We start from the raw sequence: 288,358 nt of genomic DNA on the forward strand, positions 1-288,358 counted from the left end.
GGCCAAAACACAATTCATGATGGCCAAGAAACGCCAGGTGGGCTGTAAGAACAGATAAATGATGTGTTGTTTGGAGAGTAGGGGACATGATTTAGAGTTTATGGGATTAAGAGACCTTGCAGGTTACATGCTACAAGATCACCGGAAGCTTTAGAAGCTAAAAAGAAAAATGTTGAACTTGAGTTTGTGCTTGACTGGAAGCCACTGAAGCAAAAGCAAAGCAGGAGATACAGAGGGAATTCTTGGAGCTATGGCCATGGAGTAGCTGTAACATTTAAATCATCAAGCTTGAAAAGCCACCATGAAGTTAGAAAATACATATATATATATATACATATATATATATACCAAAATCAAAAATAAGTAACAAAATGCCAATTTTCCTGCACAGATATATTGGAATTAACCAGGATAAACAGAAGTATGAGAAAAAAATTAACATGAAGATAGCATCTTCTTTTCAAAGAGATAAAATCATCATGTTATTTTAAATTTGCTTTATATTATTTGAAACTCATCTGTCTCTATAATTTCATATACATAAAGCTGCTGGAGAAAAAAAGAGTCCGATAGATGACTCCATTCTAATGAATGAGGAAACTAGGTAAGTTCCTCTATGAGATGTCAAGAAATCAGTGAGCAGCAGAACCAGAAGTTATATTTCTTTCTACTAATGAGACTGTCTCACTTTTCCCTCCATCTTGTTTGTTCTTTTTCTTCTCTAAATGTGATTCTTCTTTTTGGTATCAAATTTTTTTGGTAATAATAAATTAATAGTCAAAATTGCAATATTACCAAGTAAGTGGAAAATCTTAAGTATTAGCCTTGAAATGTATTGATTTAGCAGACAAAAGAGTTACATAACTATTGCATCAAAATTATTATGTGCCTGCCACACAAAAAACACTGTTTATTCATCCTATAAGCAGTGCTGGGTGAATATATGGAACTGAAGGTTCCTGGCAGTTCCTCCAAACTCTAGCTCATGTAGAGAAACTTGTACTACTATCATGAAAGTTGACTCTTTATGTAAAAAATCAAAAAGTAGGAAATATGGTGATATATTTATTCCTGAATGAAGATAAAAGCGTGTCATTAAATTCATGCCTCTAGTAGTAGGTTTTGATTCTTATCATGAACATACTGAGTATAAAAAGGCAGAATATGCAAAACTGTCCCTTTTACAAAACACATGGCTGAGGTAGATAGCAGAGTTTACTGTTTTGGGAGCAGAGTATGGGGAGAGACTGAGAATTGCCATAGCATATAATTAGCCTATTTAAATCAACATGCACAAATAAATAAATGATAGGGCAGGCAGTGTGTGTTTAAAGAATTCTAAATGAAAGAAAAGAGAGTAAATACTGAGTGTGATATTGCCCTGTCTTATGGCCATAAAGACCTTTTCCTAAAGCGAGAAGTAGCTGCAAGGACAGGAAAATACATAAAACATTTAACTTGGTGAGTTGGAAAAGAGGAGAAAAAATATATAGATGTTATGACAGTAATAGAATGATATTTTGGAACAATCGAGTTATAATTACATATCTTCTTCCCAATCAAAAAGTTTATAACCAGTTTACTAAGCATAATTTAGATATACTTGCCCTACTAGACAATGAAGATGTGACCCTGAGGGCTGATATCATTTGGTTTGTTTTCCTAAGAGATGTGTTGGTCATTGTGATATTGTGGCCTTGAGGTTTAAGAGGGACATGCATATTTCTCAGCTTCACAAAGATGAGGCATGAGTGAAAAATGACAGCCTGTGGGCATCCTGGGTGTCTTTAAAAGAGAAAGTCTTCAGGAGGGTGATTAGAAACTGGCTTTGCTTCCGGAGTCTAGTCTTTAGGCAATAAGTTAGGACCCACTGCTGGAGTATCAGAAAGTTCCTGAGTAGGAGGAGCATATGATTATCAGTTAGTACACACCTATTAGAAATGTACTAGGTAACTTGCTTCAGAACAGACATATAATTTGGTCAAAAATTTGACTCCTTATCATTGAGGCAACACAATTAACACATAAAGTAACAATGTAGACTATTGTATAATTGGGTAAGAGGAACTGAAAGAAATTGAATGAAAGAAAATACAAAATAGCATATTAATCCACATATAAAATTTTCTATTACAAATCAAAAGCAAAAACAATGTTTATTAATAAAACAATTTGTTTTGTCTTATGGTTTCCAGCGGTGTATCAAGACACTGAAGTAGATGTAGAGAAAGTTCAAAAAAAGGATGGGGGAAGCGCTGTGCCTAGTGGGTAAAGCCACTGCCTGCAGTTCCAGCATCCCAATGGGCACTGGTTCAAGTTCCAGCTGCTCCACTTTCTGATACAGCTCCCTGCTAATGCACCTGGGAAAGCAGTGGAAGATGGCCCAAGTGCTTGGGCTTGCATTCATGTGGGAAACCCAGAAGAGGCTCCTGAATTTGGACGGGCCCAGCTCCCACACTTGTGGCCATTTGGTGAGTGAATCAGCAGATGGAAGAACTCACTGTCTCTCTCTCTCTCTCTCTCTCTCTCTCTCTGTAGCTCTGTCTTTCAAACAAAAATAAACAAATTTTTTTTCAAATGTGCAAAAATTACATTGTGGAATTAATTGTAAATTAAAGAGTTGCATTTTTCCTCAAATTAAGCCTTTTTGTCCAGTAGAAAGTTTATGAATCATGTTGAATATAATTACATAGTCTTATTTTGAGGTATAGGAATAGAAGCCATCATTAGTCTTTTATTTTGTTTTGTTTTTTAACCCAGATTTTAAAAAAAAAGCTGTTATTTAATAAATATAAATTTAGAAAGCACAACTTTTGGATTTTAGCAGTTTCCCCCCTCCATAACCTCCTTCACACCCACAACCATCCCATCTCCCACTGTCTCTCCCATCCCACTCCTCATTAAGATTAATTTTTAACTATCTTTATATGAAGATAACAACAACATATCAGAACTTGTGAGATACAGCAAAAGCAGTGTTAAGAGGAAAGTTTATAGCAATACGTGCCTACATCAAGAAATTGGAAAGGCACCAAATAAATGAGCTATCAATGCATCTCAAGGATCTAGAAAAACTACAGCAAACCAAACCCAATACTAGTAGGAGAAGAGAAATAATTAAAATTAGAGAAGAAATCAAAAGAATTGAATCAAAAAAATTACAAAAGATCAGCAAAACAAAGGGCTTTTTTTTGAAAAAATAAACAAAATTGACACACCATTGGCCAACTAAATAAAAAAAAAAAAAAAAGGAGAGGGAAGACCCAAATCAATAAAATCAGAGATGAAAAAGGGAATGTAGCAACAGGCACCACAGAAATAAAAAGAGCCATCATTAGTCTTTACTTTTGTGTTGGACACTGTGTTGTTCTTAGTAGATAGTGCGAAGAGTGAGATGTATTTACTGTTCCTTTCAGAGAACCCATAATGACAAACGAATATTGAAGGACTATGTTTTCTTGAGGAGATGCAAGTAGTTCAGCCCAGGTGGAGTGTGGGTGGTAGGAGAGAGTAGTTGAACATCACAGATAAGCATGTTGTTGGCACTATGACTTTCTGATCAGTGTGGGCCATTAAAGTCTTTTGAACTGGGGAGTAGCATTACAAGATAGGTGGAAGAGAATTTATTTAGGAAGGCCCATGCAAAATGGATTCCAAGGAGAGAAAAAGCACTATAAGACAGACATTAGCTGAGATTATGCAAATCTGATATAAGACAATGTCTATGGGAATGCTAGTAGATGAAAGAGATACTAGAATACTAAATCAGCTGGATACAGTGAACAATTGCTTACAGCCAGATGAGTGATGTTTGACTCATTAGGTGCTTGGTGTTGATTAAAAATAAACTCAAGCAGGAAATCTGAGTAAAGGATAAGGATAAAGTATGGAACAGAAACAAGGAATTTATATTCTAAATCATTTGTAAATAAATTAGTTGTTCAGAACTCACAAATGTGCTAATAAGTGAATGTTAGAAAGAAAAAAGTGCAAAATTATTTCCTAAAGAAATAAGAGCTAACCTATATTTGAGCACTCAGTATTGCTATTAAGTACTTTCTGAGTATCAATTAACAATTTTAACAACCTTTGAAGTTGATACTCTTTTCACCTGTTTTACAGGTAAGTGGAATTATATGATGAAATTGCATTATTTTTTCTATGTTACAGATGTAGTAACAAGAAAGAAACCCACGTGATATGGTTTAATATCCTCTATAATCAGCTACCAGTTGAGGTTGCCTTTTCTTTTTTAAAAGATTTATTTTCTCATCTACTCATTTGTTTGAAAGGCAGAGTGATAGTATGAAAAGAGAGAGAGAGAGATCTTGCGTCCACAGTTTCAGTCCCTGAATGGCAGCAACACTTGGGGCCCAGCCAGCCCAAATTCATCCCAGGAGATCCACTTGAGTCTCCTGTTGGGGGTCACAGACTCAGGAATTTGGTCAACAACCATTGCTTCCCCTGGAGTATTGGTAGGGTGATGGATCAGAAATGCAGCAACCCAGACTCTCATCTGCACTCTGACAGAGGATGCTGGTGTCCCAAGGAGTGGCTGAAGCTGCAGTGCTACAATGCCTGCCTCTGATGCTGCCTTTTAACGGTTTTATAAATGGTATGTGTACTTACAAGCTAGCCCACAAATTCCACTTTATATTTTACTTAACTATAAAATTACTGGTATTATCTTGAGTTTGAGAACTTGAATAAGGGGATTTTTATTATAGAAGTAGAAAAATATATTTCCTACTCTATGCTTAATTTTAAAATAGTTAAAATCAATTTTTACATACTTCTGCATTTACTGTTCCTTAAAAATCATTCTCTGGGGGAACACTTGGCAGAGTGGCTAAGACTGCTTGAGATTCCCACCAGGTTTGAGTATCAGCTCTGCTTCTGATTTCATCTTCCTGCTGTTGAGCACCTTGGGGAGCAGCAAGTAGTTGGGTCTCTGCACATATATGGTAGACCTGGATGAAGTTCCAGGCTCCTGGCATTGGTCTGATTCAACAGACATTTGAGAAGTGAACCAGAAGATGGAAGGTCTCTCTGTTATCTGTCTCCCTCTCTCTTTCTCTCTCTTTGTCTCTTTCACCCACCCCATTCAAATAAAAGTAAATCATTCTTACCAATCTTTGCCTCACCAAGTGAGGTTCTGGTAAGCAACCCTTCATGGTTCCCCTCATCCAGTCCAGTTTCTTTCTATTTCAGCTTCCATAATCTTGCCCTGCTATTTACAACCAGTGCTATCTTAGATTCCTTTTCAACATCTGCAAGATACTACTTGTTGGCACATCCTCACACCCTCATCTTGTTTGGTAATCAGCTACTTCCACCTTCTGCTCCTTTATTCAGTCCCTGTGGCATTCCTGCTGCTCCAGCCTATCACAGAAGCAATTCATCTATGCTCTGAAATTAGTTTTCTCAACATATTCTTTGTTATCACCCTCACTGCACCCCATTCAGCCTTCAGAGCACCTGATCCTTGCTACCTTTTAAGAGAAAAACAATTTGAATTAATTTACACTTCAAGGATTTTAAAATATTTATAGAGTGTCTACTGTGTGCCAGAAACTGCTGATTCCCAAAGGACACAAAGCCCAGATTTCCATTTGGCTTCTGCCCTCCAAGAGCAGTTGATCTAGTGGGAGAGAGACACACACAAACAATCTGATAGAACATGGTGGGATAAGCGCAGCACCAGCAGTGTAAGCAAAGCATGAAAAGAGAATTAATTCCAGCTTCTGGGCACCAGTGAAGAAGCGAGGAATAACTTTTGAGTTGTGTCTCAGAGAAGAAAAGTGACAGGAAATGTGAGAGTGAAGAGCAAAAATATGGAAGACTAGAAATGTATTCTATTGCTCTGATCCATAAATAAAGAACAGTTCATTCCAATTTCAGAAAGCATTAGCAGACTTTTATTTAACATTTTTACCATATCCTTTTTTTGGATCAAAAATACCAATAGCTTTGCAGTGTCCCTCACTTAAACAGAATTTCTACTACCTGACTTTAAGATTTTCTGTAACTCAGGGCCGGTGCAGAACCAGCCTCCCACATGGGCACCGTTTCTAGTCCCAGCTGCTCCACTGCCACTCCAGTTCCCTGTTAATGCACCTGTGAAAGCAGCAGATGATGGACCAAGTTCTTGGACCCCTACATCCATGTGGGAGACCTGGATGAATCTCTTGGCTTCTGGCTTGGATCTGGCTCAGCCCTGGCTGTTGCAGCCATTTGGGGAGCGAACCAGGGGATGCAAGATACCTTTCTGTCTCTCCTCTCTCTCTCTGTAACTCTACCTTTCAGATAATTAAATATTTTAAAAAAATTTCCTGTAACTCACCTCTGCCTTTTATACACAATTTTATGTACAACAATTCTTGTTCCTTTTCAAGTTATTAAATATATTATCACTGGGCACTTGCTGAGTTTGTTTTGTAAGTAGATTAGAAGAGTTCTTTAAAAGGATATTGTTTATTTTATTTTTTATTAATTTTTAAATAAGGAAACAGATTTCAGGTAGTTCATAGATACAATTCTAAGGATATACCCATCTCTCTCTCTTCTCTTCTCTTCTCCTTCCTCCCTGTCTATTTTTAAAATTTTGTGGTAACATCTTTTAATTTACTTTATAATCACTTGCTTAATGCTCCACTAAATAAAGAATTCAACAAGTAGGAAGTAAAGACCACTGTTCAGCAAGACTACAGAAGAGATATAATTGCACTTTGTTCTGCTGACTCCACACTGAACCTAACCTAACAGGTACCCCTGTGCTATGAGGGAGCAATTGACATAACAGCAGTAATTCATGCATTAGCCCATGCTCATTTCTCAGGTCAAGCTAAGCACGTCTGTTCAGAGGTCAGTTCCTGTTGTTTCTCAACTGGGTTCTGGTGAATATATGTGGAGCTCTGTGTGCAACTGTGAAGGATCCAAGTGAAAACATGGAATTCCAATAGGGCATGGCCCGCAGATCTCTAGCCCAGCAGATCCCTGAAAACCTCCTGCAAATGTCAGAGCTGAAGAAAGGTGTGAGTTTCTTTCATTTGGAAGCAGTACATTTTAGCCTCAGATTCTGTTTTTTTAATGTAAACTGTAGGTATCTCTGGCAAATTGACAGAAGCATATCAGGTTTAACTTAGAATTCTCTGTTGTAATTTGCTCTGGAGGCTATGTTATCAGCACATAAGTCTCTAAGTGTCTTCAAATTCATGTCACATTTAAAAAGTGTTCTTGAGTTGTTTGCCTCATTTCAATGAATTGTGAAGTATTTTAAAAGCCTAATATTTATACAAACACTACTTCTATGTAGTTTAATTTTATCTATTTGTTTTTCTAGAGTTGGCTGTCTAGTCATTCACTTTACTTAAGTTTGGGCTATGCACTGAAATGTTGGGCATTGGACACTGTATTTGTCCTTTGAGAAACTAAAATCAGCATTACTTAAATGTGCCCATTTCTCCCTCTGGACATCTTTGAGTTAGATCTATGATTATCCACACATTGAAAAACACAATGCACGTTCATTACTTATATATAATCTATAAATATACCTAATTACAGAATTTCAATAGAGACATAAAAATAATCGACAAAGAAACCTAAGCTATTTCAAATAATGAACTGTAAGTTGTGAGTTATATCTGATGGCGCTCTATTTGCTATTTACGGAGGTTTAGAATACTAATGCCTCAATTGTTAGCACCACTAAGTTATGAAATAGGAATCCCTACTTCTGTTTAAAATTATAAAACACTAGACTAGTGCTACTTATTGCCACTTACTAAACTTTTTACAATAGTTCCAATTAGGTTGAATCAATTAATTACATTTATTTTAACCTCAAGGTCAATCAGAAGCAGTCTTTCATTATTTAATTACAGATTTAATTATATTCAATCACTCAACTTGAAAAAAAAATACCCTTTCAGTGCTTAATTCTAATGAGGCTCACAAAGCATTCCCACCGAAACATTTTGTTCTCCTGCGTATATTCTTCAAGCTATGCTGAGAAGCATTAGGTCGAAGAGTGACAGCAGTTAGTTGAGGGCTACTTCAGGGACAGTAACACAGGCTATGAGGATGTGATTCCTTTTATGGTAGTTTGAAGATTGCCAGTCACCTGCATTGTTGTTTTACCATTTAATACCTACAGTTCTGATTTTTGCATTTAGGAGTTTGATTACCTCTTTCATTTGAGAATCTCCCTTTCAGCAGCTTTCTTCAAAACTGTTACTGAATTTTCATTGCAGTTAGCAACATTAAGGTAGGAGATAAAGACTTCATGAAACAAATGTTACTGACATTTTAAAATACAATTTTATATAATGTTGGAACATGTATGTCTTTAACAATGGCTTTATAATTTGGAGAAATAATGACTTCTGATGGGATGATATATTCTTTACAAGAGTGTGAAGAAATAATTTGGTAATTTCAAGTATTTCCCTCAGTGTTACAGGCTATAATTACCACTGTATGACATTAAACAGATGTTGCATGTTACTTTTCTTGTCCTCCTTCATGTCTTCCATGTTTGGACACCACATTATTCATTAGAATCTATGTCAGCAACAGACAGTAACAAGTCAGGATTTCAAGATTTTCTTTGAATTTCAGTTCAGACAAGTCTGAGTTTCACCCCAACAAGTGCGAGATACATAGGGATCACACATCATCAGGCATTTGTCTAAGGTTTCATTTTCTTGAAACATGTTTACATATTTGTTAAGAGTTTTTAGATATTAAGATGGCGATTCTGGGGGCTGGGATTGTGGCACATTGGGTTAAGATGTGACTTAGGACACTCGCATCCCATATGGGAAGGCGAGTTCATGTCCCTGCTATTCTGCTTCTTTCTGACCCAGCTTCCTGCTGATGAACCTAGGGAGCAGCAGATTATGGCTCAAATACATGGGTCCTTGATACCCGTGTGGGACCCAGGAGGGAGTTCCTGGCTCCTGGCGTCAACCTGACTAAGCCCTGGCTTTTGGAGGCTGAATAGCAGTATAATTTCAATCTCTCTCTCTCTCTCTGCCTTTTAAATAAATAAATAAATTTTAAAATAGGGAATACTTGGTTCTCTTCCTTTCAGGTGCAGGTTGGAATGATCACTGAGCCAATATTAAACAATTCAGACCAGACTTAAAACTTTCCTCATTTGCTCTGGATTCTAAGTTCACATAGAATCTAGTATCCTAAATGCAAAAGTTCTCCATGTTGCTCTATGATATCAAATGCTTAAGATCTTTTCCCAGGCCCAATGACAAAACATTTTCTTTTTCACATCAGTATTCTTATAAGTACACTGTGGTAGCTGTTTCAGGATGGAATGATAGAACAAAAATTTTGACTAAAATGTGTGATGGTCCGGATCTCTGAACACATAGTCTTATTTTTCTGCAGTAATTCGAGTAGAATTATGTCAGTATACAGCAAGAGGATGGAAAAAGTAAAAAATATTAATTTTGCTTTGATTTCTAATTGGTCTATTGAAGCATTTCAATAAAACTTATCTTTTCATATGATACTGTGCAAGGAAATAAAGAATGCATAAGGGACATAAAGGAATTCACCAATGATTGCAGACAGGATTTTTCTTTACATTGTCTAATAGATTCGTTTATTATTTTAAGCTGGTAAAAAGAGACTTATGATTCGTGTTGAAGAAAGAGTTATTTGTGCTTGATACATTGAAGACACTGTTCAAAAGCAGTTTGTCCTTATAAAAGGATGACCCCTGTAGTAATTCTTAGGCAAGGAGGGACAAATTCAACCAACAAAATGCACATCTCGCCCCAAGTTCCCCATGATTTCTTCACATATAGCAAAAAAATACACATCAGTAATTTATTTGAACATGCACATCAGTGAGTAGCATAGATCTAAGCTACTCAGGAAACAAAAGGGAGAATATCAGCATTACCTAAATTAAAAAGAGAGGTGATTACACCGTTTTAATTTTCTTAAAAACACGGATAAGAGGAGCAATTAAAATATAGTCCTAAATAGTACTAGCTAATGTAGATTACATAAGTATACAATATGATTCAACTAATAGTGCTCTGACAAGCATAAACCACCAGTTCTAGTAAACAAGGCCCAGATCATTTGCTGAGAAAATGTTAGATTCGATGTAACAAAAGTTACTTTTATTTCAGTATTGAATGCAAAACACAAGTCAAGTGTGAAGACAGCATTCTAAAAAAGGTGGCTCTATTAAAGCAAGGAGGCCATTTCCATTTGCATTTTTATAATTTTGGAGTACTATTTTTAATGTCTGTTTTTTCTACTTCTCCTCCCCTGAGCACTAATTTATAAAAAAAAAAAAAAAAGATTTCAAGGTGCAAGTTGTACATTCTTATCATTATACCATCTCATCTCTTTCTGGAAAAGAGCATTACAATCAGCATTACAATGTCAATTCTTTTCTCTTAATTAAATTTGTTTCACATACATGTATTTGAAAATCATAAAGTTGACTGAGAAAGCAAACCTACAAACGAGTGATGTCATCATACACTTCCTATTGTGCTGTGTGTCTTTCCCATCCCTTCTCCCCTTTCCCTGTAAAGAGCTGTAAAAAATTTAAGGCAGATGAGGTATATTGCTGAAGGAAAAAGTTATTTTTGAAAAAAACTCAAAAAAACTTTTATTCTGCCCTTCTACTCAAGAAAGACTACTCAACTATAAATCTAGTGCTAGAAAAAGCAGGAAAGACACCGTTTGCGTGTACCATACTATGTCTTCTATTTCTAGAATGGCTTTTTGTTAATTTAATTTTAATACAAAAAATAAGCACCTTAAGCTATGAACAAGAAAAGAACTTCATTATTAGTGAGTCTAGAATCCAAACGGAATTAAGAACACTCACTCAAACTCTTTCATTCATTCTCACAAAGGCCAATGCTACTGATTAGAATTGTAAAGTGCTGTACTTAGTATAAACACTTGTATACACTGCAGACACTGAAAAATAACCCTCAAGCACATTGTGTTATAGTTCCAAAAATATATTTACAGTCTATTACAAAGATTACAAATGGAAGTGTCTAGGTGACTGTATTATGCTAATTAAAATTATTATACAGATTATTTTTTCCGTAGGGACAAAAACATTTTAGTGAAATTAAAATGATTTGTAGTCAATCAAAAATAAATTAAAATATCAAATAACACTGTACAGTGATTTAAAAGAAAAAAAAGGGTGGGGAGGGGTTTGGGAAGCAATCCATTTGAGTTTTTCTATAGCCATCTTTGGTCCTAAATGTGGGAAAACACATTATGTAGCACTGAAAATACCTGTTCTTTTGTGATGCTCTGTAAGTAAAATAGAAAAATATAGTGCATTTTCAATGTATTCAGAGCTCACTACAGAGAAATGTGTGTACAAAACAAGACAGTATAAATAAAATTTACAAGTTTTACAAAGGAACATTTACAGATTTTTGTTTCTGTTATTTGTTTGCTTGTTTGTGGATGTCCACATGATCAAACAAGACCAATTATGACCGATCCCTGGGATCTTTCTCTATTAAAATCATTATAAACAGCCCAATTTTCTTTGGAAGTACAACAGTTCGATTCTGGGGTAGTTCATGATTTTCTTAAAAGCATTACTCAGAATATGTATACATTCCTGAAATAGCTATAAAGACGCATTTAATTATTGCTTATGAAATTCTAACACAGTAATCAAATAATATGGTTCAATAAATAAAACTCAAAAAAAAAAAAGTCAGACCACCTTTTCCTTCTAGGGTAAAAGAGTTCTTTCGTTTAACAAGTTTCTTGCATCTGTGTTCACAAATAAAAGATATTTTTGTTGTTTTGTTTTGAACTACAATAGTAATATTCTGCAATAGTGATATTCTATGCAGGAAAAACTTTTTTTTTGGGGGGGGGGTTGTGAAAATTGTGAACTGCCCCTTGTATCATGCGTTGGAGTTCTAATATAAAAATTATTTCCTTTCATATTTGGACTGCATTCAACAGAAAAGGATATAAAATATATGTCAACTATTTTTGCTAAATTTCCTAATGTTACAACACGGAAAAATCTTGCTGTGCTCAGATTAAATTTTAGTTAACACTGGATAGTTCTTGCTTTCAGAGACTTGCCTTCACCAACACTCTACATGAAGTGCTGTATCTCTTTATATATTGTCTTAAACCTAAAATTTGAGTTTTATTTTTATTAAATTCTGTCTAATAAAATCACTCTATAAACAATCTGTTAAAAGTGCCTTATAGTATTTATGGATCATTATTGCTTTTTTCATTGAAAAGATAGTGTGTTGTCTGATCTTTACAAAAAAATTTCTTTTTAAAAAATATCAGAGCTCTTGGCAACTTGCATTTTCTTGACTACCTGCCAATTAGCAAACAATATCAAAACAGCACTGATTAAACAGAATAAAATGGCACAAAAAGGATACCCATGTTCTGACAGAGATATATCTTCAACCATGCTATTGTTTGTTTTTTTTTTAATTTGAGATTCTTTCAAAGGTACCCAGTGTAGTAATATAATATTTCATAGATTTAACACTAAAAAGGTCCAAAGCTATAAACAACTTTCTAAAACAAAGTCCTTATGAAGAATAAACACAAATGATTTTAAAAAGGAATAGTCTGAAATCACATATTTAAGGAAAATATTTCATTGATTTTAACAATAAGATCATGATTTTATTTGACAAATATATTCTTTCTTAAATTCTTTATGTACATTTTAAAAAGTCTATAAGATAAAAAGGAGGTTAGAGAGCTCAAGGTGTTTGGATGTTTTTCAGGTAGTACTTTGTTTATTGTCACTGCTGTTTTCCTGGCCACCAGTGGTGGATCCTAAATTCCCTTTTTATATATTCTGGTGGCACTTAGGAGTTCAAGTCTATAGGTGCTTCTTCAATCTTCTCTTCACTGTAGGAAGGACCCAGGACATCAACTGTCTTCTAGCAGCATTCTATGCATACACTGAAGGCCAGCACTGTTCTCTCCCAGTCTGTAATCTCCCTTCTAGGGGAGAAATGCTTATCACACTTGAATGCCAGTTCCATGTAAATGCAGCATTTGTGCCCTCATAGTCTGAATGCTGCTCATGATTTTCTTTTGATGGCCAACGAGTGTGATCCCTAAACTCATCACATCCCTGAAAGAGACAAATGCATTTTTTATTAGGTAACTTAGCAAGAATTTATATGTGTCTAAATTGTCATCAAGTATCCAATTAAATAATCTGTTTATCTTAAGCTAACAACACGAATGTTAGCCTAAGATGTGATCATGTTCTACATTAGGTCACACTGGTAATATTATCAACCTGATTTCTTTTTAAAAAGCTAACTTCATAGACTTTCAATTTGTCATAATAGTTATTTTCAAGCTGATTAGAAGAAGTTGTTAAAGTCTTAAAAGTCATACTTAGTCTAAGTTGCTAAAATGTTATTCAAAATGCTGTACTCTTGGGACTGATTGGGGTTTATTTATTTATTTATTTTTTTAAATTAGGCAGAGTTAGACAGTTAGAGAGAGAGAGACAGAGAGAAAGGTCTTCCTTCCATTGGTTCACCCCCCAAAAAGCCGCTATGGCTGGCACGCTGCGCCGATCCAAAGCCAGGAGCCAAGTGCTTCCTCCTGGTCTCCCACGTGGGTGCAGGGCCCAAGCACTTGGGCCATCCTCCAATGCCTTCCCGGGCCACAGCAGAGAGCTGGACTGGAAGAGGAGCAACCGGGACTAGAACTCGGTGCCCATATGGGATGCTGGTGCCTCAGGCGGAGGATTAACCAAGTGACACAGTGCCGGCCCACGGTTTACATTTTTTAAAGTTGAAAAACAGGACATAGTACAAATAGAAACATTTTCTGGGACCTAGTGGAAAGACTTCGAAATCATTAATAATCACATTATTAATGTGATTAATTAAACTACATTATCATGTAGTAATTTTGAGCATATTATTGGTTATACACCAGTATTTACTCTAGTTTATATTAATCATTTGGGTATATACAAAAAAAATCTGTTTTTAAAATGTGGAATACTGGGGGCCAGCTTTGTGGCATAGCACATTAAAGCCCCAGTTTGAAGTGCCAGCATCACATATGGGAACTGGTTCTAGTCCTGGATGCTCCTCTTCCAATCCAGCTCTCTGCTATGGCCTGGGAAAGCAGTAGAAGATGGCCCAAGTCCTTGGGCTTCTGCACCCATGAGGTAGATTCAGAAGAAGCTCCTGGCTCCTGACTTTGGATCTACCCAGCTCCTGCCATTGCGGCCATCTGGGGAGTGAACCAGTGGATGGAGGCCTCTCTCTTTGTGTGTCTCTACCTCTTTCTGTAACTCTTTCAAATAAATGAAATTAAATCTTAAAAATTAAATAAAATAAAATGTGGAATACTTATGTTAATAGAAGATATTCAAGATAAGTTAACTGTATCTGGTTATGTGTTTTTGCTCTTCCTAATAATCAAAAGCTACATATTTACAGATGGCTAAAAAATACAGTATTACTGCACTGCAGTACTTCATACCAGTTGCTTGAGAAAAATAGTTTTTCGAGGTAAAGATATATTTCTTTGGAGATCCAAGTGTAAATATGCCAACTCCACCCATGTGGTAACTACAAGAAAACTGATTAAGATAGCATGTACTTGCTCAAGTTCAGGTACACGCCATTTGCTGATGAAATCCAGAAAAGAATATTTGATAGCTGCTTTGTTCTCATCTGAAAAATGTAAAATCCTTATCATGACAGTACATAAATAGGATCCCATAAATAGAACCTTGACAATTGTTTCTCATTTTCACATACACTGGCTAGGAGAGACTGCATCACCCATGAGATTTTTGCTGTAACCAAATAAAATGAGGTTCAGAGATATTAAATAGATTTACTAACACCACAAAGTCAATGATGGAGCCAGAAAGGAAAATTTAGTTCTTTTAACTTCAAGTTCATAGCAAATTTAAAAGTTGTTTTATTAGATCACTTGGCAGATTAAAAAAAGTGAAGCTGTCCATCACATACCTTCCAAAAAGTAAGTCAAACTCTTAGCTACAATTAATTGATTTATGTTTCGTTAAGCTTTAACTCTAAAGGCTTCCATAGCCCTGGCAACTCATGACTAGAGCCTAGGGAGATTACTGACGCCATGAACAGGAGTGTCAAATTGTTAAGTCAGCAACAGGAGTCACTGTGTACTTAATTTCTTAGTTTCTTAAGTGTACTTACCTTTCTAAGTAAACATATTGGATGTCCTAATGGATTTTGGCATTAGGTATAAAATTTTGAGATTTAAATGCCTAATAAAAACATGGTGCAAGTAATTGTCCTTTAAAATGAAAGAAGTTTCTTCAGCAAACAGGAAGTTATATGACAGAATGGTTAGCGAAAGAGAAAAGCGTCACTGAGTAGTGTTTAGAATAGTGGTTTTGAGCCATATTGTCACTAGTTGAGTTAGCTTAGGAAGATATTTAAATTCTCTGAGCCTTAGCCTCAGAGTTTGTAAAATGGGTATACAATCATTGGCTTAATAAAATTGTTGTTATGGGGGTTTAAAAATGTGTGTGCAGGGCAACCGATCCTATTTAGCATAAAACCCAGCACATAGTAAGCATTCATTAAGGAATGCTTTCTGCCTGATTTTGTTATTCGTCTCCTCTTTAATTTAAGGAAGACACCTAATGTATAACATATATTGTATAACGAATTCTTAAAAATAACTTCAGGGGAGGCAAGAACTTCCACATTGCTTATGGCCTTGTCTAAATACTGATGGAGTTTGTGGATTCAAAAGACTTTCATGGCTTAGGCAGCTCATGTCAAGGGCCTAGGGTGATCACCAACATCATACATAAGAGTGCTAATTGTTAAATTAACAATAAGGGTCACTGTGCACTAACTTCTCATGCAGGACTTCTGTCTTCAAAGAGATGTATTGTAACTATGTTTAAGTGCTCACAAAAGATGTATCATTCTTGCCTGTGCCTCTAAAGTTAATTAACTTTTTAAAGAAAAAAAAAAAAAGAAGAAGTGAAATTAACTTCAAGATGCAAGGATAGGACTTTGAACAGTATTTGTTGCAACTGTTGAGGAACAGCTTTTTTTTGTTTTTTGGATTTTTTTTCATGCAAATTGTTGAACTCTTAGTATAGAGTTGGTCTTCTGTGTATAAAGTTAATCAAAAGTGGATCTTAGTGGAGAATTGTACTGGGAATGCGAGAGGGAAGTGGAAGAGGTGTAAGAGAGAGGGTGGGAGGGCAGGTATGGTGAGAAGAATCACTATATTCCTAAAGTTCTACTTATGAAATGCACGAGATCTGTATTCCTTAAATAAAAGGTTTCTTTGGGGGGGGGGGGCAATAACCTCAGAAGTTTAAGCTTACTCAATTGTCATCCTGGCCACTGATTCAAGGGAGTTGTAGCCAGCTGCTGTGAAGTTATCTTTATATCTTTCCATCTTAATAGCTTGTAGCCATTCTCCAACTGAACAAAAGGTAGTGAAGTCAGGAGTATTTTGATCCAGAAGAGGGCTTATTGGCCTTGATAAGAATAAAACAGAAAAGTAAATATTTTCATGAACTCTGTAAGAAAAAAATTACCTTGGCCAAGGGTATAAAATAGAATTAAATATTTGAATTGATATATACAATAGTAGGTAAACATGTTAACAAAAACTTAAAGCATTCTGGTTGCCCAGTAAATACAAACTCTTGAGTTCATGATTTATGTAGATACGTTGACTATCAGGTTGTTGTTTCCAGCAGTAGTTGGAATCTGTGAATACATATTTATTTGTTTTTCCACACACTTGTCTGTGTTCTAACTTATTTATGCCACGAGGATGCTATTGAGAATACTATGCATCTGTTGTGCGGATAGAATCCTTGTGAGCAACTTGGGGTTAATACAACTCCACAAGCGCTTAACTTACTACCAATACAGACCAAAGCATCAGGTTTACCTGGAACCTAAAGATAAATTACTATTAAAATGCATTACGGTGGAGTAAGCAAAATGCAAAGAATGAATGGACTCTTTTCAACAGGTATACCTCTTTAATAATCTATTGAACTGCTTTTTAAATTTAACTTAGAAGAATCATTTTATTAAATAACTCAAAGCTAAATAATAAAATAGATAATAAACATGTAATAATAACAGCATCAAAAACTTAAGGCAACAAGTATAAAACCCAAGAATAATACTATCAGTCTGAAAAAGGTAAAATGTCATCTTATCATAAAAATCCAGTTGAGAAATCTTTCTAAGAAATACATCTGGTGTTATCTATCATAATTTTGAAGAAAATAATGCAATGATAATGAACATATTTTCGTTAAGAATCAAGGTAAACCATCTGAAAACAAAATAATTATGTAAGCATAATACCTTTTATATGGATTTGTATTTCAACACAGAACTCAGTAAGCCATTGTAGTGAGGCTGAACAGCCAGTGTACGTGAATATTTGGATTTCTTCCAGACTCTATTCCTTTAGGTATTCCTTACCTGCTACAGGTTCCCAGAGGTGTTTTCAGACTATTTGGATTTCGAATCATTTTGTCTAGAATTCCGACTATCTGCTCAAACTTTGGCCTTTCTGCACGCTCCTTCTGCCAACAATCCAGCATTAGCTGGTGAAGGCCAGCTGGGCAGTCCATGGGTGCTGGTAAGCGATAACCTTCTTCTATTGCTTTTATAACCTAATAGCCAAAAGGACATTAAAAATTTTACTGACTGAGGTTCAATTATAATAAAATGAATTGCAGGGTTGGCAAAATGATTTATCCAGATAAGAGGGAGGCACACTGCTTCGCAAAAGACTTAACTTACTTTTTCCAAAACATCCATAAATACTAAGCATGTTATTAAAGGGTGCATGAAGTGCAGGACATGATGACATTTCCTATTTAATTTGACAATAGGGAACAGCAATTAAATTCACCCAGGGTGAAGAAGATGGAAACATTTTTAATGTCATCCCAGAGGTTCTCAAATGGGAAATGTTATGGAATTTTATTTTATTTTATTTTATTTTATTTTATATATAGTTATGAGTGTATACATTTGCCTATGAATTTAAAAATTCTGTAAGTATTTAGAAAAAAGAAATTCTGAATTACACAGAATGAACCAAAAAATTCAATTTTTCCTGAGTTAAAATGAAAGATTTGAAGTACACTATCAAAATATACCTTTGTACTATGACAAAACATATTATCAAGCACACTAATCTTACACATAATATAAAGATTAGTGTCCAGTGTTATAAGAGACAATGTTCTGCTGCAGTCAATTTAAACTGATTTATGAAAGGTGATTGGATCTTTTCCCAATTTCAAGATCAGTGACCTCAAACTGGCAAATTGAAATTAGCTTAAAGGTAGGGGGAGAGGAAAGGGTCACACCAGGAAATTGGAAAAAGTTATTAATTAGGGTTTTCTCACTCACAGCACTGGTTTTTAAATTTTATCAGCATACCACTGCCTATTTATATCTAATAACAGCCTGAGGTCCTGCTTATACCAAGTTCTGAATGTTAATGAAAATGAAAAACAGGTCTCCATAAACGTCTGTACATGGAAATCCAAAAGTCTAAAAGTTACTTATTCAGACTTGCTTTTTTAAATTTATATTGAAATAAAAAATATATCTTATAAATCAGAAATTGTTACAAATGTGAGCAGCACAGGGAAGATAACAGGAAGGCAAATAACATATATAAGGAGTAATTGAAAAATAATAAAATATTATTCAAGGAGAAATAACAAATCCTTTGACAGTGGTCCATACAATGGTAGTAGAAATGTAAGAAACTGTAAACATTTTTTTAAAAAGATGTAATTTTAAGTTTCTGAATAAAATAATGGCAAAAGTAGGTAGACAAAAAGCTAGTTTTAAGTAATGTTGATGACCTTAATATTTGTAAAGAGACATACTTAGAGATGCCATTCAATAATAGCCAAATGAAAAATAAAAGATTGTAGGATGTAATGAAAAAGTAACTGGCATCAACAATATTTGCGTAAAATATTTTGTATAAGAGTAAAAACTATAAGAATCCATTTTTCTCTTTAATCTAAGAAAAATGTATTTATGCATATTTATAAGTTTAAAAGGTAAATTTTTAAAGTTTTCTAAGTAATAAACTCTTACCCTGAATTCTCTCCTAACCACTAAGTTGTATTTCCATCAGTTTCTTAGATATCTTCACCTAATTTTCCATAGGTATCTCACATTCTATATATTTTAATTTCAATTTGTTATCCTCTCTTCATCCTTTTACTATTTCAATTATCAGCATGTCCAATCATCCCAGCCTTCTTTGCCGTATATGCACAGCCAGTAAGCTAACCACTTTCTGATGATTCTACTTTCTCAACACAATGTATGTATGCAAAATAGTAGGAAAAGTCTTTGGCGAACTGATGAGATCATTATCTTATAATGAAGTCTTTACAAAGTCTCACACCATGACAAATCTTCTTATATACTTTAGCATATTCAAAAATTATGGAAAAAAAGTCTTAATTTTGTCTAGAACTCTATCTGTTCAAACTTTGGCCTTTCTGCGTGCTCCTTCTGCCTTGATCAGTGTTGGAACTGAATGCTAATGCAAGTCATATGACTGAATTTTCCCTTTTTATAGCTACATAAGTACAAATGGTGACTATCACTGTCAACGTTCCTGTAAAATATCCCCTTTAAAAAGTTGTACGTCAAACAAGCAAATATGTATGAATTGTAGCCCTACAAAGATCATAAATATACATGCATAGAAGGTAGTCTATTTCAAAAAATCTGTTTTAAATATAATAAATTTCATGTGGTTTTGTGCAACATTCTAGGAAAATCACTGTACTTGGATTCAAAAGTGGTTTTGCTAAACAATTTAGATAAAAGTGAAAATAATGTAATTTTGGAAAGCAGGATTAAATAAACAATAATCCAAATTGTGAATAAACAATTTGAAACAAATAAACTTTTAAAACTTCATAGAATCAAAATGACCACACAATAGACAATGACGAGGAGTTTTCCACTGGTGAACGAGTAGCTTTCTTTGTATTTGAGATTGCCTGTACTTGAATATATGCAGTTTCTACCTTATTTGACAAAACTCCATTCTAATTTTCATAATGTTAGTTTAACCCCACTTCCCACCATCTTCTAATTTCATTCCCTAGGTTATTTCAGGTGTCCTGAAAGGGACAATGCAGGTAGAGTGATCTTTCCCTATTATTTACCCTGCACATAGTTATTTAATATGTAAATCTAAGTTTTATCATGGTCCTTCTAACATAATACTCTCCAATAGCACTCTAAGCTTTCATAATAGCACTTAGGATACAATAGCTCTGAAGAAAATACATTCTTAAATTTCTTAAATTTTTGTGCCAATGCAAAAAGTATAGTATCATTAAATGGCTCTAAGAATGAGTTAATGAACCTCTGTAGTGATCTTATTGCATTATAGAAGTTTGATGATCCTCACTCTTATAGCTGAGAAGCAATACTGATCTCAATACAAGATAAAAATTCTAGTTATATGGTGCATTAAAATTTTTAATGGAGTAGCAGTAAATAAATAAATAAAATGAATATCAGAAAAATATAACACATAAACTAAGAGATATTCCGCAATTAGAATGGAATTTTGGATTCCAAAGCTGCCATTAATAATCACACCCAAACCCACTGGAGCACTGATTACTTGCTGGGAACTCATTGGTCTTTATAGAGCAGTTTGGTATCATCCAAGGTATACCCTTTGATGATAAACTGGACAATAGAAGCTGATTAGGGACAAATTAAACTTCAAAATCATACAGCTTTTATTTTCTTAAACTTGCCAGAAAAAGAGAAAAAAAAACACAACATACCTGTTAAAGATAAAACTAACCATCACAGTAAATATATACTGAATACTTACTATATGATTGGTACAGATTTAAACTTAAATTATCTCATCTGACTTTCACAAAAACCTTATTAGGTATTATTACTACACTGATTCTAGAGACAATGAAATTCTATGAAAAAAGACATAAGGGAAAGGGCCAATATCACATGGTTGCCATTACAGGGGATAGATTTGACATGCAAGTAGATGCAAAATAACATAAGCCAACAATTTTTACTACTTAGATGTAAAGCCTCGAGGCTGATGCTTAAGGGCTGAACTACTGGCTTCCTGCTAACCCATGATCTAAAGCATAAACTGCTTCGTCCTTATCTCCACTTTTGCAGAGCAGGAGGAACTGGGTCAGGCTAGATCAAATATCAACACCATGTACCTCAAGGACCACCATTATGAAACAAACCTTGGCATATGAGACCAGAGAACAGAGACCTACAGCTGTTTCATTATTTCCCCATACCAGCACCCTCTTCCTTGTAGCCCCTCACCCAGCAGAGTGGAAGTCCTTGTGACCCCAATGTCTGCTAGACTCTCATTTGTTTAAAGATTAAATGTACTCTTTCCTTCACCCCTAAACCTTGTCTTCCTTATTTTGATTTGGCACCAGGGACAGAGACCTAGCTTTCAGTGACAGACAAACACTATCTTACCAGAGTCGATGCTGTTAGGAATGAATTATACTTTTGGATAGGAAAATAAGAAGCACTATTTGCAAACAATTACAATACTTGGAAACAGCAAAATGCACAGGTAAAATGACTGAATTTCGGCCGGCGCCGTGGCTTAACAGACTAATCTTCCGCCTTGCAGCGCCGGCACACCGGGTTCTAGTCCTGGTTGAGGCACCGGATTCTATTCCGGTTGCCCCTCTTCCAGGCCAGCTCTCTGCTATGGCCCGGGAAGGCAGTGGAGGATGGCCCAAGTGCTTGGGCCCTGCACCCCATGGGAGACCAGGAGAAGCACCTGGCTCCTGGCTTCGGATCAGCGAGATGCGCCGGCCACAGCGGCCATTGGAGGGTGAACCAACGGAAGGAAAGACCTTTCTCTCTGTCTCTCTCTCTCACTATCCACTCTGCCTGTCCAAAAAAAAAAAAAAAAAAAAAAAAAAAAAAAAGGGCCTGTTAGCCAGCACCGCGGCTCAATAGGCTAATCCTCCACCTGCGGTGTCGGCACCCCAGGTTCTAGTCCTGATTGGGGCGCCGGATTCTGTTCCAGTCCAGCTCTCTGCTTGTGGCCTGGGAAGGCAGTGGAGGATGGCCCAAGTCCTTGGGCCCTGCATCTCATCTGCATGGGAGACCAGGAAGAAGTACCTGGCTCCTGGCTTCGGATCGGCGCAGTGCTGGCTGTAGCGGCCATTTGGGGGTTGAACCAACAGAAGGAAGACCTTTCTCTCAGTCTCTCTCTCTAACTCTGTCAAAAAATAAATAAATAAAATGGGTCTGTACAAAGCTTTGGCAGTTGAGGCCATCTGGGGAGTGGACCAGCAGATGGAGGACCTCTCTCTTTCTCTTTGCCTCTCCTCCCTCTTTTTAACTCTGACTTTCAAATAAATAAATGAATCTTGAAAAAAGAAATAGAATTAAAAAATAAAACTTATTAAAAAAGAAAGAGAAAATGGGCCTGTAATCACTTAAAATAGTATATGCTTGTGTCTATCCTCTGCATAAAGTTCATTTTAACTTTATTAGCCTCACAATAGCATTACTCACATTTTATACAATTAAATTCATTTGACTCCACCTACATGGTTGCAACAAAATTTTATCAAATAAAATCACAATTTATTTCTATCTCAGTATGAAAAAATGTAGTTGTAAATCAGTGATGACCTCTAAAATGAGAAATAGCCCACAATTTAGCTGAGGATAAATGTAGTTATTACACTTCAACGTTTTTAAATATACTTTCAATGAATGACTTTAAAGAATCATCTTGTTGTCCTGTATTTTTATGGGAACTTAAATTTTTTATCATCTTTATTATTACCAAAAAGTAAAATCAATATTTATTGGTTCTGCTTTGAGTAAGAAGAAAACAATTTTTGTTGAATACTTTAAACAGAAAAAATCTATATGACCAAGATTTCAAAATTTCCTTACTTGAGAGTAAATCTACAATTGTACTTTACAAATTATAAATTCAGTTAAAAGATAGTTGTCATGAAAGGCAAAAGAGTAATTTCAATTTTTGCATTTTGTATTATGTCTGACTACATTTACTTGTAGCAAGATTTTTTCATTGAAAAGCAAATAATGGAAAGAGCTAAGTATTTGCTAGAGATCTGTGAGCTCCTGGTACACATGGATATTTCTGTGTGTGTATATGAATATATTGTATTTTTCAGGTAAGGTTGCCTTTATTAGATTTTTCAGAACAATGAAAGTTAGATATTTATTCGGAAAGCTTAGCCTCTCAATTTTACCAGCAAAAAAATTAAATTCAACTACTATCATTTCAGGTAAAACTCAAGAAAGTTAGAGTGCATAACAAAACACAAAAAAGTGCCCAATCAAGTGTTAATCAAATGATAATCTATTTGGATAAGGGTCTGGTCATACACATATATATTATCTTTTCCCAGGTTTTTCTTGTTCTTAGACTTGCCCAGAATAAAACTAAAGGCTTGTGACAACTATCTAACTTTTTTATTTCTTTATTATGATTACAGAAACTTCATATTACTCACCATTCAGTCTGGAATTTTGTGGACTTGCTTAGAAATGTAACCATCAATTTACATCTTGTTTTCAAGGTATCTTATGAAAAGTTCAAAAACCAAGGTATTTGAGTTTGAGGGCTTTCAAAAATCCCTAACAAATTTCTCATAACTAAATTTTAAAAAATTAAGTCAATTGGTTCACTTAATTTACTCATTTAGGCTACTTTTTTTAAAAAAAATTGAACATATCTGAAAAATCTGATAAAGGCAACCTTACCTGAAAAATATAATATATTCATATACAAACACAGGAATAGCCACATATATCAGGAACTCACAGATCTCTAAGTCTTCATAAATTTCTACTGTTGACTCAAATTTAAAAAGCTTTCATCTATAAAATTTTAACCTAGAATATTTGAATTACAGTTTTTCTCCAACGGCTTATTGAAAATTAAACATATAATTATTCAAATAGTACTTTAACAACATAGTTATAGTGTAATAAATATTACCCAATGAAAAGAATGTTACCCTTCATTTCACTACACAAATTGAGCTATGTGGATAATCTTTAACTTCATGAACTTGTGTCCAAATGTAATAAGTATTTCAGATCTTCAAAATGACAAAAAGAGACAGTGTTCAATATTCCAGGTCAGAATTTAACATCACTATACACATAATTTTATCTGATCAACAAAAACATTTGTCAATTCTTAGTATAATAATTCTACATTTATATGTCTATTTTTAAAGACAAAATCAGGAAATAATATTTAAAGAATTTTAAAAATTAAAATTAGAGATGTTTTCTCTCTCTTAACCATTTATATTATTTATTTTGGGGAGTTAACTGAACTTTGAATTTAAGTCATCTTATATTCCTGTCAGTCCTCCTTTATATTTGAGTCTACTACAGAAGGAAGGTGTCAAAAGAAATGAAACTCTATGGAGTGTCTAGGGAATGTAAATATTTCCCTTTCTCTGCCCCAAGGATTTGTTTGCCCACATTTTGACAGTCCATGAAATCTTTGACACTGAGACCTGTCAAATATTAACAACTTTGCCTCTGCCAAACAGACTCATCATTTAGACTTTCATCTTTGAAAAACAAACAAACAAAAGAAAAACAAATGAAAAAGTTGCATATTACCACTTACCACTCAACCCAAAATATCAAAAGATTTACTTGATTTAAAACCTTCCTACTTTCAGGCCAAGAACTTTTCAACGAAAGGATAAATGTAGACAAACATCCAGAAAGTAGCCTTACCAACAATATTTAAATAGTTTCATTTTAGTTGTCTAAAAATAACTATTTACCAGTTCTAAGAGCTAGAGGAACTTGACGTAGACATTTCTAAAAGTACAAAGAGAATATTTTAGTACTACAATTTTCCTGATCTCTTTTTGAAAGAATTCTAACTGCAGTCAGCTTCTGTTTATTGTACTTCAGAAGATAACTACTTCCAACCAATTGTTAGTCGCATCCTTTTTCTAGATGGTAGTGTTCATTTTTCCTTAAATACTACTTATTGTTTTACTCTACTCCTTAAAAGTTTGCATTCTCATCATTCTGAAACTATTTCAAAACAGACTTTCATCCATTTGCCCTGACCTCATCTTCATTTCTAATCACCACCACTGTACCGCATCTCTGTTGTAGAAGGCTGAGTCCTTTCAGTTGAGCTGCCTACTCATTATACCTCCTCTTGGCATTCCAAGATGCTCCCTTGGGGACCTCTTTCATTAGTTATGAACCAAAGTCTCCTCCATATTTCAAGTTCAACCCCAGCTACTTTCCTAGGTTCTATACTTGTTCTACATTATCTAAATTTCACTCACATTTTTAAGAGAATAAACTATTTAAAACTGCCAATATTTGAATGTTTTTGACCTAGGAAATTTGCAATATTATAAAGTTCAATGTAACAAAAAGAAATATTCACTTGCACTTATGTCTCATTGTTTTATAGTTGGTCCCTTGTTACACATATGAACTAACATCAGCTTCTTTTCTCAAAGGGTAACAGCATATTTTGTCCTGGTGCAATCTCATGACCTATACTTTTTATTAATTCTCAAGGATACACCCACTGTGATTATATTCTAAATATCACCATGTAACACTTACTGATCAGTGTTGATCATGAAGTTTAGACTGCCCCGTGATATTAAAATTTAATGAAAGCTGTCAACAGTAGATAATTTCAACAGATTTTTTAGAACATTAAAAAAAGAAAACTTCAGTGACAACAAAAGGAATTCCCCTCCTCTCCACAAATAAATCTTTTACTTTTGTAATTCTCCCACTATGATTGGGCAAGCATATTACTATTTTTATTAAGGAGAATATAGGCTTTATAGGCTTGATTATGTCCCAAAAAAGTAATTTTTAAAAATAAAAACCAAAATGAAATTAATAGAACCACTAATTTATTGTAATTACTATTGACACTTATGGTAATAATTGTGCTTATTAAGTAACCATATTTTTCTAACTCTATCAAAAATTCTTCTTAATGAGCCTTTATCTACATATCTCAATAATAATGAATGTGCAGTGTAGCACCTACATCTTGATTTGACATGTCCCAGTAAGGTCGTTCTCCATAAGACATAACTTCCCACATGACTATTCCATAGCTCCATACGTCACTGGCTGATGTGAACTTCCTGTACTGGATGGCTTCAGGTGCTGTCCATCTTACTGGAATTTTTCCTCCCTGTTATAAAAAGAAATTGACATTTAATATTAACTTACAAATCATTTATGGCTACACCATAAAGCTACCATGATATATTTGTCTATCTGGCCGTGATTCATCAGCACCAGGTTTACCAATCTTAAATCTCTGTAAGTATATTTTAAGTTACAAATTTACTTTTTTTTTTTACAGATAATTACGAGTTCTCATTTTAAGACAACTGAACTTAATGGGCCCTCTGTGGTCCTAGGGCTACAATCTAATGAAAAGAAAATGACAAATTCGTCATAGCTACTGAATAAAATACCAGGAATTTAAATGAAACTTCATATATTTCCCTTTTTCTAATATCTCAAATGTTCGAAGAACCAGTGCAGTTAATGTTCTTTAAAAATAGTTAAAATATGGCTATATTTTCCTGCTACAATTATGAGGTAGTAACTTGAAATTGTGTGTAACAACTTGAACCATCACCAGCTTCCTCCCAGGATGTGCCTTCGCAGGGAACTGCTGGTTATTTAAACATCCCAATATTAGCTAGGTATGTGCTCACTCTTACTAGTTCCTTCTAAAACTGCATATAGCTTGAATAAACAACAAAATTTCCATCAAGGGGAAAAAACAGCAACCACAAAAAGCTAAGAGCCATTTGCATTTTTTTCTCCTGTTTAATTTTGCATTAGTAAGACCTGTTTCCTTGGGAGGAAAATGTTAGGAATATGAAGTGTAGCAAGAGATGTTTTCTTACAGTTGTTGTATAGACAGCTTCTGGATCATCCTCTATAACCCGGGACAGGCCAAAATCTGACACTTTACAAACAAGATTGCTGTTGACAAGAATGTTACGAGCTGCAAGGTCCCTGTGAACATATCCCATATCAGCCAAATATCTCATTCCAGCAGCAATTCCTCTCAGCATTCCTACTAACTGAATTACTGTAAATTGACCATCATGTTTCTGCAGGAAGACAAAACAAAAGTCCTGTTGAGTGTACTTTTAAAGGTACAAAAGTCAAGATGAAGATGGGTTGACTATTTGTCTTTTAATAGTGCAAAACAGCATATAGTCTATTTTCTATATAATACAGACATTTGTGGACAAATAACATTTTAACTCGATAAGTAAAATAAGAACTTTAGCAATCATTTAGAAATTAATTTAGTACTTATAATGTCTTATTATATAACATACACATATGTGTGAATGTGTGTGTGTGTGTGAGAGAGAGAGAGACTGAGAGAGAGAGAGAGAAAAAGAGAGAGAGAGAGAGAGAGAGAGAAATACTCCCAGTTGCTAGTTTAGGCTTCAAATACCCACAATGCCCATGGCATGGTCAGGCTGAAGCCAGGAGCCAACAACTCAATCCAGGTCTGTCATGCAGGTGGCCGGAATTTATCTTCGTTCCACCTTATTATGCTGTCTCCCATCACTTTTGCACGGAATTGGAATTAGGAGCTGAAGGCCGGTATTTAACTCAAACACTCTGATATATAACATGGGCAGATTGACTACTGTCTTATATGCTAGGCCAAACTCCTGTCCCTAATTTGGCATTAAATACCAATAGACACAACAGTTATTTTTGAGAATTGAGATGATAAAAGTTCAAAAGTATATACTAATTTTTAAGTCAAACTTAGGGAAAAGAATACCCCAAAATCATACCCTTGACAGTCAAGTATATTTTCAACTTATTACTAAAAAATTAGATGAAAATGAATTATATATATATATACACATCCATTAAGTTTTTTCTTCAAATAGTAAAAAAAGGAAAGGGAAAATGTTTGTGTCAAAATAAAGGAAAACTAAGAAGTAGAACATAATTATAGTGACTGTTTTCATTTGATTCCTTTCTTTATTTTGCTTTTGGTAGGACTAATACTTGCAAAAAAGATTCTCTACAATAGATGTACTAAGAAATAGAAAGAGAACTGTTTGCAATGAGATGGGCCAGTACAGATTTTTAACTCATTTTCTTAACTCACTGATAACTCCTCCTGAATACAAACATGTTTTACTGGCAATGGTGATTCAAATTAGTGAGCTTCCTAAATAATATTCCAGAGAGCTAATGGCTTTTCATCATAATGACACAGCAATAAAAATTGCTTTAGATCCTCACTGCTCATAAATCTAGCTTAAAAGATCATTCTGAATCTTTTAAAGAAAAAAAAAAAATTTCATGACCTCTTATTCCAAAATGTTAACCTGTGTTAGATTAGGTACAAAACTTCTGAGGTTAAAAATATGTATTTTTATACATTTAGGATTGATCACTTACAAAAAAAAATCATAGGCTATTAATTAAAAATAACATCAGTAGTTGTACTTTTTAGGCATGGTGTTCATTTAACAATATAACAGAAATGGTCCTAAGGAGCAGAGTTGGGATCACAGTACCAACACTAAATGGCTTTCTCAGTTTTAATCTTCTCTATATAAGCTCCATATTTCACTTAGGATTGTATATGATGTTCTGCAACAAGCATTCCAATCACAGGGCTTCTGGTATCTTTTGTACTTCAGGTAACAATATTAATGGAAACTATTCTTTTAAGCCACATTGTATCACTTAAGTATCTGATAGATTCTAATGTAACACAGTCTTGAAATCTGTTTATTATTCTGATTTTCAAAGATAATCTTCTAATTTCTTATTAAAGTTTTCAATGTTTACATTTACATTGCAAAATAAAAGTTGATGCAATTGTACTGATATTATGTGTAGTATATTTAGACAGGGAGAATCATTTTAGTACTTACCCTGAGAAATGCATCTAGGGCTCCATTTTCCATGAATTCTATTACAATCATGACTGGTTTCCCTAAAATTAAAAAAAAAAGAATCCAAAACTGTAAGCTAAATGTTAGGGTTATTTCTTCTTCCATTCTTATTTCAGTGCTTTGAAGAGCTGAATGGGGAAGAGAGTGTTCTGATGTTTTTAGTGCTGCTGCTGTGTTCAAAGCGTCATTCAAAGCCTGCTTGCATCACGATCATGATCATGATTTGTAATGTAAACCGTTCACATGACAATCAACATGTTCTTCTGAGCTGTGCTTTGTGAGAGAAAACTCACAGAAAATGACATCTTATATTAAATATAAAGAGTGAGCAATATCACTTTTAACACTTTCAAAGTTAAATATAAAAATCTGTCAGTCATTCCGTCTATCTGGTTCGTTTTTCAATCCAAATCCTACATGCATTACTTCTGATGATTTTTACCCTGAGGTGGCAGCATAAAAGAAGAATTGTTTTAGTTAGTTACATACCGAGAAAAAGTACATTCATTAAGATTAGGCAATATGTCCACAATTTGATTTTCTTATTATATACACAATAATAATTTCTATTAAATGAAAGATATAGCCAATATCTACCTCTTGTAACAACCCCTTCCAAATGGACAACATTTGGGTGATCAAACTGGCCCATGATGCTTGCTTCACATAGAAAGTCTCTCCTTTGTTTTTCTGTATAACCAACTTTCAGGGTTTTTATGGCCACAGCAACATCTCTTTTCCCTGGAAGTTTCAAACGCCCACTGCAGACTTCTCCAAATTCTCCTGAATTAACGGAATAAGCAGATATATGTTAACTTCTCAACTACTTCTTTTCTAAAAGAAAGTTAAATTTTTTAAGTATTAAAAAACTAATAAATATTTTTTCATAAATACTTTGCAAAAGTTCTTTAAGTTATTTAGAACACATTCCTATGGGTAAATGATTCTATTTCTGAAACAGAATGAAATTCAATATGAAAAGAATGGTTAAATGAAATGAACACCCAAGAATATATTTTAGCTCTTTTGTAGAAGTTAAGCTTCCCTAAACTGTCTATTACACAGGCTACTATCTTCCAACTGGATTAACAAATACTCTTTCAGAGTCAACATTTAAATTTGAAATACATTCATAACCTATACTGCCTACTAAACCATAAGGGCACATTAGCAAATTCCAAATGTTGCTACAGCTTTTCAAGTTTTAGAATCAAATATTTATTAAAGATTTAAATGTCTAGAAATTATGTGCACTATGTCTGCTAGCTTTAAAGGACTTGAATCTAAAAATGTTCAATTATTATGAAAGTATATTGTACACATGGAAATAACATTCCATTTAAATAATTCATACATGTTAATTTTCTACATAGATTTAAAATGAAATAACAGATAATTCTCTACAAATACAAGAAAAAAAGATAAAAGCCAAAGTTTGGCAAGAAAATAGTACATAAAAAGGGGGAATAAATATTCCAGCAAATTCAGGATAATTTTGACTTTATGCTATACTAAGTATTTTCCTGAATAGTAGGCCAGAACTATCATGAAATGTTTAGAACAATATCTCAAAAATCCCAACAGAAAAACACATATATACAGATTCTCTGCTACATGCTTCTTTTTCACTTTTTCCCATAGGATTTCATAAACAAGTACAGCCTCATTGCTTCCAACAGTTCAGGTAAATGCAAAAGTTCTATACTTGAGGTATAATTATTTGCCTGTCATTATGATGTATGACTTTCGATCCTGGCTAAATGGAACAGCCGAACAAGGAAGCTACAACAGCCTTACCTGCACCAATCACACGCTCAATTTTAATACAGGAGGCATCTAGCTCCTTGGCGAATTGATGGACAGCTCTATTTGGGTCCTCATAGGTTTCAGGGTCAATGTAGGTTTTGGTGCCTGGAAATTTAACTGTAATGATGTAAGAAAGCATGACTGTGATGAAGCAAAGCACTTATTGTGCAGTCAGCCCAGGAATTTCATTATGCAGAGTGCTCCTTGGAACAGTGAACTTGCTTCCACATCACCTGATTCACAGCAGTTTAACAGACTACTTCAGTCTGCTGGCGAATAGGTATTATCTGCAAGCTTCTATAGGTAACATAGGATCCAGCTCATAGGTTACTAACTGAATTGCTTTTCCAGTAAATCAACAAAAGACATCCACCAAATTTTCTGACATGCCTATCGGACTGCTGGCTTAATTAAATTCACTGCTATCATGGCATAGTTCAAGCCATATTGAAGTTTGTAATGGACTTGGAAACACATTTGTAAATGTATCAGTCAGTCAATCAATCAAATTAATACACTGGGAAAATAAGACATTTCATTTACAGGTAGGCTACTACACTGACAGCAATATTAAAAACATTTAGACATCTTACTTATTCTTTTGGTTTATTTTTTTAAATACCAACCATTGTTGACATATACATAAAATTGATACAATTATGAGGGATTGCTATCACAGAATCAAAGAGAAATATTCTAAAGACATAGTTTCATTTTCACCTTGAAGGGCAATAGAAGCCAGATGTACAAAGTACAGAGTAAAGTTAGAAAATTTACAATATTCCTGGGATCTGTTCACCAAGTATGACAGCGATTTGAAAGAGGAATGATTTATATGAACTTTCAATTATAAGGCTTTGGAAGATCTTAACTGCTATGCGGAGGTAGCCAATATGCCTCACAAAAGGTAGTCAAAGTTTAAACAACATAGAATCATCTTAAAAAGTTAAAATCTTCTTAAAATGCACCCAGAAGCATGCAGGTAACAGATAATGATGTCAACTTTAAATAAAATTAAATTACAATAATGGATACCAAATTTAATCATTTGGTTAAAGACAAAGATAAGAGAGATAAGCATATATTTGGTAATATTAATGCAATGAAAAAGATTACAGGATATCCTCAAAAATTCTTTATTGTTTTAACAAAGCCACTGAACAATCTTTTCATTAAATCTTACTATTTGGAGAACAATATATTTCTTTATATATTACACTGTAGCCTAACTGTGCTTATGTCATCACATTAGAATTATAGTTTAAAAATAAACACATAACCAACAAAAAGAAGCAGAATGTATAAAGGAAAATGGGATTTAAAAATCTTGATTTATTCTGTTGTAGTTCCAAAAGTGATTGTCTTAAACAATTATTGTTGCAGTTTATAAAACTGACAGATGCTCATTTGTTACTAAAGCTGAACATGAAAAAAACAACACGAGAAGAAAAGAGAGAGGGGATAGAAAGAGAAAAGAGAGAAGAAGGAGTATAGGGAAGAGGGAGGGGGAAGAGAAAAAGAGAGAAGGGAAGAAAACAATAGGTTAACCTCCTAGATTGGCAGGCAGATGGATAATGAGCCATCTTCTCCCTTTTTATTCTCTTTCTTTCTTTCAATATTTTTTTCTTTTTTTTTTAAGGGAGCTAGATTGGAGGTAACCTTCTGCATCTCAAACGGGTCTCTGATGGTTCTTTATTCAAGCTGTCATAAAACATTTTGACAGGCTAGAGCTATTTTGGCATAAAAAACATGAAATACTGCCCAGCTTGGATTCCAAGACATTGTTAGAAGAAATGGTAGGAGGAAGCAAAATGTAAATTGGAATTGCTTCACTAAACCCCTCCATTGTGTTTACATCTTTAAATGTAGCACTTGGGGCCACAGAGTGTTGAGGGCGCCTGATACAAACGACTGGACATTTTATTAAATTCAGTGCTCTAAAAGTTACTTAAATGGTTGCTTTCAAGTTTCTGCAAAAATTCAATCTGGTGTCTTAGCACCTAGGAAAATTGTCCCAGAACTAAAGGAATAAAAGGACACTGACTTGTAAATAGCTAGTGACCACAGTGTCTTATTTATACACAGTCATAAAATCCAATAAAATGCTGGTTCGCATCAAATGACAAGAAAAGATAGCTTTGCAAAAGGGAGATACAAAAATATCAAAGATTTCCCACAATAGAATATGTTAAGTGAACTTTAACTTTTTCATTATTCATTTTTAAATTAACACTTTAAAATAAGGATAATTTATAAATATTCTGAATATTCATAATTTTTGTTGCTTATCCCAATTTACAACTGTAACTTTTTTGTGTGTTTTACTATCTCACTTCCATTTCTCATTAAGCTTAAATATCTTAAACCCACAATAGATATTTTGCTATGGCAATGAAAACCCATTTATATACAGCAAACTTATCTTGTTTATATTTGCAAGTAAGGCATGCAACTTTATCTTTTATGACTACAAATCAGATGTGAAATGTGAAAAGTGAATAGCATCAAAATACTGAAACTGAGTGATGACAATTAAGCATGAGGCTGTGCAGCAAATTCTAGCTAAGCCATGTTTCAATTTACCTTCTGTATTAACCTTCAAGTTAAAAGCAATAAACTAAAACATATTTGATAATTTGGGAATGTCTCAGATACATTTGATAAATGAAAGAAAAGTGACATATTGATGATGGTAATAGTAAATAATGTTGCCACTAAATTATTCACATATGGGTAGGATCAGGGATTCCAGGAGTCATGTTCTTACTTTACTTTTCAGTATACATTTTACACTATAAATATAAATTTAGGCATTCAAGTTTTGATTCCCAACTTCCTATCTGGGAAAGTGTTAAAATTATTTTTTCTTGTCTTGAAAGAGGAACAAAAAATGTATCCTCCACTTTTCCATACATATGTTAGTGAATAAACTGTGATGCTCTCATCACCCAAGCTTATCGCAGGAAAATCATTGCCAAATTACCCAAAAAGGAAGCTTTGATAGTGAGAGACCATCAAATAGTTCCAGGCAGGGTAGCAGGATCACATGTATTTAATTCAAATTGTGTGAGACTACAATTTCATACAATTTTGGATACCCTCTTGAAGAAAAGTGATATATATATAACCACATACACAATACTGCTAGCGTCCTGCAGGGCCTGGGAAGAGGTTCATGAATTGAAGGACCTTGAGGGTTACCCTTAATGATAAAACCCACTTTGGGAACAAGTTTTACTTTAATTTGTAGTAATTTTAGTGTTCCATGTGCCCTTCCAACCTTCAGTAGCTGGAATTCTATAGAGTTTCACACTAAGTTTGGGGCTCTCCTTTAAAAACTAATGTCAAAGTAAGTATTGATTCAAGCGAGAACATATTATAGATATTTAGGAGTAGTAATAAAGCCACCCACGAGTTGTGTATTAAACCACACATTGAAATTTGAGCTTTAAAAAGATGAACCATTATTGATTGCTACTTAGATACGACTTTAGGATGGCTAAATGACAATAACTTCTTGCTACTGACATAAGAATCTGATAAATCATACAATACAAAGACATGATTCTTATCTCAATTATGAGAAATTTATCACTCCATAAAAATTTAGAGAATGTGATAGCTATTAAGAAGATAAGTAAAATTAGTGTTTTATATTTTCAACTATTAAAAATAATAAGTAAGAACATCATCAATTACGTGAGCTGAAACAATTTGATTTCCAGCTTTTTATTTTGCCTGCATAAAGTAACAGTATTTACTTTTATTTTCACTTGCCCATATTGCAGGAAGATTAATGTAGATGGGCATCTATTTTCTTTGGGTCTCTACATACTTTTCTGAATAAGATTTCTAAGAGAAATTTTTAATGGATATCTCAGTGCATGAGAAAACATCAGAGAGTATCTGAAGCCCATGACTGTTATATTTACATCCCATGAAATATCTATCAGTGACAGACAACTTCTAGTAGCTGAAGAGAAAGAGGCTTCTTAGTTTAGCCTTTCAGGCTACTTTGAAATGATGCCCCTTTGCCATATCATGGGAACACATAACATTTAATGGATTGTTATGATATCAGAAACACTTGGGCAAAATTTGAAAAGGGAAAATTGTGATGTAAAAGGTGTGATATCCTAGTTACATCACATTTCTGATACATATTTTTCAAATTCAAATCTTATGACTTTCATTCTAAATATCTTGTTTAGAAGTGGGTTCTAAACAACATTTTGTTGCGTTCTAAAACAACATTTTGATTTCATCATATAATTTCAAGCATGATGCATTAGGTATTTATTTGTTCATGCCAATACTAATAACCAGATTTCTGTATTAGTTGGGGTATACAATAATAAAGAAAAACCAAACACTTACAATGAAAGTAAAGTTCTTCATCTCCTTCTTGGTCAGCTTTGCTGTAGCCACAGTGCCTGGAAAAAAGAAATGTGAAATACTCCAATCAATGTTCTTCATCTATTTAAAATTTATTACAGTGCATCTTAATTATTTAACAACATACTCATTAGAATTATAAACTAAATACAAAAACTTCCTTTCTGTAGTTATAAACTCATTTAGGCCCAATACAGCATTCCACATGATTAAAAAATGCACACAAAGCAAATTCTTTGTGTGAGACAATGCAACAGGAACATTTTTGTGCATTTAGATTTATCATGATTATTTGTTTATATTTTTTTCTGAAAATAATTGAAATTTTAAGTGGTTTCCATGAGCTCTTATTTTGAAAACTGAAATAATAAGTATTTCACCAATGATCTTCTCCATTCATTGTGAAATCGGAACACTGTGGTGTAGCAGGTAAAGCCACCGCCTGCAGTGCCAGCATCCACATGGGTATCAGTTTGAGTCACGGCTGCTCCACTTCGATGCAGCTCTCTGCTATGGCCTGGGAAAGCAGTAATGGATAGCCCAAGTACTTGGGCCCCTTGTACCCATGTGGGAGACCCAGAGTAAGCGCCTGGCTCCTGGCTTTGGATCTGCCCAGCTCCGGCTATTGCAGCCATTTGGGAAGTGAACTAGGGGGCGAGAAGATTTCTCCCTCTCTTTGCCTCTGCCTCTCTGTAAGTTTGCCTTTCAAATGAATAAATAAATAAATCCTTAAAAATAGAAAAATATCTAAAGAGAAATTATAACACTCATTCTCCTTAAACTAATGATAGTGATCAAGTGCAAACTGTATTATGATCTTGGGAGAATGGCAATTTATTGGCTTGTATAGTTTTGTATCAAATAATGTTACTATTTAAAATTCTAATATACTAAATCCGTTATAGATTTAAATAATTATGAAGAATAAATAAGTTTTATGTTAGAGATTAAAACAACTTGGTGTTCTACCTTCTTCCAATGATGAATCCAAACACCATGAACACTAGAATGATGGTTCCTGCCACAGCAACCACAGCAATTATAATAACAGGATTCTGTTCACTGGAGACAGCTGTAGCTGCAAACAGAATAAAAAGGCTTATAAACACTTGAAACCATGCAAGAACTGAAAAGGTTAAATAAAAGAGATATTTGTTCTTTTTAAATCCCTTCTAGTTTTAAATAAATGTATTACATTGTAATAATAAAAATTTAAATAAATTTTATTTTTGCATTTTAAGGAAGTACTAAGGACAATATGTTCATCTCTTTAACTTTTTTCAACCACAAAAGAAACCTATAAAAGCCTTATTGAATGTCCATTTTCTTGCTTTGTTGTGGAAAGCTGACTTATGAATCAAGACATAGAAATATTTTATTTGCAAGTGCTGTTAAATCCCTATATGTTTCTTGCAAAGCATTTGATCCCTGTTTGCCTAATTTTCTGGTATGCAAGATGAGAACCAAAATACATACTCTGTGCATTGTTTTTCAAAGCGTACTGAAATACACTGAATGCTTTAGCTTTCACATTATTTATATAAAACACAAAGTTTCAAGTAATCATATTGAAATTTCATGAATTTACGTTCTTTTTTTCAGAAAAGATACAAACTAAATTACTTGTATACGTTTTCATAAAGTATGCAGTAAGCATATTTGAGACTTACAGAGAAATGTGTCTACTTATAAAAGAGCAAACCTTCTAGAAGTACTCTAAAAAGCATTTTATCATTACCTAATTGTACACACTTGCTGTATAATACCAGGTGATTTCCTTTGCTCATTAAGGCACGCCCAGCTGAACTTTTCCCAGAGTCTCTTTGGGAACAAGTTTGTTTTTTATGTCCTTTAAGACAGCCTCCGATTCAGAATTCTTTAAAGGAATTTGAACTTTACCTCTTTAATTTTTCCAAATTAGTGCATTTTTTCCAATATGGTAATACCCCAAAGTATTATATTTTATACTAGTTTAAACTTTGTAAAATCATCAAATAAAACAATAAAAATGTACATTTCTATAAATGGCCCAGTTACAAATATCATGTAATACGTAGTATCAAACTAATACAGTTTGTTTACTTCTGAAACAATTAACAGCTGTAATTGTCAAGGCAGAATGGAAAATATCACTCCTTGTTGGTGGCAAGAGACTGGGTCTCAAGAGTAGTAAATCACATGCAGGCAGAGGTTATCTGTCCACAATAGGCAATCTCAAGTTTATTTCACTGGCCTTTCTCTAGTTTTTCTGTCTCCGTTTGACAACGTATCTGTTAATTTCATATATGTATCTATGCTAACAATAGACATAGCTCCTATGTTTAAAAAAATAAGTAAAAATAACTTTGGTCTAAGAGCAAAGGTATTGCACACATGCCCTAATTTATCATCTGTTGATTTGCTTCCTAGGGGATCTAAACTAACTTTATAAAAAGAAAAAGAAAATAGCTTTCAGGATTCAAGTTCTGAATTACAGTCTATTATTGTATAACACAAAAAAGATGACTTCAAGAATTTTGATTTAGTTTCTCCTTTTGGTTGACTTTTTGTTTATCTGCCTTTTTATGTACAGTAAGAAAGGAAAAAGAATGAAGTATCTCTATCCATGATGATGAGAAAGATTATAAATACACTTGTAGAAGTTCTTTCCATTCAATCAGTTTATCCCATGGGTCTAATTCTCTGTTTGTCTTAGGCTCAGTTTTTCCCTCACCTCCAGAAATAGAGCTCCAATGAGAAAACTGAACTCAGATGAATGAGGAAATCTGAACTCAGGTGAACTCAGAATTGGTGCATATTTGTTTATATATTTTATTTATCATCAGTGCCAATTTTTAATCTTTACATAGTTAATATTTGTACTTAATATTTTCATCTATTTCACTAGTAATAAAGTTTAAAAGTAAGTTTTAAAGGTTGTAATTATAACATTTTGGTTTAAAAATTATAAAACCCATAGTTTAAATTCCACATAGAAGGGGATTTGAGCATGTGCGATGAATAGTCTGTTTAACTTCTCTTTTCAAATAGTGCTCAAGTCACTCTTTGGATTCAGCATGATCTTTCCTCTTGCCTTACTTCCTGGCACAAGAGTCACTGCCCTCTGATATGCTGCAAACATTGGTCATGTACTCTGCCAGAGCTTAATTACATGGCCAGAATTTGTGTGCCTGTCTGTTTCACTAACCTAGAAACTGAGAGCACCAACTTTGTTAATCTACACATAGCCCAGTACCTTGTGCTACCAGGGTGGTTCTCCAAGAGGAGTCTAGGAAACCCTGAGTGTCCTCGAGAGTTTTCCAGGGAATCTGAAAGGCCAAAGTAATTTTCATATGATAAAGAAGTGTTATTTGTGCTTTTTTATACTTATTTGCTCACAAGAGCATAGCTGAGGTTTCCAGAAATCAAGATATTGCTGGTTAATGAAATGTGTGTGTGTTTTTAAGTTTTTAATTTTAATTTCAAGTGTAGTAAATAATGAGATGTTACATTAAAAAGAAACAAAACTGTCTGGATGTCCTTAAAATGTTTTAGTCATAATAAAAATCTTTCACTTGAGAATTCTGTGTCAGGCATTATATTTGGTATTTTGTGTATATTAACTCATTTAATCCTCAGAATCTCCTGTGACTATAGTATTGCTATCCTAACAATTAGGGTACAGAGAAGTAGCTCATCACAAGTCATTTTTATAACTGGATGTGGCAGAGCTGAGAGCTGAAACCAGGCATCTGGCTTTTATCACTGATCACTACTCAAAAGCTGTACTGTGTTGATGAGTGTCATCTACTCATTATTTACTGAGGGTCGTCTATGTGTCAGAAACTACTGTGGACACTGGGAAGACAATAACAAGAAATGCAGATATCGATCCTTATTTCATCAATTTTACATTCCAGTAGAGGAGAATATTCTGATGACAAAAATCACCAAATTCTTTATAAAGCAAAAATCCATTTTTAATATTCATTTCATGCAATCCTTCAGTATCTACCACTTCAACTTATTCCCTGGGTCTCAGCTACTTCATTCCTAAATAATGAAAATAATCTATAAATCTCAGCACTCAATAAATAATAGTTCAGTACAATATCCTCACTTTATAATGTCAGAAAAAGGCATAAACTCATCCTGAAAGTTTTAAAACCTATAGGTGTCTTACTGATAAGAAAAAATTAGGCAAATGAGAGATAACTAATCAATGCTTCTATTTTAAATTGCAACTATCTGTTAGAATATGGAAAATAATTTGAATTGTCTTATATTATAAATCACAAAGTTATATCTTGAGATCAGTCTGAACTGAAAACTGCTAAAGCACACTTTAATACTAATACTAATCTAATTTTTTAAATTGTTGCTAAATCAGGCAAACAGCTAAAATCAACAATTTCTTAGATAACATTTTCCTGTCCACACAGGACAGCTGAGTCTGACATCATTTGGAGTTTTAATGGAAATGGAGTTTTGCTGACCACAATTACAGTAAGTTTATTTTGACGTCTACAAAAACATCTTGGGTTCAACACACCAATTGAATGAATCCTGCTTCCTTTTCTAGCTTCCTTATTTAAATTATTTAAATTTAAATCCAGTATATGTTAAAAAGACTAACTTGCCTATGTAGTTATAGCATCGATAAACAAAATCACAAATTTTAAATTGTGTTTTTGAATAACCTTGATAAAATGTATATATAGATACACATAAATTTATCTTTGTAAGTCAAATTTATCTGGATTATCATATCCAACACTGAAAACAAAACATATGCCAGAATTATTGACAATAAGAATTCAAGCCAAAAGTGGTAATTACCTTCAAACATTTTACCTGTAGCTTCCTCTAGTGTAGCAACATCAAGTCTGGGGCTGTAGTTTCCATAACCAGCAGCAGTAAAAGCCCGAATTTGGAAAACATATACTGTCCCTGGTTTCAGATTATTGATGGATGCTGAAGTGGACTTGGTTTTTACTGTTGAATAGGTCCTTTCCCTTTGATCCTAGAAATGATATTTATAGGGAATAGTTCATTATGACAGGAACAAGATAATATGACAGCAAATGCTTACAATTCATACCCATATTCAGCATTGTTTTTATAGAGGCTAATCATTATATTGTTATAATGCAGGACACTGAGTTGTTTCTAATACAAAATATAAATGTGAAATGCAAGACTTTGTACTATAAATATCAAGTATAAATAATTAGGTTAAAATATTAATGTTGTTTTGAACTTTTGCTTTATTGGGATACAGCACAGTGATAAGAACTATTAGCCATAATAGAATCAAGTGCTAAAATGATTAACATGGGAATACACCTATGAATTGATTTCCTGGAAGTCTTTATATCATAACATAGTTCTCTCAATTTTTTTTTGTGCTAATAATTAAGTTATGTAATAACTAATTCAGCAAATACCACCATCACACTACCATAACATTAATATTCAATAAAAACTGCACTTATTACAGAATAAAATCACTTATGCAAAATAGCATTGAATGAAAACTTATTAACTAAAATTATCAATATAAAAGTTTAAAATATTATGTGATTTATGGTTTGATAACATTTTAAAGGTAATTCAATTTAATTTATTTATTTTCCAGATGTGAAAACTACAGTTTACATGAGTTTATTAAAATAATAAAATTATATTTTTCATAATATTTTATCCTCCAAGGATAAAGCATAGTTTTATATACATATATAAATGAATATAAAAATTAAAACACTCAGAAAATTCCATCAGAATACTTAAGTGAATAAAAATGTAAAGATTAATTGAATTTAAGTCTCATTGATGATTTATGATTAAAATATAAAAATTTAACTTCAAAATATATCACTTTGGACAATTTCTTATTTGTCCTATAATAAACATCTTTATGAAACTATTCAGCAATGAAACTATTTATTGAAATCTAGAAATGTCAACCTGGTTGTTTGATTTGAGTTCTCAATAATATTTACAAAAGTGTAAATAAATATATAATTATACTGATTTAGAAAAACTAGAAATGTGATCATCTCTACTGTAATCATTTATGAAATTGATAATTGGTAATATATATATTTATTGCAAAAGAATTATGCAGTCATAACAGATGGCACAATGATACACAGATCACATGCCTGGAAACATAATACTATAATGTTTTCTAATAACTGGCTGATTTATATATTTAGTGATATAGGCACTTTTTCTGTCTTATAAAATGAAAATTAGGTATTTGAATGGATTTATTCCAGAGCAAAATATTTCCAGTTTGTACTATGAGAAAATTTACTAGCACCACTTAATTTATATTTTTTAAATGTGTGTGTTTTTACAACGTGATATAATTTCAGGAAAGGTTGACACTGCTGGTGTTCACTGGAATACAGAACAACAAAAACAGCATCAGAAGCAGTGGTTTCCCTATTAATAACTTGATGGGACAATAAATGTATCCCCATTCATAAAAATGAGGCAAATAAAATGAAACTTTGGCTATGAATTCATGAATCTGTAAATAATAAACAAAAATATTTAAAATTAATGCAAATAATAAATCTAATTTTAGACTGTTTTCAAACAGAAAAAAAAAATACACCTATTACCAATGCAGTATATACATTTCAATTTATTCCATCAAGTCAACTCAACCAATCTTTCCAAAATGTTAGGACTAAGACTCTTTTGTAATTTTGTCTAAACAGCTAAAATAGCTATATGTTCTAGCACTTCACCCAACTCAGGTAAGTTAGTACTATTAACACTTATAATTACTTTTACCATAGCAATACTAATAGTTTCCAAGTTCAATTCTTGAGTCAGGTCTTTCTGTGAGGTATAGCCTTGGTAGTGATTTGTGAGGAAATTTTAAGTTTCTCTCTCTGAGACAGAAATGAATACATTCATACACTCAGATATATCAATATTTACTAAAATTTAGCCATATTAAGGAGACTAAGAGGCAGCGTATGGCTTTCAGCCACCTGTTTTCACTCATTCTACATCTAATTAGTTTGATATAAAAATTGAATAAATATACTGCAAATGTAACATTTTCACTTATATATCACAGAAACTTAGTAAATAGAAATCATAACTATAATGAACAACAGAGATTCAGGGAGTTGGTTATCAAAAATAGCTCAAATTAAATATGAATTTTTGAAGTAGCTATAAAGAGTTGGCATAATGATCAAGTTCAGTCTACAGCATAGTAGGATGACACAAGATCCACCATACATTGTACATTTCATCTGCTCTCAGCACTTACTTTCTCGTAATATTTGATTTCATATTCGGTGATGACTCCATTGGGATGCTCTGGTTCCTGCCAGGAAAGCTCGACACTCCGCTGCAGCACTCTCTCCTTCATTACTCCGCTCACTTGCGAGGGAGCTGTTTGGACAAGATGTGTCAATAAACAATGAGAAAATTCACTGGATGCCTCAAATCAAATGTCACAACTGATCAGTCCCATGCTGTGCCAGTTTCATTAAGGTAAAAGAAAGCACCTTTTCATAGCTCACAATTCAGAAGCTAATGAATATTCAAACAGGACCTTATTACTGTTCATAAACCTTAATAGAAATTTAAATTAAAGTGCAAACAGCAGAAGATAGCATTGTTCAAGTTAGTGAAAAATGGAAATGATGGGGCTGAGAATGACAATTAAGCAAATGAATGCTAATTAAGGCTAGAAAATACGATTTCAGATTAATCTCCAGTGATAAACTAAGTACAAATATTTATTTCATATGCAACAGAAATATACTTTTTAAAAGGAAAAATAATAATAATATACAAGAAAAAACATATTAAATGGCCTCTTTAATCTCCACTTAAGCGATCAAACTTTGTATGTTTCGTGTGTGTGTATATGTGTGTGTGTGTGTGTGTGAGAGAGAGAGAGTATAGTTCCAAAGAATTCCAATTAACCTTGGGAAAAATTTTTATCCTTCATTAGGTCAAGATGCAAGAAAATGTTAAAACTGCTGCAACTTAAAAGTGCAGATGAACACATATACATGCATTTATAGCCTTTTGCACACGTAAGTTATAGGTACATAACATAGGCTTCAAGCTTTGGTAGAGACAACTTAAAGCTACAATCTCGCTTTTCATTCTATATACATAATAATATGCTTAGAGTTCTTTCATTCTAATTAGTGGCATATCCTCTTTTTGGTAGCTAAGACTGTGGAATGTAGCAAACTAATTTGCTCTGTCTAATTTGCTTGGTGATGATTAACTAGTTGTCTTCTCTGTCTAAATGAGTAGCTGCACTGGCTTGGCTGAGTTTCAGTGGGGTCATTATGTTTCATGTATCATGCTCTATCTCATTCTGTAAAATATTTTCAGGCTGTTAATTTAATTTTCAGACGTCCGAAATTGTTAATAATCCTGCTGACAGAAAAGCAATTATATGGGACCAAAGCCGTTTAAGCAAGCTTCTGATGTTTATCCCTTTGGCTTTATTTTGTTTCTTCTACTCCTTAATATTTTCTTGTACCAATGTCCAGAATACACATTTTTCACTTCTTTCTGGCTTGGTGATTTTGAAGGAAAGTCAGGGAAAATGCATGACTCCCATTTTCTGCTAGATTAGTAACAAAAGCATAACTAGGGCAGATTAAGTGGGACAACTTTCCCTGGAAAGGAATGTAGCTGAAAAGCATTCAACAGACTATTTAAAGACTAAATCCATTTCTGATATGTTTTCAGTGAAGCAAATTTCTATGAAGACCTCTTATTTTTAGTCACAACTCTGGACACCCGAGTACATGCAGTGAAGAACCGGTCTTGAAAGTGACACAGTTCCATCTCTCCACCCAGAACAGGCTTAGTCTTTCACAGCAGACCACTCTGTTCAGTTGGCTGCTGCCTTGGGCCATAGCCATGGGAAATGCAAACTCCAGCTAATTATGCGATGACATTCTACTTCACAAATAATTGCCAATAGTCCTATTTACTTTACACATCCTTCAGAAAAATATGTATTTCAACTTTATTAGAAAAACAGAATGAAAGGCAGGTGAGAATTCTGCAATGGTTAAAACACTGAGTTATCCAATAGAGTTTCTGGTCTCTGACCAGTGTTTACAACATATGTGTTCACTTCAAAATAAGTTTGGGGAAAACAGATTAGAGTGGTGGTATGTGTATTTTCTCTAGGTCTCTCTCAAATAACACACATAGATTAGTGTCTTAGATGTCAAGCCATCAGACACTTTGCTGGGTTTCTATCCCTCAGGGATATAGGAAGGAGTCAGGAGATAGTCAATTTTCTTATGGAGGAGATGTGGGGTAGAAATCTGATACAGTCAGTTTATGATACATTGAAGCAAGATCTGAATATAAAATAAGACTTGAATTCTGTAAGTTACATTCTAAAATTACGTTCATGATTTCATACTCAAAAGAGCTTTTACCAACAAAATTATAGTAATTGGGAGTTGGGGAAAAGAAAGATACCTAAAAATAAATTTGAAATAGATAATATTTTGAAATTCATATCACAGCATTAGCAGTGCAGTATGCTACAATGTGTTTTGCATGTTTTACTCAAGGATCTGTATCTATAAATAACTGGCTATACTTCTGATTTGTTATCTAATTGTTTTTCTTTAATACTTTACTATAACAAGACAAATATTTTAAGAAGATCAGAAACTGAGGTGTAGTACATGGACCTTAAGAGTGAGTAAACTGCATGTTGGGGGAAAAAAAACAAAACTTCTTTTCTCTTATGCTCTTCAAATACAGTGTTTCAGTATAGAAAAGTTGATTATATTTTCCCTTGAGTTTCTGTATCTTAGGCAGAAAGCACCTACAACTCATAGGGTATCAGCCTGTAACCGAAAAATACCTCTCACTACATAAAATGCTAGTAAAGTCATTATTTACATTATTTACAGATAAAGTAAAATGGAAATGGCATAAGATTTGCTACTCTTGAAACACAATAATTTCTGTGATTAATGTATTTGGCCTACTAAATTAGTCATAACAATTTCACTAAAAATCTGTGTGTTCTTACACTGAAATATTTAATTAATTATACAGCCTGAAATTCATTTCTGAGAAAAGAAATGGATACAACTAAATGATGGGCATTTTTAAGAAGCAATTAGGTGTTATGGTATTTAAATTATAATTTTTATAATTAACAAAATGAAATAAAATATATTGTAACTAGAGTTGAAATAAAGCTAATAAATAGTAACTAACAAAAATAAAGTTTCTAATTGGAAAATGTAGTAAACAAATATTGCATTTAAAAGAGCCATTCAACATAAATTTTAAGTAGAGTTTCTAACACATGATTAACATTTACTACCTCCTAAGTTTTAGAAATATTCAAATATAAAAATTAATTTCAATATGTAAGTTTATAGAAGATTTTGTCCTTAAAGGTTTTTAAGACTTAGTGGGAACATAAAACATAACAAGTAAATAAAATATATAACAGAAAAAACTATGAGGCACATCATTAATCATATTTGGAATCCATACAAATGACATTGAAAGATGATTTTAAAAAAAATCAGGAATGATTTCCATTGTTCCAAGTGGTAAATTTTAATAGCATAAAAGCAAAATTGATGAAGTTGGTGAAATAGGAAATCAAAAGTCTGAAGACAGAAAATTAAATTTGTGGACTGCATTTGTTATTAGGAGGCTTTAAACTGGAATGTATTCAATGATAAGAATGCTGCAGTTATGTATAGATTTGAACCAATGAGTATTTAATAGAATTTGAGCATCAAATACTCATAAAAGGGTACTTTAAAAAATTATGGAAAAATGGAATTAAAAGAGAAGCTTATTTTTGTGCAAAACATTTTTCTAATCCATACATAGCTGATTCTTTTTAAGATTTGAAAGGTAGAGTTACAGAGAGGCAGAGAGAGAGAGAGGTCTTCCATCCACTGGTTCACTCCCCAAATGGCCAGAGCTGGGCAGCTCTGAAGCCAGGAGTCAGGAGCTTCTTCTGAGTCTCCAATGTGGGTGCAGGGCCCCAAGCACTTGGGCCATCTTCTACTGCCTTTCCAGGCCGTGGCAAAGAGCTGGATCGGAAGTGAAGCAGCCTGGACACAAACCAGCACCCATCTGGGATGCCGGCACTGCAGGTGGAGGCTTTACCCCTATGGCATTTTGCCAGCCCCGGAATAGTGTTTTTTTTTGTTGTTGTTTTTTAATACACATTTCTCACCAATTGTTTGAAGTATATTATATTTTTATTACACATTTCCCACAAACTGTTTGCAGTACTTTACATTTAATTTTTATCCAAATTTCCAAAAATATGCAATTTAGAATGATGAATTTAAATTGCAGAACGACATGCATTCCCTCATAAAACATTAAGCTAACCTATATGTATGGGAGAATTTCACAGTACAAAGTGGAAAAGAAGACAATTTGAAAACAGCACTGTAAGCAGAATGGCTCCCAAAGATGTTCATGTTACATGGTAAATAGGATATAGTTATGATCTATACTTTAAATAGATTCTCCTGGATTTTTCCCCATAGATCCAATTTAATCACATGAGCCATAAAAGGCAGAGAAATTTCTCCAGTCAGGTTCAGAGAGAAGATATAGGAGAAGTCAAAGGGATTTGAATCTCAAAATGTTAGCTCTATCATTGCGAAGGGGCCATGTGTGAAATTCTAGAAAATATAGGGGTAGCAACGATGACAATGGAACCTCAAGCAGAAAAATGGAGGCCTCAGTCCTATAAATGTAAAGGAATAACATTTTGCTAATAACATGAATGATGTTGGAAGTGGATCTTCCACAGAACACCCAAGAAACAGCATACATCAGTTCCCAGAACTAGCTGGCCTAATCACGCCAGTCCTTCTCTCTAGGGAATGATCAAATGATGAACTGATAAAACTGTTCAGAAAGACTAAAAACCCTTGACATGAACTCATCTATATTACTGAATATTAACTAACAGTGAATATTTTTCTTTTTTACACTTTAGCTCTAGCAAGAAATATTGTTTTGAATATACTCTATGCAGGTCATTGAAGATTTTTATATATCCTTAGAGTTTTCAAAATCTATCTAGGTACCTGCCGATTATCTATGTTTATTTATTAGCTCTTTTATTTCCTACTACAACCTTATGAGATATTGCTGTTCTTTGTATTACACTGGTGGATAAGCTGAACCTTACAGAAATTAAGTACCATCATCTCAGATAAGGTCAGACTTCGAGATCAATTCACGTTTTTAAGTCCTTGTTTCCAGCTTTTTTCAACTAAAATGCAATAATTTTATCTTAAAAACAGACATTAGAAAGAAGAAAGCTGAACAATTAATCCTTAATTTAATATTTATTGAGAATCCCTGATGCACCAGGGTGTTATGTTTGGGAATATAATGATTAAAAGACACTTAGTGTTCCACTCAACCGGTAGAACCTCCAGATATCAGAAAAGACTAGTCATTTTCCCAACTGCATGTATATGCTACAAAATTGAAAAAAACAGCAATGACTTAAAAATGAGACTCCTTCCCAACCTGGACTTCACGTCATAAATGTGCCTTTCCCCAAAGCAACAACTCTTTCCAGTTTCCTCCCAGAGACAGTCTAGGTAGATATAAACACAAGCATTTTCTCACTAATGTTATTATTACAATAGCGTAGTTCAGAACGTTGATTGTACTTACTCTATATTTTATAATTTCTATTAGCTTACACATACAGAGCTGTATTACTCTTTTATTAGCTGCATTATAATACATTATAAAGATATATCATGTATATTTGACTATGCTGTTATCAGTAAGCATAGTCATTTCCCATTATACAAAAATTGAAATTTATAGTATACTGCATCTAATATTAATGCTTCAGAGACTCTGCAGGTACTTGGAAAAGTTTATGAATAATGGAATTAAAAGGGAATTTTATTTCACTCCAAAAGTGTTTTGAAATACAAGCATAATCTTTTTGTAATATGCATTTTCATGGACTTTTTAAAGGCTTCTCATATACATAGATTTCAAAAGTTTTTATACCAAAATAAACTTATCTTTAAAAAATGTATTTGTTTATTTTCATTTGAAAAGCAGAGACAGAGATAAGGAGAAAGTGAAAGATAGTGATCTGCCATGCAATGGTTGGTTCACTGCTCAAATGCGGCAACAGCCTGGGCTGGGCCAGGCTAAAGCCAGGAAATAATTCAATGTCGATCTCTCTTGTAGAGGTCAGGGACCCAAGTACTTGAGTTGTCATCTGCTATTTCAGGGTTCTCATTAGCATGAAGCTGGAATGGGAAGCAGATTCCAGACTCAAACCCAGGAACCTGGATATGGGCCGAAGGTGTCCCAAGTGACAACTTAACCTCTGTACCAAACATGTCCCCAAACACAAACTCCCCCGCATAAAAGAAATATCTTCTAGTTTTATTACCCCACTAATGTTATGAAGAGTGCTTGTGTTTCAGAACAGTCTAGTACCTTCAGGTAAAAAGAGGTAGGTAAGGTGATATGGACTGAATAGGTAAAATGAAGCCACTTAAAAACTCATTTAAAGTTATAAAAGGAAATGAGAGTAAACATAGTTATTATTTAAAGTATTCTAGAGCAGTGCCACTCAAAGCACATCCTGGCTACTCAAAATGCAGCTGCAAGTTGTTGATGTATGAGAATATGAGAAACTCATGTCAGATGTACATCAACTACGTCAGTAAGCAGTTTTTGTTATTGCTCAGCTGACATTTTTTTCTTAGCAAGACTTTTTTGATGAAAGAAGCATTTCTTTTTCTTTGCAGCCTCTTTGATGACTTTCTGTGTGGTCCAAGCTACTTATCTGTCATACTATAGCATTTTGAGTAGCCGTGTATTTTAAAAGTACTCTCACATTATTCTTGAGTACCCTTCCTTGTTACACTTAAAATGTCCAGAAGGTAAGACGACTATAACAACATTTTTCTTTGATTTCTTATGAGAACTGCATTCATTCATGACTTCAACATTTAATTTTGCATAACTGATTATAGAATAAAAAAAGAGTTGTATGGACTGCAAACATGCTAGGGCCTCAATCCTTAACTTCTCAGGACATTTTAATTCACAAAACAAATTATAATGTGAATGTGCACAAACAATTTAAATCTAAAACTAAGTATTATAGCAGAGATGAAATAAAAACCGAGTGTGAGCAATTTCTTGGGAGGCAGGAAAGCACAAAACTCAAAATATTTTCTCTATTGTCAAAAAATAATTTGTAATTCTATGTTTGACTTGTGAAACTATATATTTAAATCCATTATCAAGGATGTTGGTAACATTTCTATAATCTACAAGAGATAAATTCATATCAGTTACATAGAGATAGACCCAAGTCAAGACAGGGCTTACAATTATCTCTATAGTGACTCCTTGAATCCTGTTTTCTCTGCTTCAGCTAATTTAGCATTCTCTTTTGTTGCTGTTGACCGTACTACACAATGTGTCTTTAATTATTTTGTACTTGTCTATCTCCTTGCCTATTCTGATGCTCCTTGAATGTAGGCTAAAGAGTTGAATCCAAGAGTATTCCTCTGGGTTTGCATCTGCAATTCACTGTTTATTTGCTGTGGTGACTCTGAGTAAGGAAATCAACTTCCCTGTGCCTTGTTTTCTCAGATTTATAATAGGGATAATCAAAGTGCACATTTCATAAATAGGATTGTTATGGAAACTAAATGCATACATTCATGCTTAATACTTATAAGCATTCTTGGAACATGGTAATTATTTCAAAAATATTATGTATTATGTTGTGTATTTACCTTGTCAGTATTAAAATTACTGATGCCTTGGATAGATTCAACATACTCTGATTCTAAGATCATAAGAAGGCATCTCTAGTTTTCAAATGATACATAGATGAGGCTGATGTACAATAAATACCACTCTCCACAATAAATACCAGATATGTTAGATATTTAACACATTATTGAGAATTTTATTCAGTAAGCATTTTAGGAAATGACCAACTTATTTAATCTATACTCTATTTTTTTTTTTTTGACAGGCAGAGTGGACAGTGAGAGAGAGATACAGAGAGAAAGGTCTTCCTTTTGCAGTTGATTTGCCCCACAATGGCCGCTGGGGCCGGCGCACCCCGCTGATCTGAAGCCAGGAGCCAGGTGCTTCTCCTGGTCTCCCATGTGGGTGCAGGGCCCAAGCACTTGGGCCATCCTCCACTGCACTCCCGGGCCATAGCAGAGAGTTGGACTGGAAGAGGAGCAACCAGGACAGAATCCGACGCCCTGACCAGGACTAGAACCTGTTGTGACAGTGCCACAGGCGGAGGATTAGCCTATTGAGCCGCGGTGCCGGTCCATACTCTATTTTATACATACCAACTTGACAGAAAGGTTATTACATCAATGTTAAGTCATTTATAAGGGAATATCATTTCAGAAAAATGAAATAACTACAATAGGGAAAAAGGATTAACAAAACAAATCTTTTTCAAAATGTTTTATTTTCACTAAGTAGAAAAACACAGATGAAACAACTTCTCATTTAAGTGTCACGAAAACTAATACTTTGGGGGCCATCGCTGTGGCACAGTGGGTAACACCCTGATGTGAAGCGCTAGCATAGCATATGGGGGCTGGTTTGAGTCTCAGCTGCTCCACTTCCGATCCAGCTCTCTGCTATGGCCTGGGAAGGCAGTAAGAAGATGGCCCAAGTCCTTGGGCCCCTGCACCTGTGTGGGAGACCCGGAAGAAGCTCCTAGCTCCTCGCTTTGGATCAGCGCAGCTCTGGCCTTTGTGGCCAATTGGGGAGTGAACCAGAAGATGGAAGACCTCTCTCTCTCTGCCTCTCCTCTCTGTGTAACTCTGACTTTCAAATAAATAAATCTTAAAAAAAAAAAAAAAAGAAAACTAATACTTTGAATCAATTTTCAAAAGTATTTTTACACTCTTTCTTTTAATTGCTTAGGCTGAAAGACAGAGACATATAGACATTTGTGATCTGCTGTGTCACTCTTCAAATGACTACAATCATGCAGATTGGGCCCAGTAGAACTCAGGAGGCCAGAACCTGAGTCATTCACATGGGTGGCAGGGACCCAACTACTTGAGCCATACTTGCTGGCTTCCCAGCTAAGAATTAGTAGGAAACTGGAATCAGATGCAAAGCCATAACTCAACCCCAGCCACTGCCATATGGGATGTGGACATCTCAGGTAGTGCCTAAATCACTGTGCTAAACATCATACCTTTAATGACTTTCTTTAAACCACTTTGATACTTGATTTATCAGGTAATCTGGCCTCTTCATTAATTCTCCATGAATCCATAGCTGAAGGTTATCTTATTTATACAGTTAACTGCATAACCTTGGCCTTGCTTTCAAAATAGAGTATTTATAGAAATATTTATCAAGAAGCATGGAGATGTTATGGCCCAAATCCAAATCCTTTTTAAATAATTTAAAATGAACACTTGAGTAGAATAGGATATATGTTTAAACGCACACACACACATGCACACATGCATACACAATAATGAATTCCCTTTTAGGCAGACCATCAGAATAGCATTTTTAGTTGTGCAAATATTTTAACCTTGAAATACTGTTTTTTAATCAAAGGAGAATTGTGTTGCATTCCAATCACAAAATACTGTAGCAATAGTCAATAGCTTTTAGATGTTCATTTAGCCCAAATGCTTATGTATATCTTTAATTATAATCTTCACAACTACTTATTTAATTTTTACTTTGATTTATTTATTTATTTAGAGGCAGAGAGACAGGAACAGAGAGACCAGTTGTCCACTAATCCATTCCCCAAATGCCTGCAACAGTCAGGGCTGGGCCAGGCCTATGCCAGGATGTAGTCCTAGTGAGTCTGCTAAGTGGGTGGTAGGTACTCAAGTACTTGGACCTGGACCATCACTTGCTGCCTGCTAGTGTGTGTATTAGATAGAAGCCAGAATTTGGAACAGAGGAGGACTCTAACCCTGGCACTCCAATATGGGATGCAGATATTCCAGGTAGTGACTTAGCCATGTACCAAATGCCTTCCCCTATTTAATTTCTTTACAACATGAATTTCTATATTATACATGGAATGCCTAAGTTATTTTGTGTTTTACACACTGTAACTAAATTTTCTTACCAAATGAATATAAATATAATATTTCATTTAGATAGGTTTAATTTATATTCTATTAATAAATTATAAAATCATATGAATAAGGGGCCTTGGGGCATAGTGGATTTAAGCTGTCATTTGTGATGCTGACAGAACAAGACTGCTAAGTTGAGTCCTACTCTAATTCTGATCCAGCTTCCTGCTAATGAGGCAAAAAAGGCGGTGGAACACGCATCAAGTACTAGGGCCCCTGCCATCTATATGGAAAACACAGATGGAGGTCTCGGCTCCTGGCATAGGTCTGGCCCAGACTTGGCAATTATTGTAATTTGGGGAATAAACAGGTAGAAGAAAGATTTATCTTTTTCTCTCCCTTTCTCTTCCTCTGTTTCTCTGCCTTTAAAATAAATAAATCTTTTAAAAATATGAATTCCTACGTAATAATGTATACAGTGATATTTATCCACAAGTTTACATACATCATTATGTAATTAAGTAAACTGATTACTTTTTCTAAATATATAGCAATGTTTAAAATATTGTTTTAAGATGCACAACAGACATCTATAAATTATTAGTAGTAACTGCATTATATGGATTGGAGATTCATTTATTTATTTATTTATTTTAAAAAATGAATTCTTTTATTGCAAACAAACGTCTAAATTAATTTCTCCACCCACTTTCTTTAGAAAGAAAAAGAAATCAGCAGGCTAAGGAGATACCCATTCAAGAACTAACATGATTAAAAATTAAGATATAAATGGGTGACTCACAATTTCATTAGCTTACAAAGATGGTGGAGTTAACTACTACAAGCACACTAGTTATACAGTATTTTGTGGGAGAAGGGCATACAGACATAGCTAACTTCATATAGATCCCATTAGACAACTGGATTTACAACAAGTTTTTTTTAATAAGAAATGGGCAAAGCCAGCTTTCTTTTCAGAATCAAAATGCAGAACAAATGGAAAAATTATGGTATTTAACCTTCACAAGTTTGAGCCTCCACAAATAATGCAACCAAGTTTTACATTTTTAACAGCCCTTCTACATACACTCCATCTTCTCTATCTTGGTTCCAAGTTTTATCTTCATTCCCAATTATGCCAATTGCGTTGTTATTTAATAAGAATAGGCTTTCCCAGTTCTTGTCAGAAATTTTTAGCATCATTTATAGAGTGATGCATACTTATTTAAGTTGACATAGTATAAAATATGACAAAATGTTTAATACCATTTATTTATTCCAAACCAAAGTTATTGATGATGGTTGAAGAGAGTGACCAATTCTATTTTGGCTTTTATTAACCTCACACACTTTCTATGTTATTTAAAACTTCTGAAATTTCAGAAATGGGAGAGGGGGGAGAGAGTGAGAGAGAGAGAGAGAGAGAGAGAGAGAGAAAGAGTTATCCCATCCACTGGTTCAGCCACCAGATGTCCCTGAGCTGGGCCAAAACCAGGAGCTAGGAACCCGATCAAGGTTTCTCATGTGACTGGCAGGAATCCAGCTAGCTAGCCATCACTGCCACATCCCAGGGTCTGTAATGCCAGGATACTGGACTAAGAGGATGGAACCAGAAATTGAACTCTGGCACTCTGCTATCGGAGGCAGGTATCTTAACTACTAGGCTAAATACCTGCTCCCAACTGGTATAAATGATTATTGACTGTATTTGTTCTAGGCCTAAAACCCATATGTATCCAAACAAAACTACTTTCCTAAATATTATACAGCAATATTGTCATTTGGATTGTTTTCCAGCCATTGTTCATTTTATTTATTTTCTGAAATCATCATTCTGGTGCTCCTCAGAATTAATATGATGTTAATTTCCCATTCAGAAACTTAGTTATTAAATAAGGAGCAAAAGAGAAGAAAGAAAGAAGGGAGCATGAAAGGAATAAGGCAGAACAGAAGAAAAAGAAAGAAACCTGAAGTAGATCAAGACTCACTAATATTACCTCATTTAAAATGGACAATTAAAAATGTTATCATCTCAATTATTCCAGGTACTCAAAATACATCACATCTCTAAGTGCATAAACTCAACAATTCATATTACATAATAAGATGTTATCAATCCCTGTCAAGATTTATTACTTTATTGAAAGAACCTACTACAAAATAAGGATTCATTTTAATACAGTCTGCTAGATACATTTCACCTAGCTTAGAAGCTTCTAGGAGTATTTTAAAGTTGTTGCCTCACAAAGTAAAAGTTACTACCTAGGAAACTAGATAAATGAAAGCTGCATTAAATTTCCTAAAATTGTACGATATAATATTATAATATGGTGTTAACTTACTGTATGATATTTTAGTACCAAGAGAAAATTAATACAGCTTCCTAAATTTGCCAATCAATACCAAGGAGTCATTTTCATGCAGTGGGAAAATCTGGCTTATAATGAATAGTTATATATAGAAAGAGTTACTGACATATGAATAGGTTTGTTTCCAAAAATTGCTTTGTAATTTAAATTGTCATTTGGACTTCATTTACCACAGAAACAATATTATAAATAACGGATTGCCAGCACACACACATGTATTTGACCCAGAATATTGTTAAAAATATTATACATTTGCAAAGAAAATGTATTGAAATCAATTCTGTTTTGAAAGTAGTAACTATGCAAAACAGAAAAAACCAATGCAATGAATTAAATAACTTGTTATTAATATCAAATACAGTTGCTTCAACATGGGAATTAAGAGAGCCCTGAGTCTACCCAACATCCAGGTTTCTCGTAGCCAGAGACAGAAATCAGTGTTTCATTGGTATCTTTAGAAACCTTCCTTTCTCTTAACACATAGGAAATGTTAACTTTATTTCCAAATAGTCCCCACCCACCAAGAAACAACCATCTCATCAACCAGCTAAAACATAAATACCAGGAAGTTAACATCCAGAGTCTCAAATTTTATCTGTCAGAGCAGGACTCTCTGATTCAGGGACTACTAAAGCTGGCCAGCTACCTGGTTTTGTAAAGAAAGCTTCATTGGAACCCAGTAATATGTTTAAGGCTGCTGTCATGCTAAAATAAGAGATGAGGACTTGTGAACCTGGATAACATGGCCGGTAGGGGGTGAAACATTTATTATGGTGGCCCTTTTTTTTTTAGAACATTTTACCCTTCTTAGAGTTGTTTGACTGCAAGTAGAAAAATCCAAATACATAGCACTTTGTTATTTTTACTTTTTCACATGCAAACAGAAAATTGTATTGCAAATCGGTTGTTACCATATGTTATGGTTCTGATAGTAGTTTTAATGTCTTTTAAAGGCCCATATACTGGTTTTTGTTCCCCAAAGTCTTAATTTTTTTTTTTATTTATTTTTTTTTCAAGGTTTTTTTTTTTATTTTATTTTTAACTTTTATTTAATGAATATAAATTTCCAAAGTATAGCCCATGGGTTACAATGGCTTCCCCCCTCCCATAACTTCCCTCCCGCCCGCAATCCTCCCCCTTCCCGCTCCCTTTCCCCTTCCATTCATGTAAAGATTCAATTTCAATTCTCTTTGTATACAGAAGATCAGTTTAGTATATATTAGGTAAAGATTTCAACATTTTGCCCCTATAGCAACACAAAGTGAAAAAACTACCATTGGATTACTAATTATAGCATTAAATAGCAATGTACAGCACATTAAAGACAGAGATCCTACATAATTTTTTTTTCAAATTAATTAATTTTCTATGCCATTTCCATTTTAACACCAGGTTGTTTTTTTTTTTTCATTTCCAATTCTCTTTATATACAGAAGATCAATTCAGTATATAATTAGTAAAGACCTCATCAGTTTGTGCCCACACAGAAACGCAAAGTATAAAAATACTGTTTCAGTACTAGTTATAGCATCACTTCGCTTTAGACGACACATTAGGGACAGATCCCACATGGGGTGTAAGTACACAGTGACTCCTGTTGCTGATTTAACAATTTGACACTCCTGTTCATGGCGTCAGTAATCTCCCTAGGCTCTAGTCATGAGTTGCCAGGGCTATGGAAGCCTTTAGAGTTCGCTGACTTCGATCTTATTCCGATAGGGTCATAGTCAAAGTGGAAGTTCTCTCCTCCCTTCGGAGAAGGGTACCTCCTTCTTTGATGGCCCCGTTCTTTCCAAAGTCTTAATTTTATGGTAAATGGATTAATGATCATGCTCAAAGGATTAAAGGTGGAGACTTCATCTAATTATATTGTCTAGGAAGTGGGCCCAGTGGGAGGTCTTAAGGTCATTGGGGCAGTCCTTCTCCCAAGAGGATTACTTTTTTTTTGTTTGACAGGCAGAGTGGATAGTGAGAGAGAGAGACAGAGAGAAAGGTCTTCCTTTTTGCCATTGGTTCACCCTCCAATGGCCGCTGCGGCCAGCGCATCGTGCTGATCCGAAGCCAGGAGCCAGGTGCTTCTCCTGGTCTCCCATGCGGGTGCAGGGCCCAAGCACTTGGGCCATCCTCCACTGCCTTCCTGGGCCATAGCAGAGAGCTGGCCTGGAAGAGGGGCAACTGGGACAGAATCCAGCGCCCCAACTGGGACTAAAACCTGGTTTGCCGGCGCCGCAAGGCAGAGGATTAGCCTGTTGAGCCATGGCGCCAGCCGAGGATTACTTCTAAAAGCTGAGTATGCTTCTTGTCTCCCTCTGTACTTCTTGACTCATCATGTGATTGCCAATTTGTCACCCTCTGGGCATACCTGAAGCCCTGGGGCTACCTGATCTTGGCCTGTGAACCTCAAAAACTGTAAGTCAAAACAAAATTTTTCTTTATAAATTAGCTCCCCCCATGTATTTTAACAACAGTAATGAAAAACTGGCTAATCTGCTACATTTTTTTTCAATAGTTCAAGGATGTAAACTTAATTCTCATGACCTTTTCCTCATGGTTGCAAAATAGCTGCTCCTCCAGTCACTGTAGCAATCACATGCATGTTGCAGGCATGGAGAAGGAAAAGGTAATGTAGAATGCTAAATACCTAATTCAACCTTTCCAGCAAGCTCTGGCAATCTTCTGCATGCATCTCACTCATCTCATTTCCTAGGCTGGGAAATGAAGTTTTAAAATTTCAGCTGCTATATTGTTGCCCTATAAAACATTGGAAGAAAGACTTGATAATAAGAAAGAAACTATCAGGTTCCACCACCCTCATCTTCCCAACAGCTTTGGAGAAAGCGGTCATAAATTTAACTTGATTCTCCCCGCTCTGCACCATGTTCTCCTCTGAACATGGTACTGAACGGAAGAATGGAATTCATCCAGATTCTCTAATTGAAGGTATCAGATAATGAGTAACAAGTATGATTCTTAAAGTAGGACTTAGAGGGCTATTTATGATACACTAAGCTGTTTAAAAGTTAGATGGGGAAAAAAGTTCATTATTTGGCCACATCTAGGGGTTATTGTATAAGGTTTCCCCCCTGTAGTTCAGGATAGTTGTGGAAAACCTGAAGAGGCCAACGGTATGGTCTGAAGGATCCCATAAAATCATTTAAAGAGATTTCCAGTGAGAAAACCAACTTATTAGATGGCACGATTATACGTTAACTGACTTGAATACATTATTTCTTAGAGAAAAACTTCCAGTAACATTGTTTAATTTCATCATTTCATACTTGAGAAATAAAATTTTAAAAAGCCTCAAATTGATCCAATATGTTAGTAAGGAACACCCACCACGCGAATTTCAGGCATTTAGTATTTGCTATATAAATGGATAAAGTGCTTGTTTGTTAACAACCACTTTTTTCTTTTATATAACTGAATTTGTTGCTTAAGCTATCACATGACACACACTAGTATAATAGAAAAGACAAATAACAGCAAATGTTGACAAGAATGTGTAGAAATTGGCATTATTATACTTTGTAGATGGAAATGGTACAGCAACTTTGACAAAGCATTTTTTAAGGTTAAATATAAAGTTACCATATGATCCACCAATTCTATTCTTAGTTGTCTACTTACAAGAAATAAAAAATATGGGTCCACATGAAGACTTCAATGTAAATATTCATAGCAACATTATTCAGATAACCCAGAAATAGAAATAATTAAAAGGTTCAGCAATTAGTGAATATATAAAATGGAATACCCACAGCAGGACGGAATTTGTCTAACAAGATGAATGGACATACTATATGTTACCACAGAAGTGTACCTCAAATACATTGTGGTAAGTGAAAGAAGGTAGATATATTAGTGTCACATGATATGATTCTGCTTATTTGAAATGTCTAGAAAAGGCACTACAGGGTGATAATGCAGGTGAGTGGTTGCTTAGGTATAGGGATTGAAAAGGAAAATACTGTAAATGGGCATGAAGGATGAATGTGTGGGATTGATAAAGTTTCAGCTGTCTTTTAAAAAACTAGCCAATACAGGAGAAATAGCATTGAATGTTTCCTCAATGGTGTGGCTTAGTTTGTCAGGTCTAATTCTGAGGGCCAGAATTAAAGCAATTTCTGCTCAGATGTCTGCTAATTTTCAATTACCTAAAAGTGTCCTCTGGAATAAATAGAATATCTTCCTTCTTTCCTGCTGTTCTCTGACTCCCTCTTGATTTTAGTTTTAGCCTTTGGTTAATTACTCAGTTTCATTTCTCTCTTCCCTTACATCAGTAAACTAGCCATGAACTACCATCAAGGCTTGGCAGTAATGTATGTTTTCTGAGATGTGAAGCCATGCAGGGTATGAGTGCTTCCATTACATGTTCTCGTAACAATCTTATCTCACTAGATGCCATAGCAAGTCTCTCCGAGATGCCCATTCCTAGCATTTTAAGATTAGCAGCCTGGCACAAAGCCACAGGAACGATTCCTTAAAAGGCAACTCCACATTATAATTAATACAAATTTGATTCTTCATTTCTTCATCATAAAAAAACAAAAATAACAACCAAAAAACAACTATATACAATGGATATAACATTGAAATAGATTCCAAGTTTATGTTTCAAATGTTATTCTGCAGACGTTCATCGAATATTTGCAGTTCTCTGACCAACAAATGCTCAATTGCTCCTTAAAATGAGTACATTTTCTATTTTGTCCAGTGATAAAATTTGTCTAATAGTACCCTTCTTTGGAAAACCCCATCATACTTATAAACAAAGTCCTCATTTCTGTTACAAATTGTCTCAAATGGCAAACAAAAGCCATTGTGTAACATATTTTGTTTAGAAAGTGCTACATATCAATGAAAAAATGAAAGGCATATTCTCTAGGATTTGTACTTATTAAGAATGCATTTGAATGAAAGTTTCCTTACACAGTACTTTAAAAAATAATAACTTCTGAATTTATCAAAGTGCTACTGTTTCTATTTTTAAAGATAAAAGCAAATTGTTATTAAATAATATCTAATCACACTAAAATAAAATATTTGCCAAGATATGCCAAACAGATTAATATTCCACCACTATAAAATACACAAAGAATTGTTTTTTTGGTGGAGATTACCAGGTTAAGTGTTAAAGAAACCTAGGCTATTTAGTAACTGCTTTCCATTGACCCATTTGGAAAAACCACATTATTCCTCAGATAAGTTGCAAAAGAAAATTAGCTGCTGAAAACACACACACACACACACACATGATATGTGCAATCCATATAATGGGTATGCAATGCGATTTCATTATATCTCAGAGTTATAAAAGAAAAATATGTTTGGACCAGTTTAGGTTAAATTTTATTTTTCATACATGGAATTAAATAAAGACAAAGAATTGGATGTTGTCTCATATGCACAGGCCGTTGACAGAAAGAAAATGTATATTATACCCTTTCACAAACTTTGAGGTCACACAGAATAGGTTCAATCGAACTGTCATTTATCAGTGATGCTTTCTTGCTCAAGTTGTTAAACTACTCTGATACACATACATTTCATTTGCAAAATGGGAATAACCAGGTGTTGTAAGAATTTAAAAGACTAGCAAACTGAATAACAGCCCAGTGCTTAGCAATTGGCATTCTTTCAATAAATATATTAAGAAAGTAAAAGAAAAATGTGTAAGATAGAATTTACATAAAGAGTATGTCAAGAAACACTTATGTGAAATTTATTCACATTATTTTATACCAATACAAACTGGCATTTTCAAACTTAACATAAATATCTGAAATGCAATACTTTGAAACACTGAGTAGTGTAATTACATCTATCAAGGTGTTTCTAGGGAGCTGTGAAGGTGTACAACTGTATTCTTATTCTTTATTACCTCATATTTACTTTAGTTTGTTTTTTTTAAAGAAAGTAACTTTGTAAATGATGCACAAAATTTTAAATTCTAAAGGAAGTATTATTATTACTATGTAACATATTACATGGAAAACTCTGAATATTGTTTTTAAGCCATAACACTTCCTGAGTGTAGTGAATTTTCTTTGCTAATAAATAAAAATAATTTTTAATAAAATCATTATTTAAATTGATTTGTAGTGTATGTATTGTTAAGTATGACTTAATATTTATTAATAAGAGCTAGCATGCCCTTTCCAAAACAAACCTTTGTAAGATAGGTTATTATGATTCTTTTAAGTGTTTTTAATCATTCTCAATTAAGAACCATAATATTGAGAATTCTAAATTGTATGATCAGGGGCATGTGGCTTCATTTCATAGGGCCTCAGTTTTGTCATCTCTTAAATGGAGATAATACCAAGCATTAAAGTGTTGCCAAAAAGCATTCAATAAGATAAGATAGGAAGTCCTCAGCATAAAAGGTATACAATTAATGGTCTCTGTCATGATATCAGCACAGTTTTTCAGATCTGTATGAGCTGGCCTCTGTTTACTTCTCCAGCATTAACAACTTATTTCCTTTTCACACACTCATACATATATGCAAAGATTACAAAATACCTTTGACAGGGAAATGTCTCCTGTGTTCTTTAGTGTTCATGACATTTTGTGACTCCAATGTTAGGGTTGCCCAACTTCTGTATGGAAATCCTTATACACTAGTCTGCTGGCAAACCGCTGGCTTCATTGTATTTGGTAAATACTCTGTACATGGTAAATACCTGCTTATACACCTCCTCCTTTATCAGAGTATGAGCTCCACTGGGACTTTGCTGTATTTGGTTTATGTTTGCAACCCCAGATGGCATCAAACACGAAGCAGACAGTTTACATACATTCATGGAATAAATAAAAACATTCTTTGACATTTGTATGGGCAGTATATCTACTTATAGGGATGTAAAAACAGTTTTCACATGTAACTGCTACCATATTTTCTTTTTCTTAAAAAAAGATTTATCCATTCATTCAAAAGGCTGAGTGACAGAGAAGTAGAGGCAAAAAAGACAGAGATCTCACATCAGCTGGTTCACTTCCCTAATGCTCACAAGAACCAAGACTGGGCAAGGCCAAAGCCTGGAGCCAGGAACTCTATCCAGGTATCCTATACGGGTGTCAAGGACCCAAGTACTTGAGTCATCATCTGCTGCTTTCCCAGGCTCATTATCACTAGCTTCATTTGGAAGCAGCGCAACAGGGAGTCGCAGTCAACATGCGATGTTGGCATCACAAAAATTAGCTTAACCTGCTGCTCCTGCTGCACCACAATGCTGACCCCTATGATAATATTTTCAAGGATACCTAATACCTAATATTTATTATTGCTTTAAAATTGATTTATTTATTTACTATGAGTTACACAGAAAGAAGAGTGACAGAGAGAGCAAGTAAAGGGGGGAGAGAGAGAGAGAGTAACAGAGAGAGAGAGAGATATTTTGCATCCTCTGGTTCACTCCCCAGATGGCCACAATGGCTAGGGCTGGTCAAGGCTGAAGCCAGGAGCTTCATTCAGGTCTCCCACATACCCAGATAGTTTCTTTCTTTTTTTTTTTTTTTTTTTTGAGATTTACTTATTTGAAAGGCAGAGTCACAGAGAGGCAGAGGCAGAGAGAGCAAGAAAGAAAGGAAGAGAGAGAGAGAGAGAGAGAGAGAGAGAGAGAGAGAGATGTTCTATCCATTTATTTAGTCCCCAAATGGCCACAACGTCTGGAGCTAGGCCAATCCACAGCCATCCCACACAAGTGCAGCTGCCCAAGGACTTGGCCCATTCTCTACTGCTTTCCCAGGCCATAGTAGAGAGTTAGATCAGAAGTAGAGCAGCTGGGAATTGAACCGATGCCCATATGGGATGCCAACACTGCAGGAGGTGGCTTTACCCACTATGCCACAGTGCCTGCCCCTCCCACGTAGTTTCAGAGGCCCAAACAGTTACACCATCTTATGATTTCCCTAGGCCATTAACAGGGAAATGGATTGGAAGTGCAGCAGCTAGGACTTGAATCCGTACTCATATGGGATGCTGGTGTTGCATGCAGTGGCTCTCTACACATTATACCATAGGGCTGGCTTCTAATATTTATTATTTTACCTTAGTATTCTAAATCTATATCATGGCTGTTAACTCAAGTTAAGAAAACAATAACAGATAACACTGTGATTGGAAAATTGCTGATTTAAGAAAGGTGGGCCAAAATGTAGCTGTTTTAGGTATACTGAAGAACTTTGTCTTTGTTCTTCAGTTAAGCTGACATGTGACAAAGCTAACCCTTATATGGGTTTTAGAATACCACAGTATTATGCTATTAATACCTATTGCTTTAGATCAATAACCAAGAAATTCCCTGCTGTGCTTACAAGTTCAGCATACTAACAGAAGTATGAATGAATCAGTTATTTCACACTAACAATAACCTTCAGAGAAGCAAGTTAACATCCTCAAACTTTCATTTTGTAGTAGAAATACAACAGAGTAGTTACAACTTTTATAAATGCTAGATAAATAGGCAAACTATCCATCCACCATAGTTAACAAGAGCAGAAATTAGAGATGGAAAAATATTGACGAGAGAGCTACCATCCTGCCAATGCTCCATTTCAAATGTTTTGTTCTCATTTTGGAGGAAGCATAAACATTTTATAATTATGCTAATGCTCATCTGTGGGAGCAAAAACTGAGAAATGTTTTTTTTTTTTTTTAACTCTTGATTTATGTGACAGGGAGAGAGGGAGAAACAGTGAACTCTCTTCTACTGGTTCACTCTCCAAATGTCTGCAACAGCGAGAACTGGGCCAGGCTGAATGAAGTTGGAAGCCAGGAACTCAACCCTGGTTTCCCATGAGAGCTGTAGGGATGCAACTACTTGAGCCATCATCTACTGTCTTCCAGGGTGAGCATTAGCAAGAAGGGAGAATCTTAAGTGGAACTGAGACTTGACTCCAGGCAACCAGAAATCTTTCTTAAGGATTTTTATTTTTATTTGTTTGAAAGGAAAAGTTACAGAGAGGTAGAGACAGAGATCTTCCATCCACAGGTTCACTCCCCGAAAGTCCATAAAGACCAGGGTTTGGCCAGGCTGAAGCCAGGAGCCAAGAGTTTCTTCCTGGTCTCCCACATGGGTGCAGGAGCCCAAACACTATGGCCATCCTCTGCTGCTTTTCCAGGCACATGATCAGGGAGCTGGATTGGAGGTGAAGCAGCCAGGACTTGAACCAGTGCCCATATGAGATTTCGGTTGCAGGCTGGGGCTTTAACCCACTGTGCCACTGCACTACAGTGCCAGCACTCCCCAACAATGCTGCATCTTAATAGGTAGGTCAAATAACCCGGAATGACATTACTTTCAGTTATAACTCTTAAGTTATACTTATAAACCATGCAAATGAAAAATAATTTTGGATCTCATAAAATTAAAAAGAAGTTGGAAATTCATTTTCCCTAGTAACTTGAAGATTCTTAAAAATGTTGACAACATTATGCATATTTGAGAATTAAACTATTAAAATGTTAAGTAATTTTTAGAAAGGAATATTTAAAGCCATCCATGTAAGTAAATTTATTTTTCTTATTTAATTTATGAAACATTCTATTTGTTATTTATCTTTATGCTGTTACTTTTACTTAAAACAATAAATATTTTGTTGATAATTTAAGAATGATTTTTAGAGTTCTCAGGTAATTTATTAATACATTCTTAAACATTTTTTATTATACAATATGGATGTTTCCAAAATTATGAGATAAGCTTCAGAAAATGATGTAGAGCTAAATAAACCAATTAGGAAAATCAGATCTGAAAGTTTACCTGTCATGTTTTGAATGTTAGTGCTTCTCCCAAGATTATTTTTATGAAATCCCCTGTTCCTTTCTTTGACATTTGAAAGAAAATATTGCTATTCTTATGTCCTTTTAAAACCAATCTGTTGACACGGGTATCAAACAACTTTGAACTGATGTTGAGTTGTGTAACAAGTGACAATATCAGCTCCCAAGACAACCAAAATGCTTGCTTCATGAATGCATTTTGACAGGTCAGAAACCAACCTGATACTTACAGATGTGCAGCAGCAATAACCAGGCATCACAAATAGGAAAGAAAAGCTTCAATTTTTCTTGGAAGACATGTTTGTGTTCTCTGGAAAAATGTTATATGTTAATTATCATTTCTTTGTCTTGTCTTAGTTATGATTCAGTTCTGGCATTGTATTTTTCAGTAGCAAAATGTTCCCCACTTCCTTGTGGAAGAAAACTCTGACCCGTGGGGACTGTTGTTTGTAAATGACTCCCAAAGGCAACAAGACATCATTTTCCCAGGTGGGCTACTCATTTACTTTCTGTTTTCTCTCTCCCACTATTCATCTATGCTGACAAGTGTCAATTATGGACAGGAGATTTATGGGACAGGAAAGATAAAGCCCAATTTACAAATCATTTCCCGTGCAAGCAGACAGGTGCAATGACAGAGCCGGCTTGCTGTAATTGAATTTCTTGCTGCTATCTACTCAGTCACAAGAAGATGTCAACCTCAAGGATGTTAGCTGTGGAAAAAGTCTTAATATACTATGATTTGGAATGTGAAGATGGCAATAAAGCCTTGGTTTTAACAATGAACTCTGAATGGAATAAACTAAATTTCTTCCATCTGATAAGGATTACCTAGCCCCTTAAATGGCCAGTGTATTGGGTAGTGTAAATTTACGTCCACTGACAATTCTGGCTAAGAATAGCCATTCTCATATATCAAAATTTTGACTTATATAAAGCTACTGATATCCTAAAACTGAAGAACATATATTTACTGATAGGGACTTTGATTCTTACTAAGGAGAATGTTTTCCAACATATACATATTTGTAAAAACTATTATAATGTCATAAATCTATAACTAAATGTTGCTTTGTTTCAAAGAATATATAAATATATTATGTATTATCATGGGAAAATAACTATAGTCACACTATTTAGTATATAAGCTCAAAAATTATCTTATATCTGTTAACTGTTCATTTCAAAAGCTTAGTCTAAATCCAACTTTTTCAATACACATGTTAATAGGTAAATAGTCACATACAGCATCGATAGTAAATGTTGGAAGGCTACGGAGAGTAGACTTTAATCAATATATTTGCTTTGCATGCATACTACTTAATAAATTCACCTGAAGTATGTAACAATTCATTTATCCAGATTGATTTTTTAAAGATTTATTTATTTGAAAGTCAGAGAGAGAGAGAGAGAGAGAGAGAGAGTGAGAGAGAGAGAGATGGGAGACAGAGAAATAGAGACAGAGAACAAGAATCTTTCATTACATAGTTCACTCCCTACATGGTCACAACAGCCATAGCTGGCCCAGGCTGAAGACAGGAACTCGAAGATTCATCTAGATCTCCCTTTTTGGTGCAGGGACCCAAGCACTTGATCCATTTTCAAATGCTTTTCCCAGGTGATTAGCAGGGAGCTGGGTCGAAAGTGAAGCAGCATATGGGAGACCAGGATCACATGTGTCAGCTTTACACGCTGCGCAACGTCAGACCAGTTCATTTTTTAATGGCCATGTATTCAAACTTCGAGATTTAGAAGGTTTGAATTGACTTTTTCTGTGAAAAAACCTTCAAATTGTACAGTATGATGACCTTTTGAAACTGAGGGGAAAGGGAGGGAAGAATTGAGGGAGAGTGAGAGAAAAAAAAAAAAAAGGAGAGAGGGGAGGGCAGAATTGAATAGCATAAACCTTGGACAGATTTTGGTTAAGAAATGACTTAAAATCTCAGATAATTTAAAAACAAGGAAAACTATTATCCAAGCCATTGTTTTCCAACAGATATTTAGGTTAATTTCAACTTTTAACAAATTATACACAATGGTGCGGTGCACACAATGGTGCGATGCACACTTTGTATGTGTGTGTATATCAGAATTTCATTGGCAAGATAATCTTATATTTGTTAGTTATTGCTACAACATACTACACCATTTTATAAATTTATAACTCAATCAGAAATCTTTAAAACTGTCTTCCTATTTTCATGTCTTCTAGACAACATTTGATATTTTGCTATACTCTTATTTAATAAGCTGACTTCTTGATTAGGCCAACAGGTCTTTCTTTGCTGCCCATTCACAGTGGCCAAACTCTAATAATATGAGTCATTCCTGGTCGTTTAATTTCACACATCTTATTGGATTATCTTTCTTTGTCTTAGAGTTTTATAATTTTTTGTTTAAGAAATACAGTAGATACTCTTCTTTTGCCAAACATAAAAGACATTTTCTTCCACTGTATAACCTATAATTTTATATTTATAGTCAGTTTTAACAGATTTTCCCTCATAGACTGTATTTGTGGAATTTGTTCTCAAATCAAAGTTCACAGAAATAGCATTTATATTTGATCCATAACTATTTTTAAAAGATTTTATTAATTTTATTTGAGAGTTAGAGTTACAGACAGTGAGAGAGAGAGAGACAGAGAGCAAGGTCTTCCATCTGTCGGTTCACTCCCCAAATGTCCGCAATGGCCGGAGCTGTGCCGCTCCAAAGTCAAGAGCCAGGAGCTTCTTCCCAGTCTCCCACGCAGGTGCAGGGGCTCAAGGACTTTGGCCATCTTCTACTGCTTTCCCAGGCCATAGCAGAGAGCTGGACTGGAAGTGCAGCAGCCCGGACTAGAACTGGCGCCTATATGGGATGCTGGCACCACAGGCAGATGATTAACCTACTGTGCCATGGCGCCAGCCCCTATCCATAAATATTAAAATTATATTTTGCCTCATTGTCACCCTGACACTATTGAATTTATCATATTTAGTACAGTAAGTGTTATATTATAATTGCTTGATTGGTTTACTTTGGTCGTACATATTTCTTTATAAGTTTGAGATTTCTGTTCTATTTTGCCACTGATTTTTGTTTTGCAGATAGCATGTTTTCTTAATACAATAACATTAAAGTTAACTGTTTTAGTTATTCCTAGTCATTTTCCTTTCTCCTTTCAAGTCAGGAAACTGATAAGCTTAGTCAGTTGTGCCCATAGACAGACAAATGCAGAGTCACAAACATCACACACACACACACACACACCCAAGCACACACACAAACACTATAGTTGTCCCTTGATATCCAGGGCCTCCGATGAATATCAAAACCCAAGATATACAAATACCTTATATCAAGCAATGTAGTCTTTATATATGAGATGCACTATGTTCCTATATAATGTAAAACAACTCTAGATTACTTGCAATGCCAAAAGCAATATATACACTATGTAAATAGCTGTTATACTATACAGTTAGTCTCTGTATCTATGGGTTCTACATCCGAGATTTAACATTTGTCTGAAAATATTTTAAAAAATGCATCTGTTCTGTACATGTGCTGACTTTTTTCTTGTCACCATTCCCTAAACAATTCAGTACAACAACAATTTACATTTCCATATTGTACATACATGCACATGCAAACATGTACAATGGAATATTGTTCAACCTTAAAAAATGGAGATCCTACCATTTGCCACAATACATAAGAACCTGGAGAACATTGTTAAGTGAAATAAGCCAGGCACAAAAAAAAATTGCATGATCTGACTTATATGTGGAATCTAAGAGAACAATGTCAAATATACAGAGATAGAGGTTAAAACAAAGATTAACAGGAGTGGGGATTGCAGAGGAAATGGAGAGAAGAAATGGGGAAAATGACTACATCCTACAAAGTAACACATATGGAGAATAAACAAACCTAGAGACATAATATACAATAGGATGACAGCAGTTAATACAACTATGCTATGTTTGGGATGCCTGCTAAAGAAGCAGATTTTTACCTGCTCTGGCCACTAAAACAGTAACAAGAATGGTAACTGTGAGATGATGTATCGATATACTAAACTGCTTCACTACAGTAACCATTTCATTATAAGCACACTATAACATCACTATTGAATACCTTAAAGACACAAAGGAAAATTTATTTAAAGTATAATTATGTCATCTCCCTGGTCACCATTCATTTCCCAATTGCCATCTGCTGCACACTGAGGAAGGTGTTCTAAATACCTGTCCAAGGTAATCCTCAGAACAGTTTTTTTATAAGAAATATTAATTAATATAAAGGGAACAAATTTTGTGTATTTCATATATACCATTTTAAGATCATAATTATACTTCCCACCCTATTCTTCTCTCTCTCCCTCCCCCATCCCTCCCCCCTTCTTTTCTTATTTTTCTTTAAATTTTTATTATGACATGCTTTCAATTTACAATCATAAGCCTCATCATTTTTTAGATAGGACCCCAATTAAACCAGTGCTGTGGTTCACTTGGTTAATCCTTCGCCTGCGGTGCCGGCATCCCATATGGGCGCTGGGTTCTAGTTCCGGTTGCTCCTCTTCCAGTCCAGCTTTCTGCTGTGGCCTGGAGGGCAATGGAGGATGGCCCAAGTGCTTGGGCCCCTGCACCCGCATGGGAGACCGGGAGGAAGCACCTGGTTCCTGGCTATGGATCAGCACAGTGCCGGCCGTGGCGGCCATTTGGGGAGTGAACCAACGGAAGACCTTTCTCTCTCTCTCTCTCTTTCTCTCTCCCACTGTTTATAACTCTATCTACCTGTCAAATAATAAAAAAAAAAGAATTTAAATATCTTTCCCAAGATCACTAAACCTGTAAGTAAAATAGCTGACCACTACAATGTAGAGTCTGCTGGGCAAGACATAGTTTATTTCTCTTTCTGGGGAAAATTACCTTATAAATTTGCAAGTTATTGCTTACAGATCTTAAATAAACCATATTGTAAAACCAGATTCCTTCTTGTTCAATATACCCATAAAGACCCTAAACAACATTTCATAAGAATAAGCTTTGGATCTCTGTCTCTACTCAATACCTCCTTTTCTTTCATGTCTCATTTAGTTCTTTGTTAATAACTGGTTTAGGTCTACTATTGCAGAGGTGACTGCTATTCTGTACCACGGTTCTGAACCAAAGAAGGATTTTGAGAAATGGAAGGATCTTTATAAGTGCAAGTTGCCAGTGGTTATTAGAATAAAAGCCTTCTCATATACAACCTTGTCAGCAATAGCACTTAGTGACCTACAGGGCAGCTATTTACTAAAAACAGGAACTCGGTAATTGAAGCCCTTACATACTGTATCACCAAGCCTGCACCAAGACATACTGCAAAGGCTTGAGCTAATTGCTTTTTAAGCCACTCAAGTTTCTGCTTCAGTCTGTCTCTGCCAACAATACCCAAGTTAGGCTGTGTCTATTTTATCGTAATTCCCCATTGATTAGAGATGGAATTATACTTATATTGAGTGTGAACAAAATTAGCCCTCAATGAAACATGCTTTAGCTTTAGATGTGTGTCATTTCAGAGACTCACTGTCCAGGAGGTGATTGGTAGGCCAGTATCCAGTTAAACAGAGACAATGCTTCTGGGGTTTATGTTTCCTGTTTTCAATTCACTGCAAATTTTATATTGAACTCAGCCTAATACAATACACAGGTGAAGAAAAGTTCCAATTTGAATTTAAAAAAAAAAGAGAGGCATGTCTAACAGAGATAAAATTGTTTATTGAGCATAGGTTTTCTTAGGCTGTACATTAGAATCTTCACACGTATAAGAGCACTTCAAAAAGTTTATGGAACAATGGAATTAAAGGATGTTTGTTTTAATGAAAAATATTCCTTTAAGGTTTATTAATTTATTTACTTATTTGAAATGCAAAGTGACAGAGATAGAGGAGAGACGGAAGTGGAAGTGAGACAAAGGAGAAAAAGGAGAAAGAGAGGGAGATACACATGCACACACAGGTATCCTCCACCTGCTGGCTCACTCCTCAGATGGCCACGGGGCCAGGGCTGGTCCAGGCTGAAGCCAGGAGCCTGGAACTCCAGCTGGGTCTGCCAAACGCATGGCAGGGACCCAGTACTTAGGCCATCTTCTGTTGCTTTTTTAGGTGTGTTAGCAGGGAGATGCAATGGAAGAGGAGCAGCCAGGATTTGACCTGGAGCACATATAGGATGCCAGCATCACAGGAGGCAGCTTAAGCAAAAGAGTTTTGAAATCTGGGCACTGTTTTTTCATAAAACATACCCTCCATGAGCTTTTTGAAAACATATTCTACACAGTGATTTCTAAAAACATTGAATCAATTTATAAAATTTTCTTTTTAATTCCATTTTCCACAAACTTTTGGAAATACTTTTGTGTTAAAACATTTATTCCCTCCAAATAAACCAGTGGTATAGCTATTATTAAAATCATTTTACTCATGAAAATTGTGAGGTCCAGCAAAATAAGAAAGTTAGTCCCTGCACTATACAGAAGGACAGTGAACTCAATTTAAATGAATGTGTGCAAGTCACAAAGCCTAGCATATTACAGGATACTATTACCTCAACCTCTCAGTTTAGGCACTGGTCACCAGAGAAGTTACTGTACTTGAGGTCCAGTGACTGTAATAATTTTCTTGATTATAACTTAAGGCTTGGCAATCTCCCAGACTCCCTCGTAAGTTTTAAAACAGATACAGAGGATTTTAGAATCAGAATGGGTCTTTGTAGACTAGAATCTAGTTCACATGAGGCCAGAGACTTTCTTTTGTTCACTGCTGCATACCCAGCAGGGAGAACTGTATTGGGCATATGGTGGGAGCAGTGTCAGTAAATTAAAATATCTTCTCCAATCTTTTGAATTTTATAGCTTAACGTTAAATGACTTGCCAAAAGTACATGGTAACTAAGTAAGAGAGTGAAACAGAATTCAGTTTTCCTTGTACTACTGTCAATGGGTTTTCCATTATGGCAAACTGCTCCTAACCAGGCAACCATAAAACAACATTTTTTTTTTTTTAATTTTTGACAGGCAGAGTGGACAGTGAGAGAGAGAGACAGAGAGAAAGGTCTTCCTTTTTGCCGTTGGTTCACCCTCCAATGGCCGCCGCGGTTGGCGCGCTGCGGCCGGCGCACCGCGCTGATCCGATGGCAGGAGCCAGGTGCTTCTCCTGGTCTCCCATGGGGTGCAGGGCCCAAGCACTTGGGCCATCCTCCACTGCACTCCCTGGCCACAGCAGAGAGCTGGCCTGGAAGAGGGGCAACCAGGACAGGATCGGTGCCCCGACCGGGACTAGAACCCGGTGTGCCGGCGCCGCAAGGCGGAGGATTAGCCTAGTGTAATCCAAGGACTAGAATTACAAAGAACATATACAAAGAACATTCCTACTTATAGGTGGTTTCTTGTTGCGGTTTAAAGAGATGGTCCCTGAGCATGTCATGAAGCACTTCACATGTTATGAAGACACTTAGTTGAATGACTTGGTTGAAAAGGGATGCAGGATCAATTATTCATCATATGTTATTTTATGGTCTTTAAAATAAAACACTATCTGTAAAGTTTATCATTTGAAAATATGCTTTCTTATTGTAGACTGAGTCTTAAAGTTCTGGAAGTCATCAGCTAATTTATTTTCCTTCAGACATACACATTCTTTAAGAATAATAATCCAGGAATAAACATAAAAATCAATAGTGCACTTATATAGAAAATAATCATCCTTAACTGAAATACAGCAAGACACTCATAGTAAAAAAGAGGAACACATGATGTCCTGAGATAGGAAGATTCAGTGTGGGACAAATACCCATTTTATCCTAATCAATCCATAGTTTCCGAAAAAAACAATTAAGTTTAAGCTACAAGATTTAAAAAAAAAAGATAGAGAGACCAAAAGTAAGTGGTTCAGGAAAATGAGTAAAATTAAGCAAGAATTGCAACTAAATGGCACAAATTATAAAATATAAACATCAAAAATCAATGATAAGCAATTCCATATCATACAAGCAAACAAAATAAAAAATGAAGAATTTAACAAGATTGGAATATCTAGAAACAGGTTTCAATCTCTATGTAGATTTGTTAAAAAGAATATCACTTGAGGAGCCAGCTCTGTAGCACAGCTGGTTAACACCCTGGCTTGAAGCAACGGCATCCCATATGGGCACCGGTTTGAGACTCAGCTGCTCTACTTCCGATCCAGCTCTCTGTTGTGGCCTGGGAAAGTAGTAGAAGATGGCCCAAGTCCTTGGGGCCCTGCACCCGCAGGGGAGACCCAGAGGAGGCTCCTGGCTTCTGGCTTCGGATTGGCACGGTTCCGGCCATTGTGGTCAACTGGGGAGTGAACCATCGGATGGAAGACCTCTCTCTCTCTCTCTCTCTCTCTCTCTCTCTCTGCCTCTCTTCTCTCTGTGTAACTCTGACTTTCAAATAAATAAATAAATCTTTAAGAATATAGAAAAATCACTTGAAAATTCTGTGAGAAGATTCAATTTTACAATAAATAATAGTATCAGCATGACTGAAAAGATAAGAGGAAGCATAGTCAGAAACCCCTTGATACTGCACACAAAATATGTTCTTAAAAGTTTAGCATGAAGCTTAAGGCAAGAAATAAATAAATTAGTAAATGAATAAGTATTTTCCTAGCTTTGCTATAAATAAGGTTTTCAAAATATATCAAAGCCAAAAATCACTAAAGAGTCATAAAAATTTAAACTTCCCTGTGACAGAGTAGTATATATGACAAAAAAATAATAAACTACAAACGTATATATTTATGTTACCATATTATGTGATGGGAAGACTCAATATTGGATAGATAATCCATAATTTCAACACAATGAAAACTCCATATAATTTCCAAGAGGATTAAAATAACTCAGCAAAAAAGATACAGATCAAGACCTGAAATGAATTTTTGGACACAACTCTTTTTATAACACAATATAAACATTATAAGCCAATGCAGTAATGTAATCCTGACTATTCAGTCATATTTTGCTAAGAATACTGCAATAATCTGCCATTTTAACTATAAATCAAATTCATACAAAACTTCTTTGATTGTCTCTTAAAGTATTGCACAAACATTAAAAATGTACTATAAATTTTTCAGAAAACAGAGGAAGAATGTATTGTATTTGTTTTTTTAAAATTCCTTAGCTTCTTTTGTTGCACAAAATGAATATATTCCTTCAGATCCGGCTGAAAATCCCATGAGAGTATTTCAGGCATAGAAAGCCAAGACATTCTGGCAAAAACAAAAAAACAAACAAACAAAAAAAAACAAAAACAAAAAAAAACAAAACCTAAATGAAAGATCTCCACGAGTGAGATCCCAGTGGAAAGAACAGGTCATCAAAGAAGGAGGTACCTTTCTCTGAAGGGAGGAGAGAACTTCCACTTTGACTATGAACTTGTCTAAATATGAACAGAGTCAGCGAACTCATAAGGCTTCCATAGCCTTGGCAACTCATGACTAGACCTAGGGTGATTATTGACACCATAAACAAGAGTGTCAAATTGTTAAGTCAACAACAGGAGTCACTGTGCACTTTCTCCTCATGTAGGATCTCTGTCCTAAATGTGCTGTACATTGTGATTTAATGCTATAACTAGTACTCAAACAGTATTTTTCACTTTGTGTTTCTGTGTGGGTGCAAACTGTTGAAATCTTAATATATACTAAACTGATCTTCTGTATATAAAGAGAATTGAAAATGAATCTTGGTGTGAATGGAAGGGGAGAGAGAGCGGGGGTGGGAGGGAAGTTATGGGGGGGGGTGAAGCCATTGTAATCCATAAGCTGTACTTTGGAAATTATATTCATTAAATAAAAGTTAAAAAAAAGAAAAAAAGAATATATTCCTGAATTGATGAAGTAACCCTCAGAATTTAGATATTTAGCAGCACATCTTCATAGCCAAAAATATATTTGAAAAAACTATATATAATTTTGGAAATATATACTGAATATTCAAAGGGTAAAATCTGTAAAAATCAATTCCAAAGTTATTAAATATAAATATTCATAAAATAAATTTAAAATAGATCGTTAGGGTTATCACTCTTGCTGATATAGAAGTGAGGTGGAGTTGCTATTATTGGAAGACAGAAAAGAAATTTTAATTTTTGGTAGAGGTGATAATTAGAAGTAGTTTTTAACTATTCGTACTAACAATCCACTTTGAAAAAGACCTTTCTAGAATAAAGGTATACGCTAGGACCCAGGGCTTGTTCATAGTAATGTATTTGATAAGATGAACATTCCAGTACTCCTGAAATCAAATGAACTCAGGAGTGCTCATTATATTTTACATTGCGACAAAAGTGGCAACAAGTACCTATTACCCCTATGTCACCTATCATCATCTAGATTCTCAGCTCCGCCCCAGTCTACATATACCCCAATATAACTATGTGCCTCAGTCTTTTCCCTGGCATCAGCAAAAAAAAAATCTTCACCCTCTTGGTGCACATCCTACCCTCTTTTGTTCTAAAATCCACCACAAAGAATCTTGCTTATTTCTCAGCACACATTTCTTCTTCTTCAGAAACCCTCCTAAACAAGGTTGTTTATTCTCTTATCCTTAGGCCTGAAAGTAGAGCGATTCTGCTCCTTGCCCCTCCTTTTCCAAAGCCTTGTAAATCATTCCTCCTCTTCTCATCCACATAAAAAGCCACAACTATGATGCTCCGGACGACAGAGTACATGACTTCTCTCCTTGAAGATTTTTGGATCCTGATCATTGATATTTTTGTTGATACTGTTCCTGCCATAGTATTTATGGATGTCAATGTTTGGGCAGATAATTCTTACTAAACTATGACTCCCAGGTTCCTTGACTTCTGATTCTGCAGTGTCCATGTTTTCAAATATCCCCATGATTTTCTCCTCTTAATGGCATAGCCTATAAATCATCATCACGGTTTTCAAAATCACAGTTCCCAGGTCTCACTCTCCATTACTCCCTGTCAACCCAAAATAACCCCTGGCATCCTGATTGTCATAATTCTTAAACTGAATTGGAACATACTCTTAGAATTCTCTAGCTTATAGACTCTACCTGATCGTTCTACTTAGAAACTTAATAAACCTGGATTCCGTACAGAAAAAATGTGTATTTGAAACAAGAGCAATTTAATTCACAGGACTGCTAATACAGGTTTTAGAAAAGCTGACAAGCCTCAGGCCATTCTTAGACTGAAGGGGTTTTTGCTATTCTTAGACTGAAGGGGAGAGGGTAAGACAGTTAACTTGGAAGGGATTAATGAGGAGAAATTGGAAGTGTACATTAAGATTTGGAGGTCACAGATGTAATTGCTGTAAACCACACCTATAGCAGAGAAAAAAGGGGAGACACCCAGCCTGTATTCATTATCCTAACAAAATCCAACCATTTCTGATTGTGCTCTGTGTGTAGCCATAAACCAGCTGACAGAGTGGTTTGGGAGGGAAATATTTTCAGTAGGGATGGAGTGACACCAGAAACACAGCAAAGAGGATGAAGTGACACCAGGAACACATGAAGAATAGATCAGAGCCCGTGAACTATCAAAATAGTCTCAGACTTAACACATGCAAAATGTAACTTACATTTTGTTACATTTTGATGCTTACCACAAAACTGCTTAACTCACAATTGCTGCTCTCTGAACTGAAATTTTATCTTTGCAGTTTCTCAGATCAGAAAATTTGGAGTTATATTGCACATTTCTTTATCTACTACACCTCACTGAATTCATCAACAAATCTTTCTGGCTTAATCTTCAAAATACAGCCAGTATCAAATTCTTTTCATTATCTTATTGGACAGAGCCATATCCTACCATAGCTTATTGTATCCCTGCCTTTTCACTTGCCCACCTCAGTGTTTTCCCAGCAGAGACAAAAGTGCTTGTATCCCAAATAGCAGTCAGAGGGAGATGGACAGGAAATAAGATGAACAAGTAAAATACATAATATGTTAATAGGGAGAAATAGTAAAGATAAAAATAAAACTGGGTAGAGAGATGGGAAATGTTGGTGACGGCTACATTTTTAAATGTGGCATTGAGATCACCTTACATGGTAAAATCCTAATGTGTAAAAAAATATATATTGCCATATATTCCATTTTAAGTAACAAAATGGAAATAAATGAAGATGAAAGCATAAACATGATCAGTTGCATCAGCACAACACCTTCTCTGCATTTTAAAATTAAATTAAATAGGCTTTCACTGCAGATTTTTAATGCTATAATCTAATCAGTAGACAGGTGATTTATGATTCTGTAAAAATGAGATGTGAAGTTATATTTTTGAAATATGACAAAGGAAGGGAAGGGACCACCTTTTTTATTCTGTGAATGTCCATGGGATCTCCACCTATCTTCTATAAGCCACCTTTCCCATGAATTGTTCCCCCCTGATTTTCTTTGATTGAATTGTCATGCATTATCTGTGGAAACCTTTCTTCTGTTACCTGGCTACCACTTAATATGCTTCTAACATACAGCAAGACATAAATGTCTGAGAAATGAACAGGATAAAGATGGTTTTGCATCTGTTGTTTAGGACAAACTTCACTACACTCAAATGAAGATAACATTTGAAAATTCTGATGAAATCACAGGATCTAATGACAAAGTGTACCAAAGAGGTCAATATGCAAGAGTCCAAAATTGTGTGTACTTGCTCAAATTATGAGTTTTGAAAGGTATATAGAGGTACTGGAGTGTTTGTGATTTATTTTTGGTTCTAGATTGAAGACAAACTGACAGTTTCAATGAGATTCTTTGTATTTACAAGGTAAACAAATGGATCCATGCAGAAAAGGTTTTGCAAGCTGCCAATGTTGGTAGCAATACTTATTTTATCCATTATGCTTCAGCTTCCCAAACCAAATCAATGATTCTTTACTGAATGCCACTACACTACCTACTTTATTCTAGATGCTCTAGGGTATATAAAAGGATTGATTGTATCTTATATCCTTGACTAAAAGGAGCATATAATCAGGTTAGAAAAGTAAGAAGTGCAGAAAATAAGATAGAAATGATTGCTTTAATGAATGCCATATTTTTAGAGGAGGATACTTGCAAACCCAAAGTTAGATTATGTCACTCCTCTGCTCAAACTCTCTAATGGCTTCCCAGCTACCTCACTTAAAGGAAAAAAAAAAAAAGTCCATAGATCAGTTATATGCCTTCACTATCTATAACTCTCCCTCTTGCTTTTGCAGTGATGGTCTACTTGCTAGACCAGAACGCAACAGGCAAGCTCCAGGATCCTGGCTTAATGATAATGTCTTAACAGACATTATCCTATAACAGACATTATTCCTATAGATATGCATATAGTTTGCTCTGTTTGCTTCTCCATGTTATTAAATATCACCCTCTCCTTGTTAGTCAAAATTATCAATCAACATCTCACCACCCTATCTCCTCCTTCCCCATTCCTGTTTGCTATTTTCTGAAACATGATTTAGTTTTTAAGTAATTTTGGTTGTGTCTCCACCTGTGACACCAGAACGTAAACTCCACGAAGGCAGCAATTTTTATCTGTTTTTTTCTCACAATTGCTTCTATAACTTCACTATTACTCCTTGGTACAAAATATGTGTAGAATCAATCCACAGCTGGAATAGTTAATGGTGGCAAAGTATGAACTACACCTTAAAGACTGGAGAAGTATTCTATTAGGCAGGTGAACAGGATAGGGAAAAAATTAAATGAAATATAAGATGATAAAAGGATGAATTATGCAAGTAAAACTTCAAAGAATAATATGTGAAGCTGAAGCATTTCTGCTACATAGAATTTAATGGATAAAAATTTCCAAATAATATCATGATGCCCTATAATTAGTTAAAAATCACACTTTATATGGGGGGTGGTATATATATATATATATATATATATATATATAGAGAGAGAGAGAGAGAGAGAGAGAGAGAGAGAGAGATACCATCTTCTAGTTCACTGTCCAAGTGCCCATAACAGTAGCCAGGGCTGAGTCAGACCAAAATCAATAGCCCGGAACTCAACTTGGGTCTACCTTATGGGTGACAGGGACCAAAGTACTTGAATCATCATCCACTGCCTCCCATGGTGCACATTAGTAGAAACTGGATTTGACAGTGGAGCCAAGACTCCAATCCAGACACTCTAATATGCAATGTCAGAGTCTCAGATGGTATCTTAATTTCTATGCCAAAAACCTACCCCACAAATCACTCCAAAGGAATCATTCCTCTTGTATTTCTTCTATAAACATTAAAAATTACACAAGCAATTTCAATCTAAAGTACCCATGTAAGACAGGAAAAAGTCTCTGGTAACCAGAAAAGCACAACACATAAAAGTAAGTGACTAATAATGAGTAGTTCTGAAAGAGGGTTTTCTTATTATTCAAAAAATGTTAATCCTAATTTACACTCTTTAGACATTTTTAGGTATCTGTGAAAAATAATATAGACTAAAGTCCTAAGCAGATGAGAGCTCTAAGAATTAATTTATTCTATTATTCCTGGAATAGTCTTTGAGTTGCTGTTGTCAATACTTCCATTATTGCCATCTTGGCAAACTTACATTTCAGCAGAAAATAGATTTTTTTAAAAAGTTCTTATATATCTTGAATATTCACACAAAGATTGCAACATTTAAGACAGATACTATTATTTTACTTAGTCAATATTCAGTTATTTCACAGAGATTTCTTGTTTTAAAATAAATCAACTTGTATAATGAGTATTAAAATAAAATATCAAGATAGAATCAACTTTCATCTAAAAAGTAAAAGTACTCGTACCATTTACACAAATAAGAAAAACTAGTGTGGAAATCATGATTTATATGAGAACCATACTCATTTGAACTGAATTATTCCAAACATGTCTCTAAAATAAATTACTAAAAATAAAATTAGATTATAGAATTTTGGAAGCACTCTATCATTTTTTTTCCTCTCACAAATTTTCCCAGGAATCTCAGATGAATGACTTTTTATTTTGCTGATTTGCCAAAGATTATCTGGAGAAGTTTACATTTTATCTTATTAAATGAGTAAGGGATATAAGTCGCTTTCCGAGATGGTGAAAAATTAAAGTATGCTCTTACATACTTTGTCAAGTATATTTGTATAAAATACTAAAAAGTTTTGGTGATGTATTTCTCAAATATCCAAATGGATATAATTAAATTAATTTCTGTTGAAATAGCCAACCCCACAGATGTGTCTCTGGCACAGTACTAAGGACTTAAAATTATAAAACCAAAAAAATTATAAAACCAAAAGACTTAGTAATAAAACAACGGCATAAATATTGGTAGTAATCCATGCAACCCATGTTACACTGAACTAAATATACTCTTTTTATGTGAAACAAATTTCAATGTCTAACAAAAATCTCAGTGTAAACAAATTGCTTTTTCTTTCCTTGATTTCTAAGCTACATTCCATGTGCAGTTCGAATCAATTTATCATGGAATATGCAAATAATATATAGTCTATAAATAGTAGAACTACATTTTCAAAAGCATAAGACCATCAGCTCTAAGTATCATTTATACCAGGCTAAAATTTGAACTGAATTCTATGATCCACAGTGGAAATGCTAAGTTTTGGTTCGACAAGTAGAAGAAATTACTTTCTTCTTAATAGAGAAAAAATAAATATGTCTATGTAGAAAAAATAGATTGTTAGTAGTAATTATGATTTATTTTAGCAGAATATATCACAGTGTGTGGACACATTTAGAATTATTCTTATCTTATAAAATATTAGTAGAATGCCACTTTGTAAGAGAAGTACAATTATAAGTATTATGTAACTGCTACTAAATGAAATCAGTCAATTATCAAGCCTATGTAAGTTGCAAGTATTTAAAAATCATTTTCTTGGCCGGCGCCATGGCTTAACAGGCTAATCCTCTGCCTTGCGGTGCCGGCACACCGGGTTCTAGTCCCGGTTGGGGCACCGGATTCTATTCCGGTTGCCCCTCTTCCAGGCCAGCTCTCTGCTATGGCCCGGGAAGGCAGTGGAGGATGGCCCAAGCCCTTGGGCCCTGCACCCGCATGGGAGACCAGGAGAAGCACCTGGCTCCTGGCTTCGGATCAGCGCAATGCGCCGGCCGCAGCAGCCATTGGAGGGTGAACCAATGGCAAAAAGGAAGACCTTTCTCTCTGTATCTCTCTCTCTCACTATCCACTCTGCCTGTCAAAAAAAAAAAAAAAAGCATTTTCTTAAATTGTATTTATTTATTGCGAGACAAAAATGGTGGTAGATAAAGAAGGATGGGAGTAGAAAAAGAGATAACTCATATCTACAGGTTCACTCCCCAAATGCCTTTGATGGCTGAGGTTGGACAGGGATAAGCTGGAATCCAGAGCAAGAACTCAGTCCATGTTTCCCTTGTGAATGGCAGGAAACCAATTACTTGAGCTATCACCATGCCTCCCCAGGAAGCTGGAGTAAGGAGTTGGTAATGGGAATAGAACAGAGGTATGCCAATGTGGGGCACAGAAACTTATCTTTTATGCTAAATATCTGCCCATAAACTGCATCTCTTTTTAAGAAAATAATGACTGCAACACTGCATCAACCAAGTGTTATATTTTCTGTATCTTCTCCATTAGAAAATCAACAAGTTTTTCACTATGTTACCAAAAAAAAAAAAAAATCACTATGATGGTAAATACAGTCATGTCTAGTTTAGAAGATGTATACACTTTTTAGCAGAAATGAATGAAACCATTAAATCTATTTAAGTAACGAACTGAGTTGCTCTGATTATGAAAACAGATATGAAATTTTTGTGAAATAGCTTTTTTTTTTTGACAGTCAGAGTTAGTGAGAGAGAGAGAGAGGGAGGTCTTCCTTTTCCGTTGGTTTACCCCCCAAATGGCCGCAACGGCTGCACCATTCCGAAGCCAGGAGCCAGGTGCAGGGCCCAAGCCCTTGGGCCATCCTCCACTGCCTTGCCGGGCCACAGCAGAGAGCCGGACTGGAAGAGGAGCAACCGGGTCAGAATCCAGCGCCCCAACTGAGACTAGAACCCAGGGTACCGGCGCCGCAGGCAGAGAATCAGTCAGGTGAGCTGTGGCGCCGGCCGTGAAATAACTTTCAAACTTGCTCTAGATTAAGATACTGCCCACAATATTTTAGCAATAAGAATTATAGAAAAACATGCAGTCTATATAACATCACTCCTTGTTTTTCTTCTCAAAATAGAAAATTTCTAAGGAACTGAATTTATTCAATAAAAACTAGAAGAGATTTCTAAATTTTGTCCCGTAAAGTATATAATTTTGAGTCAAGTGTGTTTTTACTCCCCTTAGACTGATTAATACAAATTAAATTTCATGGTATTCAGATCAAGTGGTTAGAGAACAGTGGGAGAAACAATTATGGTAAAATATGTATGCACATATGCTGCATATTAATATAGACCAGTCGTAATGACTGTGTTACTTTTCCCCTGACAACTATTTGAATGAATCATCCTTCTCCTCTTCATTTTGGAGAAAGCACTAGTCAACTTTTAGCCTGGATGACTCCAGGAACATTCTTTTTTTTTTTTTTTTTTTGACAGGCAGAGTGGACAGTGAGAGAGAGAGAGACAGAGAGAAAGGTCTTCCTTTGCCGTTGGTTCACCCTCTAATGGCCGCCGCGGTAGCGTGCTGCGGCCGGCGCACCGCGCTGTTCCGATGGCAGGAGCCAGGTGCTTCTCCTGGTCTCCCATGCGGGTGCAGGGCCCAAGGGCTTGGGCCATCCTCCACTGCCTTCCCGGGCCATAGCAGAGAGCTGGCCTTGAAGAGAGGCAACCGGAATAGAATCTGGCGCCCCAATCAGGACTAGAACCCGGTGTACCGGCGCCGCAAGGTGGAGGATTAGCTTGTTAAGCCACGGTGCCGGCCAACTCCAGGAACATTCTAATAACAAAAGTATCTTCTATGGTTACTTGCAAACAATGAACGCAGTAAACAATTTTTGCTTAATTCTAATACCAATACTTCTTTCCTATGAATATGGAGTTACTCATTTTGTTCAGATGTCATCACTAGCATGGTAAAGAGATATGATCCTCTATTCTCTCCATTACTCAGTTCTTGGCAAAACGTATGTAGTGGGAGGGATGAGGGTGAACAGAATAACTTAACAGTAACAGAGACACCTGACACTGTTCAAACACAAAGTATATTCTTTGATTCTCATGCAATGCTAACCATTTTTAATCCTTTGAGGTTTAATCTCTGTTGAGTGATGTGCTACATGATAATTCAGATTCTGGCTCAGGCTCTAACCATTACCTTTCCATCTTAAATGGAATATTAGAACTTTTTTTTCTATGACTTGATGATCAGAGCACACAGGAGCTTCAACACTTGCTCTGATTACTGTGACATGGATTTCAACATAAGAAAGAAAAAACAACTTTTATTATTTGCAGGCTATAATCAGGTCATATTCGCTACTAATTTTGATGATAGATCAAAGTTCATAATCGGTGGGTATTTATATGTAGATAAAAGTCAATTTGGTAATTATTTATAAATAATACAAAAGTATTATTAATAAATTTCAGTGATCTCTTTTCCTTGATTGACATTATATATATATAGGACTTAATTTCTGAAATTTATCATCATATAATAGCTACATTAAATGTTGTATAGGTGGGTATTTGGCTTAGAGGTTAAGATGTCCATATTCCATATATGGTTGTGCAGGTTTGATATCCACCTCATACTCTTTACTCTAGCTTCCTGCTAATACAGGCCATGAGAGGCAGCAGGTGATATCTCAGATAGGTGGGTCCCTGCTCCCCATGTAGGATACGTGGACTGAATTCCTGGCTCCTGGGTTTGTTTTTCAGTCCAGCCCTGGGTTGCACGTTGCAGGTACTTGTGGAGTGAATCAGAGATGAGTGCTTTCTCTCTCTCTCTCTCTATCTCTCTTTCTTTCTCTCTCTGAGTGTTAACGTTTTGCTTATTCTCAAATAACACAAAATTTGAAAAGTTATATATATATATTATACATACTTTTCTACATGAATTATTGATATTAGGAAATTATTGCACTCTTCAAATTTCTAAATTTTTCTGGGCAAAAGCTTTCATCAACATGATCACAATGATTTTAATTGAAAACAGAATCTAAAGTAATGATTTATAACACAATTTCCACTTTTATTTAAACACTGAAGAAAAATCCTGGTGCTCCTAATCAAAGTATCTTTATTATATAGTGGGTCTTCAAAAAGTTCATGGAGAACACACCTTATGAAAAAACTGCATGATTTCAAGTTTTTTTAATACTAAAATAAACTTCACTTTCATTCCATTTTTCAGAAATTTTCTGAAGTGCCCTTTTATGTGCCATTCAAATAAATCTATATTTTAAATTTCATAAGTTATTATACTTTAAATGTGCATGATTAAACATGAAAATAAATATTAACCTACCCAAATGATACTATCCAAATATTTTATTATTGATATCAAAGTAAGTCTGGAACAAAATATTCATATAGAAACTAGATTTAAAAGCATTAACATAACATTTGATATTAAAGGCCATGAACACTAAAGATAACTATTGAAGCTTCACTAACATTCGAAAACAATGTTTTCAATTTTTTCTTTTTAAAAATGTAGACCAAGAAAGGGAGTCAAGGGCATGAATAACGTTTTTTAGTAGGGAGATTCTAATCACTTTAGTCATTTCAGATTTGGTTCACAGTCCTTAATTTTTTGACAGCTTCATTGCTTTACTTGGCACCTAAAAATTACATTTAAAAAGATTAAGAATAAGAGGGTTATGTTTTTTGGAATAAAAGAACATAGTCTATATTAGAAATCAAATTCATACAGAGTTTGGTGATAGTTTCAATGGAGAAAGTTGTATCACCTCTCACACCAAAGTAAGTTTTTAGCTTCACTGTGAAAATGAAAATGAAATAAGATCTAGGAAATGTACTACAGACATCAATTCTTTTACACAGTGTCCACTTCATAGTCTCATAAAAGTTAAAAAAATGAAAAAACTTACAAGAAGTTATCTCCTTTAAACAATATCAAATTGCTTAGATACATGGAAAGAAGCCTGTTACAAAGCAATTTGACAATAAGCACTAAGTTTCTAGATGGATAGTCCAACTTTTATAAATATATCCTATTAAGCTAACCAATATTGTAAAAGATATATATTTAAGAAATAGAGGGATTATCAACAGGGATAGACAGTTGAAACAATTTAAATATCCTTCACACGTTAACAATATTTAAAATACATTGGAGGTAGGTAACATTTTCAAACAATATTTTGTTCACTTCATGGGAAAACAACAGTATGTGGTACTCAGTGAAAAGTAGCATACTGAATCCAATGTATAATACTGATGAAAATTTGACAAGGTTGCAATGGTTGTTGATTATTTTCTTTCCTGTTTTCACATTTTACATATCTAAATTCCATATTTTCTTCTTTATTTATGTTTTATTTTCTGTAGCAAACATATTGCTAAAGTAGCCAGAAACAATAAACATTATTTTAGAAAAACTTCATATAATAAAGTATTATTATTTGGTATAATAGATTTAAGCAGCATTTATTATGAGGTAACTAGTCAGAATAAAATGTATTTTATAAACAATTACCAAATATAATTTTTGAGCTGTATTTGTTTATTTGAGAGGCAGAGTTACAGACAGAGAGATAGAAAGAGAGAGAGGTCACTCTGCAGGTTCACTCCCCAAATGGCCACAATAGCCAGAATTGGTCCTATTCAAAGCGAGGAGCCAGTAGCTTCTTCTAGGTCTCCCACACGGGTGCAGGGATCTAAGCACTTGGGCCATCTTCCACTGTAGGGACCATTAGTAGGGAGCTGGATTGGAAATGGAGCTTTGGGGACTCAAAGAGGCACAACCGATGCCCATACAGGATATTGGCGCCACAGGGGGAGGCTTATCATTCTGCTTCACAGCATTGGCACCCACATATAAAATTTTTAAGATTATTAAATTAGACCCAAAGTACTTTTCATATAGTTTTTTTTTTATTGTAAAGAAGTGTTTTAAAAATTTAGTTTATTAAGGTTAAGTATCCCTTAAAGACATGACAACAATATAAGGACTCAAGCCAATGTTTGTTTACCCTGTAATGAGGTGATGCTTAAGAAACAACAACACATTAAGGAAGGTGATCTTATTCTGGGAAGAAGAAGAGTGTGGGGCAATAATACCAGGGCAGGGCCTAGAACTAATTCGCAGCTAAACATAAGATAGCAGCAGATATAACAGTGAATACGACTAGTTTAGGGATGATCTTTCTCTTCTTCATCTTGCTTTATCTTATATCCTGTGGTCATTCCTGTGGTTTCACTCATTTCATCATTCTTCTTCTTATATCCTAAAGTTCATACTCTTTTTTCTATTATTTTTCTATTCTATCAACCTCCTTTTCCACCTCCTCACCATTTGCTTCCATTGTCTTGTTCCCATATAAGTAAAATCTATTTAGTGATAGTCATCTCAGCATACATGGTACAGGCTATTTAGAGTGATTTGAAAAACCATCATATTGAAAGAACATTCTTGGGTCCACAGTTGTTTACCTGAGGCCAAACTAGCATATCTCATAAGAAGGGCTCCTTTTCATTCAGGAAAAAAACACCAAGTAATCTGAGTTTTTAAATACAATATGCCAGAATAAATTAAATAAGAAAAGAAACATTGAGAATTTTCTTTGGCTAAACTTTTTTTTTTCTCTTAAAAGGTGTTAAAGGGGAAAATCCTACATAATGCATCTACTAGCACTGCTCCTATTATGTTGCCTAATAGTGTTTATAATTATTTAATTGGCACATTAATCATCCAAATAATCATTGTGATTCCTACTCAGAGATGAACAGCCTTGGCTCTCAATAAATATTTAACAAAGTAGCATAAAGAGTTCCTGATTGCAAAGGGGCTCACAGTTTTTCATATTTGCCTAGCCCCCACATTTCTCCCAACTTGCCTTTTAGTTATTAAAGTATTCATCTTCTGTTGGTGCTGCGACTCACTTGGCTAATCCTCCCCCTGCGGCGCCGGCACCCCAGGTTCTAGTCCTGGTTGGGGCGCTGGATTCTGTCCCGGTTTCTCCTCTTCCAGTCTAGCTTTTTGCTGTGGCCTGGGAAGGCAGTGGAGGATGGCCCAAGTGCTTGGGTCCTGCACCTGCATGGGAGATCAGGAGGAAGCTCCTAGCTTTGGGGGTGTGATCCAATTTGGGGGGTGATCCAATGGAAAAGGAAGACCTTTCTCTCTGTCTCTCTCTCTCTCACTGTCTAACTCTGCTTGTCAAAATAAATAAATAAATAAAGTATTCATCTTGTGAGCATTGTTCGACCAACAGAGTCCAAAGTGCACCTGGCATCTATGAGTTACAGTCATGACCAAAAATTAAAACAATAACAAAAACAGATGCAAAGTATATTAGTAGGCATTACTCTGAAAAATACAAGATATTTTCTGGGGACAAAAAAGAAAAATTGTTTACTCATAAAAAATGTTTAGACATATGTTAACTAATGTAAGGATTTTTATTAAATATTATAGTCATTTAATAAATACTGGAATAGTGCTTGCAAATTTCCCTCTAGAATTTTGTGAGATGCTATTATATTCATATATGAGAAACTTGAAAAATTAACACTAGGATTGGATGACGAGGATTTTCTTAAGTAAAAGGTATTAAGTGATTAATCATTAAATGGATACACATATTTTCAAAATCTAATAAACCAAAATATTAATTTTTTTCATTGGGCTGAAGTATCTGATTACAATATGTATCACTTTAGGCATTTTTCCTTAATAAAATTAGATTATTTTTTTGAGCTGTGTGTGAAGTGTCTCAAAGATAAATAATCAGACTGAAGAATAAAGAACATAATCCTGTGAATAGTTAACATTTGTGTGGTCTGACTTTGTATTTTAAGAGTCTAAATCATGCAAAGGTAAGGAAAATTTAAAGATAAAACGATTAATGGTTATCAATCTTAATAATAATAATAATAATAGAGAGAACGGCAAGATGGCGGAATAGGAAGGAAGCACATTGATAGTTCGTCAAGACACACGTTAATATAAGTGGAGATACTGCAGGGTCAAGGAAGAGTAGGGGAAGAAACAGCAGAGGAAACTCTTCCGGAACTAGTGATTCACAGTGGACCTGCGTGGAGAGCGTGGGAGCCCAAGTTCGGGACAGCAGCGGCAGACTCAACGCACCAGCGCTGGAACGCGAGGTGAGCCGAACCTCCATAGCCCGAGACACCAGCGGGCAAGCGGAAAGAGGAGGCTAGAGGGAACGAGGCTTGAAACTCCGTGGGGAAAAGTTCACCAGGCTAACTAGAAGAGAGAGAGGAAAAAAAAAAGTGACCGATACGGACACGAGTCTCTCTCTCTCCGCTCACCTCTCAAAGGCGAGCAAGACAAAGAGCAGGCGCCATTTTGGACATACGTCATAAGCAGGGCGACCTCAGGTCTGCACCGGCCCTGAGCCTAGCAGAAAAACCTGACTCTGGGTGGAGGGGTGAAATAACTGGAGATTAGCATCTAACTTGGCAACCCAGTGGGAGACTGCAGGAGAATTGGAGCCCACACTGAGGGCAGCAGAGATTCCCTGTGTGGTCCTTGGGAAAGAGCTTCCGATCTCTGGCTCCTGTGGGTATATCATTTGCCTGCTAATTACTACCTCCAATTACGTTCAGCTGTGCGGAATTACTTCCCTTTTGAATCAAAAAAAGAGAGATTTACCACGCCTAACCTGGGAGTGTCATCTTTGACACACCCTCAGCCCTGAGGAACCAAACACAGCTCTCAGTCCACACTCATCTCAAGCCTCTAAGGCTCCACCAAAAGCAGACAGTCCACTTAATATAGAGCCATAGTGTAACAAGAAAAAACACCACAGTGAAGAAACCAAATATCTCCAACATGCCAAACAACAAACGCAAAAACCAAGCTAACAAGAACAAGGAAGACACTATGACGCCCCCAAATGAAAAAGACACCCCAATTCAAGATTATGAAGATGATGAGATCGAAGAAATGCAAGAAGCGGATCTCAAAAAATTGCTAAGAACATTAAGAAGTTCTCAAAAACAAATTCTTGAACTACAGAAATCCTTCATGGACAAGATAGAAAATCTCTCTCGTGAAAATGAAATATTAAGGAGGAATCAAAATGAAATGAAACAACTAGTGGAACAAGAAACTCTGATAGTGACGAGAAATCATAATGAAATGAAGAATTCAATAGATCAAATGACAAACACATTAGAGAGCCTTAAAAACAGAATGGGCGAAGCAGAAGAGAGAATATCGGACTTAGAAGACAGAGAACAGGAAAGGAAACAGGCAAACCAAAGAAAAGAAGAAGAAATCAAAAATCTAAAAAATATTGTCGGGAATCTACAGGATACTATTAAAAAACCCAACATTCGAGTTCTAGGAGTTCCTGAAGGCATGGAGAGGGAGAAAGGATTAGAAGGCATTTTCAGTGAGATACTAGCAGAAAATTTCCCAGGTTTGGAGAAGGACAGAGGCATCTTAGTACAGGAAGCTTATAGAACCCCTAATAAACATGACCAAAAGAGATCCTCACCACGACATGTTGTAATCAAACTCACCACAGTGAAACACAAAGAAAAGATCCTAAAAGATGCAAGAGAGAAACGTCAGATTACTCTTAGAGGATCTCCAATTAGACTCACAGCAGACTTCTCATCAGAAACCCTACAAGCTAGAAGGGAATGGCGAGACATAGCCCAGGTACTAAGAGAGAACAACTGCCAGCCCAGAATACTATATCCTGCAAAGCTCTCATTTGTGAATGAAGGTGAAATTAAGACTTTTCATAGCAAACAGAAACTGAAAGAATTTGTTGCCACTCATCCTGCCCTGCAAAAGATGCTTAAAGATGTGTTACACACAGAAACACAGAAACATGGTCACCAATATGAAAGAAGGTAAAGGAAGGAAACCTCACAGCAAAAGATCACAGGAAGCTCAATTTCTCTTTGACATAGAATTAAACTCTGATGCTCTGTTAAAGCAATGTGTTAAAGTAATCTATTGTGTTCTCTTGATGTCTGTTAAATTCTAATTGTTCAAAAACAGCTGAATTTTTATTAAGATCTATGGGTTATGTAAATATGTGCTTATTTTCAAAGATTTGAATAATCACCTTGTAACAAGATCAAATTTGGTCTATGAGTTTATAATTTTAAACATGGCGACTTAAAGTCTTTTGTCATCCACAGTTATATATGATTTGCTGCTCATAAAACTAAAGCGTTGTTGGTTCTGTGTTTAGCTGTCCTCCTATGGGTTCCTATGGACTTTTTCCAGCCACTTCCATTGTATTCAGTACTTTGGGATGGCTCTGTAAACAGATGAAGCCAATAATGTATTAACAGTACCAACTGAGAGAAAGTATGGTTAACAGAGGTTACTAAAAAAGCAATTCAAATCAATTGGCAATCTACAAAAAGAGTTAAAGATTTTAAAAGCTATTATTAAAAACGCTATATTGGTCTATTATGCTATGTTAAATGTGTGTACATATTGTATGTCCACATGGGGAAATTTTATTAAGAGTCTTATTTTAAATGGCTTATAGATAAGATTGTCCATAAATTTAAGCTGCTAAAATCAAAGATACATTTTAATTTGAGTGACCTGAATCTATGTATCATATGTTTTAAACTTGTAGGTAGAAAGAAACTAAAAACATTTTATATGGTTGTGCTTAAGTTTGCTGGTTAAACAAACTACACCATGTTAGATATTTAAGAGGTGTTTTCAAATACATGATTCTTAAAATTTATAGAAGGCATTGGACCTTCATGTAAATGTTTTCTTAAGTTGTTATCTAATGGTTGAAACTGTTTGCTAAGTATTCATGTGATATTGCTATTGTCAGCAAGCGATCTAGGACTTGCTCCCTCATTTCTCTATTCTAAGCCCAACTTGTTCTTTCATTTCTCTATTCTCTTCAAGATAGGAAACTAAATCTATTATGAAGGAATCTGTAGGACGCACAATTTAATCTTTAGACCTTATAAAAGAGATGGCTAACATTTTTCTGTAATAGCATAGCCAAAATAAGAACTTAAATAATAATCTCATAGCTAGATTCACTTCGCCATCAGCAAAGTATACAGTAAGTAGAAAAAACCTCCCTTCAGACCAAAGGGAAAGAAAGTTTTAAAGTGAGAATATAATTTTCCTCATGGGCATTGTCTACCTTAGAAAAACTACTACAGAACATGCCTGTGACTATAGACTTGTAGTTCAGGCCACCGAAGATTAGAGATGGGACACGGGCACTCCCTTGACTTGAATCCTCTGGTCTGCTTTAACACAAACCAGGAGGAAAAGAAAGCTCGGCATCAGAAGCAATGGGTGGCAGGCCTATTAATGGCTGATCTATACAGTGATCTGCCCTCAAGGAGACCCAACAGGCCAGTCCACTGCAGTGGCTTTCAATGTGGTAAGCCTGGGCTTCAGCAGAAGTCAGCTTGTGAAGAGCCCTGGCAGCTCTGCCAAGAGTTGGATCACTGGAAAAGGACCTGCCCTGGAGTCGAAGGATGCCCAGGTCAGAGCCACAGATCTTATTGGCTCTAAGCTGAAAAACCCTTCACTCAGCCCAACTTCCAAAGTGACCACTGCAGCTGAGGGTGTGGTCAAGTAGGGTCAGCAACATTGCAGGCAGAACTGTAAATTTCTTGTTAGAGTTGCCACCTGCCTTTACCTGGCCAGCTCTCCTCCCAGGCCAGCCAGGTAATGAAAGTCAACAGAGTGCCTTCCCCTAGGAGGTTCACACCTCCCTTAGGATATACCCCATGTGAAGAGATAGATAGGTCTGGGCCTCTGAATTTACAAGGCCTAAAGCCCAACAGATTATTATCAAGCCCCTTCTATCAGATTCTATTTGCCTCTCAATCAGAAAAATTACTTGTAGCTTAGACAGCACCTTTCTTAGCTCCTCTAATAAAGACTCTGTCCTTTGTTCTAGACCCTGTCTAGCGTACTTGGGCCTCATTCCTTTGTAATCATAACCTCTACTCTACCTCCAATGGCTCTACTCCCAACCTGTGTGTACTGATGGTCCTCTTCCCCACTTAATGCTGTATAATTGTTCAAACCTGGTTAATGCCACTCTTAGGATCATTGGTTACTATTCTCACTCTGTCTTTTATGACCTTGTCTAAATATGATCAGAGTCGGCAAACTTGGAAGGCTTCCATAGCCTTGGCAACTCATGACGACAGCCTAGGGTGGTTACTGGTGCCATAAACTAGAGTGTCAATTTGTTGGGTCAACAACAGGAGCCACTGTGCACTTGCTCCTCATGTGGGATCTCTGTCCTTAATGTGCTGTACATTTTGATTTGATGCTATAACTAGTACTCAAACAGTATGTTTCACTTTGTGTGTCTATGTGGGTGCAAACTGTTGAAACCTTTATACTAAATTGATCTTCTGTATATAAAGAGAATTGAAAATGAATCTTGATGCAAATGGAAGGGGAGAGGGAGCGGGAAAGGGGAGGGTTGCGGGTGGGAGGGAAGTTATGGGAGGGGAAAGCCACTGTAATCCATAAGCTGTACACTGGAAATTTATATTCATTAAATAAAAGTTTAAAAAAAAAATAATAATAATAATAAAGAAATCCTCACTCCTTTTAAATAAAGACATGTTCTGATCACGGTTAATTGTTCTGGTTGTAAAAACCAATGTGGTCAACTCTTTTTTGCCACTGAGAAATCTGTAGAGCTTTATTTTTACTCTTTAGGTAAGTGATGTGACTGACTTATTCTGCATTCGTTTCAAAGTGCCGATCTTTGAACTCCAAAATCAACACTCCAACTCCCTGCTGATCCTTCCTTGTTCAACGCCTACCTATCCAGTACCATGTTTTGTCTTACCAGTTTTATGCCTGTGAAGCCATTTAAGCTTCTCACGATGTGTTCTTTTACTTACAATAAAAGCCTAAAGATTCACTTTCAATGTTTGATCCTGTCTTTAGAAAACCACTGTTTATGTTTTATTATAAGATTCTTACTGTATGACTTGACTCCGTGGATGTGTGCCCTACCATGTTCCTCTAAGTACCAGTAGTCCTGTTGGAGAAGTTAAAGTTCCTTTGAGTCAGATAAACGGCAAGGTGAAGCCAGTCTTTGAAAATGATGAAGATAAAAATGAGAACACAATTTAAAAGAAAGTAAATGGTTTAGCTTTGCTAACATAGGAAGTTTCTGCACTGCCATGGTTATGATAATAATAGAGTAAAGCCAGCAGATCATTAGAATAAGCCTACTTTACTCTCAAACCCAAACTGCTATGGCAAGCAAGAGTCACTTTCAAAAAATCTTTTGTATTTAATAATGCATATGTAGCAGATTATCATCTATGTTTGAGAATAATTGCAGAATGTCCCCTTTCCAATTTCCTAATAAGTTAATGTTGAATATTAAATCCTTATAAGTTTTTCATTTTGCTGAACTGAAATGTCAAATAGCTTATCATATCAGGATTTACTCTTTTAGAATTAACCTGGAAATAGGGTTTTTTTTCCCCCCTGTGGAGCCACAGATATTTTCAGAGACCTTCAAAGCTATTTTTCTAATATTGTTTGTGTTTGATTACATACTGCAATTATAAAATATGTAGATTTTGTGTAACACAATTTCAGTACAAACATTTACACTTTTAAAGCAATTATAGAAGTCTACATATCATGCCCATTTAACTAACTTCATATGCAACTAATCATTTCTACATAAAAAGCAATTGTGTGAAGTAATTCCTTACTATGTTAGTTCAAAAAACTGACTAAGCAAAACTAAGGCACAAATTCTAACTACGACTGATTACGTTTCTCAAGTTCTTTTTTTTTTTTAAAGGTTTATTTATTTATTTGAAAGAGTTACAGAGGGGGAGAGAGAAAGAGAAAGAGAGAGAGAGAGAGCCTTCCAAGTCTTCTATCCATTGGTTCACTCCCCAAATGGCCGCAATAGCCAAAACTGAGCCTATCTGAAGCCAGGAGCCAGGAGCTTCTTCCAGGGCTCCCATGTGGGTGCAGGGACCCAAGGACTTGAGCCATCTTATACTGCTTTCCCAGGACAAAGCAGAGAGCTAGATTGGAAGTGGGACAGCTGGGACTGGAACCAGCGCCCATACGGGATGCTGGCACTGCAGGCGGCACCTTTACTCACAAGCCGCAGTACCAGCTCTGTCTAAATATGCTTCATAAGGGTTGTGTATTTTCAGGAAATGTCCTGTTGATATTGTTTCTACATTAGGTAAATTAATGTTTATCATTTCAAGAGTCTCTGGATATATTTCCTATATGTATGCCTTCTAAGTGTGCAAGTGATACAGCTAAACAAATATTGAAAACATTTAGAAGCTGGATGGAAAATAACAATTAGCCTTGACAAGAGGAAAACTAAACCTCAGCTTTAAGATGGAATGTGGTAATTTCACTTTGCATATTTTATAAAAACAACCTGCTGTGTTTACAAGGGTCATTTCTCCCTGGCTGTTCTTTTCCAAACATACAATAGCATGCTGGACATCCTAGATTTTCTTTCTTCACCCCTCTTTGTGTTTTTCTACTAGGATGAGGGTAAGTTTATCAGTAGGTGCTTTTTCAAGGGCTTTATTCTCTACGGTGTAAACTAAATGTTTTCCTGGGTAGATACAGAAGATTTTCAAGAAATCCTAAAATGTATGGCTTTGGGATTTATTATAGGCACTTTAAAGAAGATTCACTACTTTAATTATATTTTAAATAAGCTAATGTGAAAATGGACTCACAGTGCTCCACACAGGACAGGTGGAAGCATGTCCCAGAAATACACAGTATAAACCAGCAATAGAAGCTAGCCTAGAACAAACTGTTGTTCAAAAAGTAAATGTACTAATTTCAGGGACACACTTATATAGGATCCATTTTTGATCATCTTGGTACTTCTTGCTTTTGCTTTAATAAAAGAGAATTAATATAAGAGGCAGAGAGACAGCCATGAGCCAGGCAAAGTCTGCAAATGGCAGTTGGGCCAGGCTTAAGCAGGTATCCAGGAACTAAGCCCAGGACTCCCACATGGGTGGTGGGGATCAAACCACTGAACCATCACCTGCTGCCTCTCAGGGTCTGCACTGACAGGAAACTGTAATCAGGAGCTGAGACCAGGACTCAAACCGAGGTACCCCAACATGGGAAGTGGACATGCTAACCAGAGTGAACCCATAGGCCGAGTGCCCACTCTGGCACTTTTATAAGTGAATTGTAAGCCACAGCTGTTCCTCAGTAACCATTTCAGGTCATTTCAGCCTTTTCTAAAAGATTTTATTTATTTATTTGAAAGGTAGAGTTACAGACAGAGAGAGAGGTCTTCCATTGGCTGGTTCACCCCTCAAATGGCTGAAATGGCTGGAGATGGGCCGATCCAAAGCCAGGAGCCAGGAACTTATTCTAGGTCTCCCATATGTGGGTTCAGGGTCCCATGCACTTGGGCCATCTTCTACTGCTTTCCCAAGCCATAGCGTAAAGCTGGATTGGAAGTGGAGTACCCAGGACTCCCAAATGGAACAGGCTCCATTTGGGATGTTGACACTGCGGGCGGCGGCTTTACCTACTATGCCACAGCGCTGACTACCCCTCCCCCTTTTTAACATTAATTAATTTACTTGACAGGCAGAGTTACAGAGCAAGAGGGAAACACACACACACACACACACGGAGAGATGGCGAGATCTTCCATCAACTAGTTCATTCCCCAAATGGCTACAAAAGACAAGGCTGGGCCAAGCTAAAGCCAGGAGCTAAGAGCTTCATCTGGTTCTCCCACATGGGTGGCACGGGTCCAAGTACTTCAGCTATCTTCCACTGCTTTCCCAGGACATTAGCAGGGAGCTGGATCAGAAGTGGAGCTGCTGGGACACAAACTGGCGCCATATGAGATGCTGGCAACACAGGCAGCCGCTTAACCAGCTATGCCACAATGCTGGCCCCAGGTCATTTCATTCTAACATTAGCAAAGCATTCAATTCAAGTACAAACTTTCTTTTGATATGCTTTGACATATGAAGATTTTGTCTTAATCCCTGTTTAAACTTGGTCACAGAATTATGGATAGTAACATGCTTAAATATTAACTACCTGAGACCTTTTACCAGAATTGAAACATAGCTAATTTGTATCCTCCACCCTATATCAACCTAACCTGTTCTTGATTGTCTCTAGCACCCACAATATGTGAACATGGCTCCAGCTGCCATCACAGCTGGTTTAGTATCAGTTGGCAAATCATTAGCTACGGAAGCAATGGTAGCTTATCTAATGAGGTTAGGCATGAGTTGAAACTATTCATCCTCCTCCTAGTCAGCAGTTCTTTAGTCCTAGTTCTCATTTTCACCTCCAAACTTTCTTCATAATAATTTTTTGTATCTATAATGTTATATGATTTCTTGCTGATGGAAATATTATACTGCACATAACTCAACCAACCAAATTACGGCATTACCCTTCTCAAAAGGAAGATGTAATTATAAGACATACTGTGCTCCCATGTGCTGTATTTCCCTCACCAATTCAAGGATTCATTGAATGAAATAATGTATACGAAAACACTAACACAGTGCTTAGTATATAATATGGCTCTCAAAAAAGTGTTAGTTTTTTTCTCTTGCATTTATTTTGCCCACAAATTCTAGCACAGTTTTCAGTGTATGGCAGAATAAATTGGCCTACATGTCTCCATAGCTTGCCACTATGCTGCCATCTGCTTGGTGAGAAAGTGACAGATATGCACAGAAAGAAGCAAATTGGAACCAGCCTTTTTGAAGCCAATGAGTTCACTAATTCATGGTAACTAAGAGCAGGTTTGTAGACAAGCACAATTTTCTGATGTAGTCTTCACCAGTGGAGAGATAATAAGGCTAAAAGTTATTGCATTTTTAATAAGGTAAATGTATTTAATTTAAAAGACATTCTTATTCTTACAATTATATTTTCTGCTTATATAATTTTTAACATACTGCTTGTAAGAAATAGTGGAGGGGTCCGCATGGTGGAGCAGCAGGTTAACGCCCTGGTCTGAGGTGCTGGCATCCCATATGAGTGCCAGTTCAAAACCCGGCTGCTCCACTTCCGATCCAGCTCTCTGCTGTGCCTGGGAAACAGTAGAAGATGGCCCAAGTCCTTGGTGGGAGACCCGGAAGAAGCTCCTGGCTCCTGGTCGGATCAGCGCAGTTTGAGCCGTTGCGACTAATTGGGGAGTGAACCATCGGATGGAAGACCTCTCTCTCTCTCTCTCTATCTCGCCTCTCTCTGTGTAACTCTGGCTTTCAAATAAATAAATAAATCTTTAAAAAAAAAAGAAATAATGGAAATAAACATATACTCTCATTTTGTTTGTTTTTGGTTTTATATTTGTTGCATTAAACTTATGACAATAATGCCATAATATTAGTTATTAAACTTCATGGAGGCAAGAATCACTTGTCAGTCCTTCCTTTTAAAGTTTTTTGTTTGTTTGTTTGTTTTTTTAGTCTCAATCAGGAAAATTTTGCCAAGGCTCAGAGTGTTATCTAATAACCAGAACTACTTTTTCTAGTGTTTCAACTTCTCAACCTTTGCTTCCATTTAAACTCAGATTTAAATACTTATTTATAAATATTCATTTAATAATGTATGTTCTTACAAATGTCACAAGCTAGCATTCAATTCATTTCAATACATATTAAGCACCCCATGTTCATATCACTCTTGTTGGTGCTGGGAAATAGAATCAAGAAAAAGAAAATATTCTAATGAATATTTCTTCTCAAGAAGAAAGATATTCAATAAAGTTAACAACTAAGAATAATGTAGAATGTGAAAAGTAGAAAGCACTCTGCGGAGGTTAAAAAAAAAGAGTAGGGTAGAAAGATCAAGAAGGTTATGTTACAAGTTGTTATATTAAGAATATTGTCAGGAAGGTCTCACTGAGAACGCAGGGCTTAAAAAATGATTTTATGAAGATGAGTCATTTAGCCAAACAGATAATCAGGTGAAAATAATTTTAAAGTAGTAGGAATAGCGGGAACAAAGACCCATCTGGGTTCCTTTCTGGTGTGTGGGCCAGCAAAGAGACTGGTGTTGTTGGAACATGTGAGTGAAGGGGCAGCGGTAGAAGAGGCCAGCTATGTTAAGGAGGTGGTGTAGAAAGCAGATGACATAAATAAGTCCAGGCCAACTTTTGTTCTGAAATGAGGAGTCACAGCAGCTTTCTAGCAGAGGTCTGAAATGGTTTATGCTTTAAAAAGGATATAGTGGCACTGTTTGAGAACTGACCATAAGGGGCCAAGTTTACATGTATATGAATGCATTTTTAAAATATTTTGAGGGTAGATTCAAAAAGATTAATGGAAAAAGATTCACGTATTAACTATCAGGTATAATAATCTTTATTTAGTAACCAATACTAATCATTATAAGCTCAAAAGAAAAATAGTATCTATAGGTACTATAAGCCATGAAATAATTTATTTCATAATTTTTTCACTTTTACTAAGGTGAAAAATTTTTCAAATGCTGAAGCTCCCTCTTGCTGGTACATATTCACTAGGTATGTAGCATGAAATTGTATAAAATGTTGCAATAAGAAAGTGTGCCAGATAATTAAACGCGTGACTCAGTGGTGACGTCTCCTGCTTGCTATGTGCTAGTATTAATGGGTTTCTCTTGAAGGAAGAGAAATCAGTGATCCACATTATTGATTAATTAACCTCCTTGTGAAACTGTAGAATTATATCTGATATTATATTTTCATGAGTGGTTTTATTTTACTCAGAAGTGCTTTAATAAATGTTACATTTTAATACTCAGATGCTTTGGAATGTTGGAATATTCTGCAGAATTAACAAAAGTTTAACAAAGCATTTTGAAATATAAGTAAATTTGAGAAAACATTCAGTATATTAGTTCTCTCATTATGAAAGAGGATTCGTAAAAATTAAAATCATATTATAATGATAGGCAAAGTGATTAGAGAGCAAACATGCTCAGTTATTTTAAAAGAATATAATCATTAGCACAAAATGATTTGTGGTGCAATTTTACTTGACTGGGGAGAAAAACAATTCCCTTTCATATTTAGTAAATATATTTAAGAATGCAGCTAGAAAAAAAAAAGTTCTGTAGGAGTATAACATTTAATATTCTCTTTTACGGCTTTAAAAAGATACTATTAGGCACAGGTCAGATGTGAAAATATAGCTGAGAGAAATTGATGCATTTTATATAGAGAAATTTATTACATTTTTGATAAGATATTGTATAGGATTTAATTGAAAAAAAATGTAATTTGGAAAAACATATTTAAAGCTTACATAGCTTTGTTAGTATTGAATGCTTTAGAGACAAGATGGCCCAACACAATTATCCAAGTCCTGAGGCAGCATTAACATGCTGAAATATGAGATTGTAGAAACTTACCAAGTAAGAAATTTTCAAAAATAATTTTGATTATTTAAAGTAAAATTTCACTTATAAAATGTCCATGGTTTAGAATAGAATTCATGTATTTTTGCTCCCTGTGACAACTGTTGAATATAATCGTGGTAAGTTTTACTTATCACAAGTTTTACAATATAGCATCCATGCCCCAGAAAAGACACTTGGATCTCTTTTAAATCAGTATATTTGAAACTGATGCCTAAGCTTCTACTATACACATTAGAATCACCTGAATTAATATTAGTATGTACATAATTGGATTCTTTCACCATTTACATGCAGCATCAAGCCTTCCTGAGTGTGGGTCTCAGAATTTACATTTGTAACAAAGAAACTAACATGAAGTTTAGGATCATAAAGTATTAAGCAGCAAATAACCAAATAATGGACAACTGTAATATACTATTTTCGATGATATAAGTAACAATTAAAATGGTTGATTTTAATGATTCCAAGAGTAGTTCCCAGTAAAATTCCTGAATACGTATCTCTGTCTCAAAGTGTGATGCCTGCCTAAGGCTGAACTCACAAATTAATGCACTTCTTATTTCCTTTCTACACATCTGTTTTGTTTGATACATTGCTTTCTAAGTTTAATCACTGGACAAAATATGTAAAATCTGGTCATTTCACTGAGAAGTCTAGGTTTCTGTCTGCCATTGACAAAACTGGCCACATTGAACAAATACAGATATTCAGTGATAACTGGGAGGAAATTGTAAGGGGTTTGAAGGGATCATTCCCTCTCTGGGTCCTTGTGCTGCATACAATACTACCTTGGCCTACTATTAACCAGTCATTCGAGAATTTGTTAAATTAATCAGTTGGTTATTCAGGTAAATATATGAACTATATACCTTTTAAAATTTAATGTTCGGCTTTTAGAAATAAATGGACTATACGTAGAGATTGTAAGTCATTGGAGTTAAGAGCATGATTTGGAGTCTGATTGCTGTACAACCTAGGGTTACTCAGTCTCTAAATCTTCATTTCTTCATCTCTAAAATGGGGAAATTTAGCATTGTCTATATTGTAGGGTATTGTGAGGATTCACTGAAATAATGAATGCAAAAAGCCTAATAAAGAGCTCTGTAAATTAAGTACACAGGTTTTCACACCACACAGATGCATACATTCACACATTATATATATAGACAAATATATTTAGACATACATCTACATTACATGTCTGTAATACACACTGTATATAATTTATTCTGGAGAAATATGATATAGAATAAGTTAAGTTTTAGATGATATTTGAAAAAAACTACAATATTAGCATTCTTTTTAAAATTAATGGCTATAAAAGCAAGTATCATTTATAGCCTCTTACTAGAAATTTTTTGGTCATTTTTATAAAATATGAAGCTCCATGGAGAGGCCACATATTTTTTAAGAGGGATTTTTTTCTGACAAACTCAATTTTTACATATGCATAATTCATTATTAATTTTTAAGTCTAACCTCAGTAAATCATGTAAAAAGCATACTTATCCAGTCCACATTTTTGGCAAGAGGATATTTTAAACAGTGCTTAGCTCTGGTTGAATCTACGGTTAAAACGGAGAGGCATATCAGTGATCTTATTTTGATTATAACTTTAAACTTTAGAACCGATACTCGTTAAGTCATCGGAACATATTGGGATAGAAAAATTCTCTTTGGGTTCAGCTCAAATAAATCTGTAAGGCAAGCTTTCCATAAGTCACCCACAGGTAATTTTACTCAACCTCGTTAGCAGTTCCAATGATTCAGGGGACATTTTATCCCTCACTGTCGATGTATTCTACCCGTTCTCTGAGTAAGTGCATTAAAGCTAATTAAGGCTCCAATAGAAAAGCAGTTCAAAAACTTCAGAGAACTTAAGAGGCAGTTTTGAATTCAGATTTTACTAAAAGGATATCCAAAGGGCACACCAAAGTCATAATGTGAAAATATTTCATTAACTACAGATATAGCTTTTGCCCAATTTCTCTCAATCCAGATAATTTCAAGTATACAAGGGACTTCAAAAAGTACATAGACGACAGAATTAGGAAAAAGTTTCTTTTGGTTTAAAAATAAAGTTGAAATGCACACAGTGAGTTCGTAGGAAATGTGTGTTATGAAAATACTAAGGATTCCAAAAAGTTTTTGCACGTAAGTAAATTGATCTTTTAAATTTATCTTTCCATGAAATATTTGAAGCATGCTCATGTTGAAGAACTTTTTGATTGATCTATCTATAGATAGATAGATAGATAGATAGATAGATACTTCAACATTTAACCAAATATATATATATATATATATATATATATATATATTTCAACATTTAACTAAAAGTTTACTTCTAACCATCTCTCTAGGAAACAAATGGTTAAGTAGATTTTATTAACCAACAAAATGCATATGCTCTAAAATTTGGAGTAAGCCTATTTTTATTCCTCACTAAGGTGGCCTCTTATCAACCTCAGAGGGGGCTTCAATACTGGCACCCAATGGGATAAGATGTTGTAAAATATATTTAGGGCTCTTGTCATTCTTTTCAAAATGCTTCCTTTTTTTCCTGCCATTACCCTGTCATTATCATCCAGCACTTCTGACAGTTTAGCTCTAGAAACCCAAATAATGATTTTTAAATTTATAGAATATAAAGTTCTGGGAAATGTGCATGTTTATTGTACACTTACAGATAAATACTATTCATTAGGTACCAAATTTCAACACACAAGTAGCATGTTTTTCCTCACCTACTATTATCAAAATTTTTTGGAAAGGCAGCTGTTTGACAATTTTATTTACACTTTCTCAGATTTTATTTTTAAAATCGAAAATTCCATCTGGATTAAAATGTATTCCTACAAGGTTAGGGAATCAGAAACGAAAGAACTCTACCCCTAACTGATCATACTGGCTCCCATACAGTGCTGCTCTTTAGCATCTTTCAGTTTGATATCATTTTTGGATGTAGCTAAATGCCAGATACCCTGACAAACATATATTCTACCAGCTGGATCTCCATCTGCTCAACTAAACATTTTCACACCAAATCTGTATAAAAAGCTATGTTTTCAAAGAGAGTTATCTACAACTGAAATATTAAAATCTTAACTCCAGGAGTCCTTCCACTTATATATTTCACATGTATTTTAATCATGAATACAAAACTACCTCACCGTAATATTGGTGGTCTATTTTATGTTGCCAAAATTTATCTGAAACTATTCACAAAGGGGCAGATGGACTCTTCTGAGTACAAGTATTTCTGAGATTTTTCACCTAAGGCAGAAGTTTACCTTATTATATCCTTTGATGTATTTGCTGGGGAAAATGATTTTTTTCAAATCTTTATTTAGTTTGTTCTGGGATAACTTCCTTGACCTACATATGAATATATGAGCTATTATGAAATACACTTACAATTAAGTTTTTGAAGCATATATCAAAATCATTTGAATTTGGCCCCAAATACACAGAATGAACAAGAAATCTCAAGTAACTTTAAAAAGTTTCTATCTGAAAACAAAATTATCTAAGGTGGTGCCATATGATATTCCATAAACCTCAGTGGCTATTAGATTTTGTAGGTTGGGATACAATCATCTACAAACTACTATTAGATTTCGGGAAACCAAAGAGCAGACAAAAGCCACGAAGTAAAACAATAGAGCAGGATTGTCATTGAGGCGAATGGGATCACAGAACTCATAGAACACATTAGTGACTGGCAGGGAAACTCAGGAAGAAAGAAACCTAATCTTCTCGACACGGAATATAGTACCTCTAAGCGACATCAGTGCCCACACTTCAAAAATATGTGTGCAGATCCTTTAGGACAAATACATGGGTGCCCATTCTTTCAGAATCGAGAAACATGATCAAAAAAGTAATCAAAGCTGGCTACAATATCCAAGGGGATTTCAAAAGTTCAGGAAGTTTACTTAGGGGTGGGCACCGTGGGTCAATAGGGTAAGTTACTACTTGTGATACTGCATTCCATGTCAGAGTACAGGTCTAAACCTTGGCAACTGTGCTTCTGATCCAGTTTCTTGCTAATGCATCCTGTGAGGCAGCAGATAATAACTCATGTACTTGGTCTTCTGTCACGCATGTGGAGGACCAAGGCTGAGTTCCATGTTCCTGCCTTTGACCTGGCCCAGCTCTGGCTGTGGCAGTGGGCATTTGAGGATTGAATCAGTGGACGAGAGATATTCAGATTCTCTCTCTCTATCTCTCTCTCTGTTTCTGTCACTTTGCATTTCAAATAGAAGAAAAATAAATAATTCAAATTTTTAAAAACAATAAGTTTTAGTGCAAAAATTTGAAATCTATGCAGTTTTTCTATGAAACACTTCCATGAATCTTTTGAAAATCATTGGTACACAGGGATTTCATTTTTTTTGCAGAAAAATAATCTCTCGTCTTTAAGTTTTTATTTATTCATTTGAGAGGCTGAGACAAGGATAGAGAGAGAGATGAGAAAGAGAAGGAGGGAGAGCTCCCATTTACTGGTCTGCTTCCTTAATGCGTGTTACTGCCCTGGACTAGGGGGCTCGAGCTAGGAGCTAGGAATTCAATACAGGTCTGTCAGGAACCCAAACACTTGAGCAATTATCGCTGTCTCTCAGAGCACACATTAGCAGGTGGCTCCAGTTAGGAATCAGAGTCAGGGATAGAACTCAGGCACCCCAATCAGCATTGTAAGTGCTAGGCCAAACGAATACTCCTAAACTAATCTTTTTTAATTAATTTTCTATGAATCCTTCAAGTCCCCTTGTATATGCAGAGAAATACAAACCTTTACTTCTTATCACCTGGGCAAGCAAATATAATGCATTTTGAACTTCACCATTTGTTACAAATGAAGATCGTAGCCAAGAAACAGGAAAATGTTTCCGCATGCTCATTCAAAACAAAGGAAGAAGTAAAAGTGGATCGTGTCGTAGGAGGGAAAATGGTTATTTGCAAGCCCTTTACCCACAGATTTTTCACTTACTATTCTACTCTCTCCTTATTAATAACAAGCCCCCCCCCAAAAAAAAGGAAGTATTTTCCATTGAACATATCTGTCCTCAGGTGTTATGTAGGACAAAAACAAGGTGCATGGAAGGAGAGAGAGAGAGAGAGAGAGAGAGAGAGAGAGAGAGAAGACAGAGAGGTTTATTTTTCCAAATATCTAATGATAAAAATGCCTATGAAGCTCCATATGCACTATTCCTGGACAAAAACAAACATTCCAAAAAAATGTCCAAAATCACAATAGAAACAAATAACCATGAAATATACCAAAATTTCTTTTAAGATTCTCTGGCAGTGCCAGCGCTATGGTATAGTGAGTAAAGCCACCATCTGCAGTGCCAGCATCCCATATAGGTGTTGTTTCAAGTTCCGGCTGCTCCACTTCTAATCCAGCTCTCTGCTATGGCCTGGGAAAGCAGTAGAAGATGGCCCAAGAGCTTGGGTCCCTGCACTCATGTGGAAGACCTGGAAGAAGCTCCTGTCTCCCAGCTCTGGGTCAGTCCAGCTTCAGCTGTTGTGGCCATCTGGGGAGTGAACCAGTAAATGGAAGATCTTTCTCTCTCTCTCTCTCTGCTTCTGCCTCTCTCTAATTCTGTCTTTCAAATAAATAAATTGCCACGTGCAGAAGCTTGAAGCAAGACCCATACCTATCACCTTACACAAAAATTCACTCAACATGGATTAAAGACTTAAATCTACGACCCGAAACCATCAAATTATTAGAGAGCATTGGAGAAACCCTGCAAGATATAGGCACAGGCAAAGACTTCCTGGAAAATACTCCAACAGCACAGGCAGTCAAAACCAAAATTAACATTTGGGATTGCATCAAATTGAGAAGTTTCTGTACTTCAAAAGAAACAGTCAGGAAAGTGAAGAGGCAACCAACAGAATGGGAAAAAATATTCGCAAACTATACTACAGATAAAGGATTGATAACCAGAATCTACAAAGAAATCAAGAAAATCCACAACAACAAAACAAACAACCCACTTAAGAGATGGGCCAAGGACCTCAATAGACATTTTTCGAAAGAGGAAATCCAAATGGCCAACAGACACATGAAAAAATGTTCAAGATCACTAGCAATCAGAGAAATGCAAATCAAAACCACAATGAGGTTCCATCTCACCCCGGTGAGAATGGCTCACATTCAGAAATCTACCAACAACAGATGCTGGAGAGGATGTGGGGAAAAAGGGACACTAATCCACTGTTGGTGGGAATGCAAACTGGTTAAGCCACTATGGAAGTCTGTCTGGAGATTCCTCAGAAACCTGAACATAACCCTACCATACAACCCAGCCATCCCACTCCTTGGGATTTACCCAAAGGAAATTAATTTGGCAAATAAAAAAGCCATCTGCACATTAATGTTTATTGCAGCTCAATTCACAATAGCTAAGACCTGGAACCAACCCAAATGCCCATCAACAGTAGACTGGATAAAGAAATTATGGGACATGTACTCCATAGAATACTATACAGCAGTAAGAAACAACGAAACCCAGTCATTTGCAACAAGATGGAGCAGTCTGGAAAACATCATGCTGAGTGAATTAAGCCAGTCCCAAAGAGAAAAATATCATTTGTTTTCCCTGATCGGTGACAACTGAGCGCCAAAGGGGAAACCTGTTGAAGTGAAATGGACACTATAAGCAACAATGAACTGATCAGCTCCTGTCCTGACTTTAGATGTACAATGTAATACTTTATCCTTTTTAGTATTTGTTGTTGTTGTTGTTGTTCTAGTGCTATTGGTTGAACTCAATAATTAACACACAATTATTCTTAGGTGTTTAAATTTTAACTGAAAAGTGATCCCTGTTAAATCTAAGAGTGGAAAAAGAGAGGGAGGAGATGAACAATTTGGAACATGCTCAATCGGACTGGCCGCAAATGGTGGAGTTAGAAATGTGCCAGGGGATTCCAATACAATCCCATCAAGATGGCATGTACCAATGCCATCTTACTAGTCCAAGTGATGAATTTCAGCTCACAATTGATAGCTCTGATAGGTCTAAGAGTCAAAGAGATCACACAAACAAGACAAGTATCTGCTAATACTAACTGATAGAATCAAAAAGGGAGAGAAAGATCCAACATGGGAAGTGGGATACACAGCAGACTCATAGAATGGCAGATGTCCTAAACAACACTCTGGCCTCAGAATCAGCCCTCAAGGCATTCGGATCTGGCGGAAGAGCCCATGAGAGTATAGCAGGCATGGAAAGCCAAGATATCATGGGAAAAAAAAAAAAAAAAGACCTAAATGAATGATCTCTGTGAGTGAGATCCCAGTGGAAAGAATGGGGCCATCAAAGGAGGAGGTACCCTTCTCCGAAGGGAGGAGAGAACTTCCACTTTGACTATAACCCTATCGGAATAAGATCAAAGTCAGCGAACTCTAAAGGCTTCCATAGCCCTTGCAACTCATGACTGGAGCCTAGGGAGATTACTGACGCCATGAACAGGAGTGTCAAATTGTTAAATCAGCAACAGGAGTCACTGTGTACTTACATCCCATGTGGGATCTGTCCCTAATGTGTCGTCTAAAGCGAAGTGATGCTATAACTAGTACTGAAACAGTATTTTTATACTTTGCCTTTCTGTGTGGGCACAAACTGATGAGGTCTTTACTAATTACATACTGAAGTGATCTTCTGTATATAAAGATAATTGGAAATGAAAAAAAAAAAACAACCTGGTGTTAAAATGGAAATGGCATAGAAAATTAATTAATTTGAAAAAAAATTATGTAGGATCTCTGTCTTTAATGTGCTGTACATTGCTATTTAATGCTATAATTAGTAATCCAATGTAGTTTTTTCACTTTATGTTGCTATATGGGCAAAATGTTGAAATCTTTACCTAATATATACTAAACTGATCTTCTGTATACAAAGAGAATTGAAAATGAATCTTTACATGAATGGAAGGGGAAAGGGAGCGGGAAAGGGGAGGGTTGCGGGCGGGAGGGAAGTTATGGGAGTTGGGAAGCCATTGTAACCCATAAGCTATACTTTGGAAATTTATATTCATTAAATAAAAGTTTAATAAAAAAAATAAATATTAAAAAAAAAAAAGATCCTGACTGGCGCCGTGGTTCACTTGATTAATCCTCCACCTGCGGCACCGGCATCCTATATGGGTGCTGGTTCTAGTCCCGGCTGCTCCTTTTCCAGTCCAGCTCTCTGCTGTGGCCCGGGAATGCAGTGGAGGATGGCCCAAGTGCTTGGGTGCCTGCACCCGCGTGGGAGACCAGGAAGAAGCACCTGGCTCCTGGCTTTAGATCGGCGTAGCTCCAGCCGTAGCGGCCATTTGGGGGGTGAACCAATGGAAGGAAGACCTTTCTCTCTGTCCCTCTCTCTCACTGTCTAACTCTATCTGTCAAATAAATAAAAGAAAAAGATGAATTAAAAAAAAAAAGATCCTACTGGCTGAAAATTGTAGAGTTGCCTGGGATAGTATAACCTCATGGAGAAATACTTGTTATAAACTATAGCTTAATTTGAAATCTAAATTCAAAGCAGAAGCTCAAAGGAATTTAGAAAAATTAGTAACAAATGACTTTTGAATCATTCAACAATACCTCACTTATTCTTTTTTAAAAGACAAAACTTTTCAAAGGTTTATCTACTTGTTTAAACAGCAGAATAAAGGGGGCAGGAGACAGAGAGAGAGAGAGGGAGAGAGAGAGAGAGAGAGCTCCTTCATCTGTTGGTTCACTCCCCAAACAACTGTAACAGTTGAGATAGGCCAGGATGAAACCAGGAGACTGGAACTCCATTTGGGTATCTCACGGAGGTGGCAGGGGCCCAAATTCTTGAGCCATCTTTCTTTGCTTTCCCAGGTATATTAGTAGGGAGCTGGATCAGAAATGAAGCAGCCAGGACGTGAACCAACACACACATGGGATGGGGTGCCACAATGCTGGCTCCCTAGCCAAAACTCTTTTAGTAAAAAACTCACCATCTTATTTTCTAAAAAGATGGTGTGCCCATTTATCACAGCAGTTAGGCCCATCCCATTCAGCTACATAACAACAGGGGGTGAGCCTGTAATGGAAAACTTACTCAAAATAAGCACCTGCTAAGATGAGTTGTCTAAAATTTTCTATAATTGAAAACTTTATTTAAAGTTGTAAAAGTTAGGATATATAATCCAACTATATTCCACTGCTTCCCACCCTCCACATCTACCCCTTGCCTTGTCAAAATATGTATTTATCTAGAATATTGAAGAGATAAGATAAATGAATAGAATCTTTAAATCATCCCCAAAAATGTACCACTGCTTTTCTTAATATTGGAAACAGGTGTATATTTAAGCAATTTTGATTGTAGTAAAAACTGTTTGGAACATACTTATATATGTATAGTTAATATTTTTTATTTAGCAGGCACACTTTGAAGAATCTGAATATGTCTAACTGTCTCAAAAAAGGGATCCTGAATCATGAAAATGCCAATGAAGAAAACTTGCTTAATTCAATGATTTGCCAAGAAAAATAATTATCATCAAACACATGAGATTAAATAATTATCTGTTTTCTTTGCTGGCTCAAGATAGATGTAGTTCTGATGCCTACGCTTAGTAGAAAAAAAATGACAAAACATCCTCTCTTTGCCATCAGTGAGATCTATCAAAGACTCAAGAATAATAATTCGAGATTTATAAACTGCCTAATGTTTTTACCAAACATTAGTTATAGCAGATAATTATATTCATGGGCTAAGATTCGTGTAATGAAAATCTCATAAAAACACTCAAGAATCCTGTCATGGTAACAGTGAAAGTAAAAAGAAAAGAGATTGATATTTTTCTCTCCTATACTCAAGGATCCATAAGAGGATGTATCCATTTCACCATTGAATTCCAGCCCTTGAAAAATTACCTGGCATATAGTAAGTCCTCAGTAATTATTTGTTAACCAAATATGTGAAGTTATAATCCATATCTAAATATAATACTGCACAGCATTCAGTGTCATTTTTTTTAAAGATTTATTTATTTACTCGAAAGTCAGGGTTACAGAGAAAGAGGGAGAGACAGAAGAAGGAGAGAAAAAGAAAAAGAGATCTTCCATCTACTATTTCACTCCCTAGGTGGTTACAAAAGCCAGGAATGGACCAGGCCGAAACCAGGAGCCAGGAACTTCATCTATGTTTCCCATGTGGCAGGGACCCAAGCACTTGGACCATCATCTGCTGCCTTTCTAGGCACATTATCAGGGAGCTGGATCAGAAGCAGAGCAGCCAGGGCTTGAACCAGTGCTCATACGGGTTGCTGGCACCACAAATGATGGCTTAACAATCTACATCACGATGCTGGCCCCATTCAGCATCATCTTAAACATGTGAGAGTGATTTTAAATGAATTCATACATTGATACAGAACATAGGAAGGTAGCTTTAAATGAGAATTAAATGTTTAATGTACAACACAACTAGAACTCAATTAGAAGAATGGCTGGCTAGATTGTACTATAAAATAATCATTCATAGGTGATGATTTCCAATCATTCATTGAAATTTTCAAGTAGAAGTAAATATAGAAAGCAGTTTTTAAAACTAAGAAATAATTTGTTCATTGTATCACTAAGATTGGGCTACACTAATTTGTCTTCATCAACATTTGCCAGCATATTTTCTGCTAAGACTCTTGTCTTTCTTGCATGCTACCTCATCTCCAGTGGCTACCAGGGAGTTTGACCCATTAAAGGCATTTTAATATTCATTAAACAAGCCCATGAATGGGCAGAAACAACAGAAAAGCAAATTGTAACTAGATGTAAGAACTTTGTAACATATAAACCTGCAGATTTTTTTTTTGGAGGATTACTATTGTATCTTTCTTCCTTTTCTCCTACTTAGCCAAGCCCATTCGTTCAACTCATATTCACATTTTATGATTGCAAATCACCTTGAATGGTCATCACTGCAAAATATAGTTGTCTGTATCACTGTTGACCTATGGTGTCTAGAACTGGGCACAAAACTAATCCCATTTAATGTCACCCACACCATTGGACTATAGATTCATGTAGTCAAAGACACAAGAGATGTTCTGATGAATAGCAGATTCATAGTGAGCTGGTTATACCCAAAGCCCACTTCATTCTCCTTGAGAGCCTCTCTTTGCTTTCAGAGCACTCAGAATTTTTCCCCTTCTCACAGACTGATCATTCTCTGTGACTCTTTCCAATTGTTCTTCCTCACTCAGTGCCTTAGCACTCAGATCTCAACACACTTTTTGATTATATTTATGATCTCCTTTTTGTCTCATTTAGTTTTATGGCTATAAATTCCACATCGATGCCAAAAACTCCAGATTTATATCATTAACCTAGATCTCACACAAGAATGTTAGACTTCTGTATCCAACTGCAGCCGACTGTAAGCATCTTAAATTTAACATGGGCAAAACTGAATTCCCAAGCTTCTCCAAACTTTCCTTTCCCACACACTTCTGTGTCTGAGTTACCAGAAATTTTCTCTTAGTTTTTCAGACTAAAGTACTCAAAGACACTCTTGGTCTCTTTTATTAAAGCCATCACCCATTGTCAAACATCAGCTAGTCTTGTTAATTCTATATTCAAAAATGCATGCAGAATTGACGACTCCATACCATTCCATTGCCACCACTCCAGTGGAAGTCATCTCCACCCCTCTTCTCGACTAGTGAAGTCGCCTACCAAACATCCTGCTTCTACCCTTGAACGTCTCTTTTATTCTTACACAGCAGTGTAAGTGACATTGTTAAAATGGAAGTAGCGTGAATCATAATAGTCCTCTGTGACAGCCTCTAATGGCTTTCTTGGTCTATTTAAAGCCAGTGGTGACAAGAAACTGTGCGGCCTTATACAATTAATCTGACACCCTTATTTCCTCCTCCACACTCACCGCGCCCATCTCCCCACTGAACATGCTAAGCACACACTTTCTGTGCAAACTTCTTGCACACATAGTTCTCTCTGCCTTGAGCATTCTACCTTCTTTTGGTTTTGCTTTCGTATTTTATTCAGGCCTTTATTGCCCTGTTGCCTTCTCAGTGAAGACTTTCCCAACACCTTGAAACTGCAACATCTCTAACTGTCCCTTCATATCTTTCCTACACGATTTCTTTGGAGAAAATCATTTAAAAAGAAGAGTTATAGACAGTGAGAGAGAGACAGAGAGAAAGGTCTTCAATCCGCTGGTTCACTCCCCAAAATGACCATGGCCGTAACAGCTGAAGCTGGGTTGATCCAAAGCCAGCTGCCAGGAGCTTCTTCCAGGTCTCCCACATGGGTGCAGGGGCCAAAGGACCTGGGCTAACCTCCACTGCTTATCCAGGCCGTAGCAGAGAGCTGAATTGGAAGAGGAGCAGCTGGGACTAGAATCAGTGCCCATATGGAATGCCGGTGCCACAGGCTGAGGATTAACCTACTGTGCCACAGAGCCGGCCCCACATTTATTTTTGACATTCCACCCCTACCTTACACACGTCCTCTGAAGGACAATACTTTCATCCTGACATTTTTGTCTCCATCACCTATAACAGTGTATAAAACTTATAAAATGAATGACGCAAGAATGAATCAGAGCTTTAAGAGAATCCATTTCACTGGAGAATATTCATGCATCAGCCATCTAGGATGTTTTGCTATGACAGAATCCACACTTTCTTAGAAGCACGCAATATGTCACATGTTAATGATCTTTGCCCCACAAAATAAAGGTAAGCTGATCTAATCAACTTTATTATCTTTGGATACCAAGACTTCTAGGACACTGATTCTTAAATTATAGCAATTTTGAGGCTTGGAGGACAATATTTAATCTGGGCAATAACATATTATCATTAGAGAATTCCCATGTAAGACTGACATAATAGACGTGCTCCAAGTGGACAACTTTAATATCATAGAAAAATTTATGAAGGAAAGAGGAGTGGATAATAATATCGTTTTCTTAAGGAAACCATATGGGCAAGATAACACTTTGACCATACAATAAAACAAACAAAATAGTCAAAATTCTCAGTTTTCTAATTTAAAAGCCACAAATTAAGAATGAAAGTGGAGGCCAGCATTGTGGCACAGCTGGTTAATCCTCTGCATGCAACACTGGCATCCAGCATGGGCACCGTTCTAGTCTTGGCTGCTCCTCTTCCAATCCAGCTCTCTGGCCTGGGAGAGCAGTAGAAGGTGGTCCAACATCTTGGCCCCTACACCGACCTGCACCCAGAAGAAGGTCCTGGCTCCCGGCTTCGGATCAACTCAGCTTTGGCCATTGGGGCCATCTGGGAAGTTAACCAGCACATGGAAGTCCTTTCTTTCTGTCTCTCCCTCTCACTGTCTATAACTACCTCTCAAATAAATAAATAAAATCTTTTAAAAAATTAAGTACAAAAAAAAAGAATGAAAGTGAAGAATGGTCAGATCAAGATCATACTGCAAAGAATAACTGAGTCAAAACTGCAATACAAAAGCCACTCTCATATTTAATTATTAGAAATTTTCAATGAAGACACCATAAATGGTGAAAGTTTTATCATAATAATACACACAAATAATTACCTCTATGAAATTGTTTTAATTATGATAACTTTTCACTTTTGTTTCATCAGGAATTTTACATTTTAGTATCAGGTAGAGTGAATGAAAACCTTCTGTTTTTCAGATTTGTACTACAAAGACATAAATTGTATAAATAACTGCAGAGTGTGCCCCACAAGTTCTGAATGTAACACAGGCCAATAGAAATTCACCACTTCTTGGCCTCCTGGCTTCGGATCAGTGAGATGCGCTGGCCGCAGCGGCCATTGGAGGGTGAACCAACGGCAAAAAGGAAGACCTTTCTCTCTGTCTCTCTCTCTCTCACTATCCACTCTGCCTGTCAAAATAAATAAATAAATAAATAAATAAATAAATAAATAAATTTACCACTTCTTTAAGGAAGAAATAGCTGAAGTTTTAAATTTCTCAGTTTTTACTTCAAACATAAAAGTTTAGAAACTTTTGTCAATTAATATCTAAGTCAGACTATCATTAATATTAATAAAAATATGGAAATAAAGTTGTCATTTTTAGACTTACTGCCACAACAGTATATGGTCCAAGAGCTCTTCTAAGAATTTTATCTCATACCTAATAAAGAATGTGAGTTCTATAGCATGAACTATCAACGCTAACACATTTTTAAAATGCTTTCTCAGCATATTCATTGTACACTTTGGAAAATAGGCATACATCTTGTAAAGCGCACATTTCCTTCAATTAAAAAATATGACTTAGTTTAGATAAACTTAGTGACTTTGTGAATTTTCTCATATATTCTTCTCATCTCAAATTGTTTGATGTTAATATGGATAAATTAATTTTGTTCTATGCATGCTTTACTTCCTACAATGAGAATGAGGCAGAACTAGAAAGTGAAACTGGGTCTTTTACCCCAAGGACCATCTTCTTTCCACCACACTCAAAAATTGAAGTTAAATTGAAAACAAAATGAAAAAAGGAAATTGCAGACTCATGCTGAAAGCAAAAGCTACTAGGCAAAGGCACTAATGTGTGAAATTATTTGCAATGTAAATCTCACTTAAAGTACAAGCAGATCAATCCTTTCACTCTAGGTAGAAGAAAACCAACATTATTGGAGCAATGGATAAAAAAATGTCACAGTCTGGCTGGCGCCATGGCTCACTTGCTAATCCGCCGCCTGCGGCGCCGGCACACCAGGTTCTAGTCCCAGCTGGGGCACCGGTTCTGTCCCGATTGCTCCTCTTCCAGTTCAGCTCTCTGCTGTGGCCCAGGAAGGCAGTGGAGGATGGCCCAAGTGTTTGGGCCCTGCACCCGCATGGGAGACCAGGAGGAAGTACCTGGCTCCTGGCTTTGGATCAGTGCAACACACTGGCTGTAGCAGCCATTTTGGGGGTGAACCAACGGAAGGAAGACCTTTCTCTCTGTCTCTGTCTCTCTCTCACTGTCTAACTCTGCCTGTCAAAAAAAAAAAAAAAAAGTCACAGTCACTAGAATGAGCAAAGGCATAACTAAGGGGAATTGGAATACTTATGATATATTATTATACTTAATATTTCAATTATTTTTCAAACAATGCTTTTACCTTTTTTCAAAAGAGTAAATATAAAATGAAAATGGATCTTTATCCAAGGCAATCTACAGCATTTTCTACAAGAGCAATATAACCATTACTCCCACTTCTATGTCAACTTGAGTATTAGCTAAGAAGGCATTGCAAAATGTGTCAAGTATTTTTGACTCTTTACTTTGAAACTGAACCTTGTACTTATTTATATGGAGAACATGCACAGAAAACCACAATGTTGAGTATTTCTTAAGTGAATTTTCATTAGAAGCTCTGTCTTTTTTTCAAATTTTATTTAATAAATAATACAACTTTTGAATTGTAGCGGCTTTTCCCGCATAACCTCCCTCCCACCCGCAACCATACCATCTTCCACTCCCTCTCCCGTCTCATTCTTCATCCAGATTCATTTACAATTATCTTTATATACAGAATATCAACTTAGTATATACTAAGCAAAGATTTCAACAGTTAGCACCCACACAGACATACAAAGTATAGAGTACTGTTTGAGTAGTAGTTTTACCGTTAATTCGCAAAGTACAACACATTAAGGACAGAGATCCTACATGGGAGCAGGTGCACAGTGAATCCCGTTGTTGATTTAACAATTGACACTCTTATTAATGACGTCAGTAATCATCCAATGCTCTTGTCATGAGTTGCCAAGGCTATGGAAGCCTCTTGAATTCACCAACTCCAATCTTATTTAGACAAGGCCATAGTCAAAGTGGAAGTTCTCTCCTCCCTTCAGAGAAAGGTACCTCCTTCTTTGATGGCCTGTTTGTTCAGGTTCACCATCAAACATTTTGAAAGAGCAATGGGTACTTGGCGAAATACATTGCATTGACACTATTAGAATTTAGCAAAGCAGTAAGAGTTTAGGTCAAACTTTGGCAAAGAATTTATAACTCACAATAATGTAAATAAGATATCACTGTATTTTAGGAAAAGAAGTAAACAGAGATGGCACAACAGATTGCTTTAGTTTTATTTTACACATCTATAGTTGCACCATTCTACTAAAGCTATGTTTTTCAAGGTCTCCACGGATATCCTAGCTAAATTCAAAGGTCTCTTCTCAGTTTTCTTTACCCTTAAACATTTTCCACATTCTGTGACTCTTGAACACGTGCCTTTCCAAAATATGCAGACTACATCTTTATCAGAAAACAAATGTAAAATGCATTTCTGGTGCTTCCTTAAATCAAAAGTAAACATTTTTTTTTCTTTTCTCATTTATACTGTACTAGATTCCTTCTAGAACACTTACAACACTTCATGTACACATATAAACATTTTGCAAAAAATACAGATCATGGAAAGTTAATGATACCTGAATAACTGAGGAAAAATTACTATTTCAACAATTGCTGAAATATACTATCGAGGTACTGTTGCTTTCTCATCCAGCACCTTTCTAGATGTGATTGTCTGCCTGTAACAAGCAGCAATTCAATCACATTATGCCTTGTTTAGTTTATCAATTATTTCTTTAGAGGTACGTATTTTTCAATTTTTCAGCTGCCAAGTGTAAGCTGCTATGTCATTTTATCTGTGCCACAGCATCCACAAGCCAGTATTGACTGAACAGGCTTTCATTATGTAGCTCTGCCTTAAGCCAGATATAGACTGTACTAAGTCACATTACCTCCCATTGTTCAATTCAGTAGAAATTATGTATTAATCTCAAGAAATACATAATTTACAGGTACAATAATCTGAAATTGTCACATGCTTGACTTTGAAAAGACTTTTCATAAGGCTACTTATTTAAGAATACTCTCATATAAATAGATTCAAATTATATTTACAGTGGAACTTGATCGCTTTTTAGCTTTTTGATTAAAATCAAATGTAATAAGCAGGATTTGGTGGATCCAGTGGGAGCCAAGGGATAGAAGTGAATCAAGCAAGCAAAAGATAATAAATAATAATCTTAGAAAATTAATAAATGAATAATGCTCAAAAAATAAAATAAGCACTGTAATAGAGAGGATAACTCCTCATACACATTTTCTGGCAAGTTATACTGCTGCTAATTCTGCTTATGGCTATAAAGATAATACATTATAAAAAATAAATAGCTATCTACAGAACATGAGCTTATGTTTATGTTTTATGTTTTTGATATTTAATCTGATATGAACTAATATAAAAATTGAAATTCCATTTTTCTCTTTGCTAAGTGGCTTATGTTCTTATTGATGCAATTTCTATATAGGAACTACATAAGAGCTTCAATAAAATTTAATTTTTGTGCTTTGTTGTAATGCTTGTACACGGCAACAATAAGTTTGTAAAAGCATCTGCATTGGTTTTTTGCACATCCTATTACTATACTGAATTCTGAATTCAAAAGAAAAATGTATTTAAGAAAATCCATTAATTTGTAAATAAAGTAAAAATGATTTAGAATATTTATGAATTTCAATTTTACAAATAAACTGATATCTACAAATGTAATATGACAAAAATTAAATTGTGTGAGGTGTTAACTTGAAAAATAAAAAGCCGGCTCAGATTCATCAAAAGAAATTAATTTTATATATTATTTATGTAATCTTATACTATTAGATATGTCCCTAGCCTCCATAAACACTGACAAATTGAAACACTTCCGAGTCAGTATGGAGCAATCTTAATGTGTAATATTTACAAAACTATCCAGAGAATTATATTAAGATGTTATTATATCTGCTGCTTTGCTTGGGAATCTGTATCCTTGTGGCTATTCTACACATTATAATAGGGTATTTTGAATGAGCTCAATAATATCAAGATCAAACAAATCAATTTAATTCCCTGATAATCATGAATACACTCTTTACACTTAATCCAAAACTAGTACAGCCTGTGGTGTGTACACTGTATTTTAAAATTTTCTAGTATGTGTAGTCATCACATGTTTAGTAGAATTTATTTTTTCCTGGAAAGAGGGCAGCATGACTATAGGAGCAAGGACAAGAAGATGTAAATAACCTAGGAAAGGATGGGCAACGGGCTTATTGAACTTTAGGTTTAGTCTCACCTAGCAACTTTTTAGGCTTTATCACTGTGGGCAATTTGCTAACTTCTCCTTGTATTTTGAATAATATATTTTGCACAAAACTGTTGCACATTTGATTGCTAAGGAGTGATTGAAGTGTTAACAACAGGGCAGATCATTCATATCTTTTATGTAACCCCAGTTTTGTTTCTTTTGTTTCCAAAGACATATTCAAGAAATTCTATAAAAATTCTCTCCACTCTGTTTTTAGTATTAGAATGAAATGAGACTTTTCATCTAATGTAAAGCATAATCATCAACATATGTGATTTATTATCTGTCTAGGGTTGTAATATAAACCGTTTTACCCTCATCAAACCCAGGGCATGAATTCTACTTAAAATTTTATAATTTCATTGGTATTTACATTATAATTCCAAAGGATTTGTTAAAGTTCTGGGTGTCATTAAAAACATAAGGAATTACTTTTAGAAAAAGCACTGAAATAATTATATTTTTAAACAGCACCTGTGTTTTGTAAAGGAGACCACCAGAAAAGATATATAGAATGGTAAGAAAAGAAGGTTAAAAAAAGAAAAAAAAAAAAAAGAGGAAAAAGCAATTGGTCCCATAAGTTAACTAGTAATTTGGTGTCTTTATAATAGTCATCCACAGTTTTTTGTTTTTTGGTTTTTTTTTTTGTTGTTGTTGTTGTTGTTGTTGTTTTTTTTTTTTTTGTAATTTCATGCCTTTCTAAACACAGCAATTGAAATGGAGACTTGGAAATTACTTATACATTCTGAATTATCATCAATTCTTTATTTTTGTTTGATGAAAACTTAAATGAATCTATAAACAATTTTGCTATTTAACAATGATACAGAGTTTACTAGTATTCAAATCTTACATAGTAAAAGTCCCTTAGAAGTGTTGATAATCTACAAAGATGGTTGGTGGGAGATCTGAATGTGTACACAATATACAAGAGATATAGGTATAAGGTATCTTTCTTGCTCTATCTAGAAAAGAAAAAGATACCATCATTTGTAGCCAGTGCAGATTGGATAGTGTTTAATCATAGTTTAGATATATTTAAAAGCTTATTTAAGGGAGTTTCTCTAACGGAAAACATAGTTCATGTATTATATTGAAAACCAAAACTTTCAAGCCTTTCAGCTACTATAAAGCCTTGCAATACAAGAGAAAAATAATTTACAACCCTCACATAACTTAAGTGCCACATTGCAGTTGATTTTAAAGTTGCCTACAGAAATATTTCTTACACTCTCCTCAACAAGTTTAGGATCACTAAAGCCAGCAAATGCAAGGCGTACATGAAAGCTCCAGATTCTATTCATGTGCCATATGCTACAAATTGCTTGGCTATGGTGTGTACATCATTTTGAAAGCCTAGAGGGCTCTCAGATACACAGCTGTTCAAATCCTTTTACACCTTATAAGAACAGAAGTGAACAGTTTATTCCCAACACCAACTCCAATAGAAGCTACTGCCTGAGTAGCTAAGAGTCAGCCACTTCTTGCCAAATTTGAATGGCATCCTTCTTCCAATCTCACAATTTTACCCTAAATTTGAAGGACGATTAGAGTGGTAAAAATTGGACTCTTTAGAAAGCACCATAAAAAAAGAGAAAACGAAGATGCCTAAGTCAGCCAACCTGTTCTTTGTGTTTGCCATCTATGTGGTGAGGATTGAGAGTGGTTATGAAACAGCCAAAAATGTAAAGTACAAAGGAGTAATTAAAAGTGACTGATGATGTTGTTTTACTGTATTTCATTGAAGTTACATTCACTGCAGTGAATTTCTTCACATAAAGGGCCTTAAACAACTGAGGAGTGTATTGCTGCTTTGTTTGCAAATCCACAATTCCAAGCCACACTTTTCTCCCATGGGAGACTGACCCAGAACACTAGGGAAAGATCCTGAAGGATAAGGTTGCTCAATGATGTCAAAGATTACCGGTGATCAAAAGCAAGGTTCCAGTGACCGCACACCATTTCCAAAAGGTCAGAATCACAAGATCCCTTAGTAAGTGAATGTATTTACACACCGGTTGAGCAAGGCTTTAACAAAAAGACTCTTTTTATTCTTTGGAACATAGATTAGAAATGAGACTTACTTTATTGTGGGCAGTTCTCTGACCAATTCTACCCTTAGAAAAAACTTTTTTAGAAATATATAATCAATTTGAGAACTGAGCTTCATTTTACTTAAAAAACTGAAAAAAAGAATTTATTTTCAGAGTCTCAAACAACTATTTTTTAAAAAATAAAACTTATTAATATTTGTATCAATGTACTCAGTAGATAATTGAGACATTTCTCTAATAGAGAGCTCATAGCAAAAAAAAAAAAAAGATTCAAATATCTTTCCATATCAAACGGCAAAGTATCACAGAGAAGCCTGTTGTTATTCTCAGCACTGATCTCAAACCTGCAGCTCTCCAGTTAGATATGCCTCAGTCAGAGAAGTAAATATCACAGGACAGAGAAAGCAACGGCTTCCTGGAGGCAAAGAAAGGAATTCTCAGGGAACAGCTTGCTCTTTGTTCCCCATTTATATGACTCTTGTGACATTGGAATAATAGTTTCATATTTTAGCATGCTTTCCCTCTGTACTTAGCTGCTTATAAGCACACAAACAAGAATCAAAGGAAAAGTGAGGGAAGGAAAAAGGGAGGAAAGAAAGAAAGGAAGCAGGGAAGAAGTGAAAGAGAAAGAATTCATTAAATAGCATAAAAACCTAGGACATGAAGACCAAGGATTTTGTCACATTGCCAAGAATCCCTGTCAACCGCCCTTGGGAGTAAAAACATAAAAGACAGAGAACATTCCCTAGGCAAGAGAAGGTTTGGACATGATTTTGTCTGTTATTTCATCCAAACTTAGAACGTATGTGGAAATCATGTCCTTCCCTTTCCTCTTTTGTTCTTGGTTTTTATACCCCTTGGCTTCCTACTTTTTGATTTTTAAAATTTAATAATTTGAAATAATCTAAGCAGAGTACATAATTAGGAGTATTCAAGGGCTCCTTTCTGGCCAAAGGAGAAGGAGTCAATGGAAAAGGAAAAAACAATCAAATACACTAAAGAAGAGAACAGTTTTCAGGTATCTAGCTAGATTTATAGAGTTACCAATGCGAATATCCTATCTATAATCCTATGCCACAAGTGAACAACTGAAATTCAACTTTCTCTGAAATCAATATTCTACCAAATCATGTTTCTTATATGCCTGTGTGGTTATAAGCGGGTTTAAGTTCCAAATACAGATGTTTCCCAATACTAAAAACTTTTTCAAAATTGTCAACTATATCTCAATACTTAATAAAAAAAAGTCAAAATTGTATCCTCCTATTATTTAATGGAGAATATTCCAGAATATCTCTTAAAAACTACCGGCTATTGCTCTTTAGCATTGGAACATTCTTTCCAGAAAATTATTTTCTTCCAAGTTTATGTTATATAACCCTCACAATAAGATACAAATTGACTGCAATAGTGGGAGAGATCCTGAATTCTGATAGAGAACTAAAGAATATTAGACATAGTGCATTATATTATTTATGTCTACATATACAGAGATAGTAAAATTTTAGTTAAATTAATGCTAAATTACATATATATAAAAACTTTACAAATATTTACATTTTACATATATATACCCACATACACACATATAGTAACAGAAAGTGCCAACATTTTTCACCTAAAGTAATTTTTCAAAATGCAGAAACAAAATATAGCATGAACCTTTAGCATCATTTAAAAATATGAAATAAAATAAAAACTGATTATACCTACTACCCATTTATTAATTCATAGAATTCCGTAAATTGTGATAGTTTTGCATGTAAATTCATTTTTAATGTCACTATTATCTGGTTAAAGAACACTCAATAATTTGTTATGATTTTACAATAATGGCTATTAAAAGGACTACAAATTGAGAGTGAGGTCAACATTAATCACTGATAATCATGAGTATTATTTTGACAATTTTTCCAAGATAATTTTGACACAGTTTCACTTAAGGCATAACTGGCCCAAATCCATTCCAGTAGATTATATTACCAACTCACAATGCAAGCATTTTTACTCTATGTAAATTTCTCTTGTATTGCATTGTGTAGACAGACATATTGCTTTACTTGCCGAGGTCAAAAAGCAACTTGTTCAACCTGGGATCCAATCATTCTGTTTCTAAATCCAGTGTCCAACTTTTCTGATTATCTTTCTGTCTGTGTTTCTCTAGATGGAGCATTGATTCAGCAATATAATTGACTTGATTCAGTATATCTATTAGCAATGTCAACAATATATATTTTTGGCATTAAAAAGAGCCCATGCAGTACATAATTTTTGCATGAAACTGAATCCATGTCTAAAGAATATACAGAAGAAAAGCAAAACTACTCAAATAGAATATTTCTGGTTAACAAATCATTCAAAATTCTAAGGTAGACTTTATTGATTCACTCTGTGATAGCATACAAATTATCTTATTTGAGCCTCAATTCTTTTATCTATACACAATAGATTAATATATGTTATATTCCAATTCAAAATTGTGTTACAGAGAACGCTAAAAATTACTACAAATATAAAATATCATGACTTGGAGGTCCTAAAAAATAAAACATGGAGACAAATGTTAAAGAGTCATAATCACCTTGTAACAATGATCAAATTTGGTCTATGTTATGTCATGATTTTAAGAAATCTTATTTCAACCAGATATTTTGGATTTTGAGCCTTCTTGGCATTCTTGACAGGCATTCAAAAAATCAAAGTTTCAAACAATCTGGTCTCTAAAATTTCCAGTAAATCCTGGACTTTGGTTTTTCCAGTTTGGGCCCAACTGAAAAACTCGAAGGACCTATGTCTCTCATCTTATAGAGACACCAACTAATCAGGCTATTTGGATTATATTAGAAGGACTGTCAAGATGTGATGTGGTACCAGACTTTAAGTTCCTATAGTGGAAAATGCTATTAATACAAATGTTTGAGAATTAAAAAGTCTAATGATCTTGTGTTACTAGACATGATAGTTATCTTAATGAGAAAGCCCCAGAGGCTTAAAGGGTTAAATACTTGTAAAATCCTACAGGTGCTTTCAAAAATACTGTGAAGTAAGCAAGTGCCTCTTGTTGGTTGATGAGTTTATAATTTTAAACATGGCGACTTAAAGTCTTTTGTCATCCACAGTTATATATGATGTGCTGCTCATAAAACTAAAGCGTTGTTGGTTCTGTGTTTAGCTGTCCTCCTATAGGTTCCTATGGACTTTTTCCAGCCACTTTTATTGTATTCAGTACTTTGGGATGGCTCTGTAAACAGATGAAGCCAATAATGTATTAACAGTACCAACTGAGAGAAAGTATGGTTAACTGAGGTTACTAAAAAGAAAAAGCAATTCAAATCAATTGGCAATCTACAAAAAGAGTTAAAGATTTTAAAAGCTATTATTAAAATTGCTATATTGGTCTATTATGCTATATTATATGTGTGTACATATTGTATGTCCACATGGGGAAATTTTATTAAGAGTTTTATTTTAAATGGCTTATAGATAAGATTGTCCATAAATTTAAGCTGCTAAAATCAATCAAAGATATATTTTAATTTGTGGGACCTGAATCTGTGTATCATATGTTTTAGACTTGTTGGTAGAAAGAAACTAAAAACATTTTAGATGGTTGTGCTTAAGTTTACTGGCTAAACAAACTACACCATGTTAGATATTTAAGAGGTGTTTTCAAATACATGATTCTTAAAATTTATAGAAGGCATTGGACCTTCTGGTAAATGTTTTCTTAAGTTGTTATCTAATGGTTGAAACGGTTTGCTAAGTATTCATGTGATATTGCTATTGTCAGCAAGCGATCTAGGACTTGCTCCCTCATTTCTCTATTCTAAGCCCAACTTGTTCTTTCATTTCTCTATTCTCTTCAAGGTAGGAAACTAATTCTATTATGAAGGAATCTGTAGGATGCACAATTTAATCTTTAGACCTTATAAAAGAGATGGATAACATTTTTCTGCAATAGCATAGCCAAAATAAGAACTCAAATAATAATCTCATAGCTAGATTCACTTCGCCATCAGCGAAGTATACAGCAAGTAGAAAAAACCTCCCTTTCAGACCAAAGGGAAAGAAAGTTTTAAAGTGAGAATATAATTTTCCTCATGGGCATTGTCTACCTTAGAAAAACTACTACAGAACATGCCTGTGACTATAGACTTGTAGTTCAGGCCACCGAAGATTAGAGATGGGACATGGGCACTCCCTTGACTTGCATCCTCTGGTCTGCTTTAACACAAACCAGGAGGAAAAGAAAGCTCGGCATCAGAAGCAATGGGTGGCAGGCCTATTAATGGCTGATCTGTACAGTGATCTGCCCTCAAGGAGACCCAACAGGCCAGTCCACTGCAGTGGCTTTCAATGTGGTAAGCCTGGGCTTCAGCAGAAGTCAGCTTGTGAAGAGCCCTGGCAGCTCTGCCAAGAGTTGGATCACTGGAAATGGACCTGCCCTGGAGTCGAAGGATGCCCAGGTCAGAGCCACAGATCTTATTGGCTCTAAGCTGAAAAGCCCTTCACTCAGCCCAACTTCCAAAGTGACCACTGCAGCTGAGGGTATGGTCAAGCAGGGTCAGCAACATTGCAGGCAGAACTGTAAATTTCTTGTTAGAGATGCCCCCTGCCTTTACCTGGCCAGCTCTCCTCCCAGGCCAGCCAAGTAATGAAAGTCAACAGAGTGCCTTCCCCTAGGAGGTTCACACCTCCCTTAGGATATACCTCATGTGAAGAGATAGATAGGTCTGGGCCTCTGAATTTACAAGGCCTAAAGCCCACCAGATTATTATCAAGCCCCTTCTATCAGGTTCTATTTGCCTCTCAATCAGAAAAATTACTTGTAGCTTAGACAGCACCTTTCTTAGCTCCTCTAATAATGACTCTGTCCTTTGTTCTAGGCCCTGTCTAGTGCACTTGGGCCTCATTCCTTTATAATCATAACCTCTACTCTACCACCAATGGCTCTACTCCCAACATGTGTGTACTGATGGTCCTCTTCCCCACTTAATGCTGTATAATTGTTCAAACCTGGTAAATGCCACTCTTAGGATCATTGGTTACTATCCTCACTCTGTCTTTTATGACCTTGTCTAAATATGATCAGAGTCGGCAAACTTGGAAGGCTTCCACAGCCTTGGCAACTCATGACAAGAGCCTAGGATGGTTACTGGCGCCATAAACTAGAGTGTCAATTTGTTGGGTCAACAACAGGAGCCACTGTGCACTTGCTCCTCATGTGGGATCTCTGTCCTTAATGTGCTGTACATTGTGATTTAATGCTATAACTAGTACTCCAACAGTATGTTTCACTTTGTGTTTCTATGTGGGTGCAAACTGTTGAAATCTTTATACTAAATTGATCTTCTGTATATAAAGAGAATTGAAAATGAATCTTGATGCAAATGGAAGGGGAGAGGGAGCGGGAGAGGGGAGGGTTGCGGGTGGGAGGGAAGTTATGCGGGGGGGAAGCCATTGTAATCCATAAGCTGTACACTGGAAATTTATATTCATTAAATAAAAGTTAAAAAAAAAAAGAGTCATAAACTTGAGGCCAACATTTGCGGCACAGTGGGTTAAGTTTCTGCTTGTGAATCTGGCATCCCAAATGGGAATGCTAGTTCCAATCCTAGCTACTCAGTTTCCAATCCACCTTCTTTCCTAATGCACCTGGGACAGCAATGGAAGATAGCTTAAGTATTTGGACAATACTTTCCAAGCATGGGGTAGACCCAGATAGAGCCCCTGGCTCTTGGCTTTAGCCTGATCCAAATCTGGCTATCACTGCCTTCTGTGGAGTGCACCAGCAGAGAGAAGATCTCTCTGTCTCACTCTCTCTCTCTCTCTCTCTTGTGCATGCGCGCCTTCCCTCCCTCTCTCTGTCACTCTGCATTTCAAATAAATAAATAATAAATAAATCTTTAAGAACCATCATGAATGCATTGTTTGACTAAATGCCTAATTATTAAAAGAAGAGCATTTTAATTTATAAAGTAATATTTTCAAAAATGTATAATATTAATCCATACATTCACACAACATGATATATACATATTTAGATCTGTGTGTATTTGTGTATAAATGTATGTGCACATGTAACTTTAATGATGAGTTCACGGGCCGGCGCCGTGGCTTAACAGGCTAATCCTCTGCCTTGCGGTGCCGGCACACCGGGTTCTAGTCCCGGTTAGGTAGCCGAATTCTATCCCGGTTGCCCCTCTTCCAGGCCAGCTCTCTGCTATGGCCCGGGAAGGCAGTGGAGCATGGCCCAAATCCTTGGGCCCTGCACCCGCATGGGAGACCAGGAGAAGCACCTGGCTCCTGGCTTCGGATCAGCGAGATGCGCTGGCCGCAGGGGCCATTGGAGGGTGAACCAATGGCAAAAAGGAAGACCTTTCTCCCTGTCTCTCTCTCTCACTATCCACTCTGCCTGTCCAAAAAAAAAAAAAAAAAATTAAAAAAAATGATGATTTCACAATAGTGAACCTTTAATAATTTCAATTATGGTTTAACCTATTGTGTAGCTTGTAAGCACTTAAAAATTATCTAATCAAATGATATTAAATTATCACCTTTTCATTCTAGGAATATTATGAGTAGTAAAATGTTCCTGTTAATTCTTTTTCCCCCAGAAACCTTACATTTAAGGTGTACAAATTTCATATATTTCATAAAAACAACTTTAGAAACGTAGTGATGGTGATTCTTCTCGCTGTACCCACGTTCATTCTTGCACTTAAATTACTGCCAAAAATTGAAGATTCATTTCTAAGTGACAAGAGAAGCTAATACATTAATAAAGAAATACTATGTGATTTTTACAAAGAGATGTCATTTTAAAATCCATACATACACATTAAAACACATTCAAGTATTTTCTTTTTTTTAAAGATTTTACTTATTTTATTTGAGAGGTAGAGTTGCAGACAGAGGGAGAGAGACAGAGAGAAAGGTCTTCCATCCGTTGGTTCACTCCCCAATTGGCAGCAATGGCTGGAGCTGCACCGATCCAAAGCTAGGAGCCAGGTGCTCCTTCCTGGTCTCCCACATGGGTGCAGGGGACCAAGGACTTGGGCCATCTTCTATTGCTTTGCCAGGCCATAGCAGAGAGCTGGATTGGAAGAGGAGTAGCTGGGACTAGAACCAGTGCCCATATGGGATGCCGGAGCCACAGGTGGAGGATTAACCTACTGTCCACAGCACCGGCCCCTCAAGTATTTTCATTTAAAAGGACCGAATTATGTTACCCACTATTAGATTTTTTACAAATAGTTACATTTTTGCTGTGTAGAGTAGGTTTGATGGTAGAATATTTATAAATGAAATGTTAATTGACAGCCTTGTGGAAATACAGGCAAGAACTGGTGAGAAACGTCAGAGCTAAGGGCAGCTATTTGGAGTTATCTACATAGAGGTGATAGTAAAAGTTAAAAAAGCACTTTTCCCCAACTTCAAATTTGCTGAAATATCCTATGTGAGGATTATAATCTATTTGGTCTACTAGAAATTGAACTGCTTTCACTTATGCAAATCAAACAATCTGTGCCTTAAAATAATGTCAAGTATTTAGATCACTTTCAAGCCAACAGATAATTCATTTATGTTATTATTTTAATTTCATTTTCAAAGAATTCCCAGCGGTTTTTAAAATGTCCTGAGAAGTAAAAAACTGTATATACCAGAATATTAATTTCCAATCTTGAAAATCATAAAACGCTTATGCATTTTGGCATCAGATTATAAAACAAGAGTATAAAAGAAAGAGTATATGTTTCAGTACTGTATGTGTGTGTGAGAGTGAGCACGCAAACTAAATTGGTACATTAATGACCTTTTGCCCTACTGAGGAAAATTATTGTGTGAAAATTATCAAAATCCAAAGAGGGAAAATATAAAAGATAGAGTATCTATTAATTCATAATAATGCATAGAAAACAGAAAATATGACTGAATAAAAGGTAGAAGGATGATTGTAACTATTTTTAATTTTGATCTAGCCATCTAAACAACTTTTCACCTCAGTTCTTAAAAACCTTAACTAATACCTAGAACATACTGAAGTTTAGTATGTTTAGTATAAGGCAAACTTATATCAAAACACTAACAAGAATATTAACTACATTTAAGGATTTATCCTATATCCCCAACATACAAAATGTCATGCAGTTTTGCTACAGAACGAAGTAAAGGCTGACCTAATTTTAAGATCACTTTCATGAGTCAATAATCTCCCAGTTTATTTATGACAGGATACTTGTGATGCCAAATATAATTTATTTACATTATCTAAGAGAAAAATTCTGAAACACAATTCTAGGATTGGAAGTCCCCAGATCTCTTTCAGGGTCCGCCTGGTGAAAAAGAACCAAGACCCATTCAAGCACACACAATTCAGGAGGTCTGCCTGCCAGCAATAAAGGCCGAAATTGGATACTTGGTGAGATTAATTACCTAGATAGGGGTTGATAATGCAAGTCAAATGGGAATGTAATTAAAGTGCACCTTCCATGAAAATTATTCATTGCTGATGGATCAGGTGACAGATAAATCAAAAGGCATTTTTTAAAAGCCTACAGGTTAACTTGAAGCAGGTCTTTCCTCTTTTTAAAAACTCTGTAATTGCAGGTGTGGAACTAACGCTTGCTGTTCTATCCTCATCATGATACCATAAGACAAAAAAAAAAAAAAAAAAGGTAGATTGTAATGTAACCTATTAGAAACAGAAGCCAATAGAAAAACCATTAGAATCATAGTAACAAACAAAAAGCCAGCTAGACTGGAACCAGTTGGTTGGCAGCTTTCAGAAGAGACTATCTCTCTATGCTCATGCTTTAATGGGGATCGCAACCATAATAGAAGGCAAGTGATGAATTAATAAGTTGACTAGTCCCCAGGGTGCAATTCTTACAGATGAAAGGCATGCTGGGGTAATCAAACAGAGTTATAAATTAGATGAATCAAATGGCACAAGAAGTATTTTACATCATTATTATTAAATAAAGTCTTCCTGGATGTGCTGTTAATTCTTTACTGTCAATACATTTATTTACAGTCTAAGAACAATAAAAAACAATGTTTTATAATAACTGCAGGGTAATTTCAGTTACCCAGAGGGATACTAAATCTAATTTCTATGTGGAGTTCTTTTACATATGTTTATTGTACACCCAAGAGCAGATAGATGAGACAAAATGTCCAATTAGTGATAGTTATTGGAAAATATGGTTTAACATGTTACTCATTTGCCTGCTCTAACTAATGAATGCATCTTATTTTTACTGACCTGCATAAAGAAAATGCATAACAGTTTTCTTGTCTACAAGAACAAATGCTGAAGAAAAAAACCATATCATCTGGTAGATGGCATATAGAATTCACAAAAAATATAATTATTATCAGAAAAATAATAATCTTACCATGAAGACCAAGATATTTTTGTATTTCTGAAAACTGCAATGTTGATTTACTGTTATAAAACTCAAATAATTGTGACTTTCACAAAAAATGTATTTTTTTTCAATTTAACTTGAAAAAAGAACAAAAGTGGAATTCAAATTCCAGCAACAAAAACTATTCCAGAACCACAGGAAAATCCTTTCAATTAAGAGATAATCAATATAATAAAAACCAATTTTTCACTATCACATGTGGGAAATTAAAGAGCTAATTATAAATGTTTTGACCTAGTACTAATAGAGACATTTCTAAAATTATCTTAAATAAACATTAATTTTGCATAGCGGTTATTTCCACATGGTCAAAACTCTGGAAGTAATAAGAAAATTCATTGGCAAACAAACAATGCAGATGTTAGATATGTAAATTTGATGCACAGGGTTTGTGTTTGAAGTGCTATAAATAAAGTATAAAATACACCTGTCAGAATTATGTGTTTATAGTTCTCCATTCCTAAAGGTTACAGATTCAAATTGAAAAAAGGCATCACAAACACCCAATGACTTTTATCAGTAGACACTGCTCTTTACGTTCCCTGCAGGTTCCAGTTAGTAACTTAATCCCAACCAAACTATAAAGTAAACTGCTCATGATTTGTCAGATTAGCTGAAGCTTGTCCAGAAAAATGCTCTGAAAAAAGAGTCACCAGGATACTATAATTACAATCCATTCATCCATTTCATCCCTGGTTTGAAGAAAATAATGAAACATCAAAGTAGTCAGGCAGCAGAAGAAAGGGGGTCAGGTAGTATCTTTTCAAACATAACACCAGCATTTAATGCAGCAGGTGCACCAGCAGTGAGTTACAAATTCTATGAATATCCAGGATTTCTTTAAATAGCACCATAGCTTTCTGTTGTTTGTGTAACTTTTAAATGTAAAGGAAATTTGACTAAAAATAAAAGGTAAAATTTACTAGTATAAATACTAAAAGCAGCAAGAATGAAAATACTAAACATTTTTTATAGTTGAATGTATGACATGGGACATAACTTAAATCATCTTAGAAAAACATGAAGGAAAACTAGGAAGAGAAAATATATGAAAATAGAAAAAATGATATTAGCTATATAACTATATATAAATATATATATTGTGAATATTTATATAAAATATTTAATAGTCATATAAAACATTTTATATAACTATTCACATAGTTATATATGTATATTTATATACAAAAAATGAAATATGGGTTCACAGATGGTGAGTTAACTGGTAACACACCTGGTATATAAGATGTGTGTAACCATTTAGTTTTATGGTATTTACTATTAAGAAAGATAATATAGTAGAGGGAGATATGTTATAAATGCATAGTTTACCCTTATAGAGTTAACATCTTTCCATTTATGACCTCTATTTCTGAGCTTATTGGATTCTGAGCAATGAAATTTATATGTGGCTAAATTTGGGTACTTGGTGATGTCAGGGATGTGAGAAAACAGGATGAGATAGCAAAACAAGGAGAAAACAAGGTTAGTATAATGTATTAGAAAAGAACAAAGGCAGTATCTTTTCTCTGAACAATATTCAGACTCATTCTCTGTCTTAGAGTCTTTAGCAGTCTGATAAATGTTGTATGAAATCAGCATAAAAATAATCTATTACAATTCAGTTCAGCCAACATTGAGCACTTACACTACATATTCCATAGTGTTAGGCTATGTTTTTAACCATGGAAAATGTGATTATAATATTTTCTGCCTCAGGTGGTCTAGCAAAACTGTTTTTCTCATGGCTCCAAATTTCTCATCCAATGGACTTTCTTCTATCTTCATTCTATTGACCTCTTGTGACATTTGATTCTATGATACACTGGCTCAGAAAATTTCCCTTCCTTTGATTACTGTGATAAGTCCTTATCCAACTGGCCTGGTCACAACTTTTTAGTCTTTTTCATGTGCTTTTGCTACCCTGCCAGTCCCTAATTGTTGGCATTCTCAAATACTTTCTGTAAAATTTTAAATTACAGTTCCAACTCCTTTCCCAGGAATTCTCCATCCATAGGCTTATGATTCCTGAATCAATAACATTTAAGTTCTGTCTCCTAATGTCAATCTCTAAGGAATGTATATGTGCTCATAAAATATATGAAGTCAAAATACATATCGTTATCACTATACATGTCTGAACATAAATATACCATGAAATAATGAGAATTAAAGGATGTTGTGAGAGTGTTAACAACATCTGAATAATGCAATATTGATATGATTTAACTAGAAATGTTTTGTCCATAATTGCCATTATGAATTCTAAACTCATACTATGTTCTGTTTCTTTGTATATGCTGAAGTTAATAAACATTATTAAAATTTTTGATACTAATTATCTGATGTCAACATACTATGGATAATTAAGAACTGCATGCTTTAAATTTATGTTAATTGGTGTACATCAATCTCCTTCTGTAGTCCTTTTGTCTTAAACAAAGTGAGCACCCAGAGGCCTTTATGTGCATCTCTGTCATATGCTATATCACAGAATATACATCATCTATTTTGCCTTGTCCCTGATTAATTTTGTTGGGTTACAGCAATCATCATTCCCTTTGTGACTGACCTCTTTGTAAATGAAGTCCAGGAAATTTGGAACAAAAAATCCCCCCAGTTCTTACCTCTTAATTGATCTTTCTTTATTCATTGCTTATGATAGTAAAAAGAGAATCCAAATCATGAAAATAGTTTAAACAAATAACAATCAGGCTTTTGCCACTGCAATAGACAGATCTGAAAAGCAAGATCTTGATAGTGTTCTCTCCTCTACCCTATTACTTGGATCAGTTGGTTAAAACTGTTAATGATCCTCGTGGATCAATGTCTTTCCTTGTAGCTCTAATTTACTGCATTTGTAGATTAGTACAGATGTTTTTTTGGATGGCTCTGCATCATTCCACCAGATTGCTTGTCTGAATCAAATTTGCTTCAATTCATCACCAACAAAGCAAAGAATACAATGATCACATTCACCCTCTCTTACGCTGGTACTGCACACAGAACAGCAACTAAATGCTAATCAATGAAAATACTATCTCCTGCCTTTTTCAAAGCTATCTCCCTCAGCTGATTCAGCAACTGAAGTGATGCATATGGTTGAGGTAGCCAAGAGTAGGAAATGAAATGGGAGTAGGGAACCAATAAATATGTACTTCAAAGTTACATACCCAAATTTTTATCATCATCATAATCTTCACCACTAATTCACATTGTATGTATTTATACAGCCATGAAAAACAGATGAAATATACCATTCACTAACTTTTCATTCTCTGAAACGCAGCTTATTGATTTCTTGCTTTTAAATGAAATGTTCCTGAAACTGGAGTTGTCTCCACGATCCTATTGCTTTGATATCACTTAGGCAAATAGGCAGGATAACCAGTTATAATTCAACTAATGACTCACATACCAAAATCTGTTTTTACAGTAGAAGAACATCATACTTCAGGTAAATGGCTTCTATTAATGAAGAATAAACAAAAAAAAAACACTTCTTGGTTCAATTCTTATTGAAAACCTTTTATATATGTGTTGCTTTATGATCTTAACAAAGTAATCCTGCTATGTAACATACTTGGTATCCTTGTGATTTATAATTATTTAGTACCTCCAGAAAGAGACTGGGTTCAACATACAGTATATTGACCTAAGGAAGGTTTTACTTGAAAAAAAATTGAAAATTTTATTTAAGACTCTACTGTTAACTTATTTTTGTATTGTTCCCCATAAAATAAAAGAACAGGTTGTATTATTAGTCACATTTTGGCTAAAATAGATTTCCTATATCTCACTAGAACAAATTTCTTTACTTTAACGTAGTTATTTCTTGGAAAATATATGTGAGTGGATGCATTGTCAGCTCACTGCAATTTTTCCTGATAAACTGACACCAGCAAAATGAAGGCTCTTCTGTCACACACTTGTTTAGTAAGAATTACCACCAGCACAATAATCTTATGGGCCATCCTATTTTTTTAAGAAAAGGCTGAAATATAGCAACTTAAAAGTTTAAGTCTCCAGATAACAGAGATTTAAAAACTTTTTCTCAAGAAAATCCTGAAACAGCACTCACTTCTTAATGATGTACAGATTACTAAATTGAAATTGTCAAGAATGTGACAAACTTGCTCAAGTTTGAAAACTCAGAAACAAAATTAACTGACTTTGCATTGAAGGTTTTCCAACCATTAACGTTGCAACTTCTAAAACTTGTTAGATAATGTATTGGCTCTGTTAAAACAACAGCAAGAAATCTTTCCTGGTTAGGAAAAGGAAACACTACTCTTGTTCATTACAAAACAAATTCAGTAGTATTTTGAGGAGGAATAATTGCAAATAATCATAAAAGTTCCACAACTCCAACTCCTTGCTCCATACACAAAAGTGTACATGCCACCTTAGTTGTCCCATACATATGGAAAATAAATACCAACCTTCGAAATAACAGGATGAGAATAAATTACTTTCGTGATGAGGAGTTATATTAATTGGTATGGGTAACTTAAAAAAAAAAAAAAACACAGACTAGGTGGCTTAAAAAATTTATTTCTCACAATTCTGGAGGCTAAAATTCGTAAATCAAGATGCAACAAGGTTTAGTTTCTGGCTAGGCCTCTTCTGGCTTGCAGCTGACTGCCTGTTCACTGTGTATTCACATGGCCTTTTTTCAATATGTGTGTAGGAAGATAGAGGAGGGGGAGAGAGAGCAGCTTTCTGTTGTTTCTTCTTACAAGGTCACTAATCCTATCAGACCAAAGCCCCATCCATATGCCTTAATTTAACCTTATTTACATTTTTATAGGCCTTATCCTCTTCCCATCTGGCTCTCTGCTATGGCCTGGGATAGCAGTGGAAGATGGCCCGAGTCCTCAGGCCCATGCATCTGCTTAGGAGACCCAGAAGAAGCTCCTGGCTCCTGCCTTCGGATCGGCAAAGCTCCGGCCATTGTAGCCATCTGGGGAGTGAACCAGAGGATGGAAGACCTTTCTTTCTGTCTCTACCTCTCTCTGTAACTCTGTCTTTCAAATAAATAAAGCTTTAAAAAAAAAAGTATTTAATAGCACTCTGGCCTCAGAATGAGCCTTTAAGGCATTTGGATCTGGCTGAAGAGCCCATGAGAGTATTGTAGGCATGGAAAGCCAAGACACCCTGGAAAAAAAAAAACCTAAATGAAAGATGTCTGCAAGTGAGATCCCAGTGGAAAGAACGGGGCCATCAAAGAAGGAGGTACCTTTCTCTGAAGGGAGGAGAGAACTTCCACTTTTACTAAGACCCTGTCAGAATAAGATCGAAGTCGGCGAACCCTAAAGGCTTCCATAGCCTTGGCAACTCATGACTAGAGCCTAGGGAGATTACTGACACCATAAACAAGAGTGTCAAATTGTTAAATCAACAACAGGAGTCACTGTGTACTTACATCTCATGTGGGATCTGTCCTTAATGTGGTGTCCAATGTGAAGTAATGCTATAACTAGTACTGAAACAGTATTTTTACACTTTGTGTTTCTGTGTGGGTGCAAACTGATGAAATCTTTATTAGCATATACTGAATCGATCTTCTGTATATAAAGACAATTGAAAATGAAAAAAAAAAACTTGGTTTTAAATTGGAAATTGCATAGAAAATCAATCAACTTTTTTCAATGAAATAATTTTTAATTTTTTGCATTTATATCTTTTATAAATTAATGGTAAAACAGTTACATTTTGTTTCACTCTGTGGAAATTGCCTCATTTAGTATTACCTTATATGATCAGTAAATGTTTCTGAGCAAGAAATATATTTTCACAATATTGTACCCCTTTAAAATAAAATTAGTCTTTTAAATTACTATTAAATATAAAACATGCAAATTTAAATGGAATTTATTTTATTTAAAGTAAGCATTTTAAAATCATTTAAAAGAGATGACTTATGTTATTTTATGAGAAAAACCAGTCAGTTGAGTTCCATTAATTCATGTCAGTAAAGCTATTTCTGGCAAATAAAGGAAATGATTTTTGGTGCTGTCTCTTTGGTATAATTTTGCTTATGTATAATGTCTTATGGCTCCATGGTTTTATTTCATTTGGAGCATTATAAAAACATTACAAATCAAAGAAAAGAGAATACTAAAGCAAACCTTTAGTTTAAGAATTTAGACCTTTGCAATTAAAAACATAGGGAAATTAGTCAAATTAAGAATACAGGACTACTTTTAAAGTTTCTTGAAGAAGGGCAGTAAAATTGTACCCAGAAGGCAAATAATGTACTTAACAATGCTGTCCCCTGAGATTATATGTTACTAATAGACTCAGGAAATACACTTATGGGAATGTCTCTTTCTCAGTGAACAGTTCTAAACACTGACCACTGAATCAATCTGCAAATTCCCATTTAATGGATTATATAGCTGAATTCTTAAAGATATTAGTCTATGGTAAGATCACATAACCACTCATGATAATTTTTTTTAATGTTAAAGGTTTATTACGAACTAGATTCACCTGGTAAATTAAAAAATATATATACTTTTTTTAATTTCATAAATGTGAATTTACAAAGTGCAACTTTTGTATTGTTGTGGCTTCCCCTCCCCCCAAACCTCCCTCCCTCCTGTGGCCCTCCCCTCTCCCTCTCCCATCCCGCCCTTTATCGAGTTTCATTTTCAATTACCTTCATATACTGAAGATCAACTTAGTATATACTAAGCAAGGATTTCAACAGGCTGCATTCACACAACCACACAAGGTATAGGATATTGTTCAACTAGTAGTGTTTTTAAGTTCCTTAGTAAAACACATTAAGGACAGAGATCCTACATGGGGAGCATGTATCCAGTGACTCCAGTTGTTAACAATTGGCACTCTTATTTATGACGTCAGCAATCACCAGAGACTCTTGCTATGAGCTGTCTAGGCTATGGAAGCCCCTTGAGTTCACCGACTCTGAACTTGTTTAGTCAAGGCTGTGTCACAGTGGAGGTTCCTTCCTCCCTTCAGAGAAAGGCGCCTCTCTCCTTGATGGCCTGTTCCTTCTGCTGGGGTCTTGTTCACCAGGGTCTTTCATTTAGATTGTTTTTTGCCACTGTGTCATGGCTTTCCATGCCTGTGAGACTCTCATGGACCTTTTAGCCAGATCCGAATGTCCCAAGGGTTGATTCTGAGGCAGGACCACTCATGATAATTCTGAGGTAAGTGTTTACTTGAAATACTCTGGGTGCCTACAATGTAATCTACTGTGTGACCTTTATAATGTTACACAAACTAACTTAATTTTTTAGTTGTAAAATGAGATCAATCTTACCAACTTTACAAATTTATTTCAATTTTAATGATATAATCATGTGTGTTATAGAAAACATTTGTTCATATACAACAAACTTGATGGCATGAGGAAAATTTTTTCTTTTTAAAAGACTCAACAAAATGTCTGAAATGCTTTAAGATATCTCAACATCATAATGACAGATTTTTCTGATGCTTTATATTTTAAAAAATGTCATCTTCATATATTTTCTCTGCTAGAATTAAGACTAGTAGGAGAGATTGTTTGTTTGTTTTCAAATGAACTATTATATTTATTATCTCAATTTAAACCAGGGTCAATTATGCCACTTGCCTACTTAAAAACATCCTGGTTTCCCCCCACTGTCTTTCAGAAAGGTCTATTTTCCCACAAATTAATGTTCCCATTATTCTTTCCCTAAAATTTGCATTCACCCATGTTATGCTCTCTTCTCTAAACAAGCCCTGAAGTTTGCCCATCTTCATGATTTAACTATCTTTACAGAATATTTTGATAGGTTTCCAGCAATCCCTTTGGTAAAGGACTGAAGAAGTTATTTCCCCAACTGCTCAGACAGCTATCAGGAAACACACCTTAATTCCCTGTTACCTTTGGAATTTACTTGTCTGAAAATTAACACCCTGCTCCTTCTTAGGAAACCTATAGCCAACGTCTGGACAACACAGAAGTATAAAACACTCAACTCAGGACGACTAGCAAGTACCTTATAGATAGAGAGTCCCCATGGAGTTGGCTGCAGAGTTCAGTGAGCACGCATCACAACTCAACTTCCCCTCTGCTCAGAACTGTTTCCTTCTCTTTTCTGGGGGTGTTGATGCAGGGTGCACACTGCAATAAAACTCAGGCATACTAATCTGCATCAAAATGTTTGCTTACTGGAGCCAAACTTGGGAAACAATCCATACCCTTTTTCAGGAGGCTTCAGTATCACTTTAATTCCTTCCTAATGCTTTTCAGAGCTCTAAATTATCAATCTCATTAAAAATTAAAAATTCACATATTACTCAGCTACTAACAATCTGCAGCAAATAATACACTGTGCAGTGGTATAGTTTGTGTTGTATTCTTACTTTGTCCATTTATTTATGGATGAAACATGACATGTTAGAGGCTTATGTCTCTAAAGTTCATGGTCTCCTAGGGAGATTATGTGAGTCCAAAGAAGTGAGTTGTTTCAACTTTGACACTCTTTTATTCCAATTTTACATTTTAAAAGTACTGGGGGACATTGTAAGAGTCCATTAAATAGTAATCATTATTTTGTTATTATCTGTACTTTAACACATGCTTTTTTATTCTATCATATGTAACTGGTGTCAAACTATAAGCTCCATTTTAATAATTCATGGAGTCAAATACAATTTCAGGAGAAAATTCAAATTTGTTGAAGTGATTTGTCCAAAATCATGGAATTATGCTACTTAATATCAAATCATATGTTTTTTCCATTAAGGTTACAATGCTTTGACTCTTGTATAATCATTCAATTTTTCTGTGTATGACTAGTTTTCCCATTGGCTTAGTTCTACAATACCCTTTTATACACTAGCATGTGGAATGAACTGTGTTAGATGGTAGTCACACAGAAAAACATGTCACCATTCCTGATCTGAAAGATGATTGCTATACCACCTAAGTTCCTTTCGGAAGAGAACATATATTACAATTTTGAATTGCCTCTTCTAACAAAAATGAAATTGTTTTTAATTACATAAATAATCCCAGAGTGAATGATGGTATTCCAGAAAGAGATAATTTTTCAGTGATCTGTTTTTCATAACTTTCATACTCCCACAGACTATTTTTGTGCCATCATAATTGGTCTGTGGAAAGATGTAGCAGCAATCACAAAGTTTTAAATGAGGAAGAATGGTGATCTTTTTGAGGGCCTAGAGTCCATCTGGCAAAACTATATAGATTGAGTTTTTTTCTCCTGTAAAACTCCACTTTTTTTCCACAGACAAAATGAATCTTTTTTTTTTTCAAAGTTTTGTAGCTAATGCTGTATCCTATGGTTAAATGGGTAACTATATATATATATATATATATATATATATATATATCTGATATACTGTGTGCTCCTCATAAATAGAGAACTATCAGTTACCTTCTCATCCTTAGCATCCCCCAGTGTTCCTGACACATGGTAGATACTTAGTACAGCTGGCTAAGTTAATATTTACAAAGTAGCATTTAAATAGTCGGAGTTTAAGAGCAGATAATGACCTGTTAAGACTGTATTTGCTCAACAGAATCTTCGAATGTTAGGAAGAGTAAGAATCAACACAACATAAGCCAAACACATATTCTTCCCATCACTTATATATGCGTTTTCAGAAATTTCATGAAAATGCATACTATGAGAATTATTCATGGATTTCAACTTGCTTATGCATCAAAATTATCTTTTAATTTCATTTTTCATGAAATTTATAGGTATTATTGTACTTAAAAATATCTCCAATATCCAGAAGCCTGATCTCTGTGACATCAAGAGTATAATTTCTAATAAAAATAAGTTGGCTTGGATATGTCATATGTTCCTAATAAATAAATATGAAATTATATAAACATGAATTCAAATACAATGCTTCTCTAAATAAGTCACATCATAGGTAGAATTACAGTCTTAAATAAAAATCTCAGTCTTGAGATAATTGCTGACCAGACAATGGTCATTTTCTACAGACTGAACAAAACTAATCTCTTCCTCTCCCAATGTTGTAATATAATTGCCAATTCTGCATAGACATTATTTCCTATCACATTGCAAGAAATAAAGATTTTGGTATATTTTGCCTTGACACATTCTCAAAGAGTTACATAAAAAGAGAACTAATCAGCATTTTTTTTTTTTTTTTGGACAGGCAGAGTGGATAGTGAGAGAGAGAGAGACAGACAGAAAGGTCTTCCTTTTTGCCATTGGTTCACCCTCCAATGGCCGCTGCAGCCAGTGCATCTCGCTGATCCGAAGCCAGGAGCCAGGTGCTTCTCCTGGTCTCCCATGCGGGTGCAGAGCCCAAGCACTTGGGCCATCCTCCATTGCCTTCCCGGGCCATAGCAGAGAGCTGGCCTTGAAGAGGGGCAACTGGGATAGAATCCGGCGCCCCAACCGGGACTAGAACCCGGTGTGCCTGCGCCGCAAGGCAGAGGATTAGCCTGTTAAGCCATGGTGCCGGTATCAGCATTCATTTTTCTAAGCCCTGCAACAGGCTTCTTATGAGAATAGAATTTTTAAAGTTTTCTCTAATACTATTTCATTTAATAAAGGAATATTTTTATTTTCTCCTCATTTTATTCCATGACAACCCAAGAGTATGCCCCTCATCAGGACAGATCATGTTCTGAAAGTCAAATTCTTTACCCTCAATGCTGCTACTCGTCTCTGAGCAAGGGACAGACAGTGTCCAGTGCACTTCCTCTCACACAAACACTGGTATGCGGTCATGAGCTACACATTGCAAGCATAACAGAAAAACAACTAGAAGTGTACATACAACCTTTCCAGCAGTACCTGATTGTTTTCCATCCTGACTCTCCTGTTTTCACAAAAACATACAAATTCTTTGAATACACTTTTTTATACTAAGACATGCACAGATTGTTTATGAATGGGACCATCAACCAAATATCCAGGTGGAAATTCATTATTCAAGTGATTGCAACATAAAATAGGTGGGTAGTGATGGCATCTGACTAGTGGACAATGAGAATTTCAAGAATTATGCAGATTTCTTTTGGATGGTCATAAGCTCAGACAACTAATTTGAAGCTGCAAATTCCTCCCTACCTTTAGAAAGAGCTGGTTATGGGGGGAAATGTGAATACAAAATGTAATTGAAAAATAATCACAGACACATTTCAAGTTTCCTCTGTTGAAAATAAAACTTTAGCAGTCTAAACAATAAATGACATTTTTTTTTCTTTTTGAAAGGAGAAAAAGCTGACCATAAATTAACGTGTTTTTTTGCATTTGATATGTAGTAGAGAATAGGCTGAAAGGTCAGGACTAGATTGGCCAAACCTGGAAGCTCAAAATTTAATTCTCGAGGTCTCCCATATGCACAGCAGGAATCCCACAACCTGACCCATCACTGCTGCCTTACAAGTCTGCATTCTTGGAATAAATGTGTTATATTTTTTATTGTATTAAAAATTACATGCCATAAAACTCAATCATTTATAAGTACACAAATCAATTCATAAGTTTTAAGACTTGTGCAACCATTACAATTTAATTTTTTCATATTTACAATACTCACTCCCTTAAAAAAGAAAACAAAAGATGCATTTCTTCTTAGAAGACAATGAATATTCAGTATTGTTTTATGTAAATATTGTGAGATAACTGATTCAGTAATTTATGAAAAATTTATGACCTATTTAGCCCATGTACTAATAACCTTAAAAATTAAGCAATACACATTTAAAGAACAAGAAAATAGACTCCTAAACTGGCTAATATGTCATTCTACTTATGGTATTAGTTTAACATCTGCAGGTTGTACTAAAAAATAAAGAAAAATGTCATTTGTTGATATCGGTAGCATAAAAAAAGATATTCTAGCTAAGTAGACCTAAGAGTTTATATAAATTCTATCAGTTCTAATGTTAAAAATCATAAAATGTAAATTTTTAAAACCCATTTTCTATAATTATGATGACAAATTTCAACACATTAAAGTGTCTAATGATAATGACATTTAATAAGAAGACTAGGAGTATAAATATTGCTAATAAAATCAGTAAGTTCAAATATCAGTTTAAAAACTAGCTATTTTTTGTGTAATTATTGAAGATTTAAATTTCTATGCTTTGCTTTACAAATCTGATTTTACATAGAAAATCTTATTTGAAATAGTCTTTTAAATAAACATCAGAAAGAAACCTTTAAAATAAGAACTCACTAATCTGTCCAAAATGGCAAGCATGAGACCATATGCATAGCTTGCATTATGCAAATTTAATTTAAGTAGGTAACATTTGTTAAAATTGTATGGAAATGAAAAATAGATTAGGCTGTGCCCAGAAATTTGGGGCAATATAGGTTGGTTTAAGGTAGTCAACCAAAGAGCAATAGAAGTTATTCTAAGCCTATTACAGTGCTCACAAAACTTGGTACTATAGTGTTGGTCCAATTTCACTAATGATGCTAATACAGCGCTTGGCTATGTCTACAACATAGCATCTTCCTTGAGCAGTAAAAAATTTTTGGAAGGTTGAGAAAAGTCTAAATTTTTGAAACTTCCTTCAGTAATATGATTTTTCTGATGGTTTAGAAAGTTTACAATTTCTGAAACTCTCTCCCAATTTGTATTTTCCAAAATACACTTAGCACGACAAAGAAGAGCAGAGGAAGTCATATCAAATGCCAGTATGAAAATAAATGAAAAGTGCTTTTAGACTAAGCTAAAAGTTCAAAATTATCATAGTTGTGCCATTTCTTATGAAGTGTACCAAGTATTTATTCCAATTTTATGGACATTAATATAATCACAAGTCTACTAATGAATTTCAAATTCCCTCATGCAATTTAAATGCCAACTTGTAATACATATATTACAAAGATTATATTCTATGTAGCAAAAAATTAATTAACATTAAATGAAGCAGTATAGTCAACTTTTTCAATATTCCTAATTATCAGCTAGATTATGAACATGAGCACATCACACAAAAATGGTAAAAATATGAAAAATATACTACACCACATTTGGCCAACATTTTTACTCTCTTCCTTGTCTATATCTTTCAACACAATTGTTTATTTTAAAGTAGTTGTAACTGGCTTGTAATTTATTCCTTTATTTCTCATGCCAGATCTTTGGAGATGTTAGTGAATATAATAATACTCCATTAGGCAATGGGAAAACCAACAAGGAAAAGTTAAAAGTGTACATAATCACCAAGAAGGAAAAACCAAGCTCTGTGTAGCATAACTAAACATGCAAACTGTCCAAACAGACACTTCACTTGCATGATCACATCATTCATTCAGTGAAGGCAAACACAAAACGTACCTGCTTGACCAGTGGTGATACTGACGGCAGCAAAGAGCCTCTGGGATCGGCTTAAGTCAGAAACTCCATTTACAGCTTCAACTTCAAAAGTATAATTAGCATGGGCTAGCAGGTCCATGACTGTGACATAGTTATCCTCTAATCCAGTCTGCTGGGGCATGTATCCAATGTTACTCCCACAGGGAACACATTCACCCTGTTCCCAACTGCATCTTTTACATAAAATTCTATAGGTGACATCGTTTCTTCCCCCATTGTCTGCAGGAGGACTCCATTCCAAACTTACTGTAGTTTGGTTGATGTTAAAAATGAGGTTCTGTGGTGCAGATGGAGGCCCTTTGGAAACCAAAAATAGAGAAATAAACAAAAGTAGAAAAATATCTTCACAAAACAAATGAATAAAATGATCTGTGTGGAGCACTAAGCTAGTGGCTCAATTACCAAAGAGAAAACTAGCTGAAATGCTTTCTTTCACATAAACATTTCATTACCTTTACTAGAAAAGCCGTATAAAAGCCTCCTTGAATTCACTTGGCAAAAGACTTTATTTATTTTCCATGTAATATGTCAAAATGAAAACAGGATAACAACTGTCTTTGTACTTTTGCCACAGTCTTTAGCTATTTTTCTTCCAAGCAATTAAAAAAGAACGGTTAATACACCTAAAAAAACAGTTGTGCAGTTGTTTAAAAATAGTTCTCCTTTCTACCATGTAACAGAGAATACATTTATTCATTCTTAATGTCCTCAAGAACAATTTACAGTAATGTCTGGAATTGGCTTTGCATTTAGTCTCAAAGATTCATTAATTGAAGTACCAAGATGTGACATTTGCTCTATTTAGTGATGGAATTTTAATTCAGAAAGCATTATTTTAATCACATTTCACATCCATGTTAGATTTTATTAAATTTTAATTTTATGATTTGTTAAATACATTTGGAAAATGTTAAAATTCATACACAAAATTGTAACTGAAGGTACCTATTTTATTTTGTTGTCATAACCTTATAAGTTTATGAAAAAATAAAACTATTTAATAATAAACAAGAATATTTGAATACATCTAGTTTAATGATGTTACAATAGTAAAGTGGGTAGAAGGATCTAAGAGTTCTTTACTCTGGTAGTATGAACTTACTTGTGCACGCAACATAAGGCGGGTCAGATGGAGCCCTATAATACCCATCTTCACATTCACATCTTGAGGAACCTTCTTTATCAGAAAAACTGTGAGTTGGACAACGAGAGCACTGAAGATCTTGTGAGGAAGATTTGTAGAACCCACGGCCACAAGCTGGGTATGAAAAAACAAAGTACGAATGGGAAGATGAGACAAAATAGCCTTTTTTCAAAAATTAGTAATACTAACAAATTAAATTTATTTTATAAAAAGCCCTTCATAATAAAATATTTCTCTTGTGTGTGTCAATAATCCAACTTAAAGAGTACATTTAAAACAAAATAATTTCTTTTAAAAATGATATAGCACACTTCCACACACGATTAGCATCATTTCAACTAATCACTAGCATAATTCACTTAGATAAAATCTTAGGACATTTATTTCAGATATTTAATTCCAATTTAACTTTGATTTCAACACAACTTGTTTGCAGCAGCATACTTCAAAGTTATCTTTTTGATCTAATATAAATTTAAAGTTTTATGTTTTAATTTGATTCATGTGTAAAAATATTTGTATAATTTTAATAATTAGACTAGTAATAATAGCATAAACATATGCTCCCAGATTTTCAGGAAACTTTAAAATATAATTTCAATTAATATAAGTTATAAGCAGGCCACCTCCCACTAAAGGAACATCTTCATTACTAAAAATAATGAAATCTTCTAAAACAGAGAGGACTGCCCCATCAGAAATAAGGGGAAAGCTGTCCACTGTAAATAGTTATTGCCTTGTTTCTCTTACGTTGAGAGAGGTTAAGTGTTCAGTCACATTAACACAGCCACATCTCTCAGCAATGAACTGACATATAAGTAGAATCTCTCATACCTTCTAATGAAAAAGTAATTCTAAGTCACTTAGATTTTGTTAGTAAATCAGGTAACCATACACCATCTAATACCAAAGAATATTTCATCTCTTTATTTTCAATTAGATTTTACCAAGTTAATTTATAACTATTCCAGTTATTTTTCAATTAATCAACAGTATTATATATTCAATATATTGAAAAATCTATGTATACTCACTGTTTATTAAATGTATATATATTTAAGTACTAGCTACATTTAAATTTAATAAGATTAACAAATCATATCAGCAAAGAAAAGCTAGAGAAGATTTTACACAAATTTTAGGATTAATTTATTATTTGCAGGTTTATTTAATATTCTGTATTTGAACATGATTCAGAAAATTAATTACATCTTCATTCTTGGGGAGTGAGAAGTGGGAATATACCTATCCTACTGAGAATGCCTTGGTCTCCAGAAAAAAATTGAATCATTCTTTATTTTGTTCATATGTTGAATATTTAATGCATAATTATGCTGTATTTCAGAGCACAAAATCACTTCTTGGACTTCAAGAATCTAAGACTGTTTTATGTAAGATATTTGATATATCTAAGAAACAATTAAAGGAATGTTAGATACCTGGCGATAGACAGACTGAAACCTGTACAGAAATACAACCCAGTCATTGTAAATATAGGATCCAATGTTGTCTCAGAAGTCACCCTGAGTTGACTTCTCAATTCATGCAAAACGAACACAGTCATAAACATGATAGTCAGAGAAGCAAAAAGCATCCTCACATGTTCTCAGCAATGGTTATTAGCAATGTAAAGTACACAGCAAAAACAAAGATTGATTGAAAAATAACAAAAATATGACACTTTAAAACATTTCTAAAGATATGATCTTGCCACATAGAAAAATGGCTAACTGGTAGCATGAATAATTTAGTTTAGATTTTTCACAATTAAAATCCTTTCTTTAAACTTTCAATACATCTTGCCTTATGTATAATGAAATTCAAATATCAGAGATAACATCCCATGAAACAGAGACAACACAATCTGCAGATTAAAGCATTGAGGTCTAAAGATATACAAAGAAGGAAGGAAGGAAGAGAGGAAGGGAGGGAGGGAGGGAAGAGGAAAGATATGCAGATAGAGGCAGTCAGACAAAAGGTGTGTGCTGATGACAAGTGTTTGATTACATTTTGTGTGTATGATAGCAGGTTACACACCAAGGAGATGAGGGATCACAATCACAACATAATTTGACATTTGCTAGGGAAGCCTTCCACAATTACTAGGCAGCAAAATAGTGCCTACTAATGAAATCTCAGAATTCTCATTCTCCCATCACATACAAAAGTTTCTAAATAAATGCTTTTTCCCATTTTTCTCACAATTAAGGCAGAGCATGTCTTCTTGCTCAGCTTACATGACTCTTAGAAAATATTTGATGTTTAATATAGAAAAAACTAAACTTCAACACCCAGATTTCAAATTACATTAACTTTTATTATCATTTTAACAGATGGGAAAACAGATTTGAAGCAAAATAACCTGGATTCTTCAAATTATTCTGTTAGTCTAGGACAAAACCAGATTTAGAACACAGGACCACTGACACCCATATGCTAGTCCAACAGACTTTACTGCTGAATGAGCTAAAGTTGGGCACCTGCTTAATGGGTCTTAAGGGCTTTAGCAACTCTAAATATTAATTTCCAATGGATGTCTATTATCTACTATTATAATATTCTTTTTGCAATTTAAAGCTATTACTTTAATTTAGAAAACTATGAAATAATATCCTAGCACACTTTAGGAAGGTATATTAAATAGGCACTCTCAATCTCACCATGAATTTTGGTACTGATGAAACCTGCAAAATTATAGAGTAAATGTACAGCTATCATTAAATAGATAGTGGGGCAATACCGGAAAAATATGGTCATAAAAGTCTTAACATTTTTTCTTTGAAGTAATATTTTGTCTTAGCTCAGTTAATATTGCAAATTATAAGTTATAACAAACCAGTTTTCATTTAACCTCCAAGGAAACTATCAATTTAGTGTTATTAAAAATAAGTAGAAAATCTTTGGAGCAATGGTGTTAAGAGTAAAGCCAAGAACATGTGAAGACAAAAAATTTACCTCTTAGGATAACAATGAGCAGTTGGGCAGGTTTTAGCTTAGGAAGGAAGTTAATAGATGCTCTTAAAACTAGAAATTGTGATAAGATATACATGAAATTGCTAGAGTGAAATGCTCATTGTGATAAACTGGGGTGAACTGCCAAATCTGACATACACATATGACCAAATTAGATGAACTTTCAATTATTCCCAAATAAGCCACATGGAGATCTAGGCAGTTTATGTTCTCTTATAAATGTAGCTGTTTTTCCAGAAAGTCAAATGTCTTGAGAAGTAAATGCCTTCTGAAATTTCAAAGATAAGTTCCCTTTGTATATAACTGTGAAGTATGCAAGAAAAACTTTCTAGGAATGGTGCAACAGCAGTTTTACTTTTCCTCCTTTGTTTAATATCTCAATTTATTCAATAGTACTTGAACTCAAAGCAAATCTGAATGGGCATAAAATGTGCACTATGGTAAAGTTCATTACAATAATAAACATACTATTTTAATTTCCAATACTTTGATGTTTTTGTTTTTAATGAATATTGTTTTGCAAGTGTTTAGCTCTATTGTTGAGGACACTCTTTAACTATTATTTTAATAATACTATTTTGAACCATTGCCACGAAAGCCTAGGATTGAATCTATTGATTGTTCTTTCAGTCCTTAGGGACTTAATGAATAAAATAGCATAAATTCATTATTCTAGAGCCAACAACAATAATCTTGTCAGATTTCATATGGTAAGCGAATTTTTGCTCAAACTGTTCTTTGAAATTAAAATCACTAAATAAAAAGGGAAGAGATTTGATGGGACTAAGTGTGAGAGGCATGGCAGGGTGGAAAGTTTCATTATGCTCTTAAAACTCTCTATATAAGGACCAGAGCTGTGGCACAGTGGGTTAAATCCTCAGGCATGAGGTGCTGACATCCCATATGGACGCTGGTTCCAGTCCTGTCTGCACCTCTTCTGATCCAATTCTCTGCTGTGGTCTGGGAAAGCAGTAGAAGATGGCCCAAGTCTTTGGGCCCCTGCACCTACATGGGAGACCTGAAAGAAGCTCCCGGCTCCTGACTTCGGATCGGGTCAGCTCCAGCTGTTGCGGCCATTTTGGGAGTAAACCAGTGGATGGAAGACCTTTGTCTCTGTCTCTCTGTCTCTCTCTCTACCTCTCTGCCCCTCTACCTCTTTCTGTAACTGTGTCTTTCAAATAAATAAAAATAAAATAAGAACATATTGTCACCATACAAAATTTGATTCAAATAATATGTGGGATAGATTCCTTAACAAAAACCACAAAATGCAATAGAGGTTTCCTTTTATATATTAACTACTTAGAATAATAACACTGCACTAAAATTCAGAGTCCAAACTTAAAAGTACAAGAGATCTGCTGCTAAAATGTTGTTTTCTGATTTCCTACTAAACTCTTTTAGCAATCACATATTCCAGTAGTATCTTCAATGGATATAAACTGTTTAAGGAATTAGATATCAGGCCTCTGTGTCTACACTTGTATAACTCAGTCAATGGAATAATCAGAGCACTGGCAAAATAACTCTATTCTCCCATACAGATAAACACACACACATGCACGCACACACACACACAAATCCTAAAGGTTATTAAATGACCTACAGACAAATTTCCACTCCTCTTTAGGCCAAATAATTAGGTTAAATGGGATACCTCTTCCTTCTGAATAGAGTACAGATACCCAGTCTTGCTATAGTTCTGTAGGTTTATGACCTATAGAGGTAACTTTGAAGGAAATCTTATCTGATTACATTTCTATGGAACCTATTCCCACAATCGTGTTGCCCTATTAAATCCATAAAATACTATAGTTCTTTGTAGTGAGAAAATTCTTCTGAATGTGCATTTTAGAAAGATGGATTTATTTGTTTTTGAAAGGCAGAGTTAAGAGAGAGGAAGAGACAGGGAGAAAGAGATCTTCCATCTGCTGGTGCATTCCCCAAATGGCTGCAACAGCTAGGTTTGGTCCAGGCTGAAGCCAAGAGACTAGAACTCCATCGGAGTTTCTCATGTGGGTGGCAGGGGCCCAAGGACTTAGGCCATTTTCTGCTGCCTTCGTAGACATATTACCAGGGGGTTGGATTAAAAATGGAACAGCAGAGAGTCTAACCAGCGCTCCAATTTAGGATGCAGGCATTGCATTTGGTGGCTTAATCTGCTGCACCTCAATACTGGCCCCAATTTCCAAATCTTTATGGGCTAATTGTTTTGAAAATGTTAAGTTCCAACTTCTGTCGCAAATTTATATGACATCATCCCAGACATTCAGTTACTGATTATCCACATTTTAGCTTCAGGGCTGCACAGTAGAGGAGACAACACAAATGTCCTGACTCTACCACAACAATGGAATCATTAATAGAGGTTGGATATTTCCATATTTAAAAAATTACCCAGGTACTCAGCACCAACATCTTGGAAGGTCCATCTTTTTTCTCAGACTATCAAAGCTTTAAAAATGTCTGATAATAAAATATATCCACTGTATGATTGACAAGAAAAATGACATAATATCCAGAAATTTAATAAATTACAGCTTAAGAAGAATGAAAATCAAAATCATTATTAGCCAATCAAAAGTAGGCTAAGAATCTGAATAAATGTTTCTCCATAGAAGATATACAAAAGAGAGCCAGTATTTAGCATAGTGGTTAAGAAGTCTGCATTCCATATTGGAGTAGCTATGTTTAATACCCATCTCTGGCTCCTGACTCCAGCTTCCAGCTACTCATACCTCAGGGGACAGTAGTGGTGGTGTATGCGACTGTGTTCCTATCACCCACAGGAGAGGTTTGTATTCAGTCACGCACCACTGAGGGCACTTGGGGAGTGAATCTATTTATGGAGCTCTCTGCCTGTCTGTTTCAGTCTGTCTCAGCCTCTTAAACAAATAAGAGCAGCAACAATAAGATGCTCAACATCACTAGCCACTAGTAAAATGAAATTCCAAATTACAAAGAAATATCTCTCACATCCTGTAAGACGGCAATAATTGAAAAAAATAGCAGGTGTAAGAGAATAGAGAGGAATGAGCTTCCTTACACTGCTGGTGAACATGTAAAATGAGACAAGCCACTTTGACCAAAAAAAAAAAAAAAAAAACTGACTCTTTCCAAGGGGTTAAATATCATTACCAGAAGATCCAAGATTCCATTTTCAGGTGTATGGCAAAAAAAAAAAAATGGAAACATCCACATAAAAACTTGTACATTCATAATGTGGTATCCATAATAGCTAAAAACATGGAAACAATCAATTGTCCATCAACTAGTTAATGAATAAATGCAATGCAATATTATTTACCCACCTAAACGAATTAAATATTGACACACAGTATAATAATATAGATTAACCTTGAAAGTGTGCTATTGGAAGACTCCATAAGAGGCAAAACTATAGGGACATAAGTAGATTAGTAGATGGTGAGCAGAAGTGGCAAGTGAGTACTAATGGATGAGGAAATTGTTTGGGGGATGATGACAATATTTGAAGTGATGATTGTAAACTCTATGACTACACTAAAATCCACTGAGTGTATACTTTAATGAGTGAACTGTACAGTACGTGAATTTTATCTCAATAAGTATGTTACAAAAGAATCAACTAATAATGTAACCTAAACATTTAAGTAGTCAGATTAAGAAAAATAGCAAACCTTATCTTTCTATATTAATTTTCCTTCCTAACACATATAACTTGTATTCATCTATTCTACATGGTTTTATTTTGCTATAAGAAATTAAATTATTAACAATATTAGAAATCTATTATCAACATATTGTTTTTACCCATTTGTTAATTTGGTGTGTGCATTTAAGAGTTTCACAAATAATAGTTTATCCGAGAAGTAGTGTTTTAACTTAAAGAAATTCTTATTAATACCAAGCTTATTAAAGGGGAGATTTTTGACGCAGCATGTAAAAAAGTGAGCTATGATTGAACATCGGAATAGACTTTAACCATTTTTACTTTTTGCCCACATGAAATTGCCAGACAAGGGTTGCCTTCCTTCACACACCCCCTCCTCTTCCCCCATGTGTTAACTGAATACAACAAAATTCGGCTTCCTCAGGTTTTATTCCCTTTCCAGACCTGTGATTTTAAGCACAATTGAACTTTTTCTGAAGGAATTATATGTGTCTGTGTGTAAAATATGAAGCTTTGCAGATGTTTCCGGCCACAGTTATGCAGCTGCAAAGAGTTTATTAATTATGAACTATAAGTGGATTGTTCTGTAATTGAAACTTTCTGGACTTTAATATTATTGTAGAATATACATCCATACATAGTTAGAGATTCTAATGAATGTTCTTATTTTATTGATTGCAGATGGACATTTTACTTAATTCAAGAAAAGCCAGTCTGTTTCCATAGGAGCTTTCAAATATTTGTGTTATATTAATATCTATGCTTCTATAAGGCAAAGGGGAAAACACAGCTTGTAGAAATAGTATTCCCACTGCTTCAAGTGCTGACCTCATCTAGGATGGACAGATTCAGAATCTGTATTTTAATCCTATTGACAGTGCCTCAGTGGGAATAATTACAGAAGTCTGCCTGAAATCCAGACCTCCTGTCACTGATATTCTGTGAGTTTTCACATTGAGAATGAACAGTGGGCAGGGAGGGAGAATAAAAAAAAGAAAAACATGATGTAACGAGTATATTACAATTGTGAAGCACCATTCATATTACACTGCAACTAACTTGTAAGAGTTTAAAAAATAAACCAAGTAGAACATAACATTTATGATAGCAGGTACTAAAGATTCTGAAAATAATTTGGATATTTGTAAAATAATAAGACAAATTTATTTCATAGCATACTCATTATATGTATGTGTAATTATTATGTATTATTTGAGTACTACATATTTTATTAATAATATATAGTGGAAAAGAAATAGATGAAATAACTTTATTTATTTGAAAGTCAGAGTTACACAGAGAGAGGAAAGGCAGAGAGAGAAAGAAAGAGGTCTTCCATCCGCTGGTTCACTTCCTGGTTGGCTGCAACAGCCGGACTTGTGCAGATCTGAAGCCAGGAGCTCCTTCTGGGTCTCCCCCATGGGTGCAGGGGCTCAAGGACTTGAGCCATCTTCTACTGCTTTCCCAGGAGATAGCAGAGAGCTGGATTGGAAGTGGAGCAGCTGGGACTCGAACCGACACCCATAGGGTATGCCGGCACTGCAGGTAGTGGCTTTACCTGCTAAGCCACAGCACCAATTCAGAAATAAGCTTTTAAGTTTTTTTTTTTTTTAAGGTTTACAATGTAAAATCAAATCAGTATTATGAAAATACACTTCAAATTAAATTATCAGTTTAGAATATGCTAAGAATGTTATTGGCAACTGGAACTAAAACAAAATAACAGCATGATTCTGAAGCAATGTTGTTAGAATATTCAGATTTTTTTGTTTTCTTACTTATTCTACTTTTCAAATATTAGGCTCAGTTTAAGAGGTAACATGTAAAAAAGAGAACTGGATTTTGCACAGGGTTCTAGTCCCGGTTGCTCCGCTTCCAGTCCAGCTCTCTGCTGTGGCCTGGGAATGCAGTGGAGGATGGCCCAAGTACTGGGGCCCCTCCATCCACATGGGAGACCAGGAAGAGGCACCTGGCTCCTGGTTTCAGATCCACGCAGCTCTGGCCATAGTGGCCATTTGGGGAGTGAACCAACGGAAGGAAGACCTTTCTCTCTGACTCTCTCTCTCTCTCACTGTCTAACTCTATTTGTCAAATAAAATAAAAATTAAAAACAAACAAACAAACCCAGAACTGGATATTTAACTCAAAAGACCTGTGTTCAAATCCACTGCACCAGTACTACCATATGTGGGGCACTCTCACTTGACAAGCGATTTCATTTTTAAATTTCCTTGTAATTAACTACAAAGTGTTACAGAGACACCCACTAGTTCTACATTTCTATCTGCAAATGAGTGCTGTAACAATAACACAGTAATCAATTATCTAGCTATTAAACTACTAACTTATTATTTTAACTTAAATAATAATAAATAATCTTTTATATATATACATATATATAAAAGTGGATATATATATATATATATATATATATATATCCTCATTGAAGCCTTACACATTCAATACAACCACTTGGTCTCTCAGTGGTGCTTCAGCTACAGAATGAACAGCAGGTTCTTATAAGGCTGGTTCTCATCTGCAACATCTATATGGCATCTCTGACAGTGTTTACCACTAACTCAGGAAGCTATTCATCTCCATCCTTATTGTGCCTTCATTGTCAAACTCTGTGTTCCCAGAGATGTGCACATTCATTTTGTGGATAAGGATTCAGAAACGGAATTTTTAAATTATCTAAATTACAAAAAAAAAGAAAAGAAAAGAAAAGAAAAGAAAAGCCCAACTCCTGTGAAAGGAATGATTTAGGACAGTTATAAATGCTAGCCATTCTGGATCTCACTAACTATTTTCCGCACAGGTCCACTTTGAGAGTTCAACCTGTGGACAAAAACAAAAAGCTAACTATTAAATCCCAAGATTTAGCAACACCACGGGAAAAGAACTAAAATAGCATAATTTTAATTCTAATTCAACTATAGTTAAGCAGTATTTTTATGGAGTTCTCATGAACTAAAAATAGTGAAACAAAGGAAAATTAGCTTAGCAAATTTAAACATCCTACTTATTGGCAGTAACCTAAAAGTATGGCTTATTTATGATAAACAATTATTTTATTCTAATAAAAGGCCTCCTTGAAATCATGTCATTATGAACAAAAAGTTTCAATAAAGAAGGTTCATAAAAATGAATTTGTATGAGGAAGATTTTAGGCAGGAGATACAATTTATCATTGCATTTATGCCTCTTTCATCTATATTTTCAAACATGCTCTGATACTCATTATAATATAATAGTTTCACAAATTTAGATTTATTATTCATGCTCATGAAAACATACTGAGAAAGGTCAGACGATGCAGGCTCAACGTACAGAAAACAAAAGTCTAAAATATAAGTGAGAATTCCCATTTGGACGAGTACTTTTGTTTTTACATAACTATTTTTGAAGCAACTTTCATCAAAAGACAAATTTTGTATTTTGAGTGACAGACATTGTAAATTTCATCATATAAATTCTCACTTCAACAATCCTAAAATAGACAGTATGGCTTTTCTTTTATATACATGAAGTTTGTCTTATTCTCCGACATTTACTTGCTGTTTGACTTTAGTATATTTGCTTGATTTCCCTATGTCTTGTTTTCCTATATTTAAAATAGAGAAAATAATAGTGAAACTACCACAAGGATATTTGTGGATTAGAGTAAATAGTTCAAGTGACAAATTTAGGGCAGTGACACCCATAGAATAAACTCAACAGCTAATTGAATACTCCGAGTAATTTTAGTTGTTGACTTCCATGCAGTTTATAATGTTATTTATTTGAAAAGGAGAGAGTGAGAGAAATCTGTTATGCATTGGTTCACCACCCCTCTCCCCCAAAGGCTGGCAATGACAGAGGCTGGGAATAAGCCAATCAGAAGCTGGGAAGCCTGGAACCAGGAACTCAATCTAGGTCACACATGTGAGTGTCCAGGACCCAGCTGCTAATGACTTCACCTACTGGCTCCCATGGTATGCATTAGCAGGAATGCTGGAGTAAGGAGCACAGCCAGGACTCGAACCCTGGCTATCTGATGTGGGTGTGGCATTCCCAGTCTGTTTCTTAACCACTGCATCAAAGGCCTACCCTTTCAAAATGCAGTTTTCATACCACTCTAGTTTTTTTTTTTTTTCCCCTTGATAGCCTTTGAGTCATTTCCCCATTACCAGATGTGTATATAAAAGAGAAACGCAAATTAATCATTAAACAAATATAGTCAAAGGATTCATTCTTTGGTCAAATACCTATTGCTTGTGTCCTGTATATTTGTCAATATGCAGGCAATGATCCAAAAAGTCTATCTGCTAAAAAAAAATGAAAATGATGATCTCTAAATACTACATTATCTTTTTGATCACCAGCTTCAAGTGGTATGAATAATTAGTTCATTATGAGTATAAGCTAATTAAATTTTTGGTATTTCATAGGAACTTATATAAATTATAATCATTGTAACTTAATTGTATCATTTACAACGAACCTAATTATCTCCCATTTCCATGGTGAATATAGTCTGTAAAGTCACCTTTCCTGCCAAAGCTGTAGCATTTCATCAATGTGAAGTGAGAAAACTACTCGGCACAGGTAGACATGCAGGAAATGTGTGTAGGGACATATTATTGACCAATTATATTTAAACTGGAGAGCTATTTGTGGCAGTTATTGGCTTGTTTTCCAATGAGGCTAATGGTGGATCTGGCAATATAGAATATTCTAAAATACAAGGTTCCTTCAAGTTCATAAAACTTCAACTCAGCAAGAAGTATGTGTTATATTTAATAAAGTAAATGCTTTCTGTTCAATCCAAAGGCTTAGGTTGACTCATTGATAATTGTTTTTCCTCCCACACTCGTTTGCCATAATTTGTATATTTGTGTAAAAGTATCTTGTAAAATCCCAAGCCAAAAATAAAATAAATTCATCTTAATTTCTTAAAGAATAGCCCTTTCATTCAAAACACTCTAAGACATTAGATTTTCATCATAATTTTTCTACAATTATTTCAAAAATGATAAAAGCAAAACAATCAACTAAGGCAATCTTTCTAAGCATTATGTGAAGACTGTTTCCCTTATTTAGTCTGTTATAAAATGTGGATCAATACTAAGTCTTGTGAAGCAAATAAGCCTAAAGCAGTTTAAGGCAGTTTGAACATGTGAGGAGATAAATAATCATTTCTGTTATGTCAGTGGAAAATTTTCTGGAGATCATAAAGAAATTAGTTTACCCTAAAGCATGACATTTTAAAAAGATGCATCAGGACAATCAGGAGAGTCACTTCAATACTTAATTTTTAGACTTAAAAGAAAATAACAGGCAGGATGAACCCTTACAAAAATGATGCTGTTGAGCTCATTTCTTCTTTGTTGTTATTAAGGCAACCAGCTACAAAAAAAAAAAAAAATACCCCACAGGAAGGATACATGAATACACACATACACACACACACACATAAACTTACACTCAAACTCTCCTACACACCTACTCACAACACAGAAACATAGTTGTCAAGTAGAAAATTAGTAAGAATTAAGTGACTGGATTCCAATAATTTCTGCTCCCAAATAATAGAAACATGGTTCCTTATCAATTTTTATCACCGCATCAACAAATAGTCTTACACAGCTCAACTACATCCTAACTTTGTATCCATATAATTTTGCAAAAAAGTCAATGCAAGTACTAGTAGATTATCATTTGATTATACTTTTAGATAAACTTTTTAGATAAATAAGTATGTTACATATGTAAAGTGACGCCTTATATCAGAACATTTCAAAAGGTTTGTCAAAAAATGGAATAAAAAGAAATGCTTTTTTTGGTGCTAAAAATCCTGAAATCCATGCCCAGTTTTTTCATAATTTGCATTTTCCTTGACATTTTTGAAGACGTTTCATATAGTTAAGCTCTTTTAAAAAAATGAGTAATTCATCTTCAAGAAATATTCCAAAGTTTTACTTCCTCCATATTTCCTGACCTCATATGGAAGAACAGTTTTATTTTGCACAACATAGCCAAAATTCTGGCGTTAACACTATCATAATCGTCTCTTTACATGTATCTCTTCCAGCTCACTATGAACTCCTCAAGGGTGGAGATAATAGTATGTGTATCCATGGATTCCTGGCACCAAGTATAACATCCAGCAAACAAGAGGTTAACAGATGTTTATTGAATGGAAGAATGAAGACGCTTCATTTGCCCTACAGAACTGTGCATTTGGCAATACCATCACACTAACGGTTAATTCACTGGCACAATTTAGTAAAGTTTTCATAGCATTCAGTCAATGGGACTGAGGTGGCATATTCTTTGTATAAGGCAGTGTGGCTCTGGCAATATCTGTAAGGAGACATATTTCATGAGCTTTCTTGCTTAAGAGAATTTTCAGTTACACTATACAGGTGGACAGCTTCACACCACATTTAGATTACCATGATTCTATAAGCATCTTTAACATAGTAATATCAATAAGCATATGAATGAGATGGAAACCATTTTATGAGTGTGATTGAAACATCTTTGATCACAGAAGAGAGAAGGAAAAACAACTAAGATGTTAATTAGAAATTATAATAATACCAATAGTGCAGGATTCTTTTCTAAGTGTAAGAACTAAAGAATAAAGTTTTCTCTTGCTCTGGATTTTTAAAAAGATCATTATTCTTCAAGTATAAAAAACTTAAAAGGCAAAAACAAATTTCAGTATGAAATTACCTAGAATTGCCATGTAATAAATATACAATAATTTTACTTTTTTTGCTAATTTGGAACTAAACAGGCCACAATTGAAATAAATTCTCATAATTAACATTTCTATTGGAAAAAATATCATGGATGCTTATGTTGTGAAAAATCATTACAATTTTATCTTTATTCCTTACCCTTTTGAATTGTAAAACAAGTATAATAAATAAAAAAATAATTTAGGGGCCAGCACTGTGGCACCAGCATCCCATAAGGGCGTCATTTCTAGTCCTGGTGGCTCCTCTTCCAATCCAGCTCTCTACTGTAGCCTGGGAAGACAGCAGAAGATGGCCCAAATGCTTTGGCCTCTACAACCATGTGGGAGTCCATGAAAAAGCTCCTGGTTCCTGGCTTCAGATTGTGCCAGTTCTGGCCATTGCAGTCATTTGGGGAGTGAACTACCGGATGGAAGACCCTTCTCTCCCTCTGTCTGTAACTCTCTCCCTCTGTCTCTCCCTCTGTCTGTAACTCTACCTCTCAAATATATAAATAAAATCTTTAAAAAATAATTTAAATAAAATGGGCTATTATACCTTTTGTTTTCTTTCATTATGAACACAAACACATATAAACACATACTGCCGTAAATATTGCTTTTCCTGTTCATTTTCATATATTTAAGAACAATGAATTCATTTGATCTATATGACCTATGATGAAACTAAAGGTTAAAACCTATTTATACGTACATATACTATTCACTTTTATCAAATGAAACAAAGGAAACTGGGTAAACACATAAATTACTTTACCATTAAGGATTAGTTCTGAAAAAGTAGTGATAAGTGCACGAAAGTATTAGACTCAACACCTATATGCACATATATTATCATCTGAAATAATTGAGAAATTAAAATATTGTATTCTCATGGAAATTGATAGTAATGCAAATATGTACATTTCCAAATGAAAACTGTGTTGAAAATCTTACAGAGAAAAGGATAAACTAACATTATGTATATAGAACTGACAATGCATCAAGCCCTCTTAATTGATAAGCATCAAATTGTTCCAACACCTGAATAAAGATTTGGAAATGTCAACTTATACTAACCAGCACCCAGAAAAGAAAGAAGAGAAAAAAGAAAGTTCAAAGACTGCATTCAAATGAAGTGGTTAAGAACATACAGAAGAAAGGCAGTTGACAGATTGCGAAGACATACTGCTCCAGATGGATACCAGGTGGAAAGGGTCAGACAATATTTTAGAATATATTTTTTTCAACTTTTAAGTTGAATTACCCTTTTTTTTTTTGCAAATGTTCAACAAAAGACTGATATGAAAACTAGTTGTACATGTGCCTAAGTAAACATTCTAAAAAAGCTTGGAGTGACTGACTCACATGCATGTACTTTAGGGATGATCAAGAATTGTGTATTTGTGAAATAAACACTTTGTGAGTAGATGAACACCAATGTGAAATGAAGCATCTCACAGTGAATACTTCCAATGTACTTTCATTCCATTTCATCACACTGAAGATAGTATCTATGGCATAACAAGACAAAGGGCAACCCTTGCCAAATGTCAACATGAAAAAGGTGTGTTCTAACCTTATAGGAATATGACTATTCTTTTTTGCCATTTTTCAACATTATTATTTTGTAGTTTAAATTAGTAGTCCTTTAAGAAAGAGTCTAGAAGGTGAATCCTTTCAAGCTACAGTTGTCAAAGGAATATGTCTAGACAGAATCAATAAAGGTTTCAAAGTTCTTTGATTTTTCCCAGACTGAAATTCTTCTCTTATCATACAAATAGTATTGAATGCTGTAAAATATTTTAAAAAATTATAATTTAGAGGAAATAATTATTAATACATTGCTCTTTTTTCAACTTTTATTTAATAAATATAAATTTCCAAAATACAACTTTTAAATTATAGCAGCTTTTCCCCCCATTACCTCCCTCCCACCTGCAACCATCCCATCTCCCACTCCCTCTCCCATCCCATTCTTCATCAAGATTCATTTTCAATTATCTTTATATACAGAAGATCAACTTAGTATATACTAAGTAAAGATTTCAACAGTTTGCACCCACACAGACACACAAAGAATAGGGTACTGTTTGAGTAGTAGTTTTACCATTAATTTGCATAGTACAACACATTAAGGACACAGATCCTACATGAGGAGTAGGTGCACAGTGACTCCCGTTGTTGATTTAACAATTGACACTCTTATTAATGACATCAGTAATCATCTGAGGCTCTTGTCATGAGTTGCCAAGGCTATGGAAGCCTCTTGAATTCACCAACTCCAATCTTATTTAGACAAGGCCATAGTCAAAGTGGAAGTTCACTCCTCCCTTCAGAGAAAGGTATCTTCTTCTTTGATGGCCCGTTCTTTCTGCTGGGATCTCACTCACAGAGATCTTTCATTTAGGTCTTTTTTTTTTTTTTTTGATACATCGCTCTTTACTTACCTTCCTTCTTTGTATCTTTTCTTTATACATGTTCCATTGAAGTTAAAACCTTAAATGATATGCAGTTCGTCCAAGTTTCTAAATAGCAAGTTTTAATGAAATGTGTTGAATATGTAACTGCAAAGCATTGTGCTTCTGGCTCTCATTGCCAATGTGTTATTTATTATTGAATTTTTCAAGGAAAATATAAATGTTGATCAAATTCAAATATTTCCATTGCTTTAGTATGTATAACACAAATTCATAACTTTTAAATTAAATTACTTCTTCCACTATTCCTTGAAATAAAGTTATATATTGCACAGGAAATATGTACCAGTGTCTTCTGAGTAACAGCTTATAAAGTTAAGATTTAGGGCACATATGTCTTAAAACAATTGTTAAAATAGCTGTCTAGCTAAGCTATCCATATTTTCTGCTAAAACATTTAATTGTAATATATATTTACACAATAAAAGATATATAGAAATATGGTTAGTACTCATATATCTTTATAATAAGCTAATAGGAATTCCATTTGATAAATGTAGAAAAATTCTACTTTATTGCTTCATTATCAGAGAGCAAAAATATTGTTAACAGAAAATTATAGGAACAATGATTCTCAATATTTTCTTAAAACACAATACTTCATTTAAGCTGTTAATTCATGAACTTGGTCAAGTGAAAATCTGAATTCTGTCAAGTATAAAACAGAAGCCTTGACTTCTTAGAATTAGTGAATCCCATGGTTAAATTTCTTCAGTCAATACTTTGTCAAGGCAGGAAGTCATGCATGTAGTAAAGCACTTTTAAATCATGTTTTTAAATGTGTTATTTGGAGAAATAGTATGAGATATATTTTCAAGTTTGCAGCAGTTTATGTTCATATTATCTGGAATCTGATATTTCACTGATCTGCTATGTGTTTAGTAAATAGGATGGTCACATAAGACCATGTAAGATAATTGAATTAGGGAGCTTTTGTGATAGTATCAAAATTAGTGATTTTACCTCTCAGAATTCACAAACATTTTCAAAGTTAGTGCTGTAGAATGACAAAAATCTTTACTACATATGTCAATTTCCTTTTCTTCTTGAGTGTCCTCTTATGAAGAATCACAAGTTAACATAAATATGACATTTACAAATGGATTTATATTCTTGTGTTTTGCATAAGGTAAAAAAAAAGTGTTACAAAGCTATTTTACATATCAGACTAACATAAGAGGGAAGAAAATCTTTCAACAGTATATCTCTTTGTTTTATAAACCCTCCAATTAATTTTCAGAGAGAATCTCCATAATAACAATGTTTCAAATGTCAGAAAAATTAATAGAAACATAGTAGGATATTAAATTTTTAACCAACAGAGTACAAAATAATATGAAGTGTCACAAAAGAGGTTTTGTGAGTATAAAATAATAAAAGTACAAAATAATATGAAGTCTCACAAAAGTTCCAAGCATATTTCTTTTATATTTCCAAGCATATTTCTTTTATATTTCACAGGTGTTTAACACTTTGAAGTCTTCCTTCTAATTGCCATGCCTCACTAGCAAATCTTTGATACTTTTCAGCATGCTGATGTTTATATATTTTGTCAAAAATAGAAGGAACTTGTATCTTTGAATACATATTGATGGTTAAGAAAACATTTATATGGCTGGTGTCATGGCTGAGAGGATTAAGCTGCTGGCTTGGAATACTTGAATTTCATATCAAAGTGCTAATTGTAGTCCTGGCTACTCTGATCCTGATCAAGCTCCCTGCTTGGGAAGCACCTGATGAGGGCTCGAAAATCTGTATTCCTGACACCCACATGAGAGACAAGAATGAGATTGTGGCTCTTGACTTCAACCTAGACTAGTTTCAGCTATTGTGCCCACTGGGGAGTGATCAGAAGACGGAAGATCGCTCTCTCTCTCCTTCTTCCTCTTTCTCTCTCTCCCTCCCCCCATACCCCCCCCCCCGCTACCTCCCTGACTTCATTCTTTTAGATGTATACATATATATGTAAATATTAAAATAAGAAAAATGTCTATGGGATAATACAATCCATCAGACTGCAGACTAACCACCTGGAATTCAAATCCTAGCTTCAAACACAAACCCACCACTAAATCAATAAGAGGAAACTGTCTTGGTTTTCGCATGTGTAATATAGCAGCAATAATATTGCTTTCCTAATAGTATTGCTATGAGGTCTACATTAAAGAATTTGAAAGAGCTTCTGGCACATGGTACAGGTTGGATATAACTCATCTGAAACGCTTGGGAGCAGAAGTATTTTGGATTTGAGATCTTGGAATATGTTCATATACATAATGAGAGATCTTAGGAATGAAACTCAGGTCTAAATATGAAATTCATTTATGTTTTGCATACACTTCATACACATAGCCTGAATATAATTTTACACAATATATTTAGCACACCTATGTTTAGACTGCAAACCAACATAGTGGAGTTTCCCACTTCTGGAAACATGGTATCATGTTGGTCTCAAAAAAGCTTGGAATTTTGTAGTATTTTGGATTTCAGATTTTTTTATTACAAGTGCTCAACCTGTAAGTAATGAGTACAAGTCAGTGAATATCATTTCAAAATTAAGATAATAATGCATCCTCTAAGAAATACAAAAATTTCTTGAATACTCTCCAAAATTTTTGCAAACTGCCTCATTCTATAAATCATGTAGTTAAGTGTCTGAAAATTTCAACTTGAAATTTATTTAATAGTTCCAACAAAAGAAATAATGCATAATGAATGCTTTAAAATAGCATAATTTTGAAAATACTCATAACCTGTTTTCCTTTCTCTTGTTTTTGTTTAAACTTTATTTATGATGTTATTTTGGTAGAGGTACAAGACTACCTTTATTATACAGTCAAAAGAAATATAACAAACACATTCCCATATTTGCAATCTGTTATATAATAACAAAATAAACACCATAACCAAGACTAATTAAAAACTCAAGAAATGTGAAAGACTCAAGGAAAGCTTCAGTATCCTGTATACAGTTTTTACAGATAAAACATTCACCGAAAATAAAATGGATAATGTACAGATTTCTATGATATTACAACTAATATTTCAAGTCAGTTCATTTTTTTGCTATTGCTAAGAGTGATATATCAGCAATTTTATATCATCCTGCTTTTTACCCATATCTGATGAATTTGAACTTTTTTCTAAAGACAATAACAAAAAATATGTTTTCATTTCTTTCTTCATGAATGTAGCATTATGATAAGAGTCACATTTTGGAAGATCATTCTAGCTACAGAAAGAAAGGTCATTCTAGCTACAAAGGAAAGCTCTAGGAGTAACACTGGATGACATGTATAAATATGACATCAGACAAGACACATCAGTCTGTTTAGAAATGTCTTGGCATTCAAAAGCTCTTTAAGGGTAAAAATCAAGATAGTCTGACTACATGTTTTCCAGTCTCTACAGTTACCCTTTCCAATTATCCCACACACATCAGCAAATTCAATTTTACATACTGGAAATGAAAACATAGCTTGATTTACACCATCAAATAGGGTCCTCACAACTAAATATGAGATAGGCAAAACAAGAAAATTTTCCTCATTAGACAGATGATAAAAGTAGAAGCTCAGAGAGATTAAGTTACTGACTCATTTTGGAAATCTTGCTAGATAGTAAAAATAGACATAGAATTCAGCTATCCATTTATAAATGCAATTCTGCTTCTAGTGAAGTGATTTACTTCAGCATCTAGAATTCTGAATTCTGCTTGTAGAACTCAAACGAAAGTCCCACATTGCTTGGAGCATACTACATAATCTGGCACCAGACTGTTGCCAGGTGTAATTTTCTAGTCATTTTTTTAAATGTGCATGCTTATTCATTAGTCATTTCATTTAGAAATGGAGATAAAAGCATAAACATATGCTTAAAATAACTAAAGTGCTTATAGCCATAAATAAATATATATAATAAAGGAAAAGGAAATCCTTTGGCATTATTCACACTAAAATTATGTCATCTGTGAGTTTATTGATTGTATGTCAGAAAATAAATATATAATGAAACAGGAAAATGAAATATGCCTTTATACAAGTTCATTCTAAATGCACATTAATTCTGGAAGGTAGAATGAGAAGCAAAATGTTGAATTGCCCTTTCCTCCAAAATATAATTTTTATTTAGTTGCATTTGACAAATAATTCTATAAAATGCTTGACATTTTTGGTTTTAAATTTCACTCTAAAATTTAACTCATCATTTTACTATATTGAAACAGACATAAACAGTTTAATACCAATTTTAGGGCACTATAATTACTTTTCTATGTGAACTTAACTATTTTGGATATGTATATTAACAATTTTGCATATGCAGGTAACAATGATTTTATATTTAAAGGGATAAAATATGTACCAACGTAAATTAAAAATGGTTAGTTTGGAAACATAAAATGTGAAAAAGTTTACAAGAAAGGTGAGTGTATAGTTTATTATCCAAAATTGGACCCTTTCAAGAAAAAAAGAGGAACTATTAATAACACAGTGCCAACTTGTTCAGCACAATGAAATAACAACAAAGGGAAATAAAGAGCTCTTGAAATTACAATGCTGGGTCTCTTAAATTCAGTGCAGCATGGAACTATAATAATTAAATAATCTACACATATACAAAAATTATCAATGTGGAGATTTGTGTGATTTTTCGAGCCAGTTTTCCACCAATCTTTTAAGTAGCAGAGTTAGCGTTATTGTATTTCACAGTAACAAGTTGCTTAAGACTGATTTTCAAGAGTGAAATTTAGTTTTTTGCTTGTTTTTCTTTTGTTTTTAATATTTTGCCACAGTAACTGAAGCATCCTTGTTTAGTACTCAGGACCTGGGTTATCTGCCCCGGTTTTAAACATATTTACATTTCCAGTAACATATTTTAAAATCAAATATTAATTCCATTTAACCCTTTTTAATCTTCAAGAGCAATACATAATTAACTTAAGTAAAAAGTAAATGCCAAATCAAATCCGATTATATCTCTCCTAATTCTTGCACATTGATTCTAAGCCATCATAGGACAAAGCAAATATTTTGGAAAGGGGGTAAGAAAATAGTTTAACTCAAACTATTAAAGGTATGAGGTATGAAAAATAACCATTTACAATACATAATACAAAAGCAGTATGTTACCACAAAAGCATTCCTCCGTGAGCACTAGATATTTTCATCGTTTTTATAAAGAATGAGAGGCATTAAAGAATTGAAATAGAAACAGAATTTTTTAAGATGCCTCAAGAAAGAAATATCCATTAGTAAGCAGCATTCTCACTGGGATTGCATTTCTTGAATATTCTCCATCAAAGAGATGAGAATATCAGTTTTTACACACTTTAGTCCAGGAAAGTGATAGTCTGAAATTAGAGCTGCTAAAAACAGCCAGGTACTGTGAAATTCAAGGAAATGCTGCATCAAGAAGCTAGAGGAACAAAAAAAAAAAGGATAAAATTCTCTTTATCCTTACAAAATTGGCACATTATTCTAAGTGAGGTAACAGGCAGAACCTCACAGCAGATTAAAAGGAATTTGAGAACAAATGTTTCATTCAGTAGGCATTTCTATATAGCAGATAATTTTCCAGCCAGTAAAGAAGAGCCTTGTCCTGTATTAACTACATTCGAAGGTTTCTGTTACTATATAAAATCCCTCTTATTGTCACTTATTCATGAATGTATTGGCAAGTGTCTGCATCACTCATAAAATTCAACATGGCAGGTGGTCCTTAATTTTTCACTGAAACTATTAAAAGCTCTGTAGAAGGTGACTGCCGTATTTCCATTTGATCCAAATGCCTCCTAAATGTTTTCAGGAAAGATCCTGATTTAAAACAGTGAAGTCCCTTTTGGAAACTATATAGAAGGTTTTTCTAAAATATTTGTATTGTTATTACAGCTAGATTCATTTCAAAGAAATGCATTTGGCATTTCAGAATTCATCTATTTTAGGTGTTCTATGTTCTATCCTTTACTACATACTTACAAACTGAGGAAATTCAAATGTGACAATTTTTAACTTAAAAGGAAAATAAACAATAAAATTTACTATTTTAAGTTATTAGATACATACGTGAAATATCTCAACTTAATAAATTTATAACTGACAAGAAATGGTGAGGAATGTGATTGCAATGTAATGCAATATGCCTTTAAAAGGTAATATTGTGTTATGCATGTTTCTCTGAAAAAAATCAATTTTAGAAAATTCTTTTCTTTTCAAACTATGTTCTTAAAAACTAGGACCTGCGGGTTATTTTATAGTGCATATAGCTGCTGCTTTTGATATTCTGATTATGAGTACACATGCTTAGTAATTCTAACAACTGGATAATTAATAAACATTAGCAAACTAATCACAAATTAAATAACAAATTAAATAACAAATTACAATGCTTAGAATCCTTTTATTAATGGTTGTTAGATCCAATGACTAATAAGTTTGAAAAAAAGGTAATTGCATTCTCGGATTCTATGACAGAAGACTCTTTACATTATGTTATACCTGTGGTGGTCTCATCACAATTCCTCTGCTCAGTCTTTTGAAGACAATAAATTGTTAGTAACTCCATCTGTCAACAAGCACAGCCATACTAAGCCATTATCAGCAATCAAACTTTTTCATTTCCCATCACAAACACTGAAAATTTCTACTTTGATCTCAGCCTTACATCTTAGTTCTTTCCCGTGTTAATGCTTTCAATGCTTTTCAATGCTTTCTCTTTCAAGGCCACTAGGTGATCATCTCCCCAAATGTGTTTTGAAAAATTGTTCCAAATACAATTAAAGCATACCTGAAAAGCATTTGTTCTAACATTAACTATCCACATCTACCAATTATATAAGTTTAGGAAACTTTTGGTAGGAAAATTCTCCCATATAATTGCTCAAAGCTTTTGTCTCACATTATACAATGTCTGAAAGAGGATAGAATCCTTGCTATATGGACAACACAAATAATTACATTGTATCCACTCTGTAAACAAGTTTGCTATGTCATTTCTCTCCTTTCTTCAGAACAGCTGTGTAGTCTCATTTCAGTCATTTTCCTTCTTTACAATGAATTTATTAGTTCACTTGAATTTGTTTTTGGTCTTCAGCAATGTTAATAAGGTGAGGGGCTGGATTCTATTTGCCCCATGTGTTTCTCCCTGAAAAACTCTCCCACCAGAATTTAATAAAACTGACTTCCTAGCTTTTTCAAAAACGTATTTGGAAAGATCTCAGCATAATCTAGCCATTTCCAAGAGGAATCATCAATATTCAGGCCTTTTCTATGCTGTATTTGTTGCAGAAGAGACTGTTGGATTTTCTGACCCAAAAAATAACAAGATTTTAGGAAAAGTGGATATTTTAAAGTATTCCATTCCTCTTTGTCCACTGAATCTAATCAACCATTTATCGTATCTTAAGAGCCTAGTGTTGAGTGAGCTCAAATGCATGAGTCCCTAAATTGACAAGAGAGTCTCATATTCTACTGTCTTAAATCTTAAAGGAAAGATAAACATCATTTCACACACCACCTCATTAAACTAACATTTACTAAGTCTTCATTTTGTCCCAGGGCTATTATTCAGCAATGTATATATAATATTAATTCATTAATAACAATATTTACTATCATTCGCAATGCATAGATTCTATCATGATTTCCTAATTTAACCTTAATTTAAGATAAAGTAACTCAGGTCAAGGTGCCTTGCCCAAGGTCACAATCATGGTAGAGTAAGAATGTTATTCCTGAACTCTTGTACTTTATCACCATAATGTAACATCTTAAACAATGGCTTATTTTTTCATTAAAAAGTATAAAAATAAAATTTTCTTGTACTTTTACAAGAAACAGATTTTTCTCACACAACTCTAGGCATCTCATCACCAAATATAATCTTCAATTTCATTCATTGCCTATTTTCGCTCATAATATCCACTGCCTAGAAGTGCCTTCACAGAATTTCCTATCTGTACATACTGTCTCTTGGAATCCCTTATTTTTTCTTCAGTTGGAATTTATTTCCTCACTTGGAGTTCCTATTCAATTTATCATTTCCTAGCTTAAAACTAGTTATTTAAACATTTATGCTTGGATGAAAACATACAGGCTACTTTGGATACACAGAATACAGGCTCAGTACAGACTGCTTTTTTTGGGTTTGGTTTGTTTTTCAACTAATGGGTGGAGAAATAAATTTGAGAAAAGATTGTCAAACGAAGCAGAAGTTTTCCTGATGGAAGTCTTAGACTGTGCAACATTTGCTGTGATGGGAAAACACAATCTGTGGGCAGTATTTTTCAAATCTTCTACTAATCATAAGTTTATAGGTGCTGCAGAAGACAAGATTGAGATCTTGAAACAATATCTGCCTCCTCAGTATTTGAGTAGAGAAAGCTGATGTAACAAAAGTAATGTAGGACTAAGCAGGGCTGGAAGCCATGTTTTCATATGCTTTTTAAAAAGTTTCTAAATTTGACTCCATTGTACAATTCATAGATGATTTCTCTCCCTAAATATTTTTTATAGTCCAGTAGGAATATTAGTATTTTTGTCTTAACAATGCCATGGTAGTTGTTTGTTTGTTTGTTTTTTACAGGCAGAATTAGACACTGAGAGAAAAAGAGACAGAGAGAAAGGTCTTCCTTTCGTTGGTTCACCCCCTAAATGGCCGCTAAGGCCAGCGCGCTGCGTGGATCCGAAGCCAGAAGCCAGGTGCTTCCTCCTGGTCTCCCATGCAGGTGCAGGGCCCAAGTACTTGGGCCATCCTCCACCGCCTTCCCGGGCCACAGCAGAGAGCTGAACTGAAAGAGGAGCAACCGGGACAGAACCAGCGCCCCAACCAGGACTAGAACCTGGGGTGCTGGCGCCGCTGGGAAACTATTCATTTTTTCAAGTATTCTTATGAGAGGCAACCAGAGAGAGAGAGAGAAGGAGAGTTCTAATTCTCTGGTTCACTCTGCAATTGCCTGCAACAGGCAGGGCTTGGCTTGGACCAGTGCTGAGAGCTAGTTATGCGATCCAGGTCTTCAAAAAGAAGGAACTCAGTTACTTGAGAAATCACCAGTGTCTCCCAGGGTCTTCATTAGCAAGAAACTGGAGTCAAAAGATAGAGCTTGGAATGGAACCCAGGTATTTTGATGTGAGATTCAAACACTTTAACCCCTAAGCCAAATGTCCACAACCTAAAAAACCCAGAGATTTTGGAATGCAATATCAGGTAATCAAAAATTAGTTGTACTAGATAGACTGATATATGTGTAATACAAAGGATACCGCAGGATTTGATATGTCATGGGAGAAGTTAAAAATGTACTCACTCCCTTTTAGTAATAGTTATATTATTAATTTGGTTTCCTTTTTGGAATTAAGATGCAATTATATGCCAATTTCTTTCTTACAAAAAAGACAGATTTGCCTTTGGGGAATTAATATATAGAAATGATTAGAACTCATGTTATCATTTGAAGTTCATGCTATAAATGATATTCCCTACAACAAAGAAATTGGTTACAAATGTATAATGGCTTATTAGTACCAGCTACAACTCACAACTAGTAATATAAAATAATAAAATTTATTTATGCATATATACTGATAAATAGAAATATTTATGTATTTTATATATTACAATGTATTTAGTCCATTTCCATGTCATTCAACAGTCATAAAAATTAAATTATTTATACTTCACATATAAAGTTTCTGTTTTCCCTCTCTTTGTATGGCAGTACATTTACTAAATTGGCCCAGATTCTATATTTTTTAATATATAACAAAATCTTCCTGAAATTAAAGAGTGCTATGTTTGTTAATTAAAATTATATCCTATTTTTTTAACAACCAAAGCAAGTACGACTACCACACATGTTATTACAATTGAAGAGCAGGGCGACAGTGAATTAATTTTGTCCTGTTATATTCCCATGATCCTTTTTTTTAAAAAAAACTATAGACAAACTAGAAAGATAGATACATAGGTGTATATATCTATGTATCTATATGTATGTGTACATACATATGTATATAGCAATATTTAGAATACATAAAGAAGATAGAGTAGTGCAAGTTGTCCACCAGCTACTATGTTCCACATGTACAATAGCATATATATATATTTCCTGGTCTTTTCCTAAGAAAATGGTATTTACAATATTGCTTTTTAACTTAGTGTAATATTATGAATATTTTCCTATGTAAACAAATACAATTTAATGACATTATTGGAGAGTCTGAATGACATCTCACCATATGCATATTCATATTAGTCTCAATCACCTATTCTTGGACATTTAAGTTGGTATTTCCTTTTCAAGAGTCAAAGTTTATTTTCTTGTCTTGGAAGAGAATTCCTATTATCATCCAAATTACTTTTGGCACTCAACTGCACTTAGGATAAGAAAATGTAATCTCTGTTTCCTGCCTAACAGACGTTAACTAAATAACTTCACTTATATGTTTAATCATTCCTCTTTTGGTAGGTAAGGAAGGCTGCTAACTCTGAAGGGTATAAAGAAGTGTCATGATTCTGTAGCAACCTGTGATCTAATGGGGCATATTACAGTAAAATGGATGCATATTGAAAACCTGTCTGGCTAGCATGACTGTGGCCTTGTAAGAAAGAAAATGGGAAATTACAGGATGATGAGCTTAGAAAATATTTCCACAAAGAGGTGAAACCCAGGAAGAAATTGTAATGTAAGACAATGTTAAAGGGAAATAAAGGATTTAGGACATCTAAAATTATTTGTTGTCAATGGCTGATGGGAAAAACAGATAGTTAAAGGTAGATTTAAAAATTTTTTTTTTCTTTTACACATTAAGGAAGATCTTGAAAACTGTGTGAGGGAATTATATGTTTTAAAGAAAGCCATCATTGAATCTGCATTTTCTTTTTTTTTAACTTTTATTTAATGAATATAAATTTCCAATGTACAGCTTATGGATTACTATGGCTTCCCCCTCCCATAATTTCCCTCCCACCAGCAACCCTCCCCTCTCCCGCTCTCTCTCACCTTCCATTCACATCAAGATTCATTTTCAATTCTCTTTATATACAGAAGATCAATTTAGTATAAAGATTTCATTTTCAAAAATGAGTGAGTAGAAAAGATACTGAAAGGGAACAAGTCCAAATACAAACATAAATTATGAGGCTACTGTCACTGTCCAAGATAGACAGAACAATGACTTACACTAAAATAATGGCAGTAGATAAAGAGAAATTAATAGGCTAGACTGGGCAGATTTTATGAAAGTAAAAATCATAAGGTATCTAGATCATTCCAGCCACATTTACCAAAATACAAAGACAACATCAATTCTTAGAATGATAACTGTAGCTAAAGGTTACTGATTGCTTATTATGGGGTTGTCCACTAAATGTTTTACAAGCATCATCTCATTTCTATGCATTTATTGTCCATTTCCATGTGCTAGAGTTTTATGAATTTTAGAAATTTGGTCCCCATACAACTTCTTGAAATTGATGCTATTAATGTTTTGCACTTTGAAGCTAGGAGAGATGGCAGGTATCTTGGCACAGCAGGTTAAGCTGTGACTTCCAATGTCTGTATTATATATCAGAGTGCTATGTGGAGTCCCTGATACTCTATTTCCAACTCAGTTTACTGTTAATGCACCTTTGAAGACAAAAGATGATGGCCCAAATGTTGGGTCCATGTGAGATACCTAGAAAGAGTTCTTGGCTCCTGACCTAGCCGTTGCACACACTTGGGGAGTGAACCAAAAGATGGAAGCTCGCTCTCTCTCTCTATCATGCCCTCTGCCCTCTCACTCCCACTCCTTTCGCTCTACCTTTCAAATAAATAAGTAATTAATAAATAGTTTTTTTAAAAAAAAAGAAAGTAGGAGAGGAAGGTCTAGAATTTAGTAGTTTGTCCATTTACAAAGCTAATCAGGTGGTGGATTCTGGACTGATTTTTCTATTTCTAGTCTAAAAATATTTTAACTACTATTGACTTACTTTAATAAGTTTATATTATCAACCTGAAAGATGTTTCAAAAGCCTTCTGAAAATGAAGTACTTGGTTACTGATTACAAAGGTTGCATAAAATAAAGTTTCATTCAACTCCTCTTCAGAGAAACAACATGGTAATGATAGGATAAAAGATGAAATAAATGAGCTAGAGTTTCAATCTTAAAAATATGACAACATAAAAGAAAATATAATTGTCTGTTTCATCTTTCTTCAAGTGGAAATCAAACTTGACATTTTAAATTATTCTTTTATTAGAATCTTTGAGTTTAATAATAACAGCAACAAAAAGTTAGAACTACAAAAGGAAAATCATTTTTTCTTATAGAATAAAAAATCACTAAATATTGACTAAATAAGACTATAATACATCAATATTCTGTACCTATCAATGTAATAAGTGATGCCAGTTTAAGTCATCAATTAATGATAAAATATTGGATAAAAATTTACCAGAAGTTGGAAAATTTCAGTTTTTCCAAGTATCACTGAAAATGATACATTTATAATACAGGAACTGGTGTACATAATCTTAACCAAGTTGCAAACTTAGCATCGCAAATAAGGAGACAAAGTGGCATGATGTGATGCAATGCAAAACAGACTACATTAACTTTAGTGTATCCCAATCAGAAATTTTAACTTGAATCAAATAATGAAGAAAGACATCCAGGTAAATCTAGAAATGCTAGATTCTAACAGGGATAATTATTTAAAATAAAAAGTCAGTAATATTTAAAATGTGAGAGAAAGTTTTGGATTAAAAGGGAAGAAAAAATACAGCAACAAAAAAATGAGCTACTTATCTAGATAATAGAGTGAAAAACATAAGACATAAAGGAGAATTTGAGACACTGGCATATAGACTACATTTTAAAATATTTTTTAGTCAGTGTTAAATTTTGTGGGTTTGGGCCGGCGCCATGGCTCAACAGGCTAATCCTCCGCCTTGCGGCGCCGGCACACCGGGTTCTAGTCCCAGTCGGGGCACCGATCCTGTCCCGGTTGCCCCTCTTCCAGGCCAGCTCTCTGCTGTGGCCAGGGAGTGCAGTGGAGGATGGCCCAAGTGCTTGGGTCCTGCACCCCATGGGAGACCAGGAGAAGCACCTGGCTCCTGCCATCGGATCAGCGCGGTGCGCCGGCCGCAGCGCGCCAACCGCGGCGGCCATTGGAGGGTGAACCAACGGCAAAGGAAGACCTTTCTCTCTCTCTCTCTCACTGTCCACTCTGCCTGTCAAAAAAAAAAAAAAAAAATTGTGGGTTTGAAATATGGTATTGTGCTTATGTAGGGGAGTACCTTTTTTGGGGGGAAGTGTATGCTAAAGTCTTTAACAGTTAGCTACAGGACTAGTGCTGTGGCATAGAGAGTAAAGCCATGGCCTGCAGTGCAGGCATCCTGTATGGGAGCTGGTTCCAGTCCCGGGTGCTCCACTTGTGATCCAGCTCTCTGCTATGGCCTGACAAAGCAACAGAAGATGGCCCAAATTCTTGGGTCCCTGCACCCACATGGGAGACCCTGAAGAAGCTCCTGGCTCCTGGTTTCAGATCAGCACATCTCTGGCCTGGCCGTTGCAGCCATGTGGGGAGTGAACCAGCAGATGGAAGACCTCTCTCACTCTGCCTCTCTGTAACTCTGTCTTTCAAATAAATAAATCTTAAAAAAATAGTTAGCTATTATGATGTCTTTACCTTACTTTCAAATGGTTCAGCTGGGAACAAAACATTCATACACACACACACATAAATGCATCATGCATGTATGTGATGCACATGCACACACAGGGTGGGGGCAAGAAAATAAGTGGCAGAATTTTGGCAATTGAGAATCTGAAGACATTAGAGTGTTCATTGTACTATTCTTTATACTTTTCGGTTGGTTTGACATTTTAAGAGGAAAAAATTTATAAGGTAAAATTTAATTTCTCAAATGGAGTTAAAATGCCTTACTAGAGTGTCCACATTATTAATTTTAAGTGTTTTGGCAATCTATAAACTCATGGAAGTTTATCTTTCCTCCACAAATTTATCATAGTTATCTATAAACAAAAAACACTCAAGGAATGTTTGTTGAACTAAATTGAATTGGTTATATATTCCAAACATCTTTCCCCAACAGTCTTTTTCATTCTAAGTTCTTGTTAATGCCAATGTTTTTGTTGTATTCAGTCTTCTACTCTCCAAGCAGCACTAAAGAATCGACCCCATAATATAATAAATCCCTGTCAGTTTCATCATTTTCCTTCAGTAAAACACAACACATTTTGGTAATTTAAAGTATCAACAAATGTTTAAAACTGGGCTAAGAGTACTTGTAGCTGTTTTATGAGTATCATCTAATAAGCAATCCTTCCAGAATTTTCTACCTGGCCCAGGATTTCCAGATGCTCATACAGATGAATGAAATAACTCTACTTTGAGTCCAAGAAAGGTTGTCATAGGTATCAAAGTGTGAGTGGAAACTCAAAATCGTCTTCATTTGGGAAATTACTGATATGTTAACACCGTCTAAGAAAGTCAGTCAGAAAAATGGCAATAGAGGAAAAGAAACAGGAAAATGTTTCCCAGTATTCAAATGGTGAAACATATTAAATGGTATTATGAAGAATATAATTGTAGCATCCTGGCCTTTTCAATCAATGTTTGTCTTCAAAGAAGCATACAGAAGAAAGGGGGGGGGGGGGTTTGGAAGCAGTAATAACAGGGCAAAACTCAGGAACAATTTTTTTAACTCACAAAGAAAAAGACACAGATAAGAAAAAGGATTTACTGAAGAGTCTATTGACTTGAGAAAATTATCTATATATATCTATAGGCTTAAGAACTTCTTATTGTATATTTATGAATATAAATAAATGACAGAAGGCTGACAAGGGAAAATAGAGGGAGGAGAAGTTGGTTATACACTTGGATATATGTCGCTAAAAGATAAGCGCATCAAAATAGAATAATTCACTTTTTTACCCTGTTATTGCCTAACTTACCCTCCAGCTACTTAAAAATAGAATAAAATTTGAACTCTCTGTGGTCTAAGAGATAGAAAACATAAAACTAAAATTCTAAGGTTTGCGCTGTAGTTGGGGTTTGCATTCATTATAATATTTATATTTTGGAGCACATCCAAAAGTGTTAGACTCAATTCCTTTGAATATAAAATGCTATAATCTAGAATTTAAATCATTATATACTATAATTTAAATTTATAAAAATTATATACAATAATCTGCTGTACAGAATAAAACAATTTTTACACTCAATTCCTTCCATCCCAGGATTCTTTTACAACTGTCACAGAATGCCATAGCTATGCTGCCAAAACAGTGCAAAGTCCAATCTGTACATGACTTCAGATATCTGCAGGTATGAAAAGGGAAAGTTACCGACTTCTGCTGACAGTAAACATTGGTCAAGCTTCTCCGGAAATCTTTGACCCCTATAGCACAGTAAGAATCAGATGTAAAGCCAGTCATGCCCTCAAAGGGATGGTTACCTTTTCTGTTGTTGTTTTTGTGTGTGTTTGCCTGACTTTCTCAATAGGAAAGGATGGAAAATGTCAAACTAGGTATTCTGACTACTGGTTTATTTTTCCCTTCAGATTGACACAAAAGAAAAAAAAAATAGCAAAGTCCATGGCTCTCAGAGATGTCACTATTCACATGATAATTTTCTGACTAATTATACTACTAAGAATCAGTCTTATGTTTTTTCTTTATGTTTACCCAGGAAAAACAAGTAAGACACATTTAAAATCATATATTATCCATTTACCTTTTTTCCCATAAATTAATCCTTGAAGTTACAAAATAACATTTAGTATCACTTAACAGAGTACAGAAAACCCCTACAACCAAGCAGATCTGATTTTTGTTGCCTAAATGCAAAATAATTTCTTTCTTATTTAACAATATAACTCTTCCAGCCTATCCATTACATAATAAAGCAGAATTTATTATTTTAAAATTAAAAAGCATAATGTTTATTTTGATATCACAAACTAAAAACAAAACAGAAACTAAAAATGTTTAAGATGTTTTGCCATTTTCTTAGAAAACTAGTTGAAACAAAAATTCTTTACTGCAAAGAATTATTTAACATTAACATGCATTTTTTATTAGTAAACTAGAGCATCCTGTAACTTTATACAACATGAAACTAATGTATGTGAGGACAAAATATTTCATTTGGTAACAATACATGACAATAACAGCAATCAATGCTGAATAAGGATGCTTTGATTCTATATTTGACTGAATGAAAAGGTGTTTGAAATTCTAAGACCTGCTTTTAGCAAAACTCAGTCCTTACTAGAATGGTGTGATTAGTTTAGCCATCGTTAACAATTTTTTAATGGAAACTGTTCTCAAACCACAGCCCTTAGCTACTACAGCTTTTTGACTTATTTCTGGTATTGTCTGTCTCCTAAAAATCTGAACTGTTGATCAGTATTGTATGTGAATGAAAGAAGAGACTTCAAAATATTTCTGGAAAAAACTGAATTATAAGATTTGTATAAACAGCTACAAAACTGTTATAATCTGTGGAAGTTTTTTTTTTTTTAAAGCATTGTGCATGAACATTTTGGAGACCTCTCCTAGGACCTAAATAATTTTGAGCAACTTAGCTCAATCAATGATTGTCAAATTAGTACATGAATGATATTTAGTATCTTCCAAGTCTCAGAAATCTCCACCCAAATAATGCCTCTAAGAATAAGCCTCAACATCCTGTGAGAGGACACAAATGGTTCAAATAAGTTGACAAAGATTAATTTCAGAAAGTTACTAGAAGCCTTTATGTAACCAGAGTTTCAAATATTAAAAACAAAACAAAACTATTGTGGGCTAGCAAGACTGAACTGGACTGAACTCTTTAAGGTCTGAGGGCCATGGGGCTGAAACTTACTAACAACAGCATTAAATGACACGTTGGTTTTTAAACCTCAGTGTTACTAATCTAATATGACTTCTACAGATCATAAAGTACAATTGGCCTTTCAATTTAGATCCAAACACCTGGCTAAATCCATTAACTATTGATTCCATGAAGCAAAATCCACTGCCTTTTAACCAATTTTTATTTTTTTTCCCATCTGATCTTGAAATTCTTTCAATAAAATTTCTGAAGAAAAGCCTTGACAGAGTCATGTAAAAAAATTGCAAAAAAATGTATCTGTACTCCAGGCAGCTTTTGCACAGATTTTTTGATGAAAGTTAGACTACACTGAGTTGATCATTCATGCAAACTTACATCCAGGATAGGAGACTCTATTATTGCTGGAGAGGATGTATTTGCTAAGCAATAGCATACATTGCATTTATCTCAAAGACTGTACAAACTGAATATTGCAATTGAATTGATTTGAAAATTAGTTTAACTTATTTCCCTACTATGACCACCAGTCACCACCACTAACACTGAAAATTGTTATTGTTGTCTGATTACTGCATCACTCACTGAATTTAATATTTTTATGTGCAGATATCACTTACATTTCATGAAGAAAGCTACAATTCTAAGATTCGCCATACATATAAATATATACCACTGTTAAGCCCTGCAGAGTATAAACAACAGATGAGAGAGAGAGAGATGTCAGAACTCAGTGAAGTTACTATCAACACAGATAATTTTTCTTTGGTCTTTGAGCATAGTTTTACTTGGAAGAGGGTTTAGTTTCAGACAAATGTGAGGAAAGAAATAAGAATTGACTAAACATATGTTTAGTGTCTTTGTGTGATTAGGTTCAGGAACACTGCCAGGAGGAGACTTTGTGTAGGAACTCATCTGATTTCAGTTACTTGTCAGAAAAAGAACTAAGAAGAAAATGCCTTACTGATCAGATGTTGTCTTGTTAGGTTTGGTAGAACAAAACATGTTCACTCCTTTAATAAGTACAAATAAACAAGACTGATGAGGTGAACAAGAATCAATACACAGATTTCAAAAATTTTACAATTGTTTATTTTCAGTTCAAACATGATTGATGTCAATTAGATGCAGATCTGTCCTGGCGATTCTCAAGAAATCCACCATGTCAGATAATCACTTTCCATGGAACTCTTTGAAAATTCAAAACTATGCTTTAGCTTATTTTCTCCCCAAATCCTAATACTCCATACATTCTTTAAAATTACTGTTTTATATTTATCACAACTATTCTTCCACTTTTTGCAGAGGTAACATGCTACTTACAGAAAGCAGCCGTGACTCAATATTGTTGATGTAATGGATATTTATGAACACTGGTATATTTTAACCCTTACTTTGATGAAAATTAAAAATAGTGTCAAAACCCATCAGAAAAAGAAATGTACAATCTACAACTTAAGATATAATCCTCATTTAACAAAATATGAAAAAAAATCTTGATTTATAGATTTAGGAAGATCATTAGATTGCAAAAGACATTACTAACTAGAAAAGGAGTTTTAAAGACAACACTAAAAATACAGCCTTTCAGTGTTGCTCTCTAATGAGATCAATCCATTTTTTACAATCATAAAGAAATATATTCTGCTTCATTATGCTTTGAATGTGAACTAGTAACTCAGAATTATTTTTGAAATTTATAGTTTTTATTAGCAGAAGCTGAATCCTCTCTTTCTGTGACTAGGCACTGCATTTAGAAAATGAAGGAAGCCAAACAAGGGCTGCCTCTGCAGCACAGTCAAGCTCTGTATGTGAAATGTCATGACATGTAAATGAAAGTAATACAAAGATAAATTTGTGTTAATACGGTAAGTATGACTCTTACGAAAATCAGCTAAAAATATGGAATACCTAGACGATATATCTTCACTCATTTGACCATCTCTCCCTCCCTCCTTCTCTCTCTCTTTCTCATCTCTCTCTCTCTCTCTCTCTCTGTCCATCACTCACTTTTTGAAGTGTCAGATAACATTATTTCTCAAATGACACACAAGGCTTCATTTGCTATGCATAAGGTCACTGAATATTAGCTTCATTTACACTTGGCTGAGAATCAGTTGGTGTCAACAGTAAAGGCTTAGTTTCTCCACTGAACAGGGTTAGAACCTGACAGAAAGCTGCCACTGAAGAAGATGGATGATCTTCCTTGCTGACCCTGCTTGCCTCAAAGTGTCATAGTTTGGGTTTCTTTCTATCTCAACAACAAAAGACCCTCTCTGAGCTTCCCAGTGGCCTTCAGCTTTATTGGTGCTAACAGGTCCAGACATTTTCATCGATTGAATTCTCTACCTTTTAAACACAAGAGCTTGCCCTTTTTTGGCTAGCTAAACGTTGGCACAAATGTCTTTTTTTGTAATTGCGTCTCTGCTCTCTATTGGAAAGGATGCAACCAGACAAGCAAACATCATGTCAGTACAGAAAATGTGAAACTATTTATCTCAGTTTCTCAATGTCATTATAATGAAACTGATATGTCATTTATCTGTCAAAATTAACCCTTAGATATCCTGTAGGATGCTTCTTAATGGGAAATCAAAATATCATGCCATTGTTATTATTGATTAATTTGTAAATAACTATAATACAGAACTCTTCAGTAGGTGGGAAAAACATGCTTCCTAGTTATTTTATAGAAAGATACTGATAACCATGTTTTAAAATGTATGTAAATGAAAATATTCTATATAATTTTCTGAAATCAGTTTTGCTTTCTCTAAGTGGCTGCTCCTGTTTTATATGGTCTTCCATGAATAAAAAATGCATAACAATGTTTAATACCTTACAAAGATGATTTAACAATGTAATAATTGGATACTGGCTGTGAATTATTATTATATGTTTGGGCTTTGTATTGATAATAGAATAGTAAGAAGTTTCACAATCCCAAATTCCAATGTTCAAGAACTCATATGCTAAAATAATGAAACACTCTTGCAAACAGGTTTACATGTAATACATTTTAGGAAAGGTGACTTTTTGAATATATATGGCTGTATCATGTAGAAGCTCTAAAATGGAAATACATAATTATCAACATTATTTATTCCATGTAAAATAAAATTCAACATATTTGCACACTTGGAATTGCAGAGATGTCCAATTAAAGTATATATAAGGGGCCTTCAAAATATTCATGGAGAATGTATATTAGGAAAAAATTATGCATGGATTTTTAAAATTTGTCTTTTAACTCTATTTTCCATGAATTTCTGGAAGTACCCAAGTAGATACTAAACTTCTGTATAAAGTGAGGAGTAAAGAATAAAAGTACACTTCACTAGAAATGAATATAAAGATATACTAACTCTAACTTTGCTTAAAACTTTTGTTAGATTGCAAAGTATAAATCATTATCCTGTATTTTGAAATAAAAACTCTTAAGCCTATATTAAAGGATTATAAAATTCTGAATATTAGTTTTAGTGTTAATAATTTCATTCAATTTAAAAAAATTAACAAATTATAGTTGAAAATAGCTATCAATTAAAAGTTCTGCAGCCAAGTGCTTTGTTCTAGACATATTGTTAACATTTATCATGAAAATAATTCCAAGAGAGTGGCATTTGGTGAAGTGGTTAAGAAGCACCTTGGGTACCTGAAAGCCATGTTGGCCTGGATTCAAGAGTCTAAGCTTTCAGCTAATGTGCACCCAGAGTGGCCACAGGGAAAGGTTCATGTGTTTGAGTCACTCCCACTCACATGAGATACTTGGGCTGAAAACTCTGCTCCAGTAATCTGGGGAGTGAACTAGTAAATGGGAACTCTCAGTCTCTGTATTTCTCTTTCTCTCAAATAAAATAAATACATACTTTAAAATTTGTTAGAAAAACTGAATGAAAGATAAGTTCATAAAGAGCAAAGTATATTCTGTAAAAAGCAAAATAAGTATACTTATTGTGATAGAGAGACTTATTTTTAAAAATATAGTTATTCAAGGAGTACTACAAGAACACAATTCCCTTTAATGCCTAATATCTTACTCACCATATTTCAATGACTCAATTTTTATTCTTTCAAGTAAATGGTATTTTTCTCAATAAAAATTCCAGTTCTTTCAATTATATATAACAATTACAAATTTCATTGTGAATTTTCTTTTTACAAAACAGTATAAGAAATCAAAATTATTTCACTAAGATGCGAACCAAAGGCAACAAAAATTTATATTTTTTCTAATCAAATAATTACTCTTATTTGATAACTATGGTGCTAAAAAATCTAAATTAATCCTAAGAACCTAATGAGTTCTTGATAGCATCTAATTATTTTTAAGGATGAAAAGCAGCAAGAAGATTCTTCATCCTTAAACTGGGGCCCAGGATGGTTTCATATGCTCATCTGACCTAAGCAGTCTGCCTATGCATTTTCTCATCAGTATGTCCATCAATCAATGTCAACATTCCATCAGATTCCAATGTGACTGGCAAGTGGCAAGTCAGTTTTCTGTTGACATTAATGAATAATAAATAACCATGCCCTTTATGATAATATAAGTAAAATGTATATTATTTTCAGTGTAGATTATCTATATGCAAAAGGTTTTTCACTTTCTGTTCTTTTAATTTTTTATCTGACACACTAGGGAGTTGTAAAAAAAATAGAAAAAAAATTGGCAGCAATAAAAGATTTGTATTTAATGTGAACTCTACTATACATCAGTGTTTTGTTTTTCAACAAGCCCACATTGTCTCAGCTCATATCATATAAGCTTCAATGAGCTGTATTTGCAGACTGCTGAATCTTTATGTTCTTTTACAAACCTAACATGGAGTTTGTTGTCTCTGCAAGAGTATAATGACAGAAAATCCTTAAAATCTAAAGACTATAAGGAGTTTTTTTTTTCTATCAGTATTCTAACCTTGTACTTTCTTATTCACTCTTATTCCACCTTAGTCTTCATTGCTCTTTGTCAAATTTAAATAAACCATAACAGAACTGTTACCTTTTGAAAAAATAAGAATTAAGAACTTTAACAGATTATGCACTCATATACACTTCTTGACCGAACTTGCTTACAGGGCTAACAGTGGGAATTCCAGAACTGTACAGCTCCAACACGAAACAGCAACCATAATCTAATTGTAATCTTAAGATTGATCAGTGTGTGGTTTAGTTTCTTAATTCTATAAAAATAGATCAGAATTCAAATTATGAAAGTTTTGCCATAAAGCATTAATGGTATGTAATTTTATTTTGAAATTTGCCATTGCATATTTCCTTTGTTAAACTTCCATAAATTTAATTTAATATACTTTTTATAAATAACATTATCATTGAGTTAAAAAAATAAAAACTGAATTTCTTGTTACAATTAATTAAGAATTCCACCGGAAACATAAAGCAATGAATTCCAGTTCAAAACAGAGATGTGTCATCATTATATCATTACTGTACAATAATAATAAGAACATGCATAATATTGAATTTGAATATGCAAAATTACTGTAATGCAGGAGAGGCAAAAGGGTAAAATGTTGCCAGTCATATATGTATATCTCAAAAAGTAATGACAGACTAAATAGGATCGGAGTCGGCGAACTCAAAAGGCTTCCATAGCCTTGGCAACTCATGACAAGAGCCTAGAGTGATTACTGACACTATAAACAAAAGTGTCAATTTGTTAAGTCAACAACAGGAGTCACTGTGCACTTACTCCTCATGTAGGATCTCTGTCCTTAATGTGTTGTTCAATGTGAATTGCTATAACTAGTACTCAAACAGTATTTTTCACTTTGTGTTTCTGTGTGGGTGCAAACTGTTGAAATCTTTACTTAATATATACTAAATTTATCTTCTGTATATAAGAATAATTGAAAATGAATCTTGATGCGAATGGAATGGGAGAGGGAGCGGGAGATGAGAGGGTTGCGGGTGCGAGGGAAGTTATGGGGGAGAAAAGCCATTATAATCCATAAGCTGTACTTTGGAAATTTATATTTATTAAATAAAAGTTAAAAAAAGTGATGACAGAATAAGGAAGAAAAGTATGCTTCCACTCTTTTAATCCATTTTGTTGATGGGAAAGTATGCTCTAAAATTGATTTTAGCAAAAGAATTTTCTGAAAGGTAAACTAAAAGCTATTGACAAAGTATAAGCAACTTAAGAAATGCAGACGAAAAATACTAAGAAATCAGAGGAAGTACATACACTAAACCATTACGAAAGTTGAGGTATATTAGCAAGAAGCATGAATATACTCAAAAAGTTCATATAAGATGGAATTTAAAGATAGGTATTTTGAGCAAAAAAAAAAAAATGCAACCCATGTGTATGAAGGGTCTTCAAAATCAACGAAAATAATGTTTCCTGAAAAAGATAAGCATGAATTTCAAAATTTTTTGCAACAAAATAAACTTATCTTTTGATGTCATTTCTGAAGAACTTTTGAAGTATGCTCATTTGCAGTGATGGCCTGGTAATCTTGAAAGTCAATGAGAGAGCTTTTCAGTTTGGAGTGGCAATGCTGTCTTATTGATAAGATTGACAAAGGGGACAGTGATTAAATCATTATGGTTATCCCTAAAACTCATAGGGCTTTTTTGCATGAAATGTTTAATGCAGAATGAACATAGACACAGTACGAAGCATGGCCTAAATAGCTAACTTAAAATGATGACGTCAGATTTCCTTTGCAGAATAGAACCCTGCCTCAACACAACCGCAGAGCTGCCTTCTGAGTGGCAGCTGACAGCCTGAATGGAGAAGCTTAACGTGGGCGAATTTTAAAGCTCATTTCTGAGGAACAGGTTTCGTAGAAGCCCTGACCGCTCTTGCAGGGGTGGAGGAGTTAATGTCCGAAGGTTTATCAGAGAAGATGTAGTCAGAAACCACAGAGTTAAGTGACAGAGCTTCTGCACCTGCCCATGTTCCTGGCTTTCTGATCACATAAGGTACCCACCGTTCTCATTTTAAAACACATTTACATATGATAGTGCCAATATTCAAAACATGTGCTAGCTGCTACAAGTCATCTTCTTTAGATCAAAACTATTACAGAAATTTGTAAGAAAGTGAAATTTACTTTCTCTTGTCTTTGTATACATAAATAGCCTTCAAGGATTCTTCAGAGTAGAGGAAACCTAAAAGACGTACTTGAAAATAAAGAAAAGTATGTTTCCAAATTTTTATCATTGTGATGCACAATTTAAAGATATAACTCTTTGCTTTATTTTTCTTTTCCTTTTAAATATGAAAGTATATTTTACAGGGTTTTTAGTCTCTAGTTCTTAGTTGTGATTATCAGAGAGAACAAAATCTAACTATTTTAAGTTAAGGACTTACTGCAGAGCAATTCAGCAATCTAAAAATAGGTGAAGAAGAAAAATAAAATTTATTTGCTTTTTCAGTTATGTTGACTTTATTGTTTTTCCTCTTGCTGGGGTAGGTGTGTGTTCTATGTGTGGGTATACCTGTACTCATATATGTACCCTGTATATGTATGCCTACCCATAAATGCTTACACATATATGTGTGTATTTGTATATCCATATACTGTGTGTGTGTGTGTAATTTTGAAGGAGAAAGGAAACTAGAAAGAGTAAGTTGTGAATTTACTTTTGAATCTGTCATCAACACACTTTAAATAACTTTTAATTATTCCAACAAAGCCCAAAAATCTCCTCTAACATATATGTGATGATCTTTCAAGTACATTCTAAGAATTTATGCTTCTAATTATTTTAAAATAGATTATACCCTCAAGAAGTACAAGAATGTCCATTAAAAAGTTGTGTTATTAAGGATGTACTATATTTAATCAAGGAAGGAGTATATTCTATTGAACATCTCTTTTCAAGGACAAAATTACTTTGTAGGGAAACATCAGCTAGAATAGGAACACTATATAGTATAAATTATTTCAATTTGTTAGAACTAGAAGATACAAAGAAACTTTTAAAATCCATTAGGTTTATTTATGTAACCCATCTCTTAGTTTAAATTAATTTCATTAATTAATGCCATGAGGTAAATTAATGTCATTTGGTATCATTGTCTTCTTGAGAAATAACTTAGTTAATAATACTAAATACTATTAAACATATAACATAAATCATTGGAAAATAGAATAATAATGGAGTAGTCCTTTAAACTCTATACTTTTCCATTTATTTTTCTCAGAATAAATTTTTTTCAATCTAGTGACAGAAACATTTTCTAAATACATTCTACTTCTCTATACCTATCCACTCTCACAGTAATTCATCAACCACTGTTACTGTATTTTTCAAATGATGATCCGAAAAAGTACAGTAATTACAGATTTTTAGCCGAAATATGTGAAATTATATAATAATTAAATAGAATTGATATTATAGTATATCATTAACACAAGCATCCTGGTGTTTCTTCCTCCAGATTTAGGTTTTCCATAAAAGAAAGTTAATGTTAAGCGGAAGTTAAAGTTAATGGTTTCAGTGAAATCTTGAGGCTATCCCCACCATAGGTGAGGAGGTAAATTAGGTGTTAATGGACAGAAAAAATAAAACAAAAGATGAAACATAGCATGCGTCCTTTAAAAGTAACCTGACCTTCTAATACATTGGAGGCAAGACAGACTACAATCATCTACAATGAATAATTTAAGTGAATGAACTAAATTTTGGTTTAGGATTATTACTATAACATACACATGAAGACAATAATTTTTATAAAGTTAACATCATACAGCCAGTGTTTGTGGGTTAGCAAGTAAAACCAATGTATGCCAGTATCCCATATGGGCACCGCTTCTTATCCTGTGTGCTCACTTCCAATTCATCTCCAAGCTAATGGCCTGAGAAAAGCAATAGAAGAAAGCCCAAATGCTTAGGACCCTACGACCCACATGGGAGACCTGGAAGAAGTTCCTAGCTCTTGACTTCAGTCCAGCCCAGCCACAGCCATTGTGGCCATCAGGGATTAAATCAGTGGATGGAAGATCTTTCTCTCTGTCTGTCTCTGTCTCTGTCTCTCTCTGTAATTCTTTCAAATAAATGAATAAATCTTTTAAAAAACAGTTAACATAATAGGTAGAAAACAAACAACATCTGTAAATCATTGCCATGACCTTCACTCAAAGTTGAATTTTTTTCTATCATAGTAAAATATAAAACATTCAATTACATGTGTATGTGACCACCTACTTTTCATATATTAAATTTACGTATCTTGATAAAAAAATGTCTCCAGGCCACAAATTAAATATTTTATATATTTTCCAAGGAACAAGATAACTTAAAGTTATTTAAACTTGAGAAAAATTTTCTGAAAATTTCCCCTCATTCATGTACCATGTTTTATGCTCATAGATAAAAATACCAAATATATAATTGTGTCCAATTTTTCTGGTGAAAATTATCCCAATAGCATTTTCACAAATTACCACATTATACACAATACCATCATGAGTAAAATGTTTCTTAAATTACTGATAAGTGTCCTAAAGGAAATGACTAGGAGTTGTATAGAAAAAATTAAATCAAATACAAAATTTGAAGGCATCATTATTTTCACGACACTGCCTGCCAGAGACGGATGCCAATTTAAACTTCCACTAGAAATATAAAACAGTGACCCTATATTTGCCAACAGTAGGTTAATTGGAAATGTTGTGAAGTCATCGCTTAAGCCTATAAATCATACAAAATGGAATCAGACACATTCCTTGTCCTTTGCATCAGTTCTTCCTTTGGTCCTTTTTAATTTAGTGAATAATTACCATGTGCAATGCACTGTGGGTACACAGAAAGATGACTGAACGTGGTGAAAAAGCAGCTATTATTTAAGTGAAGCCTACAAAGTTCTAATAAGACATTTGAACATGAGTCCAATTTTAAGAATCACAATGATGTTCCTCCATATTTTTAAGAGATTACGAACAAGTATCTCCAGAAAGTACACGAGAACCTGACAATAGTAGTTGGTACTAAGGAAAGGAACTGTGTGACTAGATGCGGGGATGACATTTGTTCCAGATCTGTGCACAGTACTATTCAAAAATGTCTTAAAACAAGAATTGTGAGTGTCTAAACGTGAATAATTTAAAAAGTATAAAAAGGGTATAAAGAAAATAAAAGTGGAACTCAAATTAGAGAAATACATTTTGACAAAGTTTCTACCTTAATAGTGATCGATTTTCAAATTTTGGTTTTTTTTAATTGGTTTTAAACTAATTATAAACTAAGATTTACAATACTGTATATAATTTGGAAGCAAACTACCATGATTCTAAAACACAAGTCACTTCTTCCCCTATAAGGTAAACATAAGCATACTTCAAGAGTGGCTTAATTGAGAAAATGTAGTCAGTCTCTTGGATCTTTTTCTGAAAACACAGAACATAGTAAAAAGGTGAAATGTCTTTGATTTCATTAGAGGCGGAAGACTGAGAACCGGAAAGATAGACACATGAAGACAGTGTCAGAGGATGGTAATGTGACAGTGATGTGATGAATAAAAACCGCTAAATTATTTTCCTGGTAATAAGCTCCTTAAATCTGCAAAAGAATTCTGTTCTTGTTTGCTAATTATTAGCATATCACTTTGCTGATGCTATGAGAAAAATGAAACATAATAAAAGGTTCTCATTGGAAGTTTAAGACTACTCATAGAGATTAGTCATCTAAACCAAGATATTAAACAGTGATATGAATTGGAAATCAGAACATATTTGCCTTGGCAGTGTGTGTTTATGAGTAAATCTTTAGGAAGTTTGCTAAACATTTATTGAAAGACTAAGGTGGTGTCAGGAATTGTGCCAAGATAGTACAGCGGATAGGTAGAAAACTGTGAGGTTCCATGGTTAAGAAGCTTAAAAGCTCTAAAGGAAAATAAAAAATGTGAATAAATTCAAGTGGTATCTTATGATCTCCATTGGGAAAAGGCAAAGTATAATTATTCAAAAGGAGAAATCATTAAATAGAGTACAAATGGCATTACATTTGAAGTTTTTTAAAAAAAAAGCAGAATTTCAACAATCTAAGACAAGCTGGTTGGCATTGTGGCAAGAAGTAAAGGTCTGATGTTAGAAAAAAAATCAAGTCACAGTAAGAACCAGTAGCATGGTACTACCAGTAACCACCACAGAATCTGGAAGAGAAGTCAACTGAATTAGTTAGGGAAGATTTTTCAAGGATGTGTAGGATTAATGTACAATAAGTAATTACGAAAAGCATTGATGATTAATTTGTTTTTCTGTGTGAGGTCAAATGTTAAATAATGGGAAAACACAAATATGTTGTGTATACTACGGGTATACACAAGGTACAGAGACCTGTACCAGGCAGAGGGAGCAGGGGCTTCAACATTGACTAATACATAGCTAAAAGTTAGACAAGCTCTGTGACAACTGGAAAGGATCTGAATGCCAGCATAAAGTAAATAGGCAATTTTGGTAGGTAATTAGGAGCCGGAAGCTTTCTGAGTAATAAAGTGGCACTCTGTATGTTATATTTTACAAACTGCATTTTGATTTCCACTGGAAGAAAGCACGGGAGTAGGAACAAGAATAGCAAAGCAGATGAAATATTGAGGATGTTAGGAAAGACAAAGAAAAGTATTTTGAAGTTATTATAAATGAAAGAAAATATTCAGACTTGCATCACCTTTCAAGATATTCTAAAACAAAGTTTATTTTTAAAAGGACTTTATGTAGCTAAGAAGCTCCCTTATAAAGACATGGCACAGGGTATTTGTTAAGGACAAGGATTCTGAATCTAGCACTTGATTAAGCGGCAATCTACCACTCTATATGATTGTGAGTACTTAATCCATCCTCATCGTGCTCTGGTTCCCCAATGTAAAAAATGTTTATATATGTATCATATACGTACATATCATTTATTATATATTATTGAAGAATCATATTAAAATTTCAGAGTATTTGTTTTCTGTTTTGAACTGGATAATAATGGTGCCTACTTCTTAGACTAAATGAGTCATTGATAATTCACTTTAAGAATAAACACATATAACTACCTAGAATAGGATTTGCTATCTATTAGTAACTAAAAAATAAAAAAGTGAGCTGTTTTAATTGAATGCCTTGAATTTCGCTTCTTTTATATCCTTCAAACAATATTTGCCATTTACTACTCCTGCATTATCTGAGCCTTGTATTTCATAAAGAAGTTAATAATTCAAATTTAAAATCTGTAGGCTGACCATATAATTCAGCGTGTCTCTGTATGGGCTATCAGGTTATTTATATTATAATTATATTATAATATTAAAAGTTAATGTTCAAGAATATTAAAAGCCTAACAAAAAGATCAATCACAATACCACCACTAAGACAAATTATTATACTGAAGCTCCCATCTATTCTTGTCTATGGATATTTTGTATAATTATAAACATCAAATATTGAAAATTAATACCATATTTTCATTTTTAATTCAAAATGATTGATAATACTACTTGAAATATATATATAGCATCACTTATATTACACTTGATCTTGGCCAAAAGGCCGAGAAGCAATGCATCAATTATATTTTAAAAATATTCAATCAAGAGGATAGACCTCCACTTTGGACATTCAGGTGACTTTCAACATTTCAATTCACATACATTGCTGGAGAGAACAAAGCTTATGTAAAATTTAATTTCTTTTATTAAAATGCCTTTGTAAGTAAATTACCAGGGGTAAGATTACTGGTGCAAAGAAAATTTAACTATTTGTGTCCTATGAAATAAATGTTCATTCATTCATTACCATGAGATTGTTTTCCTTACCAAACTCCTTGTTGTATTATTAATATGAAAATAGTAGGCATCCACTGATTATTTGTTATGCCCCAGATACTATTCTTAAGATTTTTACATGCATTATTTTATTCAATTTTGATAAGAACCCTATGAGAGAAGTACTATTTTTATTAGCCCCATTTTATACTTAAGGAAATTAAGGTTTAGGGAGATTGTCCTACTTTATTAATGTGGTGAGTTGTGGAGTCAGGATTTTAAAACTCAGTGGCTTCAATATCTGAGCTATTAACCCTGTAGCATCTCTTACATTTCAACATGTATTTAATTATAAATATTTTATATCTTAAGGCCTAAAAGTTACCCTGAAAGTTGATGGTGCGAAATTTCATATAGCTTGTAAGTGAAAATAAAGAATAATTTTCAAAAAAACTCTAATCAAGAAACATTTTAAATATTCTTATGTCATAAAATGGAATGTATATCATAATCCAAAGAATGTTATTTTATATATAAATTATGTTTTATTAAAATGATTAATGAGTTAATGTGCTAGTATAAAATAATAAGAAACTATAATGAAATTCCATTTAATAAAAATTTTAAATCTGACTGAATTCTCCTTTATGTGAAATTAACAAAAATGAAATTTCAAAATCTTTATATAAAATTTATATTAAGCAACATAAATAAGTCTAGTCAATCACATTTCTACATTCTGATATATGTAAAGTGCACTGACATTCCTCAATTTTCACAATTATGATGACCACATATTTTATCACTGAAATCAGAAAGAACGCTCTTAAAGCAAAAAGAAAGTGTTAAATAAGTGAAACAAATATCCTAGGCAAACTAAGTTTATCTTTATCCTATTTAGAATAAAGTTTCATTAGTTCTCATAATAACTAAGAATTTCCTGGTTGAACTCTAAAATGAATTTTAGAGAAGCAGTGTGGGGTAGTGAGAAAAAAATAAAACCAATAACCAGGATTTGAAATTTTCATCAAACATTAAACAGTTCTGAGCTTCAGTTTCCTCATATGATGAAAGAAAGGAAGGAAAAAATAATGCTTTCTATTGCTGAGTAATGTGGGAAAGAATTAAATGATCAAATGAACACTATTATTCAATATAAACTACAAATTCCCTAATGACAATTCTAATACCTAGCTCCACACTTTGAAAAAACACTATCTTACTTTACTTATGCAATAAAATTGCAAAAAGGTCACCATAATACAAAACATATTCCAATATACAGTTTTAGTTGTCTCCCCAAAAGATTTAGATCTGTAAAATATAATACAATCTGACTTTAATTTTTAAAATTCTTGCCCTGTTTTCATGTTTATCAAAGATCCTACATTGGCTACTTTACATACGAGTTGTGACAAAAATTATAAGGTAAGCTTTTAAGAAGGATGTTAGACAATAAAATGTACTAACTAAAAGTTTATATTTGTAAATGATTTAAGAGCTGTCTTAATAAAAGCACTGTACTTAAGACTTGAAAAGAAGTTCTATGTATATTAGTAGACAAGATATATTTGCTTTTCCAAATTGAGTGATTCTTTTTCAGTCACCAAAAAAACCACACTTACATCAACTGTGACCATTTTCACAGTTATCGTATTTCATACTACCCTCTAAAAAACGTCACAATTAGCTGCCACTGCCAGAAGTGCTCAGATAAACTTGTCCTTAAGTAGCTGACTACTCATTTGGTTAGGCACTTGCTAGCATCCTCTCTCAAACACATTAGTTTTCCTCAATATGGGGCAGGATTTGTTGTCAAACTTCACAGGAAACAGGAGGAGTACTATAAAGGCAGGCCTGGACTGATTCCAGAGGCAAGTACTCTTGTAGCAGTGTACTGGAATTATACCAAGAAGAGAATGTTTTGCAAATGAACCTAGTTCCACAGTTAAGTATATGATATTTAATTCCTTTGTCAACATCTTCAAGGCTAAAAATTAAGAAAGTTATGTCACAATTTATTTGACTTACAGCAATGGGTACAAGCTCCTTTAGCTGAACCAGAAGAAGGTATCTTGTCTCCTTTTATAATGGTTTTTGTTATCACATCAACCCTTCCTATTATTACCTATTTCTACGTATTTCAAGTTAGAATAAATGTAGATGAGAGTGGAGTAATTTTGTTTCACTTTCAGGTACCATACTATATTATACAGTTGACAATATTTTAGTACTCTAAAATAGTTTCAATTTTTGAAACCAAAATAAGTAAGAGTAATCTTAATTGTATCACAATGAATGAGATGATTGTGCTCATTTGAAAGAAACCAGGATCTTTTGTTCTATATTTGTTCTATATGATTCAAATAGTTCATATTTGATTTTTTTTTAATTTATTTGACAGGTAGGGTTACAGACAGTGAGAGAGAGAGAGAGAAAGACAGAGAGAAAGGTCTTCCTTCCGTTGGTTCACCCCCCAAATGGCTGCTACGGCTGGCGTTGCGCCGATCCAAAGCCAGGAGCCAGGTGCTTCTTCCTAGTCTCCCATGAGGATGCAGGGGCCCAAGCACTTGGGCCATCCTCCACTGCCCTCCCAGGCCACAGCAGAGAGCTGGACTGAAGAGGAGCAACTGGGACTAGAACCCGGCTCCCATATGGGATGCCGGCGCCGCAGGTGGAGGATTAACTAAGTGAGCCACGGCGCCGGCCCCCTATTTGATTTTTAAACATGTGTATACACACACACACACACACATACACACACACAAGTAAAGAGAGAAATCAAATCATTTGAGTTAACTTATCCAAAATAAAACAAAATATGTAACTCTACTTAAAATCTTTAAACCTCAAGAAAGAATGCCTTTAACATTATCTCTAAGGCTTATCTCAGATAAACTTAATTACATACTTTCATACATATTTCTTCTTGCTTATTTTTCCCTTTTTTGATTCTATAAAACATTTAGATTTAGCTTTTACATCAACCAAGACCTACACAATTTTGAAACCAGCTGCTTCTACAGCTAAAATGTAGTAATGTCCTTAAAATTGTTTTAAAATAGTAACTGGTGACGCCTATCACTTTCAAGTAACTGTTAGTAAGTTCCAGTCAGTAAGAACATTGCCTTTAATTGAATTGATAAATTCACTAGGAATATTTCCATATTTACCCAAAGGAATAGCATTTTGCTTACTAGTAGTGGTAAATCTGCATCAGTTATTGACTGTCACATATAGGAAACCTGCAGGATTTTCTACTCAGTTAGAAATACTGCCACTTTGACATGGAAGCAGCCATTGGGAGACAGATTTGACTTCTTCAGAGGGTGCAAATGGGGGCAGCTAAACTAGCCTAAGGGACCTCATCCTAAAACATCTATATTTGATTTCCTCAGAATACACAATGTCAGTTATGGTACAGATGAAATCAATTGCTGAGCTATAGATATTTTATAATCTTAACAATGATCTGCATGAAGTATCTAACCCTTTATATGGGATAGAAAAAGTATATTTGCTTAGTTGTTCCACCTAAAATTGTACCCAATATGAGTATAATGTGAGCCACAAATGTAATTTTTAAATTTCTAGTAGCCTCATTAAAAGAAAAGCAGTTTAAATTGACTTTAACATTGTATTCTATTTAATCTAATAAATTTAAAATATGACTAGTTCAACATTCAATCAACATTTAAAAATTACTAGTGACATATGTTACACTCTGTTTTTTGTACCATGCCTTTGAAATCCAATGTGTAATTTATATTTATAGCACATCTCAATTTAGAATAGTCACTTTTCAAAACCTAAAGAGCCATATGTGCCTGTTGGCTACCACATTGGACAGCGCAGATCTAAATATTTTTTATTAATTTTTATAAACATTCTACTAGAATGAATTTCATGGGGAAGTACTTTGATTTATATATAATATTTGAGGGTACTAGACTGCTCTGACTGACAGACATTAATTTAGCAATGAAATGAAACATTTGTTAGAATTCTCCTTTCTTGGTGATGGAAACTAGGGCAATATTGCTACTCAAAGCTCAGACACTAGACTCTGAATACCCCATGTTCGAATCTAAGCAAAAATATATACTAGTCAACTCTATGCAAGTGAGCTATTTATCCCTGATTGCCCAAGTTTCTATTCTGTTAGGTATCAGTGATAATGAGACCTATCTCATTAAGTAAGCTAGTCTATGTAAAGTACATAGAAAGGTGTCTACACGTAAGTTATCAAGAAAATTTGATTTATAATACTTATTCTTACTTATAGTTCATGCCAACTTAACCATTAATGGAAAATATTAAAAGTATGATCCTAAGAGTATAAAAAATACAGAAAAGTTATTTTTGAAAAGTACTCTGTTTAAGTTATAAGTTAAGCTGAGCATGGTTCATTTATTGTGACACACTAATATGAGGTGTCAATAGGGAAAAAGGAGTAAAGGTATATGGGAACCTATTGGTTTGTAAATTTGAATTGATAAAACATAAGTAATATGATTTCATTATATTTCTCACAATACCACAAACAGGAAAATATCTTATTAATTTTGAAGGTCTATGTGACATCATTTTTTTTACCCAGAAACCTTTTATTTAAGGTATACAAACTTCATGAATTTCATAAATACAATTCGAGAACACAGTGATTCTTCCCACCCTACCCACCCGCCATCTACACTCCTACCCTTCTTCCTCCCCGCCTCTCCTATTCCCATTCTTATTTTTTACTAAGATCTATTTTTCAATTAACTTTATACATGTACGATTAACTGGGTACTAAGTAAAGAGTTCAACAAATAGTATGAAAAAACTGTTCTTCGTCAAGACAAGAGCTGTTTAAAGTCATTGCATCTCAAAGTGTGACATCATTTTAAACAGAAAAAAATACAGGCCAATTATTTGACCATGTACTGTTATGAGAGTATGTAAGAGAAAAATCTAGTTTTACAAAACAAAGAAAAATCTAAATCATATGATATTATTGTCCCCAAACTAATAGACATATCTAGCTGATATAAAGGAATAACTACAACTTTACTTTTTTCCACCTCCACAAAGAAAAGTGTCCCACTATTACAATGACATACCAGAATAACACTCACTTTATTATTTAGTCCAGCAAAAATTATACCCTTGACAAAAGTAATTCCAGAATTTATTAAAATTTAATAATTTTACATCATGGTTTTAGTATTTATAAAAGGTAATTCTAAAACTTTGCAATGTATTTATTCACTCACTGCATCTCAATAGATCTCATTTTAGCAGTCCCATAATATCCTATTTTCTGCTAATCACAGGCCCAGATGATCTGGGTTTAAAAATGATAGGAATCATACATTATTAATTCCTAATCAACATCATTTCAGACTTCTAAGGGTAAAGTCCACCTACCAGTCTCCTCTCTTAAACCCCATACCCTCATGTGTAACTGGCAACTTCTACATCAAGCATAGGACAAGTTAAATTTTAGTAACGAATACCATTATAATTAATACTTATTGTATACCTTTAAAGCAGATATCACTATAGGAGATCATTAAGTTCACTAGCAACTTCACGATCTCCTGAATTGGAATACTGTCATAAGAAGAGATTCATGAATGCAAATCATTATTCTTACTTAAAATGTCCAACATTGAAACATAAAAAAGGCAAAGTAGAAGTTTAATAGTACATAATACTTACGTTCACAAGTGTCCCCTTTTTGTTGGTAGCCTGCTTTGCAGATACATTTTCCAATGGGCACTAACCATTCTCCTTCTGCACTGCAGTGCATCCTGGGGGAGTTTTCTGCCTCCTCTTCTGCACTGCTGACACATGTCCCTCGAACCTCGACTAGGGAGGAAAATTCTGAACCAGTCACTGTATCTGGAAAAATAGCTAAGTTCTCAATAATGGACCAGCACTTCTTGTAGTATACTTTGACAGAAACCAAAGCTATGCAAGCCCCCACGTCCTGAAAGGCAAGATAGAATCCCTTTTTGGACAAAGGTCCAATCTCTCTCACCTCAGTGTTAAGCTTCATCTTTCTTTCACCAAGGTCACCTTGGGTAAAACTTTCATCTGCAGCAATGGTGTCTATTTTTACATAAAGATTTTCTCTTATATTCCTGCCAGTATCGTAGTCTGTTTCGTAATAGTACAAATTAAAGGTTTCCTTGCAAGTTCCCAGTACTCCAGGAAGACTGTTACAATCCCTCAGGGTAAATTTCAATTCTACAAAAATCCTTTGTGCATTGCCTTTTGAAATCCAGTTAGTCCGCAGCCAGTTGTTTTGGTTGGGCTCCATGACCTGGCACACCTGGTATGTTCGTATTGGGGTATAGTTCTCATCCAAACCACTAATTTCTTCCCACTGTAAAATTAAAAAAAGTCATCAGTTATCAGCAAAAAAATAACACTTTGCTTTTGTGAATAATTGAGGAATATTTTTATCACAAATACAGATCTTTAAGAATGAGGTTGATTCCTTCCCTGGCAAACACTGTACACCAAAGAACATCGGATATTCCCAGTTTCGCTTTGTCTTGCTGGTGGAAAAAGCACTTGCTTTGCTTGAACTGTTTATACATACAATAAATATTTCATTTTGTTTGGTATCTTTTTGCTAGTGTATTAGTGTTTCTTTTCACAGGTTTGCCTAAGTCTATTCCCCATTGAGATTATAATTTTTTTAGAATAAAACTCACCATTATCTAAATTACCATTTAAGGCATATATATATATATATATATATATGGAAGCAAGGCAGAATTTTTGACAGCCAGTTGACATTTTAAGTGTCCATATTATACTTAATCTTAGAAAATACCTACAAACATGGGGAAGAAATGCCAAGAGTACTGGAATCTAAAAGCAACAACATGTGGATTTCTAGAATGTGGAATATTTTACAATCTTTTCCAAATGAAATATGAGGGAATAACATTTTGTGGAGCTGCTTACTTATTCCAATGGCATATTTAATATTGTAACTAAAGCCAAATAATTATAAATAGCTTCAAAAGTGTGACTCATATTCATAAATAAATTGCTTTCGATCAACAATTAAATGTACTTGGCAAATCAGTATTTAGAATCATGTTTAGAAACAGTTTTATGAGGGACAAAATATCAGATGTTTAAATATACCTATTCATACCTTGATACAATATATACTACAAGCAAACGCATATTACATTTTTCACAGAATAAGGAAAAATACAAAGCTTAATAGAATTTGCAGCATTTTCACAGATTATCAAGTAATTTATAAAATTACCTACCACTCATTGGTAAATAATTTTATTTTACTTAATAGTCTTAAAATCTAAAATAATAGTACTTTATATTCTCTTTCATCTTTAGTATAAAATTTCCTACTTTATGTTTATGATTCTTTAATAGTTAAACTGTCAACCACTTGTATTGATTTCCTCAATAAGTAGTGGGAAACATGAAAATATGTCAGTATTCATGTCCATAGTCACACAGCATGCAAGATTTAACAAGAGTTTTGAGAAAAGTAATGGGAAAATAACAAATAAGCATGCTGAAATGACTTTTATTTGTAAGCCTTGATCACAGTATATATTTAACTATTCTGTATAATGTTAATATTTGCTTTTAAAAACAATTCTTAGAAAATTAACAAAACTGACAAACTAGAATACAATTCAGATATTTCTTTTATTAGTTATGTGGAGTCTCCTACACTCTTATTACACATAGCCTAATATCACCAAAAGTCCTCAAATGCAACAAAGAACCCGTTTTCATCTTCAGCTTTTAGCCAGAACTACTTTTGTTTATGACAAATTAATGGCATTCATAGTTTTCCATTGTTTCAGTTAACTGTTTATAATCTGTTTAAATGACAGTCTCCTAATTAGATTGAAACTACTGACAGAAGTAAAGCTAGTAATGCTATCTTCTAAAATATTGAGAAGTTCCAAAGATAAATTTGCACTTTTTAATAGTTAGCCAGTTTAAAGAAACCAAGACTAATTTTTATAAAGGAATATATCACAAAACTTCCTTTACCTAGCTTCAAGAATAGTTATTTTCAGCATATAATTAATTTTGTTATCTATGAAACTCAGTTAATTTAAACTTTATTTAAAAATTTTATTTCTGAGGAAAAATTTCCAAGGAAACTGTGGTACACATAACAAATAGTGAGACTACATAAATGCATATAATACAACTCTTATTTCATTACCTCACTTTCTAAGAGACTGCAATCATTTCCACAAATAATACCACTGGGGAAAAATGTCTTAATTCAGACACCACATTTTTAAAGTATGCTAATAAAAATATTTTCTTGAAGCTTATGTTTTAGTAATATTTTCTCTCCAGTTAGATATTTAATCACATATAAACCAATCTGTTTCATATGGAAAAGTATGTTGATCATCATTTTCTAATATTATTCGTTGATTCCTACAGATATGTTAACTGTTAGCTCAAGATTCTTGGGACTGATAAAATGCTCATTTGAGTCCAAGATAACACTGACAATCATAATTTATCATTTTGTGGATTACATGGATGAAATACTACAATTATATCAGTTTACTTCTCCCTCAGAGATAAAATCATCCTCTATCTCTATTTGCTTTAATTGATGGATGGCAGAAAATGGACTACATCTGTCAATGGCAAGAAAGGTGTTTCATTTTTTATTGTGAATGTCTTTCTATAATGTATATTATTTTACTCATGAAAACCACTTCAGCTTCAAGAAAAGTGTTACATTTATACCACAACTTAGAGCATGGTTTGTATCTAATCTGTAAAATATGTCATTTTTTCATAATTTATTGTGACCAGTACTGATACTGTATAATATCTGAGGTAATCTGTCAAACATTAATCTAATGTCTGAATATTTTAAATAGCTTCGCAGTGTTCACATTTTACATTCTTAAACTGACTTTTAGTTCACGATTTTCATACTGATTTTATGATGTTCTTATACTCAAAACCCTTTCCAACTTACATTCTTCTCTTTGCAAAATCTGTTTCAGTTTTTATAGTCTCACTTAAACTTCACGCTCTTTTGACTCCAGATTTCTTAATGCGCCAAAGATAAACTTAAGTAACAATGGGGTATATTCTCCTTTCTAAGAGCCCTCTTCCTCAATAAGAGATGAGGAATGTGCCATCTCTCACATGGATATTGAGCTAAATTTAAGTAATATATCTTTGTAGAACTGTGAAATATACTGGTCATTATTTTTTAGGGTTTAGTTATATTTTGATAGTTTTTTTATTGGACAACTTTCACTCATTTATTACAGCATATTTTTACTGTAACATGTGCATACTCTGCCATCACTTCTGATTAATAACAGCAGATAGAACATGATGGAAATTTGGAGAATCTAAATTATATTTTATAGCAAACTTTATGCCAAATTACTGAGCATATTGCATTTTAGCTACCTTTTCAAGTATATTTTGAATGATGCTGAAACTTTTTAAAAGAGGAAAATAGATTACATACTGTTTTAAAGAATTGCACACAACATACCTGATGATTATGCTATAGAAGTATAAAGCAAGTAAAGTGAGTTTGTGAAAAGCATGTTCTCTATTATTAGTGAGCATTTATAGCACGGAACCTGAGCTATGATTCCATTCACAATAAGAACTCCAAAGTCTACGATTAGGATTTTTTTTAATGTTTGCCCAAGTTCTCTGCTTAGAGAACTCACTGGGACATTACTAATACAGCAAAATTGTGAACAATATATATGTAATTAAAGAGCTTAAATATGAAGAATGTGAAAATTTCTCTGGGGGAGACATGAGAACGTTTTATTTTGTATTTCAAAAGATAAATAAATGTTGATTTTTTAAAAAAATAAGGATAAGTACTTACCCCATTGGGTGGAGAAGAAATCCATTCCAATTCTGTTTGTTGTGCTTTAGAATCCAGCAGTAGAACTGAAAAACAAATGTTCATTTCCAGAGGTTACATGTAAAATTTAAGCACATTTGTGAACATTTTTAAGTGGTCCTAACTTCTAATAAAAGTCATCTCCTTAGAAATGAAGATATATAGATGGCTACTTAGTAGAATGATGAAATGGAATAACCACCCAATACAAGTATACTCATTTTTAAAGGAAAAATGATGTTAAAACACCAATATTATATTTGATATTCTTTGCTTAAAATATTAAAATCAATCTTGAAATGACATAGAAAAAATTAGGGTAAAATTGTTATGTGACATATTGATTCCATACTAATTCTTTATGGTGGTTTTAAAAGCCATTGAACCTTCAAAACTTTGTCATATATAATAACATGAACACAATGAAGTGTAATTCCTGTTATTTTCAGCTAGAAATTAATTTCTAACATTCTGCTAACAGTATTTCTTATTGCTTTTTCAGAACTAGAGGTTTTTTTTTCAATTTACACACACACGTTTCTTAAGCCAAAATGACTGTAGAAATATTAAAAACTATGTTAAGCAATGTTACCAGGAGAAAAATAAATTACCTGTTTTGTAAGACACATCTCTCTCAAACATCAGTTTTCAGTATGGTCTTTAAAACATCTAAATATTTCAACTTCTAATTTTCAAAATTGTATATGTGACCTCTGGTTTGACTTCTTAATGTGTAACCCAGATTTTGCTATCAAAAACATGTCATTAGCTTAATATGTATATGAAGTATAATGAATGCTCCCAGTAGTATCAACAGGAGAATGCATTAGGATGTCATACCTAAGTAATTCACATCATGCTCCTCAGGAAAATTATTCTTCCAAAGCACTCACACTTTTGGTCAAACTGATTTCAGAGTTACATGAGTTTGCACTTTAAAACTATTTATCTGACTCTCTAGTATTTTGAATCCGTTTGTCCGGAAAGTATATGAGTATTTTTAAAAGTATGCAAAAGTGCAAGGTCAACTTCAGCAAAATGTTAAAAATTCATACTTATATTTTATACAAACTTTGAAATACTGTATAACCCTCAGTCACTAAAGGAAAATGTGTACTGCTTGAGAGGCAATGAACATGAACGTTTGCTATGCCAAGAAAACAAAGGAACAGTTGATGATGTGCTCAATTCCTTCACACTAGTCAAGGTTACTCCCTGTAACTGGAAAGAGAGAGACATTGGGGCGGTTTCTTTCAGTGTTTTCACTCAGGACCTTCAAGGAGAACATGATAGAACACAAACATTCGTCTCCCTTCCAAACAAGAAACACACACAGGCATATCACTTTTAAAACACCAATTTGTATTTCAACTTGCAAAGTCGGACAAGCGGATTTATAGGAAAAGTAATTGTTAAAGTGTATTTTTACCCTCAACAATAGAAATGAAGCACAAGGACACACTGTGGGTTTCCAAGAACTCCCTTTGACACGCTTTGTTGTTTGCTCTTCGGTACTGACAACAGATAACTGGATTTTAAATCCAGGTGACCTTCTTGGTTCCTTGGGATTCTTGTCTGTGGCAGTTCCGTTAGTTGGGGTTGGGGGGGCCAGAGATCGAGGCAGGGTGTTGATGACAAACAACTTAGAGAAACTAACGAAACTGAAATGAAAACACCAGGGAAACCGGTCGGGGAGGTTTAATCAGAAGCAGCTCTCGAGTGAGCGGCGCGTGTCTCCCCGCCGTCCGCTCTCTGGGTAAACCCTCCGGGTCGCGCGTCTCCTTTCCCGCGCCCAGCCCATCCTCCCCGGGCGCCCACCGAGGCGCAGCCGACCCGAACCTGGGGCTGTGTGTGTGCAAGGGGGGGCAATGCGCCCGGGGCTCTGGGGCTCCGATGCGAGCCCGGCGGGCGTGCGGGGCAAAAGGGCGCGGTGAGAGGCGCGGCCTCCGAGCCCGTCCGGGGCCGCGCGGGCAGCGGCCGGAGTCCGGGGCCAGGGCGGGGCCGGCGGCGCGGCTGGGCGGGGCGGGGGCCGCCTGACGGGAGCATCCATGACGCCTCCGCCAGACCTGGGCACTCCAGGGAGCCGGTGGCGCCCTCGCTCTGAAGGAGCTGGGAGCTAGGGAGAGGCTTTCGGGAAGCGCGTCCTCTGAGAGAACAGCGCGCGGCGGCGGCGGCGTTTCCGGGGAGGCGAGGCGGCGGCTGCACTTCGCCTCCAAGCGTCAGGCTCTGACTTGCACCCGCGCTCTCAGTGGAGGGAACCGACGTCCCTGAGAGAACGGGCAAGGGGAAAGTGCAAGAAACGAGGCCCTCGTCTTTGGGCGGCCACCCCCGACCATCCCGGGGGACCGGGCACCTGCGCGGGGCGGTTCACCTGCTCTCTCGCCCCTGGGTGCTGCGCCGCCGCGGGCCGCCTCAGGGCTTGCTCGCACCCAGAACGCCGGCTCCTGGTGGCCCCCGCGCGCGGCGAGCAGCGCCACGGAGAAGCCGGGGGCACTCGCCACCCGCCCGCCCGCCCCAGAGCCAGGCTCTCCACCCCCCCCCCCCCACCCCTGCTGCCTTTTAACATCTCACTTCTGCGCTTAAAGAATTCAGGCTCCTGAATCAGAGTCCTCTCACGTAGCCTGCCCCCAGAAGAGCAGAGCTAGCGAGCGAGCCACGCTGGCTGCAGGAACCTCTCCCCCTAGTGCTGCAGTTATTTATAGCTCCTACTCCGGCCCGGGCAGGCGTGGGCTCGCGCGCCGGGCTTCGCCGCCGCCGCCGCCGCCGCGCAAACTTTTCCTCAGGTCCCGCTCTGCCTAAGGAGTCAGGACAAGGGCCCAGGACTGAATGCATGTCGAGAGTCGACATGTGGTTTTTTGGATGTGCTGGAGTGTGCGTTTCGAGCAGACGGCCGCCCATCTGCAAACGCAGACCCGTCAGCTCGGGGGCATGGCTTGCTCCGAATGCAATGCGCTCCACACCAGCTCCGGGTGCACGTGTGGAAACTGGGGTCAGAAGGTCAGGCCGCAAGAAAGAGTAGGATAGAGCCTTGAGTTGGGAGGGAGCGGGGGATTGCCTGAACGAAGAGGGGTGCACCGAGGGAATCAAGAAAAGCAGCACTATATCACGAAGTTTTGGGGAATACGAGTAGATGGAGCGAGCACCGATGTGAACGCCCCCCGCCCCCTTCACCGCCGTGACCTAAATCTGCTAACAGATTCCCTTCCCCACACACTTCAGGAACAAGTCTTCGCATTCTGATTTTAAAGCATCCGAAAAACAGCCTTAGATATACAGCCTGGAGGGCGTGTGTGTGTGTGTGTGTGTGTGTGTTGGGGGGGGGGGGACTGTGACACAGCTCAGAAGACATTTCCATCGACAGGATTTATTTTTCCCCAGCTCCAACTACAGGCACTGAAAGGTATTTTACCTTCTGTCAATGGTTCAAAGGGATGCAGGAAAAAAAAAAAAAATAAGCAAATACAGGCGTAGCTAGCTGGCCAAATACAACCTGCTCCCTCCAGCAAGAACTCAACCTCGCGGGCCAGGTCTCTCGCAGGGTTTGACCACCCGTGTTCCTGAACTGCCGGACGATGGGCCAAATGATTGGAGCCTTCTAATCGCCCGGGCGGCAGCCCAAAGTGCACAGCCCCAGCACGCCCCCGCCTCCCTGGCCCGGACCAGCCGGCTGGGCCCCGCGCGCAGCACGCGCTGAATGGAGACATCCCCGCCCGCGGGCAGACGGGCGCAGGCAGCGAGCGCGCCGCCCGTCCGGCTTCACCTCCGCGGCGTTATTGTTCCGCGCCGGCGGCCGAGCGCCAACCGCAGGCCCGCGACGCCTCCGACGCAGTGAGCACTTTATTAGTAACCCGAGCGTTCCGAGCTCGCACAAGTCCTGGCCCCTCTGGGGAGGCTACGGGCTCCCGCCTCCGGCCCGCGGACTGGCGGCGACGCCAGGGGCTGCGCTCCCCCCGTCTCCGACCCGACTCCGGACGGCCGCGGCTCCCAGCGGAGGCGAGACCCGAGTGGCGCGAGTGACAAGAGGGCTACCCAGAGAGCTACCACCCGCCCGGGGTCCCAGGGAGAGCGCTCGCCGGCCGTCCCCGCCGGTCACTCCGCCGCCCTCCGTCGCAGCTCACGCCCTCCGACAGACAGCCCGCGCCAGAAATCCCGCTCCCCTCCGAGGGACGGCTCCGGGCGCGCGGCTGCAGGCGGCTCGGCACAGCCCCGGCTCGTCGCCTCCCGGTCTGCCGGGGAGCAGCCAGAGCGGTGAGGGGGCGGGGAGCCGGCGGGGGAGGGTCGCCCGGCGCCGGAGGCGCGGCCGGCAGCGCCGCGGACTAACCAGCTCGTGCAGGTAGACAGCTAAATAAATAAGTCAGAACAAACTTTGCTTTCCCATCGCCTTACCTTCCTTCGCAGCCTGCGCCTCCCCCGTGTGTGCAAAACGGAGCAGCCAGATGTAGCATAAAATAATCCATGAAGGGTACCGAGTTTGAAAAACCATGGTGCATGAGCAGGTTTTATTTTAGGTTTCAGTTATCTTGAGTCGTAGCGTTTTAAATGCTGTTTGCTCCGAAGTGTTTTTATGGTTTTGGTTTTTTTTTTTTTTTAATTTTTTATTGCGCTCCTTGCATCGATCCCCTTCTCGGTCCCCGGCAGGCTGCTCCACGTTTAGCTTTTTTACCCCCCGCCCCCCTCCTGTTCGTTCGCACCGTGTTTGCTGCCTGCAAGTCTCCGACTGCAGACCGGCCGCTTGCTCCACACTCCAATAATATCAATTAGGGGGGAGGGGGCGGGGCTCCAGGCTGAGAGCCTCAGCCACTCTGGGTGAGTGGCAGGTACAGCCGGCCTGCCAGGAGGCGAGTCCCAGGGCTGAGGGGCGGGCCCCGGCGAAACGGCCGCCTCAGCTGTGGGGGCGGGGCTCCAAGCGCCAGCCAATCGGCGCCGAGCGGAGTCAGGTTGCGGGTCCAGGATTCCCTCCAGGTTCTGAGCTCCGGGCTGGAGCGTTGGATGCTCTGAAAGGGAAGAAGAGGATGGCAGCGGAGGGGCGTGCGGCTGTGGGCTCTCTGCTTTCAGCCACCGCAGCTTTCGTGGAGCGAGATAAACCCGAGAATAACGTTCCCAACTTACACTCCTGTCTCTAACTGTTCTCCTTGCGGTCTTTTAGAAACCAGAGGCGAAGCAAGCCGTCTCTCAGCTACCAAGCAGGGAACCTGGACAATGCAATACGCTATGCCTTTAAGTAAAGTGTCTTTCACTTTTTTTTGTTGTTGTTGTTACAACCTCCGCGGATTCGGTAACTTTGGTTTTGCCTCCCTCCCCCAACCACACCCCCCCAAAAAAGTTTCTACCTCCCTTTTTTTGTTCCTTCAAGGGGCAGTCAGCTTTGGGCACCACCCACCACAATCCCGGGAAGAAAAAAAGTACCCAAATGTATTATGTTTAAACAGTGTTTCCAGCAGTTTGCAACAAGCCCTGGAAAAAGAAACAGAGGAAAACGGAGTGGGGAAAGGAAGTCTTTTGTCTTGCGCGCCCCTTCACCCCCGCCCTATCGTTTCACCACTGTGTCTTGAGTGAAATGGGGTGTTAGCAAAGAAGCTTCGGAAGACTTTGTGTAGTTTTTTTTTATTATTATTATTACAAATTTAGCATTTTCTGAGGTCTTCCTTGGGTTGCCCCACTTTGATCGTTTCCTACCTCGCTGTATAAAATGCACTTAATTTTTTTAATAATGCTACCACATATTAAACACACAAAACAATGCCTCTCTCTCAAATTATTTTCAGTAATTATCCAATAATTCTCGTTGAAAGGAAACGTAAGAATAAAAATGTAACCAACATCTCCAGTAGAATTCATACAATCCGAACAGCAAGGATGACTCGTAGAGAAATCTGTTCTCCATTAGGCACTTTCAGACACTTTACAGTCCAGAGGTAGGTAATAGAATGAGAGAAGGAACTTTAAAATCTTAATTGCTAAATCATCAATTTCAAAGGTCACACAGAGTAACTTGATCACAGGTTTAAGATGAGTTCTTTTCTTTTTGTCCTTGTCCCATAGCTCTTCTTTTTAAATATTCCCAGCCAGTCATAATTTGGGAGTATTTTCTGATGGGCACAGAGTTTGATCCCGTCTAAAATTCCAAACTTTTCCCATCAAATGTAGCCGGAAATAAAAAGCAGATTGGATTCTGCTATTTATAGTAAAGACCTCTCAGAGATGACAGTCCTCAGATTATTTTACTTTATTGTAAATTATCTTCTGTAATTTTTATTTGCCTAATATGATTCTGTGGAAGATGCAAATCAATTTTCCCCTTTAATCACTTTGATTCTGAAGTTTCTTTCTTAAATAGTGCATGTTCGTAACCGTCATGCCTGTTGGATATTTTAGAAATTAAATCTAAAATATCTTAAGTGCCTTTTAAAGGAAGCACACAAAACATGTAAACTGCTTAATAGATTAACTTTGAAAATAGAATATATTCATACGTATATCTATATATGTATAAAGATATATAGCACACATTTGTTACAGAGAAGATGAAACAGTATTTACACAAATAGATGCCTTAAGAGTAAAAACGGTAAGCTAAAACATCAGAATTAAAAACAAAAATATGTACACATAGACTTTAAAACTCATTGAACCGCAAACTCACAAATGTTAAACACTTAAAAAAGTTAAAATCAATTCTCTGGGGTTTCAACCCTTTCCCCAGGGTCTCATACCCCTTCCCTACAGTGACACCAGGACAGCCAAGACAAGTTTAAAATATTCCTTTCATCTGTTGAGTGACTAATACTCAGTGATGTGAATACAAATACTTTGCCATTAAAACTAGGAAAGCAGAGTAGTAGCATCCTCCCCTCTTCTGATGAGTGTAGGTGGCTTAAGGAGTGCACTTACTGTATCCCCTCTCTCGGTCATACACAGGGGCGTGGACAGCTTCATTTTTATTTTTAGAGACAAGAAGCTTCACATTAAATGCATGTATGCCAGGCTGCTGACAGTCCTCCCTGCAGAGCTAAACAATGATACTCATTTTTAGGTTTACCAACCTTCTTTCTTTTGTAATAACTAGGTATATTGATAAAGAAGGCATTTAAATAAAAATAAATGACTCAATCAAGAAGAAATTGTTCATGATACAGTATGTTTTAATACAAAGAATTAAAGTAGAGTGTATTTGACTGGTTATAAAGCATACAAATCTATTTGCATACAAAGGCAGTGAAATTAGAAATAATCAGAACACAAAACTTTCACATATAAAAATAATACATTGTAGTAACTTCCTCACATCATTTTAAAAACAGTTTTAGTTTGATATCTATGATTTATCACATTATTTCTAGAGCAAATTTTGGAAAAGGAAAGTGTGTCTGTGTGTAAAATGAAATTAGAGAAGAACTCATGTTCCTGAGCAGTACCAAATGGTGTAGACATCCAACACATGAACCACCGGAGAAATTCTGAAAACTGCCTTTCCAAATTTATGTATTCATAGTGCAATTAACTGATGGAGTAGACTGATTATATTTAAAACATTTAAATAAATATGAAACTGAGAAAATGAGATTCAAACCTTGATATTCTCAGCACATCTCTTCTTTGGAAACACCTATTTTAAAGGAGTAATGTAAGGATGAAAAATACTGTCTTCAGAGGCAAAGAAGATATACCCAACTTTTATGCACATTGTGTTAGTTTATTTATATAACTACTACAAATCACACTTAAATGTCTGTATTTGTAAATAAATGACAAATTCAAGAAATACATCACAAATGAAGATACAGTTTTTGTTTTCTTGTAATTTACTACAATACTAATTTTCACCTCAATTCTTACCTCTGGGGGGGATCTTCTGATTTTAAGAGATAAAATCATTATTTATGAGTAAATTATAATGACTGCAGAAAATAAATTCCATGCATTTTCAAATAAAAGAAGCTGTGTGTGTGTGTATGTATGTGTGTGTGCCCGTGTGTAGCAATCAGGCCTTTAGAGGGTAAAAGAACAATGAAGACTTCAGTGTTACAAATCCTAGGCTGTCAAACTAAATAGTTAACAACAACAACAATGAAATCAAAGGGCTGTTTCTGAACCTACTACTTTTGTACTTACCGTCTAAATGCATTCACAGCTGGTAAATGTGAAAATGCAAGTTCATCACAGAAAAAAAGTGGTAATTTACACTGAATTAGGAAAGGTACTGTGCAGAAGAAACTGATTATAAACAGAAAAGAAGCATTATGTCTCAGTTAATAGATATTGCAGAAAATTGGGTTCTTCATTTGTGATTTCAGTCAAAATATAAACAATCTTTCCAGTGTGCAGCAAATTCATTTACATATTTACATTTGCATGATTTATGCAGTGTATATAAAATATTTGCTATCTAATTTAAGAAATACATTTGCTAAACTCATAAAAATGTAGTAATAATTTCACTTTTTCTTCTATGCTTCAGATTTAGCTGACACTATCAAAAGTCAGAGGTTAGAAATCATCGCGTAAGTTCAGGCTGTATTTGTGCCTCCATAAAATCTCATCCTTTTTGTGAAATCAGACAAATAGGTAATATTCAGAAGATTATAATTCTTTAAGTACAATCACTGATTTAAGACAGCTTAACAAACAAAAATACAGTTTATATCAAAATTGTAGGATCCCACTTGAATGCTGTTAAGGTGTTGCTGGACATTTCTGATCACTTAAAATATTCAAGAGTGTTAAATAACTTATTTGAGTAATATTTAAAAAACTAAATATAGCTGGGAAAATGTGGCAAGTGATACTCGAAATCATTTAACACAGCCAATACTCTTTAAAAGAATTATTTTTTCAATTTGATTTTTGATTTTTGCCTGGGGAGGCTCTTTTTTCCCATTGCTTACAATTCATTTTTCCACAAATCACTAACACTGATAAGAAGCACTAGCTTAAATTATGCAAACTACTTCTACATACTTTCATAATTTCTCATCTTGCAATTTTTTTCTGCTCTTCACCCCGTGGATTTTTAGGTGTCAGAGATATGTAATGATTCAGTGACCACCAGGGGGCACCAGGACCTCCCGGGTGTCCTGGCCAATCAAATACACACGGAATAAGGATAATCTAATTATAAATTTTTATGTGCATGTATATCAACATACATATAATTAATACATATCATTTGCCCCATTGATACTTTCAAGTTTCTTATTTTCTCTACACTTAGGCCAGCTTTCATAAAAATCTGTGAGAGATTCTATGACCTATTTCAGTCTATAGAGGCCAAGTTAACTGAATAAGCTCAAAGGCACCTTAGAAGGTGAATTACATTACAAAAAAGTGCTCTCCTCATTCTTCTTAACTGAACATCTGAAGAATTCTGTCTTCACATAGACCTCAGATATTCTGTTCTTTACTCTCCAGCCCCTTATCCCAAAGTCTTTCTCCCTGGAAACAGTGAGCGCTGGCACTCGATGGCTCAGAGTGCCCAGTATAAGCCTGCTCAGTAGCTCCCAGAACTGTGGCTTGAGCAGCATTTTGGAGATCACACATCATTCAAAGCTTCTGCCATGGTTAACACTAAAATTGAAAGTCTGCCAAGAGTTGACTGTCCAACCTCAAGGAGGTCTAGGAAGAAGTCTGAAAAATAAAGTTTTCTATATGCGATAGTAGACTAGAATAAATTCTACGTTATGGAGAGGAGAAAAATGTGAATAGCGCCCCCTAGTCGCGAAGTTTTGAGGTGGTGGGCATTCCTGCCTAGCGAAGAAGGAAGCATTTCTATGCATTTCCAGAGGTAGTGATTTCCTATATCCCCTAAATTGGCATTTAGCTGTTTGTGGATAAAATGAGCGAATTTGTACAAGAGACAAGCCACTTCCTGGAAGGGGAGGACATCAACTCTATCCCATTTAAATTTTAAAAAGTTTGGAAGCTCTGAAACATTAAGACACTACCGGCTGAGAAGGATGTAAGTACAAGCACCTCAAATAAATGCTCATTAGGAGGCAAAGAAAGTTCTGAGCTAAAATATGCTTGTAAAGACATGTACCTGAGTCTGAAATACCCTTGGAAACCCAGAGACCCAGGTATTCGTGCTGATTATGTGAGTATGAAGTAGAAGAACTATTCCACTGTAGTTCAAATGTGGATGTCTACATTTGGGGAAGGAATGCATAAATCAAGATATCATTGTAGCAATGCTATGTTAACCTAATTTTTAAGTTACACCGTATGGCAATGATGAAAACAAAGTCAGTAGTGGACTGAACCCAATATCATTTGAATGAAATCAGATCTCTTTGGACTGAATGTACCCACAGGTTCTCAGACAACAAGAGAAGAGGATGCCCCAAACGAGAGTTAATACAATTTTTTCTGAATTTAAACAAGTCAACTTAAAACAGACCAGTGACTGTGTTTCTTCCTGATGATGTGGGTGAACTTGATTATGCATTCACAATATGAGTAGGGTAATATTGCAGAAAGAGAATACTGACCAAAACCTCAATTTAAAAATAGGATTTTCAAATATTTATTAAATATTTAGAGAGCACTGGGGGCAAATGCAGATGAATAAATCATAATCCAATACTGGAGAGATGTAACACCTATCAGGAGGTCTTCATGTCTTAGATTTTAATTTAGAAACAGGGAGCAGATCCTATGCTCAGAGAAAGAGGTAACCAGCCAGTGTTTTCTCAGTGTTGATTTCAGCCACATCAACAGTAATGATATCTTCATAATCACATTATTGACCACAATCTACATCATAGTTCAATGCCCAATAAGAATTGTTTCATCTGGCTTGTCTAACGTTGTTTCTCTTTCCCTTCCTGCATTCAGATCAGACAAAAAATAATTCACTCCATCTCATATTACAGTAGGTTCTTATTATCATTGTTTGGTTTCAAGGATGCATTGCCATAGATAAAGCTACAGAATTAACCTGGGACATTCTCTTGTTGGTTTTATATTGATGAAATGACTGAGGTCACTCTCAGTTTAATTAACTATTTTAATAACTGATAGTCACTTTTTCAGGAGTCTTTTAATGGGCAGACTTTAATGGGAAAGACTGTAAAACTTAGAAGACATGAAGAACCTGTCAGAAAGTTGCCTCATTTGAGAACTAATGATAACTATAAAAGACAAAATTTACTTTATCTATCTTACAAGTATGGAGAAAGGAAAAACTTCCCTGCATTCCAATAAAGACCCCTTCTGAGAGTTCTTTCAGGTTTTATCTTGGGTTTTTCTATACTATCACATTTCTCTGTCTTTAACAATATATATACTATAGTATATTTGCATAAACATTTGAAATAAACTTTTGAGAGTACAATTATTTTCTAAGTTTGAATAATGATAAACTATAAAAACATGCATGCCATTAGGTACTTTGGGGAAAGTCCTATGATGCACACCGTTTCAGTGAAATGGTAGTTATTAATTCACAAAATTGATAGCCATGACTCATTATTCCCAAGGATTATAAAATAGAGAAAGATAACAAATGAAAAGAAGTAACAAGCTTAGCATTAGCATAAGAATTCTATTCAAGTATCTCAAAATATGAATATAAAAAACAAACATTCTATATTCAACCATTTTATTTTTTACCAAGTTTAAGATTTAAAGAAAGAGACTCATTTTTGATCAGAAAATTAGAGAATACATTTTATAGAATCCTCATGATAGAGATATGTTATATTGTAATAAGATTTTTAAAGGTATAGATGAAATTTGAGTTTGTGTACATTTTTGTACATTATATAAAATGTATAATTCTGCATTTATTACATTTTATAGGTGAGCATGAAGCATAGTTTCTAGTAATACTTGTATCAGAGTTCATCATTATAAGGCGCTTATCTTAATGTTTAAAGTAAATTCTTTTCATGTCTCATTTCTTGTTTTGAAGATGTTTGATTTGAATCACATGCACAGATCCAGAGACCTTCACCTACCTAAATACATACATCTTGTATAATTTCCAAGATCTGCAACATTCACATATTTTGCATATTTCTCCTTATGCAGTAGAAGTCAAATGGCCTCCTTCTTTGTCTCTATTCAGACTCAGCCTAGTTTTATGAAGGCAGCATGCAGGGAGCACAGGTTACATACTCAAAGGATTATTGCTTCATTCTTTTATTTTTGAATCTTTATTATTTATTTGAAAAGTAGAAAGAGAACGTCCATTTGCTGGTTCACTTTCCAATTGTCTGCAACAGCTGGGATTGGGCCAGGCCAAAACCAATGGCCCAAAGCTCCATCTGTGTGTCCCGTGTGGGTGCAGGGATCCAATACCTGAACCTGCTGCCTCCCAGGATTCACATTAGCAGTAAACTGGGAAGGAGAACAGACCAGGATGTAGAGACAGGCACTCTGATATCGAATGAAGGTGTCACAAGAAGCAGCTTAACTGCCATGCTGTTTTGTTCTTCTTTAAAATTTTTATTAATAAAAAGAACAGATTTTGTGTATTTCTTAGATATAATTCTAAGAAGATAACCATACTTCACTCTCTCTCTCCCTCCCTCAATCTCCCCTACTTTATTCCTTCCTTTCTTTTCTTTAATTTTTGCAATAACAATTTCAATTTATTTTATAATCATAGGCTTAATTAACCACTAACCATAATGTTCAACAAGTAAAAAGTAGAATGACCACTGTTCCACAAGGATGTGGACAAGGGACAAAAGCAATAATCAAATCATGAGAAATCAGTTTCATTCTTATACATTGGGCTTTTGTTTTTGGCTTCTGTATTAACTATCACATATCAGAGAAAACATAATATTTGTCTTTTAGAGATTACTTATTTTTGAAAATATATACATATACTTATATATATATATATATATATATTATATGCTTTTCTAAATTCAAATTCCTATCTTTGGGCTTTGTATGAGTTCTTTAGGTATACTCCACTACTCCCACTCATCTGAAGAGATCCCCTATCCATAACTTTAGGCCTATGCTTTAGGCCTTGTTACTTGCTGATACACCATACTATTGAAGACTACATGCTACACTGCATACTGGTCTTCAATGCTGACTTGGCCTGCTACCTAGTAGACAATCACCACTATACTTTTTCTGATTTTATCTGATGTTAGCTTTTTGTATGTGAAACCATGAAAATATTTATTGGATAATATATAACCTTCCTTTTTTTTACCACTTCTTTTTTTTTTTTTTTTTTTGACAGGCAGATTTGGACAGTGAGAGAGAGAGAGAGAGAGAGAGAAAGGTCTTCCTTTTCCATTGGTTCATCCCCCCCGCCCAATGGCCACTTTGGTCAGTGGCGCGCTGCGGCCAGCACGCTGCGCCGATCCGAAGCCAGGAGCCAGTTGCTTCCTCCTGGTCTCCCATGCAGGTGCAGGGTCCAAGCACTTGGGCCATCCTCCACTACCTTCCCAGGCCACAGCAGAGAGCTGGACTGGAAGAGAGCAACCAGGACAGAACCGGCGTCCCAACCAGGACTAGAACCCGGAGTGTCAGTGCCACAGGCGGAGGATTAGCCAAGTGTGCCGCGGTGTCAGCCGTTACCACTTCTATCACTTACAGATCAAAGTATCTTATTCTAACCCAAACATCAAGGTATCTTATTCTAACTCTGACCTCTCTTGCCCATTCTTCTACATTTAACCTGTAAAATCTCTGCAACATCAGGAAGTACCATAGAATTCATTAGCACTCAGAATTTAGAACATGAAGTAGTTACCATACTGCAGCAGAAAAATGAGTGGTTTAAGTTAGTCATCTTTTCTTTTTTCTCCATCCTTTGTTTCCTCCTACTGTTATTCATTCCTCCCCCTTATTCCTCACACTTCAGAAATACATTCTGTTGCCTAGTTTTGGGGCAAGTACTAATATAGAAAAATGTGTAAGAAATGTCTCTTTTTTGTCCTCAAGAAATAGATCTCTTTTTTTGTTTTAGGAAATACAACCATGAATATAGTTTGATTCATATTCAGTTTTGACTGGTTTTAAACTTATTTTAAAGGCAAAGTGATACACAGAGAGAGATCTTCCATTCACTGGTTCACTTCTCAAATGCACTTAACAGCAGCCGAAGATGGGCCAGGCCCAAACCAAGAACCTGGAACTCCATCCTGGTCTCCCATTTGAGTTACAGGGTCTCAAGTACTTGAGCCATCATCTGCTGGCTCCCAGGGTATGTATTAGCAGGAATCCAATGATTGGAAACAGAGTTGCTGAAATTCAAAGCACTCTGATACAGAATGTGGGCAGCCCAATCTGGGGCTTAACCAACTGTGCCATAACATCCACCCTAAGAAATAGATTGCTTTATATGTGGCAGAAATACAATTAAAAGATATTTCATTTCAAGTGAAATAGGTACTACACCGCCTGGGGGAAAATGTCCTAGAAGAGACTAGCAGTTAAGATTGATCTTGGGTTGCAAATAGGTGGTCCAATGACAAAAGTGTTGGGGAAAAGGTAATTTCAGTATAAAATTTTACTTAAAGGGCACAGCAGGGAGTGCGTTAGTTACATTTTGTTGAGGAAACAGAAACTACCTAGGTATTTTAAGCTGAAGAAATTTAATTTGGGAAATCATATGCTTACAAAAAATTTTTAAAGATTTATGCAAACTGATTAAGCCACTATGGAATTCAGTCTGGAGATTCCTCAGAAACCCTACCATACAACCCAGCCATACCACTCCTTGGAATTTACCCAAAGGAAATTAAATTGGCAAACAAAAAAGCAGTCTGCACCTTAATGTTGATTGCAGCTCAATTCACAATAGCTAAGACCAGGAATCAACCTAAATACCCATCAACAGTAGACTGGATAAAGAAATTATGGGACATGTACTCTATAGAATACTATACAGCAGTCAAAAAAATGAAATTCGGTCATTTGCAACAAAATGGAGGAATCTGGAAAACATTATGCTGAGTGAATTAAGCCAGTCCCAAAGGGACAAATATCATATGTTCTCCCTGATGGGTGACAACTAACCAACCACAAAAAAGGAAACGTGTTGAAGTGAAAGGGACACTATGAGAAACAGTGACTTGATCAGCCCTTGTCCTGACGGTTGATGTACAATTTAATACTCTATCCGTTTTAGTATTTTTTTGTTTTGGTTAATACTATTGGTTGAACTCTGTAATTAACACACATTTATTCTTAGGTATTGAAATTTAACTGAAAAGTGATCCCTGTTAAATATAAAAGTGGGAATAAGAGAGGGAGGAGATGTACAATTTGGGACATGCTCAATCGGACTTGCCCCAAATGGAGGAGTTAGAAATGTGCCAGGGGATTCCAATACAATCCCATCAAGATTGCATGTACCAATGCCATCTCACTGGTCTAAGTGATCAATTTCAGTTCACAATTGATCACACTGGTAAGTCTAAGAGTCAAAAGGATCACACAAACAAGACTAGTGTCTGCAAATACTAACTGATAGAAAAAAAAAGGGAGAGAAAGATCCAACATGGGAAGTTAGATACACAGCAGACTCATAGAATGGCAGATGTCCTAAACAGCACTCTGGCCTCAGAATCAGCCCTTAAGGCATTCGGATCTATTTGGATCTGGCTCAAGAGCCCATGAGAGTATTTTAGGCATGGAAAGCCAAGACATTCTGGCAAAAAAAAAAAAAAAAACCCAAAACACAAAAACAAAAAACACCGCCTAAATGAAAGATCTCTGCAAGTGAGATCCCAGTAGAAAGAATGGACCATCAAAGGAGGAGGTAACTTTCTCTGAAGGGAGGAGAGAACTTCCACTTTAACTATGACCTTTTCTAAATAAGATCAAAGTCAGTGAACTCAAGAGGCTTCCATAGCCTTGGAAACTCATGACTAGAGCCTAGGGAGATTTCTGACGCCATAAACAAGAGTGTCGAATTGTTAAATCAACAACAGGAGTCACTGTGTACTTTCGTCTCATGTGGTATCTCTGTCCTTAATATGTTGTCCAATGTGAATTAATGCTATAGCTAGTACTCAAACAGTATTTTACACTTTGTGTTTCTGTGTGGGTGCAAACTGATGAAATCTTTACTTAATATATACTAAATCGATCTTCTGTATATAAAGATAATTGAAAATGAATCTTGATGTGAATGGAATGGGAGAGGGAGCAGGAGATGGGAGGGGTGCGGGTTGGAGGGAAGTTATGGGGGGGAGAAGCCATTGTAATCCATAAACTGTACTTTGGAAAATTATATTTACTAAATAAAAGTTAAAAAAAAAGATTTATTTATTTATTTAAGTCAGAGTTACAGAGAGGGGGAGAGCGAGAGAGTGGGAGAGAGAAAGAGAGAGAGAGAGCTTCCATCTGCTGATTCACTCCTCAGATGGTTACAACAACCAGCATAGGCCAGGTGGAACCAGGACTCAGGAACTTCTTCCAGGTCTCCCATATTGGTGGCAGGGGCCCAAGCACCTGGACCATCCACCCCTGCTTTTCTCAGGTCATTTGCAGAGAGCTGAATCAGAAGTGGAGCAGATGGGACTCAAATAGGTGCCCAGATGTGATGCCAGCATCACAGGCAGAGGCTAATTTACCTGCTACGTCATAATACCAGCCCCCTTAAAAAAATTTGTGGAAGTTCTTTTGTTTGTAGTTATATAACTGCATAGAAAATTAAACCAGAAGTCATCAATGGCTTAACACAACCAACATAATCTCCCATAATTTCTGTGAATCATGTATCTATTGCTTTTTTTTTTTTTTTTTTTTTTTTTTGACAGGCAGAGTGGATAGTGAGAGAGACAGAGAGAAAGGTCTTCCTTTTGCCATTGGTTCACCCTCCAATGGCCGCTACGGCCGGCACATAGTGCTGATCCAAAGCCAGGAACAAGGTTCTTTTCCTGGTCTCCCTTGCGGATGCAGGGCCCAAGGAATTGGGCCATCCTCCACTGCCTTCCCGGGCCATAGCAGAGAGCTGGCCTGGAAGAGGGGCAACTGGGATAGAATCCGGCACCCCAACCGGGACTAGAACCCGGTGTGCCGGCGCCGCAAGGCGGAGGATTAGCCTGTTAAGCTACGGTGCCGGCCATCTATTGCAATTTAGTTGAATCTACTGGCGCACAATCTCCAAAAAGGTTGCATTCAAGGTGACGGTCTAGACTGTGGTTGCCAGAGAGTCCGAGGGAGGATTTTCTTCTTATGATTTATTTGTTTGTTTACTTATGTATTTATATGAAAGCATAGTGATATTGAAAGAGGGATAAACAGATTCAGAGAGATCTAAATCACTCACCAGAGGGTCACAACTGTCAAGTTTGGGCCGGGAGTAAGCCAGGAGCCAGGGTCTCTATCTGGGTCTCCCATTTGAGTAGCAGGCATTCAAGTACTTGAGGCATCATCTGCTGCATCTCAAGCTACTTGAGCCATCAGGAAGAAGGATCAGAAACATAGTGGCTGGGACTTGAACTGGCACTCTGATAATGGATGCTGGTGTACCAGAAAGGAGCTTAACCCACTATGCCACAAAACTGGCCCTGGAATCATCATTTTTAACTTACATCAGGGGTAGGCACTTTGCAGAGTTGTTAAAATGCCCATTGGGATACCAATTGGCTGTATTTGAATCTGGCTAAGCTTCTGATTCTAGCTTCCTGCTAATGCACAACCTTTAAGGCAGCAGGTGATGGTTCAAGTCCATGGCTCCCTGCCGCTCACATGGAAGATTCAGACTGAGTTCCAGGCTCCTGCTTTGTCCTGGTTTAATGCCAGCTGTTTCAGGCATTTGGGGAATGAACCATTATGTGGGAGCACACACACACTCTCTTTCCTTTTTCTCTCCCTTCCACTCAAAGAAACGAAAAAGAAAAGAACTAGATAAACTAAAATATATATCAAAACACATCTCCAATAGCTCTCTTCTCAATGGTGAAAGTCAAGTTCTGCAACAACTCACATCATTTTACCAAACTATAACTGTCTTTCATTGCTCCCTTTCCCCCTTTCTTACCTTTTTCCCACCATCCTGATTTTCAACTTTTGTAGTTGGCCTGGATTGTTCTACCTCAGGACATTGGAATTACCTCAGTCAGGAAGGTCATTCTTGTAGACATTCCTATGGATTGATCATTTTTTCACCTCCTTAAGGTCTACTCAACTGTTTTCTCTCACACGTTTGCTTGGATTTCATTATTCCCTTTGTTATTTCCCAGAAACTCAAAATACTATATTTTTCCTTGTTCATTGTCTCTCCAAACCAGCATATAAGATTCTTGAGCACAGGAGATTTTTGAATTCTCTTTCTGTTGCCAAAAATAGTGCTTATATACACACTAGGTGCTTGTTGTTGAATAAAGTAATGGTTTTCAATTAGTTCAACTGTGTGTTTTATAATTAGGTCCATAAGGTTATTTCTAGAGAAATGTTGTACAAGGACATTTCCTGCCGTCTGGCTTTATCTGGAGGCAAGATTTTTGGCAGTGCCATTAGTAATAACAATTCAAATCTTTGAAGAGTATTAGAGTAGCTAATATATAAAATTCAAAAGAGGGAAAATATATCAGAGGATATATATTCATTTTTAAAGAGAACTATAAATATTAAAACATAGCAGATAATTATTAGGGAAATAGGCAGAATTAAGCAGGATAAGTTCTCATTATACATGCTTAGTAAATTTTAAAAAATCACTGCTAGCAGGATCAAAATGGGCAGCTCACCCCAGCCCCAGCTTGCCTACTTAGAAATGAAGTATGATAATAAAGGTCTGGATCTAAGAACATAAAAAATTACTCTCTTAAACTCAAGTTTCTTAAAATAAATCATATAAAAGCCCTAGAGCAGAGCAGAGCAGAGCAGAGCAGAGGTTTTTTTAGAAATATTTTGAAAATATATGCAAATCATGTGTGAATGTGCATTTTTCTCAGGGAGAGTTTCCTAAATCCAATTGTCCAAGGAACCCAGGCTGAAAAAAACTAAGAACTTGACCTTAGATCTGTGGTTCTAATAAGTAGGAAGTATGTTAAAATCACAGGAGTTTCTTTAAACTATCAGAAATATCACTCTACTCTCAACTACTTGATTTATTTATTCTGAGAGGGAGGAATAGACATTAATTTTTCTTTTCTAAGTTTTATAGTTGATTCTGCTATTTAGACAGAGCTGACAATAACTGCTCTTAGAGCAGCACTTTTCAATAGTTGTACAATATAAAATGTACATGTAATTTAACATCTTGTAGTAGCCATATTAAAATGTAATTAGGTGAAATTTATTCTAATAATGAATTTTATTTAGACATATATTTAAAATTTTAACATTTCAACAGGGGGCACTACCTACATTTCAAGTCCCCAATAGCAACATGGGGATGACAGGTATTTGACATTATATAAGGATATATAGGTCAATCTGTTGTGCAACAGTACTTCCAAAAGTAAATGAAAATGGATTAAAAAGATGTTTACTTTGGTGCCAAAATTTTGAAATCTGTTCACACAAGGGCTCTTGAAAAAGTTCAGTGAAAATGTGTGCTATGAAAGAACTGTGCTTGGATTTCTAAAACATCTGCACCAAAATAAATTTCTTTGAATTCCATTTTTCCATAAACTTTTTAATATTCTGTATTGAGGTTCCAATGCACAAATAAATGTCTTCATTTTCTTTTCCACTTCTTCGTCTTCCCTGTTTTCCTCTTCTATCCCCATTTCTCCTCTTCATTTTTCTTAGAGTAAGTCTGTAGATACTGGGGTAGTAGAAATGAGTAAATCATATTTTTCTTCATGGAGCATATAGTCATAAAAGAAGTTTGATTAAAGAGATGTTTAAATCAAAGTACAAAGTCTTTTTTTTTTTTTTTGAAAGGCATAGTTAGAATTACAGAGATGAGAGGGAGAGACAGAGAGAGAGAGAGATCTTTCACCCACTGGTTCACTCCCCAAAATGTCCACAATGGCCAGGACTAAGCCAGGCTGGTGTCTAGAACCAGGAGCTTCTTCCTGGTCTCCTACGTGGGTGCAGGAGCTCAAGCACTTGGGCCATCTTCTGCTGCTTTCCCAAGCTGATTACAAGGGAGCCAAATTGGAAGTGGAGCAGCTCAGTCTCAATTTGGCACCTATATGGGATGCTAGAGTCACAAGTGATGGCTTGATTTGCTATGTCACAGTGCCGGCCCCTAGGCAGTCTTTTTTCAGGATGAGGATGAGATATTCCTGTCTAATACTGAATGATGAGATGGAATGAGACAATTGGGTTAAAATCTCAGGAAAGAATGCCTCAGATTGAAGGATCTATTGGCACTAAGTCCCTAAATTGACACTAAAGTCAATGATGCTTGAAGTATACATACGAAGTCAGTGTAGTTAAAGCTGGGAAAGATAGTTTGATTTTGTTTTGGGACTGCCTGGCAAGCAGCCAGATATGTTGATTCTTGAAGGCCCTTATTCCATTGCATTTCATTTTTAATTTCATAGGAAGACTGGTGGTTTCTAAGTAGGGAAGAAATATAATTCACATTTCTTTCTTTCTTTCTTTCTTTCTTTCTTTCTTTCTTTCTTTCTTTCTTTCTTTCTTTCTTTCTTTCTTTCTTCTCCTTTCTTTCTTTTTTTGACAGGCAGAGTGGACAGTGAGAGAGAGAGACAGAGAGAAAGGTCTTCCTTTTGCCGTTGGTTCACCTTCCAATGGCCGCCGCGGCCGGCGCGCTGCGGCCGGCGCACCACGCTGATCCGAAGCAAGGAGCCAGGTGCTTCTCCTGGTCTCCCATGGGGTGCAGGGCCCAAGGACTTGGGCCATCCTCCACTGCACTCCCTGGCCACAGCAGTGAGCTGGCCTGGAAGAGGGGCAACCGGGACAGGATCGGTGCCCCGACCGGGACTAGAACCCGATGTGCCGGCGCCACAAGGTGGAGGATTAGCCTATTGAGCCGCGGCGCCGGCTTATAATTCACATTCTTAAATAATGATTTTGGCTCATATTGGGACATTTTGTGGAAAATGGAATTAAAATATGGTTAGTAAATCCATGCAAATGAAGGGCCTTCAAAAAGTTCATGGAAAATGCATTCTATGAGAAAACTATGCATAGATTTTACTTTTTTCACAATAAACTAAATTTTACTTTTAATTCAATTTTCCTTGCGCCTTTAAAAGTACCTTACTTGTGGAAAAAAGGCATATGGAAATAGGGTTAGAGGATTTTTGGAGGAATCTCAGTGACATATGATGGTGATATGGACCAGGACAATAGCAGTAGAGACAGGGAGAAGGATGTGGATTCCATCTGTAATTTGGAATAGTAGAGCCAAAGGATGTGTGGATGGATTGGGTATTTTGAGTGAGCATAAAAGCATCAAAGCTCAGTTTCAGGGACAGGCATTTAGCCTGTGATTAAGACGTGGATTAAGATGCCTAAATCACATTTCAGAGTGTCAAGGTTTGATCCCTGACTAGCCCCTAATAATGTAGATCCTGGGAAGCAAGGGCAATAGCTCAACTAATTGGATTCCTGCCACCCACTTGAGAGACCTGGATTGAGTTCACCACTCCTGGCTTTATCCTCTGGCTATGGCAGAATTTTAGGAAGCAAATCAGCAATGGGAATTGTCCATCTCTCTCTCTTCTCTGTCTGTCTCTACCTCTCAAATAAATAAATACAAAATTTTAAGAAAGAGCTAAACTCTTTGAGAAGTGGATGGTTGATTTTATAACTTACTGAGAAAGGTTTAAAAAATGGAAAAATAGATTTGGGAAGGCTTTGAATATCCAGTATCTGTTTTGGACTTTTTAATTTTGAAATACCACAATACATTTAAGTTGAGTTGCTAACTAGGCAAATGGATCTGCTAGTCTGGAGGTCAACAGAGAGGTCACATACATACAAAGACACAAATTTGTGATACTGTACTTAAAGCATTAGAACTGCATTAAGTCACACTAGAAAATATAGATACAGAAAGAAGCATATGGGGATCTCAACATTCACAGTTTGTCAAGGAGGACAGGAGCCTGGGAGGAGGGAGGCAAACAGGAAGCACAAAAGAGTGGTCAGCTTTGTCAACTGCTGACAAGGCATCAAGCACAAAGAATTTGAATCAGAGAAGTAATCTTGGGATTTACAGAGATGGTTTTTAATCACATCAGCAAAGCTGATTTGTATTACTAGCTCTCTGTGGCAAAGTGGAAACTAAAGTACAAAAATGCAAGTGACTTTCATAAGGTTATATAAACAGTAAATTGCAGAGCTATTAATTGAACTTCACTATTTCCTGATTTTGAAGATTTTTGGAACTGAAGACAGAGGATATAAATACATAGGCACTTTATGGGCAGGAAATCATAAGGACAGAAACGTTTTGTTTTTAGTCCTAAAGTCTGAAGGAGGCATAGAGCAGAATAGGAAGAATTTAGCGCAATGGTAAGTATTGTGAAACTGTGGGACATGTTGCTAAATAATAGCAACACACATTAAACTAGTTGAAAATATATTGGTCATCTAAAGAATTTAAGAAGTGTGGCTGCTTTTAGGATTTACTGGAGACAGGGAATTGGTAACTTCAAGACTTCCTCTCTGCTTATGTCTTCACATTCCCTCCTGCTTTGTTGGAAAGAAATTGTTTGAGAGTATTCTATTCTCTGAAGATTCTTGTATGCAGTTGGGGGAAGTGGCCACAAGGAGATAGGGGTTCTGCCAATGGGGACAATTATCAGGGTAACATGGGTTGCAATTAAATCAATAATTTTTTTTTTTTTTTTTTTTTTTTTTTTTTTTTTTTTTTGCTAGGCAGAGTGGACAGTGAGAGAGAGAGACAGAGAGAAAGGTCTTCCTTTGCCGTTGGTTCATCCCCCAATGGCTGCTGCGGCTGGCTCGCTGCGGTGGGCACACGGCGTTGATCCGAAGCCAGGAGCCAGGTGCTTCTCCTGGTCTCCCACATGGGTGGCAGAGGCCCAAGGACTTGGGCCATCCTCCACTGCACTCCCGGGCCACAGCAGAGAGCTGGACTGGAAGATGGGCAACTGGGACAGAATCCGGCGCCCCGACCGGGACTAGAACCAGGTGTGCCGGTGCCGCAGGTGGAGGATTAGCCTCGTGAGCCATGGCGCTGGCCAATAAAAACTTAATTTCAGCTATTTTGCCCCTCACATCAATTGAAAAAGCTTCTAGGGTGCTGACTATATCATCTCTGGTATAGCATATGAATGTGTATCTATAAAATAGATATAGATATTTTATCCTAAATATTGTGTGTTTTTATTTTTCAACAAACTAAAGTTCCTCAAGTGACTCTGAAAATGACTGGGCCAGGATTTAATACAAAGCAATCACAGGAACATAACAATGGAATCAGGGACTTGTTTAAGAAAAGTTCATGCCTTTCTGATATAAATTTGGCTTTACCCTTTAATGTATAAGCTATCCTTACAATAGACTGTGCTAAGCATATGCTCCTTGATAACTATTTTCAACATGTAGTAGAACAGATTAAAAAGCCAAAGAAGACAAAAGATAACCTATTAAAGAAAAGTGGGTACAAATGTGAAAACACTGCTATTTTAAATTGAATTAAACCTCCTTCGTAGCTCCTAAATAAGTTCTTCTTGAGATGTAAGATCTTCAAATGCCACTGACAAACTCCTTTTACATCTGCTGTGACAAGGCTGAAGTTTCTTGCAAGGAAAACATCTTAACAGGAAGTATACGAACTTGAAGTTCCCAATAGAATTCCCTGTCAAAGCTTGATGGAGAAAGGTATTTTTGCTTATTACAGAGCCTTGCACTGTGGTAGAAACCATGTACTCTTATGCATCTTATATATGTATTTTGCACCACAAACATACACACACACACACACACATATGAGGGAACTTCAAAGAGTTGATGGGAAATGGCATTAAATGCATTAAGTGCATAGGTGTTTTTCCTCCTCATATGCCTTGTCTGAATTTTAAAAACACCTATTATGGGGCCGGCTCTGTGGCTCAGCGGGTTAAAGCCCTGGTTTGAGGCACCAGCATCCCATATGGGCACAGGTTCTAAACCCGGCGGCTCCTCTTCCAATCCAGCTCTCTGCTGTGGCCTGGGAGAACGTTGGAGGATGGTCCAAGTCCTTGGGCCCCTGCACCCACATGGGAGACCCGGGGGAGGCTCCTGGCTCCTGGCTTCGGATCTGCACAGCTCCGGCCATTGCAGCCATCTGGGGAGTGAACCAGCAGATGGAAGACCTCTCTCTGTAACTCTGTCTTTCAAACAAACAAACAAACAAACAAAAAACAAAACAAAACAAAAAAAACCTATTATTTTCACAGATTTCAAATCCCTACTGAGTGTCTCGTCCTTTCCAGTGTCCCATGTCTTCCACTTGGGGACCATTTACAGTTCCGTGCCGTGATGTAAATCTCAATATCTTTTAATGACATTTTCCATTAACTTTTTAAAGTACTTTCATGTGTGCAGAAACACTGTCCATACACTTATAACAGACTATGCTGTTCTTTGCACTCAGAGAGCTACCAATAAACCATTTCTCTTTACATGTTGCACATCCACAGAGTTTATGAGTCTTTTTTGACATCCTTGTGTGAAGTAACTTGAGTAGGAGAAGCAGTTGCAAATACCGTAAATAATATGTGCTTCAAAGACAAAGAGACTTATGAAAAAAGGGATCATTACATCAATTCATGATTTTCAATATATACTATATGGACAAATGGAGAAACAAGTAATTGTTATAATTTGAAATTATGTATATACTCACTTAACTTAGTAATTTGAAGTTATTGGTCTTAAATTTTACAGAAACTATCTTTTAACAGAAAACTAAGTCAGTAGTCTTTTAGCAAATTATTGTGAATCATAAATATTGCCTATTACTGTAGACTACCTTATAGACTAATGATAATGTACAACAAATTTGGAAAGTGGGTTTATATTCCTTCGCCAAGGTTCTAGTTGCAGCCCAACAATCCCTACTGGATGCCTCATTCTCTCCCACGTCCCCTCTCTCTTACTTGGGACTAATTATAGATTTTTGTTCTAATGTACCCTTCAATGTGTTTGTGGTAAAGCTGAGCACTACAGTCTTCCAAAGCTTCTGTGGGATGGACACTGGGTTGATCTCTGTAACTCTGACTAAATCTCCACAGAACCTGGTACTACGGTTTGAGCTAAGTGATGTTGGGGCCTGGGGTGGTCAAAGTGCCCTATTCACAGTTTTTGACGTGGGCCAAATGAATGCTTTCCTCAGTTCAAATTTTTACTGGTTTCTATTCAGTTGCAATCTTATGCCATTATGTTCTTGAAGCCACATTTCTTCTTTCATTTGTTTGTTTAATCATTTTATTCTTAGTGCTATGTTATAAAATCCAAAGAAATATGATTTAATACCCAATCCACAGATTTAAGAAAATTGATGTCCTTAATTAGTAAAATGTGATAAGACTAAATTTGGCTTCTACAACTTATAATGATCATTCATGTAATACAGATATACACACTTCTTTTTAGAAAGAATTACCTTCTGTTATTTTCTTTTATTGTAATTTTGTTTTACAAATAATATTTTGAAAAAGAACTCACTACAACCAGTGAAATAATGCAAACATTTATAAAGATAAAATGATAATTTCCCACCATCCTTGGCATTGGCTCCCACCCCCGAAGTGTGATTTCATAAACATCCTAAGAGTGTGGGTGTGTATTTATCCACAAGTTGTATGGACCCTGCTCCAATATGGTCACTTCCTTAGGTTTACAAAATGTTTTATCTAAACTCATAACATCTGAATCTGCATTTTTTTCTCACTTAATATCTCACCAAGATAATATCTTCATTCCCATGTATATGAGTTGCTTTCCTAAGATGTCTTCTAATGGTTTTCAAAACTTAAGTGTTTAATCCATTAACAAATTAATTTTCTATGTAGTATGAAAGATTGATCCCCATCTTTATTTTTTCTTTAGTATCAGGCTAATGCTGTTTTATATATTGAGTTGAGAAGTGTTCCCTCCTCTTTAAAATTTAGATGAGTTTGAGAAGATCTTGTTTTAATTCTTTAAATGTTTGATGGAATTCACCAGTAAAGCCATCTAGTCTTGGGCATTTTCTGTGGGGAGATTTTTGATTATTGTTTTAGTATCTACTTGGTATATATTGTACCATTTTTCTATTTCTCCTTGTGTTAATTTGGTAGTTTGCATTTTCTGGAATTTTCCCATTTCACCCACATTACCTGATTGGTTGGTATAAAGTTTTTCATAGAACTCTCGTAATCCTTTTGATTTCTGTAAGGTTTTAATTGTACTATTTGTGCTTTTCCATAATCTAAATAAATTGTGTTGATCTTTTCAAAAAACTAACTTTTGTGTTCCTGATTCTCTATGGTTCTTTTATCTTTCTTATCCCTAACTTTTTCTATTCCTTTTTTTCTGCAAGCTTTTTCTTCTTTTTCTGGTTTCTTAAGGTCTACTACTTCATCATGATGTATTTCTTCTAGTTTCCTTCAGGTTTTGATCCATTCATTGATTAATAGTGTATTGTGTGTGGTTGAATTTCCACATATTTGTGAATTTCTCAGTTTCCCTTTTGTTATTTATTGTTAGATTTATTGTATTGTATCTGGAGAAGAAACTTTGGATGGCATCTTTTAAAACATATTGAGACTTGTTTTGTTACCTAACACATGGCTTATCCTAAAGATTTTTCCATTTACACTTGAGAAGATGAAGTATCCTGTTGTTTGATGCAGTGTTTTATGCATATCTATTGTGTTTAGTTGGTTTACAGTGTTGTTCAAATCATCCATTTTATTATTCATATTCTATCTACACATTCTATATATTCATTGTTGAGAGTGGGTGATCAAAGTCTCCAAATATGACTGTAAAACAGTTTTCCACTTTAATTCTGTTAATATTGGCTTCTTAAATTTTGTATTCACTGTTAGCTGTGAATTTATTTAGAAATGTTGTGGCTTCTTTATACATTGTCCCTTTATCAATTTATTGTGTTTCTAACAATTTTTGACTTCAAGCCTATTTTGTCTATTATTTATATAGTGACTCCAATTTCCCTTATGTTACTATTTGCATAGAATATATTTCCATTTACTCACTCTCAATCCACTTGTATCTTTTGGTACAGTTTTAATATTTTGTTTCAGGCAACTTGTTAGTATTTTATTTCCACTTTAAAACCAATATTTATAAATAATGTTGGCTTATTGCTCTCACTGTGGTTTTTATTACATTGATATATTAAACTAAAATATGTTCATGTCTTGAATAGTTTCATTTTGTCTTATAGTAATCTAGAAATTATCCTTTTTGTAATTAAACTAGATTTTTCAAATGTTTTTGTATTTGCTGAACTATCCCTTTTGATGCTTCTGACATATTTTCCTCCAAACTTCTTGAAAGTTTCTGCTAACTATCTCAGAATGGATCAATAACTCCGGACTTTCTGTGAGCCTGCACCACAAGTCAGTGTGTTCCTATGATATTATAAATTCATTCTGAAGCTTTTTAAGACTAGTGAGATAAATGCTTTAGATTTTTTATTCATTTATTGAATTTCTCCTTTCCTGATAATTTTATGCTTTTCCTTCTGGTAATAATATCTCTACCTTCTTTATAGAAATGACTGAAGAATTTTATATATGCTAGCAGACTAACTGCATTTATTTGTCCCTATAATTTTAATAGTTACTTCTGTCTCATACTCCCTTTATTTTCTCCTGTCAATTCTCTAACTTAGTAATATAACACACTCTATCTGGGTCAATTAATCCGGCTTTGAGCTGGTTACCACCAAGGATCAATTTCAGAATGAAGATCAAAAAAGCCTTGATGCTAACCCAGGTGCCAAATTGTCAGATAGTATTGTCAACTTCATCTTCTAATCTTCTAGCTCCATGATTGTGGTTAAATCATTTAATGTCTCTGTCACTTGATTTTCCTACCTATAATGTGGAGATAATCACTGTACTTAACTGTTAAAAAATCAGCGATTAATTTGATTTGAACATCATATTAAAATATTAAATATTAAAATAGCACAATAAAAGTGTTTGATGGTATTTTTCTCTGTCTGAAGAGAAGAGACACACATACAAAGAGAGAGAGAGAGAGAGAGACCTTGCTTCTTTGTTCTACTTGAGACCACAGTGCCACCCAACTTTACCTCATGACTCAATTTAAAGGAAACTATTAGATAGTACCCACTGAATCACTTCTTCTGGGACATGTTCACTCTTTTGATAACCTACTTCCTAAACGTAAGCATTAAATTATGTTTGAGTGCAATGAATAGTTGAGTCCCACTATCAGTTTCTTAGTTCAGAAGGTTGTGTCAATGTGGAGATCCTATGATCAGAAGCATTTACAATGGATTTCATGGAATACGTTTTGTTTCCAATTAAGCCTATCTCTTGTTAAGTTATATTTTGTGTAAAATATTTTGTGAATAATTTTCATGAAAAATCTGCCTCTTAGAATTGAAGGTTATCAGAATTATTGATGAAAGATGAAAGAAAGTAAGGAAAGAGGAGCAATAAATAAATAAGTGATAATATGCCGGCGCCATGGCTCACTTGGCTAATCCTCCGCCTGCGGCCCTGGCACCCCGGGTTCTAGTCCCGGTTGGGGTGCTGGGTCTGTCCCGGTTGTTCTCTTCCAATCCAGCTTTCTGCTGTGACCTTGAGGGCAGTGGAGGATGGCTCAAGTGCTTGGGCCCTGCACCCGCATGGGAGACCAGGAGGAGGCGCCTGGCTCCTGGCTTCGGATTGGCGCAGTGTGCTGGCCGTGGTGGCCATTTGCGGGGTGAATCAACGGAAGGAAGATCTTTCTCTCTGTCTCTCTCTCTCTCTCTCACTGTCTAACTCTGCCTGTCAAAAAAAAGTAATAATAAATAATAAGTATATTTTACACCTTATATTTTGCATGTGGGTATGCTCTACCTCTTACACTTATTTTCAAATTTATTCATAACCATTCCCCACTGCATGTAACTGTGCTTCAGAGAATTCGATGAACTCTTGCTGGCCACCCTGCTTGACACTATTACTCTTCAATTCTCTGCTTAAATGCTTTTTAAATACCTTTCCCTCTTTCATTCTTCTATCTACCCGAATAATTCTGCTACAATGCAAAGTATTCCATAGCAGAAAATGCCTTTGGATTTGAAATTTGGTTGTCTTATTCTAATACTAATGATTCAATAGTCATCTCAAATTTTCAAATTTCTCAAAGAGCTAAAGTTGTTTTTTGTGGAGAGTTCAGGTCCCATCTATGTGGATAGTTAACACAACAATGTGAATTTGGTTCTGTGAGTCTCCACTCTTCTTCCATTAGTTTGTGCACTGCTATTTTAGTTACTCTAGGTATGAAAATATAAGATGTTCAATGAGTCTTTAATACATTATTGAAGAACTCATATGAAGCAAAATATAAAGATCATAAATCCCAATGTCTTGAACACTCCAGAAGGTGAAGTTGCAAACATGGCTGGTCCATGTGACACAACACACCAGTCGGCTTCCTGGAAACCTGAAGAATCCTTGCTTTGCAAAACTTTTCACCAGCACAGAAGTATATATACTTTTTAAGTTAGCACCTTTTCAGGATGAATATGTCTCTTTTCTATCTCAAATAAATCAGAATAATTTTGTAGTTAAAAGCCTTTATAGGCTACTTTCTTCAAATTTAAAGGTTTTAACATCCTCTTTATAGATTACCATGGAGAAAAAGTACTAAGTTACTGCCTGATCACTCAGGAGTAGTTTCCCCTCTGTTTACTTGTCTCTTTTATGTGAAATGATAAACTTTCTACTCCACTAGGCTAGACTCAGGCTGTGATATAGGATAGCTCCGATTCTATGTAAGTAGAAACAGGAAACACTTTCACTCCTCAAGGAGTTTTGAAAAATTTTGTAATTTTCCTTATCTCATCAGGAGAGAGTAATTTTCTTGCTCTACTCATTTCTATTCTGGGCAGGAAGTTAGTGTGAATTTTCATTTTGCTTCCAGTTCTTAGCCTTGACTATTCTCACCTCTAGCTCATTCTTTATCCTATTTCTTAAAGGGACCTTTCTGCTTTGGAATTCATAACTTAAAATATAATTGCCTTGCAACATACTAGGATTTTTAACAAAATTTGTCTACATATACAAAATGTTCAGCATCTCATGATTCTCATTATTTTCTTAAAACAATATTGCATTCCCTGTATAATAATTTAGGTTGTTCTCCCTTCTATGTCTTTCCCCAAATTGGTAATACTTAGAGAGCATTTATTGTGATATATATGACAGATAAAAATTCATACTGGTACAAATGCAGTCTATAGAAGTTTAAAAGAAAGCTAGATTTAAAAAGATGTTTATAAAACATGTCTTAAGCATTGTAAAGTATTATTTTGGGTGTACATATGACAGGTAAGTTTCCTTGACTGTCAAATTTGGTGATAATTGCCATAATGGCTTTACATTTCTTTCTTCCTTCTTTTATTTAGTGGAAATTTTCAAATAGAATCCTTTAAAGTTAAAGTAGGAGTTGTAGAAACAAAGCTAATCCAGTAGTTCTTTGTTGAGCTGGAAGAAAGAGCTCTTCTAAACATAAATAATTTAATTAACTGAAATCAAAGTTATACTGTGTTTACTGTAAGACTAATAAATAACAACAAGAGAAAAATCAATGTAAACTTGTAAATAGTAGAAGACATGAGCTTTAGATGAACTATTTAATGCAACCCAGAAAGGCAAATCCCAACCCATTATCAGACATGAAGAGAAATAAATGAAGGAAAACTGAATGATTAAATGCTTTCATCTGGAAATTTGATTTCAATATTCAGAAACCCTACAATTCTCTTAATTCATCGTGGTCTTTGTTTATTACTAATAAATTAATGTGTTGATGGAAAGAATTCATTACCCTTTCTACACACTTCACTAGTTGCAGGTCATTTATTAATCTGTGTTATCTGGTGAGACTAAAACAGCTGTAATTACATTGTTAAACATTGATTAATAAGCAACTCTCATAACTAATAAAAGAAACATGTAAAATGTGTACTCTTTCAAGTATTTAGCTTAAAGTTTTACTCTCCTCTTGGGAATAAGGAATTTCAGAATGCCATTAATATTATTTCTGAGCAAACTTGATTTGCTTTTGCAGCTGCTTTCAGTCACACCTATGAAACTGATTACCAAAGAGAATTCAATTACACTAAAGAAAAGCATCTTGTTCACAAAACAATATTAATTCCCCAAAATTAACATTGAAAATTGAAGCATATTTTTATGATTTTCAGTTATTTTCCTTTAATTTAATGTTAAAAGGTTACTCAATCAAAAGCTATGTTTTTGTTTCCTCTATTTTGATTTTACAATCGAATACACATCCATTTGCAGTCTGGAATTCAAATATTTTACAGATTGGCAGTACTTCAACAGCCAGAAGCATATTAAAAACTCTGTGGTTGCTGTTTATTAGGTTTCTAGTTTAATCAGTTTGATTTAAGTGTTACGAGAACATTATTAAATGTCAGATATTTTGATTATCATTAGCAGTAAACAAGCAAACTACCTCTGACACATGAGCAAATTATGCAATTTCCTTTCCATCAATACCACAGAGAATAAAATGGTAATGTTAAGAAATAGTTTTCTAGTACTGTAGATGTTTTAAGCATAACCCAATCACATTCATGCCTTCTAAATAAAGTGTCTCATGTACTGTCAAAAATTCATCTTGAAATTGAGCTGCCATATCACTCCTTGTACCTTTGTCACTGAACTGACTGCTGCCACCAATTTTCTTATATTCATATTTGAATGTCAAGATTTGTAAAGAGGTAGCTGTCATTTTTACACAGGGTGGTGCTGTGGCAGGAGCTGAGGGTGGGACTTCCCGGTTCAGCTTCCAATTTTATCACTAAATAGGTGTGACTTGAGGATGTTGCCTAAGCTCTCTTAAAGGGTGAGAAAAGAGATCCTCACCACGACATGTAATCAAACTCACCACAGTGAAACATAAAGAAAAGATCCTAAAATGTGCAAGAGAGAAACGTCAGATTACTCTTAGAGGATATCCAATTAGACTCACAGCTGACTTCTCATCAGAAACCCTACAAGCTAGAAGGGAATGGCGAGACATAGCCCAGGTACTAAGAGAAAAACTGCCAGCCCAGAATATTATATCCTGCAAAGCTCTCATTTGTGAATGAAGGTGAAATTAAGACTTTTCATAGCAAACAGAAACTGAAAGAATTTGTTGCCACTCATCCTGCCCTGCAAAAGATGCTTAAAGATGTGTTACACACAGAAACACAGAAACATGGTCACCAATATGAAAGAAGGTAAAGAAAGGAAACCTCACAGCAAAAGATCACAGGAAGCTCAATTTCTCTTTGACATAGAATTAAACTCTGATGCTCTGTTAAAGCAATGTGTTAAAGTAATCTATTATGTTCTCTTGATGTCTGTTAAATTCCAATTGTTCAAAAACAGCTGAATTTTTACTAAGAGCTATGGGTTATTTAAATATGTGCTTATTTTCAAAGATTTGAATAATCACCTTGTAACAAATTTGGTCTATGTTATGTCATGATTTTAAGAAATCCTATTTCAACCAGATATTTTGGATTTTGAGCCTTCTTGGCATTCTTGACAGGCATTCAAAAAATCAAAGTTCCAAACAATCTGGTCTCTAAAATTTCCAATAAATCCTGGACTTTGGTTTTTCCAGTTTGGGCCCAACTGAAAAAATCGAAGGACCTATGTCTCTCATCTTACAGAGACACCAACTAATCAGGCTATTTGCATTATATTAGAAGTACTGTCAAGATGTGATGTGGTACCAAACTTTAAGTTTCTATAATGGAAAATGCTATTAATACAAATGTTTGAGAATTAAAAAGTCTAATGATCTTGTGTTACTAGACATGTTAGTTATCTTAATGAGAAAGCCCCAGAGGCCTAAAGGGTTAAATACTTGTAAAATCCTACAGGTGCTTTCAAAAATACTGTGAAGTAAGCAAGTGCCTCTTGTTGGTTGATGAGTTTATAATTTTAAACATGGCGACTTAAAGTCTTTTGTCATCCACAGTTATATATGATTTGCTGCTCATAAAACTAAAGTGTTGTTGGTTCTGTGTTTAGCTGTCCTCCTATAGGTTCCTATGGACTTTTTCCAGCCACTTCTATTGTATTCAGTACTTTGGGATGGCTCTGTAAACAGATGAAGCCAATAATGTGTTAACAGTACTAACTGAGAGAAAGTATGGTTAACTGAGGTTACTAAAAACAAAAGGCAATTCAAATCAATTGGCAATCTACAAAAAGAGTTAAAGATTTTAAAAGCTATTATTAAAATTGCTATATTGGTCTATTGTGTTATGTTCTATGTGTGTACATATTGTATGTCCACATGGGGAAATTTTATTAAAAGTTTTATTTTAAATGGATTATAGATAAGATTGTCCATAAATTTAAGCTGCTCAAATCAATCAAAGATACATTTTAATTTGTGTGACCTGAATCTGTGTATCATATGTTTTAAACGTGTTGGTAGAAAGAGGAGATAATGTTTTCCAAGAGTGGCTGGAATAGTGTTGCTGACTTACAGTAGGCAAGTGTAAAATGTTATTTTCCTGCCTTCATTTGCATCAAGATTTGTAAGATGAGTAGTTGGTCATATACCTGCAGGACTTTTTAGACCAGGGTGCTCTTCCTGTTTAACAATTACCTCAAGTAACAGTTGGCCTCTGACATTTGAATATCTATTGTTTATCCTGTCAGGCTGCTATCAGTTACTCACAACTAAATGAATTAATTCAAGCGTTCCCATAGATATAGGATTGAAGTTTTAAAATGCAATTAAAAAAAAAATAGGGAGAAAAAGGAAGAGAAAAGAGGGCTGTGGGAGGACTAGTTAAGTCACTGAGAAGGGCATTAAGTGACTGAGTAGGGAGGCTTGGGCAAAAGGGTAGATCCAGGTCATCTGCTCTTTGGGAGAAAATGGTGTCACGGAGCTTTACAACTCAAGGCTGCAAATAAGACACCTGCCTGTGTAGATGTTCTTGGGTACAAGTAACAGGTCCCAAGAAGAGCACTTATGGGGAGAACTTTCAGAGCTATGTAATTGCAGAGAAGCTGAAAGGCTGATTTAGAGGAATGGGATTGAATTAAGTGCTGCCCAATAGTCAAAGTACAGGAAGTCCTAGAAGCGTTTTTAGCAGAGGTATCCTGGCTAGGTTGCCATCACAGCTGCTAAGCGAAGGAGCACAGTTTCCCCTTTCTAGAATAAGTTGGAATTCTGTCATTAACTTTTGTTCACATTCCCCAAATTTAGAACCCTGGGAAGAGATATAGCTCACCCCAGGCTGTCAGATCCAGAGACTTTGCCATAATGGCTGGAGGGCAGAAAGAAGAAAGGTCTTTTCCTCTGGCTTTCACAGTCAAAGGCAGGAACACTTTTCCTCACTTTCCTGGGGGAGGCAATAAACAATAGTGAATTCCCTCAAGTAAGAAGAGGTTGGATGCTGTAAAACCAACCAGCCAACTACCACAGGGCAACACCTGTCTTATGTGAGAGTCTTCCAAGCAGTAGGAGAGGAAATGAGACATCACTAGTGTTGGGTTAGTGTTCAGTTCATTTCTAATGTAGGGCCTGGGCAACTCTCTGATGGAGATTGAATTTCTCCCTAGGGAATATGTTCTAGCAATATTTCTGCACATTCTCTCCTTTCTTGAATGTTATGGCCACACATGATTATATTCAAAAAAAGGAGAAACAGTCTAGACAATGAGTTTGAGATTTGTTTTTTCTTTCTTGGCATCTAGCTTTCTTCTTATCTAGCTTCAGATTGGCTGTAACTATTGCTCTATTGAAGTGCACAGCTCCTGTCCTGCTCCTTTTCCCAACAGTTAAATGTTTATTTGGGTTCTATAAATACTCTCTCTACTTGAACAGGCCTGAGGCTGGACCTTCTCACTGTCATGGACCCTTGGATACTTTACAATTCTTCATCCTTTTCCTTTAACTGTTTTGAAGCCTCTATAAAATAATGCCTTATATGAGAGTTCCTTAATTACGTAACTCCTTTCCAGGATGTCTGATTTTCTGCCGTAACCTGACCAATACCAGCCAGCTTCAGGACAGGTCATTTTGGCTGAGAGTGAGCTGAATGCCATTCCACAAAGATATTGGATGGCATCAGGTGAGATAATCATTTCTGTAACTACTGGACATAATAATTATTTCATTAATATTTCTTTCATTCTTCTAAAATAAGAAAGAATCAATATTAGGGTAAGGTAAAAAATAAAGGCTAGATCCTAGTTTTGTAGATGAGTTCCTTCAAGCTTTCATCAATCCTCATATTCAAGCAACATTCTAAAGGCAAGCTTGGGACATAGTTGTCTTCAATCCATTTTCTCGTTCTGATATTTGCAACCTGAAAACAACATTTTCTTAAAGTCAGGTTTAAAGGTGAATTTATAATTTCCAACACTGATAATGCTTTAGAACCTTTAGATAGAAAATATTCTTAAACATAATTTTCAAAATGCACTCTGTCATGTGAATTAAAATTTTCAAAAATTTCAACATAGATCACTTTTTGAATGTTTTGACTATTTGTATCTTCTTTCTCATTGTCCATTATTTTGACTGTATATAGGGACTTTCAAATGGTTGGTGGAAACATGAAATTAAAAGATGTTTATTTTGGTGCCAAAAATTCAAACCTATGCATAATTTTTTATATAGTAAGCATTTTACATAAATTTTTTGAAGACTGCTTGCATTGCATTTTTTTTTTTTTTTTTTTTTTGGACAGGCAGTTAGACAGTGAAAGAGAGAGAGACAGAGAGAAAAGTTTTCCTTCCATTGGTTCACCCCCAAAATGGCCGCCACAGCCAGAGCTATGCCTATCCAAAGCCAGGAGCCAGGTGCTTCTTGTGGTCTCCGAAGTGAGTGCAGGCGCCCAAGCACTTGGGCCATCTTCCACTGCCTTCCCGGGCCACAGCAGAGAGCTGGACTGGAAGAGGAGCAACCTGGACAGAATCCAGCACCCCAACGGGGACTAGAACCCAGGATGCCTGGGCCGCAGGCTGAGGTTTAGCCAAGTAGCCACAGCGCGAAACCTCTTCTTTCTTGGTTTTCATGTCAACACAATCTCAGTTATCTTACTTCCTTCACTATCCTTTCAATGGTTTTTAGGCATTTCTTTCTCTCTCAAATTGTGTTTTGAGAAAAAAAACTTCTCCTTTCCCCCTTTCCCTCTGTATCTCTTCTTTCTCTGACCTGTTTTCTCAATTCATCCCATTCCTCTTCTCTCCTCTAAGTGATTTCCTTGTAGCCCAGATACTGCAAATTTACATATCAACAGCTGCCTACAGTTAAAATGATTGGGTGTGGCAGGTGGAAGCCCACATTTGTGCTTCTTTTAACAATGAAGTAAAGGAGTTTGCATATCTCTTCTAGAGGAGCCCTCCCCTTTATAAAGTGAAATATTTGTCTACTGAGAATTTGGTTCAGGGTTTCAAGAAGAGTTGAAACTTGTCTCCAAATGTTTAAATAATAATTCTGGAAAGTATTTTAACACTGAGCAGGTGAAACAAAACACTTGTATAGACCAGACTTGATTTGGGCTTAAGGGTGTCAAATTTTTTATTCTTAATCCAAACCTTTATTTTTAGAGCTCTAGACTTCATTTTACACACTCTTCTGGAAAGCTCCATATATATATATATATATATATATATATATATATATATATATATATGGTTTCTGCTTGAATCTCACTTAATATATGCCCAAACCATAATCACTTGATTTCCAACCTGCCCTATGTAGTTTCAACTGTACCATCCATCACACCATGGAGACCAGCTGCCCAAGATAGAAATTTTGAAAACATCCTTTGTATGCTATTTTAAACATCATCTTGATTGGCCTTGCTAGCATACAAGTGCTTCTCTCTGGTAAATTTTACTTTGTATATGAATATATTTGTATATATGTTTAAACTTTTGTTGGTTCTCCACTGCCCATGAGACTGCTAAAATCTGCAGTTCAAACTTCTTAGCTTGGGCACACTTTCTCAGAATATTCATGAAAATTTTTGAAGCCCAAAATTAACCGTGGTTGAGTTGACTATATTATTACTGTAGTATTATTACTTTTGTATCAATTGTACTCATTAATATCATTACTATAGCATCTGTTTCATATTATCACAAATGAAAGAGTAGAATGTAAATTTTTTATTAATTTCCACAATAAAGAATAAGACTAAAATTGTTTTGGATATGGGGGTACAAGCTCATTCTCTGATTTCTGATTTATTATTTTTGCAAAAAGTTTTAAAATAATTTTCTTAAGGAAAACGCAAAAGTTACATTCATGGCTTACAAAGTATTCTTAATTTCCTCCCAATTAATCTTTTCTGTCTCATCTGTGTCTTTTGCTCTCACACTGTGTCCATATCATTTTGAGTTTTTTTGTGGTTTCCCAAACATAGCAGATCCTCCTAATTCTTGCTTTTGCATAAGTTCTCTTCTCAGTATAGAATAATTGTTTCTTCAAGTCTCAGGTCAAAAGTTAGCTCTTTGTGAAGGCTTCCCAGTTCTGAGGTCTTTAACCACTTTTCACTTATATTGTATTCTAATTACTTGCTAAATTTGTCTTTTTCATTACACTGTGAATTTCTGGAGAGCAGAGACCTCCTTTTTAATCCCTAGTGTTTAGCAGAGTGCATGTTAATGACTGAAAGAATGAATGATGAAACTAGCTGTAGAATATATTACTTTTTTAAAAAGTGTGCCTCTGTGTATGTCTGTGTGTGTGTGTGTGTGTGTGAGAGAGAGAGAGAGAGAGAGAGAGAGAGAAACCCAGAAACTGTCTCCTCTGATTTAGTGATGAAATTTCTATTAGGCCAGATGGTGGACTCTGTCAATAATGGTAAAAGAAATTAGAATAATTCAACCAAGCAGTTGACAGTTGTAACTAATAACATTGTTCAATAATTTTTATGATTTGAACACCTTGCATTTTATTAGTTCAGGAGAAAAATAATTAGCTAAAGTATTTGTGATTCTCTAATCTGCCTTCTGTCTAAGGAAGTTGAACAAGTTGGACTTCAGCAGTAATACTGCCGGGTCTGGGCAGGGGAGAGTTCTGTCCATGGAAGATATGAGGGAGAGAAGACCATATTCTGTTGACTCACTCTCTGTAATGCTCCAGTAACTTCTCCCTCTAGTCAGGAAGCAGAAGCTCCACAGTTGCTTCTAAGCCGGAGACACTGCAGTGTAGTTTGGGTTAGCACTCATCACTGTAAAACAGCCTTATATTTGAAAAATGTATTGAATTATCCTAACTTGAATGTAACATGCCTCATGTTTGGAAACTAAGTCATACAATTTTATTCTCTTTCTGTGATTTCTTATTATATAGATAAAATTCAAAGTTAATAAATATTTTTAAATTTTTTCTACTTTGCAGCAATAAGCTTTGTTCATCTTTAGGAAACTGTGTGCAACACTAATTTAAAAATGAAATATAGCATATTTTTGCAGCACATATCTTTCTTCCAGAACTGTAGTTCAACTTTATGTAGATTAAAATTGAATAGCATTATTATCTTAAGAAAATTTCTCTAAGTGGAATTATTTATTTTACAGCAAAAATCAAGTTAAAATACATTAAAATGTCTCTCATTGTAAATAAAGTTACAAGAGCTTTCAAGAGTTTATTTTTACCTAATATAAATAAAGCCTAGTTTTAATTTTCTTTGCTTAACAATTAATATTAGTAACTCACATAATTTTCAAATATTTTTACATATAATTAAAAGGAAAAATTAAACATAAACAATCTTGATAGAATTATAAAATATTGATTAATTAATTTTAAGGCTATAAAAAGAAAAATGCTTTTCTGGAAACTTCACTATGGAGTCCTATTTCAATATGTTTAATTTTCTGAGAAAGTTATTCTGGTTTTTATACTAAAAATTAAAATATTACATATTAATATTTTAATCCTTCAGAATTTTATATATATATATATATAAGAACTTTATTATATAAACACTGTGTACTGCTGTGAGATTGCCCGTATCTAAAACTATTTTAAGACTCCACTGGTATTTTCCTGAATAATCTTTCTTCAGGTGATGCCAAAGTAGACTTGTTTTTTCTATAATTTGCTCCAGGTTAGGAACTTTCGCTTGCCAGTTTTTTCTGTTAGGTATGGCCTGTAAGTAGAAGTGACTGAATATTTTATGGAGTCAGATGTGCTTGCATGTGTGTGTGTGTGTGTGATTTTCTTATACTAGAGAAGTTCGGACAGCATTGATACTCATATGTTTTGGGGAACATTTCAAGTTTCTTAAAAATAACATAAATGTTTAAATGTAACTCATGATGTGATATGCTGACGAATGTGGTCTTGAAGTTTACCTGTCAGAAGAAATACAGGTAACTATAAACCGTTTGGTGCAGTCTGGGTAGAGATATGAACTAACAGAAAACCTGAAAATGATCAAAACAATGAATCAGTCAAAACTAGAGAATCTCATTGGCTCCTGCCTGAAATCCCACCAGTCTCCCAGATTCGATATTAAATCTTTTTTACTAAACCATTTTTACTATGATCTTTCTCATAGCGTCTAAGTGAGCTCTGTTATTCTACTGTCCCGAACTCCACTGATGGAACTCATGAACATCTAACGCACTTTGCTATTCCCCTACTTCTGAGACCATCCTGGTTAATTAAAATACTCCTGAACAGTTTAAGACAGTAATGTAAAGACATTTAGTCTTTTTTTCCACTTTTTTAATTTAATAAATGTAAATTTACAAAGTACAACTTTTGCATTGTTGTGGCTTTTTCCCCCATAACCTCCCTTCCACCTGCAGCCATCCCATCTCCCACTCTCTCTCCCATCCCACTCTTCATCAAGATTCATTTTCAATTATCTTTATATACAGAAAATCAACTTAGTATATACTAAGCAAAGATTTCAACAGACTGCACCCACACAACCTCACAAGATATAGAATACTGTTCGACTAATAGTTTTACCGTTAATTCTCATAGTACAAAGGCATTTAGACTTAGCCACTTTCCTAGCCAGGCTCTGGTATTAGACCTCAGAGTCACACTTACTCTTATCCCTGCAGGATCCAGCTCCCAGAATAGCGCTACTTAATAATTTTATTCGTTTTAGTCTACCCTTATCTGGATGTAGAAAAGGGATGCTTGTAAACATTCACCTATTAATTGGGCCCTTATTTTCCACCTCTAGACCTGCTTCTGAATAGAGACTTTGTTTTTCTTCCTTAATTTCCTGGGCCATCTACTAGATTATAGTTGTGCTCTGCTTTCCTGCTGGGATCTAACACCTGCTCTTGCTAACTCCCCTTTTACTTTTGTTGAATCCAAATGAAGTTTATCACATGCGTTACATTGTTCCTGGCTCACACTACCTCCTACACTCCTTCCCCTTTAAACTGTACTTTGTAGTTAGTCTGTGAGACTCACTAAACAAATTTAACTACTGCATCCTAAACCTATTCTCTCCGCCTGTTCTGCCCTGTTGAGTTTAGATTAAGGTCCAAATGGCTGCATTCTTTCCCTTTTTTTGTTTGACTAATTGAAACGCTCCTCACACCCAGTCCAATGTGTGATGTATCTCAATATCCTATGTTTTCTTTCTGCCTCTGTCAACTTCACAAATTATTCTAGCTCTCCACTTCTGCTACCAGCCTACTTATCATTTCTTCTATACATGTCACAAGATTTCCAATGTAATCTGCTTCAGATGTATGGTTATTTCTCAGATACACCTTGAAGGTAATTTCTGTTTCCTTTAGAGGTAATTTTACATCTTCATTCCCTTTCAGCTTCTAAGAGCACTCCTGCCTCCATTTCCATTCCTCACAATCTCCTATCCTTCATCCACAGCCTCCTGTTCTTACATTCTTAACCAATAAGGAATGTGATTCGCTTTTTTTTTTTTTTTTTTGACAGGCAGAGTGGACAGAGAGAGAGACAGAGAGAAAGGTCTTCCTTTGCCGTTGGTTCACCCTCTAATGGCCGCCGCGGTAGCGCGCTGCGGCCGGCGCACCGCGCTGTTCCGATGGCAGGAGCCAGGTGCTTCTCCTGGTCTCCCATGGGGTGCAGAGCCCAAACACTTGGGCCATCCTCCACTGCACTCCCTGGCCACAGCAGAGAGCTGGCCTGGAAGAGGGGCAACCGGGACAGGATCGGTGCCCCGACCGGGACTAGAACCCGGTGTGCCGGCGCCGCAAGGCGGAGGATTAGCCTGTTGAGCCACGGCGCCGGCCGTGATTCGCTTTTGATGAGAGAACCATGGGCATCCATGGGGAGCTCCCTTAAAAATACTTAGCTGATCATAATATTTATCACAATTAACTCTTCAATTTCTTTGTCTAACAGAAAGAAATGCCAGCCACCATTCTCAAGCTCAACTTCTTCACGATTCTCTAATTTTTTTTAAACTTTTATTTAATAAATATAAATTTCCAGTGTACAGTTTATGGATTACAATGGCTTCCCCCTCCCATAACTTCCCTCCCACCCACAACCCTCCCCTCTCCCCCTCCCTCTCCCCTTCCATTCACATCAAGATTCATTTTCAATTCTCTTTATATACAGAAGATCAATTTAGTATATATTAAGGAAAGATTTCAACAGTTTGCACCCACATAGAAACACAAGGTGAAACATACTGTTTGAGTATGATGATTCTCTAATTTTTATAATTAGGTGCATTCATATAGTGCTTTCTCTTTATTTTTTCAATGTATTTCATCTAGTTCTCCATATGAATTGAAATATTCCATTTCTTTATATCTTGTACTCCTTGAATTGCTGTGTAACATCTTCTTTCCTTCAGCACTGAGAGGGATGATGGTTTACGCTCATTCTATTTTCAAAGTTAAGGTGTAAAAAGTTAGTATTTTTTTCTTTATGTAGTGGAGCCTATAAACAAAAATCGGAAATAGCTACTTAAAATACAATAAACGTACCTATGCCCATTTAGTTTAAGAAACAGATGATTGTCAATTGAATGAACTTGTGACAATTGCCTCTCTTATTTCTGTCCTAGAGGTTATCACTATTCTAAATTTTGTGGTAATCGTTCCTTGTCATTCTTTATGATTGTATTGTGTGTGTGTGCTCATGTGTGCATATCCCTAATTAATATATTGTTTATGACAATGCAATACTTGCCACAGCCTTTTTTTTTCACCGTCACTGACATCCTATGGTGTGGGTTCACCGCCTTTGTGATTTCAGTCATAATATTTATTACATTTAGTTTCTGTGAATCCTTGAGACTATAAAATGTACATTTTATTTCTTCATTACCAAAATTTAATCAGGTTCCAAAACATACTAGACATTCCATAAATATTATGGGATAATAGATAAATGAGTAAAAGAAGACATTAGAGGCTCAACTTCCTTGTAGATTGTTTCCATATTTTATATTAAAACATTTAAGTGGATGATCACATATTTTAAGCAGAAAGATTTTCAGTCAAAAGGGTTGGAACAAAAAGACTGTTCTAGTTAAATTTCTCTTAAATAATCCCAGTTCTGTCACTAATTGACTGCCACGTTGGGCCATTTATTTAACCTCTTGTTCCTCTGCTACCTAATCTATAAAATGAAGTTGGACTAAATGATCTCTGAGGTCCTTTTCCAGCTGTGAAATTCTATGATTGTCATCAATGATTGTATAAATAAAAAATTCAATTAACAAGAACATCTTAATCCCTAAGCATTATCATTAAATTGAGATTTTACTTTTGCAAAGAGCAATTATTTTATATACACAGTAGGAAAAGGAAATGCTCACATGTCTTCTTTTCTAGCCACAATGAACTTCATCAGCAAAGCCATTTTTACATGATATGAGTAATCTTCTTTTAGTCAAATACACGGACTTGTCTTCCTGTGAAGGGACATCATTGAGAGTTCTCTGTTTAATGAACGAATTCATTACCTAGTTCAGAATAGCTGTGTCATTCTTTTTATCCCAGTCTATTGAAACACACTAGACTACATGGTAGATGATCAGCACAGAAGAATTTCTTCGATCTTCAGCTACCGATCTTGGCTTTTATGTGTTCCTGGACTGTTCCAGAGTGTCTTTCCATGTAGCCTATATTTTCATTCCTTCATCCCATGGATTCTGCTTAATATCCTCTTGCTGACGTGTCTTCCCTCCTTTGCCCAAATTCTATGATAAGACTCCCGGGAAGTGTTCTCCAGCTAACTCAACCACATAGAATTTCCCTCCATGAATCATCCCCTTAAATGAAGCTCTCTACTCTCATATAAATGCCACAAATAATCTGGGCACATGTATAATATAATCACAGAATAAAAATAATTTTATAAAGATTTATTTATTTATTTGAAAGGCAGAGGGAGAGAGAGGGAGAGAGAGGGAGAGCTCTTCCATTCGCTGGTTCACTCTCAAAATGGCTGCAATGGCCAGATCTGAGCCGATCTGACCTGCAGTCAGGAGCTTCTGGACCTTCCTCCAGGTCTCCCATGTGGGTGAGGGACCCAAGGACTTGGGCCATCTTCTACTGCTTTCATAGGCCATAGCAGATGACTGGATCAGAAGTGGAGCAGTCAGGACTTGAACCAGCACCCATACGGGATGGACTGCAGGCAGTGGCTTTACCCACTATGCCACAGTACTAGGCCCTAAAGAAAATAATTACACTGTAACAAGTAATACATGGTCTTCTGAATTTTCAAGTGTTTCATTGTGTTATAAATGACATTGCATAAACTTCACATGTAAAATTTGAATTTTAATAAATTTTAACATACTTGCCTTATACACTTAGGAATCCATCAACAGGATCAAAATGTGCCTATCTTTCATTCTCTACACTAATCTCACCACCTTTTCTTTGTCATATTTTTTAATTATTCTTATACTCCTCTTACCAGTCCTCTGACATCTACAATTATTTTCTAGTTTCTGATACTATAGATTATCTTGCATTTTCATGGATCTTATATAAATTAGTGAGACTAGCAGATGAAGCTGGCAGAGTGCAGGTTTGAGTCCTAACTACTCCATTTCCAATCTAGCTTCTTGATAATGCATTCTGGGAGCCAGCAGATGATGATTCGAGAGCTGGGACCCAAATGGTGCTCTGCCATCAGTGAGGGAGACCCAAATGGTGCTCTAGGCCCCTTGTTTTTAACTTGGACCAGCCCTGGCTGTTGCTCATTGTTGCCTGTATCAGTAACTAGCTCATTCCTGTTTGTGGCTGAGTGATATTCTTTTGTATGAAATAGCAGTAATTTGCTTATCTATTCCACTGTTGATGGACATTTGCATTTTCCCACATTTTGATTATTACAAGTAAAGTTGCTATGAATATTCCTGTTGAATTCTTTGTACAAATACATAATTTGTTTCTTTTGAGTAAATACTTGGAATGGCATAGCTGGAAAATATAATTTTTTTGAAGAAACTATAAAACTGTTTTCTGTAGTAATTGTACTATTTTAACAGCAACAACATATGAAAAGTCAATTTCATTCACATCCTCTTCTTGGTAATCAGTATTTGTGATTATAACCATTCTAACAGATGTGTACTGGCACCTCACAAATAATATATAAAGAACATTAAAACTTCAGTAATGAAGAGACAAATAACTTAAAAAATGAAGAAAAAGTCTAAATAGACTCTTCTTCAAAAAATATATTGACAGGAAATATGTAAATAAAATTAAGCTCAGCATTGTTAATAATTAGAAAATTATATTGAAATATTGCAATTCATATAAAAATCTGGCAAGGGTCAATTAACATGAACCACTTTTTACAAAACTTACCTCTATTTTCCCATTTAGTTGTACATAGTTAATGCCATTTTTAGAAAGTTTTTTTTTTTTTTTTTTTTTTTTTTAGTTTATTTGACAGAGTGAGCAGTGAGAAAAATAGACAGAGAGAAAGGTCTTCCTTCCGTCAGTTCACCCCCAAAATGGCCTCCACAGCCGGAGCTACGCCTATCTGAAGCCAGGAGCCAGGTGCTTCTTCCTGGTCTCCAAAGTGAGTGCAGGCGCCCAAGCACTTGGGCCATCCTCCAATGTCTTCCCGGGCCACAGCAGAGAGCTGGACTGGAAGAGGAGCAACCGGGATTAGAACCCGGTGCCCATATGGGATGCCGGCGCCACAGGCAGAGGATTAACTAAGTAAACCATGGTGCTAGCCCCAGTTAATGCCATTTGCATATGGAATTTAGTATTATTTTTGCCATAATGGAGTGAAAAAGAATTTAGTGCATAAATGTTTTTCAGATTATGTGCTTGCGGTGGATTACCAAGAATTAAACATATATATCTATACATATTTTCATATTTCTTTCCACAAACATTGTACTCTCCATGAAATTCCTGTCAAAAGATGAAAACTCTCCTCTTCACAAATTTAAAAATGTATTAATTTCGAAAATATTTTCAATTGTACTTGGTGAAAAATTGATTTTAATTTAATTAAAATATATTTTATCATTTTTGATAGGTTTTTAAACACATTTACAAAGTGAAATTTCTTTTTCATGAATTATGACTAATATGCTGTATTCTTTAATCTAGAGTCTCAGTGTTAACTTTATGTATTACAGTCATTCAATTTTTTTCCATTGGAAATCACAAGGGGCTTCAATAATTTCATGGTGAATGTGCATTATAAAGAAACAATTATATGTGGATTGAAAATTTTTTTGCACCAAAATAAATTTATGTTTTTTTAAAAAGTATATTTATGTATTTATTAGCAAGTCAGAGTGACAGAAAGAGAGAGGAAGAGAGAGAGAGAGAGAGATGCCTTTCATCTGCGGGTTCACTCCCCAAATAGCTGCACAGCTGAGCTTGGACCAGGTTGAAACTAGGACCCAGGAACTCCATTTGGCTCTCCCATGTGGGTGGCAGTACTTGAGCTTTGAAAGGCAGAGTTATAGAGAGAAAGAGAATGAGAGACACAGAGAGAAATCCTCCATCTATTGGGGCTGGACCAAGCTGAGGCCAGGAGCCAGGAGCTTCCTTTGCGTCTCCCATGTTGGTGTAGGGCCTCAAGGACTTGGACCATCCTCCACTGCTTTCCCAGGTAGGTTAACAGGGAGCTAGCTCAGAAGTGTAGCAGTCATGGGGCCCGTGCTGTGGCGCAGTGGGATAACACCCTAGCATGAAGCACCTGCATCCCATATGGGCGCCGATTTGAGACCCAGCTGCTCCACTTCCAATACGTCTCTCTGCTGTGGCCTGGGATGGCAGTAGAGGATGGCCCAGGTCCTTGGGCCCCTGCACCTGCGTGGGAGACCCAGAAGATTGGTGCAGCTCTGGCCATTGCGGTCAATTGGGAAGTGAACCATCAGATGGAAGACCTCTCCCTCCCTCTCTCTCTCTCTACCTCTCCTCTCTCCATATAAATCTGACTCTCAAATAAATAAATAAGTAAATAAATCTAAAAAAAAAAAAAAAAAAGAAGAAGAAGTGCAGCAGTCAAGACTCCAAGTGGTGATCACATGGGATTCTGACGCTGCAGGTCATGGCTTTAGCCCTCTGTGCCACAGTGCCAGCCACTCAAGCATCTTTTAATCCATTTTTCCACAGACTTTCTGAAGCCCTTTCATATGCCACTTTTGGCAAGCCACTTCACCCCTCTGTCTCAGTATGTCATCGATTACTGCCTGTCCATTTAAAGCATGTGTCAAATGCTTAGTTGGCAGTCAATGCCTTTGTTAATTTGAACAAATTACTTCACTTTACCTAGTTTTTCTTACCTCTTTATTCATAAAGGCTTTAAAACTGGCCATTTCTATTATATTTTCCACCTAAGTATTCTGTCTTTTTATTCAACTCTTTGTGAAATAAGGCAATCATCTGTGAACATATATAAAATTAAAAACCCAGAAATCAAAACAGTATAATAGGAATATCAGATGTTTTGGTCCAGATTATTTTATATCAAAGTTCTGGCATTATTACTTACTATGTGTATGGTATTGTATCAGTTATTTAAACTGTATGAAACTTGGGGCCTGTATCAGTTATTTAAACTCTATGAAGTGTGGGTCAAGCTGTCGCCAATGATATCAGCACCCTTCATGAGCTGGTTTATCCCAGCTGCCCCACTTCTGATCTGGTTCCACGTTAATGCATCCAGGAAAGCAGCGGAAGATGGCCCAAGTGCTTGTGGTCCTGGAACCCAGATGGGAGAGTGGAGTTGCTGGGTCCTAGCTTTGACCTGGCACAGCCTCAGCTGTTGTGGCCATTTGGGGAGTGAACTAGCAGATGGAACATTGACCTCTCTCCTCTCTCTGTCCTCTGTTTCTTTTTCTCTGTCTGTTACTCTGCCTTTCAAGTAAACTAACTAACTAACTAAATAAATAAATAAATAAATAAAAAGAAAGAAAGAAAAACTCTGCAAACTTTATTTGCTTAGCTGGGAAATACTAACTTGCGTTTGTTATGGTTGTGATGAGGACCAGGTTACGAAAAGTCTTATACTCGGTGACTGTGTCTGTTAAGAACTCTGGAACAGATGACATACTTTAAACATGTTATTTCTGGGATGATTTATTTACAACATATTGATTATAAAGGTGTAGACATATAGTAATCACAATGAATGCTTCAATAACCTGTGAATTAATAGAAGCCCAAGTAATTATCACTTAGGCTCAGAGACAGTCATGGAGGATGGAGTTTGGGAAGCCTAAAGACCACAACCTTGCATGATCTCTACCATCATGTATACATGATCTTCGCTTTGAGGGAAGCAATGACCATTGGTGGAGACACAGCTTAAGATAGGAATAAACTTACTTCAGAATGATTTAAGTCTCAGCTCCACAATTTTGACTCAAATAGGACCTGTGATGTCCAGGTAACTTTATAAATATATTCACAGAAGGCTCTTCATATTTGAATTTCATGAAGGTAAAAATTTTATTGTCAATAACATATGAGTCTAAAAACCATGGGAAGATTTTATACAATTGTTGTATTGTCAAGAAAGTGCTGGAATAGACATAACACAGGGTATGATATAATTTTCCTTATTTGCCTCTCATAAGACTTGTAGTACCCATTTAACAATATGATATGATACAATCTGCATTCTGATCTTTCTGTCACAGTTTCTCTTGCTCAAATCTGCCTGTGCAAGCCTCAGCCTCACACACAAGGCTCTCAGTCTTTTTCCATTTTTTTTTTTTTTTTTCCTCTAAGTGTAATCTTTAAGTGCTGGATCTTTATCAATTGATTTCTACAGAAAGCTATGCTTCACTTCAATATTTTCTGGAAACTGCTGTCTGGGAGTAGATTCCAGCTGCTCTTTGCCCTTCTATCCTGAGAGCTCTGTGTCTACTGGCAGTTGCTATCTCTTCATAGAATTAGCATTCTCTTCTTTACTTTTGATGATGTAAAAAGTGTTTGCTGTTTCTGTGTTTAAAAGAGTCACTTCTTGCTGAGAGTCAGAACTGGATTGGCTGTTGCAGCAAAATTTGAATGTCATGATGCTTCTTTGGACAGCAGTAGCTCAAGGCACTGTTCTTTAATTATTTCATGTCTTATCTGTCAGGAAATTAACAGCTATAGACAGCACAATGAAAAGAGTACTAGGAAAGAAATCTGAACCCTGGGCTATGGAAGGTGTGTCCATTTTCTAACTTTGTCATTTGGAAAAATTACTTAAATTTTTGATCCCAAAATTTTCTTTTTCTTATTTGGAGAAAAGAAATAAAATGCTGTTTAACTTAACTCATATGATTGTTACAAGGCTCAAATGAGATGACGGATGTAATATGATTTGCAAACTCCAAGTGGAAGGGATTATTACTATCTGGAAAAATGCATATTTTTTAGTCTTTGGAAACAGCACAGTATGTTATGCAAATTAGTATTGACTTTGTGTTCATATTTTCCCATTTGACTAGCCAAACAAAGAAGACATTTATTTCTCATGGAAATCCCAAGGGATATTAACCAATCTTTCTTTGGTATATTTAATATAATTCTAAAAATTAATAGGCTACATTTAGAGTAATCACAGATACAAGGCTGCATAAATCAATTCATAATCATGTTCACTTTGCACTGATAAATTTTTGAAGAGTATAGTATACCTTGCTATTCATGAGTTCAATGGTTTTCAAGCCTCCACATTATTTTTCCTTAAGCTATAAAACTTCAAAAATTATTATACTGACTTGACAAAAGAAATTGTATGACCTTCATTAAAGGCAACGATTATTATTAATATATTAATGCTAGGATTGCACTATGCTGTTGAAATGAATCAGCCTGCTGAATGGTTGCTTGGATCTTTAAATGTTTATGTGAGTTAAAATTTTATTAGCTAATGTTATTTTGCTTATATTTCTTCTTTTATAAACCAAATCATAATAATCACACTATCATTCCCTAATGTTCTATCTTTATTATTAATAGTTAGATTCTGTAATGTTTCTCTATGTGCAGCAGAGAGGATTTTAAAATGAAAACAAAAATATTAAATCAATACTTTAAAACACTAAGATTTCTTCCACTGTTTTAGAATTTTAAAGTAACTATCTGACTTTATTTTCTCTATCCCAATCAGAATGCTTGAATATTTGAACATTTTCCTCAATGTTTGCATTTTTTGTTGTTGTTTTATTGTTGTCATCTGCTATTTTGAAGGATTTAATGGCATTCACTGAGTGTTTACTGTTGTTTGGTCGTAGACACCAGGTGCTGTGGGAAGTAAAATTAATGGCGTCTCTCATGGGGATTACCTTCCAATTCAGAGAGCAGTTATAAACACGTAGCCCAATAATTAAACAAGACACTTTCATATGGTAATAAGTTCTGTAATAACAACACTGGAATATAGGATTAGAAGTGACTGGTGTAGAAAGGGAATTTCTACTGTAAGTGCAATGGCCAATGAAAGTCTCATTCATGAAGTAACATTTGAGGTGAGACCTGAATTACCGCAAAGGGCCAGGCTTTTGGAGAACTGCAATAAGGAATATGTAGAATTTACAAAGAACAGGAAAAGGTCTTGAGAGAATGAGCAGAACAAAGAATATCTGTTAGGTGTGAGTGTGGTGAATGCTTAGATAGGAAGGCAGAGACCACAAAAATGAACATATTGTTGGCTAACACAATTAATTGAGATTTTATTCTAATTGAAATCAGAATCTATTGGAAATATTTAATCATTAGTGACATGATGTGATTTATATTTTTGAAAATTTGCTTTGACTGAGGCATGCAGGAAATGTGAGTCACATAAAGCCAGTAAGGAAGACTGGAGACAGATTAGAAGGCTGTTACAGTATATCAGGTGAGAAAAAAATGCTAGTGGTCCAGGTGTGCAGTCAATGAATATTGTCAGCTTTGAGGTGTATATGAAAAATATAGCCACTAAATCTGCCAGGTGAATTAGATGTTTGTGGTGACAGGGAGAATTGATTTTGTCTCTGTTATTTGTGACCATCTAAGTATCATTAATTGTGAGTGGATAAAGATATCTGGAAGAGGTGGAGGAGTTGGGTGTATCTGGGGATGAGGTTGAATCCTGGTTTGAGATGCCTATTGGGTACCCAAATAGAGATGCTGAGTAGCCACTTAGTTATATAATTCTAGAACATGGATTATCCATCCTAATAGCAAAGATAATTAATTTTTATAAATTAATCAATAGTAACATAATTAACATTCTTTGAGTAATTTTTACATATTAAGATTTTTGGTATGGCCAGCACCGCGGCTCACTAGGCCAGTGCTCCGCCTGCCGGCGCCAGCACTCCGGGTTCTAGTCCCGGTTGGGGGACTGGGTCTGTCCTGGTTGCCCCTCTTCCAGTCCAGCTTTCTGCTGTGACCTGGGAGGGCAGTGGAGGATGGCACAAGTGCTTGGGCCCTGCACCTGCATGGGAGACCAGGAGGAGGCGCCTGGCTCCTAGCTTCGGATTGGCGCAGCGCGCTGGCCATGGCGGCCATTTGGGGTGTGAACCAATGGAAAGAAGACCTTTCTCTCTGTCTCTCTCACTGTCTAACTCTGCCTGTCAAAAAAAAAAAAAAAAAGATTTTTGGTATAATGATTTAGAAGGTCCTCACAAAAACTGTGAATTACTTCTCAAAATTATAAGTTTAGAGAGAACTATCTCTTAGAAAACTTACATGATGTTAGAGTTTACAAATTTAAATTCAGGCATGTCAGATTTCAAGCTTCATACCCTTTCTAGTAAAACATAGTGATATGCAGATGTATATTTTTTTCTTACTTACATCCCTACCACCAATTTAGAAGAAACTTGACAATATGAAATCAATCCATTTGGACTTTTTTGCATGTGTATCATCTATGTTATGATAAAAGTTTCATTATTTTCATAAACACTCTGACAGAACATTTTCAAGTTTCCTTTTGCTACTTCCAGTTTTGCATTTTACACCAATTACATAACATGGTAAATCGTATGGCTTCAAATAATATCATTAATCAAAAGTAGAGCTAATTAATGAGCATTTAAGTTTAAGTGTGAATTTATCTTTTCCACTACCTGCTTAGCAATTTGTTCTCTGGCCTAAGAGCGAATGGAAGAAAGTAAAAATTAGTAAGTTCAATGCATATTTGTAGTGTATTTTTCAATGTTTGAATTTATTCATTTAGTCATTAGAAAAACTGGAATGAGTTTCATTATATTTGTAACTAATTAATGACACATTTAATATCTATTACTAATCTAGAAGCCTCATGTGTGAAGACTACGACACTATTTTGTTTTGGTGTCGCTGCATTTCTTCTCTTGAGATTTCTTAACATACTGTAGGCGCTCAAGAGAAACCTGCTGAGTTAATAAAGAAAACAATAAACTTGCACTTTTTTTCCTTCTATTTTCTACTTAGTGTTCATCTTCAAAGATTCAGTGACTATTTTGTGTAAGTGACTGGAAAGGGTTGAGTGGTGATTCCTAAAAGATACGTTATTTTCCTAATCCCAGGAACCTATGAATATAACCTAATTTGTAAAAAACGGTATCTGTAGATTTAATTGTTAGGAATTGAGATAAGATCATCCCAGATTATCCAGTGATAAGGGTCTGTACAAGACGTACACTTTTGGGGCTGTGTTGTGCTATAGTAGGGAAAGCTGCTGCCTGCAGTGTTGGCATCCTATGTAGACGTCAGTTCAAGACCTGGCTGCTCCACTTCCAATCCAGCTCCCTGCTACTGTACCTGGGAAAGCATCTGAGAATGGCCCAAGTGTTTGGACCCTTGCACCCATGTGGAAGACCTGGAAGAAGCTCCTGTCTCTTAGCTTCAGCTGGACCCACCCTGGCTGTGGAGGCCATTGGACAATGAACCAGTGAATTGAAGATCTCTCTCTCTCTCTCTCAACTCTGCTTTTCAAAAAAAAAAAAAATAAATAAATCTTTTAAAAAATACACTGTTGATGGGAATATAAGCTCATACAATCATTATGGCAGATAATATTTTCAGAAATCTGAAAATAGATCTACCATATGACCCAGCCATTCCAGTCTTGGGAATTTATGCAAAGAAAATGAAATCATCACATGAAAGAGTTATCTGTATCCCCATGTGTTCCACAACTCAATTCACAATACCTAAGATATAGAATGAACCCAGATGTCCATCCTCTGATGACTGGATAAAGAAATTCTGGTATGTTTACATGATGAAATACTACTCAGTCATAAAAATTAATTAAATTCTGTCTTTTGCAACAGAAAGGATGCAACTAGAGACCATTATGCTTAGTGAAATAAGCCAGTTCCCAAAAGACAAAAGATCATATTTTCCTCCGTTTGTGGTAAGTAATATTCAGAGTAAAAAGAGGTGATGTATATGAATGAAACTGACATTTTGAGATTTTATTAGTGTTTATAGCCCTTGTCTATCCTTGAGGAGCAGAAGTTTTTCTAATTATTACTTTTTGAATTTTTTATTTAGTAAATAGCTAAACTTGTGATTATAAAGAAAATTGAAAGTGTGTCATTGTAAAAATTAAAAGAAAAACAATAAAAGAAGGACAAGAGAAGGTAAGAGTGAAGGAGGGATGGACAGTGGGGTGCAAAGTATCATTAAAACTGCATATATGAAACATGTGAAATTTCATTTCTTCATATAAATGTTTTAAAAGTAATGAAAAAAGAAATCTACAGAAGGATAGACATGACAAGAGAGAGAAAATGAATGAAATCTCTGAAGACAGAGGCAGAGAACACAAGCCAAAGAAATTCATGGATCTACCAGAAGAAGGAAAAAGCAAGGATTGATTCTTTCTGGAAGTCTTCCAAGGTAGTGACACCTTGATTTTGGACTTCTGCCTTTCAGAACTTTGAATGAATAAACTTTCTGTTTAAAGCCACACAGTTTATGGTATTTGTTGCAGTAGTCTCTGAGAAAGCTGCAATATATGACCAAGAAGCAAGTTTAAAATTGGAGGGACTGGATTTCTATTCTGGCTTAATTTTGTACTGCTTCTGTGACTAAGCAAGTGGCACAACACAGTGATTATCAACCTCTTCATCTCTAAGGAAGAGGTAACATCAGTTATCCTGTCTCATTCTCAAATGTCAATAAAATAGGATATATATATATATATATACACATATATACATACACAGTAAAATGCTATCAAAATGGGAGTTTTAGACAAATACAAGTTCTCCCTATAATCTCATTCCTACATTAATTCTTTTCTTTAAATGGCATAGCTTCCAAGTCCTTCATCAGAGTGCTCATTATATTTTTGAAGAAGAAGCTTGTCTGTTGTGAGTATAAAAGGTTTTAATCATCAGAAATATTAGATAAGAAAATTTAAGTAGGGAGTGGAAGAGAAGAAGATGGGGAGAAAGGAGGAGGAAGACAGGTGGGAAAGAAGAAGGGAAAAGGAAAGGAGTAGGAAGGGGGAGAGGAGAGGAAAAGGAGTATAGAATGAAAGTTACAAGAGGAAGAAGTCAGAAATTTGTGTCAATGCTGTAAAACTATATCAAAAAATAAGCAAATTTTTTGCTTTTTTCCACAGGGTAGAAATTATAAAACAAAAAAAATTAAAAGCAACAAAAGTACTCATTAAGCAGAACCAGAGAAACAAATTATATTCAGTTATTACATCAGAGCTGAAAAAATAATTTAGATTTCTGTGTACCAAGGTGACTATATCTCAAAATTTACTAAAAAATATGTAGTTGCAGATAATGCATACAAAAGTATGGTGTCATTTACATAAAATGTATAAGTACATGTAACTATGTCATTTATATTTTTATGAATATATGCATGTATATATAATAAAATATTAAAGCATGGGAAGGATTAATACATACCAGCTTCTGGACAGGGCCTACCAACCAGTAGGAGGAAGATAAGGGAATGGTCTTGAGATAAAAACATATAGTTAGGCTGGCGCCGCAGCTCACTTGGCTAATCCTCTGCCTGTGGCTCTGGCACACCGGGTTCTAGTCCCAGTCGGGGCGTCGGTTTCTGTCCCGGTAGCTCCTCTTCCAGTCCAGCTCTCTGCTGTGGCCTGGGAAGGCAGTGGAGGATGGCCCAAGTGCACCCGCATGGGAGACCAGGAGAAGCACCTGGTTCCTGGCTTCAGATTGGCGCAGCGTGCCAGCCGTAGCAGCCACTTGGGGAGTGAACCAATGGAAAAGGAAGACCTTTCTCTGTCTCTGTCTCTCTCACTGTCTAACTCTGCCTGTCAAAAAAAAATTAATTAATTAATTAAAATAAAAAATATATATATAGTTAAAAAGAAAAGAATGAAAAAAAGGAATTGAGGGAGGGAGTGAGGTTGAATGGAAAAAAGGAACAAAGTGGGGTAGCACTGTAGTGTGGTAGCTTAAGCATCTGCCTCTGTCACTGACATCCATATTGGTGCCAGTTTGAGCCCTGGCTGCTCCACTTCAGATCCAGCTCCATGCTGATGACCTGGGAAAGCAGTAGAAGATGGCCCAAGTCCTTGGGCCCCTGCACATGGGTGGGAGACCTGGAAGAAGCTCCTAATTCTTGCCTTCAGATCTGCTCAGCTTTGGCCATTGTGGCCATTTGGAGAGTGAACTAATGGTTAAAAGACTTCTCTCTGTGTCTCTCCCTCTCTTTCTCTATAACTATGCTTCTCAAGTAAATAAAATACATATATATATTTTTTTTTGACAGGCAGAGTGAAAAGTGAGAGAGACAGAGAGAAAGGTCTTCCTTTACCATTGGTTCACCCTCCAATGGCTGCCAAGGCCGGTGCACTGTGGCCAGCGCACCGTGCTGATCTGAAGCCAGGAGCCAGGTGCTTCTCCTGGTCTCCCATGGGGTGCAGGGCCCAAGCACTTGGGCCATCCTCCACTGCCTTCTCGGGCCACAGCAGAGAGCTGGCCTGGAAGAGGGGCAACCGGGACAGAATCTGGTACCCCAACCAGGACTAGAACCTGGTGTGTCGGCGCCGAAGGCAGAGGATTAGTTTATTGAGCCGCAGCGCCGGCCAATAAAAAAAAAAAAAGAAAAAAAAAAAAAGAAAAAAAAAAAAGAAAAGAAAAAAAAAGAAAAGAAACAAAGGAAAGACGGTTGAAGTAAACTAATAATTCTTATATCTGGGCCATGAATTCTTAGACTTAAGTTTTTCTCTAGTTTTTCATAGCATTGAAATTTTACAGTTTTAAAAATGTCATTGAAATATCATAAATTTGGGACCGGCACTGTGGCGCAGCAGGTTAAAGCCCTGGCCTGAAGGGCCAGCATCCCATATGGATGCTGGTTCTAGTTCCAGCTGCTCCTCTTCTGATTCAGCTCTCTGCTGTATCCTGGGATAGCAGTAGAAGATGGCCCAAGTCCTTGGGCCCTGGCACCAGCGTGGGAGACCTAGAGGAAGCTCTTGGCTTCTGGCTTCGGATCGGCACAGCTCCAGCCATTGCGGTCATCTGGGGAGTGAACCAGCAGATGGAAGGCCTCTTTCTCTGTCTCTACCTCTCTCAGTAACTCTGTCTTTAAAATATATATATGTCTTAATAAAAGTTTAATAAATGAAAAAAATAAAATATATATATGTCTATATATATTTATACACATACATATATATGTACAAAAGAAATATCATAAATTTAACAGAATATATTTATTCTATATGCTCTTTTGTCTTAACTTTTTTTTCAAAAATGTTATGGATTACATTATTACATAGAAGGATAAGCCAGTATTATAAATAATCTTAAGTGGCTATAAATCCAGAAAAAATTATTCTAATTTCCTGGAAATATACCTTGTTTTCAACTGTTCTTAGTAAATGGAATTACTTTTGTCATTTTGCTTGCTTCTAACAGGGAAGTGTTTGAAATCCAAGTATTTTATTTATTACCATGTTTTAAATAATTGCTTCAAAAACAGAGACGATAGATCTTCTAGTTTATAGTTTTCATTAATCTGGCAAATGACACTTTTCATTCACCAAATGGAAGAATCTTAGGGTTGACTGAACAAGAAGCAAATAGATGAAATGTAACAGTGCAAGCTATAGTGATTTGAAATATAATGCATTTATATTCAAATATAAATGTTAAATTTTGTTTGGAAGTTCATGTAGCTGACATTTGTAGTTGTATTCCTGTTGTGATGATGCACTGCATTCCTCTTGCTATAATAATCTTTGCCACAGGCATGTGGTTGGGGCTATATCACAAATTTTGATCATGCTATTACAAGTCCTGTTCAATTTCCTAACTTGGTTACTCTAACTTGCTTTCTTTCCATAAGAGAGGTATGCCCTGGGTAAATATATACCTCTGTTTAGGACACTGCTTTGTTTAGGAATATTGTCAATGTATCCACAATAGTTTGAGAGCAATATAATATCCTGTTTTAAGCTTTTAAAAAACTAGCTACTATAAAGAGTAATTTAACCTAGTTCAACTGTTGTAAATCTGTCAATGGAACAGAGTGCTCTTTCTTAGCAGGGAGTTATGGTATCTCCTGTTTAAGTTAACTTGAATGTTTTCTACAGAGGTGGCAACCAGGTAATTATGAATGCATGAATGGGGAGGAGTCACAAGACCTTCTTGCAAGGATGAAAACTTGCTGTCTGCTAGGACCCACCCAAGACCACCTACTTTGCATTTAATCTGCTAGTGTTCTGACAAAATGGGAATTCAGTAAGCAGAAAAGTCTAGTTTGTAGCTACATGTGCAGAGAGCCCAGAGATAGACAATCTCCAAATGCTGATCATAAGTGTCAATCTTAAGCATCATGGCCCTTCAAACATTAGGGATTAAAAAAATTCAAATAAGGGGGCCAGAGCCGTGGCTCACTTGGGTAATCCTCCGCCTGTGGCGCTGGCATCCCATATGGGCTCCAGGTTCTAGTCCCAGTTGCTCCTCTTCTTGTCCAGCTCTCTGCTGTGGCCCAGGAAGGCAGTGAAGGATGGTCCAAGTGCTTGGGCCCTGCACCCGCATGGGAGACCAGCAGGAAGCATCTGGCTCCTGGCTTCCAATCGGTGTAGCTCTGGCCATAGTGGCCATTTGGGGGGTGAACTAACGGAATGAAGACCTTTCTCTCTGTCTCTCTGTCTCTCTGTCTCTCTGTCTCTCTCTCTCTCTCACTGTCTAACTCTGTCTGTCAAATAAAAAAAGTCTAAATAAGGGAGAAAAGTTGCACATTCTGTTTCCATGGGCCCTTGGAATGTATGTCAATAAATTTTTGCTTTACTATCCTTATGTTCATCTCTCTGAACTATAATTCATTACTCCATTGGTTAAAATAAAGCAAGCTGGCCACCAGCCTGTGGCAGCGGTATGCATATTGTCCTGTTGAGAGGCAGCAAGGAAGAAAGGGATCTACAAAAGAGGGAGAACTCTGTACTGGAGATGTGATTATTTGAAGTGGTTTTTTTTTTTTTTTTGCTCTATATTTAATTCTTTTTTATTAAAAATATTTTATTAACAACTGCACATATTTATGGGGTACAGTATGACATTTGTTTTTTTTTTCTTTGTGCTCCAAGAAGCATTTTTAAAGTTTAAGACAATGATATTTAACATTTTGCCATATTAATTTCATATATAATATTATATACATATATACATAAACTCCTTTTTTCTTGAAAACCGGACTATTAATATCGCACAATGTGGGATTCATAAGGTACATGGATCATTCTGGTATTTTACTTGGTATTTGTAGTTTAAACTTATTTTATGATGAATAACCATTAATAATTTTAATAGGTTCAATCTGTAGAAACTAAACTATGCATTTTATATGAATAGCATATAAACTTGATATTGGGTTTGCTGCAATTTTTTAAGAAAAATAAATGATCATGAAAAGTATTGATACTATTTTTTCTTGTTAATTTTATGTAATGAAATTTATTGTTGAAAGACTACATATTAAAGACCACAGAAAACAGACTTAGGATGACTTAATGTGTACATTAAGACATTGTTAGTGTGATGCATTCCACTTTCATTCTACATTACATTCTTTATATTTGTAAGAAAAAGACCCATAAAATCTTCTGACTCTGAAGCGAGAAACGGCTGATTGTGTGCACAATGAAAGTCTTCCTGGATTTCCCCCTTCGTTTTCTTTTCCTCTTGCATTAACTTCACTGTTTAGGATCACCTACCTGAAAGCAGAATTGTAGGGAAATGTTTCATATGTGTTTGTATTTTTGCCATAGACTCACTTGCCTGGTGAATATGGTTGATGAACGAATTCCTGGCAATCCATAAAAGAACAGGCTGTGGGAATCCACATTAATCTTCTAAAAGTTTCTGCTGTCTTCCCTCTCTAAAGTTCCTTCCTTGTAAAGTGTTTGTGGTGAAGCAAAAGCACTTTTGCTTTCCACTAAGCAATGTCATCCAGCCAGATTCCAACAAAAGCCGCAGTTCCCTTTTGAATAGTTTCAGCCTCCACTGTTTTTTATTGGCTGCGGTTCTGGCCCGGGGAAGAGACACTATTTGTTTAACTGTGCTTCACAATACAAACAAGCCAAGAAAATATAACTCTTCTGGTCTCTCTCTCTCTCTCTCTCTTTTTTATTTTTTGTATCTCCTGATAGTAATATGGTTTTAGTCTTAGTGACTGCAAAATTACTCAGCAAACATATGTTAGATGTTTTTATGTGTGTAAGCATTTCTTTAAAGGCTGTACCTAAATAACATAGATGTATTTGGAGTTAAAAGACTAAGAGAATATTTTATTGGTACATTGATAACATCTCAACCGTATATAAAACGAGTTCCATATTAAGCCATATCTGCTAGTGACTGCAAATTAAAATTTCATAAATTATTTAAGAAAAAAATAATTTATGAGAAGCTTTCAATATGCTTCCTGTTCACAATATTAGTAAGCATCTCTAATTCTAAGGTTAAGCTCATATGGGAATCTTTCTTGAAAAAAGAAAGTGTATCTGATTATTGCCAAAAGTTTGCTCTTAAAACCTGAGAGAGAGGCTGGCACCGTGGCTCACTAGGCTAATCCTCTGCCTGCGGCGCCAGCATACCGGGTTCTAGTCCCGGTCAGGGTGCCCGTTCTGTCCCGGTTGCTCCTCTTCCAGTCCAGCTCTCTGCTGTGGCCCAGGAAAGGCAGTGGAGTATGGTTCAAGTGCTTGGGCCTTGCACCCGCATGGGAGACCAGGAGGAAGCAATTGGCTCCTGGCTTTGGATTGGCGCAGCGCGCCGGCCGTAGTGGCCATTTAGGGGGTGAACCAACTGAAGGAAGACCTTTCTCTCTGTCTCTCTCTCTCTCACTGTCTAACTCTGCCTGAAAAAAAAAAAAAAAAAAAAAAACTTGAGAGGAATTCTTCTATACAAAACATAATATTCTAAGACCATTGACAGACTGACAATGCACAAATAAGATAACAATGGGACTCATCCAGAGCAATGTCTCAGTCACTTTATATATAGTCTGTACATACTCTGGAAAGGTGCAGATGCTAATTCTTTGTAACATTATCTTTTGATAAAGAAAATAAACTTGAAAATACGACCATTTTCTTGAATGAAAAGAAATTCACTCATTTGAGCAAACCCACCACCTGGAATTGATGGTAATTTTGTAGGATGGTTTACCTATAGGTGTAGCCATACAAACTTCGACATTTCTATGTTTTTGACTTAAGAAACAAGTGCCCTGAATAGAAGCATTTTGGGGGCACACATCAAAGGGAATTATGAAATCTATAACCATATAACAACCCACTAGCAAATGTTAGATAATATCAATATCATTAAGAAATAATATCATTCAAAGAAATGAAAAATATTGTGCAAAATCCAAATGTTTAATGATAGCTTTTAAGATTCACATAGCACTTGTTGAATTATGGTTCTCAAAGGGTGGTTTCCCAAGCAGCAGTTTCATCCTCACTTGGGAACTTGTTAGTGCTGCAAAATTTTGAGCCATATTCCAGGCCTACTGAATCAGAAACTGGGTGTAGACTCCCCAGTTAGCCATTTTAACAAGCTTCCAGCTGATCAGATACACACTAATGTTTGAGGAACAGGACTTTATGCAACATACAAAGTTGACAGAACAAATTCTCAGCCCAAATTAGTGCAATCTTTCTAAAATTTAAATCCAGAATTGCAAGTCAATTCTTGGTTACTTGATAGATGAAGATAAGAATCTTTTGCTTCAATATCTATCTTTCATTTCTCAAGGAGCATGATATTTGGAAGTTATGTAGAAAAAATATTTACTATCCAAAGACAAAATATCATTTTGAAAATGTTTGTAGAAGGAAGTATGATTCAAGAGCAACAAAATATGTTCAAGATAATTTTAGAGTGTTTGTGGGGAATTTTAGTATACGATCAGACATGGTTCATTGCTTTTGCATAAAGTTATATATCTAGCCTTTTCCTCATCACTCCCAAGCAGAATGATTATAGGAAGATATTACTACTATAAAGATGTATCAGCCTCCCCTAGCTTCTGTACTCTGTTATTCTAATGAACAAGCTATGACAGAAGCAGAAGAATATAAAATTTTAAACAGAAATTTCTGTTGACTTGTTGTAATACAGTGACATACATTGAAAAAAGATTGTTCATGGGTATGTATTCTAAATTTGTGGGAGGCTCAGAGTCATCTGGTAATAAGTGTACTTAAAACTCAAGCGATATTTTGAAACTTTGTTCATTTTAGTATTTCCTATTCTACTAAGATGAAGTATTAATACTGATTCCATCTTATAGGAACTTGAACAAAATAGAAAATTTCTTTTGTTTGAATTTTCTCATTCATAAATTGGGGAATAAATTTTTGCTTTTTTATCTGATGAGAAAGAAAGAAGAAGAGAAAGATCTGTATATCTATCTATCTATAGATAGATAGAGAGAGAGAGAGAGAGAGAGAGAGAGAAAGAGAGAGGGGGAGAGAAAGAGAGAGAGGGGAAAGAGAGAGAGAGAGAGAGAGAGAGAGAGAGAGAGAGAAAATCCCATATTCTGGTTCACTTCCCAAATGTTCACAGTGGCTGGGGCCAGGCTGATACTAGAGCCAGGAGCCAGAAATGCAATCCAGGACTCCCACTTGGGTGGCAGGAATGAAATTACTTGAGCCATCACCACTTCCTTCTTAGGTCTACATTGGTGGGAAGCTAGAGTCGGGATCCAGAGCCAAGAATCAAATCCCAGCACTACAATATAATGTGAGGATCTTAACTACTAGACTAAATGCTCATTCTTTGGGAATAAATTTATCTCTTAAATATTTTTTCTAGAATTAGAATATTGGGAAAACAGATTCAAAAACATACAACATTTAAAATAGTGCCTGGCACATAAAAACTACTCATTTATTTATCTTTTGCTATTAATTTTTCTTAGCATTTCACAATTAATCCTTGAAATAAGGCATTTTAAAAATATCATATCATAATGTGATACCATGTGGTAAAATTACATTTTAGATTTTAGGGAATAGACTTCTTAAAAATGGACTCAATATTTAAATTTGTTGATATGTTAAAAATATTTACTGTAATTGTCACTTGCTTCACTAGATACTAATTTGCTTTTTCGATATCCAGATTTGTCCCATTACATTCTTAAACAGAGCTAGGAATAGGAATAGTTAAAGGAATACTGCACAAAATAGTCATTTCTCAAGAGATGCAATCCACACACCTACTGTACATTTTTGGAATGTGCTTCAAGTCACTCTTTGAAAGTAGTATAATAAAGTGCACATCAGGAATGGGAATGAGTCCATTCTCACCATCTGTTCTTAATTTTTTTGAGCTGAAGACTCTGTATTATTAAACCACTGTGTAAAATGTTAAAATGGCATTACAAACTTGAGTTAAATCCAGAAGAGTTCAGAGAAGTTGAAGTTTTTTGAAAAAATATTGATAGTTACATTACAATGATGAGTAAAGTGGAGCTATCCCCTGATTCTCAGGTGCCTGAACTTTATTTTTTAAATGTCTCACAAGTTTAAAGTTCTTCCAAATATATTGCTAACCAAATTGCATGTATATTCCATCCCTATATAAGCATGTACAATTTTTAACCCAGCTTCCTTTACACTCATTTTGGTTCATAAGAATTTTAATATATCTTCCAGCACCCCAAAAACAAACTTTATTTTTTTATTTTATTTTAACTTTTATTTAATGAATATAACTTTCCAATGTACAGCTTATGGATTACAATGGCTTCCCCCTCCCATAACTTCCCTCCCACCCGCAACCCTCCCATCTCCCCTTCCATTCACATCAAGGTTCATTTTCAATTCTCTTTATACACTTTAAAGAGCTCATAGGATCACGTGACTGAATTTTGGAGACTCTCTCAAGATCTCAGTCTGACATTTTGCACAAATGGTAAATGACTTGACTTACTTTGCCCAGGAGTGTGGACTACGTTGTTTACAGTACTTTTTGTGGCAGCCTTGAAAACTCCCAGGACCTGCTGAACCAATATGTTAAGAACTGGTCTTAGGCCTAAACAGGCTTTAATGAAATAGAAAAGATGCAAAAATCTGCTTAGCTCCAAAATATCTCCATCCTTACTCCTGTCAGTTTGCTAGAAACTCTCCTATCAATCACTATTCTATACTGAGATTAAACAATACTGTTCAAATGCAAATATAATTTGGCTTAGACGCCATCAAGATGTATTCAACATTTGTATTGAGACAACTGTTGTAGGAAGCAGTGTTACATGGACATCAATGTTTCAGAATTTGTAGGAACTACACTATTTTAGCCAAGTCAAATGAACATTCAACTGCATAGAGGGTATTGTATTAGTCTGCATTACCTTAATTAAAATAACCAAGAGCAGCTTCTTGGTAAATAAATGCCTCTATCAGCTCAGAGATTGAAGGTTACAGTTCAGGATCAGGTGGCCCCCATGACATTTGTGGAGATAGATTGGTTATGGTAGATGCAGAAGAACAATCAGGTGGTGAGCTAGGACCCAGAGGTGGGAGAGAGAGGTGGCAGAGAGAGATAGAGAGAGAGAGAGAGGAGAGAGAGGAAAGAGAGAGAGGAGAGAGAGGAGAGAGAGAGAGAGGGAGAGAAGCTAAGCAGAATTTGAACTACAATAATCGGCTTCTTTGCAAGAACCACTCTCTGAGGGCACGTGTCCAATAACTTTCAACCTCTCTCACTAGACCCACTTCTCAGGTACTGTACTTATATCAAGTCTCCACCTGAAGCTATCAACCAGTAATATTAAAACAGCAGAGTTTAAGCATCTTGTGTGAGTTTTGAGGAGACAAATCCCAAGTCCTACTCAACCCACAACAGATGCCTTGCTCATTTTCTTTAGAAATAATGACCCAGTTCATTAATTAGTCGTAAGATGCTCTTAGAAGCATTTCACCCAATTGGGTAGCAACAGATTGTCTGAAAATCCTTCCCAGGCAGGCTAGGCTATTACTTGTTCCTTTCATGAGTTTACATCACATTGTTACCTAAAGAATATGGATGTCTTAGCCTCTTTTGAGTGGGGATATATTGCTCCCTTGTTTTAATTTGATTTATCTTTTGAGAATTAAACTCTGAGCTTGCTCAGTTTATGATCTGTTTTCTGGAATGACCTGAATCACTTCTGATAAATTCACTGTCTCTGCTTTTTACTGGTGCTGCTCTGCTCTCACATTCCTGTTGAAGAAACATTTCTCCTTAAACACTTCTTTACTCCAATCTTAGGGCCTTGGCATGGAGGTACTTAATCATCTATGTTCATTTCCAGGATAATTCTCCTGTAAGCTTCCACATATTCTGAACTATCTTACTTTCTTGATTATTCTGATTTCATTTCCACCCTGGCACAATCCCTCCTTTTGCTTTCTTTTCATATGACTGGCAGTGTATGTTTGATCTGCAGGCTGGAATCAAATAATGAATATGTATAGTCCTATACTCATGGATATGGGCTTTTTCCTTTGTCCTTTTAGAGTGTGTTTACATTTTTTTCTTTCTCTTCTACTCATTTGCAATCTCTCATCTCAATACATGAAATAGTGTCTTTGCTTCATCTTATTTAACATACAACATTCTACTTTAGTACCAGACTAGGTTAAAGTCAACAATAAAAATTAAAATATGGCAATAATAAAGTTTCACATCATTGAGTTGTAACATGTACAATGTATTGCTTATAGTGCTTTGCATTTGTTATCATTTTTAATTCTCAAAAAATCTGTGAGGTTGATAATATTATTATCCCTGACATCAAACGAAGCACAACTATTCTGGCAAGATAAATGTTGATTTAGACAAGGAGAATGGATGAGAAGATGGAGATACGGCTCTCTAAAGTTGATTTTCCAATAAACTTCAGCAGTTACTTTCAGTAAATGCAGCTGTTATCTTCCATCTTCACCTCCCTTCTCTTTTTAGCACTTTACCCAGAGACTTCCCAGCCCCAGACTCCCAGCCTCAGCAAAGAGGAAACGTTTAAATATTATCAGAATGAATTTTTTCTCAAAAGTGAGAGTATTATTTCTCTTTTTTTGTATTCAAATCCTTTATTAGCTTTTTGGATAGTTAGCATTCTTAACTTTCATTTTTCAGAAACTATAGTGAAGAGGAGGAGGGCATTTAAATGATGTTCTTTCTTGCCTTCATTATTGACAGTAGCATTATAATAAGCTCTTTAAAATATTGTGTATTTGGCTTATGAATAGAGTGAGAAGAGAAGACAGAGAAAGGGGGAAGCGATTATTTTTACCCTGTTGTCAGGCAGAAGGTACAGAAAGAGAGGAGAGTGAGAGAGAGAGAGAGAGAGAGAGAGAGAGAGAGAGAAATTGAGAAAGAGGGAAACATGGCTTCTATGTCAATCCCCCAGTGTTCAATTTGTGTGAACCAAATTGGAGTCTGCCCCCATCACAAAGCTATTTTGGGAAGATTAGTATTTAGTATTCTGATATTTTTTTAAGTTTGTTTTCTGCACACTTTTTCCACAGACCATAAATTACACTAGTTTTTCGAATTCCCATGATAACAACTGCACAACTTACTAGAGTATATAACTATTTTTCTCAGTTCTTACTTTCTATTCCCCTTACAAGAGGATCTTATGCAACCTATACAATTGGTTTTTTTTTTTTTTTTTTGTCCTGGCAGAATTATTTTTATCTCCCTTTAAATCTTGCAAAAATTTAGTTTAGATGATATAAATAATTGTTCAAGGTCATTTAGGGTGTCGCAGAATACGTTCCCAGATCTTCTTGTATTAGAATATTCCATGTTTTTAGCTAATATAACAGTAGCTGCCCATTTTATTTTTATCAGCACAGTATAGTTTGGAATACAAGAATTTTTGACAGCACACTTAAAGTGATTAAAAGACTCCACAGAACACTAAACAGGCGAGTAATAATTACAATGCATTCACTACCACAGCATAGCAATGTCTTACAATGTCTATAAAAGGATCCGCTGTTCTTTCGCACAGGCCACTGTTGGAGTTGGACTGTTTACTGCCCATCTAAACAAGTGCTGTTATATACTCACCAGGGAGAGTTCTCACACGTCATGCTTAACCTGAGCTTGTTCTCTGTCAGCTGCTTAACATTAAACTCTAATTAACTCTTCCATAGAGCACCTTGTGCTCAGCTCTGAACCATAATGAGGGACTCTCTCAACTCAATGTTCATTCACTAGGCATTGTCTAACATCGTGTATACTTTTTTGTATCAAAAATAAATTGGATGCATTTATCAAAATATCCTGGTACATTGAGCTCTTCAAGTACATTTTGTTTCAGTGGCAAACAGAAAATAAGGATCAATTTTATGAGTTAGAGACTGGCCATGAAAGACTTGCAAAAAAGGCCTGACCTTGGATCTGGGCCATGAGGAATGAGTAGGATTTTGCCAGATGAGGGAAGGAGAAAAAACATTCCACATAAAAGAATCAAGTTTGACAAAGGGCTAGAACAGACAATAAGCATGTGTTGTTTGGAATTACTCAGTGAATTCTAGGAGTAGAGAAAAGCAGACAAAAAGCTTGAATAGGTAAGTAGTATCATGAATAAGGAGACAACATACTTTTTTCTTGAAACTGGAACCTTTGGGGAGTACAAGTGTAAATAATTCAACTAAAAAATTTGGTGTAAATTGGGATTTCCCTGAATAAAACAGGATATATGGTCACTCAACTCATAAAGGATCCTGAATGTTCCACTAAGGAACTAATCGAGATGTTCACTCAGAGACATAGTTTTCAAGATTTCTGTGGCAGCAGAGCGGGAAGAGGCATCAGCAAAGATCTGGGAATTACAAACCTGTCAAAAGACAATTCAGGGTGGAGGGTGCTTTGGTTTAGCAGGTAAGACCAATGCCTGCAGTGCTGACATCCCATATGGGCGCTGGTTCGAGTCCCAGATGCTCTACTTCTGATCCAGCTCTCTGCTACGGCTTGGGAAAACATTGTGGTCATCCGGGGAGTGAACCAGTGGGTAGAAGACTCTCTCTCTCTCCCAAAATGCAGGCAGTCTTGTGCTGAGGCAAGATCCTCTACACCTTGGGTCAGAACTTAACCTTGTGAAATTAAGTCCATTCCAGACAGAAAGCTCATTCTCAAAAACAAGACAGGAATGCTGAACTCAAATTTTCTAATATGAATTTATTTATAATCCCTGGCTGTGTTTGAGAAAGAGACTAGATTTGAAAAGCAGGAAGGAATCATAAATTGTATCATTGCTATTCTCATAACAGATGAGTAAACTAAACTGAGAAATGATTTAATCATGGTTGGACACATAGTTAATAGTTAATGTTTAATAAAAGATGACTGATTGGATATTTTTGTTCCTGGTTGCCTTTAGAATTCAAATATGCATAGTAACCTTATTAAAAGTAAACAGATTCTTGTATGTCTTTTAATCTTTTTCTAACATTACTCTAAATTCTCCTTTTTGTAGTTACTAAAACATCCCTTCATATATTCCATGTGCCCATTTTCTCTTTGGTGGTGATTCCTCAACTTTTCTTATTCAGTTATCACTAGGGACTAATTAAAAATAATGTCTGGCAAAATGAAGACTGACCTCTGGAAGAAAGAGATTTTTTTTTTTTCTCAAACAGTAAAATACGAGGGTCTTTTTGGGCCTTAAATACCCATAGATGCCAATGTGGGATATTTTCATTTACTTGCAGTATTTATTTGAAGAAGAAGCAATGAACCATATGTATCACTAGGAATTGGGAAACCATTGCCTATTAAGAGAAATTTTGATATATATATAATAAAGACAATGGGAGGAGTCCAGAGTCAAATCTGTGTCTACCTTAGATTATTAACAGGTGAGAATGACTGTGGAAGAAAGACATGGCCTTTTATCACGTAGGGTTGGAGAATCTTCTAGAGTTAATTTGGAGACCTAGATATACATGAACATTGTTATGACAGGAAAAGAGTGTTATTGTATTCTTTTATTTCCTTTAAAAATACATTATTTGTGATTTTTGTTTTCTTAAAGTTGTTCTTTGATAATTCCTCTAAAGGAAAAGCAGATAACTTTCAAGAATATGTGATAATACTCAGCAGAAGAGTAAAAATAAAGTTGCCAATTTATCTATATATGGGGAGTATGAGCATAGAAGCCATGTAGAAATCCACATAAGCAATATACATTGAAATTAAATAGATGGAGGACTAAAATAATTGTTTTGGAATAAGGACTATTGATGATTTTTCTTCCCTCTGTTTTCCACATTTTTGCAGGTAGTGGTTTATATTATTTTTATATTTAAAAACTTATGTAAACATTTTTCATTATCCTGGGTAAGAAAAAATGCCAGCTTAGGCTATTTCCTCACATAAGAACAGGGTGCTCTGGCAAACTTTATAGCTTGAACCTGTCAGAATAACTTTTGGCTTTAAGAACTAAGACTAACCAGTGCCCCTCATTGTGACCTATTATGTTCCTCCGCTCATTATAGATGTTGTACTCTGTTCCAGGTTTGTGGAGCATTCTTAAATGAAGTTTGCACTCTGGTCTGTCACTAGCCAACTCTGTAGCCACATAACCTCAAAGAGTTTCAGTTGTTCATTTGTAGAATTATCAAAGTAGACTAGATTATATAAGATTCATACTAAAGTCAACATTTTATAATCAGATTCCTGAACAATAGTTACTAATGATCTAGAATATTATTCATATATTATTATTAATCTACTTTGGGCATCTCCAGTAAGAGGAAAATTGGAGTTTTGCTCATAATATTTATTGAATACTTAAATTCTCATAACATTATCATGAAAAACTTTGTAATTAAAATGTTTCTCCTTACTATGAGCTTATGAAATATGATCATACATATTTTACATTGTGGCATTCATTTTTGTTTCCTGAAGTTATGAATAGTTGTGGTTTTCTAAGTCACACCAGTCTTAAAATACTTAAAAATTGCTTATATCTTCTTCCCTCCAATTCTTCTCTTATCTGAGATAGGCCTTTTGAATTATAGCTCAATTTACTAACTGTTTTCTGCATACTGATTGGCTAGGTTTTTGATTGCCTACTTTATATTATATAGAATGAAACAAAAATCTAAAAATATTTACATCATTGTGGGAGTATCATAGACAAAGTAAGTACTTACAGTAGACATCAGTTTTTTTGTTTTTTTTTTTTTCTCTCTGAACCTGGGGGTAGGGCTCTATTTCTAGTCTTATGCAGATCCAAAGATGATTGATCCAAGGCTTAATATTCTCAATCAAGTCTTTTATTCTTGGAATTTGAAATTCTTAAGAGTTCTAGGAGTTACTGGACTTGAAGTGATTCAAATAGCAAATACCTGGAGAAGGGCTCCCAGATTTCTGTTGTTGGATCCTGAGAGCTTCTATTTTGGCTTTTCCTTCAGCACTGTTTATGATTCTAAATTCTATTCTTCCTTTCCATCCTCTCACCTTATTTTTCTTTTTCTTTCTTTTCTTGTTCCTATGATCTTTAATCATTATAATGCACACCGAATGCCTTCCACACCACTGTGCCTCCATACTAAGAGGGAAAGCATTCCCATACTCCTCTACTGGGTGCGCCAAGACAGGAAGCAGCAGGACTTTCTTTCACCCATTGTATCAATCTTAGGACATGTCTTAGACATAACACATTTCATGATGTTGTGTGCTGGAAATGGACAGGCAGTTCTCTGAGAAACCTGAGCCACAGAGCGGGACAGCCCGGTGTGATATATAAAATATGATTCTCTCTCTCTCTCTCTCTCTCTAAAGTCACCAAAATCCCTTGTTACATTCCAAAGAAAAAAAGTCATGCGATGAAGTCTGTTAGGGCATGGTCTTATTTTTCTGGCTGAGGATTGAGTGTAAAATTATATGCCATAAGTAGAGCCACAAAAATCAGATTTAGGGGAAAGACATCAGGGAAGAGGCGAAAGTATAAATACTACATCATGAAAAGAAGTTGAAATAATTACAAGCAGAAAAAAAATTGATTAACAATGTATATATTGTCAAGGAGAATATGAAATATTAGGAAAGGTATGGGTATTTGCAATTAGTAGATGGTTTCTGAACTTTGAAAATGAATTTTTGGGGGTGGTGTTGTAGTATAGCAGGTAAACATTAGTCTGCATTACCGGCATCCCTTATGAGCACCAATTGGAATCCTGGCTGCTCTACTTCTGATCCAGCTCCCTGTCAATGTGCCTGGGAAAGAGGAAAAAGACAGCCCAAGTGTTTGAGCTCCTGAATCCATGCGGGAGACACAGAAGAAGCTCCTGGTTCCTGGCTTCTGTCTGGCTCAACTCCAGCTGTTGCAGACATTTTGGGAGTGTACCAGCGAATGAAAGATCGATCTCTCTGTCTCTCTGTCTCTGTCTATTTCTGTCTCTCTCTGTAACTTTGACTTTCAAATAAGAATAAACCGTAAAATTTTTTTGAACAAAGAAAGTAACCTTATAAAATTTAAGGAATGAAATGAGTAAATGGAAAATAAAAGCATTTTTGATGTGTCTGATGTAAAATCATTTTAACTCGATGAGTTAAATCAAGATAAAGTTTCCCTACTCATTAGTTACAGATGTATGGCCCTCTTGGAGGAAATTAAAGAGAAAAATTTAATAAAATGTGCAGGAAATAAAATTTCTTGAGAACTCAGAGCTGGTAGAAACTTAACAGTGAGTTTTTCCTACAAATGGACTTGAGAATTGAAAATAAGGAGGATAGAATTTATCAGTTATCTAGAGGTGGTAAAGTAGGTAGACATGGAAGTTGCTACCAAGAATCTATTAGTTCCTTCAATTGGACTTAGAGCCTACTACGTAACTTGCATAGCTAAGTTTGATACAAAATTGTAGGGCATATGATTAAAAAATTAAGAATTTCACAATGACAACAACAAAATGTTAAACCTTATATGTATCCCTGCTCCATATAGGACTCTTTACAGATTCATGGTCAGCATATTCAGGAAGCCTTCTGGGACCTTGTGATATCTCTAGCTATGCTAAATATAAACAGCAGATCATGGTCAGCAAAAATTTATTCCTAATATCAGGCCAGGAACTGAAGTTATTACAAACCTCATATTCTCAAATGTGTGTTTTGACTCTGTGTCTTTATACTAACTGTATCTTGATATCCTTCTCAAGGCAACGCATTTCAGAAGGCTTGGAGGGATAAGAATTTGGATAAAAAAATAGGGGACACTAAGTATAGCTCATTAATTGTGATAAACATATTAACATGAGCTCTGGGAACTTTTTGTATCACTACCTCTCAATTTTTGTTTTGTAAATAAAAAACCATTTTAAAATTAAAATGTTTAAAGAATTCATGATTAAGATTTTGTTAGTGGGGCCAGCATTGTGGCATAATGGATAAAACTGTGGCCGGCAATGCAAGCATCCCACATGGGCAGCAGTTCAAGTTCCAGCTGCTCTGCTTCTGATCAGCTCCCTGCCAATGGTCTGGGAAAAGCAGTGGAGGATGGCTCAGCTATGCACTGGGTTGACCTGGAAGAAGCTCCTAGTGCCTGGTTTCGTCCTGGGTCAGACCTCTCCACTGATGCCAGCTAGGGAGTAAACCATCAGATGGAAAATCTGTCTCTCTCTCTTTTCTCTGTAATTCTGATATTCAAAAATAAACATAAATAAATCTTAAAAAAAAGATTTTGTTAGTAAACGAGGTGAGCACAAAACAATGGCAATATCCTGGGTCTACATCTCTCAAAACTTTCTCCAAATCAAAAGAAAACAGGATAAAAATAAAAGTAAACAAAATAATGCACTCACTATAACTTGAAGACAGATGAGTTCAATGATTTAAAGTAAATAAAAGGAAAAAAAGACAAAATATCAAATTCCAGAAAGTGATTACTCATGTACCTACCCTGCTATACATCTTGGTGTAATTAAAGGGAAGTTGAGAAAAACTGTAAGAAGAGAGAAGAGGGCGTTAGTTAAGACTTGAAATCTAGATAAAAATAATTTCCAGGAAGAATAAATTCTCTGTTAGTGTGAGAATATTGTAAAAATATTTTATGGCAGATGATATTGTGAACTACATAAATACAATTTTAAAATATGTGTATTTTGAAGTGGTAGATTTGTAAAAGCTTAACTTCCAAGTTAAATAAAATGTGGAAATGTTCAGGTAAAATGTTGAAAAAGAAGGGAGGGGGGCTGGTGCCGTGGCGTAGTGGGTAAAGCTGCTGCCTGCAGGCCAGAATCCCATATAGATGCCTGTTTGAGTCCTGGCTGCTCCACTTCCTATCCAGCTCTCTGCTATGGCCTGGAAAAGCAGTCGAACACAGCCCACAATTCCTTGGTCCCCGTACCCGCGTAGGAGACCTAGAGGAAGCTCCAGAAACTCCTGGCTCCTGAGGTTATATCACTTACTGCAAAAAAATATTTTTCAATTTGAATAATAAAAGCAAGACCAAACTATGCAGTGCAACAAGAAAACACACCTAAAAGAAGTGATTCTGAAAGACGAGAGTAAAGGAATAGTCCAAACTTTATCAATGAAATATGCCTGGTAGAATAAACTCTAAATGGAAGAGATCTATCTACAAAAATAAACCCATGTAAGTACTTGAAGAAAACTAGAAATCAATGGGTAAATTGTAATGTAATCTGATGTAGGGAAAGCCTTCCAAACTATGAATCAAAATTCAGAGGTGATAAAGAAAAAAGTTGAGAAATTTGACTACAGAACAAAATAAATGAAAAATATGTGATAAAAATACCATATGTAAAATTGAAAGACAGCTGATAAACTTTAAGAAAATATTTGCAAAATATATCATAATGAAAGGAAAATATTTCTAGTATACAAAGAGCTCTTAAAAGTTGAAAGTTAATGAGCCAAAACCATAGTAGAAATACGGGAAAAGATAAGTAGAGAGATTTAACAACAAAAAGTAAGCAAGATGCCAGTTAAGCATGTGAAGAGATGTTTATCTCACTGGTAGAGAATGTAAATTAAGAGCTCTGAGGTAACATTTTTCATGTATCACATTTGCTGAAACTGAAAAATTATGACAGCCTATTCTTTTGTCAAGGCTGTACAGGAACAGGTAATCTCTTTGCGAATTTGAATGTCGCTGTTATAATTCTTTTGGTTTAGCAAACTTTATTCTCTCAAAATTCTGGATGCCAAGTTCCAAAATCAAAAGTGTTAGGTGGGCCGCACTCTCTCTGACGGCTCAGAGAATGAATCAGTTGTCTCTTCCAGTTTCTGGTGGCTGTTGGCATTCTGTGTTTCTGGCCACCTCAGTCTTACCTCTGCTTCCATGATTCCATTGACTTACCTCTCTCTGTCTTCTCTTCTGTCTCTCTCAACTCTCCGTCTGCACTTCTCCTATAAGGATATTTGTCTTTGAATCAGGGTAAATGCTTTGAATCATTGAGGAGTGGGGACTATCTGATCCAAGGACCATATAATGCCCACAGAATCATCTAATCTAGCTCTGCCTAGGCAATTGCAGGAGGGACTCGAAATTCAACAAATCTACAGCAGTCTCATTTTCAAGTTGATAATTTTATATAGCCCACTAATGATGTTATAAATATCCAAATGGCCCTTGGCAGAAGAAAGGTTCCCCACCCCTGAGAGATAAACCTTATTCTCTGCATTGCAAGATCCTTAACTTAATCACATCAGCAAAGACCCTTCTCTCATTCACAGGTTCTGGAGATTAGGATGTGGGTATATCTTTCTTGAGACCACCAGTCAATACTCCACACTCAGAAAGCTAATTCCTAGGAAATTACCCTGAAGATAGACTTTTAATATGATGAAAGTACACATTTAAAAGATGGTTCAAAGGGCTGGAGCTGTGGCTTATTGGGCTAAGCCTCTGCTTGCAGCATTGGTATCCCAAATGGGTGCTGTTTCCTCTTCTGGCTGCTCCTCTTCTGATCCAGCTCTCTGCTATGGTCTGGGAAAGCAGTAGAAGACAGCCCAAGTGCTTGGGTCCCTGCACCTGCTTGGGAGACCTAGAAGAAGCTCCTGGCTCCTGGGTTTGGATTGACCCAGCTCTGGCAGTTGTGGACATCTAGGGAGTGAACTAGTGGACAAAAGACCTTTCTCTCTGTCTCTTTCTCTCTCTGCTTGTAACTCTACCTCTCAAATAAATAAAAAATAGAATCTTTAAAAATATGATTATTTATTCCTGCATAGTTTATTGCAAAATGTTGGAAGCAGTCTAAATGCCCAAACATCAGAAGATGATTGAATAAGCTATGATATATCTAGAAAATAGAATATTATGTAGGTAAAATATGAGAAGAGTCTCTATCAACTAATATGGAGTAATTTCCAACTGGTATTGGAATATAAAAAAAAAGTAATGTGCAAAATAGTGTTCATAGTTTTTGATCTTTAGTGGAAGAAAGTATTGAAAAATCTAAATTTATCTTCTTATGTTTATAAACAAATTCAGAAAAAATAAAGCAGAAAATAATGAGATTGATTTATTGTACGGTAGAAATGAGATGGAAAGAAAAGGGGGAAGGGTCTCTGCACTGTGATGTAGGGGGTAAAACTGCCACCTGGAAGCCCACATGGAAGCCAGTTTGATTCCCAGCTGCTCCATTTCCAAATCAGCTCCCTGCTAACATACCTGGGAAAGCAGCAAAAGATGGCCCAAGTGCTTGGGCCCCAGCACCTAGGTGGGAGACCTGGAAGAACCTCCTGGCTCCTGGCTCCTGGCTTCAGTCTGGTCCAACCCTGACTGTTGTTGCAGCCATTTAAGGAGTGTACCAATGAATAGAAGATCTCTCTTTCTCTCTTTCTTTCTCTCTGTTTCTCTATAACTCTGACATTTAAATAAAAATGAATAAATCTCTTAAAGGAAAAAAAACAATACAGGGGATGGGGACAGGTTGAGTGGCATGAGCAGGGAGTAACAATTTCTAACTACACCTATTTGTATAGTTTTAACATTTAGAACCATGTCAATGTTAAATATATCCCTCGATGTTAACAGAACCCAGATTATTCACTTTAAATATTAAAAAAAACAGGATTTAGGTGGGGCAATCTAAAATATAAAACAAAGAATAAAAATTAGTATTACAAATGGATAATATAACCATTGTGGAATCAAACATTTTCCCAACAATCCCTATATAGTAGTAGTAATAAACAAAGATAAGGCCCTGGATATGCTCCATGATACTTGGATTTCATGTTCTCTATATCTGTTCAGTAGAAAAAAATGAGGAAATATATGTACATGTTCACACCAATATTCTCATATGTATATTTTCTTTCTTCCTTTCCTCCCTGGATTTATATTAATTTTTCAATAACCCCATGGTTCTTATAATGTTCATTCTGACTTAGAGTTCTTAAAGTATAGTTTTTCTTAAAAGCCCAGAATCTAGCTTTCAAAATCCAAATCAAGAACCTAATATCAATATAATCTTTAATTTTTTTTGTAATTGACAAAGATTGTATATGCCTTTGGGATATCATGGTGATATTTTGATACATGTTTACATTCAAATTCAGGTAAACATACTGTTGCAGATTGAACAGGACTTGACACTCCAAACTCCCACATAGGTTTAAACCCCAAAGTTACAGGCTAACAGATGATGGATTAGGGGTGGAGACTTAATCTGATTATGATGTCTCACAGGTTGGCCTTGGAGTCTTTGGGTGACTGGGGACTTGCCCTTGGAAGCTGGTTCTCATTAGAGTATTGGTTATATAAGCAGTATTTGCTTCCTGTGTCTCTCTGATTTCTGGCTCCCCAGGTGATCTTTCCTCCATACATGCTGCACTTTGCCAGCTTCCACCAGATGCCAAACTAGTGAGACTGCCAGACTGTAAACTGTGAACCTCTGTGTACTACCTTTTCCCTCTTAAGAAGCTCTTCTAAGCCATTTTAGCTAAAGTAATGAAAGGCTGACTAATATACAAATCTATGTCCTTAAACATTTCTCTCTTTAGGGTAGAAATATTCCAGATACCTTCTTTCAGCTTACTGTACAGTGCAGTATCATGATCTATAGCCACCTCAATGTGATCTTGCCCGTGTCATTTAACCTGCTTTTGCCTCTGTTCTCTGATATGGAAAAAAACAATAATAATACAACCTATCTCTTAGATCATTGTAGGATATATCAAAATACAGAAGGTAACAGCCTGAATAATCATTGACATACACACTTACCATACAAAGTAAGAGTGTGTTCATATTATTTCTATTGTACAAACTAGAATCTTGATTAAAGGTGACCTCCAAGCCAATTACTTAGTACCAATTACTTAAATACCAATTACTTAGTCCCTATATAAAAAGCTACCTTTTCACATTAGGATGAAAAATTAAGCACACTTACAGAATATCTTCATTCTAAAAGCCCTATAGGCATGGTTTAATAGATATTACCTTTAAAAACAAAATTCCCTATATTTATTTATAGCTTACAGTTGGGAAAGAACTTTTTCCATAAGTTACTTTATTTCAGTTTAAACTTCACACTTTTTTCCACTCTAAATAATGGAGTCCCTAGCCTATAGGAGTGCTAATTACCTGAAAGAGTTCTGTACATCCAAACTCCAAGTTACAGTTAATTAACTTAATTAATTTTTCATCATAATTTGATCCCCTAAGTCCCATTTTGGTTGCAATTTCTTGTAGTGTTCATAGCTAACCAATGAAGCACACAAGAAATATAGCATGATGTTCCAGCTGTGACTTATATGCTTGCAAAGTAAGAGCCAACCAAACTAAACTTACCAGTAACAGAGAGGTTACATGAAAAGTATATAAAAAATTATGGAGAAAAAGAGTTGCCTGAGGTCAGTGATCAGTAAGGAGGAGGAAGTGTCCCAGGAAAATGTGGAGCAACTGCAAAAAAATCAATATATCAGAAAGGCAAGAGAACATATCTGGATGAGATTTTTAGTAAAAGCAAGTGCGGCTAGAGAGGGAAAATTCTGTAAATAGAGGCAAAAGATTAGAGAAGAGCAGGAAATGTCCAGACACAGCTTCTGTGCAGTGGGAGGGAAGGGAAAACATCTCTTTGTAAATACTTCCAAGTGCTGGGTTTTAAAAACTGGATTATCTTGGGGCTGGTATCACGGCAGAGCAAGTATAGCCACCAGCTGTGATGCTGGCATCACACATAGGCACCAGTTCATGTCCTAGTTGTTCCATTTTCAATCCAGCTCTCTGCTGGTGTGCCTGGGAAAGCAGCAGAAGATGGCCAAGTGTTTGGACTCCTGCACCCACATGGGAGAACCAGACAAAGCTCCTGGCTCCTGGTTTTGGCTTGGCTTAGCCCTGGCCACTGCAGCCATCTGGGGAGCAAACTGTTGGATGAAAGCTCTCTCCCACTGTCTCTCTGTCTCTTCCTCTGTCTCTGTAGCTCTGACTTTCAAATAAATAAATAAATCCTAAAGAAAACCTGAATGATCCAAACTAAAGAGCACAAAATGTGAATTCACATTTCTTTTGAAATCAACTACAAAACCTGTGGAAATGTCCAGGCTGACACCCAGGTGACTGGGAGATTGAGAGTCTAGAGGGTCACAGAGAGCTCAGGGAATGTCTGTTGAAGCTTGTGAAGACAGGCAAGGACTGGAGGCACAGCCTCAGAGCTACGCAGGCAAGCACCTGTGCAGATCTCAGCACTCCACGTGACACCCCCTCTTCCTGAAAGGCAGTAAGGGGATTTCTGGTCTTTCACTATCTCTGGAAAGAAATGCTACAGAAGAGAAATTGAAAAGCAAGACGACTTCAGGTGTGAGTTTGGAGTGATGAGGTACATATCCTGCGTGGTCTGAGAAATACATTGGGAAGATTCAACATAAAAATTTATCCAGGATCATTGAAATCCCTTAATAAACAAACCAGCAACATCTCTGATGAAATTTCCCCAACAACTTTAAGACTTTCTAAATGAATAAATAGCTGTATAGACAGAATTTCACTAATTAAAAACTTGCTAATACACAGGACAATAAACAACATGAGACTTGGCATACATAATGAATGATGACCAAACAAGAAACAATAACATTTGTTATAAGAGTGTTAAGAATGACTAGAGCGATACAAAAAGCAACACACTCTTAAGAAAATAAGAGCAAAATGAAAGGTTTTGAATTTTGAGTCAAAAAGCCTGTGACTGAGAATATCAATGAGTAACACGTGTAATTTCTTTGAGCTTTAATTTCCTCATAGAATGATTGGTATATCTATCTATCTCATGATATTGGTCTAGAGGTTTAATGACAAAATGTAGGTAAAGTTCCCAGAAAACTGGACTTTCTGGGTGCATATCAGTGTCTGTCTTCCCATGTGTGAAAGACTAGGTTAGATGATGAATCTTGATGAGAGATGCTCTTTTCCAACATGCTGAGTTCAGCTCCTTAAATTTTGGGACATTGAAATTGGCTAGGAGGCCTGTGCTGTGGCGTAGCAGATTAAGCCACCACCTACAGTGTCTGCATCCAAAATGGGCGCCGGTTCCAGTCCCGGCTGCTCCATTTCCAATCTAGCTCTCTGCTATGACCTGGGAAAGTAATAGAAGATGGCCTAAGTTCTTGGGCCCCTGCACCCACTTGGGAGACCCGGAAGAAGCTCCTAGCTCCTGACTTCAGATCAGCTCATCTCTGGCCATTGCAGCCATCTGGGTAGTAAACCAGAGGATGGAAGACCTCTCTCTCTCTCTCTCTTTCTCTCTGCCTTTCCTTCTCTATGTAACTGTGACTTTCAAGTAAAATAAATAAATCTTAAAAAAAAAAAAAAGAAATTGGCTAGGAGATATAACTGGATAGAAGGTATCACTGTATTCATTTATCTTCTAGCCTACAAGAGAAAGAGCAAGAGAGATGCTCCCCTTTTTATTTGCAATTTTTTGTTAAGTTTGAAATAAATCTTTTGAGGTTAGGATGAGGATTTCATCATATTTACAGCTAATTTTGGGAAAATTGATATATTTATAATGTACCCTTTTTCTATCAATAAGTCTTGAGTACCTGTCTCCTTTTTATTTGTCATTTACAAACTTTTTCTTCTTTAGTGAAGTTTAGTAATATTCTTTATAAGCATTTCTTATACAATTAATCCCTATATATTTTAGACCTTTGTTGCTATAGTGACTGACATCTTAGAAATGATTAGGCTTTCAGGGATGCTTTTGTTTTTTCTTATATTTATATTTTAGAGCTGATATGGAGGATTCTCATACTTTACATTATTTAAGTTGAATTTCTTTTTAATTTTTAAAATCGATTATGAAATATTCTGGAAATCTTTTTTTACCAATTATTTCTATATCATGCATGAAGATGACAAGAACATCTAAATTAATGTGGCATGGTAAGTGGAGCTCAGAGGTCTCTTCTGTACTTTTCACATTGAGGAAGTATTGTACATTTAATTTTCTAAAGATGACAGCTTGTTTTTTTTTTTTTTTGTCATTTCTCCAGTGGTAATTTGTTTTTTTTTTTAAATGTGTTAAGTGACTTTTTCATAAAATTTCAATTCCTATTTTGAAACATTTATTGTATATGTATTTGTATATACACATGTGTGTGTATATGTATGTATATATCTATATCTATATCTATATATGTTGGTTATGAAGTACCATCCTTTTAATTACTTTAGAAAAGCATGTCCTAGTACTTCATGTAACCTCAAAAGGGTGATTATATCATAATGTATGTTCATATTTTGTGTTATTTTGTTAGTTCTGAGCTTTAAAGTAAATTTACTATAATAAGAATAATATGAGCTAATGAAACAGTAAAATTGTATTCTATGAGTTATCTTCAAAACGACTATAAAATATATAATATAAAAAAGCTATGCATGAATTTCAAGACCTTTTAGTATCAAAATGAACTTATCTTTTTTTTTATTAAAGATTTATTTATTTACTTGAAAGGCAAAGTTACAGAGAAGCAGAGGTAGAGAGTGAGAAAGAGAGGTCTTCCATCCGCTGGTTCACTCCCCAGATTTCCACGACGGCTGGAGCTGTGTCGATCCAAAGCCAGGAGCCAAGAGCTTCCTCCGGGTTTCCCATGTGGCTGTAGGGCCCCAAGGACTTGAGCCATCTTCTACTGCATTCCCAGGCAATAGCACAGAGCTGGATTGGAAATGGAGCAGCTAGGACTTGAACCTGTGCCCATATGAGATGCCAGCACCACAGGTGGCAGTTTTACCCCCTAAGCCACAGCACTGGCCTTGAACTTAACTTTTAATTTCACTTTCTGTGAACTTTTTGAAATCCCTTCTTAAACTCCATGAAGGCAAAACATTTTCCGTAGTGAACACGACTCAGGGCTTTCAGAGGTATGTATAGATTAGATAAAGCTGCAACAGTCACGTGATGATTTTATTATCAAATTTATTACTTTTTTGTTTAAGAATCAATACCTTGAATATTTGTGGAAGCAAAATGTTTAATTACCTTTTGATGTTGGGTTTCTTTAATAGAAAATTTTATGACATTCTGATTCACTTGGTTTATTGAGCTCATTGTGTTTTACGGAGTTTATTTTTCATTTAATTCCTTGTCAATTTTTTTTTAAAATAATTGTTTATGTACTTTGATACTACATTATTTTTCAGGATCTTAGGATATTAAAATACTTTTCCTTCTGACACTCTATTTATTTTATGTCCTCAAATAATTGATCATTATGATTTTTGTCTTTGCCAATATTTTTATTACTATTTATTTTTTCTCTTCCTTCATAAATTTGTTTTGCTGTTTTCCAAATTTCTTTGATCTAACTTTCATCCATTTTTCTAGTTCAATTTATTTCCTTTTTAAAAATATCTTTTAGTGATACTCTCAGGAAGAACTTCTAAAAGATAAATTTCTCTCTGAAGATGCCCGCATTGCCTCATTGTTTGTCAGCAAAATTTTATCTAGGTACACAATTTTAGGCTCAACACTTCAAATATCATACTGGCCTCAGACTTTATTTTTATTGATTTAAAAAAATATGCTGTCGGACGGCGCCATGGCTTAACAGGCTAATCCTCCGCCTTGCGGCGCCGGCACAGGTTCTAGTCCTGGTCAGGGCGCCGGATTCTATCCCAGTTGCCCCTCTTCCAGGCCAGCGCTCTGCTGTGGCCAGGGAGTACAGTGGAGGATGGCCCAAGTACTTGGGCCCTGCACCCGCATGGGAGACCAGGAGAAGCACCTGGCTCCTGGCTTTGGATCAGCGAGATGCGGCAGCAGTGGCAATTGGAGGGTGAACCAACAGCAAAGGAAGACCTTTCTCTCTGTCTCTCTCTCTCTCACTATCCACTCTGCCTGTCAAAAAAAAAAAAAAAATGCTGTCAATATAATTGTTCTTTATATGAAACCAACCTCTTCCTTCCACTTTTCTCATGTTTTAAACAAATATTTGGATTTTAGTTTATCCTGTAGCTGTCTAACTGTGCTTTGTTAGTTTGAGCACTTTAGTTGGAAGCTACCAGGCATTACTTTTAAAAGTTTATATATCTGTTTGAAAGGCAGAGAGAGAGAGAGGGAGGGAGGGAGAGAGAAGTCTTCTACTCCCTGGTTAACTCCTCAAATACTCACAGAAGCTAAAAGCCAGAGCTGTGAATGCTACCTGTGTCTTCCATGTAGTTGCTAGGTACTCAAGCACCTGAGTCAAAACTGCTGCTTCCCGTGATATGCATTATCAGGAAAGTCAATCAGAAGTGGAGACAGGATTCCACCTTAGGTACAGCAATATGGACTCAGAGTAGCAATAAATAAATTCGTGTTGCTTATCAATTTCTGCTTTTTCAATCTGCTGATCTCTGTCTCAATGAGGTTTTTAATCTGATGGTTATAGTATTTTCTGTATTCTTTATTCTGGCTCAGATTTTCCGTTAGGTTATCTTTCTCATAATTGCACTATTGCCATTATTCCTTTAAAGAAACATTGATAGTGTATTTAAAAATATTTAGTTTTTATAAGAAAACCTAACTCTTTTGACTGGTCTTTTCTGCTACTCTCTTCTGAACTTTCAAATAATTTCATATATGCAGTGATTTATCTACACGAGTTTACTATAGAGATTTCTCTAAGAGCCTTCTGTTCTAGGCTGAAATGAGACTTTGCAGAAGTTGTGACTCTGGGTCTTTCAAGTTCCTGTGAAGGCATAAGGATGAAATTCCCATATGTTTAATTTCCTCATATTGGTTCAGAGCTCCATTACCACAGGTTTGTGGAGAGAGAAAGAGAGAGAGAGAGAGAAAGAGATAGAGAGAGAGAGAGAAAGAGAGAGAGAGAGAGAGAGAGAGAGAGAGAGAGAGAGAGAAATTTCAGGCTTTCCAACAGGAAACTTCCTTGTGCATTGAAAATCACTTTGCATGTTTATTATGGCAGTCATTATTCAGTAGGGGCAGTCCAAGGTGTACCTGATAAGAAAGTGCTGTGGGATCTAGGCATGGGAGGCAAACAACAATAAGTTCCTTATAAGGGTTTGGTGAGATCACACATGGCTTTAAATGTGCCCATTTATGGTATTCATTTCTTAAAGAGGTAGGGAGAAATATGAAAATACAAGAAAACATAACTGATTCCAACTTGTCAAGGATAGGTCAAAGAGTGAGTGTTATTTAATTTAGCAAAATAGTAAGATTTATGAAATAAATACATACACCATTATAAATATATAACAACAAAGCTGATCTTATTTTCTCCATCTTTATTAAAGACATAGCAAGAAGACTTGATCTTTATTTGTGTGGAAAAACAAAAACTGAAACACAACAAACAAAAACTTCACAGTAAGATCATTAATGACAGGAAAAAAGCCAGAGGGCATTACAGAATATTATTTTTTTCAATATCCTCTGGAAGAAGGAAAAATATCACTTTGGTGTTACAGATACAGCCTTTGTAAAGGCAAATCATCTCTTAAAATTTCTTTCAGATGTAGAAATAAACCGGAATAAAATATCTGAGACACATTTTGACATAAGCTAAATGTAAGCTTAGAATAATTTGCTAAATGTCACAAGAGAGAGAAAAATTAGTTAGAATAAATAGCTGCTTTTAAGCTTAACTGTAGTGTTTTCTTGTATCTGCTTAAAAAATTACCCCTGCTAGCTAAGAGAACACATTAAATCAAAAGGATTTAGCATTGTGGTTAATGTCTTGTTCTTTATGATCTGCATGGGTCTAGATATTACAGCACATATTTTACATATGTAATTCTGCTTTGGGACTACTTGAAAACCAACGTACAATATGCTGAATTAATAATGCTTATAAGTGTAATATATATAGGGATAGTTTGAAAAACTCGTGATGAAAGGTGATATATATTTATGAGGTGCCAGATGTTTGCCTTTAAATGTAATTTTTATTAACCCACACTATTGAGATTTGTATTGAAGTGGTCTCTTTGTGGTAGTATATTGTTTAAAATATGTTCTGTGAGACCTAGGCACAATGGGGTGAATAAAAGAATAACTACCTGTCTAAATTTTATGTGTTTTTTGAAATTGGACCATTGGGGTGCATTTTTAATGCAGGTGCTCTGGATTAGACAGAAAACAATAAAAAGAGTTCTATATTTCATACACACTGCAGGTGTGAAAATGTACATATTATTGTTATTTTAAATATTTTCTTTTCTCTTTATTATAGAAGTAATCATGATATCATATGCTTATATATCATGTTTCTTGCAAGGTGTTTGAAACACATTATGGTCATCTATTATTTTATATTTCATAACTTCCCTGGAGGGAAACAAGGACAAGTATTTTCTCCCCATTTTATGGATGAGGTAACTGGCTAGCACATGGATGCACTCCGAATGTTTCCAGAACATTGTCAAGCAACTTGCCAGACTGTCTGTTCTACACTTTCATCTCAAATGTTCAGTGGGCTGTTCTGCTGCTGTTGACCACCAGGGTCACCCCCTGCTCTGGAGTCTTCTCTCCCTAGGTTGGCAACCTCACTCTGGGAAATGCTCATTTCTTCCAAATGATGGAGCCCACACTGAAAATTCTAATGAAAATTTTCTAAACCTTTGATAAAGTAGAAGGTGTACTTAGCAAAGTGACTATTTTCTTTTTCTTTTTTTTAAAAACCTTTATTTAATAAATATAAATTTCCAAAGTACAACTTTTGGATTACAGTGGCTTTTTTCCCCCATAACCTCCCTCCCATCCGCAAACCTCCCATCTCCTGCTCCTTCTCCCATCCTTTACACATCAAGATTCATTTTCAATTATCTTAATATACAGAAGATCAATTTAGTATATACCAAGTAAAGATTTCAACAGTTTGCACCCACACAGAAACACAAAGTATAAAGTACTGTTTGAGTACTAGTTATATCATTAATCCACATAGTACAACACATTAAGAACAGAGATCCTACATGGGGAGTAAGTGCACAGTGATTCCTGTTGTTGATTTAACAATTTGGCACTCTTATTTATGGCATCAGTAATCACCCTAGGCTCTTGTCATGAGTTGCCAAGGCTATGGAAGCCTCTTGAGTTCACCAGCTCCGATCTTATTTAGACAAGGTCATAGTCAAAGTGGAAGTTCTCTCCTCCCTTCAGAGAAAGGTACCTCCTCTTTGATGGCCCATTCTTTCCCCTGGGATCTCACTCACAGAGATCTTTCATTTAGTTTTTTTTTTTTTTTTTTTTTTTGCCAGAGTGTCTTATGCAGACACATCACAGACCCTCCTGTCAACTTGTTTGTTGAATTACTCCTGACCCTGTTCCTTGGGATCATGATGATCCTGCTGTTACCACACCTCCATCTGATGAATGCTTACTCCAGGCTCTAGGGAGAATAGGATGCATTTTCTTATACTAGTCTAAACTCTAACTCCATAGGTGCCAGAATTAACTTTTGTCACGTTGGGTATTTTCATTTCTCTTAAAGGAAATATTCCCCATCTACAGGAGCGTGCTCCGTTGTATGACCATCACACTAGATTTCTATAATAAATTCACTGTGTCTGCCTTATTTGGTCTTGAGGAGCATTATGCATGTGGCAGAAACAGCCTGGCCAGCTGGGCTTGCACCTAATTCTATTCTACCTCATTAGGGAATTGGTATATCCTGGTGTTCAGTTTTACTCAAGTCTCCTTGTTTTTGTAATATATACTCCTAGAGTACATGATAACAAACTCCTTACTAGACTATAAAGCTCTAAGGCCCCTCTACATACTGGAATGTGTTTGAGTCCTGTGGGTAAGTATTATATTCATTCACTTCATTATTGATTAATTGATCAAGCATTTACTTAAATATTTGGCTGTGAATGTGACAGTAGAGTCACACCCCAAAAACAGATTAGAAAGCTCCTTGTTCTCAGTCACCTTACAGTGTAGGTAAAGTAAACAATTACTTATTATCAAATTTTTCCCATTTTAAAAAGTCCTCCAGTTTCTTTCCACAGATTAGTTCTTCTCTGGTATCCAGATGGTATCCAGTGGGACTATTTTTTTAAATTAATTAATTAATTTGAGAGAGAGAGAGAGAGAGAGAGAGAGAGAGAGAGAGTGCTAGTTCATCTGCTAGCTCACTCCCCATATCCCAAATGACTGCAATGGCCAGGGCTGGGCCAGGCTGAAACCAGGAGCCAAGAAGTTCATCGCAGTCTCCCACATTGGCAGCAGAGACCCAAGTACTTGGGACATTTTCCACTGCCTTCCCAGGCATCAGCAGGGAGCTGGATCAGAAGTGGAGCATTCAGGACATGAACTGCTGATCATACGAAATGCCAGCATTATCAGGCAGCAGTTTAACCCACCAAGCCACAACCCTGGCCCTTAGTGCTCCTATTTAATCAGGTGTTCCAATAAGAAACAGATATACTGGTGTCCTTGATGGTTCTCTATTTCTCACTCTCTCACCTTGTCCCCTCTCTGAGAAAGCTGAAAGGCATGCTTTTAAAAATCTTTTTACTCATGTAATGATTCATTGCACTACTTGTTCCAACTTACACAGGCACATAGTGAGGATAGGAGTATAGGCATGTTGCAATTGCACATTTTTCTAAAGAAAGATGAAATTTTTTTGATGATTAGCCTCATCAGTAAACTGAAAATGAACAATAACTAATAATTACATGAAGTAAAAACCAAGATCCTTCTATGGGAATTCTCAGGGACTACTCAGTGGGAAAAGGGTTTTCCAATGGCACCACCTTTCATTTTCTACAAATAGAACCATGCGATTGACCATGAACATGTGTGAACATGTTTGTTTTAGGGGCTGTGTTTGATACAATACTTAGGACGCCACCTGAGCATCTGCATTTCATAACATAATGCCTGGGTTCAAATTGAAGTTCTGCTCTCAATTCCAGGTTCCTGCTAATGTGCACCTTGGGTAGCAGCAGGTGATGGCTCAAATAATTATGTCCCTACTACTCACATGGGAAACTTGGATTGAGTTCCTGACTCCTGGTGTCAGTTTAACTTCACCCCAGCTATCACAGGCATTTAGGGAGTGAGCCAGCGGATGTGAGATCTCTTCTGCCTCTCTCTGCCTTTTGATTAAGTCAATTAATTAGTTTAAAAATATATTTTCAATTTTGGAATATTAGCTAACTTAATAGTTTATTGAACACTATGCAACATATCAGAATCAAAATCATCATACTGTGCCTCATAAATATGCACAATTTTTGCATTAGTTAAATTTTTAAAAAATATTTTTTAAAATTGCATAAAATAATTAGAGCAAAAGTATTTAAAATTGGAGGTTTCTGAATCTGTGAAATAATTACATCTTAAAATATTAGTAAGTATGATTTTTTTTGACAGGCAGAGTGGACAGTGAGAGAGAGAGACAGAGAGAAAGGCCTTCCTTTACCATTGGTTCACCCTCCAATGGCCGCTGCGGCCGGTGCGCTGTGCTGATCTGAAGCCAGGAGCCAGGTGCTTCTCCTGGTCTCCCATGTGGGTGCAGGCCCAAGGACTTGGGCCATCCTCCACTGCACTCCCGGGCCATAGCAGAGAGTTGGCCTGGAAGAGGGGCAACTGGGACAGAATCCGGTGCCCCGACCAGGACTAGAACCCAGGGTGCCAGCGCCGCAAGGCGGAGGATTAGCCTATTGAGTCATGGCACCGGCCCAGCAAGTATGATTTTTAAAAATTGTCTCTTATTTTTTATGAGTCTTTATTAACAGTTTTTTTTTTTAAATGAAAACTCATTCCAAACACTTGAGCATACATACAGGGAATATCTTTGACACTATAGCCAAAAGCATAAAAGCTGAAACAACAACACAGATAAAATGGAGTACTGCCAAACCAAAGCTGTCTAGTCCAAAAAATTATTCCTCCCTCATTTTGAAATTAATTCATTAATACTTTGGTTTTTTGTTTATTGTTACATTTTGTGATGGGAGTATTAACTAGGTAGTGTTATCATGCTTCTTCATTTGGGAGATCTAGGACTGCAGAGAAAAAGTATATTAAAAAAATGACTCCTTTAAGGTGCTAGAGATATAACAAGGCATTAATAATTGTTGAACCAAGATCCAGGTATAGGTAGGACCCCCAGTAATTAAGCCTAACAACTGGGACTGCTTTTCTCTTAGGATTAGGGGCATTTGTAGAGTCTGTTAGACATAATTTCATCAGACCTTTTGCTAAATTTGCAATGCCAAAGAAGAGAACTTGAAGTCTATGCTGGCAAAAATCAGAGGACCGTAGCAAATAATTTCCTGTAATTTAGAGCTGCCAAAGGGCTACACTTCAGAAGAGAAGACAAATCAGAAACGAATTATAAGTATCCTGACTTTCACAGCAATTGAAGCCCAGCTTTGAACCTTCTCAATATCAGTAACAGGGTTAAGATGATCGTCAATTCCTATTGCATCTTGATACTGGCCTAAATCAAATAGAAGTCTTCAGACTGTTTCACCTTTGGGTAAGAGAAAACATTTCAGTGCATACCAAAAAATTTGAAAACTCACACAAGTTACAAAAATGCATATTCAAAGTTATCAGAGAACCCCTGAAGCCACAAGGACTAAAAGGCCAGAAAAAGGATAAATTTAGAGAGAGCTTAGTATCTGCAACTATTTATTGGTCCTGTGTTTGAGACAAGAGCTGAAGCACCTGCCATATAAGCTCACACACAATCCAACTGCAAGAGGACAGAATGGGAGAGGGCAGGTGCAGGGATCACATAGGACTGGACTGACATAATTGGTGGTTTCAGGAAACTCACTCAAGTGATTGGTCTCCCTCTCAATGTATTCCCTGAATTCCAAAGCTGCAGAGAAGTGGGGGCCAAAGAATTAAGACAAAGACTAAAATGCCTAAAATTGAAGGAATATTATGGAAACATTGTTGAAAAATTAGCACATTCAAGGTAATGAATTTGTCAACTACATATTCCTTCATTGTATCTGTGTAAAATACTCAATATGAGATCTTCTTTTTAAATAAATATTTAGGTAATAAAAGAATATTATTGAATATTGACACCAGGCTGTATATCAGATATATTTAACTAATTCAGTTTGTTACAGTAAGTAATATAATGCACATTGCCATAGGGCTAGGAATGAATATATACATGAAATGTAATTGAAAGACCAGAAACACATCACATCATATAGCTACTTGATGGATGACATACTCTCATGCTATTGGCCAAATAAGGTTTTTTCAATAAATTATCTGTGTAAACTGTATATGTATATAGAAAAATTAAATTTGACCCTTACCTTGTATTTATATAAAAATCAATTCCTAGATGGTAGACAATGTTATTGGGGGTTAAGTTGTGGCTTGGGACACCTGTATCCCTTGTTGGAATGCCTGGCATCTCACATCCCTACTTCTTTCTTTTTTTAACCTTAAATTTTATTTACTGATTTTTTTGAGATAGCATTTTTTTATTTATTTGTTTTTTATTTTTGACAGGCAGAGTGGGCAGTGAGAGAGAGAGACAGAGAGAAAGGTCCTCCCTTTGCCGTTGGTTCACCCTCCAATGGCCGCCGCGACCGGCGTGCTGCAGCCGGCGCACTGTGCTGATCCGAAGGCAGGAGCCAGGTGCTTCTCCTGGTCTCCCATGGGGTGCAGGGCCCAAGCACTTGGGCCATCCTCCACTGCACTCCCGGGCCACAGCAGAGAGCTGGCCTGAAAGAGGGGCAACCGGGACAGAATCCGGTGCCCCGACCGGGTCTAGAACCCGGTGTGCCGGCACCGCTAGGCGGAGGATTAGCCTGTTGAGCCACGGCGCCAGCCAAGATAACATGTTTTAATTTACATTATAGTCAAGGGTTAATGGCTCTACAAAATAAAATTTAACAAATAAAAGGTAAAAAGACCATACTCCAGCAGCAAAATAGGCAAGGGACTATAAGACATAACTATATGAAAAGATGTCCAACTTTACTCATGTAAATTATAATTTAAAATCATCATAAAATCATTAAAACCATAGTAGTGTACAACTCCTGTTAATTTGTTTGAAAAAATATCTAAAACAAAATTTGAGAAGACAGTGTATTTGCCACAAAACTGACACACATGACTATTTCTTTTTGTCTTTTAATTTTAGATCCCATATATAAAGAACATACAGTGTTCATCTTGCTGTATCTGGCTTATTTCACTCAACATGATAACTTCCAGTTACAACCACTTTGCTGCAAATTTTCATTCTTTTTTGTAGCTGAATAATATTCAGTATATTTGTGTGTATGCAAAATGACATTTGGTTTATCCATTCATGCATGCTACTTTTCTGACAAAGGATTAATATCAATAATATATCAGCAACTCAAAAAAAGAAAAAAAACTCAACAACAAAAGCAATCAATCCAGTTAAGAAATGGGTGAAGAACCTGAACAGACAATTTTCAAAAGAAGAAATACAAATGGTCATAAACTTATAA

At 35.5% G+C, this 288,358-nt stretch overlaps 1 protein-coding gene and 1 non-coding gene across 7 annotated transcripts; one reads left to right on the forward strand and one right to left on the reverse strand.

Annotated features, from left to right (window-relative positions):
• Positions 1 to 13,038: 13,038 nt before the first annotated feature.
• On the reverse strand, positions 13,039 to 203,022 carry EPHA7 (EPH receptor A7). Of its 6 annotated transcripts, none has more exons than XM_062187618.1 (17): positions 202,911 to 203,022; positions 198,507 to 198,571; positions 194,324 to 194,993; positions 143,174 to 143,329; positions 142,033 to 142,368; positions 42,561 to 42,685; positions 40,118 to 40,286; positions 36,254 to 36,362; positions 35,267 to 35,322; positions 30,881 to 31,006; positions 29,681 to 29,866; positions 29,063 to 29,124; positions 27,044 to 27,253; positions 26,164 to 26,313; positions 17,514 to 17,707; positions 16,388 to 16,543; positions 13,039 to 13,153 (listed from the first exon to the last, which is right to left on the reverse strand). In XM_062187618.1, exons 1-17 carry the CDS (start codon positions 203,005 to 203,007, stop codon positions 13,039 to 13,041), a joined length of 2,982 nt encoding a protein of 993 aa, XP_062043602.1. In that variant the 5' UTR covers positions 203,008 to 203,022. The 6 variants fall into 6 exon arrangements, with proteins under 6 accessions (XP_062043602.1, XP_062043601.1, XP_062043600.1 ...); XM_062187617.1 differs by having other exon boundaries at positions 30,881 to 30,994; positions 202,911 to 203,007; XM_062187616.1 differs by having other exon boundaries at positions 30,881 to 30,994; positions 40,103 to 40,286; positions 202,911 to 203,007.
• A 74,214-nt stretch (positions 203,023 to 277,236) lies between these two features.
• LOC133757249 (small nucleolar RNA SNORA36 family) lies at positions 277,237 to 277,320 on the forward strand. Its single transcript, XR_009865622.1, has one exon. It is a non-coding gene; the product is annotated as a small nucleolar RNA SNORA36 family (small nucleolar RNA).
• The last annotated feature ends 11,038 nt before the right edge of the window (positions 277,321 to 288,358 follow it).

This window comes from Lepus europaeus, chromosome 3 (genome assembly GCF_033115175.1).
Source record: "Lepus europaeus isolate LE1 chromosome 3, mLepTim1.pri, whole genome shotgun sequence".
NCBI lineage: Eukaryota > Metazoa > Chordata > Mammalia > Lagomorpha > Leporidae > Lepus > Lepus europaeus.

Coding starts and splice junctions, on each gene's coding strand:
- EPHA7 (XM_062187615.1), bottom strand. CDS start 203,007: ATGGTTTTTCAAACTCGGTACCCTTCATGGATTATTTTATGCTACATC. Junction 143,330..194,323: donor AAAAGGGGACACTTGTGAAC/GTAAGTATTATG, acceptor TTTCATACCCAG/CTTGTGGCCGTGGGTTCTAC. Junction 29,125..29,680: donor GGAAGGGGTTGTTACAAGAG/GTAGATATTGGC, acceptor TTTTAATTTTAG/GGAAACCAGTCATGATTGTA.